At 43.6% G+C, this 279,930-nt stretch overlaps 1 protein-coding gene and 1 long non-coding RNA gene across 3 annotated transcripts; one reads left to right on the forward strand and one right to left on the reverse strand.

Moving 5' to 3' along the window:
- Positions 1-714: 714 nt before the first annotated feature.
- Positions 715-243,103, reverse strand: CAMK1D (calcium/calmodulin dependent protein kinase ID). Of its 2 annotated transcripts, XM_068168345.1 has the most exons (12): positions 242,707-243,103; positions 141,991-142,122; positions 102,722-102,796; positions 48,972-49,110; positions 43,247-43,373; positions 35,621-35,696; positions 26,235-26,347; positions 22,844-22,922; positions 13,400-13,487; positions 12,536-12,674; positions 8,306-8,423; positions 715-4,735 (listed from the first exon to the last, which is right to left on the reverse strand). In XM_068168345.1, the coding sequence occupies exons 1-12, from the start codon at positions 242,796-242,798 to the stop codon at positions 4,723-4,725; spliced, it is 1,191 nt and encodes a 396-aa protein (XP_068024446.1). In that variant the 5' UTR covers positions 242,799-243,103; the 3' UTR covers positions 715-4,722. The 2 variants fall into 2 exon arrangements, with proteins under 2 accessions (XP_068024446.1, XP_068024453.1); XM_068168352.1 differs by lacking the exon at positions 8,306-8,423.
- Positions 105,400-122,666, forward strand: LOC137454330 (uncharacterized). Its single transcript, XR_010990585.1, has 3 exons — positions 105,400-105,578; positions 112,667-112,839; positions 120,802-122,666. It is a non-coding gene; the product is annotated as an uncharacterized lncRNA (long non-coding RNA).
- Positions 243,104-279,930: the final 36,827 nt, after the last annotated feature.

A 279,930-nucleotide genomic window follows, 5' to 3' on the forward strand; every position in this document is an offset into this window, starting at 1 on the left:
CAACAGGACCAGCTCAAAGGTGAGGCAGTCTCCCACAACTGCATCTCCTCCACCCAGCTCCACAGATACTCTCAACTCCCAGAAGACAGTGTCTCTGTATGTTGACAGAGTGTCACTTCCAACAGCAACTTTAGGAAACATCTGAAAGACAAATAATCCTTCTGATCCATCTCCCTTTGGAGTAAATTGAGGAAGGAAAGAATTTCACTGTCCTCTGGGACACAAAGGGATATTGCTGCATAGAATACAACATTGGAGCAGCCCTAGAAATAACACCTGCTACAAGGACAGGCTGAGGGAGCTGGGGTTGTTCAGTTTGGAGAAGAGAAGGCTCTGGGGAGACCTAACAGCAGTCTTCCAGTAGCTGAAGAGGGTCTGCAAGAAGGCTGGTGAAGGACTGTTTCCAAAGGCCTGCAGTGACAGGACAAGGGACAATGGTTTGAAATCAGAGAAGAGTGGATTTAGATTGGATGTTGGGAGCAAGTTCTTTACCACAAGGGTGGAGTAACACTAGAACAGGTTGCCCAGGAAGGTAGTTGAGGCCCCATTCCTGGAGATATTCAAGGTCAGGCTCAACAAGTCTCTGAACAACCTGATGTAGTGGAGGGCAGTTGGACTAGATCACTTCCAACCAAACCCATTTTATGATGCTACGATAATTCACACCCTTTCTTGCAAGTGGGTGCACTTAGAAACATCAGACTTCACACCAGGGTCATTCAATTTGATTTATTGGAGGAAAACAATTAGTCATCCCTTTAAATTGTCATTATGATAGAAATCTCGATATGTATACATGATTGTCAAGGCAGAGAACCATTTGCAACGTAGCCCCATTAACAATTTGCAGTATTGCAAACTCATTATGCAGATAAAACTTTTGCAATGCCTTAATACATGCATGGAGTAAATACATAGTCTCCCTTCTGTTTGGACATGGATGCTGTTATGAACTTGCACCAATCACAAGACCTGCAATATTAGGCACACTGACATTCCTTGATTAAGAGTTAAGCCTTTGTAGAAAACATGCTTACAGTTTCATTAAAAAGTCAACTGAGAGATGTTTTGCAGTTGGGGATATTTGGGGAGTCACTGGTCTGGGCAGTCTGGGCTTCTTTTAATTTCTCACTGACCCAAATCAGATAACTATTTGGAAAAAGGGCTCAACTGACCAAACAGCTGTTTCTCAACTAGAGGTCAATGTGTAACAGGGTGTTGATGTTGCATTGACCAGAAACATGAGTACACCATATCTCCCACTGAGCTACAGCTTTTCACAATTGTCACTTTGGGGATCATGCCACAGCTTGATCTAGTAAGACATATCATATGTGATGTCATGCCAGGCTCAGGGCATGTAAATGAGAGATGAAAAAGCTCAGAGCTACCCTGAGCACTTCGCTAGGAGCAACCAGTGATCAGGAACCACAGCGTGCATCCACCTCCTTATGGAACCTTGTACCATGTGCTGCCTCAGCAATCTGAACTTAGGCTGGTTTAAATCCATGATGATTTTTTTTATGGTGCCATGTAGCACTTTGGCAATGGCACAGCATCCTGGCTGAGCACTAGCCTTGAAGGTGGGCTCAAGACTTCTTGGTGCTTTCAGCCATCACAGAACAATCCCTTGCATGATTTCCAAGAATGATACTTGCTCTGCATGCCACAAGCATGGTGCTTTCTCTCCATCCCTGCTGCATGGCATGCCTTTGCCAGGAATCCAGAGCAATTTCCCAGCCCTTTCAGGTGACTCTGCTTCAAATATTAGGAATTTGAACTTTTTTCACACTAACGCAGAAATCACTCAGGAGCTGGCACCACTGCCTTGCTGATGCCCATGAGCTGGAATTACTACAAGTACCAAGTGGCCATCCTGTACCCTGCCTTAGAAAGACCAGCACAAATGAAAATGGATCAATGATTAAGGGAAGAGAAGGCAATGGCACGATTTCCATGTGGAAGAAGGAAAAGTGCCACAATGAACTCTTCCACAGTTAAATGGTGGTACTATGTGGAGGTTCCAGGATTAACTGCTGGTATTTATGTGGTAGTGCTCTGGAAACGATGGGATAAATAGCTCAGCTCTCTGCTCTATCTTGTGCAGGCAAAGAATCACAGCATCTTGGTCCCCAAAATGCAGTTCATTCTGCAACAGGTGAAAAAGAAATATCGTGTAGAAAGAAAAAAAAATGCTAAGAAGTGAGAGAAGAAAAACAAACCAAAAGAAAAGAGAAAACCCAAAGAGACACACCAACATGCTTCTTTGGTAGTCCTGAGTGTTAGCACCCCAGGAAAGGAATTTTTGTTTCAGATCAAATTTTTAAGCACTGTATTAAAAAAGGGATCCTCCCCTCCCCAACTCTCTGTTTCTAGGTGTGTGTACGTGACTGCTGCATAGTTTTAAGCTGCTCTGGATGGTGACTCTTCCTGTACATGCTGCAGAGCACTCAACAGAAAGATGAAATAAATTACCAGGCTTTGCAGAATCTTGTTTACAAAACACCAACTTTTGCATTTACTCAAACTTAATGATGGATTTCGAGCAACAGACACACTGAGCCATTTAAAAGCAAAACGTAGAAGTAAAGCCCTCGAAGAAAAGGTTGGGTTGAATGTGCATAAAGAAACGGCTTGGGAAATACAAAACCAGTGAACGGCAGTTTAATACATGCAGTGCAGTATCATGCATTTATTAGACATTTGATGTCATTATTAATTCAGAAGTGTTTTTTCACAACACTTGTGAGTGTACATGCCCTAATGCCTCTCTGGAGCATGGACAAAATTGTAAAAGCATTTTTCTGACCGTATCATTTATGAAGAGGTGGAAAAAAATAGCTACTTGGACAGATCAATAGCACAGTTCATGGTGGGTAAGGGATCTTGAAAACCAGAGTCTGGGCTAAAGGAGCCTTTAACCCCCATTACAAACACTATTTACACAGCTTTGATCCAACCATGAAAAGTTGGACCATAAAACCTGAACCAACTCCTGATCTCCCACCAGTGGGATCTGCAATCCCTGGAGCCACAACACACACACACACACACACACACACACACACACACACTTGTTACAGAGACTGGACCATCCCAGCAGTCAGGATGTGAAGGCAGGACTTAGCAATAGGGATGCAGGGAAAGACAGAAGAGATTATGAGAAACTTGCTGCTGGGCAAGCAATGGAATAGCTGATTCACCAAGGAAAAGTCTACTCATGTTGTGAGGAGGTGGCCATTTCCTCACTCAGCCATTGCTGATGGTGACCTGCCAACCAGCTCTCCCCTCTTGGTTTTGATGCTGTCTTTCTTATATTCCATAGTCTCTGTGTGTTTCTGCTTTTTGCTTGAATGAGTCTAATGCTTTGCATCAAGTTTCTGGTGCAAATAAGCATGATAAGGAAAGCAAACTTCCCTTCCCATTAATAATTTCTGGGATGCATTCAGCCCCAACTCAGACAGATAAATGTACATGGCAGCAAGGACAGAAATAATCCCAATTAAATGAAAATTTCAATGCACTGAAAGGAAGATACTTCTGTACCTTGAGGCTGAGAACAGAATCTGCTAGTTTACCAGTAGATTAATCCCCTGACCCTTTGGAAAGAGCATAAAGCAACAGGCTATGGTCTACATGAACTTGTTGGCAAAGTCAATCTGGTGTATTTATGCCATGCTCACTCAGCGCTCCTCAGTGCTGGAGCTGTTATCACAGAGGGATAGCACAGCTACCTACATCTGATCTAATTAACACCAAGTTCACATCCAAGGATAGCTGGAATCTATCTGCCTTTCTATGTTGGTGTAGGTTTTTGTGGGAATTTTTTGTGGTGGGTTTTTTTTTTCCTTTCCCCTGCCCCCCTTGCCCCTCCTTAAAACCACTAAAGGAAGAAGCAGCCTTGGATCCATCTACCACTGCGTTTCTTGAGCATCCATGAGGTCTGTGTTTTTGTCTGCAGAGGGTATGGGGAGAAAAGACAGAGATCAGGGGCTGTGTTAGCTCCTGGGGCTGGGAAAAACTTTGGACAAGCTCTGAAGTCCCTCAGGGCCAGGCAGGGGTCCAGAAGAACTGGTTATAGAAAAAAAACCTATCAATAGCCATGGAGGTATGCAGGACGCATGCACAGTGGAAACTGTCTAATGCCTACTGCAGAACTACATGGAGGTGTCCACCAGTATGCTGACACCCTTTTTGTGGTTTGATTCATATCCAGAACAAACCTCTACCATTTCTTGATTTTATTTCAGCACCACAACCATAACAGAGACACAAGGCATAGGCAAAATCCTACTGGGTTTTCTGCATCCATCACTCTAATGGCACCAGTACAACAGCAACCAGGACAGAAGACACATCACCAGCAGAATGACACAGTCTTAGGAAAGCATCACTGCTAGGTTTGCCCCATACACCTACTTCCCCACACACCTACTTCCCCACTAGCTGTGCCATGGGGCCAATATCAGTTTCGTGCTGCAGAAGGGGTGGTCCAGCAGAAAGTTAGGGTGCACTGGGAATGAAGTCACATGCAAAATCATCAGCAGAAGCCCCTGCCACTGCGATACTGACTTTCAACTCGCAGAATTCACTGGTAGCCTGTCCTCACAACTTCTTCTGCAGACTAAGGTGCCAGCTGGAGCTTTTCTGGATTTTTTTTTTTTTCAGCAAGCACACTGCTGTTGGCATCAGAGATGGCCTCTGTGACTCTGGAGGTAAAAATCAACAATCAAAGCTGCAAGCAAAGAGAAAGAAGGGGAAGGAGCTGAGGAAAACAAGTTACAAAGGAAAACACATAGTTGCCAGTAAAGCAAAGCAGAAAACGGTAACACACAGGTGAGTCCAGGCTGAAATCCTCATTTTAGATGCAAATCACACATTGCTTAGTAGGACAGTCCATTGGGAAAGAGCCCAGAGGAATTTCTATCTGCTCCTTCATGACAAGGCCAGTCGAGCATTTGCTTTCAATCTCCTGCTTTGGTGCTAGTAGCCCATTCCCCACATGCACATATTATTCATTCCTGTTTGTGCATTCACATGAGAGAGTGACAGAGCAAAGGTGGATTAGGGCAGAAGGACATGCAACAGCACTGAAGCATCCCCAGGTAGTGATGCTGGAGTGTTCGCTGGAGCAAACAGCTCCAGTTCTTTCTATGAATCTGGCCTGGGTGCTGCTAAGTCATCCCAGTTAACAGATTTAAAATGAGAAATTTTAATCAAGAGATACTTCAGGAGTCAATGACGAGAGTGATCTCTAAGCATGTGGTGAACCCCCAGGTCAGGTCTTCAGCTGTGTTTCTCTGATGCAAAAGAAGAGCTTCCCACCACCCGAAATTGTACCAGAAAGAAACAATTTTGCTTTTAAGAGCTTCTGTTTCTTGTCTTAAGATCCCAGCAGTTGACAGCAAGCCAAAAAGAATGATGATAAATTACACAACTACAGCAGAGTATTATTTGCAGGAAGGGGACTAAATCATTGTCATTTCAAGCGTGGAAGGAAAGAATACCCCTCCCAACACTCCTCCCAGTAAAAACCACAGAAAGCACCCAGCATGGAAGGGCAGCCAGTCCCCCCTCATCTGCAGGACAGCCTGTCTGCCTGTGCTCCTCTTGCTGCTCTTGGTTTTGCAGATTGAAATCCATATGCTTCTCTTTTTTTCTGCAAGATGATGTTTGGATGCTGTATTTTGATTAGTGCTCTCAGCAACTACATCATGTTCAAACCAGACCTCAGGTTTAAGAAGCGAAGGCAAAGGGGGGACATATGAGCCCTAATCTTTGAAACAACTGTACAAGGAGAAAAATATTCCCTGACTAAATCTGCTTTTGCTTGCATGTGTGTAAACATGGATAACTCTACTGAACCCAAACTTGCAGACTGCCTACTTATAGTCCTGCAACTGGAGCAGAATAGATCAGGTGAGCTTATATGGGGTTTAAAGAGCTCTCCTAAACTAAAGTTTCCTTACTCAGGCTAGCAAAACAAAGTATAATTATATTATACTCATTTTCAGACACCTTTTCAGCAAGACATAAGTAGCTCCCAGGGTAAATACTGATAAAGTTCTTCCTACTCTTTGTCAGTGGGGTGGGAGTATATGGTGGCAATGGCCAGGAGATGGGGTCAGTTATGTGACTTGCAGCGAGGAGACTCCCTGCTCTGCAGTCTGCCCAAATCTTGGTCAGAAGTCCTCACAAGGGAAATTCTATGGAGTTTTGCTACCAGCCCCCACAAGACCAATATCTGTCATCTTTGCCAAAATGAGAAGCTGAAGTTGAAGCCTTTCCATGTTAGCATCCATACCAGCTGCAACACGATGGGGGATACCGTGGATACCTCCAAAAAGGGTGGGCATCTTAATACCAAGGAAAGCAGAGCTCTATCTGGTGGAATGGCTTTATGTGCCACCAAAGGAGTAGCTGTCTCAGAGTTAGTCCTCACTGTCATCTGTTTTCCCAGCTTTTAGCACTCAAAGCACAATGGATGAAGTCCTGGCTCTGCCAGCTGAAGTCAACTGACTGAAGCTGAAGGAAGATTTTGAATCCTCAGTGAAAAAATAAGCATTTCATGTTTTTTTCCTAGCATATTGCCCAATACATTCAGCTGTGTTTGTGGCTTGCTTTCAAAATTTCTTGTGCAGTATAGACGACACGAGTGTGGCAATCAAGAGAGGTGCAGTGAACAAGTTGTTCCTTTGGCAGCAGATGGCCCTGTCCAAAGTGTGGAAGGCTCAGAGCAGCTAGAGAAAGGTGCCTGCCTCTGCCCCCTTTCTCGTCATATCAAAGGACAATCACTGCTGAGAATGGCATAGAAGACACTTGAAGCCTCTTGGCAAATCCAGGAAAATCTGCTTTCCTCTCTGTTTCAAGCGGCTTTGATGTCTGGCTGTGTGACAGTCATGGTGGCTCTTTCTAATTGATGCACCAGCACATGGAGCCTGGGAAGTGCATATATTAATTTAAAAAATGGGGCAGATTGATCTTACTTTTGTATATGAGATCCTGGAGGAGGGAGAGGCAAGTGTCACCACTGCTCCTGCATACGCTCATCCTTTCACTGACACTTTGCTTTCCGAGGTCAGTGGGCCTCTGTAGTCCTTGGTCAGATCTAAGCATGATGGAGCAACACTACACAAGATCCTGCATTTTGCACCTAAGAACTTGCCGTAAAGGAGTGCAAGCATCAGCCCTTTCCTTGAGGCTGAAACCCAGAAATACAGAGATTAAAGTCCAACCTGAATTTTGGCAAGTCTGGGAGGTGCTGAGCATCTGCAACACCAGGCAAAGCTCTGAGGAACTCCAGGTGCTCAGCACCTCTGACACAGAGCCCATGGGCTGGATGTGCCCTGTGCCAGAGGCCAGGCTGGGAGGAGGCTGGTGGATTAAATGTCTTGCTTGAGGGCAGAACAGAGAGTTCTTGGACTCCTGGTCTCACATCTTCCTTTTCTTTCACTCTGCTCCTAACACACAGCAACTTGAAGGAGATAGGGGCTGCAAGATGAGCCCGTTCTCTGTCATTCATTTGCTCAGCTCTAGTTGGCTCCTGACCAGCAGCACCATGTATCTGCCTCTCCTCTGAAACAGGGGTGCTGCAGATCCCCAGCACTACAGGAATGAGGACAAGGATGAACTGACTCCCAGCTGGTGGCAATTTAACTCTCACCATGGCTTTCAAGAAGGAGGGTAGGCAAAGCAGCAGTTCCTTAATCTGAACAATAACAGCTCTGCTAAAGCCAGACAGCCTTGCAATCTGATTTGAGGAGCAAGAAATGGCATGCCATTGAAATCCTCCCATGTTGCAAAGTTAACATCAATTCCTACCTACAGAAATAGCCTACCCCCAGCAAACTGGAAGGAGGGACATTACTGGAAGTACTTCTTAAAGGGGAAAAAAAATAATGCTCAGAAAAGCATCTCTATTTAAATAATCCAGTTGAGATGTTTGCAGTTAATGGAAAAAAATACAACATATATGGTTACCTACACTGAGAAAAAAGTAAATCACTGGGGAAAAGAATGAGTGTTCATTAGTTAGAACATTGCTAGACTCACATATATATATATATATGTATTTCTATATATGTATATATATGTACAGCACCGTTAGAGACTGTTAGATCCGTTCCCCCTGGAGTCATTGCAGTTTGTGATAAATGAAACATTTCAGAATTGCAGTATAAAATATGGCCATAAAAAAATCTTCTTTCTTCTAGTCCTTCACTGAGCATGCACCGCAGGGTGGAATGGTGCAGAGGCAACCTGCCAGCCCAGCCAGCTGCCCGCTTCTCGCTGCCCCAGCTCTCACTTGCTCCCTGTGTGCACCGTGGTCACTGTGGTGGGTCTGGGTCTCCGGTCCCCTCCTACTGCAGAAACGCCTGAAGAAGCAGATGAAACAAAACTACACAGAGTGGATGGAGACATACCTAAAAGGAAAGCCAGAAACAGAGTTAGAAATGTTATTTTAGGAGGTAAGAACGTGGGCAAAGTTGAGTTTCTTTTGCAGCACACTAAAGAGCAGAGGGGACCACAGCTGGGGATGGCGTTCCAGCTCTTCCTGCAGCAGTGGGTTGGCTGGGTACCTCCACAAGGCATCTTCTGGCCCATGGCCCTCCACCTACTGCCACCAGCGACAGTTGCATATGCCTGCTGGAATGAAAAAATGTCCAGCTTTGGTACATGTTCAATCAGACTGATTCCACATTTCTAGGGCTGTAGATAAAGAGTTGTGGGATTAAAAAATCCCTCCAGAATTGCTCAGAATAATTTTCCTCGTGAGCATGTTAAAGATGATTAAACTTCTCATCATGGCCATCTAACTAAATGAACGAACTGTCCACCTGGACTAAAAATATTTCCCAAGGCATCCTGAAAAGCTGCTGATAAGAAATTATAGTGAGTCAAATTCATTGCTGAGTTCCAGAAAACCTAGAGGGAATATAAATTTCTGTGACTTAGATATCATTCTAGTGACAGCTCATGTCACTCCAAGTTTTGCTAGTATGTCTCCATGATGTCCAGCTAAGAGATGGAAGTTGATATAGCTTGAGTGACTGGACTCAAAATTTAATCAGGTAGTTAATTTTGAACTAATCAAAGACTTCTGACAAATATTTCTTTTAGGGGGAAAAAAAAAAATGGGAGGGTGGGGGGGAAGAGAGAGTTTTAACGAAAGTAAAAAGCTTACAGAAAGTATCTACTTCCAGTAAACTCTCCACCACAGCTTTAAAAACCCAAACCTTCCAAAGCATAGCCTCTGAAACAACAAAGCAGGCTGGGTTTTGAATGACAGATTCAAGATTGTGCTGTTCCTGTACAATGTCAGCAGTTTCTATGGAAAGCATTAATGAAGAGAAATAAAACATATCCTTGCCAGAGCTTTCCATGGATGAACTACCCCTCTTGCAGCAGCTGTTAAGACCCCAGAAAAGACCCTTAGATTTTGCTGGTACGGGCAGCTCTCCAGGCAGCTGACAGCAGCATTGTAGGCACTGATGTGCAAAGGGAACTCCAGTGTGAGAAAAGCTGACAAAGGTGAATCTGGCATAGCCACCTCACTCTGACAAGACTCTGATACACACAAGTGATCTGAAACACAGCTTGTTTTTCCACCCTGGTGAATAATTGATGAAAATTATATTAATACATTTTCAGACTGAAGTTTGCTATAGTCCCTTGATTACTCTAGGACAATTTTTATGATTCTCCCAAGCAACCAGCACTGGAACAAGAGGCCACAGTCTCAAGCTGTACCAGGGGAAGTTTAGGCTGGAGGTGAGGAGAAAGTTCCTCAATGAGAGAGTCGTTAGCCATTGGAATGGGCTGCCCAGGGAGGTGGTGGAGTCACCGTCCCTGGAGATGTTCATGAGGGGATTGAATGTGGCACTAGGTGCCATGGTTTAGTCATGAGGTCGGTGGTGACAGGTTGGGCTTGACGATCTTTGAGGTCTCTTCACCTTGGTGATTCTGTGATTCTGTGATTGTTACAGCCTTCAACTACTTTTCCTTGCTTCAAGGTAGCATTTCAACCTCAGGGATGAGCACGCTGTACTACACTTGGCCACATCCTGCTTCCCACCATTTGACACCTGGTCTTCACACTGCTATTTATCAATTACCTTAAAAAGACAGAAATCTAGGTCCCATAATTCATCTAGGCAGTCCCATCATGTCTAAACAGAATAAACTAGGCACAGACTGAGAATCAGACCAATACACTTGAGAAATCCCAACTGAGTAACTTAGACTTTCCTGATAGGTAGCATTGTCCAGCTTAATGCATCATCTCTGCTCCGTCTTAATACAGGGAACACAATTAGGATGCAGCCTGACATAACCTACTCCCAGGCGAAGGCTGTATTTAATTGTCTTCAGTGATGTGAAATTGCTGCATTTGAAACTATTTGGAGAGCTTATTAAATGTCTATTAATAGCACTAGGCAGTATTGTATTTTGTAATGGTGGCACAGCTGTTTCATGGAACTTGCTGGATGGGATCTTTCTTGTGCAAGAAATCTGTCCCCAGAGAGAACCACTGAGAAAGTGGCAGGATAGAGACCTCAGAGATTTCCTTTTTCCCAGCAGGAGGTATTTGATGAAGTGCATTTGGTAATTCAGATCCTTCTTAGTGTCACTCTTGGTATTTGCTGCTGGCTCTCCTCACTGGTTCTCTGGGGCTCCAGCATCTCATAGCCCTTTTGTTAATTTCTTGGAGGAATGGAAGCTCTTCTATACTGTCTGCCAGTAAGCTGGACTTAACCTGAGGTGCTTGGAAAATTTTCATTACTTTTCTGCTTCATGTTTCTGATGTGAAAAACACTTGACCTGTCTTAATACATCTTGCTTTATCCTTTGTATTCTGACTTCTCCACCACTGCAAAATATATAGTTGGATGCTCTACAGGGTTCTGCTGGATTCTGTAGCAGTTGAACAGACTTTGATCTCTTCTTGCCCTTCTTGTTCACAGATGTTTTTCCATTACTATTCGGACTATGCAATGCTATCAGTTAACACCATTTGGGGTTAGTGAAATGGGTAGGTGGAGATTAATCATCCATCAGTTTTAACAGCAATGCATGCCATTAGATGCTCTAGACCTAACAGAGTCCATCTTAACCATCCTGCAGCAGGAACCAAAATGAAGGCACATTTCCCCACTGTAAGGGGTTTTCTACATCATTGCACTGCACTGGAACTGCTTTGTGGCTGGTCAGATCTGCAGTGCTCCTTTGCAGTTGCTAGATGTGTGCCAGGAGCACAGTGATGCTTTTTCAGCAGCACCTGTGGGATTTGGGACTGGACATTGCAAACTAGGAACTAAGAATGAATCCCTATCAGGCCCAGGATGCATGTGGAAGGGGCTCTCCTCTTGCTCAGCCACAGCACAAACTGGGGAAAAAATATTTCATGCAGTACCCAGAAGCAGATCCCACCCCAGCCATGGGAGAAACCATTCCAATGACAGCAAGAAAAAACACAAGAGGAAACCATATAGGGCCACAGGGACTAGGGCATGTGGCATGTCCTCATCAAGGAGCAGAGGTTGGCAGGCAGAGGGTAGCAGCGCCATCCAAAATCCATACTGATCAGCTTTCGCTTCCAGAACAGTGCAGGGTATACTTTAGAAATTACTTCTTTAATCCCCAGTGAAGTAAGCAGTGGCTTGCAATACCATCAGCTATTAATATTTCTTTTTGGTTCCACACCTTAATATAATTTCATCTCATTGTAAGCCCACATCTCTACATTTCGTATGTGAAAATCTCTACAGAGGGGCAGAAAGGAATAAAGGAAATGCTCAGAACCCAGAGATTAAAGGCTTCATTGCAAAGGATGTATTTCTGTATTCCAAATGATCCCTTTGCTGCCATGCCTCCTTCCCTGGCATTCAGAAAAAAAAATATATCCCAAGCATCTGACTCCATTGGACAGCTTGCAATCTCAGCTATAGTGCATAACAAAGAAGGCAGTGGGCCAAGTCCTGTTGTGGTCTACAGAGCTGAGCTCTGCTCAGACAAATGATCTTCTTTGTACAGGAACTCAATTTGGCCCAGAAAGAGGGAAGCTGGGTCAGACTGGCAGGATCAGTGTCCTTCATGGAAAATGGAAATGGAAATAAACCAATTTTTACAGAAAAATGTCTTATCATAATACTGGAAACTCAAACATAAACAGTAGGAGTAAACTTTTTCAGTTCTCAATCAAATACACAGCTTTTGTTGCTGGGGGGTGGGTCTGCATCTTTTTCCCAAGTGAAAGCCCTTTTTCTCCACAAGAAACAGTGGTTTTCTCTCAAAAATGCACTGAGCTAAAACTGATTTTTTTAGTGGATAAATTTTTCCAATTGATTTGGTTTTTTTGGCCAGCTTAAGATGAAGTCTTTTATCCCTCTTCAGTCCTTATTTTAAACACCTACTTGCACAAAGCCAAACCTAGTGGCAGTGAGGACTGCAGCCTGGGGGGCAAGAAGCAAACAGGAATCCCATGAATTTGCTCAGCTGCCATGGCAGGAGCTTTGCTGGGATCTCAGCTACTCACAATCTTTCCGTGTGGCTGCATCAGGAAGCGGTGTGGCGAGACTGAGGGTGCTGGAGACGCTGGCGCTGGCGCTGTCCAAGCTGCTGCCGAGGTGTAACCGCCTCATGTGCCGTACCACTGCTGTGGCGTTAAACGCTTGCTGACAAACAAACAAAAAGAAAACAAAAACAATTTTGAAGGTGGAAGGCTGGCTTCTGCTCCTCTCCTGGCTGCTCAGAGCTGTCAGAAGTGAGTGAGCCCATCATGTCTGAGTAACCCCACCTGTCAAAGATGTCCCTGCTAACTGCAGCACGTTGGACTAGATGACCTTTAAAGGTCCTTTCCAACCCAAACTGTTCTATGATATCATTCTGTTGATATGATATGATATGATATATGATATGATATGATATGATATATCTTTCAAAATTCTCCCAGTTTCTAGTTTCTAAGATAGAAATGACAATATCAAACCATACATATTTCTGCCATGTTCTTGTTCCCCATTGTTCCTTCTAGCATTCAGCTGGGACACAGCAGCCTACAAGGAAAGTCATATTTGACATATCCTTCCCTGCCCCAATACACAGAGTGTCAACATTGTTTCATGTCCCCCCATGGTGCTGACCCAAACTCTACATAAACCATGGGTGCTTTAGCAAAGAGCAGTCCCAGCTCCATTTTTCACATTTGTTATGTTTATAAACATGGTTAAAAGCATCCTCTATAGAAGCCCTTCAGGGCCACATAGCCTTAGTCTAGACCAAATATTTTGATGAAAACTTTGGGCCACAAAAGCACTAACACATTGAAAGGGTGGCAGTATTGCCCCTACAGTAGCAGACCTATGTGTCCAAGTGTTGTCCCTGAGGACAGATCACTTACTCTCCATTTGCTTTTTGCAAAGTTCTTCCGGATCTGAGCACTGACTGACTCGTGGATGTTTTTGTTGAGTGCTGTATCACCAGCAATCCTGAAACAGACAGAGAAGAGACTTTTTAAGACATCTTTTGCTCTCCTTCAGTGTTCTTTCTTCTCCTCAACAGAAGGCTGGTCCAAGGTGAGATTGCTCCTGCAGCGATGAAGTTTTCATTCACACAAGGGGCTCAAACTTCCCACCATTGTCTCTGCTGGCAGCAGTGGTGGAAAATCTCAGGCAATAAAAGCAAGTATAGATAAGGCTTGTAGGTCTGACAGCTACAAAGAGGTAGAGCTTTATTTTGTTGGTGCACGGCTGCTTTCTATCACCATTACAGCCCTAGATGAAAACATTCTACCTTTTTTTCCTTTACATCTAAAGATTTAACATCAAGAGGCTGAGACTACTTTTAGCCTCAGCCTTGTGCAGCTCCCAGAGCCACTCCAACCTGTCTGATTTCTGTTTGCACTGGAGATTTTCCTGCCACCCTGCAACATACATAGGCATTCATCATGATTAATGTAGATTTACAGTACAGCAGATACAAGAGCACTCACTAAAGCAGCATAGGCTGCACAAATAGCCTGTCCAGAGAAGGGCAACAAAGTTGGTGAGGGGCTTGGAACACAAGCCCTATGAGGAGAGGCTGAGGGAGCTGGGGTTGCTTAGCCTGGAGAGGAGGAGACTCAGGGGTGGCCTTATTGCTCTCCACAACTACCTGAAGGGGGCTTGTAGACAGGCAGAGGTTGGTCTCTTCTCCCAGGCAACCAGCACCAGAACAAGAGGACACAGTCTCAGGCTGCATCAGGGGAGGTTTAGGCTGGAGGTTAGGAGAAAGTTCTATACAGAGAAAGTGATTGCCCATTGGAATGGGCTGCCTGAGGAGGTGGTGGAATCACCATCAGTGGAGGTGTTTAGGAGGAGACTTGATAGGGTGGTTGGTTGCATGGTTTAGTTGATTAGGTGGTGTTGGATGATAGGTTGGACATGATGATCTTGAGGGTCTCTTCCAACCTGGTCTGGTCTATTCTATTCTATTCTATTCTAATACTTTAAGCTGAACAACACTCAACCTAAAAACTTCACATACTCTACAGTTTCTTCAACACATGAAGACACATTCAAATCTTCACTACACACAATCATTTCTCGATAATTTTATTCCTTCAAGGCATGTTATCTGTTGGAAGAGTAGGCATCACAGTGAACAGATACTGGGCCACATGCTGGGCTAATTAGTACTATCTTGTCAGGAAGCAAATATTGCCTCCTATGTTGTATGTGATGTCTTCAGAAACCATCTTTTCAGCCACATTGTAGAGTCCATTAGCAATAAAAAAAATATAATGCTTGAATAATCCATCAGTCTCAGAGTCTCCCAGTCAGGGCACCTCCAATACAATAATGAGAGAGCCAGGGAGACTCCTAGTCCTCACTGCTCCCTCCATGCCCTCCCCGCTCCCTCCATGCCCTCCCCCAGCTCTCACCCCTCTCCCCCATCCCCCTGCCCCCCAGCTCTATCAAAAAAAATTTGACAGATATTTGGCTAACCAATTGCTAAAGATCTCCAAAAGATGGAGACTCCTCAGGCAACCTATTCTAGTGCCTCACTATCTCCCAGAAGACATGGAAAATAGTTTACTCCCTTGGTCTTTGAAGCATCCTTTCACATATTTGAAGACTGTTATCATGTCTTCTCTTCTCTAGACTAAACAAACTGATTCTTTCACTGTTTCTTCATAACTCATATTTTCTAATCCTCTGATCTAGTGAGCTTCTCTGGATTTTCTCCAACTAGTCCATGTCTTCCTTAGAGGGCGGTACCCGAACTGTTCACTGTTTTCCAACTAAGGCAGCAGAATGGCAGCATTGCTTTGTGCTTCTTAAAAGATGAAACTCTGCTTACATACCCCAGTCTGCTGTTTTGATTTATGTGGCCCCTGAATTGGAGACATTCCTTCCATTTTGCCCAGATCTTTACAAAGTAATGCTGTTCTTCAAAGAACATGCAGCTTTTTGTATTTTTGTGTCAATGTCACAACTAAGAAGTGCTCTTCGGGGCCAGTTTTCTCCATATTACTCCCTTCCTTCCTACTGGCCGTGCTCACCCAAGATGTCAGGGAGATGAGAGGAACTACTTACTCATGAAAGGAAGGTAAGGGACTAATCCCCATCTTCCAGTACTGGAGAGGCACCAATTTCATTCCATTGCAACTGAGCTTATCTACACTGAGTTATTCAAGAGTACTGGAGCCATTGGGATTGTGGGCAGGAAGGCACAGGTTTCCAATTCATGTAGCTCACCTGGTATTGGGAAGGGTGCTTGTCTGACCAGCACTATCACATAACATCTATCTCAAATAGTACTAGTACCCTGATCAAAGCATGGCTTCCAAATGTCACTGCGTATCTGATTGCCTCCACACCTCTTCTTGAAGAGCCTGAGAAGACTCTAGTTATCTGCCTGCCCTGCACAGCTTGTTAGCTTTGGTGCACAAGTGTGTGCAGATTTGTGTCTGCTCTACTTGTACTGCTCAGCCTTTCAATGCAGACAGGTCCTAGCAGTTTCCTGATGGGAATGAAAACTGCCAGTCAGAGTCACTTCAAAATGTCATGAGCACCCTGCTCTGTCCAAGAACACCTCTTTGGTTGAAGACAAATGACCTCAACATGGTCAGAACAAGTTCTTGGGGTATGATATCCTTGCCAGCTCTTCCAGATCTTTCCAGCCAGTGTCCACAAGGACTTGCAAATGCACTTCTGCTGTATGAAACCTTTTCTTGGGTGTGCAACTCAAGTACAGGCTCTCTCTCTCTCTATATATATATATATTAGAGTTTAGGGATCATTTTCTGAAATACTGATGGTTTCAATAACAAACTGTTGGCTCTGGTAGCTAATAAACTGTCTTGTGCCACCACCAACTCTATGCTTACTATGCAGTCCTCATAGATCCCATAAAAAATCTTAATATTTGGGTGTTTCCTAAACAGGCAGAACAGTACTTTTTGACTTCACAAGGGGATAAACAGACACTTTGTGAAGCCCTCAGATGCTACAGTGGTGGGGACTAGCCTACATCTAGGGTCCTTTCAACAGCATTAGCACCTTGCAGATGCCAGTTCTTAATCAGAGCTAAATAACAGCAGTGCTGGGGCTAATTTAGCACAGCAGGATCCATTCAAAAACTTGCTGGTACGCCAAGCAGTGTGGTTCAAAATGCAGCCCCAACTGCCAAAGCCTAGTGTGGGATCATTCTCCAAGCCACTTCTGAAGATCTATCCTATTAATGGTGCAATGCTGTAAAGTGAGAACTGTGCTTTTATACTGTACTTTGCACTTGGAGGATATGGAAACTTTCACAAAATACTCATGGCATTATGGTGTTTATAGTAGAGTTTTACTTCTAGGAAAACAAATGATATTAGCATCCATTGTCTGTTGGTGTTTTGCAGGAGATGTGGTGGCATAAAGACACAGGCAAGAGAGCAAGGAAGTTAGCAGGTAAAAGTCATGTCTTTTATGTGATCAGCTGGTAGAATTTGAAAAGTGAGATAAACTTTTGGACACACAAACCTACCCTGAGATGGGTATCATGAGCATCATCACATCTATACTGAATGTATTTAATCACGAACTTCAGTTCTCATGCTGAGATGATAATGCATGAAATTTAGAAGAGATACTGGTTTTGAGCACATTATAATCACCCTTCCACCTTTCTCTAACTCTCCAAGTTCACAGGCTATAAACTGTATTGCTTTTCCTTTGAGGATGAAAATACATTAATAGTTTTCTTTCTTCTTTCCTCTGCACCATGTATTTTCTCCTACAGGAATCAGATCAATTTCCCCTGAGAAACAGACATCTTCTGTTTCAGAGATTATCAACTGATGCCTATCTATTCAAACCCTCAGCAATAGTTCTTGGCTTTGCAGGTAACTTTGAAGTTAACTGTAGCAGCTCTGAAACTTGTTTTTACCAATTATAGCAGGTGGCCCAGTAAAAGATATTCCTTCTACTTACCACACATGTACACAACCCCCATATTAAACAAATCAGAATAATTATGTTATGGTGCTGAACATCACCCAGAACTGAGCAAGAACTGCTTAGCCAAACTGGAAACTGGCTTTTCGCCTGGCCGTCCCCATTTTGCAGCGAGTGAAACCAGATGCATCCTAAGAATGGTTTGGGTAAGTTTGTGTTGATGCCAGTCTCACGTTTGCACGTGTACCCTTGTAAATACAGAAGTGTCTCAACACATATAATTGCATATCGAGGGCCACAGCCTGGTAAATTTCTATCACAAATACTTCCACTGAAGATACATAGGCTATGTCTCATCAGTAACCATAACAAATCTAGCCCTAAACATGAGAGGAATCTAATCTAATGATCAAAAAATATTTCCTAGCATCTAACTTATTTTAGCTCTCTAGCTGAATTCAAAGCTATCAGAGCAATTTATCTGGCGATACCACTTCTAAGCTTTGAGAGGAGCCTCCAAGAAAGCAAACCCAGTAAATTTCCTTTTGGAATGTTCTTTGTTAGAGTACTGCAAGCATGTCTCTCGCATCCTCCCTGCCCACAATGGCAGGCAGTGTCTTTTATCTACCATTATTTTCTGAACCTTCATACTGAAGGCAGCCAACTCAAACTCTGTGCTGGCCAAACAGTGCTTGGATATGATGACAGGAAATAAAGAGTTAGCTGTGATGGATAGTGCTGAGGGATCGTAACTCTTCACACACACATTCACACACACATACACACATGCATGCCTACAAATATACACACCACATACTGTATCAGTGATGCTCCAAAATAAATAGAGTGCAGGGATGAACTTGATAAAGAGTTTGATTTAATGTTGTAAACATCAGTGCTTCCCTTCAGGGAGCCCTTTTCACACTTCAAACAACATTGTCTGAGAACTGAGCTCTTTGTAAACCATGTCCTTTGCCTGGGTGGAAATTATTATCTGGCTTACACTCTCTGGCACATAATAAACACTCCAGGTCACGGTCACAATTTGCAGAGGCTCAATCCTTGCCAAAGTCTTGTGACTGTTTAGCGTAGGCGGGGATGGACATCAGCATGCTCTAAGTATCATCTGCTCTCCTGTACAAGCAGTGGGGAAAGGAGAGGGCCACATTTGTACCCACGGACGCTGGTGTCTCATTTAGGCACTATAAGCTCCTTCTCCTCTGCACAATATATACAGGGAGATGATACATACATCACCCTGTCCCAAATTGCCTTTGATGCCATAACCAGCTTCAGCACACAGCTCTAACCCCATTTAAGGTCACTTGGGTAATGCAAATAAATTCACAGCACATCTTCCAATTCCTATACTAGCTTCCTAACTGTTGGACCTTCTCCATGCCCTTGGAGGACTGTTTTCCTTCTCTCTGCTATGAGTCTGGAGGCTGAATTTGGGGTGGCAGGACCAGTTTGACCTGGTGAGGAGCACAGTGTGACGTATAACTGGAAAAAACAGGTTCTTGGGTTTTCTGCTGCTTGCCCTTAATCCCTGCACCCCAAGCAGCTGCACTAAACAGGATGTGGTGCTGACGTGGCAATATAGTTAATAGACTTAATTAATATGAGCTAGGGAAACATTAAAATGTATCAAGCTGCAGCAAAATTACGTTACTGTTTTGTTACCTTCATTTTCCACATCCTTTTTGAAAATTCACAGTGGAACAATTAAGCAGAACATTCTACCTCTGCAGCACACCATAAACAGTGCAAATCTCAGTGAAAGACACACCTTAAAATAAATACCTTTTCCAATGGAAAGCATAAGTCACTTGTATATTAAACAGGAAGGATCTGTGTAAATGGACAGATTGTAAAGGCTGGGGTGTAATCATTATACCAATGAGTCTTACATGTTGTACTGTTTCAGCTACCATTCTTCACTGCAATTATTAGCCTCCTTTTCTGCCAGCTTCAAGTTTTACATACCGTCGCACTGCCAAGGCCATTTGATTATAAATAGCAAAGCAGCACGTAAGTGCAGGCATGTGGGGAGCAGATACAGCACTGAAAAGTGGGCCATTGGGAAGAAGTATTTACTTTTTTTAGGTCTGATCCTGTACAAACACTTAATCATGTGAGTAGCTGGCTACTTCGGAGCACCTTCCCGAAATTCATGAAGATTATTAGCCTTAAAGGCACAAATGTAGTATCTTGCAAGATCCAGCTCTTGCAAGCTTTGTTTTGAAGTTCTCAATAAAAACGCAGTAATGAAAAGAAATATGTTTTGGAAGCAGATCTTCATAAATGTTACATATTGAAACAACAAAATCTTACAGCTGGGTAGCCATATCAATAACTAATTTTATCTCAATTATAACCTATGTGTTAAGTATTCATGATACAATAGATTTCTTCCTAATGATCTGGTACTGTAGAGGCAGATTTCCCAGAAAGAAGAAAAAGAGAAAGCTGGAAAATGTCACTACATGGAGCCACTTCACCATGTGTATTAATTATCTACCATTTGCACAGCAACAGTGACTTGGGGAGATGTTCTGTGTTCCACTGTTGCAACAAGGAGGCAGACCCTACCCTTCACTGAAGTCAGGATTTTACTCCATGTGAACTCTAGTGTTTAAAGATGCTTCTCCAGTTATGTTTCTTTATAGAACCAGTTGTGTAGACATAAAAAACCCCACCAAAAAACCAACCCACCAGAACCAAAACAACCTTTAATGAGGTGAAGTTAAGGGATACTTGAAGTGTAAGTACTCTGCAAGTGGGGACCATTTGAAATCTACTCTGACCCTCTATTCCCACTAAGCTTTAAATGCCTAATTACACCTGAAGATGTATGGTAAAAAATACATAGTCTTATGAAAAGGTGGCTCAGGATGCCCTCATAATAGAAGTCATGATAGCCTGTTTCCATTGGCTAAACTCTTTCACCTTTATTTCCAACTGCTGCAATGCTGAATGTGACTGTAACAGAGAGAAGTACAAGCCTGGGTGTGTTGGAAGCTTAAATATGTCCAGGTTGAGGGAATCATATAGATGATCTAGAGGAAGCACCAAGCTCTCCTCCTTCTCCACCAAAAAGACCTTTCTCTCCTTCCAAGGGTGCCATTGCAGCAGACTCAATGGCTAGAATGAGAAAAGAAGTAGTAAACCCCTCATTATTTCCTGGCATAAACAATCTGTGTAGAAGATGCTTCTGGAACAATGATGGGGCAGATGGAGATCTCATCACTAACTTGGAAATAAAAGATAATATCCAGGTGAGTATACCTTATCGAAAAAAGGAGTTTAGTAGCATTTATCACTACAGGATCCAAACCCTTCAAAAAAATTACTGCACCTCTTTCCAGAGATGCCCATAACTGTAACATTTATGTTACAGGAAGCTTTTCAGAGCAAGGAGGAATGAGATACTGAGTTTTGCTCAAGAGCTCATTGGGGAAAACAGAGGCAGGTCTAAAGCCATACCTTTGTAAGCCTCTGTGCTTTGCTGTAAAACTGTTCTTTTGTAATCCGCTGATACATATTGTCTGTGTGTTGGAGGGAGGTGGATTTGGGATGTGGGGTGGAAACATGATGAATATTTTAAACTTCCCTATTGCAGTACTATTTGCATGTCTGACATCTTAAAGCCTGACCCTGATCCATGCTTTACAGGGCTTGGAGGAGCTCTGCAAATGAACCACTGCCTTGCAAAGCCAGCCTGGCAGAAGATGACTCCTGGCCATAGAAATGGGGGAAAACCCTTTCTTGGGTGTTTTTTTTTAATGGAAGATTAGCTTCTGTAGAAAATATCCACAACTATGGAGTAGTCTGTGAATTTTCATTGGCCCTTGGCCATGACATAAGAAAGACAAAAATATATAAAAATAAGGGGGGTGGGGGTGGTGAGCAAACCCACTTTTTATTATTTTGTTCCTTTAGGTGGAACAGAAGCTGTGTGTCTTACAAATGCCACATTTCTTTGTCGCACTCCAGCAACCAACAGAGATGTAATGGGGCCAAAAGCTGGATGCTTATATTTTGTGTATCTTGGATGTATAGTTTTGGAAAATCTGCCTGCTATACAAATGGTCAGCTCATTCTCTGCTAGGAGCTGCATTCCTATTGTTACCCTGTATTTCTAGTACTGACTTTTGTAACTTGTTTAACTTCCTGAGGCTCAGGACAGTACCGTTTAGAAATGCTGGGTTTTTTCCAACTCGTGAAAGCTGAATTTAATTTCCTAGATTTCCTTTTTCTCACACAGACAATGCAGTTATTGATGGGACACTGGGAAAAGGGCAGGCTCAGGCCCTGACTTTTCCTCGACTCTCATTTGTATTGATGTCAGCCACTGATGCAGCTAATAACCATCTGCAAAATGTATCTCATTGTCATTGGCATGGAGGATGAAGAGCAAGAACTTTGCTCTTCTCGGTGATTTACATTACCTTCTGCATCCCAAGCCTTTCCTAAGACCTTTTAATTGTAAAGGCTGAGCCTCAGTCATATCTTCAGCCTAATTTGTAATCACAATGACAATCTGCAGTCAGACATTGGTATGTCATTCCCACTATGAAGAAATCAGTGATATCTCACTGTACTCTCCGACTTTTATAGTCATAACTTACTGACTACCTTTATGAATGCCAAATCATTCATTAACAATGGGGGTAATTCATCAGCCTTCGTATTGGTAAAATTTCATTAGCAAGTGAGCCAGATTGGTAAAGACCTTTGAAAGGATTTACTTTCCATCTAGTCCCAGGACCGGAAGCAGCAATAAGATGAGAAAAAACAGTGAGTGTCAGAGAGGAGCATAACCCCCTTGAGGTCAAACTGAAGTATTTGTTCTACAGCCAAAGCCGTTAAGTTTTACACTGCTTTGAAATGTAACACGGTTTTAAGCTGAGTACCAAGTTGTGTTCCTACAGAGCTGGAAAAGTCAAGGAGTGCATCCAAAACTCATATCTATTGAGGAAGCAGAGGTGACAAGAGCCCTGCTGATAAAGCTGCATGGAATGCTCTTAAGCACTCTTTTATCACCTTGGCAAGGGCCTCATGAGCTGGTTGATCTCCAGCTTTCTGCACACTTGCAGAATTTGACTTTTTGTCCCAATATATGATTTCTGGGTTCAATCATTTTTGGCATATCCCACTGCTGCACTAGAGCAAACACACATAATTCAACATTTCACTGAATCTTGACACAGATACTCAGCAGCTTGGTGCATGAGATTAAAGTGCATCATGGTTTCCAGAAAAATCTGGAAGGACAAACTTGGGAGTTGTAAGAATAAGAACACAGAGGTTTTTAGCAGAGGTTAGTATACTACACAACAAAAGCCCTATTTCCACCCATCAGGGTAAAATGATGCTCTTTGAACTGAGTGCTTCACACAGCAGTGAGTGTTGCTTACCAAGGGTGCCGTGCTGCTTGCTCACAGGTGTATCTTTTATTAGGGTCCTTCTCCATCAAATTCCGAATGAAGTCTTTAGCTGTTAAAAAAAAAAAAAGAAGAGAGAAAGAAAGAAAAGAGATATAATAATTTAAAGCAATAGAGTTGATGCCCAGTTCTGTTGCAGGATGATCAGCCAACAGCACTGACTAGGCTATCAAGTGCCATCTGTCCACAGCACCAGAAAATGGGTCATTTGTCACTTCTTAGTACAGTGTCATGGGTTCATGGGTTGAGCTGAATCTGCTGGTATGTATTTAATACCATGATGACATCATACCAGCTTCAAAGTGGAAGTGCTGCTGGAGCAAAGCATCATGAGGCTTGAAGTTTAGACTGTAATACGAGAGGCTTCCTCTTTCCGGGTTTGGGATGTGGGTCTTTTCCACTGGGCTGGCTGCTGTGTGTTTGGGTGGAGAGAATTGTAGACAGGCAGATGATGGTCTCTTCTCCCAGGCAGCCACTACCAGAACAAGAGGACACAGTCTCAGGCTGCGCCAGGGGAGGTTCAGGTTGGATGTTAGGAAGAAGTTCTATACAGAAAGAGTGATTGCGCTATGGAATGGGTTGCCCGGGGAGGTGGTGGAGTCGCCGTCATTGAAGGTGTTCAGAAGGAGACTTGATGGGGTGCTTGGTGCCATGGGTTAGCTGTTTGGGTGGGTTGGATTGGTTGATGGGTTGGACACGATGATCTTGAAGGTCTCTTCCAACCTGGTTTGGTTTATTCTAATAAAGGTTTGTTTATTCTAATAATTATTTAATTGCTGGCTTCTGCTGCTGCTTCTGCTTTTGCTGCACTTTTCTGCAAATGAGCTAAGACAATTGTGTATTGTATCATCTCACTAAATTCCTTATCTCAACCCAGAGGTTTATTTTGTGTTACTTTCCTTCATGTCTGTGTGTGGGGAGGTGGGGCTTGTGAGTGCGCTGTGTTAACCCAGGACAGTCCACATTTGGAGCCCAATGTGGGGCTCAAAAAGTGCGTTGTCTTAACCAAGACAGTCTGTTTTGCCAGGAGATAAAAGGGTTGAGATGATAAGAAGACAAATAGCGAGAGGATTCAATTAAGATTAGAGGCTTGTTAAGAGAGTTTTATATACTTTTTTCCCCCCGGTAGTATGTTTGCTGGGTTGATGCATTTGCTTTCTGGAGGCAGCTGGGGCCGATGTACTGAGGTCATTTGTGCACTCTCTGTGGTTCTGTTTGTCTCTTCAGGGAAATGTCTTAAAGCTATGCTGTTGCTGAGCTGATTACTGGCATGTTATGAGATGATTACACCATTAGCCACTCAGTTTAGATGCAATTTCACTGATTGATGGGCCAGGTTTTGTCCAGAGTAATGCAGGTCTATCTCAAGAATACCACCTGGAGATCTGCCCCAAGACTGGATAATTCTGAGTGACAGGGTATGTGAGAGAGTTTGAGCAAGTGTCTAGGACAGTGATAATCACCCCTGGGCAAGGGCAAAATCCTGACAAACTGGTGAAATGTTTGGGAAAAAAAAACATTGTCAGCCTGGAACTTCCTGAGAGACAGAACTCACTGTGATGTGTTGGGTCTTGGCCCATGCTTATTGAGCTCTTCTCATCACTGGTCAGAGTGAGCATGGCCAATGGAAGTTCTCTGGACCTAGAGGCAGACCAGCAGGCACCATGGCTACTCAGACCCCAACAGCAGGCATGGCAGCTGCACCAGAGAACCAGCCTGTGCCAGGATCAGCTGCCTTGGGTAATTTGTCATTTATTAGTATAATCAAAGTGACTTAGGACTAAATCCAAGTTATTTAGTATGGTAGATATAAGCTGAAGATGTCTACAACTGCAGATACATTTAGGAGTGGGATGGATAATTCAAATTCAGCAGATTCCAAACCTCCAAGCTCTCTGGTCAGCCAAGTGGCTCTGATCATCTTAGTGGTCTGAATATAGCCACATGTGTTGGGGATGCTGAATGGGAAAGGCAAGGAAGAAGTCAGATGCCACAGTAAGAGGAGTTTCTCACTGCTCACTCTAAGCCCACACATGGGCAGCTGTGAGGATGTATTGTGCATTTAAAAACAAGTTATAGAGGAAAATTTATTCCCCTGAGCATAAGCTAATGTTGTTTTAATTGACACTATAATGGAAAGAAGGAAGATCACAGCATGGCATGTATCCAGCAGTTGTAGGAGAGAGTAGCTGAAGGAGCCACAGTGAAGCCAAATATGGCAGGAAAATCTTTGTGTTGATTTACATGATGGCCTTTCTCCTACAATGCAAAGGGGTCTGCCAACAGACCTTCATATTTTCTCTGAAAACTCTTATGGGCTTAAAAAAACTCTTCTCATCACATATACTTTTAAGCAATCCATTGCAATGATATCTGGACAGCAGATGTAAGCAGCATGAAGTGTTTTCTGTGGAGATAACATGATATATAATCATCTTTAATATATAAACCTACATTGTTTATATCTCCTTTGCTTTTATCAGTAGTACTAATGAATCAGAAAATTGCATTTCTAGGGACATTTCTGCATGATAAAATATTCCTAGCATTAATTTCTTCTCCTGCATGAAATGGCAGATGATCCCCTGGGTTGGACAGAGCAAGGACACTGACTTTCTGTGACCTCTTGGAGACCATGCAGCATGTTGGTGGCGCATGGAAGCTGTAATGCTGAACATGTCCCTGCTGCCACCTAGAGACTCTGGTGCTGGCAGACCATGAGCTATGCTGCAGCCAGAAGTCTTTAGGCATATCTGTCTATAACAGGTTGATCTATCTCTCTGTTTGACTGACTAGAGCAGGGACAGGCAGGCACTGTGTGTTAAATGTCCTCTGCACTGAGTGGGGAAATGGGCAAACACTGGGCAGCTGTCTGGATTAAATCATGTGGCCAGCACTCCCACTTTCTGAATCTGCTTACCCACCTCATTTGCATGTAATTTGGTTTCTTGGGTTCTTTGCGGGTAACACTTCAGACTGGTTTTGAACCTGCAGTGCAGTGTCAATAATAGAGCCAAACTAGTTTGCCACCTTATTATCAATGACACAGAAAAAATCTGCTTTTTATTTGGATATCATGAAGAATTAAACTGCTTTGTTCTCTTGGGCTACTCTTGTGCTACCTTCATCTTCTGTTCTAGCTACATTTTAGTGCTTTGTGTGTGGCTGGACAAAATGGTACTTAATTTACTCTCCCACAGAAATAAACTCCCATAAATATTTGAACTGAAAGAAATTCACATTCCCAATGTTGTGAGTTAAAAAGAGCTCAGCATGTGACAGATGGTTCTCACACCTAGAGGAGGATACCTGCGACAGGTATGCGTGCATGGTTGCTGCAATTAAATGAACAGTAGATTCTTACCTGACTCGGAGATGTCATCCCAATACGGAGAGTCAAACTCATACTCTGCCTTAAGGATCTGCTCAAAGAGTTTAGAGTCATTTTCATCATAGAAAGGGGGATACCCACAGAGCCTAAAGGACAACAAGAAAAGAGAAATGTGACTTTTGGATTTATCTGACTGACATGAGAAAGAGGGAGGGAGAAGAAGGAGAAATTCTTCTTTAATACTTGATCCAGTAAGTTTTCAAGCAGGCAAACACTACCATGAGACAAGTTTGTTCAGGGACATGTAAATCCTGATTGGTACTATTCTGGGCAAAGGAATTCTGCATGAACACGTGGTGCTGTTAATACTGCATGGACTCAAGCAGATACCTTGGCCTGTCCTCACTGCCAGTTCTTCTGGACTGCTCCCACTCAATACCTTGCACAGGCCACTTAAACTGGCTTTATTTTCTCCTAGAGATTGGAGACGCAGTGCAGTAGCTCTGCAGACATGCAGGCACAACAGAACCTTGGGAACTGTGGACACATGAGAGGTGACAACACTTACCCAGTCACCTGTTTGGCATCAGGACAGGCTTTTAGCACAACCTGTGGTCTCTACAATATGCAAAAGACTGTAACTGTATAGGGAGATTTGTTGTACAACTGTGGAGCCACCAGCCACCTTCATGGACCTTTTCTCCAGCACAACAGGCAGGAAGATGGTGCAAAGCAAAATAAGGAGCGTCATAAAGCTATCAGGCAAAGGGCAGGATGCATCTGCAGGTTGTGCTGGGCTCCCAGGCAGAATGAGGAGGACATCTGGGAGTCACTCCACCCCTGCAGCAGAACATGAGCTGGGTGCACATAGACCTGCTACTGTTGCAGAGACACTTCTGCAAGTGATTTTGCTGCCCACATCAAATCATCAACTTTGCCTAAAGCTAATAACAGCCCTGTCCTGGTTTTCAGCATTCATAATCAGACTTCTCAGAAAACCTAGTCTCAGGACAAGCAAGATATCGGACATTATTTTCCAGGTTTGAGCTAAACCATGCAGGGTGCATGCTCCCAGTGCTGAGGACAACAGGACAGGCATTCTGCAGGACAGTCATTCTCCTCCAATCTTTCAGATGCTGGGCATGGGAATAATCACATCTGGCGCTGTATGAAGCATAAGCAGCAACAGAACTCATGTATCAGAAATCCTCAACATCCAGCTGATGCTGCCTGCCCCTCTGACTAGACGTGCTGGCAAAGATAGAATAGAATAGAATAGAATAAACCAGGTTGGAAGAGACCTTCAAGATCATCGCGTCCAACCTATCACCCAACACCACCCAATCAACTAACCCATGTAACCAAGCACCCTGTCAAGTCTCCTCCTGAACACCTCCAGTGACGGCGACTCCACCACCTCCCCAGGCAGCCCATTCCAATGGGCAATCACTCTCTCCGTGTAAAACTTCCTCCTGACCTCCAGCCTGAACTTCCCCTGGCGCAGCCTGAGACTGTGTCCTCTTGTTCTGGTGCTGGCTGCCTGGGAGAAGAGACCAACCTCTGCCTGTTTACAACCTCCCTTCAGGTAGTTGTAGAGAGCAATAAGGTCACCCCTGAGTCTCCTCCTCTCCAGGCTAAGCAGCCCCAGCTCCCTCAGTCTCTCCTCATAGGGCTTGTGTTCCAAGCCCCTCACTAACTTCGTTGCCCTTCTCTGGACTCGCTCCAGCAAGTCAACATCCTTCCTAAACTGAGGGGCCCAGAACTGGACACAGTACTCGAGGTGTGGCCTAACCAGTGCAGTGTACAGGGGCAGAATGACCTCCCTGCTCCTGCTGGCCACACTGTTCTAACATCTGATGCCCCTTCTTCAGGTTTTAATACTAATGTTACAAAGCTGGTATGGCTGGTCCATACCAATTCTGGCCCAAGGTTTTAGCAAACCCACCCTGCTCACAGCCAAACAGGCCTTCCTCACTCTACTGTCTCTCTATAGACATGTTCCCATTTTTTCCTCTTATCTCTAGTCTGTGGTGGAAATTATTATTTCATATACTTTGCTGATATTGAAATGATCTTTTTTCCTACCGTTTTCTTAAACCCTGAGTCAATCAGCCTGAATTTAACTGAGAGCCAGACATTCTAAACAGACTAAAGATCTAACTGAAACACTACACTGTAGCAACAGCAGAGCAAGGAGGAGGAGACTGTACGAAATGAAATATTCAAGTTATTTATAACCTAAAGCCAGCCGGATGCCCTGGAGGTTATTTGAACCAACTCAACACTTGAGGGTGAAAGGAGCAATGTTTTGTTAGCTCTGAAGAGCCAGTGTGCTTGATAAATAATTTAAATGCTGAGACGCTGATCTGCGTCACATCCATATTGACCTGGAAGAACTCTACTGAAGTTTGCAGTATTACAATGAATCCACTGTGGTTCAGTTGAATCAGAAATATCTCTCTTTATCTTGCAAAGCAGATGAGCCAGTCTTCCTTTGTATCCTACTCCATGACTGCCATTATCTAAAGCAAGTAAGATAACCTCATGCCAGACAAGAGTTTGCATTCAGAGCAGGAATGCATACCTACCAAACAGGCACATACTTGTGTATGGGCTTGATGCAGCAACTCCCACATGAAATCCAGAGGTGGAAGCAGTGTATGAGAAGGGTCATTAAAAATAGTGCATTTCAGCAACCCCCCCAAAGCCACTCTGCATCTTGATGATGGAGGAAAAACATTTGATATGTGACTGCAGAGAATGGGTCCATGATCAGTCTCCCGATCTACTAGTATCTAAGAAGAATGTTTATATAACTTGCTTTAATGTAATAAATATCAGTGTTTACATCCCATAGTCTTGAGGGGGATGCACACAAACTGATTTGCATTCTTCCTGTTTTGTCACAACCCTCAAACCCCTTAACTGAGCAGGCTGGAAAGGATGGAGTTGACAGCATCAGCACTGCAACTGATAGGATGGCTGGCACTGCGGTAGAGATGTCCAGGCTGGAGGAAAACTGCCCCTCTATAGGCACTCAGAACCTTCACTCTGTCCCTCTTCCCCGGGGGACACATCAGGCTCTATATAAGCCTGTCAGCCCTTCATTAATTTCTTGCCTCCCTCAGCACTTTTCTTAAACCCAAACTGCTCTGATAAAACATTTTAGGGCAAGCAGACAGTGCTGTGCATGCCAGGGCACTGGCAGGCTGCTCTGGAGAGAAAAATAACTCTCTTAAAATGTGCATTGTACTAATTACCTTGGCAAAGGTACAAGAGCACAAGTTAGAACTGCTGTGATTTATACTTGCTCATGGCAGCAAAAGGCAGGAGCAAACTGCTCAGCAGCAGAGAGCTGGAGGGCTATAACCCTGCAAGGGAAGGGAGCAGAGAAACCCAGACAGAACCCCAGCCTCTCCAGAGCCTTTCATTCCCTCTCCTATCTACATCAAGCTCTTCCCATGCTCCTCTGCATTGCTTGAGTCTGGAGTATCTAACTCTGCATCTATGAATTGACTGCAGCCCACTGCAGAGGTGCACAGTGGAAGAGCTGATGTATGAGGAGTCAGTGCCATGCAGGAGGATGCCAGAGCTACTGGAAGCTGCACACAGGGCAGAAAACAGACCCTTGACTCTGCTTTTCCCTTGCTGGTAAGACCTTGAGAAGTGTTAGTCTCTACTAAAGGTTGTGGGCAGGGACATCCACACAAACCAGCTTGCTGTTTGAAAGAGGCTGAGTGTAGGGCAAGGCCTGGTCCTGACTTGACCAGGGGCAGGAATGAACCTCCTGCATAGGAGGACATATACCAGAAAGCATGTGAGAAGTGACCAAGCTACTTAGGACAGAGGGGTTGGCATGTAGGAGGGGAACACCAGGTCATCTCAGCACAGGGAGGGGTTGGGAGCCAAAATATAGGTGATATTGTTGTTCTTTCCCTTAAAATTAGAGTTTAGGAAGACACAGAATTTGTCAAGTTTCTTACTTCAATGTTTTAAGATTTCTGGCTTTGTGGTAAGGGATGAGAAAGCCCCAGTAAAGTATCAGGCAATTTAGGGCTGGAGAAAATCTTTCTGGACTTCAGCAACTGGGCTCCCTTCCAAAGTCCATAATACACTTTTATTTAATTCTTAGCCAATCAAAATCCCACCGACTTAATTTCCATCTGCTGGGACATTTCTGTGTGAAAAAAATGACCTCACTATCAGAGGTTCTGCTGCTTGTCTTCAGATATGCAGAAATACAAAAACAACCCCCTGCTTTCAATGTGAAAAAATCCTGCATTTTCCTGGGGGAGCTTCAGGCAACTATTAGTTGTCATAATTTTCTCACAGTTTCACCAAATAAAAGCCTTTCAGAACTATTTAGCAACCTTATCACATCAGCAGCCTCCTATTCCCAGTTCTTGCCTTAAAGAGAATGAGATGCTGATAAGAAAAATACAGGTGGATGTACAAAGGAAAGATATTGCCAGAAGTAATTTCTAGAACCCATCAGGAGAGCACAAGGGGAATACCAGGCACATCTTTTCCTCACCAGGAAGAGAAAGTAAATCCCTGAATCTCTTGCTACATATTGAGGGTGATACCAAAGGCTCAATAAGCCATTTGCATGGTCAGTGTACAGCCTGGAACACAAGAGGCACCAGAGTTAGTTTTACAAGCAATTTTATAGTGAGATTAGAGCAAAGAATTCAGTAAGTGCTCAAGGACCCAACACATATGGTGTGGGAAGTCATCCAAGTGCTATTTATAGGAATAAACACATGTATTCATTCTTACTTTGGGAACAGACCCTCACACTGGCTGACATTGGTGCCCTCACAAAACTGTGCAAGGACATATTAGCATGGGGAATACAAAATAAACAAAGAAGAAAGCAGTGAGGAGCAATCCTTTGGGGTTGTCTTTCCAGTGTTTAATTGAGCTATCCTGAGTAATCCAACAAGTCCACATGGATTTTGCCATCACAGATTCCCATTCCAGAACTGATCAAGTAAGTTACTCCTCAGTTTCTTGATAGGCCTGTGTGTGATGTCAATCAGGTGAGATGATTGACCACCTCTCCCCAACATATGACTCTAGGGTGCAGTGGAAACTTCTTCTGGAATGATATACTTTGTACAGTCCCTGGTTAATTCTTCCATACAAACATCATTGATGATTCATACACATCTGCTTGAAAATCAAAACGAACTCAGTAGCAAAGTGTGAAAATATTCTACAGTTCTGTGAAATGATTATGAATAACCAGTGGCTGAGGCAGAGTATTTTGTGGTCCCAATTCCTTTTTCAGTTTTAGGACATGATTTTTTATTTTTTCCTATCTATCTATCTATCTATCTATCTATCTATCTATCTATCTATCTATCTATCTATCTATCTAATATATACACATATATATATGCATACTAACTTAATCTTCATTATATCAAGTATACATGCAATAAATATTTTAGCTCCCCAAGCTTGTGTAATCTCTCCTGTGACCCAGGCAGGTCAAAAATCCATTGAAGTGTCTTGCTTTTCTTATACATTATGCTTTTAAGCTGATTCAATACCAAAATTACCTTGTGATAAGCAGAAAGCTGAGTACAACAATAGGACGGCTTCAAATTGAGAAATATTGCAACTGGAATAACAGGAAATTTCAGGCTGCTAAAATTAGTTTGTGTGAATAATGACTTCTCATGCAAAACAGGTTTTGATAAAAACTCCACTGGTGCAGCCTCTGCAATCTGGCTGTCATTAAGAAGAAGCATTAGAGACTGGCACTGAAATAGACATATTCTTTCCTGAGACATCCTTCACCTTGCATATCACAGAAACAAATATTTGTCTAGAGCATCGGTGCCACAGGAACAGTTTGCTCTTCCAGTGTCATAAGCTGAAGGCTTTCATGTGAGACAGAGTTTGTGTCTGGAGGCACTCAAACCACTTGCAGTAATAATAGCTGAAAGCATCTTTAATTTATGCCTGGCTTCTGTGTTGGATTCCCCTGAGTTTCCATCTTCTTAAATGACAACAGACTGTTCAGAGTGGCTGTGAGGATTCATGTGAGGGGTGGGGAGGTGATGGAGGATGATGTGCTTGGATTGCCCTGTGCATAAATTCCTCTCCAACTGGTCTGAATATGTGCAAGCAGCTCCAACTGTGTTGATGGTGGGGCTGGAAATGGTATGTCCAGATGGGTGCAGTGATATACTGCAATTAATAACTCCTGCTCAGGGCAGGATTTACTAGCATTGTAGCTAGTGCTTGTGGCATCTCAGCACCATGCTGACCCTGGCTCTGCTACCTCTGGTGCTATGGCACTGCCAAGACACCAAAACTAGATGTTAAACTCATGCCCATTACTGGTGATATTAGATACCCCAGCAAGGTTACGTCCTTCCAATTAGGGAAGGACTCTCTTCCTCTCTGTCTTTGTTGTACCCTTGACATCCACTTTCTTATGAGGCCAGATCTGCGGTTTCTGCCTCTTCCTGGCAGCAAAGATGAGATTCAGTTCATAATAAATAGAATGTTCCATCTAAACATGAGGAGGAACTTCTTTACTTTGAGGGTGATAGAGCACTGGAACAGACTGCTCAGAGGCGGTGGAGTCTCCCACCATGTGTCCCAGACACCTCACATTAGAATAGAATAGAATAGAATAGAATAGAATAGAATAGAATAGAATAGAATAGAATAGAATAGAATAGAATAGACCAGACCAGGTTGGAAGAGACCTTCAAGATCATCATGTCCAACCCTTCAACCAATCCAACCCACCTAAACAACTAAACCATGGCACTAAATAGTCAAGTTTAGGCAACTGAATGAAGCATCCCAGGGAAACGACTACTTACATCCACCCTGGCTGTGTTGAGGTGGAGGTGGAGGTTGAGGTGGAGCTACTGGAGAAGCTGTTGAGTGCACAGGACCCCTATCAGCTGATAGGTACACCATGTGACTATGGTAGTCTGAACAATCCTGCTGCCACATCTTGAGACCAGGTGGGACACTGCATATGACTGAAACCTATGTTAGGGTAAGCAAAGTGAGCCCTGGAGTGCCACTGACTGTTACAGGAGCTGAAGGATGATTCACTTGCAGAAACAGTCAAGAAGGCGATTTGATCTCAGATCGAATCCCACCTAAGCAGTAAAAATCTGGCAAATACATTACCACACTCCTCCCAGAGCAAGGCATTACTTACATTAATTTTGACTATACACAATACAAATCAAGTCTTTATTACAAGAAGCACAGAAACCCTGAAAAAGTTTCCTTGTCCTGCAAACAAAAATTCACTCTTACTAATCTGATTTAAGCCTTCAGGGTTTGTAATTCCCCATAAAGCAAACGAGGAATTCACATTTGAGGAGTGTATATGCCTTGTTTGACAAACTCAGCACATGCTGATTTGGAAAACAGCAGGAAACAACCAAGCTGAACCTTGCAGAAAGAGCAGCTTGGCTTAGGAAGAGAGAAGAATCATTGATGAGATCAAAACCTTCACCTATCAAAGATGTGTTCACAAACTGGGTATGGAAGACACATTACTTAGGACTGTCTCACTCATACTCCTCAGTAAGTCACCTAACAACAGGTCTATCTGCAAAAAAAAAAAGGATCTTTGTATGAGCCATGGGTGAATGGGACTGAACACTTGGAGGAAAGCAGAGCCAAGTTTACCTCCTGGCAATCAGGATGCAACAATTCAAAAATTCCCTATGGGCTGCCAGATGGACACATATTTTCATGGTGGACATGTGACAATAAACTGAACCTAGGCAGCAGTTGAGCCTGGAAGTGAGGCAGCAAACTGCTGTCTTCCACCTGCAGCTTCATTCACACTCTCTGAAGCTGTTCCTCAAAGTAGTACAAAAACAACAGAAAAGCTGTACCTGACTGTCCTGCCATGGCTGGCAAGGACCAAAACTCAAAACCCTCAACTCCAAGTCTTTCTGTACTCAGGTTTGCTTGTGGAAAATGGTAATCTGGGTCAGAACACACCCTCCTCATCTAACAGAACACTAGAAAGTGATGTGTGAAGCAGCCTCTGAGGTATTTTGGAATGCCTGCTGACTTCCTCACTGCTGTAGCACATCCTGCTGGGCTTTGCCATAAAGTCAGAATCAGCACTGTTGATTTTTGCTTTGTTATGCAAAAGCTTTTTGCACCCTGCTGTTGATGGTTGCTCCAAGATAAATCCATTCCTCTGCAAAGTTTTGTACTCAACAAGTTTTCCAATATTCATGGAGATTGGAAAGCCAGCCATAAAGCTAATGTTTTTAGGCAAGACTTTGTTTCAAAGAAGTAAACGTACATGCAAATAAATCAGCTTTCTAGGCTATTTTAATATTAGGAAAAAAGGCTATTTGGGGCACCATATAACTTACACTCCAGACTAAATGAAAATGTAAAGAACTAATATTGCACAGAGTGGCTAAACAGCAATGAGGTGTGTCCTGGCAAAAAATAGTTCTACTACATCATCAAAAAGTTATTCATTTTGACAAGCCATGAAATGTTTGCATAAGGAAAAAGGGAACAACGTAGGAATGCTTTAATGCTGTGCCTCTTTGGAGCTGTTTTTTCCTTCAGTCTTGTTTAACTGTGACAGTAAAAGGGAAAACTGAAAAAAGAAAATGTGGTTGTGAAAAGACATTTGTTTCTGCAGCAGCCAACAGCTACACAGCAGCTCTGTGCTCTCTTGCACAAAAGGAACAAGGTCATTGTTCTCTGCATGGTCACCCTGAGTCAGTCCATAGCAAAGGCTCAACCTCCTCTCAAAGACCTGCATTAATAGGTCCTGCTAGGCTGTGCAGATGCAACCTATGCAACTGTTATTTGAATGACACACAACTGTTATTAGAATGACACACCTGGACTCACAGATCAGAGCCCTATGCACAGACTACACCGTCGCCATCATTGGAGGTGTTCAGGAGGAGACTTGATGGGGTGCTTGGTGCCATGGGTTAGTTGTTTAGGTGGGTTGGATTTGTTGATGGGTTGGACGTGATGATCTTGAAGGTCTCTTCCAACCTGGTTGTTTATTATTATTATTATTATTATCATCATCATCATCATCATCAAGACAGGCCCCTAAGCCAGATTGAGTCTTCCTACAGGCTCACAGGCTACAAGTTCTGCATTTCTTCCTCAATCCAAATCTTAGCAGTGGTTTCATAAACTCATGCACACAGAGCTGGATGCAGATGATGGTTCTCAGAAGGTCCTGGTTAATTTCCTACTACTTCTGCCCAAATTTCAGCATTTATGTACCTGGGAGCTGTCCAGGCTTCATGTTACCCTGGGATAGAAATGTCAGAAATTAACTTTGTTTCCCTGGACTAAGTGGGTAACTACATGGTGGGAGAGTATGTTACCAGTTCCAAAGCTGCCATTCCCAAAACTCAACATATACTCACAGGATGTAAGCAATGACCCCGATGGACCAGCAGTCCACAGCTTTGCTGTAGGGTTTCTGGGCCAGCACTTCAGGAGCTGAAAAGAAAAAGACAAACAAGCAGATGTTGTAAGACCAAATGTTTGAATGTGGTCAAAAGGTAGGACCCTGAAACTTGGAGCTCCTTGAGACCCTGTGTTGCCCTTTACATACATACAGATATCCTGATGTTTCTGAAGGTCATGTTCTCACAATGAAGTATGACTCCTAAAGTGAAGCAACCCCCTTACCCCCCGTTTTCTGACTCAGAGGTCAGAAAACAAAACTAAGCACAAAAAATGCCTGAGAGGCAGAGGGCCATCACTTAGCTGTCAGAGGAATTTCAGGAGACTTTGAGGAAAATGTTGCTAAGCTTTGCACTAGTGCTGAGATGCACATTAACCTGGCTGCCTCTAGCTCTACCACATCATTCTGCCAAACCAGGGATGTGAAAAGACAACTAGGAAAGTGCGGTGCGTCAAGGAGGTGATAAGCTACATCTGCAGGAGAGGAAGGAAAGCTGTCTCCACACCTCCCAACAGCTGCTTTCCAAAGCCTACTGGATGTCAGAGTGAGAGGGAGTCATTTGTCCTGCCTCTGGGCAGACACACAGTTCAGATAGAGAAATGAAAACAAGCAGGGACTGGAAATATGCAGAAAGGAACTTCTGCCTCTACAGCTTTCAGACAGCATAGCCTTTATTTTGCTGGAAGTGAGAGCCTGGACATTTATTCAAACTCTTTGTGGGTCTTCTTTTCTATCTTAAAATCATAGAACAGAATCAGAGGATGCTTGGGGTTGGAGAAGACCTTTAAAGGTCGTCTAGTCCAAACGCCTCTGCAGTGAGCAGGGACATCTTTCACTAGATCACATTGCTCAGAGTCTGTCCAACCTGACCTGTTTCCAGGGATGGAACAATCTACCACCTCTCTGGGCAACCTGTGCCAGTGTTTGACCACCCTCATTCTAAAAAATGTCTTCCTTGTATCTATTCTGAATCTCTCCTCTTACAGTTTAAAACCACGAGCCTTTGTCCTGTCACAACAGGCCCTGATAAAAAGATCATTCCCATCTTTCTTCTAGCCCCCTCTACATACCAAAAGGCCACAATAAGGTCTTTCTGGAGACTTCTCTGGGCTGAACAACCCCAACTTTTTCAGCCTTTTTCATAGGAGGGGTGTTCCAGTTCATACACTAGTGAGAGTTAAAAGTGATGTTTTTTTTTGTTTGAGAGCCTGGAGTATTATGTTTTCCTTGTTGGGACTTTTCAATGAAAATTCTTAAACCTAAATTTTAAAAGCCTGTGACTGATTTTTTTCATGTAAAGAAGCTTTTGCACTTTTTTTTTTTTTCAAAGAAAATGTCCACAGTAATGCAAGAAATCACTGACTGGGGCATTCCTGAAGCAGATTTGCTGCACTGGGTTTTAAAAAGCACAATATTTCTTCTGAATACTCTGGAGTTCAAATGCTGTAAAAAAATATGAAGGGGCAAGTCCCAGCAAAAATATTTCTTTAGGGTTACATCTTCCTCTGTTAGGAGTCTTACCAACATCAAAAGAGTTGCTTGAAGAACAGATAAAAAAACGTGCAGCACATAAATGTATTAAAACTTGAGCCTATGCTTTGGTGTACTGGTAAGGATTCTTCGAAGAGTCATCTTCTTGAGGTAGACAAGTCAACAAAACTAAGGTCAAAACTGCCAGAAAGGAAGGGAACAGGAAGCAATAATGACAAACAGAAAAGACTTTCTGTTGCTTGGCATGGGAGTTTATAGAAGAGATTGAAGGGAAGACAGTGGTTGTTGGAAGGGATGCCAGAGGTCATCTACTCCAACCTCTCCACCATGGGCAGGGATGATGAGGGCATCCAAGTTGTGTTTCCACAAGCAGCAGAATGATAGGAAGTGTCAAGCCACACTGGAAACATATTGTAAGAAGGAAGAAAATTCAGGGGAGTGGGGGTAAAAATATAGCTAGATAAAAATGCAGCTGGCAGCTGGATTATGAAAACTCTGGAAGACTGGGATATGCTCCTATCTGCAGCACAGGGTAAATGCTACCCAGTCTTCAAGTCATCCAGCAAACTGGGCCTACTGAATTTATAAAAAAATAAAGTTAATGTTAATATACTGTTAATGTTAACACACTGTTGTAATATGTGAATACTCCAACACCTATCCACTACATGGCAAAGGAGGTTTCTTTCCCTTGTACCTAACATGAACAGCTCTTAACCTGGCCTTAGATATTCCCAAGGAGCTTCTGGCTCCTTCCAGGACATAGGCATGCTCATGCACAGGCACACATAATCTATCAAAATAAAAGTAAAAATGTTCTTATTACAACAGGGGTCAGAGCTGTAGAAGTCTAAAAGGCATCTGCAGGATCTGTGTGTCAGCTTGGTACTAGTCAGTCTGGCAGGGGTGAATTTGAAGATGAACTTGGGATAAAAGAATAGAGTGCTGGAAAGGCATCCTATTTGGCCAGTCACTGCCTCCCAGGTAACCTAAGAAGCTGGGACAATCTGAAAAATTTAAATTTCTCTTGTATAAAGCAGTTGTTCCTCAAAGGTGCTCAAGACAACCTTCCCAAACAACTTGTGTCCCTTAGTCTGACTTTTTTTTTCTTCCTGAATCCTCCCAATTTGCCTCCAAATTATGCTGTAAGAAGAATATTTTTTGTTTCCTCAAAATGTGCAACAGAGGGTTTGTGAGACTTAGTTTCCTTTATCATTCCCTCCCTGTGACTGAATATTGTAACAAAATATGTGGAAGAAGGAATTCCCCCCTGTCTTTAGGTGATTAGATGTCTTCCAAATCTGTAGTCCTTCCAAATTCCCAATATTTTGTTTGCATATCTCTTCTGCCTTTGACTGTCTGCTCCTGTTTGCATCATTTTCAAGAGTAAACATTACATGTCTTATATCCCCCAAAGAAAATTTTACACAAATGGCTCCTGAGCACCAGGGATTCTAGTGAGCTCCTGACATTACACAGATATGCCACATTAACATAACAGAAAGCAAATCTGAGACAAAGGGATGCGAACTGTATAAAGATTCTCCCTCCTAAAACATCAAAGTTGTGCTGCTGCAGTTGCTGCTGCTTGCAGGTAAGAACACCACAGGATCAAACCAAAGCAAATATGAGGCTATTAACTTCCCTTTGGTAAACTTTATGAAGAAAGGCAGGAGGTTGAAATAGTTAGTTTAAGATCAAATAGCTGCTTTTAGTTTTTGTTCCAAAGAGCAGACATGCAACAGGAACAGGAGAACATAGTTAAGCATCATCTGTCTCTGATACATGGAGAAGAAATATTTAATGAGCTGAAAAACAAGTCAGAGGAGCTCTCAAATATCACAGCAGATTGGTGCCAAGAGGCAAAATTAGGAAACACAATGAAAAAAATCCAAGACCTGATGGCATTAAAGGATCAACACAGATGGCTGAGGACACAAAACAGCAGTTAAGCAGAAAGGGGAAAGTCAAAGCTCCCATTTCTTCTGCTGGGGAAATGCCAGCTGAGTAAAGGCTTCCAGTAACAAACCTCTCCAGGGAATCACTGTGGGCTTAAATCCTATACAATGATCATTTGGAGACAAGGAAGTCAATGAAGCAAACCTGGACCATTCTTCCACATCCAAGAACTGTGTTTCAGGCCAAATCAGCATTGCTACCAGCAACACGTGGCAGGTAAAACATTTGGTAATGATCCCAGGGCCTCATCTCACCTTCAGGTACATGCAGATATGCTTCATAGGGCAGATGATCTGCTCTTTTGTTTAGGGATTTTTCGGTTATAATAATGGAAAGAAGTAAAAGACCTGTTTCTAATGGATGTTTAAAGAACAGGTACAGAATAGGAATACTTGACCTTTCATAAAAGCCCTACAGAGGACAAAAAAAAGTGAGTGAGATGGGGTGTACAGGGATCAACTACACATGCAGGGTCAAACCCAGTTCCTATACCAGGGAAATACAACAAAATTTTCCTTGAGGTTGTGTTGGGAATCAGAGTATGAATTTTAAATCTTAGTAGGATTAAGATATTGGTCAGCCACAAACACAGTTCATAATTCATCATTTCTGCAAACAGAGATCTGATTGCCTGAGACAGGCTTTCTAATGCTTTTTTTCAATATTTTTCTAAGTGTCTTGCAAGTCTAAGTTCCATCTGCAGAAGTAACCAAAGCCAGTGAGATCTAATTCCTAAACAGCCAAAATTTCTTTAGAATTTGCTGAGTGACTGGAATGACCTTCTGGTCATTTTCAGGTAGTTTTGATCACCTTCTTCACCAAAATCATGGTCTTATAAATGGCCTCAAGCTGAGTAACCCAGATCTATGATGTTTAAAATGATACATCTCTAAGGGCTTATACAAATCTTGGTCACAATCACACAAATCAGTCAGGGGGCTGAAAACAGCATTTCAGTGTAGGTAATGGATGGGATCCATGCAAGCCAGTCCAGTCACCTAATTCACAATGAAAAGAGCCACAGCTTACCTCAGAGCTGGGCATCTAGTCCCAGCTCATCACCTAGACTCTCTCCATAAAAAATGGAGAGAGAATTAAGAGTGATAAGAAGATAAGAAAATGTGAGACCATTTCATTACAGAAGGTTGTATTATCAGACCTTCTCTTACATAGAATTACATAGAATAAACCAGGTTGGAAGAGACCTTCAAGATCATTGCATCCAACCCATCATCCATAAGGAATTCCTCTTCCATAGGAAACATTTAGGTTCTTGCATCTTAACAAAAGCAGATTAACTAATCAGGTTAAATTATCTAACAGTCAACTTTTCACCACGGGACCAAAATCTCTGACAGAACTCCCAAAGGAATAGGATCTCTGAACTGTTGACAGCAATTTAATCTGCAAGGCAGAATGTGCTAATGCACTGCTGGATATGTATATTTTAGATAAACTCAGAAAGAAAATGGATATTTATGTAGAAGTTTAATAACTACACCCTCCATTATTTAATGAATATCTGAACCACATCTCAGGTACCACTGCTCTTTGGAGATGAAACTAAGAAAAGTTGAGTTAAAAACTGAAACATAACAAGTTGAAAGTGTATCCTAATCAGGGAAATCAGATAGACACAACAGAAGGGTTTGCATAATTGCAAATACTTGGGCAGCAGACATGAAATGAGATCAGGTCTGCTACTGAGGGAGAAGCTTGACCAGCAGTTTGCATAGCAGGATTTGAATAGATCCATTTCTGGAGATAAGTATAAAGAACAGCAGGTGCTAATGACTTTGTAACAGAGCCCTGGGTGCTTTTGATGTGATATGTGGCTGATTTTTTAAATTCTAGTAATTTAAGTGGTTAAACTGACAAAAAGAATTAATTCCTCTTAAAATCCTAGAAAATGAGATGTTCTGCAAATCTTTAAAGAAACTACCACAAGCACCAGGAAATGCATTGTGAGTGATGGCCCCAATCCAGAGGAAGACTGTGCTTCTTTGAGGAAGAACCTCTGAAGATGTTCAAGGTCAGGTTGGACAGGGACTTGAGTGAACTGGTCTAGTGAAAGGTTTCCCTGCCCGTGGTGGGGCAGTTGAAGCTAGATGATTTTTAAGGTCTCTTCCAACCCAAACCATTCTATGATTCTGTGACTCTACATTTATTTGAGGGCATTGGGCAGGTGCTGCAAACTGTAGTGGTGCTGGAAGGGATGAAAGCTTTTGGATGGGAAGAACCTGTGGACCATGCATGCAGAAGCCATCAGATATAACGCTCATGGAGGCCCATTTGTGGGGACTGACAACACAAATTCTCTGTGCTTGGAAAATGTTGTCTGGGCAACCAATTATATATAAAAAGACCCCAAATCAACAACAACAAAAAAAAAAGCAGCACTTAAGAAGAGCTGTCTCCTGTGCAAAAACAAAAGAGAAAGAACAAATATTTAAAGAGGTTTTCTTTGTGAGCGAGGGGGAAAATCTGCTGTCAGCACTTATTGCTGTCACACAGCAATAAGCGGCTGTGACCTCTTGAACGATGATGAGTAAATCCTGTGTTCAGCAAGGTAACAACAGGCCTGGAGGCACTTGTGGAGCTATCAGTGCCCAGACCATGAGTTATGGGAGCTCTCAAACATCTCTCAAAGCACTACAATTTCTGCTACACTCGGAGAGCTTCCTCTCCAAAACAGGAAGTTTCCTTATGCAAATGGCTACACGAGGAGGCCATACAAGATCTCACAGTGCCCAAGCAAAGACACACTCCCTCATTTTCATCAGTGCTTCAGCAATCATCATCTGAGCTTCCTAGTGTCTCACAGACTTATTCACAAAATAAAAAAATGTTAAGCATAGAAGAGCTGTCAGCAAAAATTATGAAAACTGCTGTCTCAGCTCAATTCTTGTTAGTGCTTTGGAAGACTTCCAGTCTGGTGCGATAACAGAAGACAGCTATTCAGGATGCACCCTGACTCGTATGTCTTAAAATAAAGAAATGATGGACTAATGGCTCGCAATCATTGGAAACCAAAGAAATCTGTTCCTTTCCCTGATGTATCAGGATAGAGTGTGGTTGTGCAGTGTGAAGATAATGCCCAGAAAAAGGTCTTCCTGGGACAAATGCATATCACTGTGTCATAACCTGATCATCTATTTGAGTGCTTACATCATGAGAGCAATGAAAACAGGTGAAGGGGCAGCTGCAAACCAAAAGGAGCCTCTCTCTGAACTGCTGGAAAACCTCAGGTCTTCCCTGCTGGTAAAAACTGAGACAAAGCCACTGTCATTTTAGTTTCATGAATTTCCTGGATACCCCAGAGATTAGTTTTATCATCTCATCTGGCTAGCTAGGTATCGTAGGAGGCACAGGCTTGCTGAATCCACCTCATGCAAGAAGTGAGCCTTTTAAATAGTGTTTGCTCAAATAGACCCTGTCAGGACCTGCCATATAATCTCACATTCAGTTACTTTACCTTTCTTTAAAAAGGATGCTGGTAAACACATTGGTAATTGGTAGCCTGGTACAGTCACTACTCAATGGACTGAAGAGCATAGATTAAATGACAGGAAACAATTTGACACTGTCCAGGAAGGCTCAAGGATCTCTGAAGAGCTTTTGCATACTGACATCTAGCAGTCAGTGACTTAACAAGCTTCTAAAAAAGGATTACTGAACATGTCTGAATAAATGTAGTTAGTTCATTTTACTGTCTTCCATCAGGGGAAATCTGAAAAATGTTATCCTTTGTGATTAAAATAATATGTGTTACTTTAGGTAAAGCTTTCTGGTTTTACAGGTGCTTGTAGAATCAATGCATTTGAGGATATTCTTCATGTGTTCCTAGTTTATCTACAGGCAGTGTCTTTGAGAAAACTCATTTTGCAAAGGATTAAAAATAATGAAAGTGAATCTCACAAACCCTGAGCTGGATTGCAGGATGGGGCCCCAAAGGAGAACAACACACAAACCAGAGCACCACCAACTTCTGAGGTTGCTATTTCTAACAAACATCTGGAAAATCTTATGTGCACTATGTAGTGGTACTGGAAAGCAAGCATTGTTCCCCTTTTACTATGTGTCTGTATTGCAGCTGGGAAGAGTGGATGGACAGTATAAGTAAATCTCTTACCAACATAGCCAGGAGTCCCGCAGGCTGTGGACATCACATCTCCTTTACCCTCCATCTTTGACAGCCCAAAGTCACTGATCATGATTTTTGACTCTTCATCCTGGCTGTAGTAAAGCAGGTTCTCAGGCTAGAGAGGAGAATAAGCAAAATGAGTTTTGAACATGTAAGTCCAACAACTCTCAGTTGATGGGTTGCATTTGATAAATTCCTTTGTTGCATCATGCACTTAAATAATTTGGTTCCCCTAAACCAAATGCTCTTACAACCTATATGGAGATCCTCTCCAGACTCCTGTATGGCAACTATTGGAAGAAACTGACACCTTGAGCTTTGAGTAACTTTCCTGGGATAACATATTTCTCCTTTGACACTGCAAGTAAGAAATAAAGCTCATCCCTTATTTGTGAGATGTGTCTGCGTATCACCACTTCAGAGTGACAAAACTGAAGGATTCATTTGAAGGCAAGTAAATATAGTAAATCCAGGCAGTGTTATGGAAAAGTTTTATGAAGAATTTAGAAAAAGGAAAGCAATAGGCATTAGAGAAATTTTATATCTTCTCAACTGAAAATAAACTGCTATAAGAAATAACATAGTTGCAGGAGGATGTTTTAGTTAGAGCTGATTAGGAAAAAATGCTGCAGCGCTAAGCCCAATGACTTGTTTACATTGTGAGAAACAAGAGTCACTCCACAAAGCCCAGTGACTTTATACCAACATCAGGAGGGTTGAAAAGCCCAGCAAACTCCACCTGCTACAGCAGAGTCCTCCATCCATATGTTTTGAACTTGCTGCTGCTATACAGCAAATCTCTTGCTAAGTGCTGTGAGAGCACATTTCTTCCCCTACTTAATATCTGGGCTCACAAAAAGGTCCAGCATCTGCTGGCATGCTGACAGTCATGGGTAACGGGAGGCCATTGCACCACCTTGACCTTGTGGTCTTCACCTATAAAAGTGTCCATAACCTGGTACAATTGCCCACCCATATGCAACGCATTTTGTCTACCAGCCTGCTGTGTGCTCCAGGAAATGGCAAGAAGCAGCCGGCAGCTATGGCCACACAACATCATCAAACTCCTTGGGATACATCCAAGCTTGGAGTTGTAAGAAAGAGCAATTGCCCTGGAGCAGGTCTGGCATCAATCTTCCCTACTCCATGCTGGAACCTCCTGTTCTGGGGAAAGTGGGTATAAAGAAACACTGGTGGGAGAGGAGACGTCACCTCCACCCAACTCTTGAGGTTTCTGTTTTATCCTCAAGTTGAGTTTAAAGCATTTTCTGGCTCTCTGTCCCCAGTTTGAAGCCACGTGGTGATGTCTTTATCCACTGCCATGAGAGGACCTACAAGATGCATCCACAGCTGTGAACCAGCTGTGACTGAGACAAAAAGGGAGACAATTCTGTTCATAAAAATACCTACAAAGTTGTATCATATATGTATGGGTTTATGAAAGGCAGGTCCTGCTTGACTAACCTGATCTCCTTCTGTGACGAGGTGACTCATATAATGGATGAGGGGAAGGCTGTGGATGTAGTCTCTCTGTACTTTAGTACAGCCTTTGACACCATGTCCCACAGAATCCTCCTGGAGAAACTGGCTACTCATAGCTTGAATGAGTATCTTAGATGGGCATGTGACCTGATCTAGCTGGGGATGTCCCTGCTTGCTGCAGAAGGTTTGGATTAGATGACCTTTGAAGGTCCCTTCCAACCCAGTGCATTCTAGGATTCTAGCATTCTAGCATTCTAGGATTCTAGCATTCTAGGATTCTAGCATTCTAGGATATGCTTTGTTGGGTAAAAAATTGGCTGGATGCTTGGGCCCAAAGAATAGTGGTGAATGGAGTTAAATCCAGTTGGTGGTCAGTGACAAGCAGTGCTCCCCAGGGCTCAGTACTGAAGCCATGTTATCTTGAATAACTTTATCAATGATGTGGACCAGGGGATTGAATACATCCTCAGTAAGTATGCAGATGACACCAAGCTGGGAGGAAGTGTTAATCTGCTTTAGGGTAGGAAGGCTCTATTGAGGGACCTGGACAAGCTGGATTGATAGGTTGAGGTCAGCTGTATGAGATTCAACAGGGACAGGTGCTGGGTCCTGGACTTGGGTCACATCAACCCTGTGCAACATCACAGGCTTGGGGCAGAGTGGCTGGAAACCTGCCTGGTGGAAAAGGACCTGGGGGCATTTGAGCTAGCAATGTGCTGGGTGGCCAAAAAGGCCAAAACCATCCTGGTCTGTATCAGAAACAGTGTGGCCAGCAGGACCAGGGAAGTGATTGTGCCCCTGTACTTGGTAATGCTGAGGCTGCACATCAAATACTGTGTTTGGGGTTTCCCTACAAGAAAACATCAGTGTTGGAGCAGGTCCAGAGATAGGCAACAGAGGCAGTGAAGGGTCTAGAGCACAGGTCCTAGAGGAGCAGCTGAGGGAATTGGGGTTATTCAGCTTGCAGAAAAGGAGGCTCAGGGAAGACCTCACTGCCCTCTACAACAACCTGAAAGGAGCTTGTAGCAAGGTAGGTGTTGTCCTGTTCTCCCAAGTAGTGAGTGACAGGCTGAGAGGACACAGCCTCAAGTTGCACAAGGGGAAGTTTAAGCTTGACGTAAGGTGCACTTTCTTCACCAAAAGGGTTATCAGACACTGGAAGAGGCTGCCCAGGGAAGTGGTTCTATCAAATTCTCTGGAGTTAAAAGATATGTGGATGTGGTGCTGAGGGACATGGGCACTTGGTAGTGTTAGGTTAATGGTTGGACTTGATTTTAAAGGTCCTTTCCAGCCTAAATGATTCTCTGATTCTATGTATGTTTCTCATGATACTTCATAGCTCCAGTTATCTTAACTGCCCATTATAATGCTGTCATTGTTTTCAGGCAGCATGTGGGTCCTAATTTTTACTAGTGTACTTCTGATCTGCTGAGGGCTTGATAGAGCTGGTATTAAGGGAAAGACAATTATTTTCTAATGATTTCTGTTGACTCACCTCAGGCTCCCACTTATATTTGGTAAGGCCAAACTCCATCCATTTAAAATATAAACTTCTTTAAAGCTCATTTAAAAGAATTCTGGTTCTTCAAACTGATTAATTCAAAGAGTGCTAATGAGTTGACTCTGTATTAAGTGAAGCTGCTCAAGCCTTTCAGTGCTTGGACTTTATCCACTGCCATCTCTTGTTATCTGCTACTGTGTTACTTAGATTAGAGACTTGGAGTCCAGATCTACTTTTCCCAACTACAGCAAGTACTATTGTGGCATATGAATAACACATAATTACAATAAATAATTGTTATGGATGTTTCAAGGGTTGTGTTTTTATAGAGTGGATTCTTTCCCCAAGTTTCTTACTGGGGATCACAATTTGAAATGTAATCTTATCTTGATACTTTGAGATCATAACAATTCTTATTATATCCCTGTTCTCACCATCATGGTACGTTTGTGGTAACAGAAATTCACAGCAAGTGTTCCTCACATACCATATTTTATGAGCCATTTAAAGAATTGATATGGTACTGACAAAGACTTGCAAACAAAGAGAAAAAGAGAGTCTTCACCCCAGAATGCCACTGGGGAAGGTTGGTTTGATCTAAACTCAGCATGTCCTTACATAAAATCCAAAACTAATTTGTAGATGAATCTGCTTTCCAATGACCAGATTTCAGCTTTTATGATGGGGGATTTTTAATAGGACTAATCTGTTTTAAAGTGAGCACTACAGCCTTCCTTTAAAGAGAGCTTGTACTTTGAATTAAGAGGACTCAGATCTCCCTCCAAAACCACTGCTGGCAGAAAGAAGCCTGAAGTTATTTTCTACAAATTGAACTTGGGAGAAGGTTGGTGATGTTAAAACACTAAACTATGCTTCCATGCTGAAATGTGATGGAACTGAGATAAATATGAGAATATTTCTACATACTTCAGCATAAGAGGAGGAAATGAAGGTGAACTGAGGGCAACACATGAAGACTGTAGGAGATGGAGGACTAACCAGTGCCCCCTTAGAGAAAATCCATTATTTGGGACTGTTAGGACTCAACTGTATGACATGGAGGAGGAAATATTAAGTGTGGACATCAGCATATATTTTCCTTCAATGGATTCAAGGTTTTGCCTGAAAAACGTGTTAGATCAATACTTAAAAAAACCCCAAACCCCAAACATTTCTACTTTCTATTATTCAACTCTGTCTATTGAAGTAAAGACAGTAGGATGTTCACTTCTGGCAGAGATGAACAGGACTGCAGCAAGTCCCTTGCAGCAATAAGGTGTGGAAGAGCTTGCAGCCCTACAGAACAGCCCACACACAGCTAAAAGAACCTCACGCCTGGAGTCAAAGAACTGCAGACAGAAACGTCTGCATTGAGTATGTCACAAAAAAAGGCCATGCCCTGCCTCTTTTGGGCACTGTTCCATCTTCAAGAATTCTGGTGCTGGTGATTATACCAGTAATGGGCTTTAATTTGGCCCCACTGCATTGTGCTTTGGCAACAACCCTGTCATGTCTTAATGCATACCACACAATATTTCACATCAGCAGATAAAAAGTAAATAGAAGTATTTGTCATCACCATAATTTTTTCATCCATCTTGAGGCAGGTCCCATTCATAGCACTAAAATCATCACTAAGAGAAGTTGCCAAAATTTGCAGCATTAAACTGTATTAACAATGCAATTAATTTTAAAACACATTTTGGAAAAAAAAGGTATTTAAGAAAACCCAAACAAAAATGCATTTAAGAAAACAAACAAACCAACCCACCCAACCTAACTTTGTGAGTTTTGACTGTATCAATGTTCATTAAGCCTTTACATAACATGACTCATTTAGTCAAATTCCATTCTTTTCATATGGTGACATTTCATTGAATTGCCCTTGAATTGTCATCAACACCCAAGGAAACTCCTATTTGGAGCATGCCTCCAAAGCATAACCAGACATGTCAGGCGATTCACTGAATTCTTCATTTCTGCAGTAAGCTTTGGTAGAATTAACTAGCTCAGGAAGGGAACCCACAGTGGGGTTTTTGACATTTGTATCTTTTTCTAATGTCTTCTGATGATTTATTATTGAAGACACTAAAGATGGGGAGGTTAGATGTGTGTTATGAAATTCAAGCCTTTCTGTTTATCCAAATTTAAGATATTGGAAGGAAACAAGACAGCAATAATGTTTGGGTTTAGTTTTTTTTCACTTTGTGCTGAGAGTTTTTGATGTGATAACACTTTACAGCTGAGAGGAAAATTATCTGAAAATCACATTGGCATACAATGTTCCTTAGAAGAATCCTTGCTGTTAACAGTGTCTCCAAAAACACTGTTCCAAAGATCATGATAGGAAATCATTCAACTTTCTCACACTATTCATTGTTAGCAACTATTATTAAGTAGAAGTAAATGTAGCACAGCAATTCTGCAAGATACAGTAAACACATTCCAGCTGAGATGAGTATCCTGCCCTAATGGAACATTTTGGATCTTAATGAATGACTGTTTCTCCACATCATATGTGCAAAACTGCCCCTGTAACAGCACTGATTGCAAAGTCCTTGTTAAAACCAATTACAATGGTAGGATATGGAGCCTTCAGAGCATCCCTCTTATGGTAAAACTTTACTGAAACAGCCAATCGCAGTGGAGGCTGGACTTAAACTGTTAGACTTATAATTATGAAGCCTTCATTAACACTGCCCAGAAGATCAAGTCATGCCACAGTCATACCTTGAGGTCCCTGTGCACGATGCCCATTCGGTGCAGGTAGTAGACAGCATCCAGGACCTGCCGGATTAGGGTGCTGGCATCCTTCTCAGTGTAGAACCCTTTCTCAACAATGCGGTCAAAAAGCTCTCCCCCAGACACTCTAGAAAACAGGACAGGATACAGAAGTGTGAAAACATGCTTGGAAATCTGATGTCTATCTTCTTAAATGATGGTCAAGGCCATGCACTAGCCACAGGCTGTATAAGCACACATCCACACATCCAAAGCATTTGGCTTTGACTTTCCCATAGTCCAAGGGCTGATCATCCTATAACGGAAAATAAAATCCATCACACATCAGAGAGTGGTCAGGCTCACTAGAACTTTCAGAGGGAAATCACAACTGTACCCCAGGAGGAGTCAGGGGACAAAACATGTTTCCCTGTTTTCTGCAGGGAGCTTTGTACAGGTGGCCAAGGGCTCAGGTCCAGCCAACATGGATTCAGGAAGGGCAGATCCTGCCTCTCCAACCTGATCTCTTTCTATGATCAGGTGACCCGTCTGGTGGATGTGGGGAGGCCTGTGGATGTGGTCTACCTAGACTTCAGCAAGGCCTTTGACACCGTCCCCCACAGCAAACTGCTGACTAAGCTGTCAGCCTGTGGATTGGACCACTACACTCTGTGCTGGGTTAGGAACTGGCTGGAGGGCCGGGCCCAGAGAGTGGTCGTGAACGGTGCCACATCCAGCTGGAGGCCAGTCACCAGTGGTGTCCCCCAGGGATCAGTGCTGGGCCCTGTCCTCTTCAACATATTCGTTGATGATCTGGATGAAGGGGTAGAGTCAGTCATCAGCAAGTTTGCAGATGACACAAAGTTAGGGGCAGATGTTAGTCAATTAGAGGGTAGAAAGGCTCTGCAGAGGGACCTCGACCGACTGGAAAGATGGGCAGAGTCCAATGGGATGGCTTTCAACAAGTCCAAGTGCCGAGTGCTGCACTTTGGCTATGGCAATCCCATGCAGAGCTATAGGCTGGGGTCGGAGTGGCTGGAGAGCTCCCAAACAGAGAGGGACCTGGGTGTGCTGATCGACAGCCACCTGAATATGAGCCAGCAGTGTGCTCAGGTGGCCAGGAGGGCCAATAGCATTCTGGCCTGCATTAGGAATAGTGTGGTCAGCAGGAGCAGGGAGGTCATAGTGCCCCTGTACTCTGCTCTGGTTAGGCCGCACCTTGAGTACTGTGTCCAGTTCTGGGCTCCTCAGTTTAAGAAGGACATTGAGACACTTGAGCGTGTCCAGAGAAGGGCAACAAGGCTGGTGAGAGGCCTTGAACACAAGCCCTATGAGGAGAGGCTGAGGGAGCTGGGATTGTTTAGCCTGGAGAAGAGGAGGCTCAGGGGTGACCTCATTGCCCTCTACAACTACCTGAAGGGTGGTTGTAGCCAGGAGGGAGTTGGCCTCTTCTCCCAGGCAACCAGCACCAGAACAAGGGGACACAGTCTCAAGCTGCGCCAGGGGAGGTTCAGACTCGAGGTGAGGAGGAAGTTCTTCACCGAGCGAGTCATTCGGCATTGGAATGGGCTGCCCAGGGAGGTGGTTGAGTCATCGACCCTGGAGGTGTTCAAGGGGAGATTGGACGTGGCACTTGGTGCCATGGTCTAGTCATGGGGTCTGCGGTGTCAGGTTGGACTCGATGATCCTCGAGGTCCTTTCCAACCTAAGTGATACTGTGATACTGTGATACTGTGATACTGTGAATTGGGTCTGCCACTCTTGCTGGTGCTGGCCCACTGAGGTTGTAAGGCTCCCTACTAGTGTGATCCCCTACGGTTCACTTTTCACTCCACCAATGAAGGCATGGGTTTCACCCTGGAGGAATGGTCCCATTCTCCTGTCTGCACTGGCAAGTAAAATGCAAACAGTAGTTGCTGCCAGTACCTATAGAGTGTTAGTTTATTGAAGGACTCTGTGCCTCTGGCAACTTTAAATGCTCTCAGAGGTCCCACCCTGTACTTGCACATTCATTTATCAGCAGCCACAAACCCTTTAGGCAGTGCACGGCCTCTGCCCAGCACCAGTAGCAGACAATTATTGATGAGGCAGTGTGGATTATCAGTGCAATTAATCACCAGATGACACAGATGGGGAAAAGAATCCACAACTCAAAGAGGAAAGAAAATAAAAACTTGACATCCCACTATTTAATTTTTTCTATATTACACTCTTCCTCTGCCCTGTTAGAAATAACATGTTCTCAACCCAACTTTAAATAAAGAATGGACACATTAAAACTTCCTGGAGGGCCACATGGGAAAACAAAAGAGGAAAGAAATGGCTAATTAAAATAACAAAACTATGAGCAAAAACTTGCCCTGATAGGGTAAAGAAAAGATTTCTATTTTAACAAGCAAAACCTATTTAAAAATAAAATATATGTGATGGGTTGTTTTTTTTTAGCAAGTTGCACCTCTTAATGTATCATAAATAGCACTGTAAAACTTTCTTCAAAAGCAAACCTAATAAAAAGAAAATAATAAATTATTAGAGTCATTAAATATATATGGGCAGGGAGCTTGCCATTATATGAACACTAGGTAATTCAGCCACTCCAATAAACAATCTGCTTGAATAATTCCATGAAATCACTTCCTAGGGAAGTTTGGAGCCTGAATGGGAGAGAAGGCTACTGCTAAATCAAACATATTTGACTCAGAAAATGAAAAGCAACCTTGGAACCAAAAAACAAAGAAACCAACTAGATAATCCTCCCATTAAGTGCTAGGCAAACAAACCAAATAGCTTGCTAAATTATTAGCATTAATCTGAAATTCTGCAGCAAAGGTGAAGTTTACCCAGGGTCTGAAGTCCACCCAGGAGACCACTGCCTATACCAGCAGCTTGCTGGAGCAGCAGCGCTGGGTTGATAGTGGGGCAGAGAAAAGTCCCAGATACTGCACTACTTTGGAGAGCCTGTGACTTAGGGCACAGAGAGGAAGGAGGCATGAAGTGGCAGAAGTGCCATCAAAAACAACCTGCTCTGCAGTGACACCCTGAATATGGCACAGGAAAACTTGAATTAAAACCCTTTCTTTCCCAGTTTGTCAGAATACGAGTTGTAATTCTCATATATATATATGTGTGTGTGTGCATGTGTCTATATATTTATATGCATATATTTATACATGTAACACAGCGTGTTACTCCAAGCCCCTATCAGCCTTATACTCTGCCCGACCCACTGCATGCCTTGCCAAGGGTGAACAAGCACACCTCTGCCTCACCGTTCACTGAAACCAAACATGGTTTTATTGAATCTGGCTCCTATTAGCTGTCTTTTTATATTTCCCCTACAGTCTTTTTGTTTCCCATGGATTGATTGGCCTGAAAATTGAGCCCACACAGTAATTAATATGGCTGAATACAGCAGATTACTCTGAGAAAACGCTGTTCTGCAATTTCATACAGTTACTTTGGTTATATTCAAGAGACAGACTCCTTTAGGATGTACTGAATTGCACCACACACTTTGCTGCATTTGCAGAGAGTATGCTTCCACAAAGACCTTTGCATTAAAATGATAAAATTTCCTTCCATGCCAGTTCACTCCCTATCCCCCTTAAGCCTCATTCTTTAATCAAAAGCTTTTCTCAGTCAGATTTAGTCCAGTGGATCAACTGTACCCAGGCTCAATCTATTTATCATTATTTTTCAATACACAGAAAATATTTGCAGCCTCTTCAATGATGCTTTGCAAATCAGAACTTAATCCAAAGACTCAGGAGGAGCAGCTGGTAAGTTTGCAGCCATTTGGTTATTCAGTGTCAACAGCATCCCAGGTACACACTGAGAATCAAGGGAGCCATGCTCCTATTTATTCATGTGGTGACTGTGTTATGGTACCTGGAACTGGCCTTACATGTTTGCACTCACCTATAGAGACTCCCTGCTGTGGACAAGAGTCATGGCTGGCATTCACCTCCCAGGGATGCTCTGCAACTCAGCACCTAAGACTATGGCTACTTTCCACATGGAGCTTATGTCTATATGGTTTTCTCCTCCAAAAGAGTGTTAACTCAATTGTAATGTCACTGGGAATGCTGCTCCCTGTATGGGCCCAATACTGATGTAAGTCAATGCTGCTCCAGGAGGAAACCAGCAAGGGCAGCTGTGAAGAGGATCTGATCTAAACTCACTGGGGAAACGTGGCCTATTTCTCTAAAGCTGGTCTTGATCGCAGTTGCCTAAATTTGCTGTGACAGGACTTGGCATCCTATTCTGAGCAGAAATGGACACTCACAAAGGACTGCTGAAATTTGTTTGCCCCAGGATTTATTATTCTGGGATTGGGACACACACACACACTTGTTGATGGTGGGTTTGGTTTTGGTTTTTTAGTGGCTGTGTCACTTTTGCCCTCTCTATGGCAATTCTGCGAAGTGCACAGGAGACCAGAGTTGAAACTGCAGGCAGTAAGAGTAAAATCAGGTCTTTGTCTTAAAGAAATTTAAGACAAAGTTTTCTGACCAGAAAGAGAGGGTAGGAGGGATTTCTCATTAGTGGAAGAGGGCTGCTCCTGTCTTGCAGCTGGCACTGGCTCATGGAGCTGGACACACTGTCCCAAACAATAGCACAAGGAACCTTTTTTCCCTGCTGATTTCAATCTTGGTTCCCAGCAAAGAAAAAGTCAAAGGAGGAGTAGCCAAGTGCAATTACTTGAAGAGCATTTAACCTTGGAAACAGCTCAGGTGTCACACTGCAATCCAGAGTAGCATTAGCCCTCTCCGGGGACTCAGCTGGGCAAAAATCAGCAAAGCATGGATGTCTGCTGGAAATGTGTGCAGCTCCATCCCTTGGTCCTTCCTCAGCCACTGAACAGTGGCTCTTCCCAGCTTCAACGAGCAACATTGTGAAAGTCCAGCACCTGGAGAAGGAGCTGAACTGGCTGTCCACATCACACATGTCACCCCAGCATATGGCCTGCCTCAACCCATCAATACAGGAAACAATTTCAAAACAATGTCCAGAAGATTCATTTAGTCTAGAATGAAAAATAAACTAAACTTATCCATAAATATGAATACTTTACACTTGTATTACATGTTACCTGAGATTATGTGCCTTTAGTACACATTAGTGACCACCAACATGAAAAAGTCCAGAATAACATTACTTCCATTTCTCATTGAAAAACAGAGAAAGACAGAAGCTCTCCATCTTGACCCAATGGAACATTCAGGACATATATCAATGTTCTCTTCCACAAGCCCTACCCCACTAAGAATCACAGAGTCATAATACAGGTTGCAAAAGGCTTTTAATATCATCAAGTCCAACTATTAAACCAGCACTGCCAAGTCCATCGCTACAGCATGTCCCTAAGAGCCACATCTACATGATTTTTTAAATGTCTCCAGAGACAGTGATACAACCAGTTCCAAGGGCAGCCTGTTCCAGTACTTGAAAGCCCATTTGGTGACAATATGTTTCCTAATGTGCAATCTACACCTCCCCTGGTGCAATCTGAGGCCATTTCCTCCTGTCCTGTCACTTGTTACTTGGGAAAAAAGACTGACCCCCAGGTACCTCCTTTCAGGTATTTGTAGAGAGCAGTAAGGTCACCCCTGAGCCTTCTTTTCTCTAGGCTAAACAACCCCAGTTCCCTCAGCCCTCGTCATAGGACTTGCTCTCTAGACCCTTCCCCACCCTTCTTTCCCTTCTTTGGTAATGCTCCAGCACCTCAACCTTTTTCTTACATTGAGGGGCCCAGTGTCAAGTACAGAGGGATGATCACTTCCCAGGTCCTGATGGCCACACCTTCTGACATAAGAAAGATTCGTTGCCTTTAAAACACAGTTTGCAGAGGGGCAGTAGGTCCAGCTTGACTGTATGAAAAAAGAGCCATTAAATGTAATTCTGCTGGGGAGACTCAGACTTCACTCTGGTTCCAGAGTTTCCTGAGGTAAATGCTTCCAGATCTGGTGTTCTAATAAGGAGACTTCATAAATCAGTCACGCAAATGATGCAAGTCTATCAGAGCATCTATCCCAATGCTGGAGTTTGCAATAAGCTCCTACAGTCCCCTGCTCTGGGGTCAGCTATAGAAAGTTTGCCCAGTTCTAATGAAGATGAACAAGGAAAGAAAGACAGATGTTAAAAACATAATTTGTGTTCATTGTTATGTTTTCAATCTTTTATTTTCCTGGCTGGATTTGGGGATTTTTCCTCTTGTTTCTTCCTAATTTGATGTTTAATGTAGATCCAAATCTCCAGCACAGGCTGCCACACTCATGTCTAAGTTTAGCATATGTTTCAAAATACTTTGAAAATTCCAATGGTTTTGTGTAGAGGAATGAGCCACCTCTTTTTTTGGGCTCTGTGTGCGCAGCCTCTTGGCTGAATACCCTCAACAATCCTCCTTAGAAGCAAAGGAGAGAGATGAGGAAAAAAAAATCACTGTTGGAATCACACTTTTACTTTACATTAACTCATTTCATCAAGTTCATTAGGACAGAGCCAAACTGACAAGGACAAAGCAGCCCCTACTGCAGGTAAGGAGAAAGGATGTCATCAATCTTTTTCTGAAGCATCCAATTCCTTTGCAGTACCACCAGGAAAGCAGAACATGCAAAGTTTCAAAGAAATGTTTTGATTGCAACCAGCACCAGAACAAGAGGACACAGTCTCAAGCTGCACCAGGGGAAGTTTAGACTCGAGGTGAGGAGAAAGTTCTTCATGGAGAGAGTCATTCGTCATTGGAATGGGCTGCCCAGGGAGGTGGTGGAGTCACTGTCCCTGGGGGTGTTCAAGAGGGGATTGGACATGGCACTTGGTGCCATGGTCTAGTCATGAGGTCTGTGGTGACAGGTTGGACTTGATGATCTTTGAGGTCTCTTCCAACCTTGGTGATACTGTGATACTGTGATACTGTGATTGAAGATAGAATAGAATAAACCAGGTTGGAAGAGACCTTCAAGATCATCACGTCCAACCTATCACCCAACACCACCCAATCAACTAACCCATGTAACCAAGCACCCTGTCAAGTCTCCTCCTGAACACCTCCAGTGACAGCGACTCCACCACCTCCCCAGGCAGCCCATTCCAATGGGCAATCACTCTCTCCATGTAAAACTTCCTCCTGACCTCCAGCCTGAACTTCCCCTGGTGCAGCCTGAGACTGTGTCCTCTTGTTCTGGTGCTGGTTGCCTGGGAGAAGAGACCAACCTCTGCCTGTTTACAACCTCCCTTCAGGTAGTTGTAGAGAGCAATAAGGTCACCCCTGAGTCTCCACCTCTCCAGGCTAAGCAGCCCCAGCTCCCTCAGTCTCTCCTCATAGGGCTTGTGTTCCAAGCCCCTCACTAACTTCGTTGCCCTTCTCTGGACTCGTTCCAGCAAGTCAACATCCTTCCTAAACTGAGGGGCCCAGAACTGGACACAGTACTCGAGGTGTGAACCAAACAAAAACTCCTTTCTATTTTAAGGCTCTTAAACTCATAAACACAAACCAAGAGCCAATCTCTCTGGACTTCTGATGTTTTTGCCAGCACTGTGTAAACCTGCACTCACATATTGCAGGTCACTTTACAAGGTACCTGCCAGACCACCCCCACAGCAGGCCTGGCTGGCAGGGAACATCCTTACATATGTTAGCCTTCAGGTAAGAGAATACATGAATAACAACTAAATGCTGAAATTAAAAATATGTTAGTCATATATTGATACTAATGTATTCATGTTACCCTTTTGTTCTCTTGCTGGTACCATCTGTGTGTACAGATAAATCCTCTCATTCATTCATTCACCCCTGCATCCCCCACAGTTATCAAGTGTAGGAACCTTTCTGCTTGTTTTAGGAGCTTGAAAAATAACATTCTTTGAAATATCACTTTGACTTCTTGCCATTTGGCAAAACATTGATGTTTTTCCTTTCTGTCACTTTTGGAGTACAGGCTGGAACCATTCTGGGTTGTTTACTCCTTGATAGTTTAATTGTTTTTTATCAAAAGTCTCATTGATGAACTCATTGGTGGTGGGTTTAAGCCAAAGAATCCCATCAAAGCTACTCAGAGCTTGTAGGTTTTTCTCTCCAGAAGAATATGAAGTTCGTGTAATGCTTCACTGCTGTTCAAGTCATGATCCAGCCTCCTCCAGACAAGTCATCAAAGCATCACCACTTTGAGTTAGCAGAACCAACAAGGAAAGGCAGAGTTGTCCCTAGAAACTCACTAATACTGTTTAAACCTGCAGATTAGGGATGCCTAAAGAGAATAAATTTGCAGCAGGAGGCATCCCAGGCCAATATAAAAAGTAAGTTAAATATGAGCAATACCCTACAACTGTGAACAGCTTACGGAGCAGGAGTTACACATTCACAGTGTCCTGCAATATAAATCAGTAAAAGCTCGTAACTCAGCTGCTGGGGTGTGAGGCTGGAAGTGTGAGGTGAGATAAGAAAGACTGAAGGGACCATTCCTGGGAAGTCCTGGCTTTATTACTTTTCTCTAACGAAGGAATTCTTATTAATAGAATTATTTCCATTTAAAATTTTTATTTTGTTTTTAGTGTGGAGTTTTTCTGTTTGGCTTTAAGCTCCCTCTGCATTATGAAAACGCATGAGAATCAGAAAGCAAACCTGGCCAGCTTGCTGTGCGAAAGGAAAAAGAAATTGGCTGCCCTGGTCTCATTGTTCAAAGGATGTAACACATAAAAAGAAAATGAGTAAACAGATTAATAGATTTTAGACCCAGAGAGTAACACTATGATTATTCAGCCTGACCTCTAGCAAATATAAATATGTGATTAAAATTGTCCTTGTGCCAGTAATCTATGGTGTTAACCACACAGTGACAGATATTGCTGTTGAAATACTCTATGTCCTACAGAGACTTGCCTTATTCAGTATACATCTAGAGAACTGCATCGGCTTTCTCATTTGCAGCACATCATAAAATATGCAGTTTGAACAAGGCAAGGACTTTCCTTGTTACTGCAAATAACATTTTAAATCACTTCAGCTTTATATCACCCACCTTAAAATCTGATGATAACATAAATATATGCTCTAATGCTACCAAAGAAAGGATGCAGGATGGAGTTTGGCTTATTTTTCTAGAATACGGGGGGCAGGTGTGGTAGAGAAGGATAGTGCTGCTTGATGCAAGGGATTTATGGATTTATTCTGGAGGACCAATGGCTTCTCATCCTTTCATCAGTGTTGTGTTGGTGCTTGCACCAGAGGGCTGCCCCCCACCCTGAAGGCTTGGTTTGGAATGTTTGGGGGAAAATGGTGTGGTCATGTCTCAGAACCAAACTAAGCAAACTAAAACAGATTCTTCCTTGCAATAGAAGTTTCATATGACATTTGCTGAGCAGCTGTAGTTGTGCTTTGAACATACTTCTGTTTCCACTGGGACAAGACTGCTAAGTCTCTGGGAAGCTCAGGTCATGGATGTAATGCAGTTTGGCAGTTAAAATCTTTGGATACAAAATTTTCCTTCAGAGAATCCCTGCTGTGGAGCTTGTTTGAGATCCATGATTTTTTTTTTTAGGTCAATGCTGCCTTGTTTTATTCAACATTTTACTCCACATTGAAATATTCAACATTGTTTTCAAATTTTCTCTGGTTTCATCAGTTGTTAGAAGTGTGACAGCACTAATAGCAACCAAATGACAAAGGGACCTCAGGTTTTTAAGTTTCTTGTGACTAAACCTTACTGACTGACAGCTTATGATAGCACTTCAAATGCCAGCAGCCCACTAGCCTCCATCGGTGCTTGTCCCCACAGAAATCAGTGCATGGAGGAGACCTAAGACCTGCAAGCTACAGCAACATTTGCCCAGTGTTGCCATCACTACTTATAAGGCATGTATCTGTAGTAAAGCAATCTGCACTGATAACTCCACCACACAATCAAATCCCAAGGAAATATTGCAGCAAAATGTTACATCTCTAGTGCTCTGCTGAGGTCTACAGATATCATGAAAGGCAGAAGGTGGGCGTACCTTTTTTGCCGCTCTTCTGACTTCTTACTGTTTTATTTGCACCTCCAGAAGAGCCAAGAAATCATCTAGTATTAGCAGCTTGATCACACTCAAGTGTGCTTTTTTGTCATTTTAAAAATAACCTGTGGAGGGTGGTTGAACACTGGCACAGGGTGCCCAGAAAGGTGGTAGATGCCACACCACTGGAAGCATTCCAGGTCAGGTTGAATGGGGCTCTGAGCCACCTGATTTAGTTGAAGATGTCCCTGCTAACAGAAGGCAGGGTTGAACTAGTTCACCTCTAAAGATCCCTTCTAAACCAAAATATTCTATGATTCTGTGATATATGTTGGCTATTCCCTAGTTTTCTTCATGGCTTTGTATTAAATTAAAAGGCAAAGCTGAAGCTCAGCAATCATGACCCACCATATCAGGCAACAGTTTGATATGTACAGTGTTTCACCACAGGTGAACCACAAGTTTCACTATGAAAATAACCAGCATTTTTAAAGAGCCATTAAAATATACACAGTATGCATTAAATAACTCAGATCTTTATTTTTAAAGAAGCAATTACTCCATAATTTATTAATTTCCTTATATGAGATGTCAGTAAATTAGTCAGCCCAATTACTCTTGCTCATTATGCAAGATGTGTGTGTGTGATTTTTTTGCCTCAACCTTTTCCATTTTGCTTATAGAAAAGAGAAAAGTAGAGCTCTGTAGACAAACCACCACTCAAAATACTTTTTCCAGTATCTGAGGCCTGGAACAAAGTATTTTCTAAATGCTGTCATATTCCTCCAGCTCTCCATAAAATAAGTGGATAGTTAAAATCTGGAGGAGATTCCTCACCTGACAGCAATTTAAAAGTAGGTCAGGTTTCAGCACTAATAGATTTGTTTGGTTTTCTTCTAGCTTGTTTTCCAGTGGAAACCAACCTCAATGTCCTGCCAGCATTAACTAGGAAGAACAGACCTAAAAATAATGAGAACCATTGTAACTGAAAATGGATATCATAAATTACACAATGTATATTAAACAATATGAAATAGAAGATTAATACAATACTAGAATTTATTCTAAGTATAAAAAAAAAGACCACAGGAAAAGTAAAGTTGCTCAGAGCTGGAGCTTAAATAGCCCAGTTTTTCTGTCAATGATGGAAACCTGCTCCTTTTCTGTGTATACTCCTTTTTCTGAATCTGATTTCCACATGCTTCCTCACAAGTAAGTTTGCAAGCAGATGTCACCATGGAAATAGCTGATGTCGAGATATTTGCCTCAATGCAGAAAGAGCATTGAAGACACAGACCACCTGTATCTCAGATAAAATCCACTCTTTTGAAAAGCTTTTTTGTATGATGTACAACTTTGAGTTGTCCCTCTGGTCTAGATGAACACAGCCAAGGAAAATTTATTTTAAACCAAAAAAAAATTTATTTTAAACCAAAAAAGAGAAATTCAGCCAACTGGTCAAGACACGATGTTTCACAAATCAACTTGCCAAGCAGTTAGTAGAAACAATAAATTGGGAACTAAATATTAAACCCACATAGACTAACTTAACTCTGAATTATATAGATACATTGTTTTATCAAGCTGTTATAACAGCTACATATACATTTAAAGAACCATTAATATGCTCTTCAATTTATGAAAAAGTGTGAAGAAATGTCTAGAGAATGGATGAAGAAACCCACAAAATCCTAGCTGATTATAATGAAGAATTTCTTAAGAAGCCACAAGTAATTGAATTAAATACAAGGGGAAAACCCATTTTATGTCAATACACATGTGATGCTGCTATGGGTGTGAGTTCTGTGTTCAATTCTGCGTTCATTCAGTCATATGAAGACCAGGCTGGATGAGGCTCTGGCCAGCCTGATCTAGTGTGGGGTGTCCCTGCCCATGGCAGGGGGGTTGGAACTAGATGATCCTTGTGGTCCCTTCCAACCCTGTCTGATACTATGATACTATGATATGCTACCTTGATGACCTTCATGGAAAAAAGTCCTGAAGATGCTTTGTCATCAAACTTAGGAAAGTGAAGAGCAAGAAAAGCAAGCAGGACCAGAGCTTCTCCATGAAAAGAGATATCACATTTAGAAAGAAAAGAGACGACAGAGCAGATACAAGAGTGCTCTACTAAATCTTGAGAAGGATGTAGCATAGAAAAGGGAAATAGAATTATTTCACACCACAGATGACAAATGTGGGACCTAATGGAATTAGCAGGTGGTGGATTTAAGACAAAGGCATTCATCATCTGAGAGGCAAACCTAAAGTGGATGAATCATTGGCATGACCCAATAAAACGGTGCTCATGTTCTTATGTTTGTGCTCACTGAATTAATTATTGAATGATTGACTCAGCTCTGGTTTGGAGCATACTTACATTATGGGAGTCTTTTAACTCATTCACTTAAAATCAAATATGACAGATTCATAGATTTTAAAGCCACTATGAAAATGACCCCAGACAAAACATAGACTGTACAATTTTTGCCTCAGCTCCATAGCTCCTGGATGAACAAAACACTATTGTTTAGCAGCATAGCCAGACTTGACTTAGAAGATACCACTAATCCCTTGTCTGCTTTGTCCAGGGCTTACTTACACACACTGACTAACTACACTGAGGTTCTTTTCTGATGTCCTGTGATTGGATCCCTTTCAACACTGACTGCAGCATCTTCAGCTATATTAAAGCAACCTTACTCTTTTTAGATTTTGGTAACTTCATCTGTCCTGCTTCTAGCTGACATTTCTCTCTCAAAAAAAAAAAATAATCATATTTAACAGCTGCTTTTGCAGCCTCTGTGAAGACCTAACTAGAAGCTGAGTGCATGTACAGTGGTGCTCATTTCCAGTTCTCCATTTGGACACTTAAATTATTAAGTTACATACCTTCTGCTGTCCCCATCATAAAAAGGACACAGAGCCATTGGAGCAAGTCCAGAGGAGGGCCACAAAGATGATCCCAGGGCTGGAATACCTCTGCTATGAGGACAGGCTGAGCAAGGTGGTCATTGTTTAGCCTAGAGGAGATTCTGGAGGACTTTAGAGCTGCCTTCCAATACCTGAAGAGATCCTACAGGAAGGCTGGAGAGGGGCTTTTCATAAGGGTGTCTAGCAATAGGACAAGTGGGAATGGTTTGAAGATGAGTGAGTTGATTTAGACTGGATCTTAGGAAGAAGTTCTTCAGTATGAGGGTGGTGAGACTCTGGAATAGGCCACCCAGGGAGGTTGTGGATGCCTCCTCTCTGGGGATGTTTAAGGTCAGGTTGGATGGGGCCTTGAGCAGCCAAGTCTAGGTGTGAGGTGTCCCTGCCTGTGACAGGGAGGTTGGACTAGATGGTGTCTGAGGTCTCTTCCAACCTAAGCTGTTCTGTGATTCACTTACATCTTTGTCGTAGGGTTGAGGGAAAGGCCAGGCCCTTACCACCCCCCCCCCCCCCACCCCGTGAGTAGAAGGAAAGGAAGGTGAAAGGAAAAAAAAACACCTCACTGCCGGATTAGCAAAGGAGTGGGTGCTGTATATTTACAAAGCAGTTTAAGAAACGCAGGGAAATATATACAGAATTTACAGTATTTACAATATATACAGAAATATACAACAAAGTCACACAGAAATGAAGGTTCCCTCCTCTGCTGGGGGGGTGTTTCCCCACCTCTGCTCCCCCTTCTCTCCCCCTTTCCCCAGAGAGGGTTAGAAAGAGAGAAAAGAGAAAATTAATTAAAAGCAGTTATGTGTTAATTGGAAAGCGGTTAATACAGGCCTTGCAGTTTATCAGTTTCAAGGTCAAGCCTGGATGAAAGCCCAGAAGCTGCGAGCTGCAAGCCACCGAAGGAGAGGAAGACAGACTGACCAGAAAACTGCTGTACTCCCAGTTCAAAAGGTGCTTCCTCCCAATCTACCAATGAAATTAGTTTAGATCCGTCTTTCATTTACAAACATCCGACCACAACATTCCCTTTCTTAAGGGGACAGCCTCAAACGGTCACAATCTTCATCAATAATGATCTGTCCACTCCTGGACAGGATATGGAACAGTACTAAGTATCTGTATTTCAATACTGAATCAAATATAATCTAAGTAGAATACAGAGCTTCCCATCACTGTTCTCTTCTGAATGCCACCTGTTCAGTCTATTACATCTTATGTTCAATCAAGTTATCTCCATTCTCCACAGCAGAGAGGTGAATTTCTCCAATTTTCAGCAGTGGAGAGAAACACCAAACTGCATTCTCATAGTGGGTGCAGTCTCAGCTAAACAAATCTTATGTGACTGTTTAATGCAATAGTCTATCTTTAGTCAGAAAATTCAGTTCCAATTGGAGCTGCTAGGGCACTTGTAATGTCACAGAAAGAACCAGGAGGAATAGGTATTGAATTTGGAAACCTCAGGATGGTATGTAAGTTGATTAATTTCTTTAGAGTCATCTGTAAAGAGGGACAGTGGACACTGGACATAGTGAGTGAGGATGAGCAGCATGCATAAGCAGATCGTAGCTCTTAAAAGCAGTTTATGGCAAACACACTGCCACAAATCCCCTTGCTTCAATCCCAGTGCAATCTGTAATGCTGAGCACACTTTACAATGTCCCACATGAGACATTATTCCCACCTACCCTATTATTTGCAACTTTTCACACTACACATTCTTTTCCAGACCTGTGAGTGGATGTGATTCATGATGCTGTGTGTGAATTGCTGAGAGGTCAAGAGCAGCACTCACAACTTCATGTTTACGTTCATGTTTATTTGCAGATCACCAGCTGCCTTCTCCCATTAGCAGCAGCTAATCTCCAAGATGGACCCTGTGCTCAGATTAGGCACAGTAGAGACCATGAGGACCCACTGATTTATTGTGGTTTGGCTGGAGGGTGGACAGCACAGATATTCTCTCATGGCCTCAAGGGAAGATTTATTATGGACAAAGGAGGCGTTTGGGAAGGGGAAGGGAGGGAAGTGGAGAGGAGGGGAAGGGAGGGAAGTGGGGAGGAGGAGGAGGGGAAAGGGAAGGGGAAGGGGAAGGGGAAGGGGAAGGGGAAGGGGAAGGGGAAGGGGAAGGGGAAGAAGAAAGGGAAGGGGAAGGGGAAGGGGAAGGGGAAGGGGAAGGGGAAGGGGAAGGGGAAGGGGAAGGGGAAGGGGAAGGGGAAGAAGAAAGGGAAGGGGAAGGGGAATGAAGCATCTAGTCCTAATTCCTTATATTCTCCAAAACACCCATAAATAGGTCATGTGAAGCACCAAGGCTCATGTGATTTCTCTCTTCAACTACCATGGGGTGAGATCCTCAAGGAGATGTTGTCCCCGGCAATAAACAATATAGTAGGAGCATAGTGCGGAAAAGAGAAAGTTTCTAGAATGTCGTACCGCAAACAAATGTGCCCCAGGGCTTATATTAATAATTCTTCAATTACTGCCTTACTGGTGGCTGATTTAGTCCAGGCCATTGAGATGTTTCTAATGGAACTTATCAATTCATCACAGAGATGACTTCTAAGAATCTAATCAGGCATCCATTATTTCTAAAGGTAGCTGTTTGCTCCTGCGTCTTAACAAACCAGGCTGGCCAACTGCCAGCATTCTGAGTTTTACTGGTTCTGTCCCATGGCCTTGGGAGAGATTTTAACGATCCACATCTATTCCAACACTTTACACACTTGCCTGGGCACAGAAAGTGGAAGTCTCCAGATAATTCTTCATTAATCAACACAAGGAGCTCCATAGTAATTTTATTTTCAAGACAGAAGAGTGTATATGCCAACAAGCAAATGCTGATAGCTCACACTCAATATTTTAGGAGTGTGTCTATTTCCATAATATCTTTTAATAGGTGAATTAGTGACAAACTGTGAAAAGCAATGTTTCAAAAAAGCAAACCCATGGCTGATACAACAAATGATCAAAGTCAGCCAGAGGAATGGAGAAAAGCTAAATTGGGTTGTCTCAGATGCAGTAATCTGTGGGAGCTACATCCAGCACCAAAAGCCCAATATAGCATAGTTCAAAGACTCTTCTCTCAGATACAGCAAATGCCTGAGTCATCGCAAAGTCAGATATTAGCATGTAGCTGCTAGAGGGGCTGGGGCAGAGCACAGTGACACTCCTTCCCATCGCTATGATAGCACCATAAAAATCTCCTTCCCATATGCGGCACCCCAAAGGTAGCTCCTAGGAAGCACCACCCTAAAGTGGAGGGAAAAGAATAAGGACATGGCCCTCATTTCCCCTCAAGCACCCCAGCCTCTGAAGCATCCCACAGAATTATCCCAAACACATGAAAAATTTGCTGCCTCCTACTATTTGTCACATACTAAGTCCAGTTCTTCCCTGAGCTCTACCTCATTTTATACTTTAACTGCCTTACAAAATCCCATTCATGAGCAAGCCCCCAGCAGCAGAAAAAACCACCAGCTTCAGATTACAGCATCAAACTGCTCTTTCCAGCTTGACCTTGCTGCTCTTGGGGAGGCCCATGGCAGAAGATGATTCAAAAAGTGTGCTTCCTGCCAGGCATTCTGGTCATGGATGAGGTGTAAGCCAACACATGTGGTTTGGGACCTTATCCCACTAGCAGATGCAAAGGGCATGATGCTGAACTGGCACCATAACAGCTCAGTAAATCCCATAGGGAATCCTTGACATTACCACCATTAATTACTTAATTTGGCCAGTATAGGATCTGAGGAGATCCTGTGCATTCCAGCCAACAAAACAGCATGACCTCATCAACAGCTCTCCCTCCATCTCAAGCCAAAACTAATGATTAGATCAAACTCAATAATCTAGCAAATGGTGCCCCCACTGTGCTCTTGGGCTATGTCATTTACACACTGAAAACATGAAGCAGTTTAGAAAATTCCTGAATTGTCAGCCATTGGAACAGGCTGCCCAGGGAGGCGGGTGAGTCACTATCCTTGGATGTGTTTAAAAGCCATGCAGATATGGGGATATGCAGATATGGGGATATGCAGATGGGGATATGGCTAGAGTGGTGGACTTGGCAGAGTAGGGTTAATGATTGGATTGGATGATCTTGAAGGTCTTTTCCAACCTAAATGATTCTAGGCTTCTGTTACTCTATGAAAACAGACAGACACTTGGTAGTCAAAGCACATTGCAAAAACTCATGGACAAAAACAGAATACAAACTTTTGCTGCAGGGCTTTCAGGCCCCTCACAGTGATCATGCGTGTCCTGCATGGGCAAACACCAAGTGGGACAGAACCAGACATGCTAGTGGTGTTGCACTGATTACAGCAGTGCAGGATTTTACCCAAACACAGTTGAAAAGGAAGAAAGCCCACAGCCAGTGCAACCAGTGATCACCCTAAGACTATGAAGAAGGACAGAGTAAAGTAGCGGTACAATTTTTGTAGCCGAGTAATTAGTTCAAAGTGATGTTTATTCTGGCACAGACCATATCTATGGTAGCTACTCCAGTAGCTGACCAGTAGAGAGATGTGAGCATCACAGACTGCCCAATGAAGAATGTTTTAAAGAGTCTGTGCCTTGAATGTGCATTAACATGAGAGAGCTTTTGTAGGATTCCCGCTTTTGCCAAGCAGTTGCCTCCCAGCACCTTGGAGCCTGCACACTGATGCCTAAGTATTAGGGCAAAATGATCTGTGCAACTGGTTATCTGCATTAGAGTGATTCTGAGACTGAAAACAGAGAAAACAGTATTAAAACTTGGCACCCTCAAAGAGGTTCTGAGTCTCCCTAAGCCAATGCATTCAAGTCAGTAAACTGCTATTATTCTGGTCCAAAGGAAGAGACAAAAGAAAAGTGCTAAGAGGGTAAATATCCACAGCTAGATGGTCTGACATCTCTACTGATTAGGCAGTCTCTGGCTGCCTGCTTACCATGCAAGATCTCACTAACATCAGACATGGAAAAGAATTAAATTAGTATTACTGCAGTAATATTGATATTGAATATGAGTATGAGTACTACCATGTAGCCCTACCATTCTCTCCAAGACCCTGTCAGTGGGCAAGGGGGTGTAAGATGTGCATGATAATCTCACTCTCCTGCAAACTCCAAAGCAAAAGCATGGCCACAGCAAGAGCTTCAAGTCAGGGGAGGTATTTCACCTTTGCTCTGCTACTGACTTCCTCTGTAATCTTGGGCAAGTCACTGAAGGATGAATCTAAAATGGGGCTTAGTACCCCTAAGAGGGAATTAGGCATCTATGGTACTTTGATGTCGTAACCCAGGTATTGCTGCTGCCACCAGGTCAAGAGTTGCCATGGCAGCCAACAACAAGCAGCAAAGCTCCCATGACATGGCGTACACACTCCCTGGTCCAGCTGGAAGAGAAAGGGGAATTCAATAGCTCCAACTCTTGGAAACTTTCATAAACTGCAGGGTGTTTTCCATACTTCTGAAAATGTTCTGCCTTTCAGACAATAACTCAGGGCTCCCTCAGCACCATAACACTTACTCAGCACTGTGACTGCCATACTGATGCTAATGACTTGGAGCGGTAGTGGGGTTCATTAAAATGAATGTCAGTTGTTCCCTTAACATTTGTAGGGAGCTAGATTCAACCCTATAAGAAATATGTTTATCCTGTCATGCTTCTGGGAGATGGTAATATTAGCCCATATCTTCCATAACTAACTGAAAAATCACTGAGCCAAATTTGGTCTTGCAGAGGAAAGCACTCCTGCCCCTCCAGCAGGCAAACTAGGTGCATTTGTACAGTGGAAGCAGCCATTCACTTTAGCCATTTGTTACAGACCAGTATGGAAAATAGATTTCATGCTGATGATTTATGAAGTGCTTGTAGACAGACCTTAAATAATGAGTTATATCCAGGCATGAACATCCAAAGCCACTGTTGAAAATGCTCTCCTGCTCTTGTTGCATTATTTATGCTGCTCCAGTGACAAGAACTCAGCTCCCTAGTCTGGCTTCTCAGCCCAAATCCAGGATTGATCCATCTCAGCACCACAGATGTCTGCTTTCTATTTGGCTGCAGTATTCCCTGTGCAATATTAAAATGTCATCAATTTACTTTAACAGGCCAAATAAAGGCCTTAGTCAACCATTTAACAGCTAAGTAAAACATATGGCAAATGCATATCAGTCCAGGGACTGCATTAAAAGTTTAAGGGCTCAATTAGGAGGAATCTTACTGGTGTGTTCTCAGGTTAGGAAAACAGAAATGCCAAATGTTTCCCCTCCTTGTAGCTCTTAAGTAGCAGGCTGAAACCCCTTTGTTAAAGCGCTATTCCAGGATGTTACCCCCCCCCCCCCCCCCCCGTTATAATACTCAGTAAAAATAAACTATTTATTGGGAAAATATATTAATTTTTTTTTTTTAATAGTTGTTGCTGTCTTACCTAAGGGGCCCACGGAAATGCCTACTCCTTCTACAAGGCAATGCCTGATATCCCATCACTCCTGAGGCTGAAAGCTCAGACACAAACCCAGCAGAACTTAACTTCCAGAGCTGGCTGGAGCTCTCTTTGAAGATGCAAACCCAAACTGCATTATTACAACTTTTTCCATGGTTCAGCTTCCTTAAGGACATAGTGACCCAGCAGAAAGACCATGTTAATTAGTTAACACACCCTGCACACATCAGTGTCTCTGGATTCAAGCAGGTATTAACAACGTAATGGACTGACAGTATCACTGTGTAACAATAAACACATCCCCAAACACCTCAGCTAGCAAGAACAGACTTCCCAGCTTCCTATGGCCTACCAGAAGAGACTCCTACAGTTGGGTTTCTGATAGTCTAATGTGTCCATCACGTGACCATGGTGTGAATGTCTCATACAGATAATGCAGGCACCACCACAAACGTAGCCCAGCAATATGGAAGAGGCAATGAATACAGATTGCAGCGACAATCAGGTTGCCCTTGCGGTGTTGGACCCTTTTGAGACCCACAGCTTTGTGCAGTTGTCCCTCTTGGTCACCCTGACACCAGGACACCACATCACCACAGGCAGGAGATCAAGTTAAAACACAACATATAGAGAGCATGCAAAAAAGGAGCAGCTCCATGGTGGAGCAGTTAGATCACAAGACTGGGATTGCTCCAGAGACAGACGGCACAACAATAGTCACTATTGCTTCTGCTGTTGTTATTTATAGGCACAAAAATGTAGATAATTTAGAAACTCAGAGTGAGCTGCCAAACTAGATATGGCAGCTGAACCTGCTGCCTAGCAGTCAGATGTGTTTTAGGATCTTTCCTCCTGCAGCAGCAGATGCAAACCCTGCAGGGCAGCAGCTCTGGGACAGGAGGACACAGTTTGGCTCTCACCTGGTTCACATTGGTACACAAAGCACCAAACCAAGGCAAGATGGCAAACCTCAATATTCATACTGGAAAGAGTAGTGAGATGCTGAGGTCTGAATCACTGCAGCCAATGGACATTTTCTCCCACTACAACTGAGGTCCTCAAGCAACATATGGAACATGGGATAAAGATATGATCACACAGCCGTAATCATTGAATCGTTTCAGTTGGAACAGACCTTTAAGATAGTCTGTGAAGGACCCCAGCTGCAGGGAAGGATGACTGCAAGACCCTAGAAAAAGTACACATGAATGACTTCAGCAGATTCCAATACAGTGAGACAAGTATTACAGAATTCCCAGGTCTCCTCTCTGCTGTGCTGCTCTCCTCTTTGACTCTGATGAATGTTTCCTCCTTCTGGCCTTCCCTAGTTTAGGGTGCTAGTGATGCTCAGAGTTTATCTGACAACTCTGCTTCTGTACCATGCTCCATCTCTGCTCACAGCTCACTGATTTTGGGAGCTCACCTTGTCCCCCTACCTTCAGCACTCAGGAAATAACCATCCCACCTCCAGCAGCACTGGAAGAGTTCAGACCACAAACTGCCCCTGTTATTCATAAGGGATACAACACTAAAGCTGAGAACTGGGAAGAATGAATTTACTTTTTGTTTATTTTCCATACTATGCTGCAACAAAACCCAAACATTAAAAATATTTTTAAACAAAAGCCATACTGAGAACAGATCAGGGGGCACAGTGCAAAAGCAACCATTGATCCAGCCATTAGTGCTTTTTATTAAACAAATAAAACACTCCAATGAATGCCTCAGAGCCTACAAATTATTCTCACAACTATGCAAAACTACATTATGTTTCAGCTTTGGGGCATGGTTTAAAATTTACTCTAGCACTGTTTTCAAGGAAAGTCAATTTATTTCACCCAAGTGGAGATTCAAGACATCAGAGAGCCATCTGGTGGCCTGATTGCCTTCTAATTACAATTCGTCTCTTGGGCTCTTAACTTCCTCTGAGGCTGAGCTAAATTAGCTGGCCCAGAGCATAAATGCAGAGAAAATAAGCATTGTAAGATGTATCAAAGTACAATTTAAGCCTACAGATTTTCAGACAAGATTTTCCCACTGCTTTAAAAGATGAACCTGAATACATGAATGATAGATGTACTGTCTGGTTTCTTTTATCTTTTCTTTTTTTTTAAGTTCAGCAGTGGAATACAATTTCACAAATATCCTCACTGTGATTAAAAAAAACACCAAAAGGGTTAAGTAAACTTTAGTTACATTTCTATCAAATTGACATTTTGTTTGTTAGAAAGCTTCCTCACATTCTTCCATGACTTCAATCATTTTGAAAGACAATTATATCTGTGGCATTGGAAAGTAAGGGAGGAAGGAAGGAAGAAGGGAAGGAAGGAGGGAAGGAAGGAGGGAAGGAGGGAAGGAGGGAAGGAGGGAAGGAGGGAAGGAGGGAAGGAGGGAAGGAAGGAAGGAAGGAAGGAAGGAAGGAAGGAAGGAAGGAAGGAAGGAAGGAAGGAAGGAAGGAAGGAAGGAAGGAAGGAAGGAAGGAAGGAAGGAAGGAAGGAAGGAAGGAAGGAAGGAAGGAAGGAAGGAAGGAAGGAAGGAAGGAAGGAAGGAAGGAAGGAAGGAAGGAAGGAAGGAAGGAAGGAAGGAAGGAAGGAAGGAAGGAAGGAAGGAAGGAAGGAAGGAAGGAAGGAAGGAAGGAAGGAAGGAAGGAAGGAAGGAAGGAAGGAAGGAAGGAAGGAAGATGCTGAAAGTAAGCACTACTGCTGGTTCAGGCATTCTCCTGGCATTTTTTTTCTAAGAGAAAATCAAAGCCCAGTCACCAGTTTCTGGAAAGGTACCCACCCTCAAAGCTACTGTGGAAAGGGTGGAGGTCACAGTCCATCACCATCTCCTGGGACACAGGTCTGAAACCGGCAGAAACGGCAGCTCCATTTGTTGTTGGACCTAACTGTGCTGGTGCACATTAAATGTGCTGAGACTGTCTGCCAAAACAAGCTCCTCCAAGGCTCAGCATAGGAAGAATTCTCTAATTTGGCTAATTAAGTTAGTGTTTGGTTGCTCATTACTGCTCAGAGACTGGAGCAAATAACAACAGGCAACTTAGGAAGCTCTTCCCACCCTTGGGGATGACAGCAGCTGAGTGGAAGTCTTCGTTAGGACAACGTTGGATGTTGACATTTATATTTCAGCTAAATGTAATTTTGGATGCCCAAGTCCCTCTTGGCATTTGGCCTTTATCTCTCTACTCCTGCACAGACATGCCCTGATCTCCCCACCCCTGCATGGGCATGTCTCTACAAGCCTCCTAAACAGAAGTTCAGGCAGGGCCACATTGGATGTGTAATTCCACTCCCATGATAAATCTACAGGGTCACCACTGTCATTACTGAGTATATATGACAAACAAATCCATGTACTTGGGTTTTTCTACTGTACCAAGAAAAGTCAGTTTCACAGAGCTTCACTGAAAAAGGTCTCATTGGTAACTGTGCAAACCTTCCATTGGGCTTTGGTGGAGCATTAATTAAGAGCAGGGAAAGATGGTGACAAGGCAATGTGTCCTCTCTGGGAGGACAGAGTAGATATCACTCCTGGAAAAAGACACAAGAGTTACACCTGAGCGTCAGCAAAGCAATGCTCTGCTGCTCTCTGGAAGGCAGCAAAGCCTGAACCTTGGGATGTCAGCACTTTCCTGGAGCTCAAACACCATCAGGAACCTGCTCAGGCTTCCCTGAAAAACCCCAGACCCAGAAGACCCTCACTTCAGCCTGAATCAGTGTTACTGCTTCCAACAAAAAAATGCCAAGAAGAAAAGTTACTCAAAAACAAAGCAGCAATTTATGCAGCTCGGTAGCAGGGGGAGCAGAGACACTGGCTTTGTTTTATACTCTCGGTAGGGACATAATTTGAATTAATTGCTAAGACTTTCATCCTTCGCTAGTCAGATGGTGTTCCTCTTTCTACTCCTCAGCCACTTTTTCTACTCACTTCCAGTATTTTCATCATTTGTATTTCTCTGTGATCCCCACAGGAGGAGCCTCAGCACCACTCTAGCAGGCAGAATTTGAGATCGCTGAAAAACTTTTGCAGTTTCACCGTATATACACAGCTCTCCTCTCACTTATTTAGCCAGGAAATACTTTTTCTTTTTTTAATATATATACATATAATTTTTTCTGAAAGAGCCTATTGATCAATCTGGGTCAGATTTCTAGCCTCATTTTCCATGCACTGAGATTTCTTTAGTCAGAGGCACTTGGTGCACTGGGAACTATAGTTTGAGAACATGATTCTCAGTTCCTTGTATAGGGGATTATTTATGGGGGCAAAGTTATATCAGAAAGCATCTGAAGGATTACAAGATTAAATGCACCTGTAACAATATCTCTGACAGCAAACTACAGATTTCTGAAGTGCTGGAGAGCAGTTGTTAAGACAGCTTCCTCCTGGAAACAGGCAAAACTGGGTTTTGAAAACAGTGTGTTTCTTTTTGAACACCCACCGCTGGCTCCTTCTGTGCCCTAAAGCACATTGTCCTCCTCCAAACGGTTCATGTCATCTTTTGCTTTTTGTCTTATCTATGAGCTCCAGAGCTTGTGAGATCTCCAAGGCTAAAGCAATGTAACCATGCCATTGCTAGCATATCAGAATAGAGCATCAGAGCATCCCTCATAGCCAGGCTGAGAGCACAAATGGATCCTTCCCTGTCTATGCTCTCTGGTTTGAGGGAACTGGGATTCTTTAGTCTGGAGAAGAGCCTACAGCTACCTGAAAGGAAGTTGCAATGAGATGGGGTCTTGGTCTCGATCACTATGAAGTGATAGAACAAGAGGAAATGGTCTGAAGTTGTGCCAGGGGAGGGTTACATTGGACATTAGGAGAAGTTTCTCTATGGAAAGAGTGGTCAGGCATTGAAATAGATGATAATAGATGAGGGGCGAGCAACTGATGTCATTTACCTGGACCTGAGCAAAGCCTTCGACACTGTCCCGCACCACATCCTGGTCTACAAACTGGTGACACATGGGTTTGATGGGTGCACCACTAGATAGGTAAGGAACTGGCTTGATGGCCGCACCCAAAGAGTGGCTGTCAATGGCTCCATGTCCCAGTGGAGGTCAGTGACAAGCGGAGTCCCTCAGGGATCAGTCCAGGGACCTGTCTTATTCAACATCTTTGTGGGTGACATGGACAGTGGCATTGAGTGCACCCTCAGCAAGTTTGCTGATGACACCAAGCTGTGTGGTGCAGCAGACATGCTGGAGGGAAGGGAGGCCATCCAGAGGGACCTTGACAGGCTGGAGAGGTGGGCACAGGCCAACCTCATGAAGTTCCATAAGAGCAAGTGCAGGTTCCTGCATCTGGGTCGAGGCAATCCCAGGCACAAATACAGGCTGGGCAGTGACTGGCTGGAAAGTAGCCCTGAGGAGAGAGACTTGGGGGTGCTGGTGGACAAAAAGCTCAACATGAGCTCTCAATGTGCACTTGCAGCCTGCAAAGCCAATCAGATCCTGGGCTGCATCAGGAGAAGTGTGGCCAGCAGGTCGAGGGAGGTGATCCTCCCCCTCTACTCAGCCCTGGTGAGACCCCACCTGGAGTACTGTGTCCAGTTCTGGAGCCCCTATTACAAGAGGGATGTGGAGGTGCTGGAACGTGTCCAGAGAAGGGCCACAAGGATGATCAGAGGGCTGGAGCACCTCTCCTATGAGGACAGACTGAAGGAGTTGGGGCTGTTCAGTCTGCAGAAGAGAAGGCTCCCAGGTGACCTAATTGTGGCCTTCCAGGATCTGAAGGGGGCCTACAGGAAGGCTGGGGAAGGACTTCTCAAGATCTCAGGTAGTGATAGGACTAGGGGGAATGGAATGAAGCTGGAGGTGGGGAGATTCAGGCTAGATGTGAGGAGGAGGTTCTTCACCATGAGAGTGGTGAAACCCTGGAATGGTTTGTCCAGGGAGGTGGTCGAGGCCCCGTCCCTGGAGGTGTTTAAACCCAGGTTGGATGAGGCTCTGTCCAGCCTGATCTAGTGTGGGGTGTCCCTGCCCGTGGCAGGGGGGTTGGAACTAGATGATCCTTGTGGTCCCTTCCAACCCTGAATGAAACTATGAAACTATGAAACTATGAAATAGGCTGCCCAAGGAGGTGGTGGAGTCACTGTCCCTGGTGATATTCAAGAAATGTGTGGACATCGCACTCTGGGACATGGTGGTCTTAGGTTGACAGTTGGTCTCCATGATCTTAGAAGTCTTTTCCCACTGAAACAATCCTATGATTCTGTTTTCCAACCAGCAGAGGATGTAATGTATCACTCAGCAAACCAGAATCCACCGGGGATGGTCCTAGCATGCTGGGAGATGCTCCATGGTTCCCACCTTAGATGTGGCCCTTGTGCTGAGAAAAATCTCAGTTGGCCTGTGGTCTCCATTGTGGCACAGAACACCAGTTAGGCTCTATTTAAAGAGTTAAACTTTATTTTAAAATGTTTAAAATTAATAGAATAGAATAGCATAGAATAGGATAGAATAGAATAGACCAGACCAGGTTGGAAAAGACTTTCAAGAGCATGAAGTCCAACCTATCACCCAACACCATCTTATCAACTAAACCATGGCACTACATGCCTCATCCAGTCTCCTCCTAAATACCTCCAGTGAGGGTGACTCCACCACCTCCCTGGGCAGCCCATTCCAATGGTCAATCACTCTTTCTGTGAAGAACTTCTTCCTAACATCCAGCCTAAACCTTCTCTGGTGCAGCTTGAGACTGTGTCCTCTTGTACTGGTGCTGGTTGCCTAGAAGAGACCAACCCCCACCTGGCTACAAACTCCCTTCGGGTAGTTGTAGACAGCAATAAGTTCTCCCCTGAGCCTCCTCTTCTCCAGGCTATGCAACCCCAGCTCCCTCAGCCTCTCCTCACAGGACTTGCTAAGTTGCCACTAACATTTTCTAGTAGTAGAAACAGTTTCTGGAGGAAACTGCTTCTGCTGCTAGCTGCTCTAAACTGGTTAATTAGAAATCTATAAATTGATGTTACATCAAAAATAACAGAGCTCTTATTTTTCAGGTGTTTAATTATTAATAAATTAATGAGATGGAAACCGAAGTGCAGGGGAAAATGGTTCTGAAAGGCATTAATATAAAATCTAAAATGCATTCTCTTCCAGCTTATTAACTTTGAGATTGATGCAATAACCTGAAGAGCTTTTTTTTTCTTTTTTTTAAGATTGTCTCTTCTCTTAAGTTTATATCAGATTTGCACAAACATAGTTTGCATATTCAGACTAGATCTTGAGCAAGTTGTCCTATTTGGGAAGAGAAAACAGAACAAAGCCATTTATAAAATATGGTAAAACCTGAAGATAAATGTTACTCAGAAAAATCTTCCTCTTCAGTGAAGAAACAACCTGAGCTCAGTTTTCCATCACTACAGTACAAAATGTACTCTGCAAAATTTCAGGAGAAAATTCATTATATGGTCCATTACTGATCACACACAACTATAACCAATGCATCTGCAATACTGGCCAGTTTTCTGTTCCAGTTATCTTGGTATTAGAGGCAATTTCAAACTGCAGAAGCCAGAATTGGGGAGAAAAACTCTTCATCACCCTTTTGATTGTTTCCTTTGAGGTTGCAGATTGTTCCCTGCCTCTCTGTCCTTTTCAGCTTTGAGTGACAGATTTGTTGACGCTTCATTCAGAGGATAACTTAATTGAATCACAGAATTACAGAATCACAGGATCGTAGGGGTTTCAAGGGACCTCTACAGATCAAAAAGTCCAATCCCTCTGCCCAAGCAAGATCACCTAGGGTGGCTCAAACAGAAACACATCTAGGAGGATTTTGAAAGTCCGCAGAGGAGACTCTACAACCTCTCTGGGTAGCCTGTTCCAGTGCTCCATTACCCTCACAGTAAAGAAATTTTGCCTCATGTTGAGGTGGAACTTCCTGTGTTCCTGTTTATGTCTGTTGCTCCTTATTCTGTCACAGAACACCACTGAAAAGAGACTGGCCCCTTCTTCTTGACACCCATGCTTCAGGTATTTCCAGGCATTGATAAGGTCTCCTTTCAGTCTACTCTTCTCCAGGCTAAACAGCCCAAGATCTCTGCCCCTTAATTGTCCTTGTAAGCCCTCCATTGTACTCTCTCTAGTATTTCCCCATCCCTCTTGAACTGGGGAACCCAAAACCAGACACAGAACTCCAGATGTGGTCTCATCAGGGCAAAGTAGAGGGGAAGAAGAAGGTCCCTTGACCTGCTGGCCACACTAGTTAATGAATCCCAGGATACCATTGGCCCTCTTGGCCGTAAGGGCACACTGCCACCTCATTGTCAACTTATTGTCCACCAGGACTTTAACATCCATCTTGATGGAGCTGCTTTCTAGCAGATCAACCCTTAATCTTTACTGGTGCATGGGTTTATTCCTCCCCAGGTGCAGGACTCTACACTTGCCTTTGTTGAACTTCATGATGTTCACCTGCCCAACTCTCCAGGCTGTCCAGTTCTCACCTAATGGCAGCATAGCCTTCTGCTGTGTCAGATACCCCTCCCAGTTTTGCATCATCAACAAATTTGCTGTGAGTACACTCTATCCCTTCATCCAGGTCATTGATGAATATGTTGACCAAGACTGGACCCAGTACTGACCTTCTAGGGAAAACCACTAGATACAGGTCTCCAAGTAGGCTCTGATTCATTGGTCATAACCCTCTGGACTCTGTTGTTTAGCCAGTGCCCTGTCCATCTCACTGTCCACGCTTCTAACCCACACTTCCTGAGCTTGCCTACAAGGACTTTAAGAGAGGCAGTGTCAAAAGCCCTGCTAAAGTCATGGTACACAGCATTGGCTGCACTCCCTGCACCCACCCTGTGGTAGTTTTAGGCTGTACCTTTAACATTTTCCACAGATCTTGAACAGAAAGTGGTAAAATGTAAGTAAATCACTATTGGGTGTAAAAAGGAAAATAATGATAAGTTCTAAACAATCCATTGGACAGATAACCAACATAAGATAGTAATGAAAACTATCTCTGTCTCTTTTGGCTTCTTTGCTCTGGGAGACACTAATTTGCTTGGCTGTGTTCTTTCTTTTGTCTGAGTATCCTAACAAAATAACTCTCTGCTCTTTTCTCCTGTCCCTTTGTGTCCAGAGGAGTTAGGAGGTGGGGCAGGAAGTGGGAAGCTATTAGCAGCTCCCCTGGTTTTGGCCGGGGGGGGGTGTGTGTGTCTTGAGCAGTTTATAAATTGTAAATATCTGTAAATATTGTAAATACTGTATATTTTGTACATACTCATTGCATTCCATTGTAGATTGTAGTTTTTCTTGTAAATACAGCTTCATTTGCTTCCAACCTGAGCTGGTCTGGCAATTTAAAGTTGGGGGGAATTTTCAACCCACCACACACCTATTCAGTCACGCCATCATAGAAGACTATCAGATTAGTCAAATATGACTTCCCCTTGATAAATCCATGGTGGCTACACCTGACAACCTTCTTTTCTTCAACTATTAGGGAAGTGCATCCCTATACTCCTCCTAGACATTTCCTTTTCTTTAATTATTTTCTTACTTTCACATCATTGCTACCCTCTCTGAGGCAGATGTCTCAAAACCAGTACCATCATGGAAACCTCAGCTTTGATGTCCTTTGGGTATGTGGCCGTTTCCTAGCATCTTGCACACAGCAGGACCCTTCCCAAATTCTGCTCCTCCTCTGTTGAGCTACTATTGGAATCCCCACTGCTGCTGTAACATAAACCCTGTTAGAATCTCCTTGTAGGTCTATAAGAAAATTCCATCACTAGTACCAAAATCACAAACACCTCTCTTCTCTGGCACTGGGAAATGCTGAGCTGTTTACAGAGCACATATTACTCTCTTTTAAAATTCAAAGGAATATGTTAAAATTCCCACAACTTAGTGTCACAGGAGAAAGGAGCTCCAAAGTTTTCTTTGCAATTTCTCACTGAATAGAAGTTTCTGCAGACAGTATTTGTTTTTTCCCTGAAAAAAAAAAATTGGATACAACCTTCTCCCCACTTCAGCAAGAGTCTGAATCACATCTCACTGAGCATATGGAAAAACTCACAGTGACTTCAATGGTTTTGAGCAACATCCCACATGCACACGTAAGCTATTAACCTAAAAGTCCTTCCAGAGCACAGTTTATCCTAGACTGGGTGCTTGCTGATGTTTTCTCTCCAGAAAGAAAGAGGTTTACAAAGCTGTACTTGCTGATGCAGGTTAGCAGAGCTGTAGAAACCTATCTCCTGGCTTTTGGAACACCTGCAGTTAGAGTGAGTAACCAGAAAAGGTCTGCCACAGTTTTCCAAGCAGCAGCCAATTTCTCTCCCCTAGCAGTCTGCATCCACCAGACACTGCACATAAAATATCCAGTATTAATCATCACTTGGTCAAATAACCCCTTAGCTCTTTCAAACTCTTCCCTAGTGTTTCTGCCAGCTTCTTAAATAATTTCTCTACTTCTTGTCATAGATAGTCTCAATATCCTAGTGATTTTTCAAACATTGCCTGAACCTCTACATTCCCCTGTCAAGCCCTCAAAATAACCACTCTAAACTTAGAAAAGGAAACACCTTTCTGTTTGAGCCACTGGGAAATGCTGAGCTGTTTGTGGGGCTCATGCTACTGCTTCCAAAACTCACATGAATACATATTTCCCTGCTGTTGAAAGCACTTGTAGGCTCTCTCTTTATCTGGGAGATATCATCACAAAGCATACAGGGATCCACTTACATCCAAGAACTCTACTCCTCCATCAAACACATCTCAAATTAGCCAATGTTTCAAAAGTTACTATGAAAAATGTGGGGAAGGAACAGAAAAACCCATGTTTCCCTCTGGAAAATCAACTTGAAATGGATGCTAGAAGCAACAAATGCAAACATTCTTTTTTTGTGTGTGACAATTTAGTTTAGATCTTAACTGTTTAACTGAATTACTTTCAAACTGCATAGTAAAATAAATGACTGCAGAAGCCTAAATGTACAAGTATAAATACCCTTTTTTAACATCTTGAATTTTGAGAGAGTGAATCAATGAGAAAGATGAAGTCTTATTTTTAATCACTTTTTACTACTTGAATTATAAGAAACAAGGAAATGCATCACAAGAGACATCTTGAGATGTTTTGGCATGGTTCTAAACTAAAATTCAATGGCTTGACATGCTGTCTCAGATAATTTGACTTTGAAGTCTTTGCTAATTCTTCTCTGGATTATTGCCGAACATAAGCTTGATTTCAAAGCTCACTCTGGTTTTGCACATCTGAACCAAGAAAGACATGAAAGATTTTAAGTAGCTCCCAGAGAATTTTTTGAAAACTGTCTTTGATGAGAACAGTGTTTGTGTGGGCTGAGATGGCCATGTGAGTGCTGGTGAGCCCATGATATGAAGGCTGAAGGGCAACAAAGAGGGAAACTCAATGGATGTTGTGGTGATCATACCTCCTCACTCATTTGCTCTTAGCAGCTTTTATGTAGTGGCTTGGTCCAAGCTGAAGGCTGAACCTCCCAACAGACAACCATGCTGATGAATTCATGGCTCCCAGGGAGGGGTGTGAGACAGCATACTAACACTGCCCACTACAGCCTTTCAGCACAGTCTTCCTCACCCTCATCTTCTCTTAACACCAGTCACAGCCCTTTGCAGTCCTTAGACTGAAGGTCCTGTTGGCTCTTCCTCATAAATCTGGTTTTGAGTGTGGACTTTTCCCAGAGACCACTCGTGTGCCTCACCTTTCCCGCCAGCTCTGACTCAGCCAGCGTAGGACTGTGAACAGAAATGAGAGGCAGATCCGTGACAGCTTCCTCCCAACATAGTCCCTCCTCCCCTCCCTCACTGCCGAGCAGCTCTTCACACCGCCAGGGAAGCACAGGATGCTGCCTTAGCACTGACTCCTACCCACCAGCTGCTATGCTTAACACGAGATCAGCAACGGCCTCTCTGCCTTGGTAGAGTAGCAACAAGCCTCCAGGACCAAAGGCACCAAGACTAGCCCTAAGATCCCTCTGCCTGATCATGAAATTCACTAGGATGGGAGACATGCTGGTCATCTCGAGAAGGTTGTGGATTTGCTAGAGAATTTGACTATGCAGATCCACGTTCAGCATTTTGGGGTCTCCTGCTGGTGGATGTAGGGCATACCTACAAATGCCAGCTAAATGAAGGCCAGGAAATGAGCATAAGCACTCATTGAAGCACTGAATGCCTGAGATCCATGGATCCCCTCCTAGCTCTGTTCTGGATCACTACAATGAGATATCTCTCCAACAACTCTCAGCTTCGCATGCTGGTCACCACAGAATGTTCACACCCTCAGGGTCACACTATAAAAGTGCTGTTTTGGTAGACTGCAACATGGTTCTCCATATCCTCAGACACTCTGAACCAAGAAAAGTCAAGTAGCATTACTGATCATGTGCAAGGTCCATCATGGCATCATCCTAGGCCTCAGGGAGACAAAAGGTAAATGCTCTGTGGTGTGGGTGTACCTGAGATGAAAAGCAGACTGGTCATAATCAGGATACATGCAGTGCTGTTCTAGACATTGATCCACAAGTCATGAATGTGCCCCTTACTTTCTTTGTTTAGCAAACCCAATCCAACCAGCAGTGGGAGGAATTCTTTGCTGTGAACATCAAGTTTGGTCCGCTCTCATAATTTCTCCAGATATTTTGTCTGGGAATTTTGTTTGCCAAAGTATTGTTTATTTCCCTATTTTATCACAAGCACTCTACCATCCCATGAATGTTGAAATTCCTTCAATTATTACAGATCTGTCCAGAGGCAAAACCTAATCTTTCACCTATGTGACTGATCCTATCAAAGTTAGCAGGAAAATTCTACCTTCCTTCAGCAACAACATGTTGTGCCCCGAGACATGAGCACAGACACAGGGTCTCTGCACTCCACAGCATTAAAAAAGCCCCAGGGGGTGCCAGAATTGATACCTATTCCTCAGATGAGCACAGAAAGTACATCAGTGCTGCTAGTCCCCATTCTCATCCCACTAGTATTGTTTCTTCTCTGACTTGCTTCAAGTCCTTCCACACAGACCTGGAGGATCTCTTTGATGCATTTGGGTTGCACAGTAAAGGGAGGAGGGGATTGCTGAATGAATGTGGATTGACATTATCTAACAGTCACAGATGGTTTGATGGTTGCTAATTTCCATCAGTCCATTACTTAATGCCATTTTGATGGGAGAGGCAAGCCTTTGCTCAGTGCAGATGTGCCTAGGAACCAGACCAGGGCAGAAGTCCCTGGGTTGACAGGGTTTCAAGATACAGCTTCAACCATTCCTGAAACTGATGGTAAGCACTGGGTTGTCATAGTCACAGAATAGTCATGCAGAGCTACCACTCCCTAGTTTATGAGGGCAAACCTTGCAACTATGCAGACACATACATGGTACTTCCTCTGCATCACACAGTATCTGTGGTCACTTGTGCTGGTCATTCAAGAAATAGAATAGAATAGAATAGAATAGAATAGAATAGAATAGAATAGAATAGAATAGAATAGAATAGAATAGAATAGAATAGAACAGAATAGAATAGAATAGAATAGGACAGGACTATGTTGGAAGAGACCTTCAAGATCATTGTGTCCAACCCATCAACCAATCCAACCCACCTAAACCATGGCACCAAGCACCCCATCAAGTCTCCAAGTGACCTTTTCAGATGTACTACAGCCTTTAAACCTTCAACTAATTATTATCAGATTGTAGTTTCAAAGTCATTCACCAAAATGCTTGTAACCCAACTATGAAGGAGCAGATTTCAGGAGAACTGAAGCAAGTGCAACTCAAAATAACCAAAGAGGGAACTCACAGCCCTCCAGATCAGTTTTGGGCACAAGTGTGAGGTCTGGTGGGTCTGTGGTATCTGTCCTGTATGCACCCTACAACTCCACCAATATGTGGTATCACAAATGTGCAGTACCACCAAAATGCAACACCACTTCTCAACAACACCTCCATTTATTTTTGTACTATGACATGACTATAAACAACTTCCCTACAAAAAACATATCCAGGGTATTATGAATCTTGATAATCTATGATTAGTGAGATTCTGTGATTAATGAGATGGTGGGAGTGGGTCTTTTTTTTCCTGAACAGTTAATTTTTCACATGTAGCTTTGACTTAATAATGCACCAAGCAGAAACAAGCTTATTCACTATACTTCATATTTGTAAAGATCTTATTGAAATGCTAAGTGAAATGTTTAGAAAACTGCTGAAATAAACAAAGCCATCAAAATCTCAGTTAATTAACATTGGCTAAGTAAGTGCAGGAACAACTGAATTAGTCTATTTTCTAGCTGTAGGTAAAGATTTATAAGTATTCAATTTATGGTAGTTTTCAAGTTGCTAAGGATTATGAGAACAATGCACACTATTTTCAGCTCTCCAAGTAAAGTGAATCAAATGCAAGAACCCAATCTTTCAAAAACAGTCCTTCAGATGATTCATCTGCAGAAGCAAGGCCTGACACCATCGCATTGCGCCTCTGTGGCACCCAAGGAAAAGTCCCCACCACACACACAGAGGCAAGGAAGAGACTGGGCTTGAAAGGGAAATCTTGTATGTGTCATGAATATCAGAGGAACTCCAGGAACACACAGGTCCCTTAGCCCAGCTGCGTGCAAAAGCTTCCCTCTAGTAAAGGAAATAACTGGTGAAGGAACTTTGGACAAGTCTCATTATGTCAATTTTGGCTGCTGGTACTGATTAAATTTTGCTTCTTTGTGTCTAGGTTAGAACATTTATAGTACAAATTTCATTACCTATTATTTTTATATGTGTATATGTATATATATATATAGATATATAGATATATATATACAAGAAAGGAAGGAGAAGTAGTGGGGTTGCTCACTTGTGAGTGATTGCACAGAGCTGCCTTTGAAAATCAGATGGCAACAGATGGAATACATCTGTCCCAGAGGAGGGGTAAGATCAGAGTGTACGAGAATGGCCTATCCCTCAAAGGGAAAAAGATTCTAGGAAGGGAATTGGCAGGTCTCATAGATAGGGCTTTAAACTAATTTTGAAGGGGGAAGGGGCTGAAACCAGTCCCCCCAGGCAGGAGTCTGGGGGTGATAAGCCAGAGCCAGAGGTGAAACCAGCAGCTTGGCTGAAGTGCATGTACACTAATGCACGAAGCATGGGCAACAAACAAGAGGAGCTGGAAGCCTTGCTGCAGCAGGAAAGTTATGATGTAGTTGCCATCACAGACACGTGGTGGGACGACTCACATGACTGGAGCACTGCTATTGATGGCTACAGGCTCTTCAGGAGAGACAGGCAAGGAAGAAGGGGTGGAGGGGTGGCCCTTTACATCAGGAAGGCACTAGATGCCATTGAGCTGGAGATCAGGGACCATCAGGTTGAGTGCCTGTGGGTGAGAATTAGAGGGAAGGTCAACAGGGCTGACATCCTGGTTGGAGTCTGTTATAGACCACCCAACCAGGAGGAAGATGTTGATGAGTCATTCTATAGGCAGCTTAAGGCTGTCTCAAGATCGCCTGACCTTGTTCTCATGGGCGACTTCAACTTGCCTGATATCTGCTGGGATCTTAACATAGCAGAAAAGTGGCAATCTAGGAGGTTCTTAGAATGCATGGAGGACAGCTTCTTATCCCAGGTGCTGCAAGAGCCTAGCAGGGGTAAGGCTATGCTTGACCTCCTCTTCACCAATAGGGAAGGGCTGGTGGGTGATGTGGTGGTCGGAGGGTGCTTAGGGGCCAGTGACCATGAGATAATTGAATTCTCATTATTTGGTCAAGCTAAGAGGGGTAGCAAGAAGACCTCCACTCTGGATTTCCGGAGGGCGGACTTCAGGCTACTCAAGGAACTAACTCAGAGGGTTCCTTGGGATAAAGCCCTTAAAAACAAAGGGGTCCAGGAGAGCTGGACCTACTTCAAGGAAGAATTGTTGAAGGCTCAGGGACAGGCTGTGTCAACGTGCCAGAAGATGAGCCGCCGGGGCAGACGGCCAGCCTGGATGGTTAATGAACTTTTAATAGAACTAAGGGAAAAAAAGAGGGTGTATCATCTTTGGAAGAAAGGTGAGGCAACCCATGGAATGTTTAAGGATGTTGCTAGGTCTTGTAGGAAGAAAATTAGGGAGGCAAAAGCACATTTGGAGCTTAGACTGGCCTCTGCTGTGAAGGACAACAAAAAGTCCTTCTATAAATACATTAATAGCAAGAGGAAGGGCAAGGACAACCTCTACTCCTTGGTGGACACGGAGGGGAATGTTGTAACAAAGGATGAGGAAAAGGCAGAGGTACTTAACACCTTCTTTGCCTCAATTTTTACTACAAGGACAGAACGTCTTCCTGACAGCTGGCCTGCAGAGCTGGCAGAAGGAGCCAGGGAGCAGCATAGTTTTCCTCTGTTCCAGAATGGGATAGTTGGTGATCTGCTCAGCCGCTTGGATCCCCACAAATCCATGGGACCAGATAGGATCCATCCTAGGGTGCTGAGAGAGCTGGCAGAGGAGCTGGCCAAGCTGCTCTACCATCATTTTTCAGCAGTCCTGGCTCACTGGAGATGTCCCAGAGGACTGGAAGCTGGCCAACGTGGTGCCCATCCACAAGAAGGGCCGGTTGGATGGGCCAGGGAATTACAGGCCTGTCAGCCTGACCTCAGTGCCAGACAAGATCATGGAACAGGTCATCCTGAGTGCAATCACACAGCACTTAGAGGATGGCCAAGGGATCAGGCCCAGCCAGAATGGATTTAGGAAGGGCAGGTCCTGCCTGACCAACCTGATCTCCTTCTATGATCAGGTGACCCACCTGGTGGATGTGGGGAGGCCTGTGGATGTAGTCTACCTGGACTTCAGCAAGGCCTTTGACACCGTCCCCCATAGCAAACTCCTGGCCAAGCTGTCAGCCCATGGCTTGGACGGGAGCACACTGAGCTGGGTTAGGAACTGGCTGGATGGCCGAACCCAGAGAGTGGTGGTGAATGGTGCCACATCCAGCTGGCAGCCAGTCACTAGTGGTGTGCCCCAGGGATCAGTGCTGGTCCCCATCCTCTTTAACATCTTTATTGATGACCTGGATGAGGGCATTGAGTCCATCATCAGTAAATTTGCTGATGACACCAAGCTGGGGACAGGAGTTGATCTGCTGGAGGGTAGAGAGGCTCTGCAGAGGGACCTCGACAGGCTGGACAGATGGGCAGAGTCCAACGGCATGAGATTCAACACATCCAAGTGCCGGGTTCTGCACATTGGCCACAACAACCCCATGCAGTGCTACAGACTGGGGTCAGAGTGGCTGGAGAGCTCCCAAACAGAGAGGGACGTGGGGGTGTTGGTTGATGGTAGGCTGAACATGAGCCTGCAGTGTGCCCAGGCGGCCAGGAGGGCCAGTGGCATCCTGGCCTGCATCAGGAACAGTGTGGCCAGCAGGAGCAGGGAGGTCATTCTGCCCCTACACACTGCACTAGTTAGGCCACACCTCGAGTACTGTGTCCAGTTCTGGGCCCCTCAGTTTAGGAAGGAGGTTGACTTGCTGGAACGAGTCCAGAGAAGGGCAACAAAGTTGGTGAGGGGCTTGGAACACAAGCCCTATGAGAAGAGGCTGAGGGAGCTGGGGCTGCTTAGTCTGGAGAAGGGGAGACTCAGGGGTGACCTTATTGCTGTCTACAACTACCTGAAGGGGGGTTGTAGACAGGCAGAGGTTGGTCTCTTCTCCCAGGCAGCCAGCACCAGAACAAGAGGACACAGTCTCAGGCTGCACCAGGGGAAGTTCAGGCTGGAGGTCAGGAGGAAGTTTTATACGGAGAGAGTGATTGCCCATTGGAATGGGCTGCCTGGGGAGGTGGTGGAATTGCCATCCCTGGAGGTGTTCAGGAGGAGACTTGATAGGGTGATTGGTTGCATGGTTTAGTTGATTAGGTGGTGTTGGATGATAGGTTGAACGTGATGATCTTGGAGGTCTCTTCCAACCTGGTCTGGTCTATTCTATTCTATTCTATTCTATTCTATTCTATTCTATTCTATTCTATTCTATTCTATTCTATTCTATTCTATTCTATTCTCCAAACCAAAAGATAAATTCTTGTGGTTGGTGTTCACAACAGACCATCCAACCAATAGGAGGATGTTGACGAAGCACGCTTACTTCAGCTTCAGTATGTATCATGGTCACAGGCATTGATCTTGCTGGGGGACTTCAACCACCCTGACATCTGTAAAAGCAGCCAGAAAACTGTAATTGGTCAAGGATTCTCTTAGAATGAGCTGAGGGTACAAGACAGACATGGACCTCATGGAGAGAGTCCAGAGGAAGGCCACAAAAATTATCAGAGGGCTAGAACACCTGAGCTATGAAGAGAGGCTAAGAGGGTTTGGGTTGTTTATCCTAGAGAAGAGAAAGCTACAGGGGCAATTTATTGAGGCCTTTCAATATATACAGAGGAATTGTAAGAAAGATGGAGAGAAAGACTTTGATTGGAGCATGGATAATGGCAACAGTATGAAAACAAAAGAAGGCAGGTTTAGATTGCACATAAAAAGGAATTTCTTTACAGAAAGGGTGCTGAAACTCTAGAACAGGTTGCCCAGAAAATTATTGCTGCCTCATCACTAGGAGCATCTGAGGCGAGATTGGACCGGGCAGCCTGGTCTAGTGGAAGGTGTCCCTGTCCTGGCAGAGGGGTTGGACTAGATGATCTTTAAAAGGTCCCTTCTGACACAAACCCTTCTGTGATCCTATGATTCATCAGAAAAGAGATTTTTCTGAACATATTGGCAGAAGTAAAACCTTAGAGGGAACTGTGGTGCCTTCCCTCTCTCTGTACTGAGAAGGTTTACAAGGCAAAAGCTTCATAGGTTAATAGTGCAAGACAGAGCTGCACTGACATCTGATGCTGTCTACTGAGTGAGAACTCAATATGAAGGAAAGTAGGGTCCACCTTTTGTTTTAAGAATTTTTCTGCATACTATAAACAATGCTGAATTCTCTAAAATGGGTCATTACATGAGGAGTAATGCCTGGGAAAGGAAATACATTTTCTGAAAGCAGTGTTAATATTCACATTCTAAAGGTCACTTGCGTGTTCAGACTGAAAAAGGCCTCTTTAATGCATTCAAAGCCCAAACAGAACTAAACCAGTATGCATTCCCTTTGCCTTGCAAATAACCATTCAACAGGATCAGAGCCCAGAGGCCATGAATATAATTTACTACCAAGAGGCTATAGGTTAAGTAAACATCAAGAAAATAATTTTTGTATTAACAGCCACATGATGTGCTGTATACATGACACTTTTTGTGTACAAAAAAGAGTGTCTTGAAGACAAAAGTCAATTCTCCTGCCTCTATTTCCCTCTCCTGTTTCTTCTTCTCTTTGTCCTGCGTTTGGGATAGACCTAATCACCATGCAGAGCTACTCGCGGCTAAATATAAATGCCAAAATAAGGGCTGACATCCCCAGGTGGGAATTAAGTCACAGAATACAACTCTGCCAACTACTTCTGTAACCCTTGTGCTCATGCCACTGGTGAAACTGCAGACAGATTGAAGTTTGTATCAGAAAGTTCTGGAAAAGTAAAAGAAGCAGCTCTTGCCTCTGTAATCTGTGCTGCAGTGCCAGACCAACAACGTTTAATGGATGAACAAATGTCCTGCTGTGGAACCTAAAATGTCATATCAGGAGAAACCTTTTAGCTGCTTTGCTTTCTTTGTTTGATTGTTGTGATTTTGTTTTGTTCTGTTTTGTTTTTAAATGGCATTTTGAGAAACCCTTTGAAATCACACTTAACCAGCCTTTGAGCAACATCATCATGCCAAAAGTTGTACTTTAAACCACTTGGTGTTTACATAATATATTTGTCTGAGGCACTTTGGAATTTAGCACATTTATCCTCACAGCATTCACATATGGCAGAAAGGGGTCTTACTTCCACTTCCAAAGGAGGAGCAGGGGTACAGATACTGTGACACATCTATCCCTGAATAGGAATAGGGCACTGCTCCACAGTGGCCCATACTGTCAGGGCTGTTGGCACACTCCCCTGGCCTGGTTCACCCTGAGCCAGCCATCCTCCTGGTAAGTGCCTGGGCACAGCTCAGTGGATAGCACCAATGTAGACCTTCTTTTATTTACTGGTAAAGATGTAGTCAAAAAGGTCATTTACTTCTACCTCCCAGAGTGGGAATAAGACCCCCAAGGACACCCAGACATCTTTCCCAGCAGAATCTATGAGTCTGAAGACTTATGTATCAAATCTAATTATTTCATGCCCCAAATAATCCTCTTTCAAATGCCCTTCCTGGCGTTTATTATTGAGCCCAATATGTATTTCAAACACAGAGCTGATCACTAGTTATTTCACTCATTATTACAATGTGCCCTGTGTCATCCATCACTTTGAGCTCATTCTTTTGCATGCAAGCAAAGAGAGGGATGGGAAGAGACCCAGTGCGCCTTTCTTTCCAAACTGGAGAGGGCCTGGACACACTGGGGATTCCCAAATAACCCACAAGTTACAGATCCTAAAGTTGAGGGAGATGATGGAGCCAGCCTGATTGACTGTGTGCTTTGGCACATCACTCCTTCACCCTCGTATTTGTAATAATCATTTCCACCTACTTGCAGCATAAAGAAATGGATATTAAAAATGGATACTGCTGTTCAATTTCTATCCAGCCTGGGTTTAAACTGCTGTTTTACAACTCTCCCTTATCAAGTTTTAACTGATGCCTCATTTTGTTCTCCTCCATCACTGGTGTGATACATTTGACTGCATCAACATCTATGCACAGGAGGTGAAATACTAGCTTTATGTAAGTGGATTTTTAATTTCAAATGTCATACATACCTTCCACACATCTATACCATAAGGATAAATAAGTCTGTGCAGTAGTGATGACCAGCACCAGCCATGCTGTTACACTGAGTCATCAGGCAGCCTAGATTATGTTTTGTGTAGGTTTCTGTAGAGACATGGATGGGATGAAAGGTTAAAGCCACTGCACAGATACTGTGCAGCATGAGGTATCCAGGGAAACACTGGAGATGATCAAGGCACAGCTGAATAAGTTTTTCCAAATAGTTAATAGGTCCTACCAAACAAGTTCATTCACTTTTACTTATTCCCAGGTGGCCCACGTTGTTCCTCAAAGGACCATGCCAGAAGCCAGATTCCAGTACTCTTGTTTCTTTTAACAACATGCTGCATGAAGAGTAGCATTGACTTGAGGGGGAGATAAAAAAAACAAAACCACAACACAACCAACAAAACAGAAACCAAATTAATCTTACCCAGAATTAATTAGGAAAGTATTGTCTTTCTGTGGGCATGGAAATTACAAGACAAAATTATCTGAAACCACAATGTAAATCAATGACAGAAAAAGACAAGAGCTGAAGATTTTCAGACCTGTGTGTTCTAACCACAAATATGTCCTTGCAGGGCTCTGGAGAGCAGAAGGCCCTGGATCCTGTTACACACTGCTGGAAAAAAAATAAAAAAGGCCAGAATATCTTTCACTAGATAAAGAGACTTGTCCCTTACCCGCTCCACTCTGCTACATTTTTTAGCTTACAGAAGAGCAGTGCAACTCCTCTAGCAGATAGACAGCCTTTCCAGCACATCAGAGACAGTTTAATGAGCACCTACCACCGAGATACTGTATCTGCTTCTACTTTTTAAACCATATGGCTCAGCTTCTGCTTCCCCCTCCTCCTCTTTCAAGCCATGAGCTGTCTCCTCTGCCCCTGTCCCTATGGCAGCAGTAGGAGCCCCTGCTCCGGGGGCTGCACCAGCCGCACACAGAGCAATGTATCAAAATTTAGAGCAAGTCAATCCTTCCTGACTCTGTAGTGGCTGACGGGTATTTGCACTAGCACTTAACAAGGTGAAAGGCACACCATTATGTCATTTGCCTTGCCAGAGGCTGTAATGCTCCAGGGAAAACAACCAAGCAATAAAACATGCCTGCCTGCACCTGCCTCCTGCCAGCATCCAAAGGGTTGTAACGTACAGACTGGCTTTAAGTGACCTAAAGCAGAAAATGAGTTAATGTATCAAGTACAGTCCTGACTGAGATGCCTCTGGCACACTATGCTGCTGCAGCCTTGGAGAGTGGTACGTCCACCTGTGTGTCAAGGGAAACCTGTATCAGAACACCCTGAATGAATGTTGAGAGCAGACACGCAGTCAAGAGAGAAGTTCAGCCACAGTGACAACCTATTATATAAAATTATAGATTTATCTTTTTTTGGCTTGGTAAAGGCCTCTAAGATCATTGAACCCAACCTGTGACCTAACACCACCATGACCATTAAACTATGTCCTTCAGTGCCATCTCTACATGTTTTTTGAACACCTCCAGGGACAGACTCTACCAGGCTCCTCAGGCAGCCTGTTCCAATGCCCAACCACTCTTTCAGTAAATACCTAAACCTCCCATGGCACAATTGCAGGCCATTTGGCTACCACCAGATCACATTTAAGAAGATACTCTGAGGAAAAAGGGTATTCAGGCCAGAGAGCAGCTCTAGAGCTTCAGCTAAATGCACAGACAGCAGCTGTACTGGCTTGGGTTTTGGTTTTTAATTTAGCTCCCCTTTGGTTTTTTTGCCTGCACTGTTGTGCCTTTTTGCACTAAACTTTGGAACATAAACAGCTAAAAATGCACTAGCAAATTTCTTGAGTGAATTAAGATCAGGTGGAGTCAGAATTAAAGGAAAGACTCTGAGAGTGGTCACATCTCAATAGTGAGGAATGGCACTGCCAAACAACCATCTCTTGAACTTCTGGTGGAGGAGGGTGCTAAATAAAAAGCCATTCCCCATGAAATTTGTTTTAAAAAATATATTTTGTGGAATGTAAACCATGAACTGACAGAAATCTAAGTTACATTTTCCTCACCACCCTTCAAACTCAGCAAGACAGCACCAATGTGAAGTAAAACCTCTACACAGCAAATCCAGCTGTAAAACCCCCTGAAAAGAGAAGATTTAGAAGCTTCTGGCAGAGACTTTCCAGCATCCAGAAGAAAAATGTCAGAAGCACTTTCTGCAAGCAGCCCTGTGCCATGCTCACAGAAAAATAAGCATTAATCAATGGAAAAGACCCTGGGCTGCAGTGAGATAAATATTCCTGTAGATAAGCCTGGTGACAATCAGAGCAAGGTGATTTCCCTCTTTTCTGCTCAGTATCACATAATTATATTTACCCTTCTGTGCAGTGGCACTGGGTAACCTTTTGCAACAGAGTGACCATAAACTCTAGGACTGAGTGTATATATAACACCACTGTCATGACAAGCTTCATAATGATGTCAAGATGAGTGATAGGTTCTGTGTTTTCCTGAAAGAATAACCCCTTTTCTGAAGCTGTAATGGAGCTTTAATGGCAAAACCCCTAAGGCAGAGATAAAGAGTTGCATGAATTTTATTTTGATAATTGGCTTTTAATATTAAGAATGTTAACTCCAGTTTTCAGTAATGCTGCCTCTCTGTGTGCTTATGTAGGTCATAAAATCTCAGAATCACAGGATGATAGGAGTTGGAAGGGACCTCTGGAGATCATCTAGTTCACCCCCCACCCCACCCCTTTCAGAGTATGTTCACCTAGAACAGGTTGCACAGGATGGCATTCTGGTGGGTTTTGAATGCCTTCAAATACGGAGGCTCCACCACTTCTCTGGGCAGCCTGCTCCAGTGCTCTGCCACCCTTGAAGAAGTTCCTCCTCATGTGTAGTTGGAAATTCCTATGTTTGATTTTGTGTCCATTAATCTTGTCCTGCTTTCAGTGGTTTTCAAATGGTGTATCTGACTTGCATTTTGGAGAGGAGTATATTCTTTCTCCAGGGACATATGGATATTCAAAGGCTCCACTGCATCTTACTCAAGGATATCAGTGTTCCTTACAGTATCATCATTGAAGCATTAAAGAAAATAGAATTGCAGTGATTAAATGCTACTAACCAACAGCATAATCAGACAGAACAAACACCGAACTCCTCCAAATCATCTTCAATACTCTGGTACAGAAAGCCTTTTACAACTAAGCCAGGATCATGCAGGAATTTTTGTCTTGGAGAAGAAAGGAAAAGATGATGTAAGTATTTGGGTCTAGAACACACACTTCCTCCAATTTAAGGGGGAAGATGGCCTTTACAGGCTAAGATATAACTGTGTGGCATGAATCAGAATAAAATGAGCATATATTCTATAAATGAATCAGGGAAAGGCTTCACCGTCAGCAGTATTTTATTTTTCTACAAAGTGCTTTAAAAAGTAAAAGTTTGGCTAAAGCACAGCTAACCACTGTTTCAGAAAAAAGAGAATACCCAACCCCCTCCAGATTTTCCACTGAATAAATTTCCAGGGAGAATGTTTAAAGCAGAAAACTATGGCAAGAACTTCTGCAGTCCTATGTTTCTCCAAGAAGCAACCACAGCATTACAAAAGGAAGTCAAAACGGGATTTCAAACAGCAACCTGTATTTCCATTTAAAAATCTAGGTTTTGCACAATCCTGTTTAGAATCCTGGCCCTCAGCCCAACCACAGAAAACCGTATGAGTCTCCCTGGTTTTAAAAATATGCCCCGTGTAGATTTTCTGGGGCAGGTATCAGACAAAATGTAAGGCAAGAAATCTTTTCAGTGTGAATATGAATGGGACAGCAATGCTTCATCATCGCCTTGCTTAATTGACTTCTACTTTAATAAGCTGTACATAGAGTCCCTTGATAATACAATAAAAAATTAAATCCATGTTAATGCAATATTGACTTCAGAGTCACAGACAGACTCTTGACCAGAGTAACCTGCCTGACTATGCTACCTAGAAGAGAGGTAATGATCATGCTTGGGTAACTGACCCTATTTTTTCTTTGACCACAAAATCATTACCTGTCTCCTGGTACACATTTATATGTAACAGTCACAAGCCTGCTACTGTTCCCTTCACCACAGTATGTACAACTTTCCTCCAGAAGAAAGATAAATAGGGAAAACCAGTTTTAGTAATGATCTCAGCATGTAAAAGAATGGACTTGTGAATGCCAGTGCTCATTTTGAATCTTGCTTCAATGGCTTGTATTTAGTTTGAAAGCTTTCAAGGTTGTTATGAAAGTCCTTTTCTGTTTAAATGCATGTAACCATTTAATCAGAATGCCTCCATGTCCTGCCTGAGAGGGATCATACCCGATCATAATGAATTCTCATGCTGTGGTATATATGGATTTAACATTCATTATCTGCCTTGCTGCAAAGACCCTTCCTCCTGAATTAAATGCCAGCTATTTAATTGATTTCAGTGCACCACAGAGTAAATTACCATGTACTGAGAGATGCAGAACTAAATGTGAAAGACTCATTCAGTGACTATGCAAGCATCAAGTAACCAGCAATGAAACTTCTGGTCAAGACATGAAAGGAAGGAGATGGTTATCCAAAGCCAACAAAATGGAGAGAAAATTGCTAGGGCTCTAAATAGCCACCTCCCTGCTGTTTGGAGAGAAAGGTCTCACTCCTGCTCACAGAGAAGCAGGGCTGTTACACAGCATTACTGGCAGATACATTTTGCTACCCCATGAACCGCTTATGACAGACCAAACTATACAACACAGGTATACACAACTGTGTCCAGTTTTGGGCTCCCCAGTTCAGGAGGGACAGGGATTTGCTGGAGATGGTCCAACAGAGGCTACGAGGATGATGAGGTGACTGGACCATCTCTGCTATGAAGGAATACTGAGAGACCTGAGGCTGTTTGGTCTGGAGAAGAGAGGGATGAGAAAGGATTTTATCAATGTCTGTAAATATCTGAGGGGTGGGTGTCAGGAAGAAGGGGGGCGCAGGCTCTTTTCAGTGGTGCCCAGTAATAGGAAAAGGAACAACAGGTATAAGCTGGAGCCCAGGAAGTTCCACCTCAGCATGAGGAGAAACTTCTTTGCTGTGAGGATGCTGGAGCCCTAGGGCAACCTGCCCAGAGAGGTTCTGGAGGTTCCTCTGGGGATTTTAAGGACTCATCTAGATGTGTTCCAGTGTGGCCTGCCCTAGGTGATCCTGCTCTGGCTGCAATATTGGACTGGATTGTCTCTGGAGGTCCCTTCTAACTCCCACCATTCTATAACTCTATGACTCTATGATATATGCCCCTGTGCCCAGCTGCAACTGGGAGCCCTAACTAGGAAGTTACCAAAAGAGCTGCTGTTGGGCTGAAGGAAGAAACTCAAGTTGATGCTGCCAAAATTTATTGTTGGTAAAAAACCGAAACAACAAAAGCAACAATCCAGCCACATACTCTCACCCCAAGGACTTGGTACTGGCCCTTGCTGGGGGACTGCTTGTTACATCAAATAACCCTCAGAAAGTATTTGTTTACTGTATTCATCAGTACAGGAAACCTATCAGATATTGTCTGATTTAAGAGGCCCTCAAATGTTTCTGTAACTTTACAGAATAATACATTAGAACATTTTTTTAAGAAAACTTTTGGCTAAACCTCTTGTTTTCCTTATTCACAACAGCAGCTTCACAATTGATATCTTAAAGAAAAAATCCATTTGAGTCTGAACTGTTCACATACATTTCTGCAGAAGCAAACATCATTATAATGCTGTCTGTTCAATAAAAATGTGGAAATGTTTCTCCATTATCTCTTTATTCTCAAGGCTACAGGGGAAAAAAACAACCAACAAATCACTCTCTTATCAAATGTAGCATAGATCTTTGATTAAAAAAAAAACACCTCAGTGTTGCCTTGGTAATGAGTCCATACTGGGACACTTCAGACCAAACTAACAATAATGAGTGCAAGCTTTGGAGCAAGGATGTTGACAATCATCTATACCTGTTGAAGGTGCCTGCACGTAAGTGGCTTTGGAAATCATTGTGAGAAAGTCTTTCACAGTTCTCAAGGTGAAGAAGATTCTCTCTATTCCTGTGTTGCTGTAGGAAGCTTGGACTGATGCCCATGAACTTTAATACACTTGCTCCTAGCCACAGCTAGGAGCCCTTAGAAGCCCTTACACATAAAACAGCACATGGAAGCAAACAGGACTGCTGTTCAGTGACATTCCCAGGAGAAGTGTTTGGATGGGACATGGGGAGTAGGAGCTACCAAAAGTCCCACCATAGCCTGAAAAAAAGAAAAACCAAAGTGCTAAGGGGCAGATAGGACCATCCAATGATCACTTCAGAATTCCAGAAGCATACACAATCCAAACAATCACCTTGGTGACCACTCTGTTGTCTAATAATCTGTTACCAACAAATCTGCCCATGCCCTGATCTCTACCCTGACATTAATCTTACCTAGTCAACTTAAAACCTCTCAGCCACTGGAAGAGGGGAGATACTCCTTTGTACTGAACACTCACCAGTAATTCAATTGATGTAATACTCTTTCTTCTTCAAAGAATAAAATGTGAAATTGATGCTGGATTAATAACTGCTTCCCAGTTCCCAGGGGCATGAAGCCACGGGTCAGTTTATTATGTGGTCAGCAGCTGGCAAAGCACTAGTGGGAAAGTACTGAAGTACAGTGAGATTAACTCTTTTAGCCTTTTGAATGGGTGGCCTGTGTTTTTCAGTCAATATACCTTCAAAGATTTTGATAAGGCATGATTTTAAAAAACAATTAAGATTTTTTAATATTTCTTTTTATCTATGCTTTGCATTAAACACTAGAAACAGGGTAGAAGCAAAACTTATATTGCACACACCCAAATAATGAGCGTGATTTCAAAATCTAACATGCCAGCTCTGCAGTTTGGGCCCACGCCTGCAATATGTCCACACTGAAGGCTGTGATGGGCACAGGGTTTTTTGGAGCATTTCTCCCACCATCATGGTCTGATGCTCCTCGTCATGTCACACATGACGAACCCTGTTGCTGCTGTCCCACTTTGCTCTCCACACACACTCACCAGACAGATTCATCCCTGGAGAGCTGTGCCTTTCATAGCACCCTACCCCCAGTTCAAAAAAACTTGTCCATAAGCAGCAAAACACTTTTTTCAAACACAAGCTGTAGTTGCTGCCATTTCTTGTTCCATTGCAGACTAATGAATGCTGCTTTGCCCAAATCACTGATGTTCCACTCCATCAGCTGTGATGAAATGAAGTCTTGCCTAATTAGAGCCCCTAAGTCTCTGCTCAGCTGTGTCAAAGCCCAAGCAAATCTTGACAGGCTCCTTCCTAGCACGCCCAGATGTGCATCAACCTTCTTCATATTGTTCTTAAGTATCCTTTGCTCAAAAAAAACCCAAACCAAAAAAACAGCAAAACCACACCTACAAAAATGAACAATTTATGCAGTAACTGATTAACATAAAATTCATGAATATTTGCTTGACCAGGAATTTGGTACAGGTCTTCCTCTAACTCATCCATTCAGTGTCCTAGCCAATAAGCCCCATGACATCCATCTACCATGTACAGCTATCACACTTCTTATTCCTGTGCCTCTCAGGGAGGTGAAGGAAGCATGGGGTCCAGATTTTCAACACAGACCCAGTGAGTGCTGGGCACTAATTTGGTCTGGGCCTTTTGGCACACCTTGCCCAAACCAGGAGTATTAGAAATATAAAGAAGAGTCTATGGGTGTGCAATTGAGCTCCCATCCTGTGAAATAGCCTGAAGCCCTTGTCTCATGGTCATCAGTTCCACTGTTCCTTACTGGCGGTGTTTCTCTTGTTACCATTACTGTTACTACTAGTAATGATAGTAGCACCTTTCATAGTAAAAGGTGATGCTGAGGGGCTTCTCTCAGATGCTTGGACATAAGTATTTTCTGCTACTAAAGAACCTAGCTTGCTTTTACCATTCCTATAAAACCCATTGTGAATGCAGAGATATTTCCTTCTGTTTTTTGCATAACACTTTACAGGCACACACACAAAAGTATGAGAAGAAATCCAACTGAAGTAATGTGGTGAGGCAGATCTATGTCTTGCTTTAATTAGCATCCTGAAGTGATAGTGGCTTGATTTGTGTGTGACTGTTTCATAACAAAGTGTGTCCTTGCTAGACTCCTTAAGGAACCTGGCAAACACAGCACTTCCCTCCATTGTCTGTTGTTTTTCTTGGAGGTTGAATATTTGCATTGAAACGGCACTTGCACACCCCGTCCATGCTCGACTGCTCTCAAAGTGCACTCAAGCATTGGGCTTTCAAAAAATAAAGGGAATTCAGCACTTAATCATGGCTTAGCACTTTGCCTACTCATTTGCAAAACATACAGGTGAAAGGCAAAATCACAAGGAGAGTAGTTCCAGTCATAATAAAAACTTCTGCAGGTTTTACTGCAGGTAGGTACCTGCCTGTCTGAGCTGCCTCCCAAGCTATTACAGGGCTATAAACTGTATGTTGCTGGGGAGAGTTGATAAACAGCAGGAATGGGACACACTGTGAGTCTGAGACTGCAAACTTCTGGGCAGGGCTACTCTCAGTGTGTGACTTGCACCCGGCAGGAAGGAGCCTCCGTCATCTTGGCTTTCCTGCGATGGAAATCATCTGAATAATTCAGCAGAGTTAAGATGCCAAGCTGGAAAAACCCGAAGGCCAGGGGTTTATGCTCACTTTGGGCTGGGTATTTTTTGCAAAGGTAGGGAGAGGCATTTCAGGGTTGGCTGAACCAGGCTGCTCAACCTAAAAGCTTGATCTCAGCAGAGACGTCAAAGCCTCAAAAGACCTCACACAGTAGAAACACTCTGGTTTCCTTGGAGAATCAGAAACACCAGCTGACAGGATCAGGGTAAAGCAGCACTCCTACTGAGACAATCAGACCCAGTCTTCAGGATTATAAGCCCCTCAAAGAAGTGGAAATATATACCAGACTGGCAATAGGGTTTTCACTTTCCTTGACTCGATCCTGATATTAATAGGAATTTCTCCAGATTTGGCAGTATTTTTGACTGGGATAAAAAAGGGAGAGAAACAGAGAGGTGGGTGTTCAAGTTCAGTCATTACTTACCCAGCTACATGATTATCAGGGCCTGATCCTGTAACCTTCCCCCATTTCTCATTGCCTTCAGGAGGAATTAGAGAAATAAGACTTCCAGCACACTAAGTCAAAGTAGAAGGCTGGAAGACTTAGTTATTAGGAAACGCTCTATAATCATTAGGACATTAAGCAATGGTATTGACTCTCTGAGGAGCACACAACTGGGGATTTTTTACAATAGGTTTGAAAAACATCTGTTAAAGTTGATTGGCCAGTTCAGGAAGCAAATCCTAAACTGGGACAGCACTGGAGGTGCCTCTTAGACCTATTTTTCAGCTTGTTTTCCATAAGCAGTGAGGCAATGGCTCACCATCCCAGTTTACCAGCCCTCAGTAACATATGACCCATTGGGTGAATTTCAACCAACTTTGCCAGAAAAGTACAAATAGCAAAAATGTTACACTCCTATATGTTTTAAACAAATATGGATGAATAAAGAAGAACAAAGAAATTAATGCATTCACTGATTTTTAATGTGCCACCACATCCCTTTGGAGAGGCAACAGCCCCAGCACCTGTGGCTCTGACTAGCACAAATTTGCGGGAAAACAACCTTTGGTGCTCCATGCTTCAATGCAGGCAAACAATACAGATGAGATCAGAGTCAAGCTTTGGGAGTCTGCTCTGACCTGCCCAGGCAGCATGCTCAGAAGCAGCATTTGCAAATGGTCCCATGACACTCAGACAAAAAATACATGTTTATGTAAATCCATTTTTACACATGATTTTCCAACATGCAGACAATGAATCACCAATACCCAAGGAGGCCGATTATACCAATGCAATATTAGTATCTGACAATGTTAATCACAACAGGCTATCAAGATATTTCCCTCCCCAGACAAGGTGAAGTGAGGCAGATCCCACAGAAGATATGTCAGGATAATTCTTGCCAAGTGGCACCAATAGCAACAAACACTAAATGCTCACTAACAAAGTTTATTATCATGCTGAGACATAGTTCTATAAAACATTTATTTCTGAAAGTACTTCATGTTCTCCTGTCTCCTACAATCTCCTGTGGGGAAATCTCACCCAGCATCCAGAAAGAATGGAACTTTCAGGATATTGTAGTATTTATCTTCAATGCCTGTGTGGATCTTAACAGTACTGTCGAAAATCCAAGTTGGGAAAGAAGCAGGTGTTGTCTTGGTTTGAAAGCACATCATCATAATGGAAACATGACAAAATCTAAACATTCTACAGTACTTTTCTACAGTGCCTACAAATTTTTAGCAGAATCATCATAGGAGAGTCAGTGATTATCCTACATCTGTATTCTCCTTTGCAGCAATGCCGGTAATTCCACCTCATACCAAAGCTAAGCAGTACTGCTTGGAGCAAAATGCAGCATGGAGCTGTCCATAATCTTGCCAAACTGAGTCACTGGGTTGGAATATCCTGTATTTTGGGAAAATAAATGAAGAAAAAGTTGTCCAGCCTTTTCTGAGGAACAGGTTAATGTTTTTATACAGACTGCATGTGAAATTCTAACTTTTCAGATCTAGGATCTCCAAGGTGGAGTTCTGGTCTGCCTTGAACAAAGAGGATTTGACACTTTCAATAGTTTTATGGTGGCTTGTATAGAATGTACACAAAAACAAGGTGGTGAAACCAAAGCCATAGAACAGATTTCCCCATGAACATGCCAGGAAACACAGAACAGATTCACCAACAGCTAAAGATTCCTGGGAATAGCTCCCAGAGGGACTGGCAGGAATAAATTGTCAAGAAGGCACGGACAGCTGCCTCTTCACCTCCCTTCCTGCCAACCCCACCACAGACACTGACACTTGTGTTTTGCCTACATCCTTGACGAGATAAACATGGTGCAATATTTATCTTTTAAGCTGTCCTGCTAACATGGAGAGCTTTCCAGTAAAAGTAGATGTAGAAGAGGGCAAACATCAAAAAGGAGGCCTGGTCTGCCTCCAAAAGTGGTCTCCCACAGAGGTGCTGTGAGACACTCAGCAGCTGTAACGTGGATTTTCCGCACCACTTCCAGGAGTGCTCTAAAGGCTGGTAATAAAAAAATCATACAATCATAGAATATATCAGGTTGAAAGGGACTCTCAAAGGTCATCTTGGCAAACTGCCCTGCAGTGAGGAGGGACATCTTTAACTAGATCAGGCTGCTCAGGGCCCCATCAAGCTTGACCTTGAACGTCTTCAGGGATGGGGCCTCCACTACCTCTCTGGGCAACCTGTGCCGGTATTTCACTACTCTCATTGTAAAGAACTTCCTCCTGAATGTCCAACATTTTGTCTGCACTACAAAAACACTCCCTTGGGAAACATTAGTTAGTGCTCAGTTGGCAAGCAATGAGCTAGGGAGAAGGGCATATGGATTTAAGGTTTGTTGTGCCCATGATACTGACCTTTGAATGGCCCTAACTTTTCTTCCAATTTATTTTAATCTAAATGCTGTTTTATGGAAGCTGCTTGATCAGAACCACTTCTACTTTGTATCAAGCCCCAGTTTTAAAAGTACCCAACTGTTGCCTTGCTTAGGAGAAATAAATGAGAAGCTAAAAAAAATCATAAGGAATCTAATAATAAATAGTGCAGAGATGAAAACAAATAGATACCTCATGCTGTGCAACGGTTCACAGCTATTGTATCAACAAGTTGGTGTTACCTTGGAAACAAGAGATTGTCTGCTATGCCTTCCCCAGACAGAAACTGGGAAAGGAAGCATAGAGAACAGATTTTAAGTATTCTGGACTTTGAAAAGTTGGTTTCCAAGGGTTGATGCCAATCAGTCCCAAATACAACCATTGATCAAAATACAGAGGCAGTGCAGAGGTTGCACCATCCTTAATGCGACATTCACTGTGATAAGGGTGAATAGAATTATAAAACCATAGAATTCTTTTGGTTGGAACCTGAAATATTACAAAGAAAAAGGCATCTACCACCTCTCTGGGTAACCTGTGTCAGTGTTTCACCTCATTGTAAAAAAATGAATCTTCCTTATTTCTAATCTAAATCTCCCCTCTTTTTGTTTAAAATCATCACCCCTTGTCCTTTCACCATCTGGCTATATTGTCCTCTCCACCATGGAATAACACAACCCTTTTCCAAGAAAATGCAGAAAGGTTATTCCCCGGAAATACTCTGCAGAGCAGAGGACAACATGGTCTTGCCTGATTCAGAGCAATAAGGAAGACTAACAGCAACGGCTCGGAACAACATCAAATAACTCGAATAAAATAAGCTTAAGCTAATGTGTTGTAAAGCATAGCTGAGGCAGATTAAGAGCATACACACACATGGAGTTTGTCACACAGACTCCCTGTGTCAGTGGGAGTCTTTCACAGCACTGTCACTTGATTGCATTTAAGTGTGTACCCATATTCAAATAACCCTGCAGGTTTTGAGGATTTTTTTCTTGTTTATTTTTAATAGGAATGATAAAAAGAATTCATCTCACTCCTTGGCAGATTCAGTTCAATGCATTTGTACACAGGATATCTTGATCTACATCAGAACCTTCACAGGCTGGGGAGTACTCAGAGCTGCCACCCCAAATCCTGCAGATGGGTTCCTGGCTGCTGCCTTCAGCCAAGCACTCCACCCCAATGGACATCAGTGAGGCTATGTCCCTCTGAATAATTAGAATAAACCTTTATTAGAATAAACCAAACCAGGTTGGAAGAGACCTTCAAGATCATCGTGTCCAACCCATCAACCAATCCAACCCATCTAAACAACTAATCCATGGCACCAAGCACCCCAGCAAGTCTCCTCCTGAACACCTCCAATGACAGCGACTCCACCACCTCCCCAGGCAGCCCATTCCAATGGGCAATCACTCTCTCTGTATAGAACTTCTTCCTAACATCCAACCTAAACCTCCCCTGGTGCAGCCTGAGACTGTGTCCTCTTGTTCTGGTATGCCTGGATATTATCAAGAGACAAGGGAAAAGCTTAGTCCTCAGGGGCTTCCCAAGGATTATTTAACCCCAGAGTCACCTCTATCAGATGTTCTAGGCTTCCCTACAGCACATCTGGCTCTTCCCAGCTGTGATTTATCCCTTTGCCCTGTCCATATGTTCCACTCTTGTTTGAGGTGACTTCATAATTGAACATGAGACACTGGAGTTGGTAAGAGGAAATTTTAACTTCTAATCCCATTTTATAATGTATTTCAGAAGAAAGGAGGTAAAAAGCATGACGGGCATGTGGTTGTCACCTCCCTGCTAGGTGGATGTGATGGGAGGACCAGGTCAGCCACAGTGTATCATGTTCATAAACCAGCTTAGCTCCCAGTTTCATAACAACCCAACCCAACATGCCTGGGGATTCATTTTTGCCCACCTGCTGAGGATTTTGCCAGCCACAGCACACAAAATAAATACATATGATGTATTCCATCATTTAGATTAAAGAACAAAACCAGAAGAAGAGCACTTGGCAATTTGGACACAAAAATATTATTAGGTTCAATACTTACAATTGCATGACCAGATATAAATGGTTTGGACTCTCATAGATGTCTTCCAGGGCAACTATATTTTCATGCTTGATCCTGAAAAACCACAAAATAAGAGAAGATGGAATAGTGATTTGTATTTAACTGCCTGCAAAACATAAAGCCATTTTTGGTTAGTCACTACTTGTCAGTGCTTTTTTCAACATCACGAAATAAGATTTTGACCAAAGTAAACAGTAATAAGTCCTTCACAGACAAGAAAACTGTTATTACTCACAGAAAATTCCTTCAGTCCTCTCTGAAGCCAAAATGTTTAACAGTTAAGTACCTAGGGCATTAGTGGTTTACAGTTCCTGTGTCAGAGGAATGAAGATGGTTGGTCAGATGCTGAAGTCTCAGGACAGCACCAAAGAAGGGTGTGCAGAAGTGTTGACAAAATGGTGACAAGGTATGTATTGGCTGGCAGGGAAAAGGCAGGGATTTGCCCATACACAGAAGCCGGCACAGATAAGCAGCAGCTATAAGACAACCTCACTCTCCTCACCAAATTCACCCTGCACCCATGTCACATCTAGCCTGGATGTCTGAATTTCCCTCCAGTGTTATTAAGCACTGTGTGCTTTCTGTGCAATGGTTCAAGGCATCTTTACAGGTTTTCTACACCCTCATTATTCCCACTGAGGATTCCCACTAAACATCTTGTCAAAATGTAGCTTTAAAAAGAAAAATTATCTCTACAAGCATACCTCTAATTAACTACTAGAGTAATGCCTCTCTGGGTTTGCTCCTTAAATGCTTACAAACACCTTCCAAAGGATACAATTTAACTTGTGCAAACCCTAAGGAGACTACCAATACAACACCAGGGGCAGAATATTAATTACACCAATTGCAGACAATCACTTTAAGAGCAAGACGAAGCTGGGAAATACTAAGCAAAGACCACTCATTAGTCAACAGATGGACACATTCAGAACAAAAGAGTGCATCAGCAGCAAAGGCAAAACTCTCTTCATGTTTCAAGGTTCCAGTAGCTTCATTAAGATGCTTGACTGTGCATCAGGACCTCATCCTCAAAGTTCCTGAGTGCCCTAACATCTGTGTGAAGATGCTCAGAGCAGAAGGTCCCCTGTGCCTGACAGGATCTTTCCCGTACAAAGGCAGACTAATCCGATTTTCTTTGAATTCAGTGGAAAGATTATGACTGACCTGAATTTATGCCCACAATCAGTCATTAAAAGCTCCATTCATATAAAGACCTTCACAAACAGGACATTTAAGATCAGCAATGTAAATATAATGCACTATAGGATGTTAGAAATACAAATACATGAGTAGGTTCCTCATTTGCATAAATATCTGGAAAACCCCATGATCTTTTGACAAAATTTCCAGGTAGACTGCACCACAAATTAAGTTCTTAATGTGGACATCAGGAAAAAAAATATGTTGCCCACTTGGTTTCACAAAGCACATCTTTGATTTTGCTGTGCAAGTCTAGTGCCAGGTGCCTTAAGGTTACAGTCAGGGCAAGGGCAGTTTTGCCTTTTTGTTGGAGCTGAAAGTACACAAGGGTCCCAAATGACATTTTAAGCAAATAGTAACTTTAAATGGCAATTATTACATGCATTTATACATTTTCCTTTGTGCACACATACATTTACATGACCATTTGTGTACTTCATGATCAATAAGGCAGTTTCAATACAAATCATCTACTATAGAATTATTTGTTTAAAGTCTCCAATGTAGTCTGTCATACAGCTTTTACTGTGCACATATTAATGGTTTGCATTTTTATTTTTCAGAGACTCAGAGGTTCTCCAAACCAACTTAGCCCCCTCTGAGACAGCTGCCGGTGACACAAAGACAAACAGCTGGAGAGGCAGAGGCCAGAAAAGAGCTCATCAGACATGCAACGCTGCACACTGAGGGTTGCCGCAAGACCCTCTCTTCTATCTGATTTGCAAACCAAATGGGCACTGCACCATTGCACTCTCTGAAGGCAAATAAACATGCTCAGCCCTGAAGAGGAATGGATTTAGTCCTTACACTGTGGAGTACTTCTGTCTTTAGCCAGTTTACCACCCTTTGAAAACAGATATAGGATGTGAGCAAGAGGGATACAGGCAGAGAGCAAATATAAAGTGTAATCTGGAAGAAGGTAGCAGAAGAAACTGAATCACTTCCCAAATACAAAAGATTCTGGGGGTGTTTGGAAGAAGAGGTCCCTTTGGGAGGTGATACACACACCAGCCACCTCAAACACTGATGGCTGCTGCACTCAAGGGGCTTACTGGGGCAGGAAGGAAGCATTTTCCCCCCACTTTCTCTCATCCTCCTCAAGGCCAGCAAGGTCTTAATCATGGCATTATGCAGTTCTTAATATTCCCGGTAAAGTGCACAACACCAGCTTACAAATGAAGCAGCTGGTCCCGCACAGCATTTCTCTGCTCAGATGGACTTTCAAATGAAAAGCCGTTTAAAGGAAAATGGAATTAGAAACTGGGGGGTGGGGGGGTGGGGGGGGTGTGCAGAAAACAAAACGAAAAAACAACCACAAAACCCAGGTATGGTTTAGATCAAGTTGTGGGTTGTGTTGCTTAGCTGGACCAGAGCAGCTGTGGCCTTCCCAGCAGAGGTCACTGCAGCCAGCATCAGCCACCCACTCCTTTCCTCACTCAAAGGCGTGAGCAAGCCATCACCTACAGCCCTGATAGCACAGTAAGTAACCCTCCAAGGCTGAACAGTGCTCCTTACAAGAACACCCTGGGGTTTGGGAAATCAGTGCAGCAGCATCACAACATTTTGTCAATACCACAAAGACCAACAAGGACTGGAATAAGTTTGTTCTCATCGAGCAGATGCCAGACCAAAGGTAAGAGACAGACACTTCTGGCTTGCATGGGTGCTTGGGTACATGGAGAGCTGAGGAAAGCACTGTGCAAGCGTCAGCTGCTTGATGGTCACAGATCAGGAGGGATTTGGGAATGGCTTAATTAACTCCACTTTTATCCCTCTCTAGAAGCACCGAGTGAATCTCAAAGGTTCAGAGGATTCATTCTGCTAAGCCTCCAAATGCCTCCACACAGCCATGCCAGTGCTCTCGCTTATCAGAAATACTCTCCAGACTATCTGATCTCCTCAAGACTTGCCAGGATTAATGTTTTTAAAAGGTGCTGCTCTCATTTTACAAAAAGGGGAGCAGTGTGCAGAAAAGCCTCCCTAATTCCCACCCTGTCTCCCATGCTGCAACAGACAAACCTGTCCTCAATTAATTCTGCATAAAGCAACACATTGATGTTGTTGCAATTTGTGATGGTGCAACACTAAGCTTGTAGCAGAGGGAACATGGACATGGTCTGAGGTGAGAGCAGGTCCCAGTTAACTGTTTCTAAAGAAAGAAAAAAGGCCCTGAAAGTAAACATCAAAAAATGGGCTTGGCTAAAGCAAATTAGATCAGATTACATAAATTGTTATGAACCAGGAAACAACCAGCTAAGGAACTCTCTCTTGCCACCCTTTTAACTTCCTCTTCACCACACTTTCTGTTTCCCCTGGTGTTCTTCCTGGTGAATCCCATGCGCTGCTCACCTCTCTCACACCCTGAGGTGAAATCCCTCCATGTGACATGAAGGGCAGATGCCACCCCTGGCCACTGCTCCTTCATTCATTTTCAGGAATGTTTTGAGGGAGTCTGACAGAAAGAAAATGTCGAGAAATAAAAAGACAAATAAAGAGAGACTTCAGCCAATTTACTTAGGTCTCTTTACCTTACAAGACCCATGAGATGCTGCAATCTAAGGGACAAAGAAGAGGAAAAGAGTTCTAGAAGTGAGAATCAGGGAAATGTAAGCATACAAAACTCCATGAAGAGTTATTAACCCTGGTAAGAAACTACAAAAAGGAAGAATGGATTCATTATTTTCAGAGCAGCATCAGTCTGGATGCATTACCACAGATGCAACCATGCAAAAATATCACGATCCTCCTCCAGCATTTCAGCTCTATGATTTAGCCCATGTGCTCTTATAAAGGTGTCAACAACACACACAAAGGGAGGCAATGTTGCACCTGAGCAGTATTTTAACATAAGAGAAAACTGCTTGCCAAGCAAATGAATTGGGCAACCAAGGGTTTCAGGTGACTGTTCCAAGCATGGCAGCTGTGCAAACAAGGGCTGACAGGAGAGTGTTTGATCTGCTGCAGAGCCCCAAGCACAGAGTGGTTCCTTTTGCTTGCTGTGAAGTTGTTACACAAGAGCATTGATAGGGGAACTGTCATTTTCCCCTCACTGCTACAACATTCAGCACTGCTGAAACACAGAAACTGTGCAGCAGGAGCTGAAACCTGTCCTTGAAACAAGACTCAACTTGACCAGGAGTGGCATTTGGCCCTACATGGCAGTTTCTATCACACTAAAATTGTGCTAAGGTGCTGGAAAAGGGAAAAGTAAGTGATGTGGGACTCCAGTGATGCTAAAATCCACCCTCATCACTGGCCAGCACAGACTCACCATGTCCTACTTGCTACCACCAGAAGGGGACAAGCCCCACAGATCCACAGCTAGGCCTAATAGGAAAACTCACTTTAACATTTCGGGGGAAAAAATTAAAAAATCACTATATTCCATGGACTTTGGCTGGAGATTGCTTTTAACAAGCAAAGCATTAAAGTGTGGAAGTTGATGTTCAATAAGGGAAACTAAATCCTTTAGTGACTGAGCTTCCTGTACATCTCTGGTGGCTCCTGACCACGCCAGAGGCCAAAAAGCTGAAAAGTAAATTTGATGCGTATTGCCGCAGTTAATTAGAGGGGTAACACTCCGACAGATAAAAGCAGAGGACCCAGGTTTTGCTGTTGTTTTGACTGCTGATGCTAGGGGAGCATGTTAAATACCCCAGCTGTTATAAACTACAGCTGAACCACTTACAGAATCATAGAATCATCACGGTTGGAAAAGATCTCTAAGATCATCAAGCGCAACCATCAAATATACCTCTTCTATTCACATCTATCATATTCAACAGCGAAAACTAGGATCAGTTAGCAGAATTCTGTACAAAACCCTTTGGCAAACATGAGAGCCATTTAAGTAGGGCAGGTTCCCTCCGTAACAACTCTTTCTGAGTCAGAGTGCTACATTTGCAAGACATGACATTTAATGCTGCACCTCCATGAATAGCACGTGTCACAGATAAAATGCCACAAGAAAACACATATAATTCTGTGAAAGGCAGAACTAACAAAGTCTGAGTCTGTAAGGATTTGTAGCTTTGAGTAACCAAATGTCTTTGAGAATAGATGTTCTATTATTTCCACATGTACGCTGCAGAAAGTTTAGCAGCGGTTTGGGGGTTACTACGCTCGATGACCAAAGGAAGTGCTTAAATCACAGCTTCTGCTAGGGAGGACACCAGAGACTTACCTCTGCTCAGCTGTCTTTCTCACTTGAAGAGAGTCCAAAATTTCAACAGGTATTAGAATAGTCACGCATCTTCACACAGTTGGTAATGATGTGAGAACTCACGGGAAGAAACCAGCCTGTTCCCAAGGCAAAAATGTGACTAGTCTGCTAAGAAGGGAACAGGGTGAGATGGCAAGGCTTGGTACAGGGAAGGATGCTGATGGCTATCCTGGAAAGGGCTGCCGACTGACACTGCCCAAGGGATTTTAGTGTCTTACCTCTTAGAAGTCAGACCTTTGAAAATCAAGTGGACATGTATGATGTGAAGTACCTTATCTCTACCACCTCTCTTTCTTATCCTGTAGCTTCTAAACATCCTCCAGGATGGCTATTTTACAGACAGATAATCCCCATATAGCCTCAGTGATGTCTGTATGAACAGAGTTCAGGATGACACTTCACTACCCTCCAGGCTTCCCTCCCACATGGACTTTTGGTGTGAAAAGAAGAAATGTGAGCTCCAGTTCAAGCTGGGTTTTATTCTTTTTTTGCACAGTTGGTATTTATCAGGTCTTTCTCATCCATCCACTCTCTAATATATCTTGTAAAAGGTGACTTTATAGCAGACCTTTCCTTCTCAAATAAGGAGCTACCTTGTGAGATTTTATATCTCAGATTGAAACTTTTTGTGTCCCTGATGATTTCAGCCCACTCAATAGGAATGCCTTTTATATTACAGTTTCATACTCAGCAAATAGTCTACTGACAGCACTGACCAATGGCTCCAAGCAGACACAAGAAGTGTCTCCAAACAGTTCATAAGAAGCAAGCAGGAACTGCACAGGATGGGTTTGCTTGCAGTAAAGCTGGGGGTTGGTTGATTTTATTTTCTTTTGCACACCAAAGTGAAGTTCCTGGTTGGAAGAGCATGCATTCAAAAATGCTCATGCCAACATGGGGATGGATTAGTATCATTCAATAGTTCAAGAGCCCATGGTCAACAAAAGGCTACCAGATTCATATTACCAAGTAAACCACTCTCTCCTGACATGGACATCTTTGGAAACAGCTTCAGAAATAAGGCAGAAGGCTTAATGGCACTGAGATTAATTTCTACTACTTCCACACACTGTTCCCCCCTGCTGCATCCAACAAGTACATGGTACTGCAGTGGTGAGAGAGAGGAGCTTTGGTCTCCACCATGTCAAATCAGCAGTATCCCTCTCACTCACAAAGACATGTGAGAATAATGTGAAAGTTAGCAAAACCTCAACTAGACACAGCAAAGAGGTGTGAACAAAACCAGGTAGATGCCAGTTGTCCTTATCAAAGGTGGATCTACAGAGCTTACAAAGCCAAAACATATGCTTTTTCTCTCTTACTGCACTCAGACTGCTTGGTTGTTTTACAAGTTTTATGCTTCATTTGCTTATTGCAGTGAGCTGGTTTACTGGATTTATTTTTGAATATTCCCTTGCATTAGAAATTAAATAGAAGTCTTTATGAACAGAAAGACAGAAATGGCAGTAGCCTGGTCTCATAGTCAGATGACAATTTTGACCTCCTCTGATACCTTTTGTTCCCACACACATTGCTCATCTTGGCTTGCTTGTGATGATGACTGGACAAGGGAGAACTAATTCCAGCTCAAAGCCAGATAGTTCAGTGCTCATATGTTGATTGCCTGAGCTAAATCTCCGTGGCTGAAAGGCAAAGGAATTAACTTTGAGGTCACATGTGGTCTCCAAATTTAAGCTCTCTCCATTTCATCTTTCAGATCCTACCTATCACCTCTATGATCTCTTGTCACTCAGGTGTGAAGACCCAGAAACCTTTCCAACAATTTCAACAGCCTTTCTTCCCCAGCACTGCATACCTTCTATCATGAATGCCAGCCTTAGGACCCACATTCATAAAGTATTCTCATGAGATTTCATGGTGACCATGCCAAGTTGGAGACATTTCACAGCTGGAAACCTGAGCTTTGTAGTTAAGCAGCTGTAACACCAACTGGATATGACAAAACCTAACCATACACACTTTACAAGTTCTGATCCATGGCCTACCTCATGTTATACTCCCTAGCAGTGTAATCCTTCTCTTCATTTCTAATTTCTCTAGATCCTGGCCTGGCTCCTTCACTGACAGGGACATCTGCAGTCTGTACGTTGGCATGCCTTCTTGCACCTCTGCACACTAGTGCAGCTTGAAGAAGGGAGAACTGTTTGCTCCTCTTAAAAAAATAGCTTGGTTCCCTCCTGGGAAGGGGATGGAGATGTATGAACCTCTTCTGGCTCTGAACATGGGTACTCTCCTCCTGAAGGTATTTTCTAGCCATCAGGCATGTTGCCATCAGAACACAATGCTGCTGGAGTACAGCATCCAGACCCTTTCTAAAACAATAGCTGACTCCAGCTGTTATGCTGGGCATGCTGCTGGGTCCATCAAACAATGCAATGTATGAGCCCACAGGCTTGTTGCTTCCCCGTGACATACTGAAGTTGTGTCCTGTTCTGCTTTGTATCTGGATCACAACAGAGCTCAGACAAAGCTGAACATCTCTGGCACAGAAGCACTGGCTTTCACTAGGCACGGGTGGAACTTTGTAATCCCACACAAATGCAATAAATGAACAGAGGCACTTTGAGAATAAAAATAAGGAATTCCTAGATTGCATATATGGAATTACATGCTGACATGTTAGTCTCAAGGGCCTGAGTGTGAATGCTGCTCAGCAGCCTTCCAAGAGAAAAAAAATTAAAGTTCTGGGTCTTCTATTAAAGTATCTCACAGCTCTAGAGGGAAGACCAGGACTAAAAATAACCTTATGAAATGCTTGGATTCCTACAGTATGCTCTGCACCCTATTTAAGGCAACAGGAATATCCCTGTGTCAGTGCCATCCCTGATTTCCACAAGAAGCAGACCAAGCCATCAGAATAATGGCTTCCAAGTGGTGGATCCCAATTTCCAGTGTTCAAAAAGGCTTGCAAAGCTTCAGCAAAAATCTCCAGACTGTTTAATTTGAAACACATCAAAACAAATATTAATGATGAATTAATCATTAAAGGTGAAAAAAGATAAAAGTAGTGACTCCAGTGAGTTATCTCAGCCAAAAACGGTGAACCATCTTTCAGTTGTTGGCAGCAGCCCTGTCTTCCCAGTGTGGAGGAGTGTGGATTTACATGTGCAGCCAGTAATTATAGCTGATTCCCACTCCCTTGCCTGGGAGACGTGAGAAGCTACATGCAGTTAAAGGTGGTGAGCAGCTTCTGGACTGCAGTTGGTTGCTCTGAAGGGGTTTCATGCAACAGCAGATGAACAAAAAGAGAGGCTTTACTTGCAAACACCTTGAAAAGCTTTGCCCTAAAGAGGAAGATTAACACTTTTGGAAGGGTGAGCTGGCTGCATGCAGTGCAACTATCCCCATACCTTACCTCACTGAATGAGAAGCTCTTATTTTTTTACAGTGAATGAAGACATGAATAACTTGTGTAATACTCTTTCTGTAGCCTCTTGGTTCTCAGGTGAGCACAGTATGTACACACATCATAGAATCAACCAGGTTGAGATCACCTCAGAGATCACCAAGTCCAGCCTATCACCTAATACATAACACCTCATGACTAACTAAACCACAGCTTCATATGTTCAGTCGTATCTGAAACCTGGCAGCAGACACTACACTTCTGCAAAGAAAGCTCTGCCATCCATGAAACACTCATTTGACACAGGCAGAGGGATCTTGTCTATTATATCCTTCATTGGTGTGAATACATAGTAACAAAGGGTGAATGTCATACCACCCACACACTTGTACAGGTGAGTTACACAAAAATGACTTTTTAGTTCATCATTGTATTGAAAGAAGTAACAAAAGTAAGTATTTCATTCCACCATATGGGAAATGAACATAGCTATCACACAGGAGATGTGACAGAACTGGGACTTCCAGCTGTGGCTTATACAGGATCTTTAGTTATTGGGTTACCCCAACAGCTAGTGTATATGGATGAGGTGGAGCCATGATGATAAGGGCACATAACAGTACAAAGGTGAAGATTATTTGTGTACTCAGAGAACAATGATGTAATCAAAAATACTCTTTGTCTCACAGCGTGAAGCAGGGATATGCACAACAATCATATCCAAAGAAGTTTAGTCTTCAAAACTGCATCTTCTCTGCAAGGGAAGTGGAAAAGCAAATGGGCATTTTTTTCTCCCCATTGAGGTTGATGAGTCTGTCACAAGCGCAGCTCTGCAGATCAGACTACCATATATCATTGCTGGACAGTCTAGAAAAACACAAGCCTCAACAAGAGTCCCATCAGCTTAAACATGCATGCAATATTTAAAGTCCATTACAGTTCCTTGGTGCCATAATAGATCAACAGTTTATGTTTGCCCAATTGCAGTTGTCTCCTACAGTGAAGAACAACAAATACTCTCCAAAAGCAGTGAGAGATCCTATGGGCATAAAGAGGTGCAATAATAATCACTCTGCTTCTAGCATGTGTGCTTTTGAGTCTCGCTGAAGTCTTGATGCACTTGTGTCATTAGGGCCACTGTGCATCAGCTGTGTTTGCCTGCAACCTGCCCACGTGGCTGGCCCTGGAGCCATGTGCCCAGAAAGCTGTGAGGCCCTGCAGATCAGGATGCTGGAGCATAGCTCTCTGGGCAGTCCCCAGCTGGCATCTCAGGAGTGGTCTGACTCAAAGGCTTGTTCTGCTGAGGTAAGTCATATAACAAACTCATCAGCAGCAACATACCAGAAACCCCTCTCCTTTCTATGAAACTACAGGGAAGCCAGTTTATTTTGTTTATTGAGAAAGACAGAAGGATAAGTAAGAGGCTAGGCAGGTTTCCATGTTTCATCATCACTGTATTAGGACACTCCTACACAGGAGACTGCTCCCCCAGTTGCCTGTGGGAAGTGCCAATAGCCCTCGGGTGAGTCATATACACCCTACACCATAAAAAAATAAGTGGGAAAGCTCTGCACAGTGGGGGATTGAGCTCAGAGGACAACCAAACCCCTCTGTGTTCATTATGAGTTACTGTCCTCAGTTAGAGCACGGAGAAAGACAAACTCAAAGGCAGATTCACTTTTCCTGACACATGCATGAGAGCAGTAGGACTACTGGAGTCAGCTCTCTACATAGCTGGTAATGATAGAGGAAATATGGCTTCAGTCCTCTGTAACCTGTCATTTTAAAGCTTAAGTGAAGACTACTGATGTTCAAGCTTCTTTTATTTTCAGTCTTCCCAGGTACTAGATACAAAAATGCATCTTCTACTTCCACTGTTATTGGGCTTGCTTTGCATTTGGTCATCAGGAAAGAAGTAGAGGGATGGAAGAGAAAGAAAACTCCCAGCAACTGGCAGAATTAATCATGGCATAATTGAGCTGGGTCGGGTCTTGGAATCTTTTATCAGGCAACACTGCTGGGGTTCTCACTAGGCTGAATTCAACTTGGCAGCATCACTACAGAGTCCAAAGTAGAGCTGAACTTGACACACCAAGTGGCAGTGAAGTCACTTAACCAGAACACTATAATTAGCAGAATTTCATGCTAATAAGGATGCATTTGGTTGTGTATAACAGCTAATTGGTTTTTAACCAGGTGAGAATAAGTTTGAGAAAGTTAATCTCCCCAGTTTTACAAAGGATATGATAACCAGAGTCTAATTAAAAATTAATGGTGCTTAAGTTCATTTACTCCAGCTACTTGTGTTACTGTGGAGCACAGGGACCCTGTGTATAGCTTTCTATTTTTAGGAGAGAGAAATCTGGATTCACAAATGTCCCCAGAATGAACAGAGACCAGTAACAGAAGAGTTTAAATGAGAAGCCAGATCTACACTTATAGCCACTTGCCCAGTAAAAAATACTTTTATAGAATCATAGCATCAATGCGGTTGGAAAAAATCTCAGAGATCATCAGGTCCAATCTGTCACCCAACACCTCATGACTAACTAAACCATGGCTTCAAGTGCCATGTCCAGTCCCGTCTTGAACAGCTCCAGTGATGGTGACTCCAACACCTTCCTGGGCAGCACATCCCAATGGCCAACAACTCTTTCTGTGAAGAACTTTCTCCTCACCTCCAGCCTAAACTTCCCCTGGCACAGCTTGAGACTGCATCCTCTTGTTCTGGTGCTGGTTGTTTGGGAGAAGAAACCAACCCCCACCTGGCTACAACCTCCCTTCAGGTAGTTGTAGACAGCAGTAAGGTCTCCCCTGACTCTCCTCCCTGCTAAATAATCCCAGCTCCCTCAGCCTCTCCTCACAGGGCTTGTGCTTTAGGCCTCTCACCAGCCTTGTTGCCCTTCTCTGGAAATGTTCAAGAGTCTCAATATCGTTCTTAAATTGAGGGGCTCAGAACTGGACACAGTACTCAAGGTGTGGCTTAACCAGTGCTGAGTACAGGGGCAGAATGACCTCCCTGCTCCTGCTGGCCACATTATTCCTGATACAGGCCAGGATGCCATTGGCCTTCTTGGCTAGCTGGGCACATTACTGGCTCATGTTCAGCCTACTCTCCACCACTACCTCTAGGTCCCTCTCTGCCTGGCTGCTTTCCAGCCACTCTTGATGCCAGCCTGTAGCACTGCATAGGGTTGTTGTGACCAGTGTGCACCACCTGGCACTTGGACTTGCTGATGTCATCATGTTGGACTCTGCCCATCTGTCCAGCCTATCAAGGTCCCTCTGCAGAGCTTTCCTACCCTCTAACAGATCAACACCTGCCCCCAGCTTGGTGTCATCTGCAAATTTACTGATGACAGACTCAATCCCCTCATCCAGATCATCAAAAAAGATACTGAACAGGCTTTCAGTTGCAAATCTCTCTTTTCCTATGGCATGGAAGTATAATTTTTTTAAAATACCCATTTAGTAGTCAAGGACCAGAATTCTAAAGATTATTAGATACCTTATGGTGCAAGCAGCTTCCTACAGTAACTAAGCATCAAAGCACTTTCAAACATCCTCCTGGGTATGTTCAGACATCTAGGTCTCTTAAAAATGTATCTCTAAATGGTTTCTAGAGGTGATAAAGACATGAAAGAGCTGGAAGACCAGAATGTTTCCATAGTTTTAAACCCCTAATAACCACTGCAGATGGAATTTATGTTTTTTAATATGTCACTGCAGCACTGTCCTGCTCTAGAGCATGGAGGTTAACAATGCAAATACTCCCGACAGTAACAGGCAGAATGTTAATGTCTTAAGTAGTGATTCATGTTAAAAGACAGAAAATCCCTCATGAAAAATAAATACATGTCTAACTGTAGGAATAGTAGGGTTAAAGTGCAATACTGCACAATCACATGTGGGTTGTTTTCTCATTATTCTATGTTTCACCATTGCCCATTGACTTTTTGTGTGTGGTGGTGAAGCAGAAATGGGAATGAAAATCCTTTTAAAACATGAGTTTATAAACTTATTTCAAAGGACAATGATAACACATTTATCTTTGTAGATTCCTTGTTTTTGTTTCCTGAGCTAAGAAGACATCAGTATGAAAAGTGAGCTGCATTTGAGAGAATGTTTTCTAACCAACTGGCTTCTAACCTACAGTGCTATAGATTTCCGAAATTTTATGCAGCCAAGTCACACATACAAGTCACACGCAGTGACTCATTCTTTCCTGAGCAATACATCTAATTAATTCAAGGTATTTAGAATGAAAGGTAGCTATTAGATGAAGTCTAAAATAAATGGTACTAAATGCAGCCTTAGCACTGATGGACACAGGGCATCCTAGTAACATCACCCTCTCCTCTGCTGTGCTGCTCATCACAAATGATACTGATTTAACACTTTGATGCTGTATACTTTTTAAAGTACAACTGCCAACAAAGTTTGTAGGGATGAGGCTAGAAGATCCCTAATAAAAATAAACAAATAAATAAATAAAAAATCCTGACTTACAATGAGTGCATCAATTTTGAGCTGTGTGGACCATGTGCTTGGGAAGAAGGCAATCTCCAGCACAGACTTTGAAGCTACTCAGTGCTTAGCTTCCCCCACAAGGAAAAAAAGAAAAAAAAAAAGATTAAAAAAAAAGAGCACCAAAGCAAGGGTTATGATTTTATAGCATTCACTCCTATCTGTTGTCTGCTTCACTGGAACAATGCCTTCATTTATGACACATCATGAAACAGTCGTCAAACCTACCTCTTTTTATCATTACCTCAGCTTTATGTGGGTCAATAAATCCAATCTCTTGTCACAAATTGCAAGTGTATTATTGCTTCATAGATACTGAGCACAATAAGTAAAAGCTGCTGGGAAAGTAATCGGTGATGTGATTAGCATCACAAACTTAAGAGGTTAGAAGATTATTTCCAGATGAATGTATACATTCTCATGGGTCTTATCATCTGTGATCTGGTGATGTCTCAAGAGCTGGATTTGGAATAAAATTTACAGAACATTCCCATTCCAAATGCAACACAAATACAGGCACAGATGTTCCTATACAATTCCTAATTTGTGTCTAAGCTTAAAATCTAGAACTGCTCAGGTCCATATCAATTATGTGTCTTCTGACATTTCACACTCTCCTGAGCAATGTCCTTGAAATTTAACTCCAAATTGTATTGGGGATGCATCATGAGAGGCATCCCATCCTGGTCTTTTCACCCTGATTTATTGCTACATCCACATAGTTACACTTCAGCTTGTATATTACTGCATTAGCATGTTACTCTCTGTTTTGGTGGGACTTTAAAATAACAACATATTTGATGCAAATAATTATTTCCTCCAGTCAGAAAGACATTTGTGTATTTTCAACAGGACCATAAGAGAGAAGAACCTTCCTGCTGAGTTAATGCTTTCCATTAGCCTCCTATCTTCCAACATTTTTCATTATGAAATCTTGGCCTTCAAATTAAGCATAAGGAAAAATCTACTATGCTGGTTTTGACTGGGATAGAGTTAATTTTCTTCATAGTAGCTACTATGGTTCTCTGTTTTGGATATACAAGGATAGAATAATTAGAACAGAATAATAAACCAGGTTGGAAGAGACCTTCAAGATCATCGCGTCCAACCCATCAACCAATCCAACCCACCTAAACAGCTAACCCATGGCACCAAGCACCCCATCAAGTCTCCTTCTGAACACCTCCAATGATGGCGACTCCACCACCTCCCTGGGCAGCCCATTCCAATGGGCAATCACCCTCTCTGTATAGAACTTCTTCCTAACATCCAGCCTAAACCTCCCCTGGCCTGAGACTGTGTCCTCTTGTTCTGGTGCTGGTTGCCTGAGAGAAGAGACCAACATCCACCTGTCTACAAACTCCCTTCAGGTAGTTGTAGACAGCAATAAGGTCACCCCTGAGTCTTCTCCTCTCCAGGCTAAGCAACCCCAGCTCCTTCAGTCTCTCCTCCTAGGGCTTGTGTTCCAAACCCCTCACCAACTTCGTTGCCCTTCTCTGGACTCGTTCCAGCAAGTCAACATCCTTCCTAAACTGAGGGGCCCAGAACTGGACACAGTACTTGAGGTGTGGCCTAACCAGTGCAGTGTACAGGGGCAGAATGACCTCCCTGCTCCTGCTGCCCACACTGTTCCTGATGCAGGCCAGGATGCCATTGGCCCTCTTGGCTGCCTGGGCACACTGCAGGCTCATGCTCAGCCTACCATCGACCAGTACCCCCAGGTCCCTCTCTACCTGGCTGCTCTCCAGCCACTCTGATCCCAGCCTGTAGCACTGCATGGGGTTGTTGTGGCCAATATGCAGAACCCAGCACTTGGATGTTTCAGCTGCTGCTGAGCAGTGCCTACACAGAGTGTAAGCTTTTTCTGTTCCTTAAACCACTAACCCACCACACCAAACTAGAGAATAGACTGGGAATGCACAAGAAGTTGGGAAGGGACATGCTGGGAAAGCTGAACCCAACTAACCAAAGTGTTATTCCGTATGATGCTCAGCATACAAAGCAGTAGGAATAGGAAGGAAACGGGGAGGAGACATTCAGAATTACAGTGGTTTTTCTTTACCTATTTAAACATCTTTATCTCAGACAGTGAATTTTCTTACTTATACCCTTCCAATTCTCTATCCCATCCCATCAGAGTAGGAAGTGAGTGAGCAGTTGTGTGGGGCTTAGCTGCCAGATGGGGTTAAACTACAAGAGGTGCATTTCTCCCAATTCATCTAGCTCTGAAGTGTGACTGGAAACATTGTTCTCACACTTTTAAACAAATCCACCTTTGAGCTAGGATCAAAAATGAAAGCTCTCAAAGTCAATGGAATTTGTTTAAGAAGTTATGAGCATTTCAAAGAGAGCCAAAGTTAGCAGGAAAACATGTTCAGGCTTCAAGCTGGCACAAGATACCAGCAAACATGAAAAATGCTTTGGAAATATTTAGAGCAAAAAAAAAAAATAAATAAATCATGAATTCACATTTCCAAAATACATTTAGGCTCCAATGTGTGACTTCATGCCAACTAAGAGGCACATGGAGAGGCACGAACTTACTGTCAACAAACCAGTCAGAAACCTCCACAGATACCAGACACCAAGGAATGTCTCTTTGTCACTTCATATATCTTTCTGAAAGATATAACTGAGTGGAACTGGCTGGTTGGAATGGGCAAAAAAAATGTCAGTTCTTACTCCAAGGACATACATTTGTAGATATCCAAACCTTGTGTCCTTATTCACACCAGATGACACAAGAGTGAACAAAGCAAGGGAGTCGCAGACTTCCCAGGGCGTATACAGGTTTTCAGCAGCCTGGAATTAGGTCTGTAACACTAATAAAGTCACATAGTCATCATTCCATGTGCAAAATCTGCTGACCAATTAATATTGCATCAGTCATGCATGTGTTTAACTCAGACACAATTCACTGTTATAATTTTTATTAATACAGGCTGTTGAATTATGCTTTACAAGCTTCATACCAGGTACAGGTGGGAAAGGTGAGATTCTGTTTCTAACAAGTCATTCTGCTCTTGACAGGCATAAATACACTTCTGAGTAAATAATCAGTCATCAAATCTCACAGCCGTTAATCACTCAGCATGAATGGTTAAAACACTTTAAATTAATCTTGCATTAGTCTAATTGTTACTTAGTTCCTCCTGTTTTTTCCTGCGTTTGGGGGTTTGTTTTTATCTCTTATTTTCTCCAGGTTTCAGCTGTGTCCTCCCCATCCATTTAGCCTTTGCCAGAAGCCCACCTAAAGATTAAAAGCTCTCTTCTCTGTAGCAGGCTGTTCTGAATCTCTGCAGCTGTTATTTGTGCCAGCCGCACTGTGTAACAACAGCAGGTCACATACAGTTTCCAAGGGTTTGTGCTTCAATTTCTGTTGTCTGTGCCACCCTGCTCAGAGGAGCATTCAGGTATAAGAGAAAGGGAAAGGAAGAGTCCCAAACATGCACATTTCTGTTACTACAATCTCCTCCTCTCTGCCTTTGTCATTCACTCAGATTGCTGCAAAGCACATTTCCTAGTCCACGGTTTTGACTGTGCACATCTATGTGCTGTCCATTGGCTCTTACACCGTACACTCCCCAGAACATAACTCATTCATCTCCATCTTTTAGGACCTTCTTCATCTATCTCCATCTTATTTATGACACTGAATACTTATTTCTAACTTCCAACAAGTTGACAATGCTCACCATGAAAAGAAACAGATTTTCAAACAAGAACCTTTAAGCTACCTGTTACAGGCACTGCATGCCCACATATTTCGGAGCTGCTCCTTATCTTTGGGGTGACTATCACCAAAGTCTTCCTCACAACACTTCTAGGTGCCCAAAATCCTCTCCTAAAGATGACAAGGTGTATTGGCCAGTGTTGTACGTCCTTATCCATGGCAGGGGGGGGAAGGAGGGGAGGGGAGTGAAATAGATGAGCTTAAAGGCCACTTCCAACCCAAACTATACCATGATTCTAATGACCTTCCTGAATTTTTCTTCTCTCTCATACATGTTCCCCTACAGCATGAACTCCTTTTGCACCATATGTGAACAGCTCTTAGCTATCAGGAGTCTTTCTGCTGCTGATCTAATGTCTATAAGGAGGAGAACATCATCACAGGGCAAAGCAGAACAAACATTTCCCTGCTCTAAGCCCCAACCAGGTTATGACACTATAGTGTGGTTGTCTTCCATCCCTTGTTTTCCACACTTCCAGTGCCACTTTTGTTGGGAGGGGGTGTAAGCAATTAAACCCAGGAGGGTTTGTTTGCCCCAGTGGCAAGCAGAAAAGCCACCCAGGACTGGGACTTCTATGCTGCCAGGTGTCTTATCACCTAGCCACACATCCCCACTAAAAAGGGGAGTGTACAAGCACAAGAAGCAAACTCCTCACAGCTGGATACCCACCTCCAGAAAGGGCTGCAGGGACTGGCTCCAGGATGGAGAGGCAATTAATGTACTGCCTAGAGGTAGGTCTCTGAGCTCCAAAGAGGGACAGGAGCTCAGGCATCGCCTTTGCCCACAACTAGGCAAATCTCCATTTTGACTTTCTAGAGGACTATTCTCAGGCTTTCAGCTCTCTCTGTAGATCATTTCCACAGGCTTTAGACCATGTTAAGGCAGTTTGCATTTTACCCTGCCTCTCAAAGTTTCCTTTTCCTTTCAATTAACAATATTACATTTTGAAGGTGGGACTTGGCTGAAGAACTCTGCAGATAACCAACCTCCATCTCTTTTTTGCCAGAACAACAGTCCTCTTGGGAGGATGAACACAGATGCTTAAGGATCCAAAGGAATTCAACTTTCATTGATTCAAGTATAAATGGCCCTTGAAAGTGGAAAAAATTCACCAAGGGAAGGAACTAAAGGCCTGGGAATGAACTGAGAGCTCTCTCAGCCCCCATTGAGAGGGATATGCCATCTGGAAACCGGGCCTAAGAAGAGCAGCCTGAGGATATGCTGACTCTGCAATCTGCAAGCAATGCTTCTCTCCCCTGCAGAAACCCTGAGGAAGAAGTTTGCCTTCTGAAAATAACTGTCAGCTGTCTCCCAGAATGAATCCATCACTGTGCAAGATGCTTCCTAGTCCCAGAGTTCACCCATGTCTGCTGAGGACATTAGCTATGAAAAGCATTTGGAAAGGTGGTTAGTAAAAGCTAGAAGACAATTCTCTGGAAAATGCTGCTAACCCTCTTCCAAGACTAACTTGTCTCCTTGCTTTCTTGATTATCCAGTTCAACCACAAAAAAAGAAAAAAATTTAAAAAGACCTTTCAGACAAAGAAATCTAAAATTAGCTACCAAACATCAAGCAGATGCATGTATGAACTGTATTTTATATCCCCAAAGGCAAGGTGATTAACACCTCCATTAAGTTTACCGTAGACCTGGCAATTCTTAATCCAGTTGATGCATTTCTCAGACATCATGGTGATGGTTTGCAGTACAAAACAAGAGGACAGATGTGTGTACACCTTCTCTGCTCAGTGCAGCCCCTTGACTATATTAATCCTCCATTTCAAACAGGATTTACTTTTCATCATTTTATAAATGGGCTGAGTGGTGTTGTGTGGATGAAGTATTCATTCACAGCAGGGAGTGAAGCCAGCAACTGAAATTAAAAGGCCATTTTCTTGACTGAGCTTCAAATCATGGTCCAGAATTGATGTAGAAGTGCCTACTTCCCTGTCCCTCAGCACAACTATTCCTTCCCAACTACCTAGAGAAATCTCATCCATGACCTGATTTGTTTTTAATATTCATGAATTTCTAATGTAGAAACCCATAATTTCCCCTTGAAACAGGAACTGTTAGACATTTTACAATATTAATTCATTTTGAAGACTAAAAGATATTTTAAACTTAAATAACTTCTAAGGATATAGTATGACTAAATACATTGTTTGACAGAGGATCCTTCCCTTGCGTAGTGCCAACGATGATACCACCTTTCATCCAATGGATCCATGGCTCATATGAACCTAGTAAGACAGTACAACAGCTGCTTTCAGGCTTTTGTTCAGAAAATATCTCATTGCTTCTCACAATTGTGAGTTTCTTCAGCATCCCACTGTCACTGTTTGCAAGCTGCTCGTGCTAATAGCTTATTAGATTCAGTTAGATTCTAACTCAGAAACAACCTTGTTGAAGCAAAAAAAACCTCAAAGCAATGTAAAACTAATGCAAGGAAGAGATGTAGAGCCTAATTATCCAAACAAGTTATGCTATTCGATAATTTAAAAGGAAGGTGACCCAGTGTTTCCTCGTTGTAGCAATTATTGCTTATTTAACTAAAGGTCAGGTGAAATACTAAAAAATCTGTCATCTCAGTCACTACAATGGCAGATTACAGGGCTGTGAATTTGCTCAATTTCAGAATAAATAAATTTATGTTGACATCCAGAGCACTTTGCCAAGCACTTCTTTCACTTCTCCCACCTCTCTCAGGGCTGAGGGCTAAACCCTCTAGGCCCCACGACTCTAATGGGCACAATCCATGATTTCCTGGCACCTTCACACAGATGGCATCACTAGGCTTTTTTCTGTAGCCACTGATTACAGGCAAAACCCCTCACCATTCATTTCCCCAAAGGTCATTGCTAAACAAGAGAAAAGCTAAAGCCTGAAGAAGAGGAGGCTCAGGGATGACCTCATTGCCCTCTACAACTACCTGAAAGGTGGTTGTAGCCAGGAAGGGGTTGGTCTCTTCTCCCAGGCAACCAGCACCAGAACAAGAGGACACAGTCTCAAGCTGCGCCAGGGGAGGTTTAGACTCGAGGTGAGGAGAAAGTTCTTCACCGAGTGAGTCATTCGTCATTGGAATGGGCTGCCCAGGGAGGTGGTGGAGTCACCGTCCCTGAAGGTGTTCAAGAGGAGATTGGACGTGGCACTTGGTGCCATGGTCTAGTCATGAGGTCTGTGTTGATAAGTTGGACTCAGTGATCCTCAAGGTCTCTTCCAACCTTAGTTATACTGTGATACTGTGAGAATCCATCTGGAGGACCTCCTTCCCAGCACCTCTCTCATAGATTTCTAGACATACTTCCCCAACCAATTTGTCCCTTCCACCATCAAAACCAGGACTGACAGGTATGTAGTGGCCTCTTGGCTTCTCATTTTAGTCTGAGAAATCTTAAGATTTGCAAATCTATTAAGAGTAAGGGAACCCATATTTCTTCACCAAGAGCTCCCTCCACTCCCTGTTTATTCAAGGACAGTTTTCCCTCTAGTGCTTTATCTTTGCCATTGTTTTGTGGTCTAATTACTTCCTTTCTGAGACCTTAATTTAATTTATCTCCTTTGAGTCAGACAGGATCATATCAAATATGTAAACTCAGCTGTGCATGATAGTCATACAAACAGCAGCTACGTCTCTCAGTCTGCACACACTTCTTGCTGTATCATGAACAATTTCACTTAGAAAAGGAAATGTTTGTTAAAATCTACATTTATTGCCCTTACAGCACAGGCAACATTTTATTGTGCAAACTCAAGTTATTGCTAGCTGAAGCTTGCTACAGTGCACTCTGATGAAACTCAAGTATTTTTGGATGAAGAATAAATAACCATCTCGGAAGAGTCTGAACAAAGAAGCCTTTGACTGAATTCTAATGAAAGGAAATTGTTTAAACAAGTGTTTGTTTTTCTTAAACTTAATCAGGTTTCTGGTCGTGAACTGTACTGATCCATATAGTGTAGTATCACTAAATTTCCCCCTTCCCCTCTCCCCCTTTTAAATTCTTGATATTCCTTTGCTCTTTGCTGAGTATCTGCCTGGGTATTATCTCAAGCGTTGGTGCATGTGCCCTATTCCCAGCCACATTGCTGTGACATGTGGCTGCAGGCGGTGGTGATATTACACGTGTTTTGTTGAAACATGGAACAATCAGATGACAGGGACTTCTGATGAAATCTTTATTCTCTCTGTGTTACTAATATGGACTGCAGAGATCTTGAGTGTTGGGATGTTTTCTAACAGGTTGCTTTTTTCCAGGCATGTGGCTTTCCTGCTGGAGTGTGAGAAAGGGGTTTTATAATATACAAAGTGCATTAACAGAAACGACAGAGAATTTTCATACAAATAAGAAGGAAATAACCTCAGCCTGGATAACTAGAAGGCAAATTCATTTAATAATGCAGATTTTTTTTTTATTAAATACTATCAGTTTTGGTTTGCTTTTAAGTGAAATCATCAAGAGCTTTAATTCTTAGAGACAAATAATACAGAGTAATTATACAGCCATAATTTCCAACATGCTGCATGGGAGACCTAACTTCGCTAGTCAACACCTGGATTAAAAAAGCAGACTCAAGTTGAAGTTGCTGTCATTATTATCCCTTTCAGAGGGGAGCAAAGCATGTTGTTGCCCAGGGCCTGTAACTCATGCAGCATTACTGCCAGTGGCATGGTAAAGGCAGGGGATGGCAGCTTCAGAGGGACACACAGAAGTGTTCAACAAATGCCAGCTTGTCTAGTGGTTTATCATTAAAACCAAATTGGATTAATTTCCTTTTCACTCTGCAGAACTCAGATCAGCTGATTTCTAAATAAATATGCCATCTTTGAGGCCAATTAAATTTTGCAAGCTATGATGAAGGGAAGAAGAGAGGATCAAATGCTGGGCTGCTTAATGCAAGTTGACTTCAATCTTAATCACTAAGAGATTTTGGCTTTGTGCACTCCTCAATATGCAACTCTTTGATGTCTGTGTGCTCTGGAACCCCCCACCCTGTATCCCATGTGTGGTTTAGAATAAACCAAACCAGGTTGGAAGAGACCTTCAAGATCGTCACATCCCACCCATCAACCAATCCAACCCACCCAAACAGCTAACCCATGGCATGTTATGAGCCTATTACAACCCTTCCTGAAGAGATGGACTTCTAGCTTAGGCTATATCACCTTCTGTCTTTGCCACAGGAGAGGCCTCTTTAGTCCCCAGCTGACATTACAAGCACTCACCTGTTAAAATATGCATAGGAAAAAGCAAATAATAAAGGCACAAAAAACAAAGCAGAGGCCAACTCATGAGATAAAGATCTTTTTGGCAATTTGGACAGACACCAATACCCATGATAACAATCTTCCCTAGGGAATATCACATGCAAGATCTTACCAAATTTGGGGCAAGTGAAGCAGCACACCTAGGATAAAGGCAAGTCATTACAACCTCAAGACATTTTATTCACTCCAGTACCAGTCTGACATGTGTCCCACCCTACACAATTATTTGCTACTGCTTCTTCCTATGTGAGATCACCTTTAAAACAGAAATTAAGGGATGTGTTTGTTTAGAAGAACAGAAATTACTGCTTTGCTTCAGGGCCTGCTTAGCATGTTGGGTTATCCTGGAACCACACCTGGCTACCAGAATAAAATCATCAAGTGAAAAATATATGGTCTGTGTACAGTTTCATACAGAACATAACACTTCCCTCCAGCAGGGCTCACACATCATTTAGTGGTTAACACATTCACCAGAAGCAAAAAGCTCAAACAACCATCAGTGCTTAACCATGTGAAGGCAGGCATTCTACTGCAGTGATGTCTTGAGTGAGGTGGGACCATTTCCAGTTCCTAGAAAGGAACAAAAATACTTGATCACCACCTTGACACCTGGTGAGCATATTTGCCTTGCCCATTTCTGACCAAAGAGTTCACAAAGGAATTGGGCTCGCTGCCTGTTTTCATTCTCATCATGTGTGCTGCATCACACCACAATATTCAGCCTGTGCCTGCCTCCTGATCCATAGGGCATTCAAGAACAGTACTCATGTAAAAAATTCTCACACTGGGTCAAGCTTATGCTGTGCCAAGGAGCATCCACCTTTCTACTAGACTCAGATATTTCAGCAGTAACAGCCAGATACAGAAGGTTTAACAGGCCCAGAAGGAAGAAAAGATATCTCAATGGCTCTGGAAGAGCTTCCTGAAGGAGAGCAGAAGGGGACACAGTACATGGTGAGAGAACATTTGGTTTTTCTACAGGAATTACTCTTAAAGGACTTCAGTCCAAGATGGGCCCTTAAGCAACACCACAATCCAAATGATCTCTACCAATATGCATGTCCTCGCCACCATCAGTTCTGCTGAAAGACCTGTTCCTTCATGAATGTTTTTCCCACAGACCTTAAGAAAACCATTCCACCTCTTCACAGGCCAAGGAGGATTTCTTTTGTACTTCATTGTTTGCAGTGTTGCAAATGCAGTGTCAAAATCCTTTGGGGCTAATGGATGTGTGCTCAAATGAGTTTATAATATGGTCTATGCACAATGCACATCAATGACAACTTGCATGTAGCCTTTCTACTCATAGCAGACAAGTCAATTGTGTGAGGAATCCCTTTAAATCCAGCTAGCAAAAATACTACAGTTCTTCTTGAGACAACCACTGAAACAATTTGGTTTAGAGCAGAATTACGAGCCAGAGCCTGGATAAGAAGGTGTTAAGGTATCTGGTGGGGAGTGACAGCGCTGAAATGGCTTAGCCTTTCCTAAGTCAGAAATACCACACACAAATTACAGAAATCACAGTGTTGTCTGTTGGTGAAGTACATGTCCTCAGGGCATTCTTTTCAAGCAGACTGCACCCTGGTAAAGGTCAGCATCATTTACAGACAAATCTATTTTGTAATATGTGGTGCACACTGTGCTCTCTCTGAGACAAGACACACACAAAACCACCTTTCTCAGATTGACACAAATCCTCATGGGCATCTCGCTGCAGAACAAAGAGGAACAGGAAGCACTGGTTCAAGCAGAAGATTGCCATCCCTGCATCATACACTTCAAGCAAGGCAGATCTGGGTTAGTCCATGGTGCAACCATCTGAAAACTCATTCCTCTGGATCTCTGAGTGATTATCAATCTCTGATTTTGTTTTGACTCAGACAATAAACACTGAGGAGGCTCACACCCTTGTCTGTGCACTTTTATGACTATGGCCAGCGTCTGGCCTTGAGTTTCAACCGCAGGGATCCATCCACCTCTAATGACATTTGAAAACTACTTCAAGTGCAAGGATGATCTGGAACATAATTTCACTAGGCTTTTTAGAGCTTCTAGAGCTTACCCAGCTTCACTATTTATGAAATACTAAAGGTAAATTAGAAAAAGCTGCAAGTTTGCAAGAGGGTTCACAGTTCCCATTAGCATTCTTGGCACTTGTTCTCATGGGCAATTTCAACCTGCCTGATACCTGCTGGGAACTCAACACAGCAGAGAGGAGGCAGTCTAGGAGGTTCTTAGAGTGTATGGAGGATAGCTTCTTTTCAACAGTCCTGGCTCACTGGAGAGGTCCCAGAAGACTGGAAGCTGGCCAACGTGGTGCCCATCCACAAGAACAGCTGGAAGGAGGAACCAGGGAATTCCAGACCTGTCAGCCTGACCTAAGTGCCAGGCAAGATTATGGAACAGGTCATCTTGAGTGCAATCACATAGCACTTAGAGGATGGGATCAGGACCAGCCAGCATGGATTTAGGAAGGGCAGGTCCTGCCTGACCAACCTGACCTCCTTCTGTGATCAGGTGACCTGCCTGGTGAATGTGGGGAAGGCTGTGGATGTAGTCTACCTGGACTTCAGCAAGACCTTTGACATCGTCCCCAACAGCAAACTCCTGGCCAAGCTGTCAGCCCATGGCTTGGACAGCAGCACCCTGCACTGGGTGAGGAACTGGCTGGAGGGCTGAGCCCAGAGAGTGATGGTGAATGGTGCTACATCCAGCTGGCAGCCAGGCACTAGTGTTCTGCCCCAGGGATCAGTGCTGGGCCCCGTCCTGTTCAATATTGGTATTGATGATCTGGATGAGGGCATTGAGTCCATCATCAGTAAGTTTGGAGATGACACCAAGCTGGGGGCAGGTGTTGATCTGTTAGAGGGTAGGAGAGCTCTGCAGAGGGACCTTGACAGGCTGGACAGATGGGCAGAGTCCAATGGCATGAGATTTAACACATCTAAGTGCCAAGTTCTACACATTGGTCATAACAACCCCATGCAGCGCTACAGGCTGAGGGTCAGAGTGGCTGGAGAGCAGCCAGACAGAGAGGGACATGGGGGCACTAGTTGACAGTAGGCTGAACATGAGCCAGCAGTGTGCCCAGGTGGCCAAGAAGGCCAATGGCAGCCTGGCCTGCATCAGGAACAGTGTGGCCAGCAGGAGCAGGGAAGTAATTTTTCCTCTGTACTCAGCACTGGTTAGGCCACACCTTGAGTACCATGTCCAGTTCTGGGCCTCTCAGTTTAGGAAGGATGTTGAGTTGTTGGAATGCATCTAGAGAAGGGCAACAAAGTTGGTGAGGGGTTTGGAGCATAAGCCCTATGAGGAGAGGCTGAGGGAGCTGGGGTTGCTTAGCCTGAAGAAGAAGAGGAGACTCAGGGGAGACCTTCTTGCTCTCTACAACTACCTGAAGGGAGGTTGTAGCCAGGTGGGGGCTGGTCTCTTCTCCCAGGCAACCAGCACCAGAACAAGAGGACACAGTCTCAAGCTGTGCCAGGGGAGGTTTAGACGGGATATTAGGAATAAATTCTTCATAGAGAGAGTGATTGGCCATTGGAATGGGCTGCCTGAGGAGGTGGTGGAGTCACCATCACTGGAGGTGTTCAGGAGGAGACTTGATAGGGTGCTTGGTTGCATGGTTTAGTTGATTGGGTGGTGTTGGATGATAGGTTGGACACAATGATCTTGAAGGTCTCTTCCAACCTGCTTTATTCTATTCTATTTGAGAACACTTTCATTTGTTTTTCTATTTTGAGTAGCACAAAAAATGCATCAGAAATTAATTGTTTAGGGATCAATCTCAGTGTGTAAGACTCTTTTTCTCAAATCTTCTCATCTTTATCCCATACCTTCTCCTATTCCACCTTTCTCCTGCATTACTCAATCACAAAAGCATCCATGTCTCCAAGTGTCATGTTTAAATATATATTTTTATTTAGGGTAATGTGTGCATGTTATCCCTCCTAGGGAAGTGCATTACTAGAAGTGTAACGATCGCAAGCAAGGAGCATATTTGCTATGTTATATAGGACATATAAGTTCTGTTGGCAGAGCAATGGAAAAGCTTCTAGTCCCACCATAGCAGACCCCATGCAGCTTCTTTAATCAACAGCATAATTCCTCAACATCATCAAAAGTAAAGAGGAAAAATTGGGGTAGGGGGGCAACTGTTTACAAAATAGGAAGACCAAGTGCTCATGATGCTCCACTTTATTTTTAACACAAGGAAAACCACAGCACTGCAAAGCAGTTTTTAATTAACTGCTTTCTCCCAGCAATACTTTTGGCTATGTGTAACAGTGACAACTGCTGATATTTGTATAACTCAGAAATGATTACCATTTTGCTTCAAAAATGTTATTTCAGTGGAGCTCTGTCACCACCAAACAAACTCTGGGATACATGTGGCTACAGAAGGAAATTTGGGGAAAAGATGCTCTTTTAGCATCCTCAAATTAAAAGTTTAGTCTGAAAGAGACTCAGAATAATCCTATTTTCTGAGCTTCTTCCTCCACATTGGAGAAGGAAATCCATAAACAGGACCAAGAACCAAAACAGACACCAACATTGCCAGTGACACCAACATCCTACAATACCATCTTCTCCCTTGTAGAGTAGCCACAGCATAGGAAAAGGCAAAGACTGGCTGAGATTCCCAAAAGGCTGATGAAAAATGCTGTGAGCTCAAGTACTTAACAGGAAAAAAATGTTAATAAATAGGGATTTCTGGAAAACTGTATGCAATACTAACTCCTTCCCAGCTGGAGACCTTCCTAACTCATTCCCTACTGGAGGCATCCAGCATGGCTTCTCTGTATTAGTTTAAACTGACATAGTTAGCTTCTGGTTTTCCCATGGTTTGGGGTTTTTTTAAGTATCTATTCACTTCTCTGTGTTTCAAAGGCATGGTTTCCACAGTGGGAAGCACAGTCCCCGTGGAATCTGTGGGCTTCACAGGGCCTGCAAAGGATAGCAAAAAAAGTAAATCCACCATGCATGATTTTCAAATTAAATTGCTGCTCAGAAGCTGACCCTGAGCTGTAAAAAAAATAAAGTGCCTGCCTATTCAAATTATTATAAAGTTATTTCCAGAGTAAGCTCTTGGGTTTATGTTCTTTCATCTTCCTAAAAACAAGCCCCTCAACAGTCAGGAAGCCGATTCCTCTACCAAACCCCCTCCTTTCACACCATTTCAGATATTTCATGTCCCTGGCTATCTGTCTCTGCTGTGTCTTGCACCTATAGTGTCAGTGTGCTCTTAAAATCAGCTCTTCCTACTTCCCAGTTAACCAAGCCTCACAAGGGCACTTAATAAATCAGTAGGGTTATTACCAAATCCAGTGCTCTTTTCAGGACAACCACACACTGAAACTAAGTATTTTTTTCTCCTTCTATGGTCCCATAAATCACTACATGCCAGGAGAACACTTCTAGCTACAATGTGCACATGAGGAACGAGTGAAATATTCTCCATGTGCCAAAGTGTGTCTCTAAGGAAGAGCCCCACTTAACTCTGCTTAAGAAAAAGCAGAGAAATTACACAAGACAAGTACCTACACAGGCAGAAAATTTAAGAAACATCCATTTTGTCAATATCTCAAGAAACACATCCACAAGTAAATAGAAGTTAAACCCATAGAAATTCTCAGACAAATGGCAGTAATAGAGTATTTTTTTGGAAGGAGTGCAGGAGATGTTTTTGCTATGGGCTATGGCCCTTTTTTTTTCATGTATAGCAACTCAGGAGGCACTGGAAACCAGGAAAGGAGCACGTCTGCTATGTATAAAGCCCTGAGTTCACATTGCATGACTGCTCAAGACAAAGCCCCTCAACTCTCATGGGTGACAGTTTCGGCTTTCTTTCCACTTCTGCTTCGGTCTGAGATTCTCAAGGGAGCCTCAAAGAGTCATATAACCAAGTTCAATGAGTTTGAATTTTCCTATTGACCAGAATAGCATGAGATCACATTACTCAAGTCTATTTGTTAATGATGAGCACTAGTTTACCCATGCTGATGCCACATGGCTTGGACGTACGTTTTGCACACCATAAATGGCAAGGATGATGCCTTCAACACAAACACTGTAGGACATGCAGCAGCTTCACTCAACGCCATTTTTTTCACAAGTCCATAAAACACGGAGGGAAAATTTCCAAACTTCACCAAGGTTTTCAACTTCCTTCCCATCAACCCACTTGTAGTACCACAAGCAGACAGCCATCACTATCACAGCATCATTTTTATCTCCAAACAGGGAAGAACTGGTATCTCTCCATATGAATGTCAATAAAGCTTCGTCTTTGTGGGTCTGCCACATCCACTTACTTGTTATGACCCACACAAGAGAACATTTACAAAATAATGAAGAAGCCTTTTCGGGTTTGGTTAGAAATCCCCTATTATCTTTTCGAAGAGTAAAGTTGTGAACAGTCACTGTTTTCTGTTCTAATTACCATGCTTACAGCAGACACAGGAGTGACTGGATTGTTTTGCTCTGGAGAGATACTTCTTGACAAAATGTATTATGCCAAATATTGCTGCTGCATGTGGACTCTTCTGGTTTTGGTAGAGATGTAAAAGTCTTAGACAGCTGAAAAACACCCCATGCTGATGGGTGTTTTCCAAACAAGTCTTCTGGCATGAGTTAACTTGGTGTCCAGACCACCAAGGTCTAAATCTGTTCCAGTTGCCTTCAGGGAATTGCTGCTTAGCTGAGGCTGTAAAGATATGTATGTGTGAGTCCAAAAAGGTCCCACTTTAATCCCTGGTGCGTCAGTCAAGACAGGGGATATGGCAAAGGTATGAAGATATTTGAAGCAGGCTGTTATTCTATTTGGTGGGAATCAGATGGATTATATATAGAAATTTTGGACTAATTTCAGAAAGAGTCATGGCTGGTCTGTAAAACCATATCTGGTACTCTTCACTGCTATGCATTTGTCAGTTGGTTTTGATTCAGTATAGAAGTATAATACAAATTAAATTACTTGCTAAAGCTTCTTAGCATCCCTTCTCAAATTATTGACCAAAATTTCAAGATGAAGAAAGCAATTCTGCTATTTATGTTTTTAAATGCCTTCAAAAGAGAAAGTGCTGTCTCTAGGAAAGTTTGAATTCATCTGTATCTACTCTCTTGGCACAAACACGAAAGGGCAAGTAAAGGAGACAATAACATTCCTGCTTAGTGTAATGCTCCATAATATTAATTTGATAAGATATCTGGCAAAGTAAAAGGTAGATGTCACATATTCTTAGGGAAATTCACAGTCTGGTTACTAATACAAATTGTCAATACTGAAACTAACCCAGAGGTTTCTGCACTCACAGAGATTTAAGAACTGAGTGATACAGGCAGATATCTCTGATAGCCAGAGAAATAGAAAAATGGATGCAATCAGGGAAAATATTAAGCTTTACTTTGAAAACTTATTTGACTAATAGATTTAAAGTCCTATAGCTACAGAAGCACAGACTCCTACATGGTCACTCTTGATTCAGAATAAAACCAATCTATTCTGGTTAAGCCAATGCCTTACAAATATAAGGCACAACGTAAAAATTATAGTTTCTGATTTTAAGAAGACAAATCAAAGTTTAATTTGGAACAAACCTGTCATTACCCTTTCCTTGGTCAGAGTGAGAAATAATGGCTGTCCACAGACTAAATCAGCATCTTACATGTCTGTCTTGGTTAAAAACCAATGTCCATAACAAGAAATCTATTTTTTTTCTTCAAAACTCCTACTGAACACAGTGTTGTATGAGTAAGCATTACAAGAGTGAATCAATATGTGTTACAGATGATAACTATAGATTTGGTTGGCCAAATACTAATTAATTTATGCAGCTGTCAGTTCAGGATACATTGGCTACATTCCAAGCACAGAGGTTGCTGTAAGGTTTAACCTGGTGCAGTTGAAAGTGGGACAAAGTGCAAATATTTTCCCATTTTATCATGCTAAGAGTCAGTCCACATCTGTCAACCTCTGGTTCAAGACACATGAAGAAGAGACATGGTCCAAGGATTGCAAGCTTAATGAGACACAAAATACAACTGTGATTCATTTTGTATAAATGCAAACAAGAGGTAGAAGTTGCCAGTGGAGGTGTTTTAAATTCACACTGTGGTCACACATCTACAAAATCATGCCCACCAATAACATCACTGGTCTAAGTTCATATAATGGAGGCAAAAAATGCAGCAACTTGTATTCATAAAGCATTTTGCATGCAGCTAAGAGCAAACAACTGCTTTAGACAAGGAGTGCTCAGGAAAACTGTCATTTCTGATAAGATTTCAGTTTCTGCCTTCTTGAACTGACAGTTTTGGAATACTTGTTTTTCCTCCTTGTACATTCTGATCCACTTAGAAATGTATATTTGATGATTTCCACAGCAAGTGAGATTTGAGCTCAGATGTAGCTGCATACCTTGAGGATGCTTCCAGCTGGCTGTATGAATCCTACCTTGCATTTTTGCTTGGGTTCCTCTATGCAGTGCTTCACACACTGTAACTAATTCACCAGTCAAATACTCCAGCGTTTTATGAGTTAATGCCATGGATTTTAATAGCATGAGAATAAGATATAGGAGTTTCCATCAAGGTGTTTGGACTGTGCATGTAAATAACTCACCAATCATCAAAGCATGGTCATGCTGTGGTTAGAAATTAACTGGCTCCCAACAGTACATCACAACAGTTTAATACATAAAACCTGAATTCCTCCAGCTGATTTTTCAAGATTAAGTCAGAGAAGACAGGCAAAATGCAGTATGCTGATAATATTTTGACAAGTACATCTTCACTTTGCTAATGCCATGAAACCTTCCAACAGCCTTTCATACTCTTTACAAATGAAGAAATTACTTTCATGGGGAAAAAAACAACTTAGTTTTGGGCAAAATATTCCAGATAATTTTTAAAGAATCTCGTGCAGAAAAACAGAAGATGAAGTGTTTTGCCCAGCAAAGCCACTTAGGTAGGACTGCAGCAGCTTTTAGGCACCAACACAACCTTGAAGATCTGGGCTGCAAGCACTTGTGAAAATGCTTTCTCTAGTACTACTGCACCTCTGGCATCTTCTAAATACTACATTGTAGCACTGCCTTGTACAGAACAATTACAATCTGTAACTGCCCATGCCTCCTGTAGTTTGGGACAGACAGTTTCACAGCTGTGTGTCCTCCCATGCAAAGACTAACTGTCTCACTTTCTCACTCTGAGCTCCATAATCTCAAAGCAAAGCCACGTACCAGCAAATTAAATAACTCATAGCTTTAAAAAAGTGTGTGTAACAAAGACAGACCTTATGCATCCAGATATAATGCTGAGTCATTTATCAAACTATTAGACATTATTAAATAGCCTTTATACATCTTATCAATTATTTCCTTCTGGGTAACAGACATGTAACCAGATACTTGTAGCACTGAAACACAATTGTAACTATCTTCCTGAGTAATAAATACTGGGAAATACCCATGGATTCTTCTTATTTAGCTAGCAGCTCTGAAAGGACCCTGGCTTTATTATTCTAGCTATGCACAGGACAGTATCCACACAAAACACACATCTGCCACAGAAGCAGGATCCAGCTAAGCCTGAAAAACACGTTCTGCTGATTTGAAAGCATCTTAGAGTGACTATTTCATAAAGCAGCTGTTTCTTCCATAACACATCAAATTATTTTCCAAGATGGAGCTCTGAGCACTGATGTACTTTCATTCCCTCTTACTTGCACCCTCCTCCCAACACATACATCATTTTTTCAGTTGAGTCAGGGTATGAGGTGACATTGAAGAACAACAGTTATGCAAGTGAGATTTGGTAAACCATCACCAGGGAGGAGAGAGGACAGCTGCATTGTCACCCAGCAATTACAGCGAAATGACTTCTCACGCTATAACCTGCTTGAAGGCACAGAGCCGTCCCTCCACCCAAGCACCCTGTGAGGGAGGCCGCAGTCCGCCCCTACAACTGGCATAGAGCATGCTGCCTGCAAAGCAAACTGTGTAAGACAGAAGATGCAAGGGATGTTGTTTGTGTTTACTCTTTCAGAGGGGATTTTTCTCTCCCATTTAAAGTATTTAAGATGCCTTGATCTGCTTCCCTACATCTGCTTACATCTAATCTAGCATGAAATATAATTCAGGCAGTCCTGGCTGCAAAGTACTCCCCTGTAAAGTTTCCAGCATCTCAGTAATCAAAAATGGTGTCAGCTTTGTTTCAGGTTTCACTTTTTCCCTCCCCACCCCATTTTTTTTTTCACTCACATGAATTCTCTGCAGTGAAATGAGGTGCTTAACAAGTAGTCAACTGCTAGTGCCAAGGCAGAGCTGCCCTGTGCCATACCCACACATGTAGGGTCAGATTCACTTTTGCCTGAAACCTGAGAAAGGCAATTCATCCAGTCTGCATCTCCTTGATTCAGGAGATGAGCTCATGGTCTAAAGCTGATGTCAGCCTCCAGGCATGCCCAACTGTCCCCCTACTCTGAAGTGTTTTGTAGATTCTGGCTCCTTTCCATGCCTAACCTGCCTCCCTAGCGGAGATACTTGCAGTAGCATCCAGCAGTAAGGGTGGCTCCAAGGGTGGGTACTGAGACGCCACCAGCCACCCAAACCAGCCCAGCAGATGCATGGGGACAGGGTTAAGCATATCCATGTGGGATGCCAATAAATATATTCTTGGAAGGATCCTACTTTTCCAGCACTGACATTAACATATTTAATAGTACCACGGGGTATCATCCCCTAACTGGTTGCACTCTGAATCATCAGTGGGGCTGCAGGGCCCTGCTGGGGTTTTGGGATGCCCTGGATTTTGTAGGCAGCAGGGCTTGCACTACGGCTGCGTGGGGACAGCAGAGTCAGCCTTTTGTCACCCCAGCATGACTGCAATGGCATGAGCAAGCCAGATTTTAACAAGTAAATACATAAAAGCTTTCTCTGAAAGTGATTACTTAATGTAACAACCAGCTGTCTCTTCAGTTCTTGCTGAGGCAGCCTGTTTTCTCACCGTTATTCACAGAGAGGAAAAAAACAGTGGGGGGGGGGGGGGGGGGGGAAGGCAAGAAGCCTGTTTGTCCATAAAGCGAGCAAAGCTTCAGAGAAACAATGTTACCTGACAGAGACACCAAGTGCTTTTTCTATTTATTCCTTTCCGAAGCATCCCATTCATTTCTTCACAGGAAAAGGAGCCCTCAGTGCTGAGGTGTAAAGAGGTAATTAGTTATTAACCCCTTAAATCTGAATCCCACAGCTTTTTTTTACATCAGGATGCAATCTAATTACCAATGCTTTTATGTTAGCACTTATCAACATGGGATCTGAGCATCTCCCAATTCCACTGGCTCTGTACTCCACCTGTGTGACCTCACACAGAAAAATAATTTCCATAGGAGAGCATTAGTGGGCACCAGCAGAATCTCCAGACTGGGAAACTGGAGTACAGGACTATCCAGGCCAGGAAGGGCTGTGTTTTTTGACCCATAGAGAGCCATGGCTTGAATAGATGGATCTGCCCCACAAAGCCACTCAGGAACATTTACCTGAATTAATTAAATGACAACATTTATGTTAGGGCCCATTAAACTTCTGCATGGCCAGTTTTATCCAGAATTAATATAGCCTTTGATTATGAGTTAAATTGTGCAGAAAAGTTTAATAAGAAGTAACTAATGGGTTTCAAAGCTAAATTTGGACTCATCTTACTAGAAGCTCTCAGGTTAGCCCCATAGGGATGTGTCCTTACAAAGAGAAGAATCTGGGACAGAGAGATTTTAAGGGGAATTTTGTCAATGGGACATCCTTTTGGGATGGAGCAAGGGACCTCTTTGACCAAAATCTGATTTATGGGAGAGCAGGAATGCCTATACGTTCACCCACTTTAGGAAAACCTTTCTTTGTTGGTTTTAGTTTAGTTTTGAGATGGGTATAGCCCTGGCCTCTCAGGGCTTTGCAGAAGGATGCCTCCATGCCTCTCTCCCTCCTCCTTATTATAGAAGCAGTTCCTGGCTTTAGGTGCAGGCATATAAGGAGTGAGCAAGTACCAGGGCATGAATCACTGCCTGAATACCCAGTCACCCCATCTTCCGAGGAAACAAAAGTGGAAAGCACCGGCAGAATTTTAGCTAACCTACTAGAAACAGTTCAATCACGCTGTTTAACAGGAAAAATGGCTTCAATATGCAATTAGGCATGGCTCTAAAGATATTTAATGGTGCCTTCTCCCAGAGGATCTAGGAGAGCGAACAGGAAGGGGTGAGCATAGGAGATACCTAAATAGTGGAGAAATTCATTTTTTAAATCTCTGTTCAGCAAAAAACAACCAAAGCTGAACAGTAGTTGCTTAACCAGACACTTATTTGTGCACTTCACTGCTATTAAGTAATCAATACACCAAGGTTTAGGTTTATTGTTTTTGCCCTTGCTTTGCTCCAACTCAGCACCAAATCTGTATGATTGTGTGGGTATTACCCAGGAAGCTAAAAAATTTCTTCTGATCAGTGAGGTGTAGCCAAGAACAACAAAAAGACCAAGAAATCAGGTATATTTTTCTCTGACTCTTGCAGAGTTGGGGTTTTGTTTTGGGGCTGTGGTTTTTTGTTGGTTGGTGGTTTTTTAATTATTTTTTTTAATTAGAACCTCAGACTGGTGCTTCTCTGCAGGCCACTTCCTCACACCACCTACTGCCTTCAGGAACCCATCTAAAAGAGAGTTCATCTTTCAGCATGTTCACACCTGCACAATTACCATAAGTGGAAGAAATTTCCTCCATTCTACGACAAACAATGGAAAGGATTGCACTTACCTTTCTGCCCAAACCCAGAAAATGGTTGTTTTCAGAGCAGATGATGAAACTCCCCACATCTCCAGCCAGTAAAAGTCTATGTCGCGCTAAAGTGACCATGTGCCATTGTTCCCCACAGCCAGTTAGTTAATTGAGCTGTGATAATCCTGTTCTAGAGACTCAGGTTTCTTCTTTAAACACATTTTAAACCACAGCATGTTTCATACTATACTATAATAATAAAAAAATATTTAAAGCCTAAAAATTCTTAGAATCATAGAATGGTTTGGGTTGGATGGAACCTTAATGATTATCGGGTCCCAACGCCACTGCCATGAGTACAGATGCCCTCCTCTAGACCAGACTGCTCAAAGCTCCATCCAGCCTGGCCTTGAACACTTCCAGGAAGGTGGCATCCACAGTTTCTCTGGGCAACTTTTAGTGCCTTACCATTCTCACAGTAAAGAATTTCTAACTAATGCCTATTCAAAATCTACCTTTCAGTTTAAAACCATCAATCCTCATCCAATCACAACACCCTCTGATCTACACCCATCTTTCCTGTAGATCCCCCTAGTACTGAGAGGCTGCAATAAGGTCTCTCCAGAGCCTTGTCTTCTGCAGGCTGAACTGCCCCAGCTCTCTCAGCCTGTCTTCATAGGAAGGTGCTTCAACCTCTGGTCATCTTTGTGGTCCTCCTCTGGACCTGCTCCAACAATTCCCATCCTTGTTGTGTTGGAGGTGCCAGAACCGGACATGGTACTCCAGGTGAGTAGTGATGCTCAGACTCTCACCTGATTTTGTGACGAGATGTAACATTTTGTCCTGTGTCCAGCTACAGGGAGCCAGCACACAACCAGAAGAAAGAGCAATTCTTGGGCATCAGTGCATCATCTAACTGAAGAAATTAGGAACATTCCCCTCCTGATCTGATACCAAACACAGGTTCTTAGTGGGACTTTCACCATGCTCTGAAGCATGACTTTGCGCCTGAGCTCAATCTACTCACCAATTTCACTGGAACAAATAACTGTCTAAAATTAGGCACTTGCTTAAACACTTTGTCAGGCTCAAGCTCCTGGATTAACTGCAGACTTAGTCTCTCCTGGCACGCCACTTGACAGCAAGCTCCTTCCAACTTCGTCCCCACCCATCTGAGTCTCGGGGGAATGTTGCCATGGATTTCCACGGGACACAAAAGAGTCCATATTGGAAGAACCCTGTTAAGGTTGCTAGGCATAAATATTGACTTAGCGGCTCTTCCGCCTTTTTTCTTTTTTGAGAACAGATCTGTTGGCCACGGCTGGAAAAAATAAAATGATGGAGTATGCATGATTCACTCTGGCACTCACACAAACATGTAAATCAGTTGGCTGGCAGCTCGCTCCCCTGTTAGCAGAACATCACTTCTAAATTGGCTCTTTTTTAATTTTTTTTTGTCAGCAAGAGGCTCCAAGCCCACAGACAGGGAGATAAAATCTCCTACCTTACATCTACTTCACATGGGGACTGCTGACCACCCCCAACATAAAACATTTGATTAATACTTCCAACAGCTTTTTAGGTGAGACACTCAGAAGGACTGATGGGAGACTGCAACTGCTTTACACTAAGAACCCAGCCCAGAAATCTCTCTTCTTGCACCTACTCTCCTGGGTCTGATGAGAAGTGAAAGAACTGTGTCCAGTTCTGGGCCACACAGTTTAAGAAGGATATTGAGATGCTTGAACATGTCCAGAGAAGAGCAACGAGGCTGGTGAGAGGCCTCGAGCACAAGCCCTACAAGGAGAGGCTGACGGAGCTGGGATTGTTTAGCCTGGAGAAGAGGAGGCTCGGAGAGACCTTATTGCTCTCTACAACTACCTGAAGGGAGGTTATAGCCAGGAGGGGGTTGGTCTCTTCTCCCAGGCAACCAGCACCAGAACAAGAGGACACAGTCTCAAGCTGCACCAGGGTAAGTTTAGGCTTGAGGTGAGGAGAAAGTTCTTCACTGAGAGAGTTGTTCGCCATTGAAATGGGCCGCCTGGGGAGGTGGTGGAGTCACCATCCCTGGAGGTGTTCAAGAGGGGATTGGACGTGGCACTTGGTGCCATGGTCTAGTCATGAGGTCTGTGGTGACAGGTTGGACTTGATGATCTTTGAGGTCTCTTCCAACTTTGGTGATTCTGTGAATTGCAAACCAATCTGCAGGTGAAACTTCTTAGTCAAAAGTCTTTTGAATAAGGGCTGTCTCACAAATACTGAGGCAGACAATAAATATTGTGACAGAAAGTCACACGGGAAGTCAGCAGCAGAAGTGAGAGGAGACCCAACTCTTTTGGTCATCGGATTACTGCTTTCACCACCAGGTTCTACTTCTTATAGATCTCTACGCATAGACTTTTAACCCTGAATGTAAGGAAAAGAAACGGTTGGACTTGATTATCTTCTAGGTCTTTTCCAACCAAAACTGATCTCTGAAAAGTTACATAAAATACAACTTCAACATACAACATCATTCAAACCCTTTTCCATATTGATTCTGTCAGATCTGGATGATTTGGCAGGTCTGGCAGTGGGACAAAGCTCCACGAAAGCAGCCTGAATGTACAAAGTATATGAGATGCTTGTATGTACCTGGACATCTCCAGCACAGTCTGTCTGTCCCTAAAAACCTGCTCACCACACACAGGAACTTGAGCCACCTAAGACTTCACAGAGGCTGCAGGGAGTATATTCAGGATTCCCCAGTTGAACCCTGTTTGACATACAACTGCAAGAACACAAGAACAGTTACATTTCACAGCACTCAGCAGATGTCTACCAGAAAACAAGTACCTCATCAAGAAGAAGACAAAAATCTAATGATTGAATATAGAAGGAGAAAGTCCAGTGTTAGACAAGAGATCTTTCTTGAAAGGATCACAAGGAGTTTGTCCAGAGGCATAATGCAAAGCCAGAAAGGGAGACCTACATATTTAGATTTGCTTTGTATCCATCCTCCATGGCTCGACACCTTTCTCTTAGAGAATAAGGATCAGTTCTCCCTCCCAGGCATCCTCTGTGCACAACCACTTCAGAAGTAGCAGCTCAGTACATGGCACATTGAGGCCATGGCACCTCACAGTTCTGCAGGGTGGCCCAGGGCTCTGGCATCCTAATCACTAACTCGGTGACACACAAGCTAGCCATCCCCACTCTGTTTTATGTTGCCAGAAACAAAAACAAAGATATGTAGATACCTTTGGAGCTTAGCAACAGCTCCTTAGGGTCTGCTCCACCTCTCTCAATTCTGTTTTTACTGACAGCTTTTGAAGGAGAGGATTGAACAGAGAAGCAGGTTGATATCCCATCTCCTCAACTGTTGTTTTCTAAGCATTTCCTCGGTGGTACATACAACTTCAATAGCGTGTCTGGCAGCAAAGATGTCTGTTTTCAGAGTAAATACAATTACATGCAAAGCTTTTATTTGCAACAGCTAAGTAGAAGGCATCAGGAGACCAGAAAAAAAAATAAATCTCTCTCTTACGGTCCCAATGTGCCCAGGACAAGAGACCAAGTAGATCTAATTGTATGAAATTAAGGAACTTTCCACCCACTCATTCTCCTGCCTTTGCAACTGGAACAGCACAGCCTGGGTGCTGCCTCCTTGTTTCTCAGGAAATTGTTTGCAGAAGACAGAAACAGTTTACAACACAGAAGCATGAAATTACCCAAATGATTTCTCTGCTAGCTTAGGGTCACGGCTGATGCCAGGCAATCCTTACTGCAGGCCAATATTGCTGCTCTTATGCCCACATATGAGTATCAGGGGACAAACACATACAGACAAAGACCGTTTCAAGCTGCCAGTTATTGGCCACTATTACCTGTTATGGACATGGTAATGGTTGAGTTTTATGACATGTTCTCAATAATACTAGACAGCAAGCCAACATGTTGCATTTATCACCAGCTTTATATTTTACTGATTTGATACTGGTCCAGCAATTGGAAGGCAGCTGCAACAAGTCCTTTCAGCTCTGAAAGTATTTTCAGCATCATTTAAATTCAAGTGAGCTTGTCTGCCTGTAATGGGCTGAACAATCTGCCAGTCACTCTTATCAATCACTGCTCCTACTTCTTAAAAGCAGGAGCTTAATCAAAGTGAAGGTCTGGTACTTACTTTTTCAGGACAGCAATTTCATTCTCTATGCTGCTTTCCTTCCCCTTCAGTGCCTTCTTGGGAATGCACTTGACTGCGAATAGTTTACCGCTCGCTCTCTCTTCAGCCAAAACAACTTCAGAGAATGCACCCCTGAAAGAAGAAAAGAAAAACCCCAGCGTTAAGTGGTGCTTTTTGGGGAAGCTGTTAACTGAAACATAACCACTGAATAGAATTTGTCTAGTGTCTTTTGAAAGCTGCTCTTGTTAATTGCAACAACAGCGTGGTAAGCATCTTTCTTTGCCTCTGCAAACATACACAGACATTCGCAGTCACACAAAACACTGAAGGCTTACCAAATACAACCATCTTAATACAGAACCATCGTCCAGCAGAGGTATGAGTAAAGTCTGAAAATCAGAGAGTACCATTTCTGCACACATGAGCTGGCTTTTGATTTGATGGATGATGAACTTTTCCACTGCCTGAGGTTTTGGAGGTTTAATTCCCATAGCAACAAGAAGTCCCCAGGACTAAGTGCTGCATCAGTCCCAAGAATGCTCCTGGTTCCTCAGTGGTGACCACAAAAGATCAAGACCTCTATTTTGGTCTTCCCCGGAAGCCCAGAGTATCTCCTCACCATTGGCTCAACCATGACTCAGGGTAGCAGAGTCAGAATTTCTCTGTGTAAACAAAATTATTCCACAACACAAACTGCTGTGTATGTAATCACTAAAGCCAAAGAATTGGCTTAAATCACAAGTCCAAATGTCAGCCTTAACAGCAGCCTACCTCTGGTTACCCCAGAGAGGATGACACAAATAAACAAAGTTCAGCACAACAGCCAGTTGCTAATTGCCCAGAGTGGGCAGTGCCACTTCATTAGGTTATTACATAACTTTGTATGATTTCTTGTGCTCTCATTGCTTCCTCCAAAGCATCTGGACTTCACTGGGGAGAAGCCAGGAAAACTTACAGTCAGTACTATACACACTTTTTTTCTGAGCATTTGAGCATCACTCAATATTGGTCTGAGCAGACCTTTGCTATGGCACGTTAGGACTATTCTCACTTTCCAATGCTTATCACTTGTTTATCAGTAAAGTGCTAGGTAAGACAGAGCATTGGCCTGATAAGCAACAGCAAGTCTTTGCTCCTATTCACCAAAACCTCCTCCTGAAGCACCTGCTTTGTCAAGAGTGATCACAGACAAGAACTTGTCTAACCAGGTTACAACTGAAGGATCCACCAGCTGAAAGTTCCTAATTTAATTATTCAAAAGAAGCAGGACACTTTCCCTTATTATATTTCTGCCATCAGTATATTATTCTGCTCTTCAAAAAGAGCTCAGGAGCACACTGAGCAAACCCAACCATGCTCCAGCCTGCTCCTAAAAACTCTACCGCCATCTTTCTCTGACTTTCATTGCCCACAACTGCTGCTTGTCTAAGACGTTTGCAATAAACAGAGGCATTCACTTTCCTGGCCAGGCTTTTCCTTTTTAAGTCATGCACTTTGATGACACAGCCAAGAGGCTGTGACCTCACCAATGGTTCCCAAGTTGCAAAATGACTGAATGAATCATTAAGCCAGTGGATAAGTGGATAAGCAAAGGGAAGAGGTTGCTAATTTGGAAAGAAAGGTTCATGTTTACTCATAAATGCTTTTATAGCCAGCATTGACATGGAAATAGTGACAAAAGTTTAGGAATGGATGAAAACACCACAACAGTTTGCATGACAGCTTGTCTACATGTGTCAGTGACCCTTTGAACCAATAATGTTTTGCCTCATTTTTGCCAGAAAGGACAGACTCTGACCACATTTACGTCACTCCAAGTACAGCAGTGATGCACTGTGTTCTGCTTTGTCTGTAATCTACCACAGCATGTCAGAGCATCATGGACTTCAATTTAGAGTCCACACAATGGATGTTAATGGCTTGTGCAATCAAGGCATCCAAAGTGTTTTTAAAGACCTTTTCTTGGCTTTCCTATTACCAACAATCCTAGTCATTCCATTCACCTAGTGAGGTTTCCATCCTGACCCTCATGCTTGGGACAATCAGACTAGAACTGCAATAAAATCCTTTTACTGTAAAGCCCTGAGACCTCTCAGTGTTTATCAGCTTGGGCTGCAGACCAGGGCACTCAGAAACACACAGAACTGGTCCCAGCTATACTTCATGAACCCCTCAAGCCCCACCTGCTTAAGCTTCCAACACTGCACTTCACTGCAGCTGTGTCTTGAAGAAGCTTTTCACCTTCAGTTAAATGCTGTTAAAAACATCATATTCATACCAGTTGTTTACTGATCACAGAGCTCCCCCAGTGTTTATGATACTATAAAAACACAGAGAGCTCCCATACAAAATTTGATTTCATTGCTGTTCTCACTCAACAAAATGAAGGAAATCCCTTTATATCTCTCTATGCAATATGGCCAACTTTGGGAAATGCCTCTTTTTCAGCTGGCTTCACCATTTTCCTGGATTTCTTCTCCACTTACCAGGAGAGCAATGAGGTTCAGTGGCTGAAAACAGCTTCTGTGAATTTAAATGAAATTCTTTTGGAAGCTCCAAGCTATCCATAAACCCCAGTTCTGTATCTCCTTAGCAATCTTTCTCATTAAAGCATGAAATAATCTGAACCACAGCTGCTAAAGTGTTCACTCACATGTCAACCCTGGGCACTGACAGGGTGCTTTTTACATGAAGTCTTATAGGAAGCTATGACATGAACTTGCTGGTGCTGGGAAGAGCCCTCAGGCAATAGCAGTGGAGGTGGAGGGGAGGAGGGTGGAGGGGAATGCTGGGGTGGATCTGCTGGGAAAGCAGGAGGAAGATGCAAAGTAGCTTGCAGTATCCTGTATACTATATGTGCTCCTGTGTTTACAGAGCAAAGGGTGAGGAAAAATCAAGTTAAAAAGAAAAAAAAAGAAGTGAGAGAGAGAAGTAAAGAGCTAGAAGGAAAGAGAAGGGAGGAAACAGATGCAGACAGGGATCAAAGAGTTAAACACAGACTGAGAGGAATGAGGGTTATAGGGCAAGAAGAAAGAAACAGTAGCAGGGAGCATCAGCAAGGAAGACAGCAAAGATACCCCTGGAGTCTGCTGGAGTCAAGGGAGAGTCAGAAATAGCAATGAAAACACAAGCAAGAAATTGTCATAATTTCAAACACAGAGCTGAAGTCAACCAACCTTAATGCTCCAGTTCAGCCCCCACAAAACCTCTGTTGACTCACACATGAATAGATAAACACCAGAGAGCAAGTCAGAAAGACAAGGCTCCTCTTTTTCTTGCTAAGAGTAGTATAACCCACAGCAAGTCCTCCACCTCCTCAAAAAAATTCCACAGAAGCACCAGCCTGGCAGGCTTGCTAAAGAAGATTTCCCCAACACCACACCACCCCCCAAAACCCTGGTGTGCCCTTTAAAATTGAGACATTTATTAAGCCATTTATCTCTTAAGAATTTATTACAATTCTTTATTTAGGGTTAAAAATCAATTAAAAATCATTATACAAAGTGGTATAAAGATGTTCGGGCTTGCATTTTACACCAACAAAGTGGCAGAACATGGTTTCCATTAATCATCCTCAAGCAGTGTTACATAATAAAAAGGGGGAGGGGGAAGAAAAGATACAGGAGATGACAGAGAACCAGAATGCTACATGTCTGCAGCTCAGATAGGGCTCCAGATTAACACTCTACTTCTCCTAGAAAGGTACCACATGTTCTCTAGAATGATGTGATATTCCCAAGACTTGCCATTTGCAACTCACATGCCACTAACTCCACGATCATAGCATCAACCCAGGAAGAGATTCAGAAACCTCTGGGTGAATCTTGTATCCTGAATTATGAAATCTTGTTTGAAATTTTGTACATGGAAACACACAATTTCTAACAAGTACACAGGTGAACCGAGACATTTTACATTCAGTGAAAGAATGAGGAAGGTGGACTATTCAGAGTGGTTTATTCTCCTTTTCCCAAAAAATATGGTCCAACAATTATTTCACACACTGATACAGAGTTTATTTTTTAAGGGAGAAGTTAATTGATTGAGAGTTATGATTTTAAAGATGCCTTCAGTGGTTAGATGTCAGAAATAGGTAATTGCAAATGCTCCGACATGTCTGAGGAACCCAGTCTTCATTTCTCTGAAGAAGGGCTTCAAACCCTTTCAGCAGTTTTTCCTCATCCTGCCTAGAAATTGTAAAATAAATAAAAAAGCATCATGGTTTTGAGGACATAGAACAGTGGTGGAAGCAGACAAGTGAGAAACTTCTGCAAAATTCAACCACCTAGACAGTTGTTGAAATAAGTTGCTGTCAACTAAGCCTATTTTTGAGAGTCTTGACCATGTTATCGCTTATCAACTCTCAATCAACTCTCTTCAAACTTCTAATTAAAGCATGGAATAATTTTATGATCTAGATGATTTTCATATGAATTAGGAACCACATAAGAGAAAAAAAAATAGTGGTGAAATCACTTAGTTTAAAAAAAAAAAATAAAAATTGATTAAAAAAACTTTAGACTCGAGGTGAGGAGAAAGTTCTTCACTGAGAGAGTCTTTCGCCATTGGAATGGGCTGCCCAGGGAGGTGGTGGAGTCACCATCCCTGGAGGGGTTCAAGAGGGGATTGGATGTGGCACTTGGTGCCATGGCCTAGTCATGAGGTCTGTGGTGACAGGTTGGACTTGATGATCTTTGAGGTCTCTTCCAACCTTGGTGATACTGTGATAATGTAATTTTTCATATTGAGATGATGGCACATTCTAGAAGGTAGTTGAGATGTTCTGACTCCTCACCCCTTTGCACACAACCAGACCATGCAGCATCCTACGAGATGTCCATCTTTCATAGTTTAAATTTGTTTAAATTAATTCTGATCTAGTTATTTTCTTTAATCTATACTTAAAGAGTAAGATTTCAAGATTATCAAATGGAATAAGAATGACATTCACACCCAAACAGATTGGATTTTGTATTAGAAAGCACTGCTTGCAAGGCTAGGATACCCTGCAGATCAAACCAAAATAAAGACCAAATAACTTTTTCCTTTGTATGTTTGACCTATAATTTCATATGAACACAACTTCTGAACTACAAGGAACAACATACACTCTGACAGCATATCTGTTCTGATTCATCAAAAAAATAAAATTGCTGTCACAAAAATACTGACAAAAATGAAGACAGAGTTGATGGAGAGAGAATTTTTTTCCCCCATTCTCCATGTTGAGCAGCTTTCCACTGCATTAGCAGGTGCTCTGTCATACCAAATCAACAGACACAGTCAGGAAACAGATTTCACATCTTCGGGCTGTCTATAGCTAATGATCTTAATTATGACACAGTTGGCTTTCTGTGTACTTTGCCCCAGCCAAACCATGGGGAAAAACATAGTGAACACTTATCACTTGAAAATTATACCATTCACAGATTGCATTGGGTTGGAAGGAACCCTCAAATGTCATCTTGTCCAAACCCCTGCAGTATGCAGGGACACCTCCAACTAGATCAGGCTGCCCAGGGCCACATCAAGTCAGATCCTGAATGTTTCCAGGGATGGGGACTCAACCACATCCTTGGTCAAGCTCTTCCTGTATTTTACCGCTCTTATTGTAAACAACTTCATCCTGATGTCCAACCTAAATACACCCTGCTCCCATTTTGATCTGTTACCCCTCACCCTATCATTACAAGGCCTTGAAACAGTCCTTCCCCAGCCTTCCTGTAGGTCCCCTTCAGATATTGAAATGTAGCTATAAGGTCTCCCCAGAGCTGCCTCATCTCTAGGCTGAACAGCCCAAATTCTCTCAGCCTGTCTTCATAGAAGAAGTGCTCCAGTGTTCTTATCTTTGTGGCCCTCCTCTGGAAACACTCCAGCAGATGCATGCCTCTCTTGTTATGGGGGCCTCAGAACTGGACATTACTATTGAAGATCACCAGAGATGGGAGACTAACTGAATCAAAGTGAGACCAAACAAATTAAAGGTCATTCCTGGATCATGGCTTTGGCAACCACACGCAAGTTCTGCTCCTTGACTCCTCAAAGACAGGTGGCTTTGAACTGCACCACAGAGGCAGGTATGTCAGGAAAAAAAAATCTCTGGAATTCTCACAGCTTTTTCTAGCTATTTTCATTCATCAAACACAGCACCAACCCTGCAGCCCCTTCTATGGCAGCGCTTCCTCAACTTGGGCAAGAGCAGAACAACCAGGATCACTGTACTAACACTGGTATTTTTATCCTCTCTACTCATTTAACTTCCACTAAGCCATCCAGCCATAATGAAAATGCTCTCTTCTACTTTGGACACCGATGAGCATCCACTGTAACACCAGACATGGCCCTGCCCTGGGCTGTATCTGACCCTGATTCCCCTCCACAGGGCTGATCCTGATCCCTGCTCACGGTGATGTGCCACATCAGGAGATGCCTGATGCCTGAGGCTGCTATTACTCGTTACAGATGATGAACAGCACTCCGAACTGTGCCAAAATGTTGTTTGTATAGCCTGACAGACACAGAGACAACAATGGCAAGGGGCAAAAAAAGTACTCTTTGTGGGCTTTCCTGTAGCAAGGAGTTCTATTTTGGACCATTGACATGTTTCTCTGTGCCCTGAGCCAATGCCCCACACCAATAGTCTCATCATTTTGTCTAAGCTGGAAGCTATATTAAGACCGTTGGGGTATTCCAACTAGCAGCCACTTCCCCAGTGTGAGAGAAGCTCAGCAATCATCAGTGATGGGCAGCACACCTCCAGCTCCAACTAAATCTCTCCAGCTAGCTTGCTGTTATTATTGGGGAGAGAGGATATAAATATCGATATCTCTGCTGGGACTTACAGCTGAAACCGTAACAGAGACACTTGACAGTATCATACTGCAGGTAGAAGTTCTCTGTGTCCTCCCCCCAATAAACCAATTTGGTTTTGTCCTACTATTGCAAGGCAACTTACTGCAGCAGAATGAACAACACAAAGCTTTCATTGTGTATAGTCACCAAAATTGTTTGGATTTGAACGTAACAACTTTTCTTTATTATTCTTTTTTTGGGGGGAGTGCTATTATCTACAATTGCAACATCAGCTTACTGTTTTGACTGCTTTTGTCACCAGAGTCAGCTTCAAGAATTTTAATGCCAATTTGAGCCTTATAATTTCTTCTGGTTTAGCTACTCAATATTTCATACTCTCATGTAAAAAGGAAAAAAAAAAACAAACTCAAACAAACAAATAGAAACCAAAACAAAACCACACCACAACAAACAAACCAACCCCCTCTTCCCTAGTAAAGTATCAAAAAAGCCTAGAATTAAGACTGAAAATCCATGTCAGCTAGTTAAAAGGAAGCTACTTGGAGAAGAGAGACTTCTATTGAGCTAGAAAACACCAATTGAAAGTTCTGTATTATAAAGCATGAAATTACAACAATATATTCAAGGTTGTTTTGTTTACACCTCTGCCTCTTCCCCTGGACCACCTTCACCAGATTACAACCACATCCTTAATAGGAAACAACCATTTTCATTCAAGGAAAAACTGCTGGAAACCATTCAAACTGTTCTGCAGTTGAAATGAGTTCCTATATTCCAGGATGAGTTTCAGATTCATAGCAGGGCATGGCACACACTACTAGCAGCCCTTGTCGCTGAGAAACTCCCTTCCCTGTCATGTAAAAGTGAGGTTGTGAGGCAGCATCAGCAAAGGTGCTGCACTGCTCCCTTGCACCTTGAGCACTTTCCTCTGGCAGCTCAGCTCCCACTTTAAGGGCCAGAAGGGAAACATTAAGTCTGAAACCCATGTTGCAATGCAGGCAGCAGAGCAGTGCTGGGATGGCTTCCAGCCCTGTAGATGGGAAATCCCCTCGTGCCTGGGGCACTCCAATTCATGCACCAGCAGAGTGAAGGCACCAAAAAACACGGCCACGGAGACTCCAAGGCAAGAAAACATATTACATGCAGAGCAGAGAAGGGCATATGGGCTTCAGTGCCGTAAAACTTAGGTTCAAAGATTAATAAATCACTTAAAGCAGAAGTGAAAAAGAAGCCAAACAGAAAAATTTCTACAGATCTCTTTCCTTTCTGAGATTAACTAATTTGTTTTAGCTGCTGGTGTATGCTAATTTAATAGGATGCTATGTAGCCTGTTCTGAGACAGTGATATGCATGGATGCTAAAAAGGGAAACTGTCCCAGTACAGATCCCCAGTCATGTTTGTTATTACTGTCCTCTTCTTTCCTGAACTGTTTCTCTTTTCTGATTAATCCTGACCCTTATTAGAAAGGGAAGTATTGTCTTTAAAAGCTTCTTACACTGCATCCTCCATGGCAATCACAGTAAAGCCATCTAGAATCAAAGGCAAAACACACAGCTTTCAGTACTGAGCTCTTCCTTCCATTACACACTTCACAAATGAGCTGTTAAGCAGTTTATTTTCTCCACTGATGATTGCTTTTTTTTTCCAAAGCGACTATTTAAGAACCTTTTTTCTACTTTCATCTTAGAAAACAAAAGGAGCTCATTGTCTCCCAGGGTTTATCTGATGGCAGCATTCTCACAAGCAAATAACCTTTCTTCTAATAATCTCAAATCCTTCTTGAGGCGTATGTGATCTCCATAATCTTTTTCAAAGCACTTCCCGTTTCTGACACTGATATATGTAGGATCTGCATTTCTGGAGATTCTGGAGACAACACATCTCATTTCTGGTCATATAAAACAGATTACACCAATCTGAAAAAGCAAGTTTCCTCTTCCTTGACACAGAAAAGATACAGCACTCCATGGCCCTCTCCAAGGGGATGAACTAATTAAGGAACATCTAGATGACATTGCATCTTCTAAAGTAAAGCAAAGACAATGTAGACATATCTTTGCTTGCAACAACTCCCATGTTCCTTCTAAAGAGGAGGTCTTCAGTTAGGATGATACTATCTACTGTCTAAAGATTAAGCAGGTTCGCAGTTGTGCAAATCTAAAGCACAAAGGAGTTTTGTCCAAAGGTGCCTGGACTTTCACAAATCCAAGTTGCATAAGGCTACAGGGCACCTCATTCCTTCAGGTGGCATTCATTTCTCTACAAAACAAAACCGAAATGTCAGTTCTGATGGTCTTCCTCAGTGATCATAAGCAAACAAATGCATTACTTTACATGTGATTTTCAAACACCAGCTCTGTCTTTAATGAACTGTATGGCCTGTTCCACAGATGAGGGACCTGAAGAACAGGAGCCACGTGGATCAACTCACCTTACTCTAATGTAAATTTTTTTAAAGATGGTAATTTTGCACAATCTAAAAGCACACGCTCCTCCTGTACTCAGAGAAGCATCTCCAACAGATTGTTATGTCCCATCCAAATAATATATTGAAGGCAGCACACTACCCCTCTGTAGGGATCCATAAACCCTCTCAACCAAAAATCTCCTGCTCCATTTGCTTCCTGTCTCTGGTCAAAGAGATCATCTGAAACACCCAGATGTTAGTGCCAAGATGTCCATCAGGCAGGTGCAATTAAGTTAGATGATTTTCAGGCTTAGGATTTGGTCTTGCTTCAAGAGAAACCAGAGTCTGACCACCAGAAATGAAAGTCCTCTGACCATATCTACATGGGTAATGATAATATCTAAACTATTCCCTCAGCTTCTGTCACACTCAAGAGATGTCCAAGAGAACAGTGCTGGGGTAACTAACACTGGTCAAACAAACCACACCTTAAACACACCTCTTCATCTTCACTCAGAGCAAAAGGAGCCTAGGGGAAGAGGTTAAGATGTCCACAGTGTGGACATTTTGAAGGCTAAGGCAGACAAATCTCCTCCCCAATTCACAGGACCACATATTCATAACAAAAGAAGGATTAGAACTTTTAAGGCTTCTGTGTTCATGATCACAGCACAGTGCTTGCCTGTTGCAGGGGAAAATTTACATTTCTTGATCAACCAACAAAACCAAGGCACAGCTCCTAGGATGTGCCTTGTCCAATTTCATCCTTTGCACTTAATCTACAGTCCCCAGTCAGGAAACACTATCTGTGATCATGATGAACAGCCATCAAAAGAGGAGGCCACAGGCTTTAGAACTGTCACAAGCACATCTGAACAATTCCAAGTGTGTAAGAGCCCTTATGTGCTGCTCTGAAACTCTAATTGGCTTGTTCTTATCTTGTTGCTGTCCATCCATCCAGTCCTGCATATCTGCTTTAAATATTTGGACTAAAAATTGTGTGTATTTTGTATCCTTGGCTACTGTAAATTGTAGCTTAGAATTTGAAAAAAAAGTAAAAAAAAACCAAAAAACAAAAAAAAGGAGAGAGACACAATTCAGTACAATGGAATACAAATTGTACAAATTGTTTCATAGCTCAGAACTGAGCTTTGAAGGGATAAACCACTGCAGGATATCCACAACTCCATCTGCAGCTTTACTTCCAATGCCCATCTCTTAAAACACTAGAAAAGTGTTTGCTTTCCTAATCCCCAGTCTCCTCACTCATGTGAACAAGTGGTTTCATGTCTGAGCTGAGGTACATTAAGAGGTCTTAGCTAATTGGTTTGCCTAGTAACCAGCAAACTTGAAAATAAACATTTTGGCAAAGACTATTTTGGTGTATACTGAAGTTAGCAGGCACTTCTGAAACTCACAGATACTCCTGCCAAAAAATGCCATGTTTGCCATGTGTTCATGTTTCAGTCTTTATGACTCAAATCTCAGTTCAAAAACAGCTTTCCCTCTAGCTTCTACTGACATGGAGTTCCTCCGTGGCTCCATGTTTACAGTGCTATGTTGAGACTACTGAGGTTACTCACAAAATAGATGCAGCATCAGCACAACTTTCCTCTTCTAAAATTGTTGTTATGGCCCTCCACACACTCTGAAGGAATATTTTTTGATGTCACTGGAATTGGCCAAAAGAAAATTCCCTAGGAGATGTAAGGAACCAATAGCAGTACTAGCTTCCATGCAAACCGTGCCTAGCCAAAAAGCATTAATCTAGATGAAGCACAGAGCAGAAGAGGCCTGGCAGCACAGGTGCTCTGGGTTTATCTCATGCTTTTAACAGCAGAGAAAGATCAGTGACACATACAATCCCATTCAGAGGATGGGAGCCATCTCTGCCTTCTGGTGGCTTTCCCTAATGATGGTAGAAGAAAGCATCATGACGGAAGGAGTCTCTCCAGCATGGCAGACCTGCACCAAAGCAGCTGAACCCATTGAAGAATTAGAGAGGCACAGGTGTTTCCTGCATTTATTCTGAAAGTAGGACACAACTCCCCAACCAAACTGTTTGGTCTGGTCCATGGAAACCATTAGCAGTGAGAGAGATATTTATACCTCTGTCATCCATGAAAAGGCTTTAGATTGCTGGTTTAATAGCAGACAGTTTAGTCTTCATAGAAAGTAGTCACTATTTACAAACCCTGCTTGTAAGGAGATGAAGAGTTAAGGCTTCCAGATCTGCCTAGGAAAGCTGCTTCTACTGAACTTCACCTGATTCATCTGAACCATGACAAACTCCAACTACCCACAGCTTCAGCACACAGTATAAATACATGATAGTGCTGAGCTACTTGTGCCTCAAGCTTCAACTCCCATTCTTGATGGAGCAACAGCACAGGAAGAATCATCTCAATGCTCCAACCAGCTTTACAAACACCAGACAATGTGAACTGCTGCATAGGGATGACCTTCTGTTATTGGAAAACTTCAGCAAAGCCAACTGACAGCAAGGCTGATTCCCTTTATCTGAAATGTAATCACAGCACATTATAGTCTCATAATACAATGCTGAGTTTCCTAGGAGATGACTGCCACGTGCCCTGATGTGTTTTAAGAATTAAATTTCTCAGAACTTATTTCCATCTCAGGTTGATGTGCTACACACATATCGACAATCACCACCACCATGCTTCTTAGCCTTTATGTGGGTCCAGGTAAATCAACCCAGACTTTGGCTGACAGGTGTGAGCAGTATCATGATATGCCTGATGAGATGAATGAGGGTGGTAAGACACAGGTCTTCAAACCTGGCAGCAGTAATTTCTGTCTTTTTTTGGAAGCTGTTGCATAATTCCAAACATGAATAAAAAAGAAGCAAAATATTACCCTCCCAAGTAATGTGCAACCCAGATGAAAGTCCCCCAGAAGGAATGCAGCAAAACACTGGCAGAGTGACAAGGAACAGGGGAACGGGGAGAATCTCTCTCTCAGTGCATAGTAAAGGTTATCTGAGAGCCAACTCCCAAAAATACAGCGTTGCACCAGTCCACTGGCAGTGAGCTGAGGAGCAAAGCTAAGGCTGGTCCAGCTGGTAAGAGCTGCCACAAGTTGTGTGTGGTACAGATGTTCTGTGGTTTGCATGCCAGCCTACAGAAGAGATGGGCTGTGGAGTATTAAATGTTGATTAAAAACAAAAAGCTACCAAAATTCCAGAAATTTGGCCTTCTGGGGAACTTCTTTTTATTGTCATTGAGGAAGTTTGGAGGGGAGGAAGGGGTGAACACTTAAACCTGACAGCAAGTGCACAAGTGGATCCCTGGGGTCATTTTAGGAATGAATCAAAATGAGACAGTGCCTCCCCACCATGATCAGAGGAGGAGGTTCACTATGAAGAAATAAGCTTAGAGCCCTTTGAAACATGACATTTCAAAAGGATGTATATGAAATTGTTCAAGTAGCAGAAAAATCATGATACTTCCTTGGGGAAAACAGTTTTGTTTTCTGTTATGCGTAAGAGCCTAATTTGATTAGAAACATTATGGTCCCTTTGAAACAAAGTTCTTTCCCATTAAAATATTTCACTTCCTAGGGGGAAAACTCATTCAAAGCAAATAGAGACTGGAGGATCCTGAAATCAAAACTCCTGTGGCTTGCCCATGAAATTTACTGGTTTTATCTGGTTAAAGAAAGACAAGAAGAAGGCAAAAATGCTCCACAGGGTTTAGCAGCAGGGTCTCCCCTGTCCAAGATTCTTCTTCAGTAACAGCCATTAGCATCTATTTAAAGAAAAACAAAAAAGGTAAGAAATGAAGCTCATGCAGCGTAAGACTTGACTCCTCCCCTCTTATCTCAGCCTCCAAGAGTCAGTGATAAAGGAAAGGGATCTCTATTCAAGCAACAGTTTGTAACTTAGAGTCATACAATGTTTGGGGTCAGAAGAGACCTTTAAAGGCCATCTAGTCCAACCCCCCTGCAGTGAGCAGGGACATTTTTTCACCAGATCAGGTTGCTCAGGACAACCTGTTCTGGAATGTCTCCAGGGCTGGAGCATCTACCATCTCTCTGGAAAACAATGTTGCACCAATAAATTGTAAAAAATTTATTCCCTATTACCTAGTCTGCATCCCCCCGCATTGAGCTTAAAACCATCAGTCCTTGTCCTGTCACAACAGGTCTTTCTATAAAGTCTGTCCCCATGCCTTGACCCATCATGTCTTGACTACCTATCCTCTACTAATCCGCATAATCCCTTTCCCCTAATACATTTACACTTCAAATTTCAGTCTGCTGTAGAACTGAGTTTCACTGAGTACAAATGGCATCTAAACCCAGTTCTCCTTGCTTGTCCATTATACATTTGCTGCTCGGTAATTTCTTTCTATAACTCTCCAGCAAAACACATTGTAAGTATGTTAGGTAACCAACTGCTTTCCCATATCACAAAATGGGTTTTAATCACAAATACACAGAATGGTTTCTAAACTGGGACTCCACTCTCAACCTACAGTAGAATATATGTGAGACAAAAATAAAATTCTTAGGACAAGAGTTATAACCTCATGCACTGTGCTAAATCTTCACTATCATGTTTAATTTTGAAAGAAGAACTTTAAAATGAGGAAACTTGTTAAACAAGAAGTGAGTAGGTCCTAGGAGACAGAACCAGGAGAATTAAAACTCACAGGAAAACTCACAGGAGGCATAAGGACTGCTTGAAAACATTGAGGCTTGAAACTCAGAACAAAGACATACCCCATGTAAAGAAACTCTAGAAACAGATAGCTCCTCCCCTACTCCTGTATCACAGCCTGCAGTCCCTACATGCATATCATCCACACTAAGGGCTAAAGCTTAGTTTGCTAGAAAGCTGGCATTATTCCTTCCCATCTTGTCACAAAAAAATAAAATTTCAGAAGTGCTTCTTGCTTTCTTCAACAAATGCTACTAAATCTGCAGTAAACTAGCAGCAACATCAACCCAGTGAGCTCTCCAGTCAAGTAAACTTGTTTATTGGACCCCCACATATGACAGTGAACCTATTTTCCTAACCTTAGCAGTGTAAATACACTTTGGCTGAGCTGCCATTTGAGCTTTATAAGGAAGCAAATCTTTTCTATTTGTTGACAAAAGCCTCAGAGTAGCATTTAGCATATAAGAATGTTAGCAGGTGTTCATATTTAACTTGTTTTTGTGGGGTTTTTAAGCCTGAGATGCATATAGTGATTGAGAATTACTGTTTATTCATTTCTGTGTAATAGGAGAAGCAGCATTTCATCTGTCTCATCCATATTTAATAGCTCTAGGCACAACAACCATGAAAGGTCTATTTTTCTCCCACTAGGGAAAATATTATTACTATTACTAGTAGCATGACTACATCTATATTCTGAAATTATTCATCCCCAACTTTCTCTATTATATTGTATTATATTATATTTCCATGTTATCTGTGGGTCAGGTACTTTCCTGGCACTTACTTGAGTTACTGAGCTGATGGAGCTATACTGATTTATGGTATGCTGAGTCACATGACTCAGGACAGTGTCAATTCAAAGCTTCTTGGCAATATCACAGTATCACAGTATCACAGTATCACTTAGGTTGGAAAGGACCTCGAGGATCATCGAGTCCAACCTATCAACACAGACCCCATGACTAGACCATGGCACCAAGTGCCACGTCCAATCTCCCCTTGAACGCCTCCAGGGTCGATGACTCAACCACCTCCCTGGGCAACCCGTTCCAATGACGAATGACTCGCTCGGTGAAGAACTTCCTCCTCACCTCGAGTCTGAACCTCCCCTGGTGCAGCTTGAGACTGTGTCCTCTTGTTCTGGTGCTGGTTGCCTGGGAGAAGAGGCCAACCCCCTCCTGGCTACAACCACCCTTCAGGTAGTTGTAGAGGGCAATGAGGTCACCCCTGAGCCTCCTCTTCTCCAGACTAAACAATCCCAGCTCCCTCAGCCTCTCCTCATAGGGCTTGTGTTCAAGGCCTCTCACCAGCCTTGTTGCCCTTCTCTGGACATGTTCAAGTGTTTCAGTGTCCTTCTTAAACTGAGGGGCCCAGAACTGGACACAGTACTCAAGGTGCGGCCTAACCAATGCAGAGTACAGGGGCACTATGACCTCCCTGCTCCTGCTGGCCACACTATTCCTAATGCAGGCCAGGACGCTATTGGCCCTCCTGGCCACCTGGGCACACTGCTGGCTCATATTCAGGTGGCTGTCAATCAGCACACCCAGGTCCCTCTCTGTTTGGGAGCTCTCCAGCCACTCTGCCCCCAGCCTGTAGCTCTGCATGGGATTGCCGTAGCCAAAGTGCAGCACCCGGCACTTGGACTTGTTGAATGCCATCCCATTGGACTCTGCCCATCTGTCCAGTCGGTCGAGGTCCCTCTGCAGAGCCTTTCTACCATCTAACTGACTAACATCTGCCCCTAACTTTGTGTCATCTGCAAACTTGCTGATGACTGACTCTACCCCTTCATCCAGATCATCAACGAATATGTTGAAGAGGACAGGGCCCAGCACTGATCCCTGGGGGACACCAGAATGAATGTTGCTGCCCTCAGGAGGGCAGAAATCCCTAGAAAGTTACCTATCTTCTGCTTCTGCTGTTACCAAGAAGGTGGTTTAGGGAGATATGTGCTCAGGATGAGTTCCGCTGCATCCATACTTCTCAGTCTTAGCAAACACACCAAGTAAATGGTGAGGCCATGGATGGTGTCTACCTGTTGCTCCATGTGTCACCTATGCCCAAAGCAGACCCTTGCTCCCAAGATGTCATGACTTGAACCTTGCAACAGCAGATCTGCCAGGGAGCTGCAAACACTCAGGTGACTTCACATGGAAGGTTTGCCTGTCCCTGTGCAGGTCTGACAAGCACTAGCAGCAGATTGGAGAGACCTAGAGCAATCACCAGCAGGAAGCTTTATGCCTCCAGAGGTGCCTATTTGGTCTTAAATCCAGTTCAGGAAGGGAACATCCACATTCAGGCTCATATGCCTATAAAAAATTCTCATATTAAACATATTCAGGGGCTAAAGGTCATGATAAAAGCAACAGTGATGCAGAGGATACATAAATATATAAAAGAGACATCTTTTTGTTTTTTCATGTTGTATGTAATTTAGAGATAGAACAAGACTGTGGAGAGAAACACACATTATCCCCTTTCCTCTGCATGTGTAGTTCTCATTAGGGCCAATTAGGATGATAATCACATCTGAAAGGAGGCTACAAGCCAACCTGTGTGATAAAGGCAGAAGTAAACACAGCTCTGGTGGGCTTAGGGAACATACAGTTTTCCCTGTCACGTTCTCCAAACTCAGATCTACCTCAGTTCAAAACAGAAATCTCAGCCCTTCACAACCTTACCTGTGAGAGCATCCCACCTTGGATGTGACGAGGTGGTAATATGGGGTTTTAGGGACCCACAAAGCTGTGCCCTCCAAGGACTTGCCCAAGTAAAAGGTCTTATTAGGTGGAGATAAATTAATTGTTCCTTTCAGTGTTTTCTCCATGCCTAGCATAAAGCATCCAAGATTTCTACATTAAGAATCAATACATTGCTCAGGATGAAGTCAAATTGAGAATCTCATGAGTTCAATGAAAGCAGGCCCTGTGCTCACCTCTCTAATGCCTTTTCCACCCTCCCTCCCCAGACTGCACTCCCCGAACTGGCGAGTGCAATCCTAATGGGATCGTCTGAGCAAGTTTTCTGCTCATCGGTGTTACCTTATGTCATCCTCATCTCTGATATCTGCAATGCCTCCCCCATCCCAGCTGCCTCCCAGGTGACTATGCAATCACATTTCTAATTGTACCACAATGGTGCTCTCTCTGGGATGCTGTGCCACTGCTTAATTTATAAATGTCAATTTGGAAGCACAACACAATGAAAAATTGCCCACATTAGGCACAGAGCAGTTCCCACTTACAAATAGGTAAGAAGGCAACAAAAATAATTAAGTACTTAACAAATAGAGAGGATGAGGGAATGCAGGCAACCCTTTTACACATGATTGATTTTGAGCCACTTAAATAGAAGGGGACAGGTAGCTGTGTGGCAAGTCTGATATCGGACATGACACTGCATAGTCTGCACCTGTTTGGGAATCTATTTAATATTTAAATCTCAATTAACCAGTAGGACTGACTTGACATTTCAAAATCTAAACAAAACACTTGGAGTACAGCTCTTTAGAAAGCATCTGTAAAACCACTTTCTTACTCCACGAATCAGCTCACTCTTCACATTCTGAATAACGTCTCCAGGGAGTGGAAAATACAAATAAATAAATCAGGACTTGTTGATTTTTTGCTCCCATTCTCTTTGCATGGCCAGTCCAAATAAACAAGAGTGGGCTGAATGCTGTCCCTTTTGTATACTGTCTGCAGAGCAACTGCAGAGATACCTGAGGTAGTTCAAAATTGGGCAAATTTTGCTTTGCAGGAGAAAAGAATTTAAAAAAACCAATAATCAGCTCATACCAAGCTCAGAATTGCCAAAGCTGCTGCTTTCAAACTATCTCATCCTTTATACAGCTGATTCCAAGTGACATAAAACATCAGAAGAGGGCAGATGCCTGGAGTACTGGTTAGGGAAATGGGTAAGGAGGAGCTGCATGGAGCATCCTTGATTCAGGCAAGAGGCACAAATCCGTAACAGTTACCCATCAGCCATCCAGATCTGCTGTAGGCAAAAATCACAGCTGTGGCTGCAGCTTGATCTGGATCAGGGAGTCACATTTTCCTAGACTGGCAGTGCATCTCCCATATCAGCCCTGCAGGCAACATGGGGAAGAATGTGAAGATAACCAAGGAAATATACCAAGCACAAGGCAGATCGCTTTAGGTACCAACACTTTCTCTGTGGCCCCAACATTATGGATATTCCTGCAGCATGGATGCCCTTTCACTTCTACTTGATCAGACTGGTGCACCCCAGAGTGTCTGCATGGACCCACCCATGTTTCAGCAGGGGCTTCAAAGCTGTTATGTCAGGAATGAACATAAGAACCTTTGCATCAAGTGGGCACTATTAAGGAACTCCACAATTAAACTTCCCTACTGTCCAACTCTCAATAGCATTGCACTAAAGTTGGTGGCTGCCAGCCCAGCTCTGTGTGTCTAGTGCAGGGCTCCTCACACCACATCACAGGCCAGGTGACCACAGTCAGTCTTGGAACCAGCCCTATAAGATATGCCACTAAAATCTCAGACTGAATTTCTAATCATTTAGCTGCACAAACACAATCATCAAGAAGCTAATACTCAGCAGATTTCAAGCCCTATGTTTTTCAAGTTTACCTGTATATGCTACATGCAATCGGTAAGTCTGCCAAGGCTCTCTTGCCTGTACATTGAAAAAGCACAAATGGAGACCAATGTGCCCTGAATGGGGCAAAATGTCCCTTGGCTTGTAACTAACATTTGCATAAAAAGCAAGAAAGAGAAACTATGGAGAAATCTTTCAACTGATTCACTATCCTGACCTCCCAGGATCAGCAACTCAGGGTGTTCCTGGGCACAATGATGCACTGTGACCATTGTCCGCCTATTCATGCAGAGACCCATTGTACATAGGTATAGCCCTGCCCTCATACACATGACATGATGGCAACATCCATCTCCTGGCAGCTGACAGTCAAGCAACCCACTGCAGCTCTGCAGAGAAAAGCCATATGAGCAAGTGCCTCGGCTGGCACAAGCAAGATGCCACTGATGTTAATAGCTTTGTTCTTTATACCAGATGATTATCTTTCTCTTTTCCCTCTCAGCTGATTTTCTGATGTCCAATACAGAAGTTACCTGTTGAGAAGGTGGATCTAGTCCATTGAGTGCTGCGCAATGCCTGTGACAATGGTTTACGTCCACTCTCTTAGAAGGTGTTGTATGAGCATTGTTATAACAGAGCTGTAACTGGCCCTGGGAAAGCCTTGTGCTAACCCTCATTACTTGAATATTGGCTTATTGCGTCAAGATTGCTCTTTCTATCCTTTGAAACCCCTCGGGTTGTTCTAATCTCTGCTAATGTAATGCCTGACATTATGCTAAGGGAAATAGGGTGGGGGACACTATAGCCTTTCATCCCTATGCACACACTGACACTACTCTTGGCACTGCTTCTCCATCCTGCTTTAAAGAAAGCACCTACAATTATTCCCAGAAAAAGACAAGTTCATTTTAGATCTCTGATAGTGTCAGCATGCTCTATTACTGCCACCCTTTCTAACAAATCTCTGACCTCAGTGGGAGGTGAAGGGAAAATCTGAACTCATTTGGAGATATTACTCCAAATTTCTCTTTCCATCAGCTCTGTGTGCCTCTTGTCCGTATTGTCATGTCCTGGCTGAGAGGAATGCAAGAGCCTTAATCAAAATGGAACACCGAAGACATTCTCAACTGGCAGGCACATTTCAGCAGTGCCATCACTTGTGCAGCAAAACTATTGCCTTGGCTGAGTCTATCATTTCAAAACGAAGTTCTGCAGGCAAGCAATGCTAAATGTGCTCACTGGAAAGTGTGTCCCCCATGAAAATAATCCAAAGAAACACATTACCTATCACAAAAGCAGCATTCTCATTTATGCCACCTTATGATCAGGGAAGCCAGTTGCAGACTCCACTGTGATATATGATGTCAGCAGGACAGCTATTAAATATTTAGAATGGGAATCTCCAGTACTAACCAAAATACTTCCGTGATGGCAGGACTTACAGGATCAACCAATATCTGACAGCCTTACAAATCTGCCCCAGAGTGGGACAACAGCAAATTAAAGAAACTTCCCCAAATTAAAGATTCAGGGCAAAGTTCCTACTTTTGTCAGCTGCCGGGGAGCCAAGTTCCTGTTCTCACACTGATCCTGCTGGGTGAGAGGAGTGAAGCAGCTGTATATTTTTTCTACCCTTTTCCTGTGTGTGATTAGAAGTGAGCCCAGGAGATACAGATTTGCTGGTGAAAAGCTCCCCTTTGACCAGTTTAGTGGATTGTGACAATCTGTGGTTAAAACCTCGCAGTCCAGCACATCCCAATTAGAGATAACCCTAAATACACGGTTTGTATGAACATGTGAGGTTTTTCTGGTGTCTGGAAGGAGAAAAGGGGGAGTTTCTTTATTTACCACTGTTGCTTATCCTGTCATATTTCATACCAACAACTGAAGTCGCATGCTTCTTTCCTTTCCCTTATTTTCTGAAGAAGAAAGAATACTTTTAGAACATAGTTGGGGGGGGGGGGGGGAGAAGAAGAAAATGGGTCAAATGAAGTCTGATGCCTATTTTTCCCCACAAGAAAATTTGCCAAAGAAAAATTAAAGTAAATTGAAGAGGCAAATCTGATACTCTACAAGATATAATATTTTCTGGCTACTTTCAAGTCATAATTTCCTTATGCCAAAGGAGAAAAAAGAGAGAAAATATGTCTCTCTTTACTCTATAGGTCTGTCACTAAGAAACATTTCAGCAAGTTTATCCATTTTAAGGCTCTCTCCTCTTCCTTTCTCCCTTTTATTATCTGTGTTGAGGCTGCATTGCTACTCACTCATCACAGAGCTGCAAAGTTGACTCACTACAGCTCCTTTCTTTCTGCTCACCAATCTCATTGAATTATTGAAAAGGGCACTGTCAAGATGGAAAGAATTTATCTTCAAAAATAAAATAAAATAAATGTTCTAAGTTCCAAATGACACCTTGAACCACAAATTTAAGAAGAAGGAAAAAAAAAAGACTCTGTGAAACTCATTTTCTTATCATTAATAATGCCCTTCATTTTCTTTCTGCACATTTCATTCCGGACAACCAAAGTTCAACACCCATTTCTAGACTTCATTCTCTGCTTTTCCTGTACTTGCAGCAATGATATTGCCAAGTCACCCAAGTTTGTCTTCAGTCTTTGGTTATTTGTTGTCTGTTTTTTGGTAAAGCCTAAGCACGTAAGGCTATAAGGAATGCTGTTGCTCAGTGTTCATTCTTACTTGGCTTTATTCTGGTGTTTATTAGCCTCCAGGGTTACAGGGGAACGGTTTGGCTGTGTTGCTCAAGTACACCTACACCCCTCAGAGACACAAAACCAAGAACCTAACTGGAATATTCATACAATCTCACTATTTTTAGGGTGATTTTTCTGATTCCAGGGAGACTGGACAAAAGGGGGTTTTTTGGCTGACTCTCAGACTTGGCTTGTCACCAGTGTTAAGATTTAGCATCTGAATTTATTTTATGCTGCAGCTCCTTACAATCAGTATCACAGTATCACAGTATCACAGTGTCACTAAGGTTGGAAGAGACCTTGAGGATCATTGAGTCCAACCTATCAACACAGACCTCATGACTAGACCATGGCACCAAGTGCCACGTCCAATCTCCTCTCGAACACCTCCAGCGACAGTGACTCCACCACCTCCCTGGGCAGCACATTCCAACAGCTAACAACTCTCTCTGTGAAGAACTTCCTCCTCACCTCGAGCCTAAACCTCTCCTGGCACATATATATCAACATATATGTGCACAATTTCCATAGTTCAGGACCTGTTTTGTTTACCCTCCTTTTTCACTAGAGGAGCACAACAGCTCTCTGGTTCATAGGAGACCATCTACCAGAGCATTACAGGTGACACTGATGAGGTTCCTCTATCATCCATCCCTACTGACCACAGCCCCAGGTGAAGACTGCCCATTACCAGAGTATGTAGGCCCTATCAAATTAGGAAAAAAGGCAAATTCCAGTATTGCATGTACAGCCATAATCTGTCTGCAACTATACATGTATAAAATCAGCAAAACCACAGTGTTGGTATCCAATTCATAATCAATATTTGAAGAGCATACTGAAATTCAGGATCTATGGAAGAAGGTGGGAGCTTGTCACCAATACTTAACTCACTGGTGACAACAGAAGGAAAGATGTTAGGCATTAGCAAAGACAGCCAACTAAAAGCTAACACGAATTGGTCAGGAATCTTTATATGAAGCTCTTATAAGGAAGTGTGTGGTTAAATAACAGAACCTGAACTACATTCAAACAGGCAAACAAAAAAAATACCCCACCCACACTTAGCTCTGTGTTCAAATTTCTGTTACATAATCCAGCAGTGCATCAGCTCTCCAACAAAGACTTCTCTCAGAAGACACCAGGAATTAAAAAAATAATAATAATAAGCAGTTCAATGAGGCTACCTCTAGGGTATATTTACACAAAGGTTTTTATTTGCCTTTCAACTTGACATATATTTTATAATACCTAACAGAAAGGTAAAGGTATTAAATATACATCACAATGCAGTTTATTCCAGAAGAACTCTATGGTGCCTCTTGGGCAGCACATATGAAGACATCCAATTACTGCTCAGGCCAAGCCTGACCCCAGCTGTGTAAGAAGGGCTAAAATTTCAAGCACACAAGACAGGATTATTTTCTTCATTTTCACAGAAAAACTGATGCAGGAAAGAACATTTAAAGCAAACAATTTAGCCTGATTTGAGAAACTTTAGGCTAGACAGACTCTTAAGTCCTTTATGTGAACTGGGAGTATGAAGGTGATTGGAGACAGGAAAGAAAAAAACTGCACTGTTTTCCAGCAGCTGTGTGTGGAGGGCTGTGCTTCCCTGCACAGTGCTCCATACTGCATATATTGGGGAGTATTCAGAAAGAGATAAAAACTTCAAAGCTCTTGTTTTACCTATGAGCAGTATGGTCTTCAGAGGAAAAAAAATATTATCAAAAATTTTAATTTCAGGTTTAGACAAAATGTGAACTGAAAGCTCACTGAATATCAGTGAAGACATGATGATGAAGACCTCCTTTAATGTGCTCACCTCCACAAGAAGCAGACACAGCTCCACTAAGGCTCTCCCACAAGAGAGTGCAGGTTCTAACATGACAACACACCTTCAATGGGAATTAATCACAATATAATCATAGTCAGAGGGCTTAAACAAAGCCAGACCTCAAGCACTTCAGCCTCACACCAACACACATGTTTAAGACAAGATGTTTAAAATCTCAATATTATGGCAAAACTTCTCGCTCTCTACAACTACTTGAAAGGAGATTGTAGCAAGGTGGGTATTGGTCTCTTCTTTCTAGTTACAAGTGACAGAACATGAGGAAATAGCCTCAAGTTACACCAGATGAGGTTTAGATTGGATATTAGAAGAAAATTCTTCACTGAAAGGGTTATCAAACACTGGAATAGGCTGCCCAGGGAGGTGGTTGAATCACCATCCCTGGAGGTGTTTAAAAGATGAATCGAAGTGGTGCAGGGGGACATGATTAGACTTGGTAGAGTTAGATAATGGTTGGACTTGATGATATTACAGGTCCTTTCCAACCAAAACAATTCTATATCCCAAGAGGTGGTACATGGAGCAAACTCGAAATATGATTGTTACACAATTAAGGCAAGTAATCCCTGGAATGAATGCAATGCAGCTGCTGGACTTTGGAGACATTCACCTCTCTAAATCAGGAGGTAGCAGCCTTTCCAGAAGAGCCCCAGAATAGGCATCTATTCTGTCTGCTGCACAGACTAGACTGGCACAGACAAATTCATCTTCTTCAAAGTGGTAAAGTGGTAGAGTAAATAAAGACTGGTCCCTGACTTCAGTGCAAATAACTATTGAATTTAAAGGACCAAGTGTCATGGTAAGGAAAAGCAGTCTCAACACAAACCCAGACAGACCCTCATGTGTCTAGACATGGTCCCACTCACCTGCAGAAAGTCGGGGTAACGAGGGAAAAGGAACAAAGGGGACAGGACCATGCATGTCTGGTAAACAGCCCTGCTTCTGGGGTAAGGGCATGTATACAGCTTCTGCCTGATCAGGCCTATGTTTTTGCCTTTTATGGCCACAGCCTGGCAGAACCCCTTCCCATTGGGTAACTATGCGCTGGCTTCAGTTGCCCTATTGGTCCAATTGAATCTCAGGCAATATATATATACAGTCTGATTTCTAGTCACCTTTGCCTTGCCTTGCTTGAACCTGTCTGGCTTGAAGTTGCCTCGAGTTGCATCACCTCGAGTGTCTGGTCCAGAGTCTGAGATAAAGCCACAAGCGTACACAATGCAAGCTAGAGAAGCCATGAGCCTTGGAGCTGAAGCCATGAGCCTTGGAGCTGAAGCCATGAGCCTTGGAGCTGGAGCCAAGCCTTCCTTCCCCTGGCAACTAGAATTTTGCCATGCCTCAGTTTACCCAGGACAAAGCAAGCACCCGTTGCAAGAAGCATCGTTAACAGCCCACCATCTGCTGAAGCCAGACCAGCCCAAAGACCACATGGCCTTTCTTACTGGCAACCAGCTGTGCCAGTGCCATAGGAGAGCACCCCAAAAGCCTCAACAGCCAACACACAGCAGCAGCACTCCCCACTTGGGTGGAATCAGCTGTGAGTAATTAATTCATTGACTCTTTGACTTAAAGGTTCTTGTCGCGCCTCCCCCCACTGTGGTCAAGCGCCATTTTGCTCCTGGGGACTCTCTCTTTCCATGTTATTCCCTCCCGGTTTGCATGAAATTGTTATAGTTGTGTAAATACTGTACATTCCCATTGTAAATATATACCCTAACTGTACATTGAACCTATTTAATACATTTTAGCAATTTGTTCCTGTTAATAAAAGGTTATTAATGTTTTCATATTTGCTGTATCGTTTATAAATTAAACAATATTCCTTAACACCAAGATCTATATTTCTTGTTAACATTCATGTTAATATGCACTTGATCCCCACTTGATCCCACCACTGCTTGCAATTAGAAGCTCCCAATTAGATGGTCCCAAACCAGAATTTGTCATAACACGAATTGTAATATTTAGGGGACAAACCAACCAAACAAACAAGAAAGATCTCTCAGTGACAAATAGCTGTCTCTTTTTGTGCTCTCTCTCTGCATAACCCGCCACAGTCTGCTGGCAGCTCTCATTATGTCTGGTCCCCTCGTTTTAATTGCAAGCACTGTACGATAAGGACATTCAATTTGATTTTTCTGTAGTACAGAACATGCAGTAAAGATGCTCACAAATGACAGAGAACAACATGCAAACATGAAGCATTTGGAAAATGAGTAGGCATCAAAACTAAGATGATTCTTTAGAGAATAACTGGCTACTGACTGGATGAATCCTGTCACTGTTCAAGCTAATAAAACAAATCTCTTGACAGGTGTTAGGTAATTTTTAGCAGAGTTACAAGGGCGTCACTAAAGCTAATGTTATTAAAAGCTTTGATTAGTTATGAGAACAGGCTCATAGGTCTAAAATCAGAGCTGCTAACTGAAGCTGATGGGATAATGGATGTTCACAACTAGAAAAAAAGCCTTTATTTCCAAGAAAACTCCATAAAAGGAAAAGGGCATATATGCTAGAAGATGAGACAATACATGTGAATTTTTACATATTTTCTGGTCCATCTAAAACTGTGACCTCACCTGAGCAGAGAGGGCCCCTCAGTCTATGCTCAGGCTCCAAAGAGATGGCTCGAGTGCTGATCACCCAGGGAACAGCATCTGGTGAGTGTGGTCCTGCCTACTGCACTTGAGGGATAAATGGTGTCTGCTTTAGTACACTTACTCTGGAAGGGAAAGAGCCATGTTTTCTAGGTGCTATGGCAGCAGAAATAATGTTACACATAATAAGAAAAAACAATAACAATAAAGAAATATATATGAAATAGGCACTGCCTGAACCACTGGCAGTAGAGAGGACTTTGCCCAGTATTTAGATGAAGCTGATTCTCTTTGCTGTATTTACATGTGAAGACTATTTCCTTCTTTTCAGATGTTTGCATTTCTCCACTTGGTGAATTAGGATAGGATAGGATAGGATAGGATAGGATAGGATAGGATAGGATAGGATAGGATAGGATAGGATAGGATAGGATAGGATAGGATAGGATAGGATAGGATAGGATAGGATAGGATAGGATAAACCAGGCTGGAAAAGACCTTTGAGGTCATCAAGTCCAACCTTCCACCCAACACCATCTAATCAACTAAACCATGGCACCAAGCACCCCATCCAGTCTCTTCTTAAACACCTTCAGTGATGGTGACTCCACCACCTCCCTGGGCAGCTCTTTCCAATGGCCAATCATTCTTTCTGTGAAGAATTTATTCCTAACCTCCAGCCTAAACCTCCCCCAGTGCACCTTGAGACTGCATCCTCTTCTCCAGGTGCTGGGAGAAGAGGCCAACCCCCACCTGGCTACAACCTCCCTTCAGGTAGTTGTAGAGAGCAAGAAGGTCTCCCCTGAGCCTCCTCTTCTTCAGGTTACACAATCCCAGCTCCCTCAGCCTCTCCTCACAGGGCTTGTGCTCCAAACCCCTCACCAGCTTTATTGCTCCAGCAACTCAACATCTTTCCTAAACTGAGGGGCCCAGAACTGGACACAGGACTCAAGGTGCAGCCTAATCAGTGCTGAGTGCAGCAGCAGAATGCCTCCCTGCTCCTGCTGGCCACACTATTCCTGATACAGGCCAGGATGCCATTGGCCCTCTTGTCCATCTGGGCACACTACTGGCTCATGTTCAGCCTACTATCAACCAGTACCCCCAGGTCCCTTTCTGCCTGGTCACTCTCCAGCCACTCTGACCCCAGCCTGTAGCACTACATAGGGTTGTCGTGGCCAATGTGTAGAACCCAGCACTTGAAACCTCATGTCATTGGATTCTGCCCATCTGTGCAGCCTGTCAAGGTCCCTCTGCAGAGCTCTCCTACTCTCTAACAGATCAACATCTGCCCCCAGCTTGGTGCCATCTGCAAACTTACTGATGATGGACTCAATGCCCTCATCCAGATCATCAATAAAGATGTTAAAGAGGATTGGGCCCAGAACTGATCCCTGGGGGACACCACTACTGACTGGCCGCCAGCTGGATGTGGCACCATTCACCACCACTCTCTGGGCTCAGCCCTCCAACCATTTCCTAACCCAGCGCAGAGTGCTGTTGTCCAAGTCACGGGCTGACAGCTTGGCCAGGAGTTTACTGTGTCCATCAGACACAGAAAGTAAGTCTCACTCCTCACCCTTCCTAGGAACAGCCCCGACTGTGAATATGCATACTGAGGCCACTGTGGCTGCAGACCCAAACTAGGTCCTGGGTACATCCCACTCCAAGGCCAGTGCTAAAGGGGATTATCCTTGTTCAACTGCTGACCCATCGTTCCTCACCTCAGAGCTTGTACAATGGAAGCAAAGAAAGCAAATCCATATGGAAGAGAGAGTTAACAGTGGCTCATAGTCTCAAAAAATATGGGTTCATTTTTACCCAGATGGCAATCCCAGTGCCCAGCCACTGTGACCCTCCTGAGGCCCCCCCCTACCTGCAGCACCACAGAGGACAAGCCTCAAGATGCTGACTTCAGACTTCACACAGCACCATCCAACAACTACTCATAGAATCATAGGGGTTGGAAGGGAACTCCAGAGATCATCATGTCCAACTGCCCTGACAAAGAAGGATCACCTAGGGCAGGCCACACAGGAACAAATCCAGATGGGTCTTGAAAGTCACCAGAGAAGGAGACTCAACAAACTTTTCTGAGCAGCCTGTGCTGGCACTCTGTCACCCTTACAGTAAAGAAGTTTTTCCTCATTTGAGAGGACGTCATTCTGCATACACTAACTAGGCTATCAGCCATTTGCAGCTGCAGACAGCTGAACTTTTCCCACAGTGATGCATCTCTGAAAGACGAACACAGAACACCACACTGCAGAGAGACAAACCTGATTCTGGGAATCACTCATTCAACGAGCACAATTATTCTCAGCCAAATTGCCTGACAACCCTCAGTTTTGTGTTCTTCTGAAGGGGCTGTTTGCCATCAGCATTCAGGTCTACTTGCTTTACTCTGGACAGACGGGGAGAGCTGCAGTATTTGTTTCAAACAAAAACCCTAAACCAATGATTTCAGAGGCATCTCTGCTCTGCTGGATTTGATCTGAAGCTCACTAGTAGGTACAAACCCAACTACTTGCAGCTATGTGCTAAAGTCTAACATGCTGGATCAATTAGCCATACAGCTGTACAACTGCAGGATGAATTTGGCCCCAGCTACATTTAAGCCATTTTTAGACTAAACAAGTTTCATTAAACCTCAAGCAAGGAGCGTTCAGCCAAAGGCGAGTTCACATCCATGTGCTTACAAGTTATTACACTCAAATACAGAGTGTAATAAAAAAGGATAAACACAATGAAGTAATATTAATTTGTACTGAGTTATATAATCAGTTACTTCTCAATAGATGTGAAAAGATTAAGAGAATCACATTGGTTTGTTCAGTTGGCAGATGGAAACTACTGCTTCCTTTCACATCTCCAAAGAAATTACAGCGGCTACACAGCTTCCTAAACCCATTTGCCTTGATTCAAACAGACAGATTAAGTAATTAACTAGAATTAGAAATAACATCTAATATGAGCAGAATAAGGAACTACAGGTGTTCTGTGTTAGCCATGTCTGCTCTGATTTTAGGATGCCCATGACATCCAAAAGTCAAATCCATATGCAAGAGTGTACATGGTGTATCTTGAGATACATTCTTGTATACAAGAAAAAATACTGATGAGAAATAAAATCACAGTATCACTAAGGTTGGAAGAGACCTCAAAGATCATTGAGTCCAACCTGTCACCACAGACCTCATGACTAGACCATGGCACCAAGTGCCACATCCAATCCCCTCTTGAACACCTCCAGGGATGGTGACTCCACCACCTCAGTCTTCTCTTTTTCAAACTAAACAGCCCCAGGTCTCTCAGCCTTTCCTCATAAGACAGATGTTCCAGTTCCATGATCATCTTGCACCCCTCGTAGCTTTCTACTCTGTAAGTCACAGGCTGAAGAAGAGAAAGGCAAACCCTCCACATCTGCAGAGTTCCTGCACCATGGTGATGCACAGCTGTTATAGGAACAGGATTTCAGAAAATAAATGTCATATCCTCGGGCTGACTGGACTAACTAAACAAAGGTTGGTCTAAGAACTACAACTAAGAAACCACTAAAAAACAAGCAATATGCATGCAAAGCCCAAAATGAACAGAGAAGGAAGTGAAATCATCAACCCTGCTCTTTTGTGTGCACCCACTCCACAAACAGCTATTCAAAGAAGCAATAGCTGTATCTTGAGTTTTTACATTCTGGTGAAAAATCATAGGGACAACTTCTCCAGAATAGCAAAAGCACATCATTCTTATGAAAGATGCCATAAGGTTCAGAATCCACATGTACAGAGGTGATGAGAAGAGAAGAAATATGATGAGCATGAGTGCACACAAGAATGAAGGAAGAAGTAAGGATCTGAAGGTGAGGAACCCCAGATGGGGCAAACAGACCCAGAAAGGAGATTCACTCTCAGGAACAGCATCTAGGTAAACAAACAGGCTGTAGCCCATAAAGCCAGAAAGAAAAAAAAAAAAAAACAAATAAATCACAAAACACTTGATCTTCCAACATGTAGCATCATCTCAGTAGAGCTCAACAAAGAACATTGATTAATTAATATAGGTATAAAGACCATGAAGATGGTCTATGCAGCTGGACATCCGAACTTCGCCTTGAGTTAATACCACGCTGAAGAAGCATACGTCTCTCAGGGCATGTCTGAGCCAACATTTTATTTATTTAGTGTCTAGTGATGAATGACCATGTCAAAAATTGTATTTTGCTTCTGGATATATCTAGCTTCAGAATTACAAGAAATTTTCTGGGACATCACATTTTGTGATTCTGTGATGTATCTGATAGGCCAAAGAATCCTCTATTATTCCTTGCACACCTCTGAAAAACTCTCAGCAAGCCTTCCAGGTCCAGACTTTGGATAGATAACAAAGGAATTCAATTAACTTTTAAAACATATTTTAAAAATTCCTTATTGGAATAATTTTCAATCTACACACATAGATACTGTGCCTACAAATAGGGCACAAAGGCACAGGTAACAACATTCTCCCATCCCTAGTCTTACTTCTTTCTGCCTTAAGATTCACAAAGGCTCAGCACCAAATCAAGCACCCAGACAAGGTCTACAAGCCCATCACAGCACTGGTAAGAGGCAGCAACAGCTTCCTGCTGCCTCTGCAACAAGTCTCAAACTTCTTTTGGCAGTTGTGAAAAAGTAATTTTCTCTGTCTACTTAATCTTTAATCTCTTTGTTGAGACTTCCTACAGAGATCACAACTTGTCCTCCTGGAGATGGTGGCTTTGCCTTGTGGACATTCCCACCCTGAAACAAATTTAACTGACAACTGTGACATGGCACATGGCTTCCAGTCACACAATACTAAATGTAAATCAATGTCCTACACTAAGCCAGCCAAGGAGACCAGTTATTTAGAAGATTGCAAAGCCATATATTGAAAGCAAAAGAAAACATCTATCTAAATACTTGGCTGAGCTGAAGATCAGTTTATGCACTCTATCTGTACCTCCAGTGTTACATACTCTTAAAAAACCAAGGTGCCAGAAGCAGTCAGACTCGCTATAAAATGGATTCTGTTATTCTCCCATTCTGTGTACAGAATCACTGCAAACCAACTAACAACTGTAAGTCCAGTAAAAAACCCAAAGCCATCATTATAATAAGATGATTTCAGCAGGTCACTTGAATAATGGCTCATCAAATCAGCAGAACAGAGGAATGTTTGCACCAGATATTTACTTTCAAAAACCCCACGTTTTTAAGGGACAGTGAGAGCAATATTTCTAGCAAGACTTCTTGTGTCAAAATCTGTAGAAGTCTAATTTCAGAAGCCAGTCTTCCCTTAATATAAGTTGAAATGTTAGAAATTGAGGCTGTTGCTTGGCCACAAGAGCAGAAAGGCATTTTGCAAAGGTTTTTTTTTGTAAATGTGTGTCTGTCCACAGATACATTGATGCATGCATATGTAACAGCTGGGCTAGTGTTTGCCAAACACAGCCATATTCACATCTCTTTCATCTGGTTACAGTGAAAAATATAATGCAGCCTACTTCACAGAGGAGTTGCAACTACCTTGACTTGTCAACATTATGTTTATTTTAATAAGTTAAATTGAATCACATCTGGATTGCAAAAGGATAAACCTAAAGGCCGTTATCAAATAGAAATACTCTTCACCCATTCAACAATACACATGGTAGCAAAAGTGGGCGAGGGATAGTAGCATTACTAGTGTCATTAGAATAAACCTTTATTAGAATAAACCAAACCAGGTTGGAAGAGACCTTCAAGATCATCGTATCCAACCCATCAACCAATCCAACCCACCCAAACAGCTAACCCATGGCACCAAGCACCCCATCAAGTCTCCTTCTGAACACCTTCAATGATGGCGACTCCACCACCTCCCTGGGCAGCCCATTCCAATGGGCAATCACTCTTTCTGTATAGAACTTCTTCCTAATATCCAACCTGAACCTCCCCTGGCGCAGCCTGAGACTGTGTCCTCTTGTTCTGGTACTGGGTGCCTGGGAGAAGAGACCATCATCCACCTGTCTACAACCTCCCTTCAGGTAGTTGTAGAGAGTGATAAGGTCACCCCTGAGTCTCCTCTTCTCCAGGCTGAGCAACCCCAGCTCCCTCAGTCTTTCCTCATAGGGCTCGTGTTCCAAACCCCTCACCAACTTTGTTGCTCTTCTCTGGACTCGTTCCAGCAAGTCAACATCCTTCCTAAACTGAGGGGCCCAGAACTGGACACAGTACTCGAGGTGTGGCCTAACCAGTGCAGTGTACAGGGGCAGAATGACCTCCCTGCTCCTGCTGGCCACACTGTTCCTGTCTTGGCACCTCCTCTCTCCCAAAGCTTAGAAAAGAGCCCAGGATATGCTTATCCTATGAAGACACCAGTGCAGATTCAGACCAAAAAAAACCCCACAATTTCTCACCCTTGCCTCAGTTCTTCCATCTGTAAAATGGGACACCAAAGACTGCCTTATCTGGAGTCAAGCAGAAATGGAGACTGTTATTACTCTTCACTCAGTTCAAGAACTTTGTCTTTCTTATGGCTCCTCTTTATCATTTATCTGGTTTTGGACTGAGTGCTTTTGTTAAAGGGCTGATTATAGGATAATTTGAAGAGTGCATTAATCTCACATTATGCCTAATTGCATTAGCTTCAGATGTATCCTGTAAGTATGATTTACATTTTGAAAGATGGCTAAGACTCTTTCCTATCATATTCTTTAATAAGATCCAATCTCAGAAACATTTTTTTTTCTTTTTCTTACTATTTAGTTCTCTGTGAATTTTCTTCCTCTTGGAGATGCTGAATTTCTAGGAACTCTCCCAGGGAATCATCAAAGTTAACAGTAAGATGGCATCAAATCAATAAAACACTAAATAAACCAATCATAACTGATAGCACTTGGATTTACTCTCCTCTCTCTTTTTTTTTTTTTTCCTCTCTTTAAAGCACTTTGCAAAATAATGCAAATATTGTTCTGCTTAACTGATGGGATAAAAAGAGGCACAGACAGACCAAACATTCCATATTAGTACCAGAGCCTACACTAAACTCCAAATGCTTCAGGCCAAGTGAGCCTCCATGAGGAGAGAAGATAGGTGCATGCCTAAGGTGATGGAACTGCACAATAAAAGCAGTAACAGACACCAGTTTCAGCTTTTTAGCCTTTAGCTTTTTCAGCACATTATTTCTTTATTCAATAGCTGCTAATAGGTGACAGACTTTTCAAGCCATTAAAATTACATAACTTCCAAATCTGTCAGGTTGAAGTATTGTTCTTCCCACCACCCCGTTACTTTTAGTAACTACTTCCAAACCAGCTACCTATGTGGGAGCAATCAAGTTCAGTTAAACAGCTTCAGTTAAACACCTCATTCAATACACTCCTGCAGAAAGATTGTCAGTAAGATCTATTGGGTGACTATTTTCTGGTGGTTTGTGAGTTCCTGACTGAATTTATCCTATGGAAGCCACAAACTCACAGTCTTCTCAATCCTCGTTCAGAGAAATTCACAGGTAGTATTCAGAACATATCAGACCTCAGCCATTTCCAACAAAAGGTCAAATGGAGAAAATACTTGGAGTATGGCACAGAAATACCAGATCTCAATGTCATCAAGTAGACCAAGATTTCTCTACACTCTGTGTAGATAGTACAAATCACAAATTGGCTTCAATAACCAGGCATGCCACCAGCATCCACAAAAAGCTACACAACCATTGAACAAGCACAGGAGGCATGCTGACAGCTCCAAGAGGAACAACTCTATTTCACAACCCTTATCTCACTATAATTAATTCTGAAGCAAGCTATCATTCCCTGTGACACTTCCGCACAACTCCAGTCTCAGAGAATGCAACCTCGGGTGCCTACCAAAGAAAGCTCTCCCAGCTCAAATTCCTCGTAACACGTGGTTTAATTACATAGGAAAGATGCCATGGTCTGCTTGTCTTGTTTCAGCTGTTCAACCAATTTTTATTGCTGGGTAGATGCTACCAAATCAATGTGAACCCAGATTTGATGATTTTTTAGTCAATAGACTAATAGCAAAGCAAGTCATACTCAAAGAGCTCCCTGCCATACCTCCAACTTCCTCATCAGATCCTGCATCAGTCTGCTTCTACTTTTTGTTTTGTTTTGAGTTAGCTCAGCACTGAAAAATCTGGAAGGAAAATCTACAGTCTCACTGCAAAGCATTAGACCATGTTCACCATGTTACTAACAGTATTTTTTTTTTCTTTTACCATAACTTTACGATGAGTGGAGCAGCTATGTGAGACTCTCACTCTCCACAGGGCCATAACTCCTGTGAATCAGATATTGGGCATGAAAAATACCTTTTTCCCTATCATGTCATTAATTTCACTTCATCTCTCCATCAAGTATCTTGTGACCCCTCACAGTGATTAGCATGTTTCAGAGCTCCAAAATGTCTTGGGGATCGTAAAGGTCAGGTTTTACTTTTATTTTTTCCCCTCTTTTTTGGATGGTGTAAGAATAACTATTTCAAAGCATGCAATACTCGAAGCTGGTGAAAGAAAGATAAAAACAGGAAGGAAGATAACAGCACAACTCTGAATGGTCACATGCTACATGAGATACACGCAAAGCCCTGTGCCACCACAGCCACAATTATCCATCCTCCCAAATAAGGCTCCATTAAAGATCTGGATGCCCCAAACTGGAATCACCTTTTGTTACCAATTTCCTCAGAAATGCAGGTGGTTAATTGAATCCTGATCCTCCCTTCACACACACAGACAGACAAAAGCACAAATCAGGAGAAACTCTCCCAATCAATGAATATTCATAGTTGAGGAAAACACCAGTGTTTCTCTATTACCAATGATACACACACAATGAAAACATGAAGCACAGCTGCAGAAACTGAAGCCTTTTCACTCCTCTCCTGCCAAGCATGGGACTGAACAGGGTTTACAAAGAGATAAGCAACAACCTAGAGCCCGAGAAGAAGTTAAAACCTGTTATAAAAGCAACATCTGTAGGTACAGGGACTGTGTATCCATAAGCACATCCTGACTGCGGGGAAGCAAAGGAACTCAACATTAACCTGGCAGCAGATAAGCCTTTTCATTTTTTTACTGTCTTAGCAAACAAGAGCAAGTGTGAGCATCCAGCTTCTTTAACTTGTTAAAGAGATTGTGCTCTATCAGAACTAGCAAAGCACTAAGGACAGCATGTAGCCAAGCCTTCAGAAATGCCAAGCAAACCAGATACAGGAGATGTATGGGGCAACAACTGCTCTTCTGCAGATAAATGAATAAAGGGGAGGGGGGCGGGGAGGCAGAACCATTTGATAAATCTGGGACGTGTTCTGGCTGAAGTATGCAGTGGGATGCTGATACTTCACTCTGTCCCAAGGCGTAAAATATTCTCCCTGCCTCGGACACTCCACCAATGACATCCTCTTGATAACAGATATTTCTCCAGTTGCTGTGGTTAAAAAGAAAAGTCCAATTTTCCCAACACATCCCTTCATTAAACTTATTGGGAAAATAAATGGATTAAAATCTGTAGTGTTCACTCAGGTAAAAAGAAACCAAACCAAATGAAAACTAAATACAACAACAACAAAAAAAAAAAAAAACAAACCACCACCCACACCAAAATAAACCCAAACCCAAACTAAAACAAATCCCAACCAACCAAATAAATAATCATGTAAACTTTGGTTAGACAATAATAAATTAAAAAAAATTTCAAGGTAAGACATTGGCCAGGAGATTTGTAACCCACAACTGATGTTATGGAAGACAATGCCAGGCACGGGGAGGAAGAACTGCCCATTGTAAGTGAAGATCAGGTTCGTGATCATCTGAAGAACCTGAAAGTGTACAAGTCCATGGGACCCGACAGAATACACCCATGGGTACTGAGAGAACTGGCAGATGAGGTTGCTGAACCCCTCTCTATTATATTTCAAAAGTCATGGCAGTCTGGGGAAGTCCCCACAGACTGGAAAAGGGGAAACATTGCCCCCATCTTCAAAAAGGGTAAGAAGGAGGAACCAGGGAACTACAGGCCAGTCAGTCTCACCTCTGTGCCTGGAAAGATCATGGAGCAGATCCTCCTGGAGTCACTACTTGCTCAAAAGAATAGTGAAGAGGTGATTGGGAACAGTCAGCATGGCTTCGCCAAGGGCAAATCCTGCCTGACCAACCTGGTTGCCTTCTATGAGCAGGTGATGAAATTAATAGATGAGAGGCGAGCAACTGATGTCATTTACCTGGACCTGAGCAAAGCCTTCGACACTGTCCCGCACCACATCCTGGTCTCCAAACTGGTGACACATGGGTTTGATGGGTGCACCACTAGATGGATAAGGAACTGGCTTGATGGCCGCACCCAAAGAGTGGCTGTCAATGGCTCCATGTCCCAGTGGAGGCCAGTGACAAGCAGAGTCCCTCAGGGATCAGTCCTGGGACCTGTCTTGTTCAACATCTTTGTCAGTGACATGGACAGTGGCATTGAGTGCACCCTCAGCAAGTTTGCTGATGACACCAAGCTGTGTGGTGCAGCAGACACGCTGGAGGGAAGGGAGGCCATCCAGAGGGACCTTGACAGGCTGGAGAGGTGGGCACAAGCCAACCTCATGAAGTTCAATAAGAGCAAGTGCAGGGTCCTGCATCTGGGTCGAGGCAATCCCAGGCACAAATACAGGCTGGGCAGTGACTGGCTGGAAAGCAGCCCTGAGGAGAGAGACTTGGGGGTGCTGGTGGACAAAAAGCTCAACATGAGCTCTCAGTGTGCACTTGCAGCCCGCAAAGCCAATCAGATCCTGGGCTGCATCAGGAGAAGTGTGGCCAGCAGGTCGAGGGAGGTGATCCTTCCCCTCTACTCAGCCCTGGTGAGACCCCACCTGGAGTACTGTGTCCAGTTCTGGAGCCCCTATTACAAGAGGGATGTGGAGGTGCTGGAACGTGTCCAGAGAAGGGCCACAAGGATGATCAGAGGGCTGGAGCACCTCTCCTATGAGGACAGACTGAAGGAGTTGGGACTGTTCAGTCTGCAGAAGAGAAGGCTCCGAGGTGACCTCATTGTGGCCTTCCAGTATCTGAAGGGGGCCTACAGGAAGGCTGGGGAAGGACTTTTCAGGATCTCAGGTAGTGATAGGACTAGGGGGAATGGAATGAAGCTGGAGGTGGGGAGATTCAGGCTGGCTGTGAGGAGGAGGTTCTTCACCATGAGAGTGGTGAAATCCTGGAATGGGTTGCCCAGGGAGGTGGTTGAGGCCCCGTCCCTGGAGGTGTTTAAGCCCAGGCTGGATGAGGCTCTGGCTAGCCTGATCTAGTGTGGGGTGTCCCTGCCCATGGCAGGGGGGTTGGAACTAGATGATCCTTGTGGTCCCTTCCAACCCTGACTGATACTATGATAGTTCTGGTTCACTCTTGTTTTGCTGAGTGATTTTGGACCTTTTGGGTGTTTCTCCATCTGCAGAACATGCATAAATGAACACTTTCCCTTACAAATCCCTTGGAGATCAGGGAATGAAAAGAACTGGGTAAGAGCAATGCCTTTCCCACACACACACACTTTTTTTTGCACTGAACTTTCGTGTTTTCCTTGATCAAAAATATTTTTCATTCAGAAGTCATTATGTGATATGACTTGGAGGGCTGCTCTGTCTGAGCCTGTCTGAAGGATATAGCCCAAAGGCACAATATCAGAGATCAGCTTGTAAAAGAAAAAGCAGCTTCTAAGGGGATATAAGTACAACTGAGAGTCGTAATTTGTTAACAAAAAACCACACTGCCTTGTAGCTGAGAAAGTCTGCTGGAAATGATCACAATATGATCAAGATGGGGACTGGTTTTGGTGGGGTTTTTTGTCGTTAAAAAAAATAAAACCCATGCAGTATCTCTTGTTATTGGGAACTGGTGGATGTCCAGCATTTAAGGAAAACTGGGCTAAAGTTTTAAATCACCATGCTGGGAAGTGAAGGATGGTCTTGTGGTTGGAAGACTGAACTCAAGAGACCTGGCTTCAAATCCCATCGGTGCTACAGGCTATCAGCAGGACCTCAGCATTTCCAGCAAAAACCTACCTAAAAATGGAGATTTAGAAAAGGTTCATTGTTCTTACTACCAAGCAGTTAAAAGGGTTTTCTGTCCTACAGGACTTAGGCCACAGGGACAATCTTGTCCTTCACATGACCCCAATAAAATCACTGGATTCACGGATAAATTTGTCTTCACCTTCCTACAATGCTTTTATGTGCCAAAGAAGTCCAGTTTTCCTAAAGGTTACTGGCCAGTTCCTCCCCTGGGACTGCACTATTTTTATGCAACACAGTCACAAAGGCCAATTTCTCCCTCTCCACACGACACTTTTCCCCCTTGCATGGCCCAGAATGCTGGGTGCTACTGCTTGCCCCCAGTGGTGTCTCACATAATTTTCCACATGGGTCAATAAGGAACCAAACTCTGCAGAAACACAACAGCGCTAAGTTCCAACTTCTGCACAAGCCCAGCTCTCCCAGACTGCCTTAGGCTTTTTATCAGAAAAACTGTGGCTAGAGCAGATCAGGACTCTACTTCCTTCTCAGAAGCCACAACTCAGGACCCGTGAGGCTGTCACATCTGTCTGACATGGCAAAGCACTTGCTATGTTTTAGTGGTGGTCTCCTGTCAGTCTTCCCCTTTAAAGGCGTCGATTCCCCATCACTGCAATATCTCAGTTCTGAAACACAATTACAATGACCCTCATATAAAGGCCTATGCGTGGGCTGGTTTCTTCAATAGTCCTGAGGAAGGAAGTTCATCTGGAGCCAAAAGCTCAGTCCCAAACAAAACCCTCACAGGCCCCTAAGCCACAGAGTGAAAATACACAGGCTAACATCAGAGCTGCACTCAGCAAAAGCTGTGGCAGTCAAAAGGGAAACTATCCTATAGAGTCCACACCACACAGTTATTCAGACCCAATGCAGGCATCCAGGTAAGGCAAATGGGAACTGAGTCTTGCATTGAGGATATTACTGCAAAAACAGGTGTGTCTGCAGCACTGTAGCTGGGTAGCAAGTTTACAGGAGGGCTTGCAAACCTGGTGAGCAGATCTCATCTGCCTCACCTACAGCATAATGCAGTTGCATCCAATTGCAGCTGCAAATGAGGATATTAAGGCTGTCTAATTGTTATCAAATAGCAGGATTGGAGCTTAGGTTAAGGCTCAGCAGAGACAGATTTCTCCCCCCCCCCCCCCTCCCCCCAGCTTTCTGCTGCACTGTTTCTTCAGGAAGGAAGAAAAGAACACAAAAATTCTCAGTTACTCAACTGAATGTGGAAGAAGATTTGAAATCTTGAACCATAAAAGCTGGCAAAAACTTTGTCATGTTGTTTCTGCCACTGGGCAAGCATAAAGGAGTCACTACCAAAACTGAGTCCTCTAATCTGTGCATATAAGCCTTTGGGATTCATATAAGAAGTAGCCTTAAGGTAAGTCTTATAAGGAACTGGGAAATACTCAGATGAAGTACAGGTTCAAATGGAGCAGGCTGCCCAAAGAGGATGGGCAGTCTCCCAACTGGACCAAGTCCAGAACAACCTGCTCTGATCTCAGAAATGACCCTCATGTGAGCAGAAAGTTGGATGAGAGACCTCCTGAAGTCCCTTTCCATCTATTTTACCCTTGATACTAATACAGAAGTTGGGGGTCAGTTTGCAAGTGTAAATGTCTAAAGTTGGGCATCTAGTCTCTGCCATGGAAAATGAGATATTCCACTATATTTTAAGGAAAGATAGAGAGATTAAACATAGAGGGTACCCCTCTGTCCTGTGGGCAGAATCCCAGGCCAGCCATGGGCTGCAGGCCATTAGCAGTTTCAAGTCAGCCAGGGCTGGTGACATAAATTGACTCACAAGTGTATCTAAGACCAGAAACATCACACTTAGTAAAAAGGGGGAAGTTCGCTGAGCACTGAACACCAGGCTTAGGTTCCTCTTCCTTTGCCTGAGGACTGCCTTCCCATTTACTGTGAACCTGTGCTGGTCTGACTATACCTTTCCGTAGTTTAAATTGGTGTTAGTTTGGCTGTTTCTTTAAATCTGTTTTCACTTTAGTCCATGCATCATGCCTCCTATTCCTGATTCCCCTTTTCTGCTAGGGAGGGGTCATCAGAAGACACAGCAACTGCTAGAGTTTAGCCCCAGATATGGGCTAAGTGTAGACTCTCCTCCCACTGACCATATAACCATAACCTGCTTAGACTTGGACAGCAAACTAAGATGTCTACAGCAGAGGAGTGAATGCCACCAGACCACTTGCACTACCAGTAAGAGACCAATATTCAGTTTCCTCAGCTTGAGTGATTCACACCCAAATTTCTCCGGAGATCTTCCTAATCACCACAAAGCCAGTGCTATGACAGCAGAACTCGTCACCTCTCATCCAAAAACTCAGACACTGAAAATTGGACAGAGCTCACCTGACAACTTGGAGGAATCAACGCTGATCCTGTAACCTGATCTGCAGATTATCTTTTTTGTTTGACTTGACTTGAACCCAGTGACTGTCTCATGCAAAGAACATAAACAGATTTGCTTCAGCTCTGTTATACTTGGCTTATTATTTATGGGCAGACCTTGCCTTTCCTCACATCAATAGCTGTCATTCACATGAGCTGTTCCTTTGAAGGAAGGATTTACATGAGAATCAGCTTAGCAGGCCTGGGAGCCTAAATAACCCATCTGCCAGCCCAGAAACAGTCTCGGGTGCTCCCTGAAGAATCACAAGCGCTACAGAAAGAAATTAGTAATTATAGGATGTGACAGCTACTGGGGCACAGGGTGGTGGAGAAAGGGCTGGGACACCCAGCTTCTACATTTGCTTTTGCTATTGTATTACTTTGCAACTTGGCATTTGTTTATCCACCTTCTGCCTATTTAGACCACAAGACCTTTGTAGCAGGGATAGTCTCTTACTATGAAGCTGAATGTAGTGGTTTGAGCCTTAACTGGAGTTTAAGAACTCAGATGGTAGTAAACCAAGAATTCTTCCCCCACCCCACACTTTTTCCTGATAAGGAAAAAGAAAAGGGGAAAAAAAAGGGTATGGGGAAAGAGAAGGAGGTAAATCTACCAAACAAAATAATCTGGAGTTGGTTTGGAAGTAGAAGTAATTTTTTTAACAAAATATATATAGCAATAACAGGGAGGATTTACAAGGGTAAGGAATAAGGATGAATAGGAAAATATGCAAAACCAAATTTGGATGGCCTTTTATTTCCCTCAGTGTATGTGGATTTTAGTCCTTTAGAGAAGTGTGGATGCAGCATGGAGAAGACCAGGCCTGACTACATGGCAAAACCAGGAGGCCAGCAGAAGCTGTGGGTCCTTTTGAACAGGTGAGGCAAGAGCAAAACCAGCAAATCGCTGCAGTGTCCTCTGTTTTATAGGCTTTCCAGACAGGAAGGGGGAGTGGAATAGACCACCTTTGACCCAGGGGACCCCTTCTCCTGGCAGGGGGAAATGAAGTCCCTCTCTGTTCACCTGGATCAGGTTTTTCTTGTTCCCTGGTGAAGCAGGGCTCTCACAGCCCTCCCCTAGGATGGGTATAACCCAGCACAGTGAAGAAAGAAATAAGGATTAAAAAAAGCAAGATTTCAAAATGACAAATAAAACGAAAGCAAGCAATAGCCTCAGCAAGGCTCTGCTCAGCTCCTGCCGACAGAGGGCTGCACAAGATGGGTTGGCATGATAAGAACCCGCTTTACTCTTTAAAGTCCCACATTTCTGTGTCAACAGTATTTTCTAAACAACTGACACTACCAATTCCCCACTGAAACATAACAACTGCAAGCTGAAAATCATCTGCCCATGCAAACGTCATGGATCTTTTCTTCTCCTTTCCCTCCGCCTTCACTGTTCAAATATTTGTTCATCAGACTTCAGAACTGAAAGCTGGAAGCATACCACACCGCCCTGCTAATGTTCTATAGAGTACTGCAGTCATATTCTTCAGTTAAAAAAAAAAAACAAAAACCAAACAACATGTTGCCTCAATAAATCTTCCAGTGAAATTTTATGCATTCTGGCTAGCTATCTACTGCAGAATTGTGGTCGTAAATTATTGTCACTTGCAGCCTGACCTTTATAATTTTCATAATGCCAAGTAAAAAAATATGCTCCTTCACAATCTGCTCACCTTTCCTTGCATCCACACTTCGCAGCCAACAGGTATCATTGAGAACAGCTGCTATGCAAGCTCCCAGTACACTGATCTAGGAGCTTAAATCGTAACACCTGAGCCTCAGGTTTGAGGGGATCTTTTATACTTCCATGCAGACAACACACTGAACATCAACAAGGTATCTACACTGCAAGCCTCAATCCAAAGATGATTCCTGATCTACTCTTAGGTCCATACTAAAGCTTCAGGCTTATTCAAAGGTGTAAGCCACAAGTTGTTTAAAATGCCTTTTATAGCCCATCAGACACTGAGGTTCTTTGTATCACCCTGGACACCACCTGAGCTGAGAGACACAAAGCAACCCTTTTGCTATCATGGAGGAAGATAGGACACCTCCCAGTTCTAGCAGTAAAGATATTTGTATTTTGAGGTCTGAAGATCAATATACTGATATCACATGAACATAGAATCACAGAATTGTTAGGGTTGGAAAGGAAGAGATCTCAAGGATCATCTAGTTCCAACCCTCTGCCATGGGCAGGGACACCCCACACTAGTTAGGTTGCCCAGAGCCCCATCCATCCTGGCCTTAAAAGCCTCCAGGGATGGGGCTTTGACCACTTCCTGGGCAACCTGTTCCAGTTTCTCACCACCCTCAATGCTGAAGAATTTCTTAACATCCAATCTGAATCTACCCATTTCTATTTTTGTTCCATTCCCCCTAGTCCTATCATCACCTGATACCCTAAAAAGTCCCTCACCAGCTTTCTAGTAGGCCCCCTTCAGATACTGGAAGGCCACAACAAGGTCTCCACAGAGCCTTCTCTTCTACAGATTGAACAGTCCCAACTCTTTCAGTCTGTCCTCATAAGAGAGGTGCTCCAGCCCTCCAATCACCCTCATGGCCCTTCTCTGGACACATTCCAGCACATCCAGATTCTTCCTGTAATCGGGGCTCCAGAACTGGACCCCACTCCTGGTGGGGGCCCCAACCCAGATGCAGGACCCTGCACTTGGGCTTGTTGAACTTCATGAGGTTGGCATGGGCCCACCTCTCCAGCCTGTCAAGGTCCCTCTGGGTGGCCTCCCTTCCCTCCAACATGTCTGCCGCACCACACAGCTTAGTGTCTTCAGCAAACCTGCTGAGAGTGCACTCAATGCCACTGTCCATGTTGCCAACAAAGATGTTAAACAATACTGGTCCCAGTACTGATCCTTGAGGGACTCCCCTTGTCACTGGCCTCCACTTGGACCCATTGACAGCCACTCTTTGGGCTTGGCCCTCAAGCCAGTTCTTTATCCACTGAATGGTCCATCCATCAAACCCATGCTGCATCAGCTTGGAGACCAGGATGTCATACGGGAGGGTGTCAAAAGCTTTGCTCAGGTCCAGGTAAATCACATCAGTTGATTGGCCTTCATCTATTAATGTTGTGACCTTGTCACAGAAGGCCACCAGGTTTGTCAGGCAGGATATGCCCTTGGTGAAGCCATGCTGATTGTACCAAATCACCTCTTCGTTATTCTTCTGCCTCAGCAGTGCCTCCAGGAGGAACTGCTCCATTATCTTACCATGCCCCTTACAATGCCCCTAGATTTGCCCTCAGAGGATTATTTTTAAAAGCATTCATCTAGGCACCAGTAAATATTCTACCTGCAGGAGCTATAGCTGGTCAAATGGAGAGTAACCACAAGGGTTTGTTTGCCTCAGCTGTATCTTCTGGGAAATTGGAGGAGGAGACATGATTTTAAAACTGTCCTGTAGAGCTAAGTTTTCAAAACTGTAAGCATTTATTTAACTGTTCAATAATAACTAATGCTTTCTACAACTATGTAATAATTTATGTGTGCACCCCCCAGAACAAAGCATATTTTTGTAGCCAGCGGGTTGGAAATTAAATGTTTCTGCTGACCACTGAGTTTTCAGTCAGACCCACAGAGAAGATCAAGACACTCTAGCTGTCTGGGTGTGCCTTCATTGGAAATGTTTTATTTATTTATTGCAATATTTAAGAAAACTATAAGGGTTTGTGTGAAACCCATGCAAAGTGATGACTGACACACTTTCCTATGCCCTAATTTCCTTCCTTCAAAGCTTCCCCCATTTCTCTCTCAAAAAACAACAGCCAATGCAAAAAAATCAAACAAACCACAAAACAACAACAAAACAAAGAAAGGAAAAAACAAAAAACAACACAAAGCTCTTCTAGTACTACTTCAAGGGCAGGTCCTGCCTGACCAACCTGATCTCCTTCTATGATCAGGTGACCCGCCTGGGGGATGTGGGGAAGGCTGTGGATGTAGTCTACCTGGACTTCAGCAAGGCCTTTGATACCGCCCCCCACAGCAATCTCCTGGCCAAGCTGTTAGGCTGTGGCTTGGACAGCAGCACTCTGTGCTGGGTGAGGAACTGGCTGGAGGGCCGAGCCCAGAGAGTGGTGCTGAATGGTGCCACATCCAGCTGGCAGCCAGACACTAGTGGTGTCCCCCCTGGGATCAGTGCTGGGCCCCATCCTGTTCAATATTGGTATTGATGATCTGGATTGAGGGCATTGAGTCCATCATCAGTAAGTTTGGAGATGACACTAAGCTGGGGGCAGGTGTTGTTCTGTTAGAGGATAGGAAAGCTCTGCAGAGGGACCTCGACAGGCTGGACAGATGGGCAGAGTCCAACGGCATGAGATTTAGCACATCTGAGTGCTGGGTTCTACACATTGGCCACAACAACCCCATGCAGTGCTACAGGCTGGGGTCAGAGTGGCTGGAGAGCAGCCAGGCAGAGAGGGACCTGGGGGTACTGGTTGATAGTATGCTGAACATGAGCCAGCAGTGTGCCCAGGTGGCCAAGAAGGCCAATGGTATCCTGGCCTGTATCAGGAATAGTGTGGCCAGCAGGAGCAGAGAAGTCATTCTGCCCCTGTACTCCGCACTGCTCAGGCCACTCCTTCAGTCCTGTGTCCAGTTTTGGGCCCCTCAGTTTAGGAAAGATGTTGACTTGCTGGAACATGTCCAGAGAAGGGCAACAAAGCTGCTGAGGGGAGGCTAAGGGAGCTGGGGTTGTGTAACCTGAAGAAGAGGAGGCTCAGGGGAGACCTTCTTGCTCTCTACAACTACCTGAAGGGAGGTTGTAGACAGGTGGGGGTTGGTCTCATCTCCCAGCACCAGAAGAAGCGGAGACAGTCTCAAGGTGCACCAGGGGAGGTTTAGGCTGAATGTTAGGAATAAATTCTTCATAGAGAGAATGATTGGCCATTGGAATGGGCTGCCCAGGGAGATGACGGAGTCACCATCACTGGAGGTGTTTAGGAGGAGCCTTGATGGGGTGCTTGGTGCCATGGTTTAGTTGATTAGATAGTGTTGGATGATAGGTTGGACTCAATGATCTCAAAGGTATTTTCCAACCTGGTTAATACTGTGGTTCTGTGTGGTTCTCCACTATCTATGTCCAGTTTCAATTCTTGGACCTTCCTACATAGGAGCTGTCTCTGCCTCTACAGAAATGAATTATTAATTTGCTGTCTTTGCCTTTAAAATCTTGACTTGGCAGTAAGAAAAGCCAGACCCTGATCATGACAACTAATCAGAATAAAACATATTGCTGAGCCATACAGACTATATAGAGAATGTTTCCTGCCCAAGGAGAGATGAAAGGCTGAAGCATAGCTCAAATCATGCTACTGACACAAAACTTGTCATTTTTGCTCTTCTAGAGCACTTTCCTATGGGTCTCAAAGTACTTTGTCAAAAAAGAAAAAAAAAGAAGGTGGATTTTAGATGTAAGAGATGATAACAAGAAGCTTAGAAAAGTAAAATGACTTAGTAGAGATCAATTCTGGGAACAGCACTCCGGGTTTACTAACACTGCCTTAGATCATTGCTGCCTTTCAGAAAGCACAACTGCCCTATCAGCAACAAAATAATAAACTTAATCATTAGTTTGTTCCACATTAGTTATTTGTGATAAAGGAAAGGGCATTTCTCAAGAAAATATTTGGGCTAATTTGTTACATGTATCTTCTGTCATGTTGTTTTGGCAAACGATCAGTGAGCTCATTAATTTCTATATCTAACTTAAGTTTCCGCTTCAAAATACTACGAAGCAGAACCAGATGCCCATGCCAAAAAGTAAACATTAAAGAGAATGATAATATAAATGGTCCCTTTCTAAATTGATTCAGATACAACAGATCACAAAAGGCCATCTTAAAACAAAAGTTGAAGACCTCCTTACACTGCTTCAAGTAAGTATTGAAACTAATGAGAGCTAGGAAATCAATGAATGGTATTGAATTGCTGTCAAGCTGGGCTTCAGGCACATTCTGGTAAACAAACACAAGCCTAAAAATGAGTGTGCAGGGTGAAATTTCTCAGGAAATTGCATATTTATAAGCAAAGACAGGGGGAAAAGGCTGAAAAGAGATGCTGTAAAGGTAACTTACATGGAAGAAATCACACTTAAGATTTTTTTCATCTATCGGGAAATCAGCTATGCTTAGATCAGTGTCCAATTTAATAACTGAGACACATTATTGTCCATGCTGAACCTCTGGGCTACATGCCATGCCCTTGGCTCACATCTGCACACTCATCTACAGGTATTTAGAACACTAGAGAAATCAACTCTCAAGAAAAACCAATGTGCCTGCAACTTACTACAAAAGTTCCAAATGTAACTAATGCTTCTTGCTCTGAGACCTGCTTAAAATTTCCTTTAGCTTTATTTTTACAGAACCAGTGGTTCCACTGAGGAATTTTGGTGGTTTTGAGAGGAACCTGCATTTATGCTATTACAGGAGAATATTTCTATTATTATTATTTTATTTTTATAACAGCATCTACTATCACTATTATGAGTTTAGCAAAATTCTTCACTAAGCTCAGAGTTTAGACATCCCAGAATTGTGCCCGCATGTTCATAACTTCTCTGGTGCCACAGTAAATTGGTCTTCCCCCCACCATAAGATAAATTTTGGTTTGTGTCTTTGTAAGTACCAAAAGTGCATGGATGAGTGTTGCAGGTGGAAACACCATTAGTAACTGATTTTGCTCCTGTGGAGATAAAAGACACAAGCCCAGTTTTGTTGCCTGATCTTCGTTCTGGCAGCTGCACATCCCAGGGATGCCTATTTAGGGCCAGATTTTACTTAAAACTTCTGCAACATTGCATATTGAAGAAAAAAAAAGAAAATGTGTCTCATGGACATGTACTTTTTTAGAAACTGGGAGGAAGCAAGCCACTTGTGCAGCTCCCAAGCTTCTGTTGTTTGGTTTTGATTTCTTTTTATGGTTGGACTCATCATTTGATTCTTTTAACTAATGAAATACAATAAACATCACTTCACTGACTTTATTATTGTGTTTGGTTTGGTTTCTTTACAGCAAGCAGTAAAAACAAATCACAAAACTATAAAACATTGATAATGTAAGCAAGGGTAGAAATATAAGTCCAGGAGGAGACAGCTACACATGAAAGCCGTATCAAACGGTCTGTATCCCTCCATGTCCCTGGGCTAGATGAGCAATGCTGGGGAAAGACTCTTCACTGAGTGTGCAGCACCCACTGCACTGGTGGTACCCACAGCCTGTTATGGGGACATCTCACCTATCCTCATCTTACTTGGGTGGCTGGGACCACCAGGGATGCTGCCATCCACGGGTGGGTGACACCATCCAATGAGAAGGGTACTGCGGCCATGCAGAAAACATCTTCTAGAGATGCTCTGAAGTTGTCATTCCTTATAAACCATGTGCTTCAAGACCTGTAATTACTGCAGTCAAGAACAGAGTTGAGAATGGGAACACTTGTCCCAGCCAGTCCAGTCTCCATGGAAAGATCCACCAACTTACCAAGGCCATGCTGTCACGTTGCAATAATACTCCTGGTCTTCCACTCCACATTATCTGTTTATTTGCAGTCCCTCATCAGGGTGACCCTAAAGCCATTCTTTATTTGGGGGCACTGAATCCAACAGCTATCAGCTGTTGAGTCACCAAACCATGAACAGTCTCCACAAACTTGAAAACTTGTAGCCAGTGACTTGAGCCTAGATCCTTCAATTACTTAGGAATATAGAATGGTTTGGGTTGGAAGGGACCTTCAAAGGTGCACCACCTGCAGTGATGCTCCATTAGATCAGATTGCTCAGAGCCCTGTCCAGCCTGACCTTGAGTATCTCCAGGGATGGGGCCTCAACTACCTCCCTGGGCAACCTGTTCCAGTATTCCACCAGCCTAATGGTAAATAACTTGTTCCTAATATCCAATCTAAATCTACTGCTCTCTAATTTTACACGTTATGTGTGGCGTTATCACACACAGTGGAAGTGCTTCTCCAAGCCAGACTCAATTAGCACAGAGTTTTCACTCCCAGTGACCATTTTGAAGATCAAGGCAGCAGCAAGCCAGAGCTATACACTGTTTGCTTCATGTATACTCTTATGCAGAATTATGTAAGGAACTTCTGTAACTACAGAGTGCAACCATGCATTTGTCTGGTTGAACTGAAAGTATGCTTAATGGTGTCTTTATATCTAAAAAAATGATCCCATGACTAACTGCATCCATAGGGAGAACAATTAAGACCATCCTGTTCCCTGATCCTACACCCCTCTGCTTTTGGCTGTCTCTTCCACTCTCTTTCTTTATCCTCCTATTATAGCAATAGCAAAGAGCAACCAGAATTTGTCTCTTTTTCCAGACAGCCTTTAAAGAAGCAGACAGTTTCTCTAGGATGGACACTAGCTGTCTCCAGCTCCAGCCCCAGACTCTTTATGTTCACCTCCATAGGCATTAAACTGAGATCTGCCGGGTTATACCATTTAACTTTGCTAGCATGCCTCCAGTGAGGTTCATAAAATTTGGAATCTTTACTGCTTAGCAGAATGACTGAGTGGTTTTCTACCAGACCTTTGATATCCAGCCCCACCTCTCACCCAAATTAATTTTACAAGCTCTACTTAATGTCTACAGCATCCTCTCCCATAGCTGCTATGCAGCTGAAATAACCCCCTGTCCTTTTGTTTTAGAAGGGATATTGAACTGCCCACAGTCAGAACCAGAAAAGGCTCTTGCATTTAGATGAACAATATAAAGAGCAAGTTCAGTAAGCCTAGGAAAGCATCTTGAAGAAATGGTGGTTAGGTGAAAACCAAGAACTGCTCATCTGATGGCTTCAGATAACAGCTGTTTTGTTGAGCATTGTTTTTGGTAAGTAAGCTGAATATTGATTTCTTTTTGTTTCTCAGTAGGAGCACTGGCTGCTCCCCTCCAGGGCTGCATTGAATTAGTTGAGAAATGTGAAAAAAAATTCCCCCAGGAATAGGAAGAAATGTGTCCAAAAGTCAGGACACCACTTCTTGCTGGAGCTTTATTACACTGATGCCAGGTCAAGTAGCCATCACAAGTGCAGGACAGCTCAGGTGGGAGGACAGGACAAATGTTTTGGGGGAGCAAGGAAGACTGGGTTTGAAATTCAAGAAGGAGAGGTAAAAAATACAGGTGCTGTGGAAAGGGAGGAAAATTTCAAACCCATTTTTTTCTCCACCACTTCCCCTGCTGATCTCAGTTGTAAGTAAATGCACAACCCTGATCTAAAGAATCCTACGGTTGAAGGCTGGAAGGGACCCTCCCACAGTAAGTAGGGACATCCTCAATTAGATCAGATTGCCCAGCGTCCTCTCAAACTTTGACTATCTCCAGGGATGGGGTCTCAACTGCATCTCTGGGCAGCCTATTCCAGTGTTCCATCACCTTCATGGTAAAGAACTTGTTCCTAACATCCAATCTAAATCCACTCTTCTCTAATTTCAAGCCATGATCCCTTATTCTATCACTCCAGGCCTTTACAAACAGTCCTTCTGAAGATGCCTTTTAGGCTCCCTGCATGTACTGGAAAGTCACTGTTAGGTCTCCCCAGAGCCTTCTCTTCTCCATGCTGAACAACCCCAGCTTCCTCAGCCTGTCTTCACAGCAGAGGTGCTCCAATCTCCTGATCCTTTTTGTGGCCCTCCCTCTGGACCCGCTCTGTCAGGTCCATGTCATTCCTGTATTGAAGGTTCCAGAGCTGGATGCAGTACTCCAGGTGACATCTCACCAAAGTGACAGAATCACCTCTCTCAGTCTGTTGGATACATCTGCTCCCAATCCCAAATACATTTTTTGAGGTTTAACTGTTTGGTGCCCAAACTGTTTTGAGATTTTGAAATACAGCAAATTACAAAACTCCAGAAAGCAAGCATCATGGGAAATGCTTTTGCTTTCTGAAAACACTGGCTGCATGTCTCTTTGTGCCAGCTGTGAAGAAGCAAGGGGAGATCATAAAAGGAGACACAAAGCAGTAGACAAGAACATACCTGCCAAATATTTTGGAGCATTCATTTGAGGATGAGCAAATGGTTTACCATGGAAGTGAACTAATTGCATTTCCAAAATATGTAAATTCAGCCTGCGGATACTGATTTCTAGGCAAGCCTGGTTCGCTCCATTCCCTAGGCTTAGCTGCCTTTGCAGGTCTTTAAGAGCCCATTCAGAAACCATCCACTTACTTCAGTGCCTTTTTAACCACATGTTAATTCTTTAGTCTGAGAGCAAATTAGCAACACACCGACTCCAAAGAGATGCTCCGGGCTTCTTTGAGAGCCTCCCCCACTTTGACTCCAATATTGTTTTCCTGGACAGATTTTAACAAGCACATAGTGGGACACAGAAGGCAGCATTTCCAGCAAGGATGAAACTTCCACCTTTGGTATAGAGAGCTCTGAACTTATTTTTAAAAATGGGGTAAATTTAGCTCATGTCTCTCCTCCACGCCAAGCTCCATGGTCTGTGTGCACTGAGCTACATCCATAAGAGGCAGGAGAGTGGGTGTGAGGAGGAGTGTTGGGGGAGCAGCTGACAGGTCCTGGCAAGCTTGGTGGTGGGGGATGGAAAGACTGTGTGGCTCCACTGGTGGGGTGTCAATAAACTGCTGTGACATTAAGCAACACACTAGTGTTAAGAGTGGCAGCTGGAGGCCAGCTCAAGGACTAGGGTTGAAGAAGTGATCAAAACAAGCCAGAAAGTGCAGGATCCTTCAGCTATGTGAAGATTCCAAGAAAGCAAAAACCACCAGATTCGGGCATGTTGGATAGCCAGTAAAAACACATCACCTGTGGCCTCAATGGCATCAGTGTACCCCTCAGCTCATATCTTCAGCTCCCATCTGCCTCTGAGACACCCACAGCTACCCTAACCTAGACAACACTTCATACTGTGAACTCAATCTTACAACACAAGGTAGGGGAAACAACAAGAGAAAAGTTTATTCACTTCCTAGGTTTTGAGCCATCAGATGGATTTACTACTCTTCACAAAGTAGTTTTGGTTGGGAGGAATCCCTAGCTGCCTCCAGTCTACCCCATCACACAAAGGACATCCAACTAAATCACGCAGCTCAGGACCACATGCAGCCAAATTCTGAACATCACCAAGGTGGATATCTCCCAGACACACTGGGCAATCTCCACCAGCCTTTGATCACACTCATGAAAGAAGTTTTTCTGGAGTTTCCCACATCACAACTTATGCCTGTCTCTTTCACTCCTGTCACCACACAACCTCTGAGCAGACCTGAACTCCATCTTCTCTACACCCTCCTATAGCTTATAGACAGCAAAAAAGGTCATCTTTGAGTCATCTCTTCTCCAGGCTCAACAAAAGCAGTCTCCTCAACTCCTCCTGGTGCACCACATGCTCCAACCACACACTACCTTAGTGGTCTTTGAGTTAACCAGTGTTTTAGGGGAACATAGACATCTGAGGAGCCAAAAACCACAAGTATTTTGTGAGCCCAAAACTGTGGTTTTTTCCCTATGGCAATTCTAGAGCACAAATATACACCCAGAAGTTCTCCTTGGGGAATACTCATTGGGTAGCTACAGCTGAGCTGCAGTAACCAGCTGTGTGTGTTCACTTCTCCTCCCACAATGGGAAGTGAAACCAGTCAGAAAAACCCTGAAGCCACCATACAGCTGACAATAGTAAGTCACAAAACTATGGTAACACATCCACTTCTGGTCACAAGCCACAAACTGCATCATTTTTTGGTCCTAATTCAAACTTCTTAAACAAAGAACAATCTGGGCAAATCTTCCCTAAACACCAGCTCTTATTTATTTCTTTTCTTTCCTGCAATCTTCAATCTACCAACTAGCAAAGAGAGTCATTTTTGCACCTCTTCTCCAGAATCTACAATTGAAACTAACATCACATTACAGTTTGGTCTCTTCTCCCAGGCAACCAGTACCAGAACAAGAGGACACAGTCCCAGGCTGTGCCAGGGGAGGTTTAGGCTGGAGGTTAGGAGGAAGTTTTACACAGAGAGAGTGATTGCCCATTGGAATGGGCTGCCTGAGGAGGTGGTGGAGTCACCGTCACAGGAGGTGTTCAGAAGGAGACTTGATAGGGTGCTTGGTTGCATGGTTTAGTTGATTAGGTGGTGTTGGATGATAGGTTGGACACAATGATCTTGAAGGTCTCTTCCAACCTGGTTTATTCTATTCTATTCTAATCGTAACTGTGTGCCAGGCAACTGTAAAAGTACAATCAGAAAGAAGAGCTCCTCTGCTCAGGAGGAAAGGCCTTGGAGGAAGCAGCGCGTGGCTGTGGAACCTTCTTCACTAATTCAGAACAGCCTGGTTAGACTTTCCATGCAAGTTCACACTGAGCATTAGGGATGTCAGGAGTTGCTGTGTCAGAGGACACGATGAATGTTGATGCTGTTGCTCTCCAAAAACCAATGCATCTTCATTTGCACCACAAATGACAAAAGGATGCCATTATTTGGAACAAATGTTTTTTTAAGAGCATGATTAGCACCAAGCAATCATTTGGAGACATCAGTTGGTTTAATGCAGTGAGCATGACAGAGCAGTCACTGTTCATAAAAGGAGAAAGAAGGGTGAGACAACAGCACTATGCATCACATAGTTATAGCAGCAGGGCTAGGCTTTTTCTGGGCTCAGTTTTTTATTTCTGTCTGGTATCAGTGCAGTCTTTCTTAATGATTAGAAAATACAATGTGAGAATAATTCACAACATTCTCTTACGCTTATGTGTGACCATTGATGTGTCTGAGCATTAATTTCTTTTTTCTTTCCTCCATTTTTTGATCTATAATCATGTCTAAACACACAGAATGGAGGTATTGAGAACATTAGCGAGTACCTGGCTTAAAAGTCATATTGAGTTAATAAAAGTAATTTTCCTAATCTTGAAGATACGTTAAAAACAAAATCTAATATTCATTCTAGGAATAAATTTCACTTGATTTTGACACTTTCAGACATGACCCAGGTCCTTGACTCTGAGACCACAAATAAAGATCAAAGTAGGGCTGATCCTAGGATTTGTTGCATTTGCAAAGAAGGAGGAAGAGGTTGTTTGTCATGTTGGTATTATTTTCTTTGGCTAATTGTCTGGATGGCCTTCATTGGGCTGGTTATTATCATTCAGTTTCCTTGCTGAAGGCATTCCACCCAGCCCAGATCTCCTCCAAAGCTACCGTAAATGGATTTAATTCAGACCATGATATCAAGCTCTGCATAATGAGCCAAATACTTCAGTGAACAGATTTACAAAGCCCATGAGGTTTAGTTCAATGGCACACTGGATCCAAGAGCAAATCTGCTTAAAAATGGGCACTTGTTTCTACCCCAGGGGAGACCTTCTTGCTCTCTACAACTACCTGAAGGGAAGTTGTAGCCAGGTGGGGGCTCGTCTCTTCTTGAGGCAACCAGCACCAGAACAAGAGGACACAGTCTCATACTGCACCAGGGGAGCTTTAGGCTGGAGATTAGGAAGAAATTCTACACAGAGAGAGTGATTGCCCATTGGAATGGGCTGCCTGGGGAGGTGGTGGAGTCATCATCATTGGAGGTGTTTAGGAGCAGACTGGATGGGGTGCTTGGTGCCATGGTTTAGTTCATTAAGTGGTGTTGGATGATAGGTTGGACACGATGATCTTGAAGGTCTCTTCCAACCTGATTTATTCTATTCTATTCAATTCTATTCCCTTGTTTTCTCTTACACACTGGTCCAATGATGGTGTAAACTGCTATTAGCCCCTGCCAAAAAGATTTGGCTCTCTCAGGAGGTAATGTTTACAGTGTTAGTTCTGCCTTGGGTCAGCCAGCAAAGTGGACATGAAATACATATTTGTGCATACTGTGTAATCTACATAACTGATCTTTTTTTTGCTTTGCCTGGGATTCCTATGGTCCATGTCTTGCTTTGGTTTTGTATCCTTTCCCTAAGAAATAACTTGGTGCTGTTTATTTCCCTCCTGTAATTTCCAGTCTGTAGGAAATGACTGAAACAAGGCTAATCCATTGCTAGATTCCCATTTAAAAAACTCTGGATTCTCTGAGCAGGAGTAAATTTTACTTTTCTAAACCTATGTTGGGCTGTAAAAGTCCCATCTCCATTTTCACAGTATCACAGTATCACTTAGGTTGGAAAGGACCTCGAGGATCATCGAGTCCAACCTATCAACACAGACCCCACGACTAGACCATGGCACCAAGTGCCACATCCAATCTCCCCTTGAACACCTCCAGGGTCGATGACTCAACCACCTCCCTGGGCAACCCGTTCCAATGACGAATGACTCGCTCGGTGAAGAACTTCCTCCTCACCTCGAGTCTAAACCTCCCCTGGCGCAGCTTGAGACTGTGTCCTCTTGTTCTGGTGCTGGTTGCCTGGGAGAAGAGGCCAACCCCTTCCTGGCTACAACCACCTTTCAGGTAGTTGTAGAGGGCAATGAGGTCACCCCTGAGCCTCCTCTTCTCCAGGCTAAACAATCCCAGCTCCCTCAGCCTCTCCTCATAGGGCTTGTGCTCAAGGCCTCTCACCAGCCTTGTTGCCCTTCTCTGGACACACTCAAGTGTTTCGATGTCTTTCTTAAACTGAGGGGCCCAGAACTGGACACAGTACTCAAGGTGCGGCCTAACCAAAGCAGAGTACAGGGGCACAATGACTTCCCTGCTCCTGCTGGCCACACCATTCCTAATGCAGGCCAGGATGCTATTGGCCCTACTGGCCACCTGGGCACACTGCTGGCTCATTTCCAGGTGGCTGTCAGCCTCGTGTAAAGCTGTTGAGTTTTACTATATGATTATTTTTTTTCTGGTTTACAAGATAGGTCATTATCAAGCTTTATATAATCAATAAACTCTAATCCTCAGTTAATAAAGAATAAGAGTACACAGATTTATAGGTGGCTGAGTGTACACTCCACTAATTCTGGCTCTGGCAATCAGTTTGCTTCTGCAAGCTGTGATCTCTGCAATACCATCACAGCTCATAAATACAAGATGCAAAACTCCTTGTTGACCCACACGTCATGATCTGCTGCCAGTGCTCCGTGCCAGTGCTTCTCCTCATTACTTTGATACATATTCCTCATTATTTCATAAGTAACATGAAAATTAAACTGAATGTGAGGCAGCAGGGAAATAAATCTTCTCCATGGAATCATTTCAGTTAAAATAAAAAAAAAAAAAAAAGTCAGTAAATCTTTAATCCATTCAGATGATACATTAAAAAATAAAAATTGTGGCAAGAATGCACTTAAAAAGAAGGCAGAAAAAAATGTATTCCAAACGGCCAACATCTCTGCTGCAATAATATTCTCCTTAATACATCCAGACAAGTGTTTTTTAGGAAGACAGATGATGTCTAAATGTTCTTTCTTGATAATTTCTTGTGTGCTTTCAATTTTCTGGAGATAATTAGTCATTGTAACAGGAGCATTTAGACTTTTAAACACACATTTGTTCACTTAAAAAATAATTCAATCAGGCTGGTAATGTGATAACCCTTCTCTGATTAATTCAATTTTCAGTGTGAGGTATTCCATAAAAGTTCATCCAGAGACATGGTGTAACACTAAGCAGTCTTGTAACTAATGCTGTGTTGTTGCAGATCTAAATGCTATTCCTGAGGCTGCCACACTTTCTGATTCTTGAGCTACAATTTTCAATTGTTTAATGAGAAACCCCCACTCAGCCCCACTACCCACACAAACACCAGTTATCAACGTGCCTCACTCCAAGGAGGCATTTGACAATCCCGATCCATTCTAAAGAGCCAGGAGTGAAACAAAGACATCATCTAACCTGATCAATACCAGACATAATAACAGACCATATTCCTCTGCTTAATTTAAAAGTTAAGTCAGGAACCCCTGAAGATTCAGCTGGAGGGAAGGCAACTCAACAGCTGATGGCAGAACTCAAGGTAATTAATTCATATCCACCAAGAGAAGCCTGAGTGTTCACAGGATTAAGTTGAGTAGTGGTACTAAGAGAAACCATCATGCCCTCAAGATGACAAACCCTGAGCATGCTGCAATCTACTATATGCAAAGCAACGGCCTATATCCATGCCCTGAGGTCACAGTATTACCAAGGTTGGAAGAGACCTCAAAGATCACTGAGTCCAACCCATCACCACAGACCTCATGACTAGACCATGGCACCAAGTGCCACGTCCAATCCCCTCTTGAACACCTCCAGGGATGGTGACTCCACCACCTCCCCAGGCAGTCCATTCCAATGACAAACAATTCTCTCAGTGAAGAACTTTCTCCTCACCTCAAGTCTAAACTTCCCCTGGTGCAGCTTGAGACTGTATCCCCTTGTTCTGGTGCTGGTTGCTGGAGAGAAGAGACCGACCCCTTCCTGGCTACAACCACCTTTCAGGTAGTTGTAGAGGGCAATGAGGTCACCCCTGAGCCTCCTCTTCTCCAGGCTAAACAATCCCAGCTCCCTCAGCCTCTCCTCATAGGGCTTGTGCTCAAGGCTTCTCACCAGCCTTGTCACCCTCCGCCGAACACGTTCAAGTGTCTCGATGTCCTTCCAAAACTGAGGGGCCCAGAACTGGACACAGTACTCAAGGTGTCATATTGTACTTAACAGAGAAAAAGCAACCTATATAATTTCTGCCAACTACCCCTGTTGGGGTGGAAGTCCCACCCACAAGGATCTTGCTGCTTCTGACCTTCCCCAGAGGGAACTCAAGATGACTAGTTCTTACACAGGTATCTACCCATGCTTGAGCAGATGAATCTGATCTCAAGTCTCTGGAAATTCCCAGACCATCACAGTATGGCCAAGGCTACCACAAAACTGTTGGACTAGTGAGCTGTAACATCCCCTTTTGCAGCCTCACACCTTTCAGAGAGGAAATCAGAGTTATTTGTATAAACTGTTTTCAGTGGGATGAAATGGGTTCAGGGGAAAAGAGCAATATCCAAAAACATAGCTGTTGCTTTTGGTCCCTGAATAGCCACAGTCACATAACCTCAGCATTTCTGTGCACACTTGCATTACTGCCACCAGCCTAGTACCGAACCCTCCCAAAAGATACAGGGACATGTTTTTATCTTGTTTTTCCAGAGGGAGCTGAGGCTGACAAGCTATGCCCCTGTCAGTAAGACTGAGGGGTAACAGTGGCATGAATCGGGCTGTGGACCATTCCCAAGGCACAGTCTGGATTATCATTTTTCCATCTTTTGCAGCATTCACAGTACCTTTCATGGAAACTTTTCAGCTACAGGAGACCCTTATCTTTCCTGGTAAAGCTTGCACATTTTTAAGAGCCCGCTTAGTGCAAAATGTGGGTATTTTCTCTCCTTTCACCTTGACAGCTGCAAACTATCACACTCATTCCTGTTCCATTTATCCCACTAGGAACTCTTAGATTAAGTAACTCTTAGATAACAGTGGGAAATTAGCCCTCATAAACACATGAGCCCTGTGAAGAGCTCCAAATTTCAAACAGCAAAACAGCTCTTGCTGCAGTACTAATGCTTTAGTGAACTCCATATCCACAACTCCTGACAAGATTGCTATCTTTTGTAAGGTAAAAAGCTTCCATTCAGTAAAGAGGAGGTTTTCCCAGAAAAAGAGCTCCTCTTCATAAGGTCTATGTAATTACTTTTGACTTGTAGGATGCCTTAAAAAAAAAAAAATACATCATTCACATGCATGCATTTACCATGGTTTTGGACCAGCACTGTGTTATGATGCACACAGTCCTATTGGTTTCAGCAAGCATTTGGCAGAGTCTGATCCTGATTAACCACTCAGCAACAGGGACCTGAATTTGCAGATTACCTGGTGTTGCATCAAGGCCCAGAGTGTTTAGAAGAGAAAGTGGCTTCACACCTTCCTAACCTCAGCATTCACTGCACAAAACCACTTTCTAGCACAAATCATGAGCTTTTATTAAAAGACTTTGCACCTACCATCAGAGCGCTGAATTCAGAGACATTAATTCATTCAAGCTTGTAACACTCCTGTGAGATAAGTGATGTTGTGATCCCCATTCTATTGGCACAGAAATAGAGATGATGATGAACCATCATATTTTTGGGACACAGAAATCCAGAGAATCGTTGCAAGAAACAGCAATAAAGCTAGCATCTTCTACCACCTAATCTGTGCCTTCTACCTTATTAAAGTCTATCCCTTATAGATGATGCAGCCAAAAGAAAGGAGATGAGTTTCATTCTGATAACCTCCTGTCTCTTTCACATGTTGGAGCCACAGAACCACATCTTGATTTTTGTACTCACACCCTATGCAAAACTCCCAAATGCTCAGCCCTAAGTGCTTATGTGGCAACACTGAAGAGCATCTCCTGCTAACTGGAACTGGCATGTTTTTGTTATTAATCATCTGTATATGCCACTGGTTCCCAGGAACTATCTGGAGTATTTTATTTATATAAAGAGTCACGCTGCAAATGACACCTTTTTGCTGTGGCTGCCCATCCTCTCTGCCTATACTTTATTTTTTTCCATTAAACAATCAGATTATGCCTCTCATTAACCTACTCCTTAAAAGCTGTTTCTTCCTTCTGCAACCAAATGCTTCTATTAGAGAGTCTGTGGAAAAAAATAAAAATAAAGAGACCAGGTTGTGAAACAGCAAGGAGGGATCACACTGCAAAGTAATCCACTGCTGAGATCATGTCTCACCTGTGCTCAGACAACAGGGTATGGCAATACTGTTCAAAGATCTTGGCTGCTTAGCTTAAACAGCAAGGAATGGCACAGGTTTGTCTTGGAATTGCTACTACAAATCCCTAGGGTCAATCCATCCTCAGCTACATCTCTGCTGTGAAAAAACATCCACTGCTTTGACATGAAAAGCCACATTCTGACTACTTTTGTTCAGCATATGTCCTGTTCTGCAGGAGATCCAAGGGAGGTGCGAACCAGGGCTAGCGTGGCTTTGTTTGCAGGACGCAAGGATACCCCAAATTTGTTTGCTCCAGATACAATTTAGCTACACCACCTTTGAAGGGTGCCCAACATTGCAAACCCTTCTGGAAGTTGGAAGCCAGCCAGTCTGAGGTGATGGTGAGACTGGTGGCCCTGCAATACTTGGGTCTGTGGCACAGACAAGCATTTAAGACCTACAAATTCTGAGGGCTGAAAGCAATGGTTTTACAGTCAATACCCTGCTCCCTTTGTGACTCCCACAAATAATGGTATCATCTCTAGAGTGCTAGAGCACCAGCATTCCCAAAGGTGTGAAACCCATAATAAGAGAAGTTCTCTGTGCTTGATGATAAATGTTCCTGTTCAGCTTGCAAATTGAACCCTGTGTCTGCAGCATAGACTTACAACTTAAGGATGTGGTTCTCTTTCAGGATGGTTATGTTATGCCAAAAGGGACTTTTGGGGACTGAAACCAGCTCATGGGAATTCAGAAAAACAATAAAAGGAGGAAATCTGGTGCATGTGCCTCACTGAAGAGATATGCATAATCAATAACCTCTTTACCTCAGTTTTTGGTGGGTTAGTGGTTGATGCTTTCCTCTATTACACAAAAATGGGTGTAACTAATGACCTTGGGAGAATATTGAGGTCTTCACCTGGTTCTCAGCTGACCTTGTTCAAGCCATAAGCACTCCAGTTTTCTCAGTTGTAAAGCACCTCCAACAAGAGAGCAAAATATCATCTCTCTCTACAGTACTGCCTATAATGAACAGTAACATATCTGTGGGTCCATTAGACCATGTTTTCCTTTTTACTGTAAATGGATAATTACAGAAGTAGAGAGCAGCTTCAGAGCTGAGGCTACACTGAAGCTTCCATTTAAAACAAGGGCTCAGCCTCTAGGTTGTTTAGTAATTTTATAATAAAACTCAAGAGACTTGGTGGTTCCACTACTGGTTGGAAATGAGTGCAAGGCAGGAAATGAAGAAGGCCTTTGTTCCGACAGTCGATTTCTCTGAATTTTGCATGAGTGAAGCAAGAATAATTGGTCCAGAATTCATGAGGCCATCACAAAAGCCTGTCTGCACTGTACTACAGGCAGTGCACAAGAGGGAGAACCAGCCCACTTTTTCCCCACAGACCTGCGCTGCTGCTAGCCTGGAAAGCAAGGTCCTTGCTGCATGACTGACAGCAGCAAAGCATCTTCCCTCATGGCCTTCCCTCAACGGCTCTGGCAGTGATGTTTTTGCAGTATTGATGTCCACCTGCTACAAGTACAGTTGTGACCTCAAATCATTGCACAATGGCCATCAGCTTGGGAGGGCTGTTGTCTTCTGCCAGACTAGCGCATGTTGTAATGATTTGAGAGATGAAAGGTTCAATACCTCAACCCCAGGCACCCTTTGACTCGGTCCTTTGTCCTGTGGATATATCAATAAAACAAATGATCCTCAGTTCAGTGAGTCGGCACAAATGCGCTACGCAAAGAAGCAGCTTGAAGCTCAAAGCGCAAAATTTGCAGCTAAAGACACTAATGACTCAGCCTGGTGACTCTGGAAACACCTTTTGTGGGTAGCAAGAAATGGATGCAGGCACTACAGAGCTTGGCAATGATGGAAAATAACCCAATAGCCTTCAAGTATTTCTGCTTAATACGGAGAATTTTTGCACATTCCTCCCATATCTTTCAGTTATTATAGAGCCAAACGGATGAGGCCTGAAGCGTGTACTCTTTTGTTACCAGAATTAATTTTATTTTTAACAGTTGGGTCAAGTTTTTTAGTTACAGCACTCTCAATACTCAAAAAGGGTTGGAGTGAAGTGGGAGGTCAGTTTCTTCCCACATGCATACAAGCGACAGGACGAGAGGAAATGGCCTCAGCTGGTGTGAGGAGAGGTTCAAGCTGGATATTAGAAAAAAATCTTCACAGAAAAGGTTTTCAAGCATTGGAACAGGCTGCCCAGGGAAGTGGTGGAGTCACCATCCCTGGAGGTAAGTGTGGATGTGGTGCTTAGGGACGTGGTTCAGTGAGTGTCTTAAGCAGTAGTGGTGGGATTGCAAGCTTAAGATGAGCAGTTGAACTTGATGTTCTCAAAGGTCTCTCCCAAACCCAACAATTCTATGACTCTATGAACCAAACAGGGGGCAACTTATAAAAGCAGTCTGTAGGGCTGGAGATATCTTTTTTATGTCCTCTGAAAATAATTACACAATAAAATTCTACCGGGCAAATGTTACATGCTTTATAGAGACAGCCCCTGGCCTGAGGAATTCATAGAGAAATAAATGCAAAGAGAGAAAAATAAATGAGACAAAAAGAAAAGTCAGATGAATATATGAAGATTGATGTGAGTAAGAAGGGGGTATATTGCTAGCAGGAGGCAGATATAGAGGAGGAAGGTAGAGCTAAGTCCTGGGGATCTGAAGCAAGACAACCAGATTTCACTACAAATACTGGAACCACAGGATGGTTCTGAAAGGTATTTTTCACTCCATACCTCTTCTCCCAAGCACATGATGAAAATGAGCCAAACTTGTCCACTGACACAAGAATCTCCTTCTTTCTCCTAGCACTTGTGCATCAGCATCCTATAACAGGTGAGAGGGGCTGCACCAGCCCTGCACAAAGCTCTGGAATTTCAGTTTGTCTGGGATCTGCTATCACACACAAAAGATCAAAAGATCCCCTTGGTCTACATACAGACTATGGCACTGAATTACCTGGCACATACTCTGAGTGTAGCCTGGAGCCATCTCAGACATCTTGGATGTGTCCCACAGAGCATCTCTTTAGCCATTGTAGCTCCTCAGAGGTGGCAACTGTGGTCTTCCGTAAAGCTTGCCCAAGGAAGATCACAGTGAAGCCTCATTTTGTGATTCTTGGCTGTAAATTTACACTTTCCAAAGATGTTCAAATCTTACTGAAAACAAATGAAAGAAACTGGGCTCAGAAACCCAGGAAGAAAATGATCAATGTGAAAAAACAAAAGGACACCCCACAAGTACCTATTCAGTCAGTGCCAAGAGAGCTGTACAGGCCCCATGCACTGATGTGTTTAACTGCTGGAGTGAAGCAAGAGCTGGATCCTGCTATGTACTGGCAAAAAATCTTTCCCTGGTATTCACTTTTTCTGCCAGAGCTCAGCACAGAGGTTTCCATTTCCATTCCTGGGGGACATGAGAGTGAGATGAAGCATACAGCTGGGCCAAAGCAGGGAGCTAGCACACAAAATCCCCACCCTGCAGATAGAGATTATTTTCTTTTCCAACATGTCTATAAAGTCTGTTATGTAGGGAGTTGGATTTTTGGCTTTTTTGGAACTGCAATTCTATATTAAAAATAGAGTGCTTGATGATGTTACAGCACTCGTTAGCAGAGGTTCGTAGTTTGCAGCATCTCAGACATCACAAGGGTCAACTAAAGAGCTGGTGTCCCCAGCACCCCTGCCCAAGAGCCTGAGAAGATGGACATGTTGAGATGGTCTAACCCAGCTGTTCAGCCATTCACCCACTAACTGCAGTCACTCCTGATCAGCGGGAATTTTTCACTTCTTTGATAGGAAGCACAGCTGGACTACCAGCCCAGCAGCAAGTGAGATATTTCAAAGAAATAAAAATAATTGCCTTGTGAGAGGTTTGTGGCTCAGAGGGAAGGAGCACAGGCAGTCCTGGGCTATGATACCAGCTATCCTCCAGCTATACTACACCACCCTTGTGACACTGGTACAACTGGAGAGCCCCGGGACAATTACGTGAGGAGTGACTACAAACTCATCCCATTACAGGCGGCTGAGCAGCCTGCGCTCAACTCACAGGATGCCATCTCATTCCTGCGCCAGGCTGGGTATAAACAGCAGGAAACACAGAAACACTCTTGGGGAGTTGAAGTTGGAGAGGCAAGTTTAAACTGAATAAAATTAACTTTGGACTGTAGAGTGGGGATGAGCGAGTCCTCCCTGGCACGTTTGAATACATAAGAGTCTCCCTGTGGAAGCATTAGGATCCCCCTCACTTGAGTGAATTTTGAGTGCTTTGGACAAAACAACGGAGAATATTTTGAAGGGAACAATCCTGTGGGTGGAAGGGATGATCTCATAGGTCTTTTCCATCAGTGATTTCCAGGGTTTTTGTGCCTCTGACGTAAAACCCCAAAATAGCAACCTTAGTCTAAGTCAAGATAACACTAAAAGCATGAGTTTACTTTTACATCTGGCTAGGAGCAGATGTGCTATACAGTGGTTGTATGAGTCATTCCCAGATGCCATATACCATCCTCACTGCAAGCTCCACAGCAAGGGCTTTCCATCAGGCTGATGGGAGCCCACAGCATACAGCACAGTGACCAAAGGCATAAATATCAGCACAGATTCTGCAGAATAAGTAGGAAACCTCCTTGACAAAATAAGGGCTTAGCAAAGCCTTCAGGCCGCCAGGCACTCCCTCAGTAACTGCTGATACCATTTCTGACAGTCCTGGGAAAGTATGGGCAGGTGCACAGGCTTGGGCCCCAAATCCATGGAGATCTGAGCATGACACAAGCCAGAGGCTTAGAAACACTCATGTTACAAATAACCTCATAAGGGAAGTAATGAGAAATGTGTGCACAGGTAACCTTACCTACGTCAGCTTGGTGCCCTCCCTGGATATGTTCAATACAGGTCAGACAGGGCTTTGAGCAACCTGATCTAGCAGAAGGTGTCCCCGCCTATGGGATGATCTTTAAGATTCCTTCCAACCCAAACCACTCTATGACTAACCACCTCTTATACAATGGCTTTTATAGAATCATTTAATTCTGTGTTTAATCACCTCTCAGGCTAAGCTCACCACTCTGGTTAAGAGGACCCCCATGGCCTTTACAAGAGCATGGCTGAGGAAAATTGACTTCTTGCACCCTGAACATATGTACAAGAAGTAACTTTACTTTGCAGCACCTCACATCATTTACCCACCAAACAGGGAACTATTCTGTTTTCCCATCTTGAAAGGAAGGCAGTGATACTTGAGGCACATCCCCAAAACACTCAGGAAATTACCACATAACAGTAGTCCCTGAAGAGCCATGCCCTGGTGGATTGTGAAACACAGGTCATTAACTAATCCCCTCCATATGTACAAATAACTTATTATTATGAAAGGAGTTACAGACACATCAAGGGAAAGCCAGACTCCTGAGGGATCTGTCTCACTGCAGTCTTGCGGCTAATACAAATGACAAATATTAGAGGGGATTCAGGCAGATCAAACAAACTCAGCCTCTCAGGGTTGCCACCAAGAAAGCCAGAGAAAGCTCAGTGAGTTTTCTTAGATGTCATGCAAATGTTGTTCTGAATGTATACAAAGGATTAAAATGGTTATTGAAATCATTAATCAAAATCAAACCTTACAGAAATGTACTTTTACAATCTGGCTTCAGTCACTGTGTTTATTACCAGGGGATTCAAGGCAGTGCCAGCACTGCCCACTCCTGTGATTCCTGATCCTTTGGTGAACACCCTGGCTCCCAAGGCAGCCATGAAGTGAGCTTTTTCAAGCAGGGTGAGGGAAAGTGGGATGGAGTGCTATATTATTTTCCTTTTTTTCAAATAAGGTTCTGACCTCAAAAGAAAGCCTACAGCATGGAAATCTAACTTCCATGCCCTAGAAAGTTAGTTTAAAAAAAAAAAAACCAAAAAAACGCAAATTGTGTAATATTCAGTCTTGAAGGCATGAGTCTGATCATCAAGGCTTGCCATAAAGAAGGCACTGAGTCCCAGATCAAACATTCCCTTTTTTTGTTTTTTTATTGTCTATTGAAGGAGCAGAGTACTAGCAGAAAAATCTTTCTCGGTGATCCAAAGAGTTACGCTCTAGGCTTCTGGGCTGGATCTGAAGCTTGAGAGGGCTCACAGCTGAGTTCTGCCTGTAGTCCACCATTTGTCATTCCATCTATACGTGATCTCACCTCCTGTGGACAGTGGTGGACTCACCCCTGTGGAGACACAGGGCTCATTTTCCTATTGGCTGTGCTTCAACAGCCCACACATGCAATACTGGACTTCCACCTAATGATGACTCACTGGTTGACAGGTTTGCAGCCCCAGAGCCTCAGAACTAAACCCTTCCTGCTCCCTGATGTCTCAGTGCAGGAGAATCTGTCAATCCAGCTTGGCAGACAAGGGGGACACCCAAGGAGACCAAACATATTTCTGGCAGCTCTGCACAGTGCCATCAACCACCGACAGCCATCAGACTTCACATGCCACTGCAGCTCCTGCCTTGAGTCATCCCTGCGCTTTACATACAAGGTACAGGCTGATGCAAATTTATGTAACTGCACACCTGCTGGGTTTAGTCACCCCTCTCATCATGGCATTTCCTCACACACACCACAAACCTTTCTATGTGCTCCAGAAAACCACCATAGCTCAGGAAGTCAGGGTTGGGGTGCAGCTGGCCCCACTCCAGGTACGAGGGCAGCACACACATGGACTATTTTTGCTTGGGATGAGAGGGTTAAGTTCAGAAACAGGCTGACTCCAAGCACATTCCCCAGATTGCTTTAAGAATTGAGAGGAAAACAAGTATTCCTTAGAGAGGCCTGCCGATTTGTCTCACTGTTTGCTAAATGACCTCCATGAGAGATCTTAATCTGGCTTTTAATAGGTTTGGCAAAGAAATTTCATCTGTTGAGGTCAATGTCAAGTTGGAGGGGGAATTTAAACCCACGTCCATAGGGATGGGCAGACGGATCCCTGGAGATCCTCCTGCCTTTGGAGATGCTGCCATCTTCTCATTTATGAAATGCATCAATCCTTGGGGACCTAAGCTTATAAACCACTGTTCAAGTGAATGTCTGCCAGACCTGTGATTGCAGTTCAGCAGGGGAAAGAATCAGTAAAGCCAAATACTGTATAATGAAGACTGGTGCTTTTGTGTGTCCCTATCTCCCTTCCTATACTGAGGGCTCCAGACTTGGGTGCAGTACTCCAGGTGAGGTCTCACCAGAGCAAAGTGGCAGAATCACATCTCTGGATCTGCTAGCAATGCTTCTTTTGATACAGCCCAGGATCTGATTGGCCTTCTGGACTGCAAATGCACACTGTCTGCTCACATCCAGCTTCTCATCCATCAGCAGGCTTTCTATGATAAGGCAATTATGGCAGTGAATAAGGGACAACCTATGGATGTGATCTATCTGGACTTCTTCAAGACCTATGTAACACTTTCTCTGCCAAATGCAGATTTCAAGGTTTGGGCTTAGTTGAAATCTGCTCAACTCCACAGGGAGACAGAAGCACTATAGTGGCTGGCACCAGTCTCTTCTGTCTTGGGGAAACCAAGCCTGGGTCAGTATAATTTACCTATTTAAACTCTGCTTTTTATTCCATTGGAAGGTTAAGTTTTTCATCACTTTCTACAACTTAGAGATAAGAAGGCAGTGTTAAACATCTGCCTACAGTGCACTAGGCTGAATTCATGTGCTGGACAAAGCTAGCCCTGTGCAGTCTGGCACTGGTGTAGCCATCAGATTCAATGCCAGATCCTAAGATCACATTTCCAATTCTGTATCACTACCTGTGGTTCCTCTGTAGTCTTATGAGAGTACCAATTAAACAGTGCCTTCATTCCATCCCTGACCACCACATGTGGACCAGAGATACCATTTCATTTTACAGTTATGGCACTAAGGTTTAAAGAAATTGAAGTTTTGCTGTATCCCCCCCAGCATTTCAGAGTATAAATCCCACAGATTTATGAGCACCATGAGTTAGTGAATCCAGCTCAAGTGAAATCTTCAATCTTTTCTTAGTGTGTGTAAATGAATTAACAGCAGAGCTATACCAGCTTCCAAGTCAACCAAAACCTGAGCCTGAAATGTAATGATAGAATCAGCTCCAAAAGTGAAGTTAAATGAGTAAGAAGCATCCACAATCGAAGACTATATAAATAGATACTGTGACACATTGCTTTCTGGAGAGGGACAACCCTTCTCCATGGTTAGGATATGATTACAAAATGAGAGGTTACACAATTTGCTGCATCCCCTGGTTTTCAGTGAAACCGTGGTGAGGTAGCCTCTGCAGACATGAGAGGAACACCTCCTGGGATGGCCAAAGGACCCCATTCCCTAAGGTGAAAAGCAACTTAGCCTCCACCTCCCTACCACAACTGAACACGTGTCCTAGATTTGATGCATGCTACACTTCAAACTCTCATTCATATGTCTGTTTCCCAAAATAAAGACTCTTGATAGTGGGGCCCTGGTGTTATCTCCATCATGGAACAAGAAGCACTTACCACAGGGTTCATCCATCTGTGACACACAGATTGACTCACAGAGGCTACATGGGGCAAGGTGCAATGGAGCATTGCTGCTCTGCAGTGCACAGAGAGGATGGGTCCATGCAGGACCCCAATCAGAAGACATGGAAAACCTTCTGCTGCCATGACTTCTGTATTTTTGTGTGACGTTTCTCAGAGCAGATCAGAAAAGTACACAAAAATGAATGTTCCCATGGGAGAAGAGGTGTCAGAGCAAACTAGAGCCTCATCAGGTCAAAGTTGTGGAGTCTGCTTATGCAACAACCCAGTTCTAAGGTAAAGCAGAAAGAAATTCCATGCTTGCATGACTCATTAGTTTATTATAAGCAAGCTGACTCTTACAGGATGGCTTCCACCAAAAACCAGACAGCTGACAAAGTTCTAAAAGCAGCCAAATACCACAGAGCTGGAGCTCAATGTCAGCCATGCCACGTGGGTTACAGGAGGCTTCCCACCCCTTCAGTGGAGAAAGGGGGCATCAAATACAGGCTCCTACAGGCTCTAAGGATATCCCTAACCTCAGCACCTTTGCCCTTGCAAGGAGTGAGGCTTGCCAATATAAATGGCTGCAAACTGAGAGGAAGAAAGTAAAAACAACAAGGGAAATGCTGAGTTTCCTGGAGGTTTTCTATCCCAGCTGCTTGGCCTGGTGGACTCCAAGTCCTCTGATCAAACACAGGAACAGAAAAGTGGGAAATGAGATGTCTCTTGACTGGAAAGGCATTTCAGAACACTGCAACACCAATAAAAATGCACCCATACCCACACTCTACTCTCTCTTGCACTAGCTGGCCAAGTTGGCCCTAGCATCACACCAGCAATGGCCAGGAGCATTGCTATTCTCCTGCTCTGTATGACAAGCAACCACTAAGGCCATCCACCATCTCCACAGCCACAAAGCAAAGGGGTGTCTTCTGCAGCTTGGTCTTGGTCATCCCAGAATGCTGTCCCTCCCTAGCCACTGAGGACAACCCTTCAAAACACCAGTTTCCTTTCAATTCCCAGCATGGTTACTAAGCTACACCTGGGCCCACAATCCTCTCCTTGCTGATCACTATTAACACACTCTATTAAGAGTTTTCTCATCAGGAAATTGCTTTCCTATCCATATTAAAATTAGGTTTGGGGTGGGCAGATTTCTCATGGCTTCAGCATTAGGCAGGATTCATATGTTTGCTTTTCAGATTTGACTGAGCATCAAAATAGTTTGTTTTAGGAGTCTCTAGAGTATTCAGTCAGCATAGTAGCAAAATCCTGCTTTATTAAGGAATAAGCTAGATGCCTTTTCTGTACACAATGTAACATGCTATGAATGCACTATAGTGTAGCGTGGAAGTAAGTAAGTAAGCACACCATAGTAGCTTCTGCAGATGTAGTAGAATTACCCCCACTACACACACCTCTTGCTTCCCCCCCCCCCCCCCCCCCCCGCCATCAGCCCATCACCAGGATTCTGTGATTTCTTCCCCATGAACTTCTTTCTCACTCTACCCTTTACACAGACTATCTCCACTGTACCTGGGGCATTGCATTTACCTCCATGCTATCCTAGATGCTCTATACTTTTCATACTGATGAATAGGACTCTCTTCATAGTCTATCCCCTACCACCTCCATCCTCATTTTCTTTCTGTCCTTTAGGGAAATAGGAGTATCCATATCCTAATTTGCATAGAACTGTTGCATAAAGTAAAGCTGATGAGAAGGCAAATGATGCTGCAAAGCATCAACAGCTGCCTTCATCTAGTAGTTTCATTTTTAGATAAAGATTTGCTGTTAGCCCATCACAGATTACAGAAGTTCCATGCATGACCCATTTAACCCCCTTTATTGTTTTCCTTTACAATCAGAAGATTTCTGCATGCTTAAAAGATGTCATTGGCTTGGAATGATACAGCTTCAGAAGCTAACAGAGCAGAAGATAGCAAATAGACCTAGAAATACCATCAAGGTGAGGGTTTCACATTAAGGAAATTTAAATAATGTCTTATTGGGTGAGAACAGAGGTTCACCCAGGCCAGGACTCTCATCAGCAGAGTTACTCCTCAGGAAAAGCAGGTGAGTCTGATCTCTGCCCTCAGTTTCTTCCACTTTTACTCTTCTAGTACTTGCTTTTGGTTACAGTACATTACCAGGAATATCCCTGTACTTCTAGTATCATAGAGCTCTTATCAATTAATTATTCTAATTGTTTTTGAACCACCTCCTGGGACAACACAATCCCAAAGATCACTACCTGCCAAGTACAAAAAATGCCTTCTTTCACCTGGATTACTTGCTTTTCTTTCTTGCTTTCAGCTAGATACTTTATTTTTAGCTGGATTAACATTTATGGATATTAACCCAACCACTGACTAGTTTCACCATACCCCCCACTACCACACAGAATGGCCTAGGCTGGAAAGGACCTCAGAAATCATCTACTCCAACCTCCCTGCTATGGGCAGAGATGCCCTCCCCTTGCCCTGCTGAAGTTCCAGCCTATGCAATCAAGATCTCCTCATAGGGAGCTGCTCAAACTCTTTGGTCATTTTAGCTACTCATCCTGAATCCATAGACAGTAATGCCAGGGCATGGGTGCACCACACCTATCTACAGTGGCAATATGACACCCTATACCTTGTTCTCAGCAACCTCCCAGACTACATGTAGGGGTTTGCCTTGAATGTGGAACCGGCAATTCCAAATGACTGCCAACCATGACTCCAAGAAGTGTCCCACAAGCCATAACTTCCAGTTCTAGAGTTCAGCACCTTGAAGGCATGATTTAATCTTCCCTTGATGGATTACTTTACATTTATCTACACTGAAGCTCATGTGCCCTCTTCTTGACACTCTTTCTGGAGTCCCTCACCATCTGCATGGCATCTGACTACCCAAGGAGGTTGGCTTCATCTGCAAACCCAATTTTCTGTTTACATTTCACTTGCTGTATTTTACAGCTTTTCCTGTTCTCTTCATTTGAACAAGCTTTCCATTCCTCAGATGCCAACCATCTCCTGTGATGTGCTGTTTTATTTTCCTACTGAGTCTGAAGGGAATTTGGGGAACAAGTTTGTTTTCTTTTTGAATTGCAGCACACGTTTCACCTTAGTTTCTAATACACTCTTATTAACAGCCTCCAGGCTGCCTGCAGGTTTCTCCACTTTTTTTTAACTGCTCCTGTTAAAGTCTGCCTCATATTTACCTTATCCTCATACAGGATTTATGTGCCCTGCTTTTTTTCCTGCAGTGATGTTAAATCTAACTGTATTGTGTTCACTGCTAGTGAGCTCTTCTGCCTCTTGGACCAGCTCCTGCACACCAGTCTGGGCCAAATCCAGAATAGCATCATTTCTTACAGCATCTAGGATTAATTGTTCTAGGAAGCAACTATTTACTCCATCCAAAACGTCTCATCCTCCTGAGGCATTGATCCAATCTATGTATGGATAGCTGAAATCTCCTGCTATTAATACCTGTCCTGAATTTGCAGCTTCTTTAATCTCACATCATACTTCCTGGGAGGGAGGGGGGATAACCAGTAGTACAATCCTAGTACTACACTTAGTATTGGAGTTGGAATTTCCACCCACAAGAATACTATAGTGCTTCTCTTTTCCCATAACACTTCTGTGCTGCTGCACTTTGTATTATCTTTCACTTGCACTGTCACTCCTCCGCCTATACATCCTCCTCCAACCTATACATCCTACTCCAGCACTCCTATAAACCTGGTAACTTGGCAACAATGCTTCCTTCTCACTACCTCCTTCCCACCAGATCCCTGAAGTACCTCCTATACCACGGCTGTCACTTGACACCAAGCCCTCTCGTTCCCTTAATTTACTTTTCCAGGCTTCCAGCACCGGGGTATGAGCATTGATACATTTTATATTCACTCCAGCACCTAATACGGTGCATGTTACTCAACTTCTTTTGCAGGCAGTTTGATTTGCCTTTTCCCATTTACTCTAATTTTGCTTTGTGCAAGAGCAACCACATCCAGCTCAAAGGTTGCTCCAGTCTAAACCGGGTGCTTCTCTGTACTTTATTCCATCTCCCAGACTGAATGCTTCTCTATGACCAATTTATTTTTCAGTGCTAGCAGCCTTGCTCCAAATCTTAATCTGTTTTGACAAAGATATGGCCTATCTATGGGTTATTCTTGTACCTCAAAGACACAAAGGGTACCCTTGGCTCTCCACACCATCTTGTCCAAACACTGAGACTGCATATCTTTTCCCACCTCTCCAGACTCACCTATGGCATTCACAGCATGGAGATTCTGGACTTCAGTTTCCCACATAGCAACCTCAATTTATCCTGCAGAACATTCCAACCATCCTCCTCTGTGTCCTCAGGACTAGCAAAGTCTATCTGCTCCTCCCCTGCATTCATCAAGAACTCAATTAGACACCCACAACATCCACCTTCATGTCACATAGGCATGTCACCATGCCAGTCTTAGGCGTGTAAGACTCAGCTCCCTCTGCATCTGAAAGCTACATCTGTCACTGTCACCACCTTCTTATTCCAGCCCCAAGAGATCTTCCCTGCTATTAGAGCATTTTTGGTACAAGATGACACTCACATGGAGGAATAGTGATAGCTAAGAGGTGAGCTCCCTTCATATCAGCAGTGCATGCTGCTTTCCTGAAGACTCCTGCAGCAAGGCAAAATGCCATACTGGCACCCCCTTTTTATTTCTCTGGCCCTGTAATTACAACATACTGGGTTTCTCATACAGCTATTTCTTCTACTATTATATTCTCTCCTCTTCCTAGTAATCATTACAGAATAGAATCATAGAATGTTCTGGATTGGACTAGATGATCTTCAGAGGTCCCTTCCAGACCTTCCCATACTGCGGTCCTGTAATGCCACTACCTTAAAGATCATCAAGTTCCAATCTCCCTCTCATGGACAGGATGTCTTCCACTAGACTAGGTTGCTCAAAGCTTTGTCCAACCTGGCACCATGGTTACACTAAAGTCCCAAGAGTTAGGTCTGGATTCTCATTTAGAGCCAACTGAAAAGCTATGCTAATTCAAAGCCACTTCCAGATTCATATTTACATTTCCCTGAAGATCAGGCAGATTTGGAACTGCTATTACTACTTAACCTACTTATCCAAGAAGGAGACAATTTAGTGGGCATGGTTTTTGACATTTTCTGGATATCTACAACTGCCAAATGCAGTATAAAGAAATAGCTCTGTACTCCATTTTTATCAAGTCTATACCAGTTCAACTCTTTTTTAACTACTGTCTTTCCAGGGAAGAGAAAAAAAAAGATAGGCCACATATGTCAGAAATTCACTACATGATTTGTACTGCTAGGATACATCCAGCTACAACATAAACAGACTACATGGAATACACAGAATATTTGAACCATAATTTGAAGCACTTATCTTGGGTACTGGAGACAGAGTGCAGAGAATCAACTTTGCTATAGGTTTATGTAGTATTAAAATACAACAGAGTTATAGACCACAGATTAAGTATCTGCTTGCTGAGTCAAATGGTAGGCAAAGCTCTCCTGAGTGGTCTCCCAGTTGCAACCCCCAAGCACAGCTGAAAGTCTCACCTTGAAGGCCTGGTCTTTGCAACCAAATTAAGCTGTGTGAATTATGCAGCAGGACATAATATGTTGGACCCAATGATCTCTGGAGGTCCCTTCCAGCCACCTAACATTTTGTGATTCTGTGATAAGTCACTGTGGCAATGAAGACCGAAAATAGAGACTCTAGGGAGTAGTCTGGTCACCCATGACAATTTTGTGAAGCATCTGCCAAGTTCCTGAGTTCCTCCTCACATGAAGAAAACCTTTCCGACAGGTACTCATAAGTTCTTTATTAAAACAAAAACCAAACAAACAAAAAAACACACCACAAACACCCACCAAGCAACAAAGAAACAAACAAAATCAGCATTATCCATTCAGGAAATCCAGCACATTTAAGCATGAGTGAGCTACAGCATCTCCCAGTTCTTCCCAAGATGCTCTCCCAAATATCACATTGTAATGGTTAATGTAAAAGGAAAACCTGACTGAAGGGAAAGCATCCAAAAGTCTGGGCATTGCTGACAGACCATTTAAGAGAAATGCAGAAACACAGAAGCTACAAGACTTACATCATCCAAACTGTCAGCACCTCTCCTCCTCACAGTATTTTTGTCACCTACCATATAATCCATATGGACTTCAACTCTCATGGTACAAGACATACTTGGTTCTCTCTTAACAGAGTCCTTGAATATCAGAGAAGCAGGTCTTTTAAAATCTGCTCAACAAGTGGCTTTACAGAGCATGTGTGAGGAGATGAAACCACTCTTTTGAACTATGCAGAATACCTCATGTTTCATGAAGCGCACCTTCAACTACTTCTATAGCTTATACAATTTCTATAGCAATCCCAATGAGACAGGACAGAGACACTCAAATAAAGGATCTTGAAGAACTCCAGGGAGAAAAACAGCCACCTGACTACATAAGTCACCAGCAAGCGACAGACCTCAACAGACAAGTCATTAATGTCCCCAGTGACTGTCTCTGCCTATTAGTCTAAGCTGCATTAGGGGGAACAGAGCTGTAGGGAAGTCACAGAGATTTACTAAAAATAGTCAGAGCCACAGAGGAACAGTCTTGTTCTAAACTCTTTATGCCACTTAAGATAAAACTGACCCAGATGACCAGATGACCCCTCTGTGAAGTAATTCAGCATCTCCCTATCACTAGGGAGGATGAATTCTGCTGCTGGTAAACACACAATAACTTTCACATGGCATCATGGTCCAGCCATGATCTGAAAGAGGCCAGCTGGGGGAAAGACTCTTGTCTCATTCCAACCCAATGTATACAAGAGGAAATCTGTTTATTTAGAGGATCACTCATTGGTTGCAGTGGGGAGGGAGGTTAAAGCATTATTTGTGACTCTCTGAAACCACTTGCTTTTAATTCACTGCCTAATCCTCAGGAGGCATGTAAACCAGACATTTTTTTTACATAGAAATGGGGCCTTTCAATTACATTCAGGCTGTGTTGCAAACAAACTGGAACAGTATGAAAGAGCAGACTGCTAAATAAAGGAAATATCTTCCAAGTGCAAGATTAATAGTTAAACACACCCCAGGGAGCAGCCAAAGCCCACTCTTACAGGTGCCTCTCCATGTGCCATGCACCCAAAAGGCACATCCGTGTTGTATATGTATGCATGGATTGCAATATGTTCAATGAGTAAATACACACCATGTCTACAGTGAGAGAGGGAGACCATGTCAAAGACAAAAAACACTGATCAACTAAAAGCATCTGATGTATTAAAATTCAAACATAAAGCATATGTCCAACTTGATAGTGCTGTGTGATACTACTGAGTTTTTAGACTAAGCAGAGTAACACATAATGGTTAAACATCTTTTGAATGCATATTAAAGGTCACAATCAGGGCTTAAATCAGTCTTTGAAGTGTAAGAAATCAAAAGGGACCTGTATTAAGGTCAAGGAGGTTGTTATCCTCCTCCTCTACTCAGCCCTAGTTAAACCACATCTGGAATATTGTGCACAGTTCTGGGCTCTCCAGTTCAGGAGGGACAGGGAATTACTGGATAGAGTTTAACAGAGGGCTGTGAGGATGATTAAGGAGCTGGAGCATTTCTCTTGTGAGGAAAGACTGGGAGACCTGGGACTGGGAAAGGCTGAGACTTTATCAATGTCTACAAATATCTGAAGGGTGGCTGTCAGGAGGACAGAGCCAGTCTCTTTTCAGTGACACCCAGTGATAGGATGAGGGGCAACAGATGTAAATTCAATCACAGGAAATTTAATCTCAGCATGAGAAAAAAAATGCTTTAATGTGAGGGTGATGGAGCACCGAATCAGGCTGCCCAGAGAGGCTGTGGAGTCTCCTTCTCTAGAGATCTTCAAACCCACCTGGATGTGTTCCTGCATGACCTTCCCTAAGTGGTCCTGCTTCAGAGGGAGGTTGGACTCTATCTGTGCAGGTCCCTTCCAGTCCCTCATATTCTATGATTCTATGGCAGAGTTATATCCTATACGAATGCTTTCTGTGCTTCCCTCCACAGCATATGGTGGAGGCCACTGCCAGGAAAAAAGAAAGAGGAGAGACAATGCTGAGACTGCAGTGACAATGAAATTAATAGCAATAGAACTCATTTGGAGATTATGTACATGGCCAGGTCCTCACCTTCCCCTCCTCTCTCACTTGCTCATGTACACATACACAACTAACTTCCTACTAGAATTACAAGCATAGCTTCATACCTCATCACATTTTTTGAAGTCTTTGATCTGTGTCACAAGAAGGAAATTAAGGAGGTTGATATCAAGGAGAAAAATCTTTTTGTTCACCAGGATGACAGCTACTGCTCTTGTGAAAGGCCAAACTGGTGCCTCCACTGATGGAGTCAGGATGTGCCACCATGAGCCAACAGTCATGTGCTAGCCTTCTTGCACAGGAACAACAGCTTTGTCCATTCCTTCTCATTGGGTCTTTATCATCCTGGATAGAATAAGCATGTGTCTCATCAAGAAGCACCTGACAATACAGCATATCTTACCAACTCTACATGCATAGCTCAGGATGGAGAAGCAGCTAGTATGAAAGAACAAGATTTGTAAATAAAGCCCCAGCTTCTTCATTAATATGTGTGGTACACACTAAGAAGCAGTGGGTCTCTTCTAGCAATCCTGGAAAGTGAGAAACCTAAACTTGTAATTGTGGGCTTGGGTATTGCAAACCCATGATGGGTTTGTTTCTGCTCATTTCACTCACTCTGTGGCTTCTGTCCAAATTCAGCTGTCACTTACACAGTTGTGAAAATTAAAAGCATAAACTCTATTAAAGTCAGTAAGCCACAGTGAGATTAGTTGCTCATGTTTCAGAAACCAGCCAAAGTCATGCCCATGAAACCAAGAGAATGCTCCAGCAAACCTGGCAGCACAGAGCTCACAGTGCTCTTCAGAAGTGTTTCCCAGACAACTCTAAACTCAGCATCTCATTATCTCCTTGGTCATTTCTACCCAATTTGAAACACATCCATGCTCCAGCATGGAGAGCAGCTGAGACCCAAACACATGCCTGGAAAGGCTTTTAGGCTTACAAAATCCTTTCTGAATCAAACAGATTAAAACTGCTTGGGACCCATGCAGGTCTTGAACACCACAAATACCAGGGTGAACTGCTGGTATTTTTGCCTTGCTGACAAAAAGGACTTTCCACCAAGATTTATAGATAGTTATTTTAATTTGAAGTATTCCTTCAACAAAAAGCTCCTATGCCTACATTTTTTGTCAGCATCCCACAAAAATAGGAAAACATTACATGTACTCTTAATCAATGGCTTCCAAAGCATACTAAATCCTTAAAATGGAGTTCAAATTACATAGGCTGTGATGAGGTTTTCAGATAAACATAGCCACATGCTCTAAGCAATGCAAGGGAAGAAAATACAAATGATGTCATGGTCCCAGCTCTGCTATGTATATTCCCCCTCATCTCTTCTTCCATCTCTGCCCCAAATTAGCTCACTGTCCATTAATCATGGTAGGAAATTAGGGGAAGCAAACAGCCCTTAGTCCTGCAAGAAGTCCTTTTTCCACCACAAACTTTTGTACTTTTATCTTTAGCTCTCACAAGCCTCAGGCTGACCCTTGGGCAATGTTTTTTTTCCCCAGGAAGGTTTGCACAGGGGTATCTCCAGCCAGTCATGCTGCTGATCTCTAGTGGGGAAGGATTAACCTTCATGTCAGGTGTCTCAATGCTCGGGGGAATAACCATGCAATAGGCTGGGAGATGCTTGTGCAAAGCCTGAGCGTGCTGGCTGAAGGAAATATCACAGAATAGGGACTAAGCACACTCCATAGCACCCCAAGGTCCTTTGCACCTCTTTGCTGCATGTCCCACTGAAAAGCCAGCCCTGCTCAGCCTTCAAAAGGGAGCTGTTGAGTGTAACCCTGTCTATCAGATCCCTAATGCATGCTCTCAGGCTGAAGTGGAGGAGTCATACAGAGAAAACACAGCTCAACAAGCTCTCAACAGGGGCACATGGCACCAGCGCTGCCTCCAAAGGAGATGGTCAGTAGCAAGCTACAGTCTGGATTTCAAACTTACCCATGTGTAGCACAGCTGTAAACCCTCTAGGTATAGACATGAAATCTAAATTCATCCCTTTGTGCCTGGCCATGTGTATTCCTGTTGATATAAAAACACCTGGTAATGTCCTGAGCCATGTATCACATCTGAGGGTGGCAAGAAACACAGACCCATTTTGCTACAGGCTACAAGAGATCAAGCAGCCATGCCCAGAAAATGGGTATTTGCCAACTTCTCAGGATAAGACATTACTCCCATCTGTATTCCCACTGCAGCAGATAAGTTCTGCAGTCTACCCACAGCGTGGGAGAACAGAGGCTGGGCACACCTCTCAGCCAGCACCTACATGAACACATCTTTCAAACTCAAACTCCACCTCAAACAGCTTAAGGGGATTACAGCATGGAATAGCAGATCTGAATAGCTGGGCTGAAAGAGCAAGGAAGTGGATTAGGCAAAGGCCAAACTCTGATTCCCACAGTTAAATGGCCAAGAGGAACCAGCACAGTTGGTCAACACGTCAGGCCAACGCATATTTTTTACAGGAGGGATTACAGTTGGTTATAGTTGGCCGCTGCTAGCACAATATTGACGTAATTTCTGCCTTGCTATTTAATATTCAAAAGATTTGCTAATCGCCCACCAACGCTTTGCAAGTTACCTGGAAATGGAAACTTAATACAAATTGCATTCAAATTTTCATAGCAAGCAGCTCTCCTGCAGAATCCCTCTTTGCAGTGAACAACAGCAGACAACACTTGCCTAGAAATATTTTTTTTTTAAGTGGATTTTAAAGCAGTTTTGAAAAGAAGAATATTCTGGGGTTTATCCCCAGCCTTCAGATGGAAAAAGTTAAATTCAGAACAGTTGCAGGGTAGGAAAAGAAAAAAAACAACTCAACACTACATTCCTTAGATGATACATTTCAGGAACCATCAGAACTAGTTGCAGTTTGGGGAAAAACAAACAAAAAAACCACCACAAAGCACAACACTGCTTCTTTAATAAACTAAACACAGGATGGCATCCAGGTGGCTTTTGAATGACTCCAGAGATGGAGACTCCACCACCTCGCTAGGCAGCCTGTTGCAGCGCTCCACCATTCTCAGCATGATGGAAACTCCTATGTTCAAATCACTGCAGAAGTACTGGCCCCCAACACACAATAGCTCTGCAGCACATCAGTGCAGGGGAAAGAAAATACAGAAACTGACAAAAAACAAGCCCTGATGGATGGAGAAAATTACTCAGTGTTTTTTAAAAGACTGCTGTGTATGGGACAAGCCCATCCTCTTCTCATGCTTTTCACTAACTTCATGGGACTCAGGAGCAGCCTCTAATCCCATCATGTCTGCAAAACAAGTCTGTCTCTTCACACCTGCCTTGTTAAATGTTACAGAAGCCTTCAGCAGCTTCACCCCACCAATAGCCTCTTTTTTGGACTTGATTTTCCTCAGGGTATGCAGCCTGACACTTGCACTATGTACATTTCCCAGACTAAACGGAATTTTTCCTGCTCGAGCAGAGGAGCAGAAGGTATGGAAAGTGCTCAGTGGTTACTTCTGAATCTGGAAAATAATTTTTTTTTTTGTTTCAGCTGCTGCTGCTTAAGAGACACACGTGGCTGAGGTGTTCCTACTCTCCAGCCCCACATTATGGGAATTAAACCTCCACATTGGCAGGGGGCCAAGCTCGGGCTACAGGAAGAAGGTCCCACGGACCCATGACCACCATGCTGCAGTGTTCAAACACTGTCTCCTCTAGTCTTTCAGATTATTTTTTTTTTGTTTCAAGAGTGGGCTGTGCTGTAAAGTGAAGAGTTTGTGCTTGACTGGTGTGTGTGCATCTATGCACCGCTTCATAGACAGAGAGATCTTTCAGCCATGCTCCCTGCCAGCTGGACACTGGCCAGCCCTGAACTGGAAACCATCTAATGATGCAGTCAGGGCTTGAACAGCCCTGAAAATGAGGATGCTGATCAGTGTTTCTCACTTTTCTGTAATCTAAGAAAGATCAAACTTCATTCTCTGGGCTGTTTTGCTTTGTTGTTTCTTTTGCTTGTTTGTTTTGAGGTTTTTTGGTTGTTTGGGTTGTTTCTCTGTATTTCTCCTTTCATTTATTTGTTTGTTTATTTCGTGCCGTGATTTTCCTTTAAAGCCACCTAAGGAACAACTTAAATTCAGTACATCCAGCTATGACTCATATTTCCCCCACTCTCTTACTCAGTTCTCACCCTCTCTGGCCCTTAACCATCCACAAACTCCAAGCAGCATGATACCAGTACACCAAGACTTCATGCAAGAGACAAACAACAGTAACTCAGCTTGAAACCCAATGGGGCATCAGGCAGACAAATCCCAGACATCACTTCTATGCCTGACAGTTCCCTCAACACAGATGAAGGAAGATTTTTCCATCTGGATGATGGTTCAGAGAAAATGGGGCTGAAGAAAGCCCCTCTATGGAACTGGAGTCTCTGCTTTTGCCAGGTTCACTGTATGATGGCAGAAACGAGGTTCTTGCATCACCCACTAAACCAGGAGCAATAAATAAATAAATAAATCCTAGTTTTCTGCAAAATGACCCAGAAGTAATTTCAAGCAGACTGGCCATACTGACGTAGCATCACAGGATCCAAATCACCTTACAGTGTAAATACCAACTGAGATAAAGAGTAGGCATGTGTTTTAAAAGCTTATAATCAAGTGCACACACACACACAAAGCATCTCAACTGCAAAGAGTAATGATGACAGCTATTTGCAAGGAAAGGTAGAGTTAATGTTTAATTGCTGTGGATGCTGCTTTTGCAGAGCAGAAGCAGTGGATCACACAGGTTTCCCACCGGGTTACAAACTCAATATGAAATTCTCACAACAGAGGTTTTGCAGCACTGCCCAAGTGATCCAAGCTGGGATACACGTGCTTTTACTTTTTCTTTCCAAGAGCTTACTTGCAAATGGCCAGCATTAAAGGAACGTCTTATTTGTGCCAAATTCAGGGGAGAGAACAGTGCTACCACCATCCTCAGAGGATTGAAAAAGGTCATCTTAAGTTTCCAGAGATAACCAGAAATCTGTCAAGCAAAGGGAAAAAAAAAAGAAAAAAAGAAAAGAAAAAGAAAAGGAAAAAGGTGGAAAAAATAAAATTAGACCCAAACAAAATAATTTTGACTTTTACCAGAATGACTTCATGGAAGATCTTACATGCAGTAAAAGGTTTGTCTCCAACTGAGAAAGAAGGTTCTACACCCACATCATCCCCAGGACAAATCCTACACAAGCTAAACTGCCATTAACTTAATTGCCTAGTGATAGTCCCAGCAACGTGCTGCAAGATCAGAAACAAAAACAGAAACAGTTTTTTCATGAGTGAATACAGATAAATCACATACCCATATTTTCAAGCTGACTGTTGATCAAGGCGGCCTAGTTTATGGCACCTTTGGCCTAATTTCAGATGAATTAATCAACCGCTACTGAGCACCAGAGCTATTAAAATGTTTACTCTCTCCTGCAAGACCATGAACTGCCAGGAAAAAAACCTTATGGCAGCGTTTATACTACAAACAGCCTTCACCCAGCTCAGTCCTCCTGAAACCATTAGATCAGCTCCCTTATCCTATGTCTATGTCAACATTCAACTGGTGATGAGATGTTTCCACCAGCACCCTCAGTCATGCGGGATCCTGCTCTTCTGTTCATCTCAGGACCCAAATGTCGGTGCCCAGAGATACCACTGAGCTGCCTATAGGCATTTAATGCCATTTAAATGCTATTTTCTGCTATTGCACTCAACTTTCCACTTCCACAGGGTGTCCATCTCCAGCACACCCAGTGTCACCCCTGCTATATTCATGTGGCTATTTCAGAAGGCCTGGGACAGGCCAAATGAATCCCACCCAGCCTTTTTACTGCCTTGAAAAAGCAGTCATTCCTGGGAAACAGTAGTTTTGACCAGAAAAGTAGCACTTTTCACAATCTTTGCAAATTCTGCAATGCACAGGGCGAGAGATAATGTGCCTTTTCTTGTATTTCCTCAGGATTTTGAATGATCACTAAGCTTTATACAGTCTACCTAAAGCAAAGCCTCAGATGAAAATAAACCCAAATTACAGGCGAGGATTGGGTTTATTCAAGACCCAGATGATTGCCTTGTGTTATTCTTTCTGCTATAATACTCTCTCCAGAAAAGTTAAAGCTGTCCAGAAACCAAACACAAACAACACAGTTCCTTTGCCTGTGATAAAGGAAAGGTATTTTTCTGAGCAGTCAAGAGTTTAGTTTATTATTTTTTTTAATTGCTTTTAATATGTTCAGTTTTCTTACTGCATTTTAAAGGTCATTTCATGAAGGTTGATGTTCCCTTATTGCAGTTTTCATGAAACTGAGAAAAATATTTATGGTGCACCAACACTGCTACGCTAAGTGCCTTTTTTCCCCTGTCATCCTGCCAAGATATTTTGCAGTGACATTTAACAAAATGGCTTAAGAAAGCTCTGATTCCCAACAGTTTAAGAGGGCTCTGATTCATGCTTGTTGGACACAAGATGCCAAAGGAGAGGAATCCCCAACAGATGTGGCTATTTCTTCAATGGCCTCCCCACAGTTCAGGCTGCCCTGTTGGCAATTCCTGCTGGTATCAGTGTCCTGACAGGGTTGAGGCTTGAGCCACAGCTCTCATCTCACTCAGCTGCAGTAGGTAGACGTCTCCCACCCAAAATCATGGGCTTTACAGCTACTGCAATGAACTCAGCAAATCTGGTCCCTTGCTTTAGGTAGAAATGTAGGGAAATATAGGAGGTTGTAACTCAGGAGTACTCTCCTTGGTCATCTTTTAGCAGTCCATACCTACCAAAAAAGCAATTAAGTGCTTAATATTTGATCTTCTACTGAAGGCCCTTTGACTTCACACCGCTAATAGGACTTTAGCATGTGCTTGGGTATAAGCACACATGGCAGTATCCATATGCAAATTAATAACTCACTAAACAGGGTGAAGCTTTAATAAATGTTTCAGTGAACTGTGATTTTTCCTAAATCACTAAGGAAAATTCACTTCAGGAAAAGCTCTACACTCATGTACAAATACAGCCATTGTCTGCTTTGTTAGTGGAGCAGGGGAAGTGTTTTGTAAGAAATATAAAGCTGTGTTAATAAAATCTAAATGGAAAGAACCAAATATTGGTACCCTAATTCATGAAGATGTCAAGGACTTGCTAATTCTCACTTTGTGCAACATGTTATTTCCACATAATGAGCATAGCTGCTCTCCTACTCTTGGCCTGGCTAAGCATTCAGGGCTCCTTGCTTATAGCAGCTAGGATTTGAAAAGTGAGACCCACAGCTATTCACATTCCTTGCAAGCATATGAGAAATTTGACAGGACATCCATCAGCTGGCACTGTTCTTCAAAGTGGAAAAAGACAGAATGTTTTATCTTCCAACTATATCACTTTGCATAATAAAACTGTTTAGACTTGGAGATATTTTTTCTGATGAATGTCAAATGCTCTGCAGCAGCAGCCTTCACCAGCAGATCTAAATCATGCAGCTTAAATGAAGGCCTGCTCTCCTATTTGTTCACTAACATTACTTTTTATCCAGAAACAGGGAAAAAAAAATTAACTCACTCTGCCTACAAAAAGGCTTTTGAAAATAGTAATGCTGCAGTGATTAGAAACACAGCTCTATTCCCATTGCATCTCGCAGGTACCAACTTTTTTTGCCAAGACAGCATAGAATAAGAGACATTCCTCCAATTGCTTTAATTGGTTTTTGAAGGTGTTTCAAAAAGGTTATCATTTCAGTGTCATTTCAGTTCTCCATGCTGACTTCAGCTACTGAACTGATTTTCAAGAGGCACAAATATTGTTTGTCATTAAAAATGTCATTAACAGATAAGCAACACATCTCTAATGCTCCAGATGTATCTTTGAGGCAACACCACATTGTCTTATCACTGGAGGGCTCTTCAAGGCAATATAAATTCTATCTACTGCTCTGCAAATCCCACTCTGTTGGCAGTGTGAAGATAAAACTACTGTCAGTTTCTGAATCTCACTTAGAACTTGAACTGCACAGGAAAAGAAAACTGCCTCAGATTTACAGTTCCTTACAGTTGTATTCCTAATGTCCATCCACCACAAAACTCATCAGGAGTTGAGTTCAGAGACACTTTTGAAAGTTCTTTCTGCTATGCTGGGATTCCCAGCACAATGAAATATAAAATGCATTTTAGCTGGGTTTACTCTCTTGTCCCATTTCAAGTGATTTTGAGGTGTGGCTCTCAACCTCTTTGTGAAGCCAGTGATATTTTTAGGAAAAGGAACAAGTTCTTGCAGAAGTGTGTCCCACACAAAGCATCATCTGCAAAACACAAGCACTGCAGCTGAGTTCCCAACATACTTAGGTACTAGAGGGGAGATTCTTGCCATATTACCATGACAAAAACACTTACATAGTACATTTTGAACAACTCACATAGCAAGCTTTAATTAGTTAGATCTCAAAGTGACTTACAAAGTAGGTCAGTGACCGTTTGACAGATGGGGAAACCAGGCCAGCAAGGTGCTGCAACTTTTCCAAGGTCAGAAAAAGGCCAGAGGCTCAGTAAAAAAAAACAAAACAAAACACAAGTCTCCTGAATCATCATCTAGCACTTTTCCACCCAATAAACGCCTCTACCACTAGCCCACATCATCTCCAAAGCTCATGATTTCACAAATTCCTATTCCCAAGAGGGTATCAATATGGGGGAACCAATATCAGTTCAGTACTGAATATCAATAGTGGAAAAACAGCAATGACATTGAGTCAAAGAAACTGCTTGTCAGCATGAAAAGACAACTTGTGTTTTTGCAGTTACTTTTATGTGAGTTCTAATACATATGGACAGCCAGGAAATTTTCTACTGAATCCTGCCCATAGGAAGCACCACAAAGACTCTTCCAGCTGAAGGACAATCCAGCCCTGCTGGGACACCAGATATTGCAGATCAGTGTCCCACTTCTATTAAAACACTAAGCATGCCATCTCCCTGTCTTCAATGTTATTTGGAGGACTCGTTTCCCTGCATGACCCCACTTCTCCTCCCTGTTGCCACGACATGTGAGTGGTGCAGAGAGCGCTGAAGGTTTCATAAGCATCTCAAAATGGGTTTAACACTGTCTTATTAACATCAAAAGCCAGCGCCTACTCTTTTTACTGGGAGCAGAGTTAGGCCACTACAGATAAATCACGACCCAGATACTTTTTGACACTTGCTCACACTTGTCATGACCAGAGACAGAGAATGCTGGGAAATGGAATTTCCAATGCATTTTACAGTTTAGACAGATACAGCAACTGCTGAGGATGAAGAACTTACCTAAACATGACAGTGGGCTACATGAAAAGGAGGATATTGTTCTAGATTCTCAGGAAGCAGCATTTATTTTTCCAGTTGCATCCTCAGCACACATCTCATCCAGTGTCTGTCCAGTACTGCTTTTGCCACCAAAAGCTTCATATCACAACATGCTTGGCTATGTTAAAAGCTGACTAGAAGCCCATCAACCTTACAGATAAACTAAATTATTTCAAAGATGACATATCTTGATTTACCTTGTTAGACCAAGTTTCATGTCAAAGCATCAGGCAAATCTAAAAGTTTAGTTCACATTGTTCCATGACCAATGGCAGCCAAATTTGAACCCAAAGGCTGTTTTTTTCCTAGTCTGGGAGTTCTGACACACTGATAGACATGCCAATAAATTAGGAGAGGCCAACATGGACACAGGTCTTGATTCTTGCCTGAAATATACCTTTAGGAACAAATTCTATTAATAAAGATATTAAATTATTTATATAAAAAAATTAAATCAACGTACTACCTTGCTAAAATTCTACAATCTTTCTTTATAGACAATGATACACACAAATATTCAGCAAGAGCCACAGCAGAAACAGAAGCCAGCAGATGGTATTATCCTGAACAAACTCAATTAAGGACATGTACAATATGTCAAAAGTGCAGCTACAAAGACAAAGTGTAGACCTGTACATCTGTTTCTTAATGAAGCCAGGAGTATTTGACAGTTAAGCAACTAACCACAAGTTAAAGGCTGCAGCAACACCAATAATAGGAAAGAAAATACTGTACATACTCAGATTCTTCAGCAGTCACCAGAAAATACAAGATGTTGAGCAGGATCAGAGTAATCATATACTGGAAGTCCATATGTCATGCATAAATGTAGCAAAAATATAAGCATATGAGCTTTCAGTATCACAGATTTTGTAAGCACTGTGATTTCTGCAGAAATCGTAGTAATGGAAGTCATGTGGCAATGATAAGAAATGGGATTCTCTTATACGACAGACTCCTGTGGGATATTTGAAAGGTGGCTGGGAACCCTGTCACCTCATCTGAAATAAAAGCTGCTCACAATTCCCTAAAAGCTGTTTACAACATCTCTGTTGAGAACCTGGTGACATACAAAGTTAAAGGCACAATAAAATAGGCAGCAAGATACCTCAATGCATGTTGTAGGCTATATAAAACATAAATGGACTGAGGGAATCCCAGGGTTATTCACACAGAGAACAAAAGTCTTACATCTGTAAGCAGCAATGGAGAAAGTGGAAAATGAAAGATGGAGATGGGAGAAAGATGGAAGAAGAGGGAAGATAAAGGAAAAAAAAATAATTTCTTCAGTACCATCCCTTCATTACACCACACTCAAAGGAAGGACACTTGAAAAGGGTAAGACCTGCTGCTGAAGATACAATAGAATAAACCAGGTTGGAAGAGACCTTCAAGATCACTGCATCCAATCCATCATCCAACACCATCTAATCAACTAAAGCATGGCACAAAGCACTCCATCAACTCTCCTCCTAAACACCTGCAATGATGGCGACTCCACCACCTCCCTGGGCAGCCCATTCCAATGGCAAATCACTCTCTCTATGAAGAATTTATTCCTAACATCCAGTCTAAATCTCCCCTGGTGCAGCTTGAGACTGTGTCGTCTTGTTCTGGTGCTGGGAGAAGAGACCAAGCCCCACCTGGCTACAACCTCCCTTCAGGTAGTTGTAGAGAGCAAGAAGGTCTCCCCTGAGCCTCCTCTTCTCCAGGCTAAGCAACCCCAGCTCCCTCAGCCTCTCCTCATAGGGCTTGTGCTCCAAACCCCTCACCAGCTTTGTTGCCCTTCTTTGGACACATTCCAGCAACTCGACATCTTCCCTAAACTAAGGAGCCCAGAACTGGACACAGGATTCAAGGTGTGGCCTGAGCAGTGCTGAGTACAGGGGCAGAATCACCTCCCTGCTCCTGCTGGCCACACTGTTCTTGATGCAGGCCAGGATGCCATTGGCCTTCTTGGCCACCTGGGCACACTGCTGGCTCATGTTCAGCCTACTGTCAACCAGTACCCCGGGGTCCTTCTCTGCCTGGCTGCTCTCCAGCCACTCAGACCCCAGCCTGTAGCACTGCATGGGATTGTTGTGGCCAATGTGTAGACCCTGGCACTTGGATGTGTTAAATCTCATGCCGTTGGCACTTAATGTCCACTGTGATGGTCCCTGCAACTTGTTATCAGTTATTTTTTGCAGATACTCATTGCTACCAATAGGAATGGGGCCATCTCAGCACCAGTCTGCTACAATGTCTTGAAAGGTCTGGTATTAAAACAGATGATTGTATCACCTCCATGTAGAATGCTTGTTACTTTGCTCCCAGGGAATTCATACCAAGTTTCCCCTACATTTGCTGCCAAATGAATAAAATATGCAGAAAGGTTTACATTAACAGTTAATAAAGGCTGAGGACCAGGGTTTCTTAAGGACTCTGGAGAAATTCAGCCTTAGCACTAAGTGAAAAACATACTTACACTGTGTTTCAGAACAATGCATCATTCATTTCCACCCAGACCCAGACGACAGACTCATTAGAGTAAGGATGGATAAATGACAAATGATCTGGTGAATAATATCACTGTGGGCCATGTAAGACTTCATCCAAGCAGTGCCACTGAAAACAGATGACTGGGCAGGGATTGTAAGGATAAAAAACATACAGCTTTAAGAATTACCTTCAGGGGATGGGGTGGGGGGAGGAAGGGGAGTGGTAGAAAAAAGTAGTGTATATTTTTATTTTAACTGCTTTGTAAATTGCTTTTGTCATGTTACCTTGTCAAACCACTGAACAAACTGAATAACTGCTTAAGCAGCATTGATAGATGTGTGACAGATTATTCAAGCATTGTGATTCTTTGTTCTCATATATCTCATTAAGAAATGATGACTGGTTCCATTTACAGCTCTTAAGTTGAATTCAGTACCTGCTGACACACAAATTCAATGTAGCATCTACCTTTTTGTTGTTGTTGTTCTCAGTCAGAAACTGGTCCTGGAGAAACAGCTCTTGCAAACTATTTCAGTGCAATGGCCGATGATGTTTTAACAACGTAAGATAGAAAGAAAAGAAAGAATGCAGTTGACTTCCCTGCTGATTTATAGTGTCTATGGAATGAAAAGAAATAAAACTTCTTGTACTTTGCATTTCTTCCCTTTTCCCACCTCCTTTTTGGAAGACTATTTTTAACTTGCATTGTTGCATTAAATAAATACACAGTACATCCCTGCAAAGAACTGGGCTGGCAGAAGACACAAACTGCCCCACAGGACATGTTCAGCCCCTTCCTCTTCTGTCCTAGAATTGCAACCGGTTCCTCCACAGCCTTGTAACTTTATATTGATGTTTGAAACCTGAGCGTAAGGAACATAAAATGTTGCTATTCCAATGTGCTGATGAGTAGTATAGGCTTTTCTTGATTCCAAAAGGAAAAAACCTCCAAGCTGTGCACATCAAAGGCAGAATTTTACAGACACTTTGCACTACTACAAATGAGTTCAGAGAAAATTAGAAGAGAAACAGGCTTGGAGTGCCTTTGTGTGCTAACTTTACGAAGATCTGCTCAGAGCACAAAGCCAATGCATGAGGAGACCTCTAGGGAGACATTTTATAGGAATCTTCTAAAACCAAAACCTTTTTAAATATTTTTACTACCAATCTCCTTATCTTCCATATTTTGCTTTAGCATTAAAATATCAGAATGTGGTTAATATGTCCCTGGGCATATTGCTCAGACAACATCAGAAAAGGAAACTGATTTCAGAAGTTATTGTACTCGCCATCACAATACCATTAGCAGGGTGAGGTTTTAATTGAAACAACTTATCAGGCCATAACTACACAGTGGCAGAGGGCAGTAAGCAGTTGCCATCACCCTGCAAGCAGTGGTGTAGACCAGAGTTAAATGGGGGTTGGTGAAGATACTTCAACCACCTCATCTGCAGAGGGGGCTATCCAAGAGAGACCTCCCAACATCAAACACAGTGTTGGTTAATTCATCCTGCACTTGCTGTGGTCAAGTTTACATCCAAAAAGCTCTAACAGACTCCATCTGCTCTGCATTGCCTTAATTTACCCAGGGGAAGTGTGCTTTATCTAAACACAAAGCCCTTAATTGACCTGAGGGAAGAAGCTTTGACATCTTCCAGCTGTGCATTCCTGTGAGACGTGACTACAACACCCAGTGGAGGGGCTTGTGCAAGATTTAGACAGGACATAGAAATCCATGATTTGTCAAGCAAAATTAATGTGGATATGAAGGAGATCATCAGAAGTGACTGGGTTTATCCCATTAGCTAATTGAATGAGAAGGCACCACGCAGTTCCTGTTTAAATCTTAGGCAATGTGAGCATTTTCCTCCCAATATTTCAGAGAATGTATCAGAAGTATCTCAGCATTCGAGGGCCATGGGGTAGGTACATGAGGCATCACAGAGCCAAGACAGAGCCAAGCCTCTGAGATCTTTCCATGGTCTTTGATCACAAACCGACCAAGGTCCAACACCACTCAGCAGCTGAGGAGTACTACCAAAGTCATTCCTCTTAAAGATGACAAGACAGGAAAAACACACTATCACCTTTCCATCACTGAAAGCAATTGCCTGATGAACAAGAGTAGAAACAGGGCCATTGGTTGGGTTCCAGTCTTAACTCAATAGATGGAAGGACACAACAGGGCATCAGAAAAAAACATCTGTCAAGAAGTCACTGCATATACAAAGGTATTTAATAATTGCCTAAAGCCAGTTTACATCCAGGGACAACCTCCTCCTCACCACTGGAGATATCCTTATACTGAAGCTTAGATAATATAATCAGGCACATCTCTCCTGTCCTCACCTAAATGTAACCCAAATATGAAGAGAAATTCAAACTACAGAATAAATTAACAACGTTCATGATGCTCTTAAACAGTTTTTAACCAAACAGCACAGTTAATAAATGCATAGAGAATGGCCTAAGTCAAACAGCATGCTGTATGACAAGAAGTTAGCACTGGATATCACTATGCATCACTACATAAATAGTATTTGTAATGTGTGGGTATATATACATTATATATATACACACATGGTGACTATAGCTACTTATATGTACATAAAGGGGTCCTACACTTTCCTCATAACCATGTGGCATTGCAAGATGAAGATGCCACAGCATCATACCATCTCCAGAGCAAACACTGGCACTGAAGCTGCCAGTCACTTCAGTGGCCCTGGACTTACAATTAAGTGTTGCCTGGTGCAGTGTACAAGCTATCCTGTCCAAAGAACCCATTGCCTATGAACTTTTGCAGCTGTATATCTCATTGACTAGCAGAGGGATCTAACTGTTTCTAAGCTAAAAGCACCCCACCTAAACAAACCTTTCTTGGCACTGACTTAGAGCTGAATCCTGTTGCCCTGCCTTGCCCCAGACTTTTCCTTTTCAGCATTCACCTGCAGAATGAGCATGCTCTCAGCTTCAGTACTTGTTCTGTTCTCTTTCAGCAGTGCCAAAAGGGCACACATTTTCTTTCTGGACACAAGTCATCTCAGCTGTCACTCAGAAATCCTAGAATCACTTTATTTTCTTTCCATTAAAAATATTAAGACTCAGAGGTCATTCAAGGGACTTGGCTACATAGCTCTGAGATTTTTTTTTTCAGGGTTTCTCTCTTAAGAGGATAGGATTCATGTCCATAACATAGATTACATGGCTACAGCCAGGAAAATTAGTCAGTAAAATTACTGAGATGCACCTTAATGTACCCAAGAGCAGAAGCCTGCCTGCAGCCCACAGTAGCTGTATGTCCTTTGTCTATATGCTTTTGAGAGCTATGGAGTTTCAGCTTGTTTCTTGGTACATTCTGCCCCAAGATCCTGCTTTCTAAAAAGCATAAGCCATAAGTCAAATCTATGACATGAGACATTTCCTTTCCTTCTAAGCTATTCCTCTCATGTCCCAGTGCCTAGGTCATTCGGCCAACAAGAGTCATACTATTATTCTGATCTGTAGATGTTTTTATCTAGGCATCTTCACACGGTGCATCAAGCAACTTGGCTAACAAGCCACATGTTGCTTGGCTCCCTCTTCTCTCCCTAAAGAAGGGTACATAAGTGCATAAGCCTTCTTGCAGGGGGTTGTTTTGTTGGGTATTTTTTATGTTTGGGAGCATTTTATGTTGGGAAGGAAAACTGGTTTGGTTTGCAGTATTCAGGTTGCTATGTAATTACGCTAGAGGAGGTGTCTCAAAACATCCTGGCTTGCACCCAGAGAGGGAGGTGGTGTTTTTTTGATAATGATCATCAGTCCATGGAAAAGCCTAACAGTGCCAGACTTTCCCCTCAAAAACAGGTTGTGCCTCTTGAAAAAATTACACTGCAATGGCAAGAAACCCCTTTAGTGCAAAAGTGCGAGGCTGAGGATGATCCCAGAACTTTAGGCGTCTCTAAGATATCTCAAGTCTTAACTATGAAATGTCCTGAAGTAAGAGTTGAAAGTATGAATTTGTTCAGGTACTTTGCAAGTAAACAGGTTAGGAAGCACCCAGTAAGTTAATAGGTTCACAGTATCTTCCTTCTGCCATTGACATCAAGCATGCTGCTGTGCTTGAAATTTCCAAAACACTGCAGGCTTCATGGCTGGGCATATTGTACTAAATTCACTTAAGCTGAGAGGCAGGAGAAGGCAAGAGCAAGTAGCAGGAGGAAGTCTCCAAGCCAACTCAATATAACAATGAAGGATTATTCAGGGATGCCCCAGCAGCCTCTCTCAAGTACAGCTGAATTTGATTACTAACCTGTGCCTTTCCCAAAGGGGTTTTCCACATGGCTGCAAATCCTTCAAATGCTTTTCTTCACATACACAGCGCCTGCTTACCAATCCCCCATCACAGCTCCCTTCTGTGTTGTTTAGAGTTTTCTACATCATTTTGGGTTTTTCCCCCACAGTTTTTTATCAAATAGCTTCATTTCAGCCCTTGCCCATCACAGTGGGGATAGCCCAGTCACAATTAATGAGTTGAGGTTGGACTCAACTATCTCCAGAGGTCTCTTCCAACCCCTACTATTCTGTGATTCTACCATTCTGAGTTGGGTTGGTAAGTGGAAGCCTGATTGAAGCCTGGTTGCTTGAATTATTTAAGTCAGGATGGCAGCTTGGGATTCTGCTTGGAGTGATCCCACATCACCAAGAACAGCCTGGTCTGCTGCAGCTCTTTATAGCTGTGGGAAGACCTCAGTTCCTCTAAGCATCTGTGAAACAACACAGCAATAAGGTGCCCATGCTGTTACCAACAGCATACAGACAGCACCAATATTAATTATTATTTAAATATGACCTATGATATTGCCCAGGAAAAAGAGCATGCAAAATTAGATCTACTGTTACAGAGGCTCTCAGCCCTGTGTTCAGTTGTTCTACACACAGATCAGATCCAAAGGAGAGCTTCCCAGCAGCTTTTTCTTAGCATGTCCAGTGTTTAAATGAATACATAACCTTTGAAAAGCTTTTTATCTCAGCCAAAACCCAAATTTGCTAAAGAGTACTATTTTAATTTAACCTCATAGAATCTGTTGGGTAACTCTGGCATAGACTTCCATACACAGCTTTCAACACAAAAACATCAGTGAAGTGCCTTGAAAAGTTTATTAACAATCTGTTATTTATAGAGTTGTTTTTTAGAAATGATTGACACAACATTCAGAGAAAAATTACAGCAACTGCCAAGTCAGATAACAACAACAAAGTTATCAGTGTTAAGATTTGCTATAAAGGTTTTAAAGAACAGTATGATTTCTAGAAAAAAATATATGTTCAGATTGCTCTTTATCCCACCTTTGACTCGTTACCTGTTTACTAACAGTACTTGTTTAGTTCCAACTTGTTTTCATGAGATCAAAAATGACTAGAAAATGAGGTCCTATTAAGTAATCATGAATATAAACTATGACTCACCAGTTAAATGAATACCATTACTGGCAATAAATTCAGAATACTGTTATTGTCAAACAAACCAAAACAATACAACTTGATTCAATATTAATCGTATCCTTGGATGCTTCAAAGGATTAAATAACTCCAGCTAATATTCTGCGTGTAGCCAGGAGAATTGTGTGCGAAGGGCAACAAAAATAATTGAGGTCAGTCACCAAGGTAGAGAGAAAAAGATGAAAAAAGAGGGGAAAAAAAAACATAAAGAGTTATTTCAGCTCTTATGTGAAAGCAGATGGAGGGTGAAGGAAGCAGACAGGCTGCTCCAGATGGCAGGAGCGGCAGTGAAGAAGGCTCTCACACCCACTGTGTTGTGGCTGTGATGGGAAGAATAAACTTCTGGTTAAAGGATTACTATAGGACTCTATAGAGTTGGGTTCAGCTCTATCCACTACCCCTCCACCAAGTCTTCAGATCCTCTGGGTTTTGCTTGTGGCAAGCTTTGGGGTGTCTGCTACCTCTACAGCTGACAAAAATACCTGCTATTTTTATGCATGCTTTGCCCTCAGCTCGCATCCACACAAAGAGCAGCTGTGAACTCAGTATTTGTTACATTTACAGAACCCCAGAATGTTTTGCGTTGGCTGGGACCTTTAAAAGTCACCTAGTCCAAACCTCCTGCAATGAGCAGGGACATCTTCAATCACATCAGGTTGCTTACAGCTGTAGCCAGCCCGACCTTGATTGTTTCCAGGGTTGGGACTTCTACCACCTCTCTGGCCAACCTGTACCAGTGTTTCACCATCCTCATTGTTAAAAAAGTCAATAAAATAAAATTCTCTTAGATCTAGTCTAAATCTCCCCTCTTTCAAACTGTTGCAGGGTCTGTTGATTTTCCCCATCCAGAGGTCCTGAATAGTAATATCAGTCAAAGCTCATGATCCTAGGCAAGGATCCTGTGCAAAACCATAGGGGGTAAAAAAGCCCAAATATCCTATTTCAACCCTACACAGACATCTTACTGTCACCTTGCCAAGCACACCCCTTGGCTGCAGAGGCATGCAGGTGAGCAAGCATCCTCAGGTAGCAAGGAACTCAGGAACTGCAAAGACGTACTTGAAAGCAAACAGCCACGGAAAAAGAGATAAAGCAAAAAGAGGTAAGGCATCAAAACTGGTAGAACATAAGGCTCATGAAATGCATATGCAAGCTGACATTACAGCAAACTGGGAGTTTCCAAAAGTATATTTGTACCTAAAAGCCATTGATTTATCATTTCAAAACCCTATTTCTAGCCAATGGAAGAAATTTTAGCTTTATACTACAGGGTCATCCCAAACAAGCACTGTCCAAAATGCCCTCATGAACTATGCATAGAAGAGCTATTCAAAATCCCTTCTCACCAGTGGCTGTAGATTTACTTTCCCCCCCCCCCCCCCCAGTCCTCTATCACCCTTTAAACCCACTGGCCATCTTGCTAACGGAGCCACTGCTTCTTGCTGGGGTGTCCTGAGAGAGAAGCAGAAATTGCTGGTAATGTCATGAAACATGAAAACCAGATAAAATCTCCAATCTTCAGAGGGGGTATGGAGCAAGGGGAATACCAACATGTTTCTTTACATCTTGAGAATTTCCAACCACCAACAAAAAACCACCACACAATTGAGCAACCTGCATGGTGTTTCAAGTTAAACAGTTAAAGAGTGATGATATGTTCTGTTGAATCCAACAGAAGTGCTTTTGGCATGCAGCTGATGAAAAGGGAAGATCTTCAACCAGAGACAAACAGGTCTTGATTCCAGTGGTGCATCCTCTGTACACAGCAACTCAAATGCATGGGGCACTTCTGCCAGGACCTGTCCTTGCAGAACACTCAGTTGAGGCTGACTCTCTGGCCTGAGGCACATCACCTCCATTAGCCTTGTTCTTCATGAAGGTCTGAGCAATCAAGAACAGGTGAGAGCGTGAGGTGGACCAGCTTATAAAAAGCCTGAGTGTTAGGTGAAACTGTATGTAGAGGAAGATACCATGAAGGACATAAGCGGGCAAAAACACTGTAGACAGCACATAAGAGTTTGTGACAATGTACATGTGAAAGAAAGAAAATGGATGTGAGAACAGGACACAGTGTCTCTTCATTTCCCAACATAAACAACCACGTATGGCTGTAGAGAAAAGTTATGAAGAGAGACATCAAATGGCTTAAGAGTATGGAAGAGACACAGAACAGAAAAACAGAACCACCTACAGGTTTTCTCTGTATCGTATTTTAAGTACTGAACACACAACTGAAGTGTATTTATGTTCTCATCCAGGAACTTTTACTGTTATGGCTATATCCATGCAACGTCCTGTGTTATCAGTACTAAGCTTTCAGGAATCTATCACATCATATATAAGCACAGCATCAATATCTCCACAGTTACTAAGCTTGAGACTTTTTAAATATTATAACTTCATCATAACTCTAATGTCAATAAGGCCTAATAACAGGTATCTTAGAAATGCAAGGCTGATCCAATTAGGCAGACCAAGTGATTGGAAGCTTTCCTCTTTGGCTGGTGGATGACATGGTGTATCTTATTACTTCTGGGAATCTCAAAATCTGTGTTTAAAAAAAGCCTTCAACATAATTTTTTTCTCCATATGTAAATGATATTATATTTCAGTGATCATCTTACCAGATTATTTTATCAGATATTTTTATCAGATTCATGCTATTGTTAAGCTTTACATCTTTTAAGGGCTGAGGCAGAAATCCCCCTCTCCAGGCAGGCCTGTGAATTGAGTAGAGCTACTATAGGAGAACTGGTGAAAAGTAAAAAAAGATGAGTAATTAATCATATCCTCTTTTTTTCTTAAGCCTACCCATCCTAACTTGAAACTCCAAGTTTCATCAGCTGAGGATCTGGCCTGCTGCTGTGATTTTCCTTTACTCTTGATTTACCCTGTGTATTTCTTCCTAGCTACTTTTTCAGGATCTGTAATTTCACCTTTAATGGCTCACTAGTGAACAGGTCCAGTTTCAAGAAGAGGTGCCCACTGATTCTAAACATATAGAATGTGGTTCATTGCCACGTTACTGCACTCTGACATGGAACAGCACCCTCAAACTTCAGCAGATCAAAAATGGAACAGAACTGTAATATGTATTTTGTATATAAAAATACATTATAATACTCCATTATAATGGTCCCCAACCAGCCAAGATACCACACAGAGCAGCTCATCTCCAGTAAGGAGGCCCAGCCAGCACCCATGGATGATATTGGAGCAGCAATTAATCCTTCTCCCTATCTAGCCGGGGGGCCACCAGGCCCCCCGGCCTTTGTTGTCACCACCACCATCACCCAGTGTGCACCATGGGCACTCACCAGTGATGAGAGGAGGATCCCTCAGCCCAAATGGGCTCAGCTTGGGGCTTCTGCCTTTCCTGGTGGGGATTAAAAAGGGGAGTGGGTGGGGAGGGCAAAATGGCCACACCTGGGGTGGGAGGAGACTCCAACAGAGCCCAGGTGCTCTGGGATTTGAGGGGGAAAAGGAGGGGGAAAGGGAGAAAAGGGGGTGGGTGGGATGGAAAAGGGGCAGTTATGGTAGGAAAGGGGAGGTGGTGGTGAATGAAGGGGATTTTAAAATAACTATTTTCCATGAATCTTTCATAATGTACAACTGCAGTTCAAGGCTTGCTCTGCCTCCACGCAAAAAAGAATAGACCCATCAATACTTCATAAACTAAAGCACAACGGTGGCTATTACAATGAAATCTTTCCATAATTATCATTTTGCTTGGTAGGAAAATCTGTGCTTTTCAGATCAAGACAACAAGTTTTAATAAAACAAAAAAAAAAAGTCCTGCAAGAGTGAATTTTTACCCTTGATACCAGCAGACAACACCAGGATGACTGAGGGACTGGAGCATGTGCCCTATGAGGAGAGGCTAAGAGCCCTGGGGCTTTTTAGTCAGGAGAGGAGAAGACTGAGACGGGATTTAATAGATGTTTATAAATACCTGAGGGCTGGGTGTCAAGAGGGAGGGGACAGGCTCTGCTCACTTGCACCCTGTGATAGGACAAGGGGCAATGGATATAAACTATAGCACAGGGGGTTCCACCTCAATATAAGGAGGAACTTCTTCACTGTGAGAGTCACAGAGCACTGGAACAGGCTCCTCAGAGAAGTTGTAGAGCGTCCGTCTCTGGAGACTCCATCTGGATGTGTTCCTGTGTGACCTGTGCTAGATTCCATGGTCCTGCTCTGGCAAAGGGTTTGGAAGTGATGATCTTCAAAGGTCCTTTCCAACCCCTAACATCCTATGATCCTATGAATACATTGTAGCTATGAGGAGTGGCTGAGGGAACTGGTATTGTTTAGTCTGGACAAGAGAAGGCTAAGGGAAGATATTCTTGCTCTCTACAACTACCTGAAAGGAGGTTGAAGTGAGGCTGGTGTTGGTTTCTTCTTCCAGGTAACTAGTAATAGGATGAGATAAAATGGATTTAAGTTGTGCCAGGGAATGTTTAGATTGGATATCAAGTAAAATTTCGTTACTGAGAGAGTGGTGAGGCATTGGAACAGGCTGCCCAGGGAGGTGGTGGCGTTGCCATCCCTAGAGGTGTTTGGGAAGCATGTCGATGTGGTGCTTCAGGCTACAGTTCAGCAGTCATGGTAATTGGGTTATGGTTGGACTTGATGATCATAAAGGTCTTTTCCAGCCCTAGTGATTCTATGATTCTATAATATATTATATATAATAATATATTACACATAACCTATTTTATCTTTTATTTATATTCTACTTTCTTGATGAACATTACCAAGATATTTTGTTGATGCTCTGGTACCCAGGAGGCTGAAGCCACAAACTAAGATTGCACAAGCTTAGGGACTTCCTGCATCAACATAGAAGAGGTTAAATACAGATTTGGGTACCAGCTGGACCAGCCACTGCATTGTTGGTAACATCTTCAGGAAAACACTGCTGCCCAACAGCACTGAGCAAAGAGAACAGAGACCTCAGACACTAAAGGAAGCAATTCTTTAGGTGGAAAAGGCTAGTTTCTTATATCCAGAGGTGATATCAAATTCAAGATGCCTATTTCAGTATCAGTGTGGCTGGACATGATTTACAGGGACATGTAAATAATTAATTCCAGCTCTGGAAAAGAGAGCTGGGTACTCATTAGAGAGGTTCCTTGAAGCCAAAATGATATAATAATTAACTGAGTAAGGATCTTTCTAGTAATTCCAGCAATTTCAGCTCTCTCATGTTAAAGATCTGCTGAAAAGCTTTACTCAGATGAAAGAATTCCTTCGCAGAACAAATCATGAATACAGTATACAGGCAGATTAAAATTCACAAATCAATTCAGTTGAAATAAAACAAGTTTTTAAGGTTTCTCTTTCGCTTTCTTCCCTGATTTGGAGGTTGAATGCTTTTCCTTCTCTAACCAATTTTACCACAGGCAGGTAAGACTGCTGCAAGATAAAGGGCTGCTTTTCTGGTAAAAGTGCTTTTAGCACTTCAGTATCCTGAAATGGAAGGTGGCAGAGAAATGCAAAATACAGCTACTACACTAATCCAGTGCACTGTATCTGACACAACAAGTTGGTAAAACCAAGCTGATCCATGCTAAAGAAAAATCTATTAGGTGGTGAGATCAACCAATAGATGTCCAGAACAGTTCAGTCTTACAGTAGAAGAGTCAAAGCACATTTTATAGCTGCTAAAAAAAAAAAAAAAAAAAAAAAAAGAGAGAGAGAGAGAGAGAAAGCATCTTGGTCTAGATGCTTTAAAAAGTATTTACATTTTTGCTTAATTCCTGTTTAAGTACTTCCCTGTCAATAACTAAGAATGGTCCATTACTTGGACTCCTGCATCCTGTCTATCTGCCTCTCATCGCCTTCAGTGGGAACGGAATAACTACTTTAATGACTTGCAGAGTGATGGCCTAATTTTTTTTGGAAGTTTCACACCCTGGTAAGTCACACCAGAGCTGATAGGAACTGCAGGTTCTGTGCTGGTGGGTGGGCAAGGACAGAACCAAAACTCCAATTCGGATCTTCTAATGATCAGCCTGCTCTCCAGAACTACGGATTGCACAACCAGAGGCAACCAACGCCTAGGCTGCGAAAAGCACACAACAATTAATGTGGTTAATGTTTGTAAAAGAAAATAGCTCTGTTTTCTTTATACAGGTCCAGGTTTCTAATCCAGGCATTTTAGTTTTCAAAAAACTTTCAAGATGGACTGTTATGTTAAAAACCTCACTGCTTCCATTCTCATCAGAAAGGAGTTATTAACCAAACTGTGAGGCTAAGAGAGTGGTTAATAGTTTGAGACACTAATTGGCCACAGTTAATGAATTTAATTTGCAACAGCCCTGCTAATATGCATAACTATTAACTCTGACCAACTTTACCTTCCTTGGGACCTACACCTGCTCCAATTAACTTCACTGGGATGGGGATCAAGGCAACAGCATGGACTGTTTCTGGACCTCTTCAGTGGCACACATTAACTCTCGCAGAGGACTTCATACACAACAACCAGGAAAATTATAAAGATGTATAAGGAAAACCAAAGCAAACTGTGCTGCTGCTCTAGCAAATCTCTTAGCATTAAGACTTTCCTCCCAAACAGCTCAGGAAGGAAACCACACACACAAGGTGACAAGCAGGGACACGTCTCTCCCAGAATGAAATTCCAGCAGCAAAATCTCAATGAAGGCAATGAGAATACACCATAACACTTAGTTGTTATGCTGTACTTTGCTGCTTCAAAGACCTGGGCAGACATTAATTTGATTTGCTAGGTCAGTGTTTTTCTGATGGCTATCTGCTCATCACAACAGTCCAGTGACCCACCTCCATATTAAATGATCAGCTTGATCCTTACTCGCAGTTTGCTCATAGGAAACCAATGAGTCTGTGAACCAGAAATAGTCTGTTTATAGAGAGCCCTCCCTTGGAAACTGACAGAAACTGAAATAATATAGTCAAAACTTGGTCATCCATATTTTGGAAGTGGCATACAGAGTATGAAAAGCACTACTTGGGATTAATGACGCTTTGTTTTGAGACATGCTTAAAGTTGCAATTAAAGCAAGGAGGACAGAGCCACAAAGAGCACTCCCAATACAACTGAACTTTAATTACAACCTATATACACACAGCAGCCCATATGCTGACTTCCTTCAGCACTCCCCCTTCTCTACCTCTACAATATCCTACACGTAAAAATTGGTTTTAACAAAAATAAAACTCTCTGCTCAGCCAAAAAAGCATCAGCCTGCATCCCGCTCCCTTACACCATCTGCGCATGTTTATTCTCAGCCTTCTGATAAAAAAAAGACTCCAATGTTTTACTAATCTTTATGCCCCGCCACTATAAATAACAGAAATAAACCCCAACAACACTTAGCATCGTAGCTAAAACACATCCAATCCACTCTGATTATTTCTGCTCGTCTGTCCATGAATAGACACAGCCATTGGCTTTAGGGGGAAGCGTGCAAGTCAGACCGCATTTATTTACAGTTGTGCTACCACGAGAAAGGCTTCCCCTGTCTCCTCACCGCATGAATATTTTAAAACACTTTGTGCCACCCCTTTTTTCCCCTCTTTTTTGGGGGTGGGGGAGGGAGGGGGGAGGGTGAGGAGGACGGGACGGGTGATGGGGACGACGGACGGGGACGTCGACTGAATTTAATAGATACAACTCCCCTAATTATATTTTCCTTCATGCTCCCAGATGGTCCCGACTTCTTGCTTACATGGATGAGTGGGGCACGGAGCAGCACTTACGAGTGCACACGAAATTACACCCACGCACCCACACATGCACCCACCCGTGTGGCAGTCCGCGCATCCCCGTGGGGATGGGATAACACTACCCCTACCTCCCCCAACCTCGCACTCGGTCCCCTCCACCTACGTCCCCAGCGTCTCCTTGAACTCGAAGATCTTCTTGATGTCCTCCGCCTGCTTCTTCCATGAGCCTCCACCGTCCCCGTTCTCCCGGGCCATGGCGCGCAGCTCCGCGGATACCGGGCCAGGCGGCACCGAGCCGGTGTGCGGCTTTTGGTTTCTGTTCTGCCGCGGCAGCAACGGCTGCTGCTGTTGTTGTAGTTTTTTTCTTCTTCTTCTTCTTCTCCTCCTCCTTCTCCTTCTTCTTCTTCTCCCCTTCCTCCTCACACTTCCTGCCCGCCGCTGCTTTTATTTCCTCCGCGCTCCGGCAGGCTCCGCGAGTGTCACTTTTCCTGGGCTATTTCCTCCCAACTTTCTCTGCTGCCTCCCCCCCACACCCCTTCCCGGCTCCTTCCCTCCTCTCCCCTCCTCCGCGCCCCCCCTTCCCTCCCCGCGAAATCACTCCCGGGGCTGTCCCGTCCCTCCCTTTCTCCTCCTTCGGCGCCCCGCGCAGAAGCTGCGCGCACCCGAGGCTTGAGGTCACTTTGGTCCCCGACAGACCCACCCCGCGAAAATGTCTTCTCTTTTTTTGTTCTTTTTTCTTGTTTGGGTTGCTTTTTTTTGTTCCCCTTTTTGGAAGGATGTCACTGTTTCTCTTCCCTCCCCTAACCCCACCCGTGCGGGGCCCCGTGGGATGCTCAGCCCTGCGAGCGCGGTGCGATGCGGAGCGGCTGTGCGCGGTTGTTATGGCAATGGCGGGAGGAGGAGGAAGAGGAGGAGGAGAAGGGAAAAGGAGGAGGCAGCCCCGCCGTTGCTCTGCTGCCTGGCGCTGCCCCTCCTGACTGAATGACTGGAGATAATTCGCATTGCACCAAAACCGCGCACGTCAAACGGGAGGGGAGGGAAAGCCGAGAGGGAAGGGAAAAAAAAAGTGGGGGGGGGGGGGGGGGGGGGGAGCAGCAAGGAGACGGATAAAAAAGGAAATTTTAAATGCCACATCGCCTGGCCGGGCACTGAGCCGGGATGCGCTGGGATGCAGAGGGCATGGTGGTGCCCACCTGGCCTACACACACTCCTGGGATGCAAAACCTCAACCCTTGGCAAGGACTCCCCTTGCCCAACACAGCAAAGGGCACCCAAACCCCAGTGTCACTCCCTTGAGCAGCACCAGGCCCAGGGGCAGGTGGATAGGCACCGTGCAGCCTCCTCAGCCAGAGGCCCAAGCCCCGGCACCATGCCAACCCCGCCGCATAGGGCTCCCAGCCGGGCACACACACGCGTGGCCCCGCTGAGATAATGGCTAAAAGCAGCTTTTTCTCGGCAACACTGAGACCTCTAGCGTCGTTATAACGGGCATTGCCTGAGCTCTGGCGCAGGAGGCAGGCAAGAGGCATCAGAGAAAGTTATCGTCCAGCCTGAATTCTATTCATTGTTAACATCCCTGGGATTCAGTTTCGGAATATGTTAGACGCCAAAAGAGAGCAATTCTCTGGGAACACCCAAGTTAGCTGATTGTATCAGGCGACTCTCTGACAGCAGGTACAGGCTGTCCTGTGCCTCGAGGGCAGCTCCAAACCTAACCACCAAATTAGGTGCCTGAAAATAAATCCTAATACAAGTAACTAAATAACATTTTCTTCAAAACCGATGTGACTGCACACAAGTGCATAGTGTTCTTTAAGGGATTCCTTGAAATTCTACTTTTGAAGCTGGTTTTCCAGATTTCTTGTAACTTCTGAGCATAATTTACAGGGTAGCAGCCAGCAGGGGTTTCCCTGGGCTTGGGGTGAGCTGTGTCTCCCATTTTAAAGGAGGTGTGGCTGGCGTGGGAGTTAAAAAGTGTGTTAAGGTGAAAACATGGAAAACAGGCTGGGGTGTTTGGGCAATGCTATCCTCTGCTGGGCAGAGCCCCTTGGCTTTGCATGCGCCAGCTCCTGCAACGTATTACTGCACCTCCCAAATTTGACGCTTTGGTGCCTATCCAGCCACATGGGCAGCCCACACAGCCCAGGATTTCGTATGATGCATGCTTACCTGATGTCACAGTGTGCACTTTGAACAGCTTTCCTTCTGCTCCTGACTTATTCCCAACCTCTCTCTACCCTCAGGATTTCCTTCAATGCATGATTCCTACAACCTGTTCCATGATAGTGACACCAGAAGTCCCCAGCCAGGTTCTCCATGCTGCTGCATACCTGGGAAATGAAAGATGTGATCAGATACATCTAGAAAGATGCAGCTTAACTATCAGATCTAAGTTTCTCTTCAACCTGCACCACTGTGATATTTTCTCTCTCTTTCACCCATAAATCATTTGGTACCAGAAATGCCACATTGTGATTTGGATTTGTTGAATGAAACAACTGATTGTAGCCTTCTGCCTTCAGGAGAAGACAGAGAGTTTGAAGCCAGAAAGGGCAAGTGTGATTGTCTGCCCTGACCTCCCACATGACAGAAGCCAGAGAGCATCATCCATCCAGAAGAAAAGTGATGTAACTTCTCTTAGCATACCAAAACCATCCACCACTATTATGAAGTCCCATTGGTCCCTACAGCATCACATTAAAATCACACTGCACAGACAGCATCGCCCACTTTTCAATTTCTACTTTCAGCAGGAAAAAATTGCACTTAAAATTGCTGAAACCCTTCCAGTGCAATTTCTCAGCATCAAAATCACATAAGGTAAAGGTACATGTCAGCCTGTAAATCTAAGTTCTCTTTTCCTTATTTAACCTGCACCTTTAGAATCACATGAATGGGGGCGATGGGAGAGTATTATGATAAAATAACTCATATTTGACATAACTGGTAATACAGAAATCTCTGGAGTCACTACAGTTTTAATGAGGAGTGTAGGCAATGCTCCTATTAGGCAGGGACCACAGGAACGATAGACCATAACAGCCTCTTCGGAGTCAGTACAATCTGTCATGTTAGGACAAACTTAGGGAGCCTGTAATCTTGCCTGTTTGACAAGCTCCTGCTGTGCTACTGTGGCTATTTGAAGAACAGGTATTTTTAAAGAATTAAAACTTACGTGAAAAGTTCTCTCTGGAGTGGCTGCATATAGCAGGGCAAGCTGCAGCTATGTGTGGCTCTGTGTGGCTCTATTCAGGGCTTAATTACATGCAACTAGATTTCAAGAACATTAATAGAGTGGTAAAACGATGCATGCAGGTAGTGCCAGAATTCAGACTACTGATAAAACATTAATTTCAGTCTTTTTTTTTTTGTGGCCACATAGTAGCAACCTCTCATTACCTGGGCATGCCCTGCAACTCTGCCAATGTCTAATGAGCAGAAGTGGCTGATGTGCTACACATGCTGCATGTGGACCCAGTCACTCCATACCACAAACCCCTAAATTCTTATCTAGGGGATGCACAAGTTCCAGGTCTCTTATAAAGCCTTCTATGGAAATATTGGAAATTTAGGGGAGAAATTTAAGATCAATTTCTATATGTGATATTTTATTTCAGAATAAAGTGATAGCATTTTTGGAGTAATGCTTAAAACTATACATTTACCACTTTGCCCCTTCCAAATGACTCACATATGGTACAACTGTGCTCAGACACACTCACTGCTGATCTTAATACGAGCATTGTGCAAACTACTTTATAATGAGCATAAAGGAGTCATGTCTACTTTCCAACTTGTTTACTTGCAACCTGATTTTCTTCTGCCTAAATGCTATAACACTGCATCTCTTTCCTAGTGTTGCTTCTGAGTCATACAATATAATCTCCTTTTTTTTTTTCAGTTACAAATCAGCACTATTGATGCTTTTCTGCATGAACAGCAGAAATGTGCCTGCTGCTCAGGCGCTCAGGTCCGAGCTCGACACATGACCACAAGCGTGTCCGTGTCCATGTTTAGGGTTAAATCCCCACAAGCAAGCTGTAGTTTGCAAGGCAACAACCTTCAGCATCTGGGCCAGGGCAGCTTCACTGTAAAGCAAACAACACTCAAGCACACAGGTGTTCTCTGCTGCCATTGCTACCACACAGCAGCCTCAGATAGTGGCTTTTCTGCGTGCGACAGAAAACACTGGGCCAACCCTAGTGAGAAGGTGGATTATTGATTTCACACACATAGGTACCAACACACACAAGCTGTCATACAGCAGGAGCAAGGTTATTTGGTGCTGGTCTCCTCCTGTGGATGCTGATAATAATGCTGTCATGTGTGAGTGTAGAGCTTGGCAAGAAGTTCAAAGCAAAATGACATCTCCGATGCTTCATCACCTCTAGGACAAGCCTAAGATGAAACAAAACCCTGTGGCAAGGCATCTTCAAATGTGGCAGCATGGGCTACCATCTTAATTTTTTTAGATGCCAGGTATGACAGGCACACTGTTTTTTGGTTTGGTGTTTTTTTTTCCTTAATGTATTTCTTGGCATTTTCAAAGGTGGGAGTGTTGCACCTCCAGCCTGGGACCAAGGTGACCCATTAGGAAATTTGGAGGAAACCTACTTGGGTATCATGCAGAGTCATGAGAAAATGAACTTATGACAAGAACTGCTCACTTTAAAAAGAGAGAGAAAATTGCTTGTTTTAATTAAGGCATTTAAATGCTTATTTATATGAGAAAATTGCTTAGTTAAAAAGAAAATATTCATTGGATAGCAATTTACAAGAACTGCAATTTGAAAGGTACACTTTGGTTAGAAGATCATTGGTTTGGGGTTTTCACCATAAGTTAAACTAGCGCTTACAGATGGCTTTTAGTATTTTGCAGGTTCATTTTGACACCATGATCTCTGTACAGAAAATTGTGAACTCAGCTCTAAGGGTGTCCACAACAGCATCCGAACCTGGAGGAGCTGATGCCAACAGCAATGCTCCTCTGAGCCAAATGAAGACTTTTCAGTGACTTTAGGGGACTTTGACTTGGTCTGTACATCAAGAGGCTAAAAGTGAATAAAAGAAAAAAAAAAAAACCCAAACAACATCCATGCCAAACAAGAGCCTTCTGCAAATCTTTGACATACAGTGTTTTGTGTTCTTTTTAGGGTTAAGTATAGTCAATGTCCTTGCACCACCCTTAAGTACATTAAAACCTGAGATCAGTTTAAGCTCTTTAAGATGACTTACGGCCCCTGCTCATGTTAGGTAGTTAAAACACTGTCCAAACCCACACAAAAGCAAGGGAGAGATGGTAAGTGGCTGCTGCCTGTGCTATTTTTCTTACGGGGAGGAAGGACTTTAAATTGTCATAGGGGTTTCAACCATATCTGTAAAGTGTAATAAGCAAGTGCTGATACAGATGTGAATCCTCAGCCTGCAATTCGTTAGAAAGACCATCTGGTGCTTGGTTAAGCTCCCAGGTGCTTATACTGTTCATGAGGTTTATAATGCCAGTGAACCTCTTAAAGATAGGACTTTTCTTCTCTGCTTTCTATCTCATCTGACTAAATCTAGGAAGTTAGAGGACAAAAGTCTTGACAACGTGATGCAGAAGTGACTTATTTCACTATGGAAAAATTGGGGTTTCAGAGAGTAATAACCAGGCTGAACACATCACTTACAGTCTGTTGTGACGTGTGCATTGCAATAAATACTTAAACTCAGGGTCATAAATCACCGTCATATAAAAGTGTAGTGGGAGAAAAAAGCTATCCCTGCCAAAGCAGAAGACAAAGGAGTAACATGGATATTGAAGATGGATGTGAGCAAAGGAAGACCTGGCAGGAGCCAGGCAGTAGAGCAGGGAATAGGTAAGAATTGAGCAGGACAGGAGGATGAGGGACAGAAGATACACCCAGAGGCAAATGTTACAGAAAGCAGAACTTTACACCCCACTCGGTTCCTGGTGTTGAGTTGAGAGTCCCAAGTTTTGGCGTTCCCCTGCTGCTAAACACCTAGTATGCATTCTCTGGACAAACATATATCATAACTTTGAAGATCTGCCTGGGTAACACAAACCCTGCTCACATGACTCCTCTCTCAGTTCCTCTGTGGCAGAGATGGACGTCTGGGCTCAGGCCTGACCTGACAGGCTGAGCCTAACCAATGAGACAGGTTTTGGTCAAAAATTTGATCATTCAGGTTGGAAAAGGCCTTTGAAGTGATCATCAAATTCAACTGTTAACACTGCCAAGTCCTCCACTAAACCATGTCCCTAAGTGCCACAGCTACATGTCTTTTAAATATCTCCAGGGTCAGTGACTCTGTCGCTTCCCTGGACAACCTCTTCCAATGCTTGGTAATCCTTTTGGTGAAGAAAGTTTTCCTAATATCCAACCTAAACCTTATCTGACACAGCTTTAGGCCATTTCCCCTTGTTACTTGGGAGAAAATGAAAAAAACTCCGCCTTACTACAACCTCCTTTCAGCCAGTTGTGGAGAGCCATAACGGCTGCCTCATAAAACTTGTTCTCTAGACCCTTCACCAGTTGTGTTGCTCATTTGGACACACTTCAGCAACTCAATGTCTTTCTTGTAGTGAGGGTCCCAAAACTGATCCTCACCACTGTTAAGTACACCAGTGGCAAGCACAGGGGCAAAATCACTGCCCTACTCCTGCTGGCCACACTGTTTGTGACACAAGCCAGGATGCTGTTTGCCTTCTTGGCCAGCTGGGCACACTGCTGGCCAGGACAGGCTTATTTGTGTTTGTTTTTTCCTGCAGGACTTCTGACTTGTTTGAACAGTTCAGCACAGGGAATTCAGCTGCACAGTGAAGGAGCTACCCATAAGGGTCTTCTTCCTATTCCTGCTGCCCTATGTAAGGCACTCAAGGCCGGGTTTGCACTGGAAGACAGGAACAAAGTCAAGAGGAGGTGTGCTTCAGACACACACAAAGTTGTATGGTGAAATGCCATGCGACCTGGAAAATCAGATCCCCAGTGTTGCAAATTGAGCCCCCCAAAATGAGCAAGCACATTTGATTATTTGGCCTTAATCTCTCTGTGCCCTGGTTCACCAGCTATGGCAGGAGCACTGTGAAGATAAACTCATTAATATTGATCAGAGGCTGAAGCACTACAGAGGCGCTCGCAAGGAAATTAATATTGAATTCAGTGTGTGGTTTGACCAGCATGTGCTAATCTGGCCTGGAGCAATTCACTGGATTAAAATAACCCCAAATGAGAGGTGATCAGATAATTAAAGGCTGCATCACATCAAATGTGTACAAAGACCCAAATTGTGGATGTGCAGGCTGTTGAAATGTGGAGTTTCCTAGCTCCTGAGTTTAGCTTTACAACCTTACAGACTCCAGCAGGGTTTGTAGCCCATACCCTGAGGAAGGAAGGTTTATTTGATCACACTCTCTCTTTGCACCACCTCCATGCATGTGCCTGTTGGTCCTGTCCACCTCCGATAACTTTTGACTCTCATATGTAATTCCAACCACAAATCATGTTACGGTAGGGAAGCCCAAAAAGAGAAGTTTCTTGCAAATGAGGAGGCATACTAGAGAGAAAAGACCCAGTTATCCCTCCTAAGAAAGAAGGTCATTTTGCTTAGTCATCAGGGAGCCTGCAGAAGATGCAAGTGCAGCTGGAGATGCAAGTCTGTAGGTCATATGGTTCTGCTGGTTTAGCTGCCCACCACGCCGCTCTTTTATCTGATGGATATACCTATTTGGGAACTGGGCTTGTGAACCTCAATGAGTACAAGCCAAATCATACTGGCTGTGAAGCAGCTGGTGGTCACAGCTATGCTGACTGGCACCACGGAAGAGCCTCTTTTTCCTCTCCAGCCTGGCCTGTGCTTGCACTTGGTCCATGTTCACCCCGACAATGGATCACGGGTCCATAGCTTCATGCAATTTTATTCTTAAGGCTGTACATCTATCATGAATTTTCATCTTCCTGAGCTTGTTGTGTTCATCTAAGATGCGTGAATCTAGCATTGACACAAATCACTCCTAGGGGTGACAAGTCAGAGTCGTCCCCTCCAAAGAAGGTGACTTATTCTTGATGGCTCTTCCACTTGCATTGAGGGGAAATGTCAATAGCCTCCAGCACCATCTCACCACACCAATGGAGTCAAATAATAAGCAAAGAGCAGTGGAAAACAAAATTAAATGACAGAGGCAGGAGAAGAAGATATGGAAAAAGCCATTCACTTGCTTGTGAAGTAATCACTTTTTCCATTTAAGCAGAACACTCAGCTGTCTTTTATATTGTTATTGGTAAAGTCCTCTCAGAAGCTGGAAATTAATTTATTTTTTTATCTCTTCATTTTCTCTTTTTCCCATTTGGTGAACATTGCCATTTCCCGTGTTTCTCACAGCACTGAAATGAACTTGGCTCATTTTGTTCTTTCCTTCCGCAGACATTAACATTGCTGAATAATGAAGGGAGAAGGAGATTTGCTAATTAACTGCAGCCTCCACATGAAGTCCAGATTGATGTTACCCTCAAATACAAGAAGCAGTAGAGTGCCACCAGCCACCAATGGGCATCTAAGACAACAGCCAGAGTTGAGTCTTGTGGCCCAAACTGACCCAGAAGAGATGTGAGGTGTTTTAGTCTTTACCAATGGGCAGATTCCCTATCCCAATCTGTTATTCAGTCCTGCTTTCTGTGGTTTGCCACTACTTACTTTTAAAGCATTACAGGTTTCCAGGTTAAAATGGTTACATCTATTTTCAGTCATTATATGACACAGAAATACTCATGTGGAGCAATCTCTTCCTTCTGGCTTGCTACAAAAACTTGCTGTCCTTAGGACATGTGCTAGTGCTCTCTGGCAGGCAAACCCCAAATTCAGTGGGTGCTTTAGAAAAAGACCAAGAGTTTCATTCCTCTGGAACAGGGATGTCAGGACTGCCCTGAGCTGTGCCTCAAGCTCTGCTCTTCCTGCATGGAGGGTAAATATCTGAAATTGAAGCTACCAGATGGATTGATAAAGGGCAACTAATGCAGGTGATAACCCTGTTCATGAGACCAGGCTTGACTCATGGAGTAGCTGTAAATTTGATGTTGGGCACTGGGATGTCTTTTGGATCTAGGCTTGAACACTTGGTGTGCACAGTCCCCATCCGCAAACAAGTGACTGAGTTGAGCCCAAGTTGCCCAAGGGCTACATCAGTGCCCTCCACTCTTGCAAGCCATGTTCCATTTACACAATATAACTACCAGCCGAGTTGCCAAGCACAGAAAGAGTCTGACTTTGGAGCTGCAGCCAGAAGTCTCATTTGCTGCCAGAGCTGCAAGTGGAAGCTGTCAGTGTTTAGCAAAAGCAGACATTTTTTGGAAACTTTTACTGGAAATGGTGACTTTCAGGATGCCAGGGCCAGTGTCAGCCAGTGTAGTTCTTCCAACTGTCCAATTTCATGTCTGCTGGGATGTGAGCAGATTGTGACAAGATCTCCAGAAGGTGAGTTAGCAGAGTTTGGTGGTGAGGGAAAGGATTTTAGCAGAAGGTTCAATCTCATTTTTCAGAGCTCTATAACGCAGCTGGGATAATGTGCTTTTGTCAGCTTGATATGAAAGCTACAGCCCCACAAGGGTTGTTACATGGTGTTCAATCAAACGGGTGTCTCTAAGCCGTGTGGCACAATGCAGGTGGCTTTCACTGATGGAACTGAAGTTCACTTTGTGCTCTCGGAAAACTCATTCAATTGAATGGCAAATTTCAGTCACTCGCCCTTAATTAAGCTCACACAGGCACAGGAAGCAAGGACAGCCACAGTGCTTTAACAGAATCACAGAATATGTCCAGTTGGAAGGTGTTCAGGAGGAGACTTGATGGGGTACTTGGTGCCATGGGTTAGCTGTTTGGGTGGGTTGGATTGGTTGATGGGTTGGACACGATGATCTTGAAGGTCTCTTCCAACCTGGTTTGGTTTATTCTAAATAAAGGTTCTATTCTAAATAAAGAGAACTCAAACATCAGCCAGTTCAATCTCAGGCCAGCTGTAGGATGAATTACACTTTCACAGGATATTGTCTGCTTGCCTTGCCTCAGCTCCCACACATACACTGGGCTATGGGCAGTGACTGCCATGGACAGTCTGCTCCACAGTCACGTCAAACCCCAGCAGCTGTCAAAAAAAGCAGATTAATCTCTGCATATTCCTTTGTGATGGTATATGATGATCTCTGCCACTACTTGTGTCCCACTGGGGAGGGATTTGGCCACTCTTTTTTCCCATGGGTCACTCTTTGAGCAGACTGAACTGTATTTTGCCATGTCCATGAGTTTCCAGTGCCCACTGCCTGTGCTGGCTGTGGTATGCGGTCAGACAAAATCTAATCAGGCAGGAAAACATCAATTAATGCAAGGTTCTACATTGTGCACCACTTCAGGGCTTGGCTGCTGCAGAGTTCTGTCATGGTCCCATCTCCATGGTAAGACTTTGAATACCTTTATTTATTTAGAATAAACCAAACCAGGTTGGAAGAGACCTTCAAGATCATTGCGTCCAACCCATCAACCAATCCAACCCACCCAAACAGCTAACCCATGGCACCAAGCACCCCATCAAGTCTCCTCCTGAGCACCTCCAATGACAGCGACTCCACCACCTCCTTGGGCAGCCCATTCCAACGGGCAATCACTCTCTCTGTATAGAACTTCTTCCTAACATCCAACCTGAACCTCCCCTGGCATAGACTGAGACTGTGTCCTCTTGTTCTGGTACTGGCTGCCTGGGAGAAGAGACCATCATCCGCCTGTCTACAACCTCCCTTCATGGAGTTGTAGAGAGTGATAAGGTCACCCCTGAGTCTCCTCTTCTCCAGGCTGAGCAATCCCAGCTCTCTCAGTCTTTCCTCATAGGGCTTGTGTTCCAAACCCCTCACCAACTTCATGTCCCTTCTCTGGACACATTCCAGCAAGTCAACATCCTTCCTAAACTGAGGGGCCCAGAACTGGACACAGTACTCGAGGTGTGGCCTAACCAGTGCAGTGTACAGGGCAGAATGACATCCCTGCTCCTGCTGGCCACACTGTTCTTGATGCAGGCCAGGATGCCATTGGCCCTCTTGGCTGCCTGGGCACACTGCAGGCTCATGTTCAGCCTACCATTGACCAGTACCCCCAGGTCCCTTTCTGCCTGGCTGCTCTCCAGCCACTCTGACCCCAGCCTGTAGCTCTGCATGGGGTTGTTGTGGCCAATGTGCAGAACCCGGCACTTGGATGTGTTCAATCTCATGCCGTTGGACTCTGCCCATCTGTCCAGCCTGTCGAGGTGCCTCTGCAGAGCCTCTCTACCTTCCAGCAGATCAACTCCTGCCCCCAGCTTGGTGTTGTCAGCAAATTTACTGATGATGGAGTGATGATGTCCCTTCTGAAATGGACCTTGGTGGATATTATCTAGGAGAACTGAATTATAAACTTCACATGTCCAACCTTCCTAAAGTATCAGATCCTGTAAGCTCCAGTTTCTTTTGCAGTGATGGTTTGACTTGATTAATTTCTATACTCAAAAGTCAATGAGCAGGTTGAGTCTTGACTGTTAAGAAGCCAGTTGTCAGCTATCGCTATTAGGAAAACCTGCCAGGGTTACCTGTGCCAACCCAATGCAATGTCATTGCAATGATATACATGTTTAAAAAAAATAATTAGAGAGAAGTGATGGTGCCCACCAGCATAACTCACATGTAAGATGCTGTGCTCAAATGTTTTTTATTTAAAGCAAACAATGCACCAGAATGCAATGTGCAGACCCTTGGAAACTTTATTCGTCCTTACCCAGCTGGATTGTGTGCACTAGAGGCACGGAACACAACTGGTTTAAGGCTTAATTAGCCTTCACTAAGTACCCTGGGCCAGGGTCAAATGGCAAGTAGCTGACAGAAGGCTTTATTTATCTGTCAGAGGTACATTCACTCACAGCCATGGATCTATAGCCAGATAACTTCACCAGTGTGAGCAATGCCTTACAATTCGAGTGAGCTCACTCTGCCCTTGTACAGCTGCTTCCACCTTTCTGCTAACTTTGGAAAACAAACATCATCAAGCATTTCAGGGACTATGCAGAAAGATTCCAACATCTCAAGGAGATTATGCACACATTTCTTATGTTCACCCTTAGGTTTTGGATGCACCTGCTGTGCAGGCAAGGTGATTACTCCCCACCAGTGTGGTTTAGCTGGGGAATCACACTGTGGATAAAGGCCTGGATAAAGCACAGTGCACCAGCTATTCTCCCTAGAAGCCCATGACAAAGACCTGGACTTACCTTACCTACCCATCTCACCTACCCTTAGCCTTTAGCACACACCATGTCTGAACTTGCTGTCTTGTTTAGGTGCATCCAGTCCACCTTGGACACCTACCAATGAGATGAAGGTGCCCATTGCTCAGAATCACAGAATCATAGAATCAATAAGGTTGGAAGAAACATCGAAGATCATCAAGTCCAACGTGTCACCCAACACCTCATGACTACTAAACCATGGCACCAAGTGCCACATCCAGTCCCCTCTTGAACACCTCCAGGGATGGTGACTCCACCACCTCCCTGGGCAGCACATTCCAACAGCTAACAACTCTCTCTGTGAAGAACTTTCTCCTCACCTCGAGCCTAAACTCCCCCTGGTGCAGCTTGAGACTGGGTCCTCTTGTTCTGGTGCTGGTTGCCTGGGAGAAGAGACCAACACCCACCCGGCTACAACCACCTTTCAGGTAGTTGTAGACAGCAATAGGGTCTCCTCTGAGCCTCCTCTTCTCCAGGCTAAACAATCCCAGCTCCCTCATAGGGCTTGTGCTTGAGGCCTCTCACCAGCCTCGTTGCCCTTCTCTGGACATGTTCAAGAGTCTCAATGTCCTTCTTAAATTGAGGGGCCCAGAACTGGACACCAGTACTCAAGGTGTGGCCTAACCAGTGCTGAGTACAAGGGCACAATGACTTCCCTGCTCCTGCTGGCCACACTATTCTTGATGCAGGCCAGGATGCCATTGGCCTTCTTGGCTACCTGGGCACACTGCTGGCTCATATTCAGCCAGCTGTCCACCAGTACCCCTAGGTCCCTTTCTGTTTGGCTGCTCTCCAGCCACTCTGACCCCAGCCTGTAGTACTGCATGAGGTTGTTGTGGCCAAACTGCAGCACCCAGCGCTTGGACTTGTTGAATGTCATCCTGTTGGACTCTGCCCATCTGTCCAGCCAGTCAAGGTCCCTCTGCAGAGCCCTTCTACTCTCTAACCAATCAACACCTGCTCCCAACAAAGTGAGTTTACTAGCTCAGCACCTCACTCAGACATGACCTATCCAGAAGCTTCTCTTGGATTCCTTCTCGTTGCACTCTAAGACAAGGGGGCTTCTTGTCCTCTTGTCCATCATAATCAGGGCAAGTTAGATGGGTGGCTAGCTTGCAGCAGGGCCACTGTTCTGGCACATTCAGACTGTTAAAGCAAGGCAAATTTACCAAGCACAGCACAAGCAAGAACAGATCTAAACCAGCCCCTGTGCTACTATGCTACTACCTGAATAGTGCTGCCCCTTCCTTAAAGGCCTTGCTTATTCCCATCAGGAGGTGGATGGGAAGAGTCAGTTTGACCCAGTCTATTTGATTCTTAATTTATACACCAAAAGGAAAAATTAAGATTTCAGCAGGGTTGGGTTTTTTTTCAAGAGCTTCTTTAGTTAGTGGAGAGGGCTGCTCCAGGAATGCCTTCTGTTCCCCTGTTTCTCCTGATGCCACATATCTTATTACAGCATGGTGACATGGGTCTTCATGTCCCCTGGGTTACTGTGTGTTTGTCATGGACCAGCGCACACATGATAGATGTTCAAACAAACAGCTCTCTTCCAGGAACCTGTTGCACCAGCAAGTCTGTAACAGCCACATCTGCGATATTTTCAACCCAGGACAGGCTCATTAGTTTTTCCTGTTACATCCCAGTACAACAACCCCACCCACCCAGCTCCATGCCACGTCTTCCTCCAAGAGGAGCATCTGAAATGACACACATGATGCTATGCTCCCCTTAAAAATCACCTCCCAGGCAGAACAAAAAGCTCCTGTCTGCCTGATGATGGTCATTTTCAGAGTATATCCTAGATGGGAAGTAGTGGGGGGAAGGGCTGTTTCCTCTTCTTTCTTCTCTTTTCCTTCTGGTCTTGAGGCTTTAAGCAACCTGGTCTAGTGGCAGATGTCCCTGCCCATGGAAGGAGCTTTGGAACTAGATGACCTTTAAGGTTCTTTGCAAGTCAAAACATTCTAGGATTCTATTGATTCTGTTATCTGCCTCCATACTGCCCTAAGAAAATCAGCAACAAGGTCTCTTTGCCTTCCCCTTAAGAAGAGTCTGGATTACTTTGGAAAAGCCAGCCTCACAGCCATGTGGGCATGCAGGTGTATGAACAGTGGGAATATTTTCCTCGTAAAAAGGGTTTTTTACTGAAAAAAAACAATAGAGTGGCTATAGTTTGGTTATCAGTTTGGGGCTGCCTCTCCTTATAGTATTTCACAGAATCACTGGTTCATTAACCAGGTTGGAAAAGACCTTTGAGATCATTGTGCCCAACCTATCATCCAACACCATCTAATCAACTAAACCATGGCACCAAGTGCCACATCCAGTCTATTTTTAAACGTTTCCAGTGACTCCACCACCTCCCTGGGCAGCACATTCCAATGGCCAATCTTTCTTTCTGTGAAGAATTTATTCCTAACATCCAGCCTAAACTTCCCCTGGTGCAGCTTGAGTCTGTGTCCTCTCGTTCTGTCACAGATGGCCTGGGAGAATAGACCAACTCCCACCTGGCTACAACCTCCCTTCAGGTAGCTGTAGAGCACGATAAGGTCTCCACTGAGCCTCCTCTTCTCTAGGCTAAACAACCCCAGCTCCCTCAGCTGCTCCTCACAGGGCTTGTGCTCCAGACCCCTTACCCTGAGTGGTTATATATATAATAATTATGTTATGTATATGATACTTACAATATATATAATAATATATAATAATTACAAGAGTTATTGGGTAGGAAAAGAGGTTGTGAATTAAAATATATGAAGACATATTTGCTCCTAATACTGCTATTGCTAACTTCTCTTTAAGTGCACCCAGAGCAGACAGGCTGGTGGCTAAGGCAATTTTAATGCCAGTTTAATACCAGGCAACTTCACATAAAGATTCCAACAAGTCTGAAGGTGGCACGTCACCATCGTGATCCCTTCTCCAACATCAATTTGAAGCCAACACAGGGTGATCCTGGTAAAACTTTAGTGGAGAACCCAACAGACAGTGGAAATGCAGCTATTCCCAGTTTGGCATGGGGGAATTTGTAGAAATTGTAGGTGTTCCAAAAAGGATTGGATGTGGCACTTGGAGCCATGGTGTAGTTGTCAGGAGGTATTAGGTGATAGGTTGGACTTGATGATCTCTGAGGCCTTTTTTATACAAGGCAGGTGGCATTGCATGCAAATTATAAAAAATGATCCATTTTAGTGTTTTTATCATTTTACATAGCATGAGTAAAAGTCTATAGTCACAGCATCACCCAGACCATGTCTTGACAACAAAATACAAACAGCCAGGCACTAGCACCAGCAGAGGAGGTGCCATGGCCAGCCAGGCACTTGGGGCAGTGGTTCCATCACAGGGGTAGGGAAGGATGGATTCTAAGTGGGTTGCTGGAATTCAGCACAATTTGCTTTGTATTGTTTCAGATCACTTAGGAGGTGGGTAGGAGCACCTAAGGTATGTCTTTTTATGCAGAAGCCCTGGTTTGCATGAAGAGCTGCCCCAGGCAGCACTGTGATACAAACATGAGTTGCTTCCCAACACTACAGCTCCCTGCACCTTCCCTGCTCCCCGTCAGCCTCCAGCTAATGGTAAGAGCCATTCTACTCTTCTAATCACTTCTGCCTGCAAAGCTTGTGGGCAGCATCTCAGACAGTATAAATCTGGACCTGCACTGATTTCTGTCAGCAGATAATGTGGCTCTTTGGGATTTTTTCTTTTTTGTTTGTTTTTGAATGAAGATATGCGCAAAGAGGCACATTTGCTTCCACTTTTGTATCTGAAATAAAACTATTCTTGTTTGGGGATAAATCCTGAAAGTATAAAGGCCTGCTGGCAGCTCTGTCCCAATGCATGAAGTAACAATTTATTCTTCTAACCAAAAGAAAACATTGGGTTTTCCCTCTTTTTTTTTTTTTTTTTTTCAGCACAACTGAAAATGTGAACTAATGACTCATTTCCTACATTCGCAACTGAGAAGTCCAAAAGCTATTTTTGCCTTTATCCTAAGTGCCCGGCTCTCACAGTACAGTCAATAAAACAACAAAACTACACAACCTGCCCCCCAACAGCAGCAGGGCTGCCAGCATTGCCCATGCGCTCATGAAAACATGATGCAGGAAAAACATCTTGCTGGTGCTGCTGCTCTGCACCCAGAGCTCTGGAAGTATCACAGTATCACAGTATCACAGTATCACAGTCACAGTATCACTTAGGTTGGTAAGGACCTCGAGGATCATCAAGTCCAACCTATCAACACAGACCCCATGACTAGACCATGGCACCAAGTGCCACGTCCAATCTCCCCTTGAACGCCTCCAGGGTCGATGACTCAACTACCTCCCTGGGCAACCCGTTCCAATGACGAATGACTCGCTCAGTGAAGAACTTCCTCCTCACCTCGAGTCTGAACCTCCCCTGGCGCAGCTTGAGACTGTGTCCTCTTGTTCTGGTGCTGGTTGCCTGGGAGAAGAGACCAACCCCTTCCTGGCTACAACCACCCTTCAGGTAGTTGTAGAGGGCAATGAGGTCACCCCTGAGCCTCCTCTTCTCCAGGCTAAACAATCCCAGCTCCCTCAGCCTCTCCTCATAGGGCTTGTGTTCAAGGCCTCTCACCAGCCTTGTTGCCCTTCTCTGGACACGCTCAAGTGTTTCGATGTCCTTCTTAAACTGAGGGGCCCAGAACTGGACACAGTACTCAAGGTGCGGCCTAACCAGAGCAGAGTACAGGGGCACTATGACCTCCCTGCTCCTGCTGGCCACACTATTCCTAATGCAGGCCAGGATGCTATTGGCCCTCCTGGCCACCTGGGCACACTGCTGGCTCATATTCAGGTGGCTGTCGATCAGCACACCCAGGTCCCTCTCTGTTTGGCAGCTCTCCAGCCACTCTGACCCCAGCCTGTAGCTCTGCATGGGATTGCCGTAGCCAAAGTGCAGCACTCGGCACTTGGACTTGTTGAATGCCATCCCATTGGACTCTGCCCATCTGTCCAGTCGGTCGAGGTCCCTCTGCAGAGCCTTTCTACCCTCTAACTGACTAACATCTGCCCCTAACTTTGTGTCATCTGCAAACTTGCTGATGACTGACTCGACCCCCTCATCCAGATCATCGATGAAGATGTTGAAGAGGACGGGGCCCAGCACTGATCCCTGGGGGAAACCACTGGTGACTGGCCTCCAGCTGGATGTGGCACCGTTCACTACCACTCTCTGGGCCCGGCCCTCCAGCCAGTTCCTAACCCAGCACAGAGTGTAATGGTCCAGTCCACGGGCTGACAGCTTAGTCAGCAGTTTGCTGTGGGGGACGGTGTCAAAGGCCTTGCTGAAGTCCAGGTAGACCACATCCACAGGCCTCCCCACGTCCACCAGATGGGTCACCTGATCATAGAAAGAGATCAGGTTGGAGAGGCAGGACCTGCCCTTCCTAAATCCATGTTGGCTGGACCTGAGCCCTTGGCCATCCTTCAGGTGCGCAGTTATTGCTGCCAGGATAATCTGCTCCATCACTTTCCCTGGCACTGAGGTCAGGCTGACCAGCCTGTAGTTTCCAGGTTCCTCCATCCGACCCTTCTTCTGGATGGGGACCACGTTGGCCAGTTTCCAGTCATCTGGGACCTCACCTATGAGCCAGGACTGGAGGAAAATGATGGAGAGTGGCCTAGCTAGCACATCTGCCAACTCTCTCAGCACCCTAGGATGGATCCCATCTGGTCCCATGGACTTGTGAATATCCAAGTGGCTCAGCAGGTCCCGAACTAACTCCTCATGTATTTCCGGGGCATTACACTGCTCCCCGACCCCATCGCCCAGCTCCGGAGGCCACTCGTCCTGAACTCCTGCCTTGCTGTTAAAAATTGAGGCAAAGAAGGTGTTCAGGACCTCAGCCTTCTCCTCGTCTTCAGTCACCGTGTTCCCCTCCAGGTCCACTAGGGAGTGCAGGTTCTTCCTGCCCCTCTTCTTATTGTTAATATATTTATAAAAATGCTTTTTATTGTCTTTGACTGAGGTGGCCAGCTTCAGTTCCAGCTGGGCCTTAGCCTCCCTAATTTTATTCCTACATAATCTAACAGCTTCCTTGAACATACCTCGAGAAGCCTTCCCCTCCTTCCAAAGGTGATACAGCCTCCTCTTCCCCCTTAAATCCTCCAGGAGCTGCTTGCTCATCCAGGCCGATCGCCTTCCCCGCCGGCTTGCCTTCCGGCACGTGGGAACCGCCAATTCCTGTGCCTTCAAGAGCTCCTGTTTGAAGTAGGTCCAACCCTCCTGAACCCCTTGGTTCATGAGGTTCGCCCTTCGGAAGTCCAAGGTGAAGGTTCTGTTGGTGCTCCTCCCTATCTCCCTGCATATTGAAAACTTCACTATCTCGTGGTCACTGCACCCTAGGCAGCCTCCCACGATCACGTCTCCCACCAGCCCTTCCCTATTGGAGAACAGCAGGTCAAGCAGAGCCTGTCCCCTGGTAGGCTCGCTTAACAGCTGTGTCAGGAAGCAGTCCTCCATTCGCTCCAGGAATCTTCTGGACTGCCTCCTCCCTGCTGAATTAAGTTCCCAGCAGATATCTGGGAGGTTGAAGTCACCAACAAGGACAAGATCTGATGATCTTGAGACAGCCTACAGTTGCTTGTAGAACAACTCATCAGCCGCCTCATCCTGGTTGGGTGGTCTTTAACAGATTCCAATCAGGATGTCAGACTTGTTAGGTTGTCCTCTGATTTTGACCCACAGGCTCTCAACTACCTCATCTTCCACCTCAAGTTGTGTGGCAGAGATTGACTCTCTAATATACAGAGCCACCCCTCCTCCTCTTCTCCCTCGCCTGTCTCTCCTAAAGAGCCTGTAGCCCCCCATTGTAGCACTCCAATCGTGGGTGCTGTCCCACCAAGTTTCTGAGATGGCGACTACATCATAGTCACCCTGATGGATTAGGACCTCCAACTCCTCTTGCTTGTTGCCCAGGCTGCGTGCATTGGTGTACACGCATCGCAGCTGGGTTCCTGACTTCTCAACTGACCCTACCTTGCGCCCTACTCTTACCTCTGCAGAGGGACCGATTGCCTCACCCACCCCCTTCAGACCTAGTTTAAAGCCCTCCTAATGAGCCCTGCCAACTCCAGTGCCAGGACTCTCTTACCCCTTCTAGATAGATGCACCCCATCAGGACCCAGCAGGTCAGGTGCAGTGAAAGTTGCCCCATGGTCACAGAACCCAAAGTTCTGCCTCTGGCACCATCCCCTGAGCCAATTGTTGATGGTGTGGGTTCTCCCATTCCTCTCAGTGTACACCCCTGCCACTGAGGGAACTGAGCAGAACACCACTTGAGCTCCTGCCCCATCAATCAATTGTCCAAGGGCCCTGAATTCCTTCTTAATTGCCCTGGTGCCCTTCCTGTCAATCTCATCACTCCCAGCCTGTATTACCATCAGAGGGTAATAGTCAGTGGGCTGGATTAATTTAGGGATTCTCCTCGCAATGTCCCTAACCCCTGCCCCTGGTAGGGAGCAGACCTCCCTGTGGAATGGGTTGGGACGACATATGGGTCCCTCAGTACCCCCCAGGAGAGAGTCCCCAACAACTATAACCCTTCTCCTTTTCTTTGTGGAGCTGGTCGTTATAGCTGGTGGGGACCGCTTGGGCTTAGGCTTCCCCCCGGAGCTGGTCGTTACAGCTGGTGGGGTCCGCTTGGCCTTAGGCTCCCCTCTGGATGGCTGCTCCTCAGCCTCAGCCCTCTCATCCTTACTGCCCTCAGCCTGCAGGGCCTCATACTTATTATGCAAGGGCAGCGGAGGAGGAGGAGAGGGTCGGGGTGGATTTCTCTTGCCACCCCTGGCAGGGACCTGTATCCATCCCTCTCCGCCTCCAGGAACCCTTCCCTCAGCAGGGGAGATCTGCAGAGCCTTCTCCCACAAGTCTAACTCCCTTTCACTTTCCCTTATTGTCCTTAGCCTAGCTACCTCCTTCTTCAGCTTGGCCACTTCATCCTTCAGCTCTGCCACCATGCTGAGGAGAAAATTCACCTGCTCACACCTGACACAGGTGTCCTCTCCCTCCCCCTCTATTCCAAGTGCCAGGCTGAAGCACTCTCTGCAGCTGACAGCCTGGACTCCAGCATGTTGGTAAAACAGCTCTGTCTGGGCAGATGCTGCTTTTTTACCCTTCGTCTGAGTGACGACCATGATGCAACGTTCAAGGTTTGGTTTTTCTGTTTGGGTTTTTTGTTTGTTTGTTTGTTTGTTTTGGTTTTTTTTGTCACCCAGCGGATAGAGGAGCTACTGAACGCACAGCCCGGGCGGCTTTTAAAACTGCCGCGGCTGACGTCTGCAGCCCCAGGAAACTGTGGTAGTGTTTTGCCCAACAGGGAACAGTATTTCTTTCCAGTTCACACCAGTTTTTCAAGATGTTTTAGACTCTAAGGAATGATGATACTTTAGTAGCTGAAGGATTGTAACTGAAGCAGACTCCAGCAGGACTGATGCAGAAATACTTTTTAATTTAGAAGCTACTTTATTTTTAAAGTTATTGGATCCTGAGTATCTAAAAACCTGTGACTGCTTTAGTGATTTAGTCCTTATTCAGAAAGAAAAGCAGTACAGCTGGTGCAATGGTACAATGTCACTATTTATATGGCACACAAATTTGTGAAGCTTTCCATATTTTGGGGGGACTGGAACTAGATGATCTCTAAGGTCTCTTCTAACCTAAACCATTCTGTGATACTAACATCACAAAGGCAGGGGGAAAAAAACCCACTAATCTGAAAACTTTCATACTGCTATATAAGCTGAGAGCAAGTTTGTGAGCTAAACCGGAAACCTTCATTTTCCCAGCCTGCTGATGAGATCTTTCTGCTGTGAGTGCTGTGCTGTGATTTCTCCCCACGGTAAACAAGTGCCACTAAGTCAGGGGTGTGCAGACCAAGTCTTCCCCCATCTCATGCTCTCTTTCATGGGGCTGTGAGCCCTGGACACACCAGGCAAACACAGTATAGGTTGCCCCCATGTAATGACCAAGATGGAAAGCATAGACTAAAAGGGTAATGGAGAGGCGGAAGAGGGACACACAGGCAGAATTGCCCTGCATGATGTCTGGCGCTATTGCTCAATCACAGGGCACAGGCAGGAGTCAGAAAAGGCTGGGGAAGAGCTATTCTTTGGCAGCCTCTGCATCAGGCCACTGCCTGTGCAGTGCAAACTCATCTTGTGATACTAAGATTTAAGTTTGTGAGGAAAAACTCAGTAAGATCCCATAAGCCGTTGCATCCCAAGTCAAGCCCTCGGTCCAGCCCCTGGACACCTTTCTGGACCTGGTTTTGCAGCAAGACACTGTTGTCATCTCCCTTGGTGTCTTAGACTGGCAGATCCCTTAAAAGCAGGTAAGGATGTGGCTTTGTAAAAGGTGCTTCAAAAAGGTTCTGCACACAAGTGTGCTCAGGACCTGTCTAGATCAAGCCTTACATGTTCAGCACAGCTTGCTGGTGCAAGGCTTTGCTAAATGAAAGCCTTCCAGATTCAGGCAGGCTTCTGCCTTTCTTCCTCAGCATTCCAGCTTTAATGGCTTTTCACAAGGAATATTGGTTTTTGTGCTCCCTCAGATGAATTGGCAGGGCTAATGAGCAATTTAATAAGTTTGCATTTGGAGGACGGAAATAGTTCTGTGGAAGGAAATGAAGGAAGGTGGAAAGGGAGGGGAGGGCAGAGGGGTGCATGGCCTTGGAGCATGAAATGGGCAAAGATTAAATTGTAAGGACTTGCAGTGTCTTCAAACTTAGAAAGAGCCAGAACAGAATATCTGCTTCCCCAAGTCTGTTTTTGAGAATTGCACCTATCTGTGCTAACTCACTGGTCCTCAAATATGCCCCAGAAGCTGGGACAGGAATGATAAAGGTGAAAAGCTGGTCTGGTACACCTGATACTTTCATAAACAGGCTTGATGCTGAAAAGGAGGCCACAGAGAATAGATTGTGCTGAGAGTGTAGTTTTACTCCAGAATATTTGCCTTGTTATGATGCAAGCAGCCACACTGCAGCACCACAGATTGAGGGTCTCAGGCCACATCAGACTCTGCAGGAATGACAGACCTGTGTGAGATGTCCAAAATGGTGGAGTCATCCCACTGTGGAGTAAGCTCAGCCCCAGACACCCATGTCCTCCTCCCAAAACACCAACCTGCAGGCAACACCCAGGCCAGTTCAAGACAGGAGCTATGACACCCACTGTTGATAGTTTCAGAAAGAGGTCCAAAACATATCCCCTTACCATATTTTCTTTAGCAGAATCTTTCCTGCACAGCACAGACTGATGAGATGTACATAATTGCTTAGGTGGCTTTCTTTACAGTAATCTGAGCATTGGGTTTTCTGGCTCCATCAATGTCCTCTTCTCTCATCACTGCCCAGTGCAAAAGCTGGCTCCACCCATACCTAACTCACCTGATCATGCACAGGCGATGTTCTGAAAACCAAATTGATTCTCTGAAGAATGGTTTTCCTCCACCTCAAGCACAGGTCAGTTCCTGAACCTTTTAAACTGGACAATGCCATCTCATGGACAGCTCCTCCAGGCACTGGAAGTAAAGCAGATTGTCATTAATGCCACGCAGCACGGTACCATGTAAATCTGCTCCCTTACCCTCATTCTCCCTTGGGGATGAATCTTGAAGAAAGTGTGAGGTCTTTGCAGAGGTTTTCGGTGCTCCAGGATTTACAGGGCTGCAATCTCTGTCTTTCCTGGGATCCTTGTATTTAAGAAAAATGTTCTTTCATAACCGTGCATGAAGCTAAACACATATTCATAAAGCATCTCCACCCACATACCCAAACCACAGCTCAAACACTCAAGCTGGAACAAAGACTCACACTGCCCAAAAGATAAATAATTAGAAGGATACAAGGGATAATGTGAAACTACCAGACCTGGAATACTTCAGTGTGTGTTTGGCTTGAAAGGAGTCTCACTGTTGGAAAGGCTCAGCTCAATATCTATAAATTCATCACAGTAAGAGCACAGAGTCATTGTTTATAGGGGATCCAGCTCAATGGAAATCCTGAGCAAAGTTAACCTACATGGCAAATATTGGCTGGATCAAGGTAACCACCTCTTTTCTGTTTCCACCTCTATATGCCCTCCTGCTAATTTTCTGCCCTGTATTTTCTGTTTCTCCTGTACAGCCTCTCCCAAACCTAATAAACAATATCTGAACTTCAAACTAATAGAATTTACTGAAATACAACATTAGACAAAATTCAGCATTAAGTCACCAGGAATCCTAAATCATTGTCTTCATTTTCCACAACATCATTATATGATGAGAAGGGCAACAAAATCAGAATCACAGAATATATCTGGTTGGAAGACACCTCAAAGATCATCCAGTCCAACCTTCAACCCAGCACTGAAGGGTCAACACTAAACCATGTCCCTAAGCATCAGGTCTGCATACTGCCTGAACACCCCCCAGGGATGGTGACTCCACCACTGCCCTGGGCAGACCATTTCAATGTTTGAGAACCCTCTCTGAATAAATATTTTCTGATATCCAGCCTAAGCCTCCCCTGATGCATCTTGTAATCATTTCCTCTAGACCTGGCATCAAGGAGAAGAGGCTGGCCACCTCCTCACTCCAACCTCCCTTCAGGTAGTTGTAGAGAGCAACAAGGTCTCTCCTCAGCCTCCTCCTCTCCAGACTGAACCATCCCAGCTCCCTCAGATGTTCCTTGTAGGCCATGTGTTCCTTGCCCCTCTCTGGACATGCTCCAGCACCTCAATGTCCTTCCTACAGTGAGGGGCCAACAAAGCTGGTGAAGATCCTGGAGAAAAAGTCTTATGAAGAGCAGCTGAGGGAACCGGAATTCTTTAGTCTGTAGAAAAAAGTGTGGACAGGGCACTTTGGGAGATGCTCTAATGGCCATGGTGGCGTTAGGTCAATGGTTGGACTAGATGATCTTAGAAGGCTTTTCCAACCAATTCTATGAAATAATTACCAACAATTACGTATGTATTTTTAAAAAGCCCTGAATGCTACTGTAAGAAAAATCATCAAACAGGAGAAATATAGGCTAGGAGCTGAATTTCATAAATTACTTTTTAACTAGAGTGGGAAAGAAACTTTCTGAAGTTATCAGGTATATTATTATCTCATGGTAAGAGCATACTTTGTGGTTTTCATTAATTTAAGATTCCCTTCACTCTTTTGACAGCAAAACATACCCAAACTGGGAACATTGCCTTTAATTAGGAGAAGCAAGTGCTGGATCTAGGAACAGAAACATTTGTAGGAAGCATGCAGTTAGGACTATCTTGTTTAACAAGCTGTCAGAGGCTCATGGAATTGTGAAATGTATGCGTAGAGCACAGCCTCCATACACACACACCCGTGGGCAGGCGGCATCATGGATGCAACTCTAGAAGGAGCTAGGGATGGAAGAAAGATCTGTACAGATGTTGAGATACAAAACACACTGCATATTTCAGCCTGGTTTCCTTAAGGTGACACCATCCCCCATAGCAAACTGCTGGCCAAGCTGTTAGCCCATGGCTTGGACGAGAGCACACTGCGATGGGTTAGGAACTGGCTGGAGGGCCAAGCCCAGAGAGTGGTGGTGAATGGTGCCACATCCAGCTCGCAGCCAGTCAGTAGTGGTGTGCCCCAAGGATCAGTGCTGGGCCCCATGCTCTTTAACATCTTTATTGATGATCTGGATGAGGGCATTGAGTCCATCATCAGTAAATTTGCTGACAACACCAAGCTGGGGGCAGGAGTTGATCTGCTGGAGGGTAGAGAGGCTCTGCAGAGGGACCTCAACAGGCTGGACAGATGGGCAGAGTCCAACGGCATGAGATTTAACACATCCAAGTGCCGGGTTCTGCACATTGGCCACAACAACCCCATGCAGTGCTACAGGCTGGGGTCAGAGTGGCTGGAGAGCAGCCAGGCAGAGAGGGACCTGGGGGTACTGGTCAATGGTAGGCTGAACATGAACCTGCAGTGTGCCCAGGCAGCCAAGAGGGCCAATGGCATCCTGGCCTGCATCAGGAACAGTGTGGGCAGCAGGAGCAGGGAGGTCATTCTGCCCTCTACACTGCACTGGTTAGGCCACACCTCGAGTACTGTGTCCAGTTCTGGGCCCCTCAGTTTAGGAAGGATGTTGACTTGCTGGAACGAGTCCAGAGAAGGGCAACGAAGTTGGTGAGGAGTTTGGAACACAAGCCCTATGAGGAAAGACTGAGAGAGCTGGGATTGCTCAGCCTGGAGAAGAGGAGACTCAGGGGTGACCTTATCACTCTCTACAACTACCTGAAGGGAGGTTGTAGACAGGTGGATGATGGTCTCTTCTCCCAGGCAGCCAGTACCAGAACAAGAGGACACAGTCTCAGTCTGTGCCAGGGGAGGTTTAGGTTGGATGTTAGGAAGAAGTTCTATACAGAGAGAGTGATTGCCCATTGGAATGGGCTGCCCAAGTTGGTGGTGGAGTCGCCGTCATTGGAGGTGTTCAGGAGGAGACCTGATGGGGTGCTTGGTGCCATAGGTTAGTTGTTTAGGTGGGTTGGATTGGTTGATGGGTTGGACACGATGATCTTGAAGGTCTCTTCCAACCTGGTTTGGTTTATTCTAAATTCTAAATAAAGGTGCTGGGGCTTTGTGATTTGTCTTTACACCTGTCTCCGTAAGTGGTCCAGTGGCCAACTTCTACCAACTTCAACAGCTAAAAATTAAAGATATGAAAGAGCTGCAGGTTTTATGAAAAACAGTGGTTGAGTAGAGGAAAAGGAAAGTTTGAAATTAGTGCCTTCCCTAAAAAGCAACAATGTAAAGATGACAGTTATTTGTCCTGTTTGTCCTTCTGGATGACTAGACAGCCTGTAAGCTGGTGAGCCCAGGAACAGCTCAAAATTAGCTTGTGTCCTGCCTTTTCCATGGCTTAGGAAATGAGAAAGCTGAGGATGAACAGGCACATGGGAGGGACATGAGCTTAATGCAAGGGAGCCTGTGTAAATACAGGAAATGTGATACTTCTGTAAACCAGACTTTGGATGGTAGAACAATTTACTGCATTTATTTGTTTTAGCCTCTGCTTCAGAGCTCCTCTTGGTCCTTTTCCTACAGATGCTGCTCAGTCTTGTAGTCCTTCCTCATGGAGATCCTCTTCCCTGCACATCTTAGGATGCTGTGGATGCAAGGCATGAGCTGGACGTCCTTACTCCCAGAAAGAGTTATTGCAGAAGAGAACAGTGACCTACAAAGAAATATCCCACTATGGAAGATCTCTTTGATCATATCTTTTGTTTTCAGCCTATCACCGTGGAATCCCTGAAGGTTATGGATGCATGCTTAGGTACCTATAAGAGGCGAGGAAGACAGGCAGCAGAGGTTTCCCATGTGAGCTTCTGCACCTCTGCTGGAGAAGCTTTCTGCTGAAAGTCACCGTGTTCCATTGGTTTACAGAAGCCTCTTTATGCCTGGATACCTGAATCTCAACATAAAACACTCATCTTGCCAATATGCCTTCTCCTTTTCCCCACTTTCCATCCACCCTTGAGATGGATGGGAAAAGACCATTTGGGGAGGTTGTTTTCACAGAATCACAGAATGTTAGGAGATGGAAAGGACCTCAAAAGATCATCCACTCCAACCTCCTGCCAGAGCAGGACCACCTAGAGCAAGTCACACAGGAATGCATCCAGGCAGGTTCTGAATGTCTTCAGAGAAGAAAATTCTGTGGTGGTCACAGAGCCATGAAGGAGAACCTTGTACTTAGGAAGGATGATCACTTGCAGTCAGAAGCCCCTGATAAGAAACCTCAGAAGAAAATGTATCACTGGCAGCAGCACACAACACTGTTGTCAGGCTTCAGAGGTTCCCAGTAGGTGCATCAATGCCTTTCAAAGCAGAAACCTGTTTCTCTAACTACAAATGTCAGCCACAAGACTGATAGATACACATGGCAGTTGCAGGTATCTGGGACACCACCAGTTAATTTATTTAAGGAATGGGTCCTATTTTTCCTTCTACATTTATTTTAAAGAGGGCTTTGCTACCATGAAGTCACTACAGCCTTGAGCACAAGCCCTGCGAGGAGAGGCTGAGGGAGCTGGGGTTGTTTAGCCTGGAGAAGAGGAGGCTCAGAGGAGACCCTATTGCTGTCTACAACTACCTGAAAGGTGGTTGTAGCCAGGTGGGGGTTGGTCTCTTCTCCCAGGCAATCAGCACCAGAACAAGAGGACACAGTCTCAAGCTGCACCAGGGGGAGTTTAGGCTTGAGGTGAGGAGAAAATTCTTCACAGAGAGAGTTGTTAGGTGTTGGAATGTGCTGCCCAGGGAGGTGGTGGAGTCACCGTCCCTGGAGGTGTTCAAGAGGAGATGGGATGTGGCACTTGGTGCCATGGTTTAGTAGTCATGAGGTGTTGGGTGACAGGTTGGACTTGATGATCTTAGAGGTCTCTTCCAACCTTATTGATTCTATGATTCTACAGCCCCTATAGCCTGACACATGAAAGCTGTAGGCTGAGTAACTTATTAACATCCTTGATATACACTTCAATATTTAGGACTAATGCTGATTTCCTGCTGAAAAAAAATAAATAAATCTGTAAATAGCACCTGCAACCATGTGCTCAAGGTAATAATTAAGGAGAATTATCTTTGCTATGTGTATTAAAACAACATTATTGAGGTTAAGAAATTATGTGTCCATATTAAACAGAAGCAGAGAATTCTTGCTTTGAAAATTAACATCAAGTGGAGTAACTGTTTCCATACATACAGTAATCTCAGACTGGATAAGAGGAGAACAAGATGCCCAAATATTACATGTCAGTTTTTGTGTCCCACACCCTGAGAGCCCACCACAGAGAAGACTCCAACCTTGGGCAGTGCTCCACTTTATTGAATGCACATGGTAGAAGCTGTGTGCACAGAGGGTCTCAGATGTTCATGGAGATATAGAAGAAGGTGCTTCTCCCTAATGCACAGAGGAGCATGCTAAGCATGATTCACGGAGCAAGAAGCAAAAGCTAGTTCTTTTGGTGATTGCCAAGGTATTTAAGATGTTGGATATTTTATTTCAAAATCCACACTGCTTCCCTAATGGCTAATCCAGGAAACAGCTGTCATGCACTTTGAGATGGAAGGTGTCCTCATCAATCTCTGCTTAGAGCCATGAGGCCCTGACTGGTGGTAAAGCAGAAATTAGCACTGACTAGCACTTATTTTCAAGGCTTCTTTATGTCAAAGGGTCATCAAAAAGCAAGCTGAAAATATACAGATTAACCAAAATTCTTCAACAGTCCAACACTTCTGACTCAAACCAATTTGAAGTTTATCTGCTGGGTAGCAGTACATAGGCAGGGCTTATGCAGACTCAGGTTCTGAGGTTTGTTTCTTCTGTGATTGATAGAAGAAACCAATTCTAAAGGTTTTACTACCTTCAGAGCATTCATGATAGATTGATTACTGGCTGTTAGAGAAAACCACTAAGAGGGCTTTCAGGAGGGGACTTTCAGAGCACTTCACTCTTACCTATCTCCATCTAGTTGCCTATTTTCATGATATTTAACATTTTTAAGAAAGTGTGTAATCAAGTTAGGTTAAAAATGGAGAGGGGGTTGAACAATAAAAGCATGTAATTATAGAAAACTATATGTGATGGTGCCCCCTGTGCACTTACTGCTCTCCACTTTTAACCTTTGTTCCTTACTAAGAGCATTTACACTCCAAACATGAAAAGCAGTGAGCTAAACCCTTTGACACAGAGCATCTCCAACACAACACCACCTTAATTTTTACATGCCTGGTCCTACTCTGCATCTCCCCTTCTAAAGATCTGCCATCCCTTTCCCAATGTATGTGAGTACAAAGGATAAAACATGAGGTTTTCTTTCTCTCTCTGTGAGATGAGGGCAAGGACAACCTCCACTCCTTAGTGGACATGGGGGGGAATATTGTAACTAAAGATGAGGAAGAGGCAGAGGTACTTAACACCTTCTTTGCCTCAATTTTTACTAGCAGGATAGGTTGTCTTCCAGAACAACTGGCCTCCTGAGCTGGCAGATGGAGTCAGGGAGCAGTATAGTTCCCCTGTGATCTAGGAGGAAGCAGTTAGAGATCTCCTTAGCTGCTTGGATTCCCACAAGTCCATGGGACTGGAAGGGATCCATCCTAGGGTGCTGAGAGAGCTGGCAGATGAGCTGGCCAAGCCGCTCTCCATCATTTTTCAGCAGTCCTGGCTCACTGGAGAGGTCCCAGATAACTGGAAGCTGGCCAACATTGTGCCCATCCACAAGAAGGGCTGCATGGATGAGCCAGGGAATTACAGACCTGTCAGGCTGACCTCAGTGCCAGGCAAGATTACGGAACAGGTCATCTTGGGGGCAATCACAGCACACCTGCAGGATGGCCAAGGGATCAGGCCCAGCCAACATGGATTTAGGAAGGGCAGGTCCTGCCTGACCAACCTGATCTCCTTCTATGATCAGGTTACCTGCCTGGTGGATATGGGGAAGGATGTGGATGTAGTCTACCTGGACTTCAGCAAGGCCTTTGACACCATTCCCTACAGCAAACTCCTGGCCAAGCTGTCAGCACTCTGCGCTGGGTTAGGACCCAGCTGGAGGGCCAAGCCCAGAGAGTGGTGGTGAATGGTGCCACATCCAGCTGGCAGCCAGCCCCTAGTGATGTTCCCTGGGATCAGTACTGGGCCCCATCCTGTTCAATATCTTTACTGATGATCTGGATGAGGGTATTAAGTCCATCATCAGTAAATTTGCAGATGACACCAAGCTGGGGGCAGATGTTGATCTGTCAGAGGGTAGGAGTGCTCTGCAGAGGGACCTTGACAGGCTGGACAGTTGGGCAGAGTCCAACAGCATGAGATTTAACACATCCAAGTGCCAGGTTCTACACAATGGCCACAACAACCCCATGCAGTACTACAGGCTGGGGTCAGAGTGGCTGGAGAGCAGCCAGGTAGAGAGGGACCTGGGGGTACTGGTTGATAGTAGGCTGAACATGGGCCAGCAGTGTGCCCAGGCAGCCAAGAAGGCCAATGGCATCTTGGCCTGTATCAGGAATAGTGTGGCCAGCAGGAGCAGGGAGGTCATTCTGCCCCTATACTCAGCACTACTCAGGCCACTCCTTGAGTACTGTGTCCAGTTCTGGGCCCCTCAGTTTAGGAAAGATGTAGGGAGCTGGGGTTGCTTAGCTTGGAGAAGAGGAGGCTCAGGGGAGACCTTATTGCTAGAGAGCAGCCAGGTAGAGAGGGACCTGGGGGTGCTGGTTGATGGTAGGCTTAACATGAGCCTGCAGTGTGCCCAGGCAGCCAAGAAGGCCAATGGCATCTTGGCCTGTATCAGGAATAGTGTGGCCAGCAGGAGCAGGGAGGTCATTCTGCCCCTATACTCAGCACTACTCAGGCCACTCCTTGAGTACTGTGTCCAGTTCTGGGCCCCTCAGTTTAGGAAAGATGTAGGGAGCTGGGGTTGCTTAGCTTGGAGAAGAGGAGGCTCAGGGGAGACCTTATTGCTAGAGAGCAGCCAGGTAGAGAGGGACCTGGGGGTGCTGGTTGATGGTAGGCTTAACATGAGCCTGCAGTGTGCCCAGGCAGCCAAGAGGGCCAATGGCATCCTGGCCTGCATCAAGAACAGTGTGGCCAGCAGGAGCAGGGAGGTCATTCTGCCCCTGTATACTGCACTGGTTAGGCCACACCTCGAGTACTGTGTCCAGTTCTGGGCCCCTCAGTTTAGGAAGGATGTTGACTTGCTGGAACGAGACTTGATGGGGTGCTTGGTGCCATGGGTTAGCTGTTTGGGTGGGTTGGATTGGTTGATGGGTTGGACACGATGATCTTGAAGGTCTCTTCCAACCTGGTTTGGTTTATTCTAATAAAGGTTTATTGCTCTCTACAACTACCTGAAGGGAAGTTGTAGTCAGGTGGGGGTTGGTCTGTTCTCCCAGAGAACCTGTGACAGAAGGAGAGGACGCAGACTCAAGCTGTGCCAGGGGAGGTTTAGGCTGGTTGTTAGGAATGAATTCTTCACAGAAAGAGAGATTGGCCATTGGAATGTGCTGCCCAGGGAGGTGGTGGAGTCACTGGAAATGTTTAAAAACAGACTGTAGTGGCAGTTAGTGCCATGGTTTAGTTGATTAGGTGGTGTTGGATGGTAGGTTGGGCTCAATGATCTTTTCCAACTGTGGCCGGTTGACGCTGTCCCCTTAAGAAAGGGAATATGGTGGACGGAAGTTGGTAAACGGAAAGAATAATCTAAACTAATTTCATTGGAAAAGTGGGAGGAAGCACCTTCTGAACTGGGAATGCAGGGGGACTATCCTGGGCACTCCGGCACTCTATCTTCAGTCTTGCTTCCGCCCCTCCACAGTGCAGCAGCTCTCTCTGTGCTGGGCTTTCTGCCAAGGCTCCGGCCTTCAAACTGACAAACTTGATGAGGCCTGTATTAACTGCTTCCAATTAACACAAAACTGCTTTTAACTTCTTTCTTTCTCTTTCTCCCTCTTTTCCGAACTACTCTGGGGAAAGGGGAGGAGAGAGGGGAGAGCAGAGGTGGGGAACCCCTCGGCAAGGGGGTTACTCTCATTTCTGTGTTACTTTATTGTATATCTTTGTATATATTGTAAATATTGTAAATATTCCCCCGCATACCCTACATTGCTTTGTAAATATAAAGCTCCACTGCTTTGCTAATTCAGCTTGTGAGTTTTTTTTTCCCTTTCCCTTCAATTTTTCTTTCCCTTTACCTTACAAGGGGGAAGGGAGGAGGCTTCTTGACCTTACCCTTCCAACCCACCACACCAACCTGGTTGATTCTGTATCTCCGGGCTATCAAAACTCTATCATCCACCAGGTCTCTTTGCAGTTTGGCAATGCCAATAAAATGGTTTCTATAAGAGACTAACTGCTATTTACAGACTTTGGTTGACTTGCCTCCTGGAAAAGGGAGAACACTTAAATCCAAAGCCAGCTGGATTTCCCTTGCTCTTCATCCCTGATCACTGAGAATGGTTGGATCACCATGTCCCCAACAGAGATGATGGCAGCCACATACACATAAGAAAACACCAAGGGCTTCCATCTGAAGCCATCCATCAGTGAAACCAAGCATGCATGTAAGTTTGAAACAGCATGTGGCACCCACAGGTTTGTTTGAAGGCAAAGTTTGTCCTCACCGGACAAGGATAGAATTCTCACCACACCTTGAGGAAGTATGGTGAGAATGGGTCTCAAGTAAGACTGAGCATAAGAAATATTATTCCTGTAGATTCCAGATTCCCTTTCTAGACTGCCCTACAGCTGGGGACAGCGCGTCTTTTCCTCTGAGATGTCTCCTTGCCCACATTTCCTACATATTAGCTGACTTCTTTCAGAAACAGCACATAGCTCAGCACCTTTTCCTGTATTGAAGGATTTGGGTTTTCTTATGATAACAATAACCTGTCCCATCAACTATTCATTTAAAGGCAACTCTTCACACACCCCTCAGGGCTGAATGTGCCCTATGCTCAGGCTGCTGAGACAGAGGGCAGGAACGTATAGAATCATGGAACATCTAAACTTAGAAGGGACTCATAAAGATCATCAAGGCCAAAACCCCTTGTTCTCATAGGGGAAAAATATGATTCCTGACCCCAGAGCAGGGCACCTGTGCTATCTTCACACTGAAAAAGCAGCATTTAATTGCTGCAAGAGTAGCAGGCAGGAACTTAATTCAAACTGTCCAGAGCAGCACTGGCAAGGAGTTGTGCTCCATGCTGCAAAGGAAGGAAAAAAATCCCAGGGAACCAGTGTCAATCATCCCTGGGACAAAAAAAAACATCTTTCCTGACCACAGATCTCACACACCCACATGGCATCTTGCTGCTGCAAGAGCAGCAGGCAGTCACTTACCAGAAATGGCCCAGAGGAGCACTGGCAAGGGGCTGTGATCAGTGTTGCAGAGGAAGGCAAAAAAATCCCCAGGGACCAGTGCTAATCTGCCCTGAGGGGAAAAAGTCCACCCTGATACAAACAGCAATTGGAGATCGGCTGTTCCCTGAGCATGCGAGCAAGACCTGCCTCCTGGCCCCACCAGGTGGGCACACCTAACATGGATACCACCACTGTCCAACCCCTTCCCCTCCTACAACCCAGAGCCATCTCAGGGTCTCCCAGGAATGGCAGAACTGCCCTGGTGAGGTTGACCTTGGCAGCAAGAATCCTTCAAATGGCTGGCAGGACATCAGTGAAGGTGCCGACATTCATACCCCTTGCAACATCTTTGCAGTCCATTCCTTACTGGATCCTCAGGTGACAAAGACAGTGAGCTCAGTGGTTCCGAAGTGCAGAGATTGCATTCCTGTGATCTTGGCAAGCCACCAAGCCAATCTTTGCCACTGCTATCCAGCTGAAAAGGCCTGACAGCCTCAGACACCTCTAGGTGGTTTGTGGCACTTGACCTCCCAAGGAGTTTGTGTCCTTTCCCCAAAGGAAGGAGGAAGCAGAATTTCTATCCAGGAGATACAGCTTTGAAAGTGGCTCTACCAGGAGGAAGTGCAAGTATAGCAGAGACCTCCAACAGCCTGGACTAACCTCAGACCTTCACCCCTCAGCCCCTTCAATTAACCTGGCCCCTCAACGACATCTTTTACCATGCTATGGTGCAGCCCTAGTCAGCTCCATGCTGATGGCTCAGCCTGTCAGAGAGGCATCGAGGATGCCCCTTTTATCCTGGCTGGGCATTGTGATGGCTGCATTGCAAGGGGATGGCACTGTGGTATGAGACGAAGGGGCAGGGCCTCCCATTTCACAGTGGAGGGTGAGGCCCAGGGCTGCTCTGGCTGTTTGGGTTCAGTTCCTGCCTGCTGCTCTTGTAGCAATTAGATGCTTCCTTTTCAGAAAGAAAAGGCCACAGGTGCCCTGCTCTGGGATCAGGTAGGAATGTTTTACCTCTGGGCCACACTGACACTGATGCCTAGCAAGTTTTGGCTCTACTTGGCTGCACTGAGCACAGGGCTTTGCTAGGCCATTGGAGCTCATACACTACTGCTCTTATAGCACCACCATGACCTTGTGTTCTGGGTATAGTGTTGGGGATGCCTTTTTTCCTCAGCGGGTTTGTCATCTTCCTTGGCCACATTTAGCACAGCCCTTTCCTAGGCCTTGTCTGGAGCACCTCAGCTAAATGCCTGCCTGCTCTTCTTGCAGCCCAAAGATTCCATGAGTGCCCTGGAACCCGCCCCAGATCTGCCCCTGTTTTTACAGCTGCCCCCACATAGGACAAGTGGAATTTTCTCCTCAGTCTGCATTTGTGTCATGTATGGTCTTGGCCTGGGAGACTGGTCCTACAGCTGTGCTGTCAGCAGTACTATGCATGCTCAAGCCATGGGCTTAGAAGTGGCCTGAGAAAGCCAGGAGGATTGGTTGGTCTTCCAGCCCTCAGTGCGAGGGGGCATTTGGAAATGGGGATGGACAATGCACTTAGTCATACAGTTTAGTTTTAGTTAGTCCTGAAAGGAGCAGGGATTTGGACTCAAGGATTTTTATGGGTCTCTTTTAAGTTGGGATATTCTATGATTCTGTGAGTCAGTCTTTGGCCACCCTCCAATGACCAACATACTTGCAATTTTGTGCCTAAAATGAGACATTTCAGTACACCATCCCCACAACAAACAAAATAATCTCTCTTATTTCTCGCATCCCTCTTTCCTGCTAGCCTAGAATGACACCTGCCTTTTTCCTCCCCCACCAGTCTTGCATTTAATGGCCTCTTCTCCAACTTACCCACTGTACTGCTGCTCTGCCAGATCCTTCCCCATTCTGTACTTGAATGTCTGATTTCTCCTTCTAGCTACAGCACTTAGCACTAGCCTTTATCAAATTTCTTCTCATTCTTTCAGGCCATTTTTCCTGTGTATTGTGGCCATTTAAAATTCTGATATAGCCCTCAGAAGTGCCTGTGCATATTCTCAAGTCTGTGACAACCACAGATTTTTTTTTTTATATGGGATATTTCACTGCTCTGCTCATTAATGAAGTTATGGAAAAAGACAGAAACTGTAATAAAATGTACAGTGGTCTCAGAAAGCTCTCTTCTGCTACCTACCAATAGTTACTTCAAGTGCAGCTTTTCTGCTACATTGTGATAATGTAGTTCACTTGGTTCTTTTGCTTGTAAAGAGTATAGGGAAGCAAAGAAAACATTAAATGCATCAGTTTTTCTCTGAATCATCCATAATCTTTTCTCCATCCCCTCATCTTTTCACACTTAATCATGCTCCTTTCCCTCCAATTTCCTGCAGTTTCATTTTGATTGATCCTTACAAGTCCTCACTGTGCCATTTTCTCTTCACATTAGGAGATTGCTCCTGGGCCATTCAAAAAAGCACCTCTCTTCAGTTATCCCACCCATCATCTTCCAAACAGACCCAGGCATCAACACCCACACTTACTGAAAATGCCTTTTGAGGTCCTGATTCTGCTCCTCTCATTTCCCTGCTTTCTGAAGAGCACCAAATGCCAATTCCACAGCCACTTTTACCTGAATTACATCTAAGATTATATTTTTTTTAACCACTTCTAATAAACCTGACTGTAATCCAGAAGAGCCTACTCTAGAATAACACACTGTACCTTCTGAAACACAAATTCTGCCCTCTAAAAAAACCAAAAAAAAACCCAAAACCAACAACAAAAAAAACCCAAACAAACCATTAACTCTTTGTCTTCTCAAGTCTTCCCATGTTACTTTCTGAGCTAAGTAGCAAATACTTTCCATTTATACCAGGCTTCCTGATTTGGTGATACTGGTAAATTTGAAAAGCTGGACATGAGCCAGCAATGTGCCCTTGTAGCCCAAAAAGCTAACTGCACCCTGGGCTGCATCAAAAGCAGTGTGGCCAGCATGTCAAGAGAGGCGATTCCAACCCTCTACCTTGCTCTGGTGAGACCCCCACCTGAAGTACTCTGTCCAGTTCTGGGGCCCTCAGCACAAGACAGATATGGACCTTTTCACACAGGTCCAGAGGAAGGCCACAAAAATTGTCAAAGTGACAGGACACCTCTCCTATGAAGAAAGGCTGGGAAGTTGGGAGGTTTCAGCCTAGAGAAGGCCTCTGGAGATGCATTATTTGAGCCTTTCAATACTTAAAGGGGGCTTATAGGAAAGATGGAGAGAGGCATTTTAGCAAGGCCCATAGTCACAGGACAGGGGCCAGCAGCTTAAAATTGAAAGAGGGCAGAAGCAGATTGACATTAATGAAGAAACCTTTCCTGAGGACTGAGAGACACAGGAACAGGTTGCCCAAAGAAGTTACATATGCCCTATCACTAGAAATGTTCAAGGTCTGGCTGGACAGGGCTTTGTGCAACCTCATCTAGCAAAATATATACCTTGCCAATCTTTAAGTTTCCTTCCAACACAAACTCTTCCGTTGCTCTGTGATTCCCAAGCTCTGCAGATACAGACACTGGTAATGCCTTCAGTCCTTGCTGAACCTCAGGTCTCTCTGTTCCAGTGCTGCAGTTTATCTCCCAAAGTTTCTGCAATGCCGGTCAATATAATTTTCAACATATATTGATACTGAGTTCCTCCTGTGCATTCCTCCTACCAGATGTTTTAGCTTACCAGGTTGCTTCATTCTCTCTCCCCGCTGCAGCTCCCATGAATAATTCATTTACATCAAGGAAGTGCCAAAGTCTGTCAGGATAAGAGAGTTTCATAGAAGAAGCTAAGGCAGAAACCAAAATTCCAAGCCCCCTCACCATTTGGATTTAACCCCAGGTAAATCTCCAGTCTTACTGCAGTGCCAATGTCTTTACTACTATAAAAATCTATAATCACACATTGCTGCTTAAGGACCCTGTACCTTTAAGAAAGCTTCAGGTTTGTACAAAATACCTCAGCTACAGCACTAGTCTTATTTTAATTCTATATAATTTCAGGATGACCACAAGTTGGAGACTTTCTCTTTACAAAGGTCATCAAATTCAAACAGAAATAAGGACACCATTAACTCAACATCTGGACAAACCTTTTTTTTTAAGGCAGATTTATTAAGCTTCTAAATAGCAGCATTGCCATTAATTCATCCATCATGAATCAAAACCTGGCCTATTTCTTG

The sequence above is a fragment of the Melanerpes formicivorus genome, unplaced genomic scaffold (assembly GCF_026170545.1).
Source record: "Melanerpes formicivorus ecotype bairdi unplaced genomic scaffold, bMelFor1.0.p_v2 SCAF_3, whole genome shotgun sequence".
Classification (NCBI taxonomy): domain Eukaryota; kingdom Metazoa; phylum Chordata; class Aves; order Piciformes; family Picidae; genus Melanerpes; species Melanerpes formicivorus.

Bases quoted from the DNA above. Each gene is read 5' to 3' on its own strand.
- CAMK1D (XM_068168345.1), bottom strand. From the start codon at position 242,798: ATGGCCCGGGAGAACGGGGACGGTGGAGGCTCATGGAAGAAGCAGGCG. The intron at 43,374-48,971 runs GTATGACTGTGG...TCTCCTCTCTAG, and splicing joins TCGTGCACAGGGACCTCAAG to CCTGAGAACCTGCTTTACTA. The intron at 13,488-22,843 runs GTAAGCAACACT...TGTCTGTTTCAG, and splicing joins CAAGCAGCACGGCACCCTTG to GATTGCTGGTGATACAGCAC.